Consider the following 271552-nt stretch of genomic DNA (forward strand, 5'->3'; position numbering starts at 1 on the left):
CGGAGGGTTAGGATTATCCTATGGAGAAGATTTTATGGGCAGGTCTATTTATGTTTAGGCCAATATAACTGTTTTGATCTCTTAAAAGTGGCCCACCAACAAAGATTTACACCATTCAATTGCTGGGCCCCACCAAGGGAGTGGAGAAGAGAGAGTGTTGTTGGGCCTCACCAAGGGACAAGGGTATGAAAGAGAGAGAGAGAGAGAGAGAGAGAGAGAGAGAGAGAGAGATCTTATTAACCGGTTAAAGGAGGGTATGTAGCATACTCTATTAACCGGCTAAGAGAGAGGGTACGTGGAAGGAGCGAATTTATCATCGCCCTATTGTTTTCTAATTTTGTAAGAATCTTAGTTGCTTACTAACTTTGTAATTGGATTATTTGCAAGAGTACTTTTTTTTTTCAAATATTTTGTCATTTTTTCTGGCTCCCAGGATGAATCATTTGCATATATTATTTGCATTTATATATGATACTTGGTTCTCCATGTTCTTATTTTTCATACTACAAACCTAACGAATCATTAGATCTTAATTTAGCATTTTGTTTCAAAATTAACATTTAAATAATATTTTTATCACTCATAATATTCCTTCTTCATGAAAATATTCTAAAGGATTCATTAGCCGAGCCCAACTAGTTTAGGACTGTTATCGTCAAATTCCAGCCTTTCGATCGAGCGGTTGATAAAGATTTATTGCACAGATCACAAGGATTACAAGGATTACAAATGATAAGATATCTCAATTATCTAGACCATAATTCAATGAATGCATTCAAGGATTAAAATGACAAGAAATAATAAGAAAGAAACTAATTGGAACATAACATTTGGCGACTGGAGATTGGATCGGAGGTTGGCCGGAGAAGATGAAGTTCACTCACCATAATGAAGTTCTCTTATGATTTACTTTCTCTTCCCCTCAAATGAGCGGGAGAGTCCTCTTTTTATAAAGAGGGGATCATACATCTTGCCTTGGTATGTAGTCCATGTGGCACTCTTAACCGACCGAATCATATTTGGTATATGTCCTAGTTGAGGCTTACTTCCGTTGTCAAGTGATCGTGAGATCCGATCTCTAATTACTTTAGCTGACGTGGCTAAAAAAAATAATAAGATTTGCTATTAAAGGAAAATTATAGGTGATCTAATTTAGTTCGTTGGATCATTCCTCGCCACGTGTTGAAATCGTGAAGGACAAAGCAAATTTTACCCCTAACAAGGACAAAGCTTAGTTGAGTTGAGTTGAGTTTTAGCGCTCGTAATATTAAATAAGGTTTCAGTATAAACTATATTTTCATTGAAAATTATGAATGGTAGACTTATCTCCTCTTCAACATATTTTGATTTCAAGCAAAAGAAAAACACTTATTTCTCTTGATCTTAACGAATTCCATCAAATAGAAGAGTTCAAATTTAAAGGTAAAATAAAAATAAAAAAGAAGGAAGAAAAAGGGAAGAAGAAAACATTCTTTTTTGAACAAAATGAATAACTAAAAAAGGATAAAAATGGCTTCATTTTCTATACCCCATCAATAAAAACAAAACCATGCATATATTTTGACCCAAAAAAATTCTTAATAATTTCTACTCAAGATTTCTCGTGCATGAGACACATGCGAATCAACACCGATACCACACCCTTATGCTGGGCTTGGATCACAATTCATCTTGTTTGTTAGGGTCAGATGTCGATTTTATTTCGTTTGCAGTTTTGTTTGGGCGAGTGGAACGGAACGTTTGGTATTTCGGTCGTTTCGGCGTTTCAGTTTGGAAAAGACGCTATAACGACCGGAGAAATTTTTATATTAGTTAAAAATTAAAAAAATCCAAGAAATCAAGGTGTATGCGGAGTAGAAGAAAGTAGTATAATAGGCATAGAAAGAAAGCAGTAGAGTTCTAGAAAAAAAAAGTAGTATAGTAGGGATGAGTAAGAGAGGTGGTAGAAGAAATAAGAAGAAAATCAAGGATTAGATGGGTTTATACGGAAATTTTCTTGCTTGTAGATGGAAAAAAGACAAAAAATACCCTTCCAACGGCTATAAAACGGTCAAAAAATAGGCCAAAATGGATAAAAATAGAAAACTAGCCGCTATAGGGAAAAGGGGGGAGTTTCGTCGGAAACATAGCATTTCGTTCTGTTTCGAACGATACAGCTAAAATAGGCCAAAATGTCGGTCGAAAACATCCATGTTCCGTTCCTTTTTTGGGACGAAATAGAATGTTTCGGTCGAAATGAAACGAAGACGACTAGGCTGTTAGGTGATAGGGTTACGGTCAGGGTTGGATTTTAAGGAAATGAAAAGAAGGGAGAAGAAGAGGGACTTTCTTGAGAGGATGGGATACAACAACAACAATGCGTGGCCGGGCAGACCGCTAGATCAGCTGTTTGCTGGGAAAATGACCTGGGAGTGTTGTGCTAAGAGCTAGGTCTATCAGATCAACTGTTGTGATACCTGCCAAAGGAAAAGATATGTTGCTAATCTCGGTGATTACAATTAATCATAACTAGTGATTAAATAAAGCACTTAAGAGATAATATGAACGAGGATAAGATGCAGAGACATAACCACTTGAGAGCACAAGCAACTAATCTAGGCGATCCAACTTTGAGAAAACACAAATTGGATGAAATTCCATTTGGTTTCAAAACTAACGGCACAGGGGCACTTACCGGAAGCCATAGATATTGCTAATACGTGCGTGAGTGTTAGTTGGAGATCTTCATAGAAGCTAGACAAGGATATCCTCTCTCTGGTTTCTCCTTGCTTTACAACCAACAGTGTTAAGGGACTCTGGTTTCTCCTTGCTTCACAACCAACAATGATAGGACTGGCTTCCCACTTCTCGACTTGCCGTGGATTACAAAGAGATGAGAAAGTTTAGTATCCTACAGAAGCAAGGACAGATTGGTGAAGAGGACCTCTCTTCTCCCCAAATTCTACTCACTTTTCGTTCACCGTTCTTAGGGGTGGCCAGAACCGAACCAAACCCGAAGAACCGAACCGGAACCGAACTGTTTAAAAATACTTTGGGTCCGGTTCGGTTCCACTGATGAAGAACCGAACTTATTCGGTTCGGTTCCGGGTCTAATGTTCTTGGTTCGGTTCTGAAACCAAAGAACCGAACTTATATATATATATATATATATATATATATATATATATATATATATATATATATATATAAATATAATATTTTTATATTTCTATCATACATATACTTATTAATATAAATTACTTATAATATTAATAAGTAATAGTTAATACTATTCTTATAATAAGAAAGTAACTTATATTATAACTTTAATTAAAAGTTTTTATAAATTATAATTAATAATTAGTAATTAGCCATTAGAACCGGAGAACCGGACCAGACCGAACCGATTATGTTCGGTTCGGTCCTACTATGTACTACGGTTCGGTTCGGTTCTTACGGTTCATGGAATCGGGAACCGAGAACCGAAAAAAAGAGTAACCAAGGACCGAGAACCGAACCGGTTGGCCACCCCTGACCGTTCTAACCGATACACGAGAGTTTGATTTTCATCAAAAAGTATATGTTATTTAATAAGGTTTTTAATACTACTAATCAAAATAGATCACGGTCGTGGCAAGGCCACTAAAGGCTAGGATTTAATTGAAACATAATTTACATCGAACATTTTGCTTCTTCTCGAAGGTTTATACTTGAAGTGTAGTTGAATATAACTTGGAATGTTGATCATTTGGGTGGTGGGTTTTCAATGTTACACTCAAGGCCTTGTTTGTTTTCAGTGAAAGGTGATGAAAGTAAACAATTTTCACTAAGATATTTTCTGTGAAAGGTGATGAAGTGCAGATCGAAGACTTCATAGATTAGATCATTATAGCCCAATTAATGGCATGAAGGATTTCTCCCTAATTAAGAAGATGAAAATGTTTGCTTTCTGTGAGATTATAAACTGCACTAATTCTGCCCCATCTTCTCAATTCTCATAGCCAAACCCAACCTCCTCTTCACCCATCTAAACCAAACTGGATTAATAGCTGTGGAAGAAGAGAATGGGAGAAATGAAGAGATTACAGTTGGCTTTTACATAAAATGATCAAGATAAGGAATTGAAATCATCAAAATGAAATGAAAAATAGAAGGTTTCCTAGAGATTAAGACTAAGAAAAGAGAACTAATTAGAACAATCCCATCCCTAGCAATGCAAGAAAGTGTTCTGAGCTTGTTTGTTGCCATCGCCATCCTTTGTCTTATCCTCTGCATTTTCTTCCTGTATGTGAAAAGTTACAGTCCCGTTCTTTCATAGTCTGAGATGATGGAGCATAACCAGCAACTTTAGGGTGAGCAATTTGAATCTGATCAGCGATGTAACACAGCCCAACGCTACTGGATTGCTACAAGTCCATTACTTAGTGTTTTCCATGTTGAGAAGTGAAGTTCAGGCTGAGGCTGACAAGTTCCGCAAGTTGAAAAAGTAAAGATGAGAAAAAAGTAGATTAAAAAAATTAAGGGATTAACAGAGAAGATGGAAGAGGAGCACGGGAAAAAATGATAACTCAATTGTCACCACCTTTAGACCTTAGATATGCATAATTATCCTCATCTCTTAAAGAACATTTGGCATACCTAATCCACTTTAACAAATAATCTCAAAACCTTCTCATATGTTAAAGAACATTTAGCAGATCTAATTCATTTAACAAATATTCTCAAAAACTTACTTCTAAGATATAAAAATCCGATTAAATGGGAATCAAAGGAAAACCTTCTTACGTAAGAAAACCTAGTTGTACAGTGATCACGCCGATGATAATGAATAATTGAGCATTATTATGTAGTTTACATACCCAAACCACACGAATCCACCACATAAGTATTGACATAAAAAAATTCTACATTACAGATGCCTCTGCATGTATTCCAATGGCAGTGATACACCAAATAGCGAAACAAAATGGTATCGAAGGTCCCCCCATTGCCAAAATTCTGTCAAGATAGTGCGAAAAAGCTGAATATAGTTCTAAAACTAATGTACATGTTAGACCTTCATCAGTTCCAGGGACCTAGACTGTGATGTGGATGAGACACTCATGTCACCATTCCTTATATTTTGCTGCAGGAAAAAAAAGAGATTCATTAGCATAATTTCAACATCTCCATACAATAGACAGAAGTTTAGTGTGATTCAACCATATTCGCAACTGTATTCTTCCAAGCCTTATCCATCTCTTGGAAAACCACATCGATATTCGGGCGGCCTTTGCTTGAACTAGCCACACACAAAACTGCAACTTGCAAGATGGATTCAAAGTCTTCTACATTGAGGTTTCCATCTAGTCGAGGATCTTGAAAATCTGAGAGTGGGCGCCTTCGAAGAGCCACATCCTTTGCCTGCACAAACTCGAGCAAAATTAACATACACACACACACACATACACACACACATACACGCAGAGATGTGGGTGCGTACAAACCTTCTTTGTCAAATGGTCACGTGCATCGAGATCCAACTCTATGACTCTCCTTCCTGATAAAATCTGGAGGGAGACAATGCCGAAGCTATAGATATCACTAGCACAAGTAAGCTTGGCATTGGTCATATACTCGGGGTCCATGTAGCCTATGGTTCCTCTGACATCTGTAAAAACTTTGCTTTCTTCCATCCCAATCATCTTTGCTAGCCCAAAATCTGAAAGCTTAGGATCCATGTCCTCCGTCAGCAAGATGTTTGTTAGCTGCAATCAGATCATATATAATAAATAAACCAAGGAATTTTTGATAAAACAAGAAGGTTTATAACAAGAAATCACCAGTGCAAAAATGTATTTGAGCTAAGATGGTCACCTCCACGAACTCCCATGCTTAGGCTCTGTTCGTTTAAGATTATGACAGCCAATTGTGAGTGCCAAACCTATTATTGGATTCAAAATTACGTTCAAATTTGAGTCCAATAATTGGTTTAGCACTCACAATTGGTTGTCATATCTTAAACGAACAGGGCCTTAGTCTAAAAAAGTGACATCTCTTATTCAGAAATGAAAGAGGGGATTACACCCATCACCTAAAAAAAAATTCCTAAAACAAATTAAGATTTTATTTTTCTCCATTTATGCAACAGCAGAGATATTTTTCCAGTGTTAATAATAGTATGCTTTAGATTACTCTGTGATAGTAATTTCTTGCCTTGATGTCTCTGTGAACGATGCAACCATCTGGGTAAGTATGAAGGAACCTCAGTGCAAAAGCACAGTCTCTCAAGATCTTGACTCTCTTATCCCATGAAAGAACACTGTCACTCCCTGTGATGTATGTATAAGTACCACATAAGTCGGAAATGATACAAAACTTCATACAAGAAAGCAAGCAGTAGGAAGTTAGTATTATTGAAAATTTGTGAAGTTACTTAGGAGATGTTGAGCTAGATTTCCATAAGGGCAGTACTCATAGACCAAGAACCGCTCATCACCATCCACACAACAACCAAAGAGGCAAACCAGGTTTGGATGTCGAATCCTCGAGAGACCTTCAACTTCCCTGGTGAAAGAATCAGACATGCTGCTCTTGAATATGTGCTTTATGGCTACAAACTGCCCACTTGGAAGAACTCCTTTGTAGACTCGACCGGCACTTCCTGACCCCAATGGTATCTTGTGGCTGCTATGATTTATAGCATTCTCGATCTCTGCTCTTGAGAATCTGTATAGTCCTGACCATTTAGTAGTCTCTTTCCCTTATAGTTTCACACAGTAGGAAGATGAACAGAATAAGCGTGTTAGTGTAATGCTCACATCATGTTTCACAAACAAATTCCTAATTTATCATAGCTGAACAAATGATACCTTCAATGGGTTTAGAGAGATTCGTCTTTGTCACGTATTTGATAAGCACAATAACCAGAATTAACACCACCATCGCTATGAAGATTGCTAATATAGCATTTGCCGTAGATTCTGATAAATCAATGAGCTTTTATGAGTGACCATTTATTAAAAGTTCTTCTAATGCAGGTTGCCATGTTCTGGCTAACCTAAAACCATGACATAATGGCTTACATTTTCCAAATTAATCCGCAATTGCAAAATAAAACACATGTTCTATTTTTTGATTTATGCTTAATTTCTCTGCTTTGTTTTGTGTTTTCGCTACAAGAATTAAACGTGCGACTTAAATATAACCATGGTAGTAGCTCGATTCAAGAACATCTAAACATCCATGTTCATGATCCAAGTTGTGAAACAACCAATTACTCCAAAAGCTTAAGCCATAAGAGATGGTGGTATTTAATCATTTATACTTCAACACTCCCCCTCACATGTAGCCCCACTTTTTTTTTTTTTGGGGGGGGGGGGGGGGGGGGGGTTGGCCATACAAGTGGCACATGTGGCTTCAATTTTGGGCTGGCAGTACACTAGGACTTTTAATATCAAAGAGTTGTTGGGTTTTGAACACATGAGCTATTCGAGGGAATAGCTCTGATAACATGCGAAACAGCCAATTACTCCAAAAGCTTAAAATGTTTGTGTTATTTAATCACTTATACTTCAACACAAGTTATTTATTTGAAACATAATTAAAGAACCCGATTCGTGAAAATTGCACTTACTCTTGAGTCTCACGTAGCTTGAATCTAGAATAAACAATAAAAAAATCAGTAAGCATTCAAATATCAAAGAGGCAGTAGAATCAAAAGGGCAATGTATAACATTCAAGGCTTAAAATTTTGGTTTCGGACCTTGAAAATTTGAAATTTCGACCGAAATTTCAAAATATCGGTCGAAATCTGGTACAAAACAAAAAAACAATATTTTATTCATTATTAAATTTCAGTGAAATATTAAATTAATATTAAAAAAGGGATTTTTTGTGTCAAATTTAGGAAAAACCAAAATTTTGACCGAAATAAATGACCATTTCGGTTTTGTGTGGTATCGGTGTGGGTCCGGATTTCGGTCCGAAATTTAAAACCATGATAACATTAAAGGGTTGTAATTTTCTTACCATCAGAATCCAAAGCAGGTAAACAATCATAAAATTCCCGAACCCAGGTACCACTTTTAATATTGGAAGCGACAATTTCAATCACGAGCGCAACACCACATATATCCTTCTCGGTGTCATTACCCTTCACTTGAAGCTGGTCCAATAGATATTCCCTCATGTTCTCTATCTCACTCGTACATAACTTGCACCGATCATAAAATGAAGGAGAATCGAACTGAGAGCAGGAGATGATGAGAGCTTCATATTCCTTTGGATAAACATATTTGAAATTTGATGGCTGAAGACCTGAGCATTTACTGCTTCCATAATAGAGTTGGTCAAAATTGCAAGTGTCTATGGAGAGAGAGTAGTTTTTTGCAAAGGAGGAAGTGCAATTTTTCCATTCATCGTTGCTTACGAATAAGTATTCGTGTGTGAGAGCATTTAGAGCAAGAGCTTGAGTTAGAGTTTTTAGTGTGTTTTCGCAACAGCGAGTTGTTGTGATGCTGTCCCATTCCTTCACCTTTTCCGAGTCATGGATGCATTCTCCATCTGGTTCGTATGGGTACAGTCCGAAACTCAGTCCGCAATCTGTGGATGAAGGATTGTTAGAGTTTTCTTAACTGAGTTGACTCGGGGGAAATGTTTTTGTGTCTTAATAAACGGTTAGGACTTTCTATGGAGGACATGTATTCAAAATTTCAAATCACTAATACTTCTGCTTTCTGTTTACTAAAGTGAGGAGTGTCGTTATCAACACACGAGCCAAAAAGAGTCCATGCACTTTGGTCGATGTGCATAGGCTTTCTTTGTTTGAAGATTATTGATAATGTTATGTTACTCCTGTGCCATATCGGAGGGTCAGGATCGTCCTAATTTAATGATTTCAAAACCCATCTAAATTCGGGCTGAAAAATGAATGGTTTGGATCATCGAACCATGTGGGCCCACTGTAATTTTTAAAAATACTTGCACCTACTTGGCAGATACCAGATAGAGAAATTATACGGTGAAGTCCAGTGTTGGCGCCCTTGACATTTGATCCAACAGGCACCTACACAGGACTTCACTGCTCGGGCACCATATAAAAACTTACAGGTGCAAGTATTTTAAAAAATTACATTGGGAACACATGTTCGATCATCCGAACCATTCATTTGTTGGGCCTTGATTTTGATACCATGTGCTCAAAGAATCATTGAAATAGGATTATCTTAACCCTCTGATCTATAGATATTTTCTATAAAGTGGTATACCACTATAAATCGGAGGGTTAGGATCATCTTATTCTAATGATTTTCGGGGCACAACCTATCTAAATTGGGACCCAACAAATGAACGGTTTGGATCATTAAACTATGAGGGCCCTTATCGATTTTTTAAAAATGCTTCAGTGTATAGTTGTCTTCCTCAATTATCCTCGAATCCCAACTCTGTAACTGTGACAGTTTTGAAACTTACCGGCAGAAGCCGATGAAGTGATTCCATGTATGAAGGAAAGGAGGAGAAAAAGGGAGAGCTTCTTAAGTTGTGTTGCTAGAAATCTACGATCAGGCATTGCTCTTTTTTTGTGGAGAAATTTAAGAAAGAGAAGAAGAAAACAAAAACAGGGAAAGGGTTTTGAAATTTTGGATAGAAGATTGTGATCTGAGGATTGTTATATAGAATCAGAAGGGTTGTAAGAATCGAGAAGAAAAGGTGTCGTTAGCTAATAGTGTCATGGATATTTGTGTTCTACACTTGAATAAGAGAAGAAAATGGGTGTTGCGTGTTGTTCACAGCTTTTATGCTTTGAGATTGTCGATTGCTCTTAATAAATTCCATTTTTATTTTGAGTCCGACAAAGCCTGATAGTAACATGAGCGATGATGAATACAAGGGAGCCCTCGCATAAAGAGCCGCAAAAGGACTGTTTAAAATCGGTTGAAAAAGTAAATTCAGTTATATTTGATAACGTGGATCCAATCAAGAGCCTTCTTTAGGCTCTTTATGCGAGGGCTCCCTTCTATCTATCATTCCTCAAGTAACATAGAGGCTAACAATAATCAACAGTTTAGGTTTTGTTTACTTGGTAAAAATCAAGAAACTAAGAACATTGCATCAGATGGGGATCAAGGGGGAAACCTAACAAGTGTCTGAGCATTTTCTCATAGTACATACATCAACTCAACTCAACTAAGCCTTTGTCCTAAACTAGTTGGGGTCGGCTATAATATATGCACGAGTCGGCCCTCCTCATAATGCATAATCTTTTTTGCATCTTAAACATGGTCTTGCAAGTCCAATCTCGATCTAGGGCTAACCCACCAAGGATCTATCTTTGAGAATACCCATGCTCCGGCCAATATGTTAACGATATCATCAAGCCTCGGTATAGGAAATAGATACTTGATAGTAATTATCTCACTGACAACAACACACATTCGGCGTAACCCATTTTTCTTACTCTTCTTGTTCGTATCATTGGCCAGCATTGGTAGGCTCATACTCTTTTTCTTTTTTTAAAGGTAAAGAACTTCATTAAATAAATGAAAAAAGTTGAGGGAAATCCCGCAACCGAGGTGGTCAAAAATGAAGAAAAGAAACTTCAGGAAAAAGAAATACAATAGTCCCTCATGGGAAGGAAATCAAAGATCTCTTAATCAATTCATGTCCAGTCATGCCTTGCTAGCCTATTAGCATCTGCAAAAGCTGAACACCATACATGTTGAATGGATATGAAAGAACCATCTTATCACGTTGAGTGAATCTCTAAGGTGGAGGAAAGCTTCCCCTTCAACCATCTTATCACATTGAGGGAGTTACCATCCATGATCATGCTATCTAGGAGGTGGGGATCAATGATCCTGATGCCTTGGAGGACTGCTCTGACCTCTGCCTCATTAGTCTGTTATGCCGATAGGGCCATGAGCCCATTTCACTTGGAAGATTTTGCAACATAAGGTGAACGATCAGAACTTCAACTTATTCTTATCAAAATCATGCCCTGGCAACCTACCAAACATCTGATGGGATAAAAATAAATTAGGTTTGTAATGTAGTACTTATAACCCAAAGGAGAGATACAAGGAACATAGCACTAAGAATGTGTGTGTGTGTGTGTGTGTGTGTGTGTGTGAGTGAGAGAGAGAGAGAGAGAGAGAGAGAGAGAGAGAGAGAGAGTTAAGACTAAAGACAATGGTTGAAACTTCAGTTTTAGTTTGGGGTCGAATTGGGAGTTCACATCGGTGGCAATGAGAGTTTAAAGATGGGATTTCATGCCAGTAAATTGTTCAAGGCAACGAGATTTGCACCTAAGAAGAAACTACAGGAAGTTTAGAGAATCAAATCAGACATAATAGAAACAAAAGAACAAGACCTTCGCAACAACAGCTCCTAAAGACTTAAATGATATTTAGTATTGAACCATACCAGTGAAAAGAATCAGAAAAGAAAAAAAAATCCCCATCCCAGAGAATGAGAAGTTGCATAATGCATTACACTAAAATTCAAATGATAAACTTTATTCCTATGATAATCTAATTAAAGAGGAATCTAATAAACAGATGCACAATGTACAACTCAAGGAGGTGGTGATGCATGACACCTTACAGAAAACCAAGTCTGTGCACCGCAATGAATTGCTAGCAATCCTAATCAAAACCAAACAGAAAGAGAAGAAATGTGAGCAAAGGGATACAAAATCAGAAGTTGAAAAATAAATATCTATATTTTTATTTCTCAATGAAAGATTTGACAACTTCCATCCATCGAATAAGCTCAGTTTGATCTTTGTTCATCATGTATTGATGCAAGAAAACAGCAAGATCATCGTTTACTCCTCGCGCCTCCAAGAATTCCTGGAGAGAATTCTGAAGCTCATCATCCAATTCACTGCAACCAATAAATAAGCAAATAAAGTTACAAAACACCAAACAAAAGGTTTCAAAACACCAAAACCACCATAAGCAACACAACAAGAACCACACAGGAAAGAAACCTAACTTGAAATTGGGTCCCATATAAGCTCTCCCCCCAGTCTGGCCACGCCCAAGTATGAAAACCTTCTGAATCTGTAAGCTGTCAGGCCAAGCTGAGCAAATGAACTCCAAAATATCACAATCATCCCCTTTCGAGACATCAACAATCAAGCTAATATGAAGCCGTGCATCATCTCCAGTATTACTATCGCCAGATTTCGAAGTGGAAACCAACCCGTCAAACATTGTCACTTCAACTTTAATCTCTTCTTTTTCACCATATTTACCTCTCAATCTAATCCATTGCTCCCTGGGCCTATCTTCTACAGTAAACAAACCGAATTCTGTAACAGGCTTTGCAACAAGAAAAGGAGAGATAATTAGGTTTTTGTTTGTAAAGAAATGAGAGAGAGAGAATTTAGTTTTCATTTTTACCTGTTTGGGAATTGCGTATTCGTTCTGGTATTGGATCTCAGTGCGAAGAATTCTAAGAATGTTGCCTTCAAAAGCTGATTTGCGCATTTCAGTGATGTAGTTCCGGGACTGAAGGATGTGAGGGTTTTGGAAATTAGGTTCTTCGTAGGTAATGGGGGCAGAAGGACTAAGTTGTGGAATTATCAAGGGTTTGAAGGAATGAGAAAGAAATGCCCTTTGAGCCCGTTGCAGAAAGAGAGCCATGAGCTTTTGAGTCTTCTTGGTGTCCAGTAACTACAAAGGTGGGCCCATAAAGAGATGAGCTTAAGCACTAAATATTAGCTAAATACAAACAATAGACAAGAGAGCTAACACTAAAATCAAATTATTAGGAAAAAAAAGACTAACAGTAAGCATCGAAAATAGAACATATTAGATATAACACAAAATGCTAAATTACTAATACTTAAATCAAACATTGAGACACTAAGTCGATACCAAACTGCACACAATACTAAAAACATGGAACACTTAAGTACACTAAGAACACTATATTTTTTAATGACGAAGATTTTATTAGAAAGGAGGAAGGCCCCGTGATTGAGACGGTCTCAAATACAAGTGAAAGAAAAGCAAAAGTAAACAAAAAAAAACAAACCGGAAAACAAACGCCCTCAAGGAGGGAGAAAATCAAAGATCTCCAAAGCACCCCTACCGATTCCCAACAACACTAATCTATCGGCATCGCTATCAGCCAATCTTTTAATATGCTGGAATAAAGTGGAGGAGCCCGCCACCCGGTCATGAATATCGTCAAGTATATGAGCGAATCTCAAGGGGGTGGCTCCCGTCTAGCCACCTGATGACATTGAGGGAGTCTCCCTCAAGAATCAATCTATCTAGATCAGTGCTCTTTGTTATCTCGATACACTGACACCATTATTGATGCCAACTGAAATACTAAACACCAAAATCCCAACCCAACCACAAAACACTAAAGGGTGATTTAAACATAAACCACAAAGAACCTGTTAGTTTTAGATTGTGACCACCGATTGTAGGGCCGAAACCGATTATTGGACTGATCTAGATAGAGTGATTCATGATAATTGGTTTGGGGCCCACAATCGGTTGCAACAATCTCGTCGAGAAACCTATCAAATCTCCAAGGGTGATTTTGCAAGCCTTGAAGCCACTTGATAACATTTAGGGAATCCCCTTCTACCACCACATTATCCACTCAATCTCTAGCCAATAATTTTAGACCTTGATAAATGGCGCGCACCTCAGCCTCCGTCACATTCGCCACCCCTGGAGATTCGATAGGTTTAAAATTAAGCACAACAACATAAACACCAACATTCAAGGCAATAATTTAAAGTCCTATTTGGAATAGGTCTCCAATTGATGCTATCAGCTTTGATAACCTGCTAGTTCAGAAAAAAAACGGGCAGCCCAGTGCACGAGGCTCCCGCCATTGCGGGGTCTGGGAAGGGCTAGATGTACGCAGCCTTACCCCTGCTTTGCAGAGAGGCTGTTTCAGTGACTCGAACCCGTGACCACTAGGTCACAATGGAGAAACCTTACAGTTGTGCCAAGGCTCGTCCTCTACCCAATACTATAGAAGACTTTCTATTTTTATTAGTTTCTATTTCGGACATTTAGGCTACTTTCTATTTCTATCACAATTTCGATTTTTAGTTTGCTTCGATTATTTGAGCCTAGATGTGGGGGTTGTCCACGACAACTAGGGTCCACACCACCCTACTATTGACTTATCCCATATCTTGATCATGTCCCTATATTAGCATTGAGTGATTATAGTTCCATTGATCATTAAGTAGGGGCATTTAACTAATTCATGAATAATATAAGTTAGAGTGGACCCACTCACTTAACACGAGCTATTTTTGTCTTATTGTCCATTAGAAAGGGGCCAACCATAATCTCTTTAAAACCCTTATCAAAGGAGACCAAGTGGGGGAGACGGAAACCCTAATGAGGATTTTTGTGTGAAGCCTCCCCGACGAGTTGCCTCAAGTGGAGACTTCTCCACCTTCTGACGCAAAAGGGAGAGGCCTCTCCCTCCTTTGCACAAGGTGTGTCGTCCTCCCCCCCCCCCCCCCCCCCCCCCTCACAGCGGCCTGGTTGCGAGGGTAAAAGCCGATGAGAGATGAGAATAAAGAATAGGGCAGTAGGGTTTTGCAAAAGGAGTATTCTACTTTGCTTCGTTTCCAAAAAAAGTCTTATAGTTTGATAGCTTGCAAATAGAGGCATCACATTTGTGTGGATTTTGCAAATCAAGTCACATGATTCATTTGTGACCAAAATACCCATAAGAAATAATTTTTAATTGTAAAAAAAAAGGGAGGAAGGCAAAAGTAAACCTATTGGTAACAAATGTAAAAAAAAAAAGCATGACCGATTGTGAGTTCCAAACCAGTCCAATAATCAGTTTGGAACTAACAATCAGTTCTCATAATCCAAAACAAACGAACAGGGCCTTAATCTCCTAAACGAAGAGGACCTTAATCCAAAACAAACAGAAAGTTAAATTGTTAAACCCTAATGAATCTGTTTGTTTAACGTTCTGTTTGTTTTGGTTCAACAGTTTAACATTCTGTTTGTTACGTATAAGGCCCTGTTCGTTTAGGAGATTAAGGCCTTGTTCGTTTGTTTTGGATTATGAGAACTGATTGTCAGTTCCAAACTGATTATTGGACTTGTTTGAAACTCACAATCGGCCATGCATTTTTTTTTTTACCATTTGTGACCAATAGGTCTACTTTTGCCTTCCTCCCTTTTTTTTACAATTAAAAATTATTTCTTATGGGTATTTTGGTCACAAATGTGATGCCTCTATTTGCAAGTTATCAAACTATAAGACTGTTTTTTGCAAACGAAGCAAAGTAGAATACTCCTTTTGCAAAACCCTATTTTAAAACCCTACTGACCTATTCTCTATTCTCATCTCTCATCGGCTTTTAGCCTCTCGACCAGACCGCTGTAACCTCTAACCCTAAAAACCCACCTGAAGAAGAAGAAGAAGAAAACCCATCAGAGGTCAGGTATGCTTTTTTTCTTACTTCTATTTTTTCGTCCATATCTGATTTTAGTGTTTGTTTCATAGGTTTCATTTTCCTTTTTTTTCATTTATTCTTCTTCATGTCTTTCCTTCTTACTAATCAGCTTTTTACACATTCATATTCACAAAATATGAGAGTTCCCAAATCTCGCTACTGCATGTCGTTTTTAATTCTCCCAACTCAAAAACACAAAAAAGGGTTATCAACTGCAAAGGTAGAAGTGGAGAATGAAAGATGGTCAAAGGTTACTAATGAATGATAGATATGGGTTGTTAGATGCACTACAGTGCGAGTACAGTGATCTAAGTGAACAAGGGGGAGGGAGAAAGGGGGTTGTCAGCTGTGAACAATCACAGCTACTGTAACCGACAGTCCTTTGAGCTGCAAGGGTAGCAGGGAATAAGAAAAGAAGGCAGGGAAGGGAGGATAGAAGAAAATGGGCTAGAAGGTATTAGGTTCCATAGAGTAAGATAAATGTGTAATATCCTGCTTATTTTTTTGAGAGAATTTTTTTTTATCAAAATGGGAAAAACCCAAGAGAATCAACTGGAGGCTAAACTGTAAATCAGCCTTACCTAGTTCCCTCACTATCGAATCTGTCGTCTTGTAACCTTGAGGATTATGATTGAAGATAAGAGAAAGTTCCCTGGGAAAGTCAAGAATCTTGACAACGAAATCAGCTATCACTAAGACCTAGGATCAATCTCGACACCCAAGTGTTCACATTTGGAAGAGTCACCCTACATCCAATGATCCAAAGGGAACCCAACAAATCTGAATTGAAAAAGCGGTGAGGCTGGGATAGCACAAACTCCTACTTCACTAGAATCTATATTGCAAATGGGCCAGAAGACGCTTTGATGATGTCTCCCATTGTCAATTCTATAAACACCTATTATGTCCAAATCCTTTTCAATTTCAATAATTACATAACAATAAAAAAAATCAATAATTACAACGACTATGAATATATGTATAAAACATAAGCTTCCTCGAGAACTCCCATTAAATTCAACCTAAGCAGATTATAAAGGGGCAAAACCCATCCGGCCACAATCCAATCCACTTAAGAAGCACAGACAGATTTATTCCCTTCGTAAAATGAATCACAAACTTGAGACCCCCAAACATTCCTCACACAAAAGGGCCCATTAAATCATTCAGAATTTGATGTCCTTCCCAAAAAATCAAGCCTTGGTACTACCATAAAAGCTCTTTTTTCCTTTTAGCCCATTTCCCCAATGAAATACTAAACAATATAATTTTTTTTTTGAAATGAACCAAACAATATAAATATTTCAAAGAATTTTGCCTCCGTCACCAAAAGGTCATCTTCTCTATCTCAAGAAGAGATGCAACACCAATGTGGAAAACACACAGGACATGTCAACTAAAACATTTAAGAATAGCCAAGCAAATCAAGACATCAACAATGGATGAAGATGTGATGGAGCCATAGGAGATATGCAGTTTTACAATCTACAGATAAAATGATCCAGCATTAAATCCAAATGACATTTTGTAGAACACATACCAAAGCATGATGATCAAGATCAACTGATGGAACATAGTTCTTAAGTACATGCATAATTGTCAAGCAATATTTTCCATTGCAACTAACCCCCAAGAAAATATGACTTATCGATGTAAGACTAGACAAAACAATTGCAAGCTAAGAAGAGTGGAGCACATGGTTCAACAAAATCTGGGTGACCTTGGAACCTTTGGTGCATTCCCAAGATGATAAGAAATGTCAAATAAAGTGCATGTAGCCATATACATTTTAACAACTCACTACTGACTGCAGGGACATTATATTGATGATTCTTAAGATGAGACTATAAAGTTAGGGCCTATGGGCAATTTTCCCTTAAGCTGAGGATGTATTTCTATACAGTGATACTAGGTCCTAGATTGTTACATCCTTCTGAATGACTTTTTTTTTTAATGGTACTTGTGAAGGATAAAAATAACAATAAAAAAGTAAAAAACAGAACATCTAGAACAAAACAGTCAAAATCAATAGACCCAATGATGCTTGCAAGCTTACACCCTAGAAGTTATGAATATGGTACGATTGATTTTGAGAATTACCCAGGACTTCGTTCCAATTGCTATTGGTAACGATCAATTGACAAATGTAAGTTTCTATCAATTCCGGCCCAATCGATTGATTGGTATAACAATCTACTGGGAAGTTATGTTTGTTCATGTTGGGCACATCTCTCCCCCACCCCTTATGAAGAGAGAAGTACTCAACCTCTGTTACAAAGGTACTGCAGGTACATCATTTATAGTAAAAATTGAAGTGTCAATCATGGGTATAACACACATATGAAGCATGGTTTTAAATTTCGTCCGGATTTCGAAACCAAAATTTGGCAAAATCCGAAATTCTGAACTAAACAAATTTCGGCCGAAAATTTAAGAAATTTCGCTAATTTTTTTTTAAGAATATTGGAGATTTCGAAATTTCGTAATGAATAAAATATTGATTTTTTCAGCATACCGGATTTCGGTCGGCCGAAATTTCGGTTTTGGTCGAAATTTTGGCTTTGGTGAAGTCCGAAACGCATTTGGAAATCGAAATTTGAAATCATGATTTGAAGTCATGGGTATAACACACAATTGAAGCATCTGGGTATTATAGTGTGACAAAAGTTTGCAACATTGACTCGACACAGCTCAGCAACTACTGAAGTGAAAAATTTACACTTTACACACTTCCTTGAATTCACATTAGAGGCTCATACACCACCTTCACGTATGCGTTTATAAGAATGTAGAAAACAACATTATTATCAAAAAAAATACTTATAAACAAAATTGAAACTTTAAGCTGAATTAAATTTCTGAGTAACATAATAATGAAACATGAATCACATAAATTGACAGAGTCTGGATATTAAAACTGTGCGCAGGTATTTTCTACAATGCTTGATGAAGGATATAAAATTCTCAAAAAAATCGGCTCCAGATCTTACTAGCTTACTACTGCTCATCAATATACAGAACATGTGGTTGGGCAAGTTTAACCAAAAAATCACTTACTGAAAATAGATGCAATTTAGGGTTTGAGAAGAGAATAGGGTTTGAGAAGAGATTAGGAAATCTTAAACATCATAAGATAATATAACAATGGACATCATCCTAAAAGAGCAATGGATATCATCCTGCCTTTAGGAAATCTTAAAGAACATGATCATGCAATTTAGGTTTTGAGAAGAGATTATGAAATCTTAAACACCATAAGATAATATAACAAAGGACATCACCCTGCCTTTAACTGAGTCGAATTCTCATGTTGCATACATGATAAAAAGATTTAGGGTTTGAGAAGAGATTAGGTTTTCCAAAAAGAGAATATAGATCAGATTTATTTCATTCTAGATTAGAAAAATCCAAAAAAAAAAACGAAGGATTAATGATCTAGAACGAAAAATTTAGGGTTTGAGAGGAGATTAAGATTTCAAAAACAAGTTTGAGAAGAGTTTAGGTTTTCCCAAAGGAGAATATATATCAGATTTATTTCGTTAAAATCCAAAAAACAAACGAAGGATTAGTGGTCTATTAGGGTTTGAGAGGAGATTAGGATTTCAAAAACGAAAATATACCTGAAAAGATTAGGGTTTTTTCATCTTCTTCTTCGTCTGGCACTGAAAATGATTGTCTCTCTAGGGTTTGTCGAAACATAGAGATGGTTTAGCCGTCTAGGGTTTCGCCATGTCTATAGGGTTTTCCGAGAGAAAGAGAGGTGGAGTTAGGGTTTCATTTTCAGTGAAGGAATAGTTAGATCGTGGATAATGTTTTCTTTTTTAAAAATGTATGAGGGCACAATCGGCGACAATCACCGATTTCGGTGATTGTGGGTACATGTATATATTGTTACAATCGCATAATTAGATTATGAAAATTAAGTGATTATCATATATTCAAACCGAACACATTTTTTGGCAAAACCGATTATACAATCGGTTATGCAACACAATCGATTGTGGATAATCTTAAACGAACAGGGCCTTAATCTCAATCCAAAACAAGACTTCTTAGTTGATTATGAATTATGATAGATTACAGTGGAAAAGGGTGTGAAAGTATAAAAGATTAAATAACACCTTCTCCGACAGCTTAAGCTTTTGGAGTAACTGGTTGTTTCACATGGTATCAGGACCTTTGAGTTCAAACCTCCTTGATATTAAAATTTTCCGCATGCAATGGCCAACCCAAAAGTGGGGCCACATGGCCCACATGTGCCACCACATGCCACACATGAGGAGGAGTGTTAAAGTATAAAAGATTAAATAACACCTTCTCCAACAGCTTAAGCTTTTGGAGTAACTTGTTGTTTCCATGAAGGGGGACCCTCTTCTTTCCTTTATTACAAAACAAAGGCAACAGAAGTGCACCCACAATCCACATTATTCAATCCAGAAAGTGCATGTTTGAATGCATAAACTCATTGTGATCCTACAAGTTCTAAATGCTAAGAGTCTTGGAAAGTAATCACAGCATCAAATTAAGTTGTAGGAACCTAGTTCATAATGCAGCTAGTGCTCAATCTTCACTAACCTACTAAATGAAAAGAGTTGTGTTTCTGCAAAGATTTTGATATGTAAAGAAACTTTGTGCTCCTATAGATTAAAATAACTACTCAATCTCACTTTCTTGGTGTCCTATTTACAGCTTGCTCCTATATCTTTGCGGATGCTATATATTAAAACCGCATTACTACTTTGGCACAACTCTAGCCATAATATAAATTGGGAGATGATATTTACACCCCTCTGCAGTACGCATTCGCCCCCTTTTACCGTTCACATTATAAGGGGGCGAATGTGTACTGCAGAGGGATGAAAATATCATCTCCCTATAAATTTCAATATAAGCACTTACAGACACAATGGGCAACTGACTTAGCATAGTAATCAACTATTTTATTCTAATGATAGATTAATTTAGCAATCTTGCCAATTAAATTAAGCAATTCATTTATTAAGTCTACTGGGGATGTAGCAAACCATCAACCATGTAGATTGAAAAGATTAAGGTTTTAATCTCCTAAACGAACAGGGCCTTAATCCAAAAAAAATTTAACGTTAAACTGTTAAACCCTAATGAACCTGTTCCTTTTAAATACATAGATTTTATATTCTAGGATTGTGAAATCCTAAGTTTTAGAAGCTAAAAGGTAGATTTCATAAGGCAAAACCTAGATTGTATCCAGGTTTTAGCTTATAAAATCTAAGTCTTAGCTTATAAAATTTAGGTTTTACTTGTAAAATTCAGGATTTTGCTACCTTCAACCCTAGATTATAAAATGTATGTTTCCAAATTCTAAACAGAGAACGAGATTTCTAAGCTAAATCGAAAAAAAAAAAAGGATCTAAATTGAAAAAAATGAAAACAAAAATGCATAAAGCCGAAAGAAAGCCAGAAAACAGAGAGAGAGAGATTTGCCGACTTCTACCTTGTTCACGTAATCAGGATTCCGTTGATCTTTAGGCACAGGATGTCCACCCTGTTCGATTATGTTTTACTACAACATCAACAGTCTCGATTTCACATATATGACCTCCTTGTAAGACCAAAAAATTGCCTTTTACCTAGGGTTGCAACTTGCAACTTGGTTCGGGTTTTACCCGGCCCACATCAGCCCGACCCGAAAAAGGCATGGGTCGGGTTCAAAGTGGTCGGGTAAAGAGCTGGGCCTAAAACCCGAAGTGATTCGCGGGTCGGGCCAGTTTTAAAGGTGGAAAACCCGACCCGACCCGAAAACTCACATTCTTTCCGTTTTTTATTATATAAAATTATAAGAATGAAAAGAATAAAGCGATACGGAATACGGCCACCTAACGTGCGTTTCGAGTAAAGACTAAAAAGCTAAAATCCTTTATTATCTACAACAATAAGCTGGGATGAAAAGAGGACAGTTTTTTTATTTTTTTGAAAATTACGTGAGAATTACACCTCATATTTTTTGACTTTTTTGAACAAATGCACCTATTCAACTCATATAATTTCGATCCTACCTCCCCCCCCCTCTTTATGCTTTTAACAAAGGCACCCATTAAAGCCGTATAATTTCGATCTTACCCCCCTCCTTTATGGTTTTTTAATTAAAAAACTATAGGGTGATCTTGACCATCCGATTTAAGATAAGAGGAATTATGGAAACATCTATAGATTGGAGGGCTAGGATCGGCCTATGGAAATGATTTTTGGGGCACAACCTATTTATGTTGTGTTCTATCACATGGACGGTTTGGATCAACCTATGATGTGGTCCGTACCATTCTTTGTCGGCCCGTGCATCGCACGGGTTTTTTACTAGTATTATATAATCTGGTATGTATGACACGTTGTCTGTGAAGTAAAAAGCTAAAATCCTTTTTTATCCATGTTCTTCTTTTACAAGAACTACCTAGTTTTGATGGGTAAATGGGGGGGATGATATTGTGAGGGTGGAAAGGGGTTTGAAAGGGGTTTGTATATGCAAGGGAAGGGATGTATGATAGAAGCACATGGTATTGTTGGGCAAAGTGAGAAAATGAAATGGGTTCTAGGTATTTTAGAATTGCGTGTGATATTTTCATATGTTGAATGGATTTCCTTTTCTGTTTATCTTCTACCAATATCTTTTAACAAGATCAGATGGTTTTATCTGCAGCTCCAATTCTAATTTCAAGTTTTATTTGCAGCTTTGGATGCAAGAATGAGGAAAACCCGACCTGGCCGACTCGACCCGAGAAACTATCTCGGGTAGGGTCGTGTTTTATGAATCTCGGGGTCCAAAAGACACCCGGCCTAAGATAGTTACTCGGATAGGGTTCCGGGAAACCGACCCGCCCGACCCGAGTTGCAACCCTACTTTTACCAACGATCATAAAAGTGACTTTCGGCCTCGTCATTCAAAATTTTATCAATTTGCGTCCTTCAGCATGTTCATATCAAGATATGAAAGTTCCACCCTACACCGTATATTCAAGAATTTTTTTTTTGAACGGCATCACATGAAGGCCTTACCCATCAAAAAAAAAAATGAAGGCCGAATCCAATGTCTATACAGTATACACAGTAAAGAAAAAATAATGTGCTTCGAATAGCTTAACAACTGGAGTCAAATTCCAATTAACATTGCTCGATGCGTTACATTGCACTTGATACTGCGAAATTGTGCATAACACAGCATCATGGCCAGAAATGCTCATGCACACTGGCTAAAAAATATGTGCTAAGAAAGCAATACAACTTATTCGAAAAAAATAGAAAAAAAAAAGGAACCCAAATAACTGTTTTCTGACATAAAAAGATCAAGCTTCCAACAAACCTTGTTACAGCTAGTCTGAGGATGCATATAATCCCATGTAAACCCATTGTATTTGACTAAAATTTGGGTAGGCAAGAGCACCCATGTTCACTAACACTATTACTAGCAAAACTAAAGTCTTGAACAATTACAGAATCTACCTGCCTTAACCATTCTTTCTTTTCTACAAGAACTTCATGCCGATGATTCACATATTCTGCTTCGACTAGAACAGCTTCCTCCGTCGAATCAATGATCAACCAGCCAAACTCAAGCACCATGAAAAGCCCCCCATCAATACCCAGACCAGTTATTTCCAAGAGATTTACTTTCGATCAATACCCAGACCAGTTATTTCCGGGAGATTTACTTTCTGGGTTTTGTGGTGTTCTGCACAGCATAATTACACCAATTACCTTAGCCGAGTAAGTCCCTGAACAGATTGGGGTTGTTTCCAGATGGTATGACACCCATTTGCCTTGCAACCGAGTCTTTCTCTAAGGAATCTTGAGGGTTTGGACCCTTCTTCACCAGTGTTGTATGCGTAACTGCGGTTCCTCCATTGTGAGAGTTTCTATTAACAGTGGTGGGTAATCTAGATTTAACATCGGCAGCATAGATGTCGGAAGTTATGACATTGCCACTCAGCCCAGTTGAAGGTGTGTCTGCAAAGAGTGCCATAAGATCAGGTGGTTTAGCAGCAACAGTGGCATCAGAACTGATGGATGAGGAACCTTCGGTAGGTCCAAGAAGTCCTTCCAGTTGCTTAAAAGGATCTATCAATGGAGTGCTTCCTGGAGTTGGTTCACCCAAATCAAGCAGATCTGGAGGAGGTTGTGGAGGGAGAGGGACAGCCTTCTCAGCAGCAGATTCAGAAGACGCAGTGGTCTCTGTTGAGGGACGTGCCTTCTCTATATTTGCAGGGCTACCTCTTGCAGTACCTTTATGGGTTGATAATTGTTTCTTCTCAGTTTTAGATGAGGTTCCCCCAAATAATGAAGCAGCAAGTCTCTGCTTTTCAGCAGAAACTTCAACCTTCTGCCTCCTCGAGTCATATGAGATATCTCGTGCTTGTGAGCTAACTGTTTCAAATCCATCATGATGTTGGACCCCATTTACTGTTTTCTGGCTGGCGGAAGTTGAGCTCGATGGAGTAGGAGAAGAATAAGTAGGTCTACCCCACTTCTTCTGAACACCATCAAGCCGGAGTTTCAGTCCAAGAGCTGTGGGTACAATGTCAGGAATGGAGGGCAGTGGGGCAGCTTGAGGGATTTCTTTTGGATAAGATAGGTCAGATACTGTAACAAGATCAGTTGAGGGTGTGGGCATAATTGGGGTAGTCCTTGTTGCCATAGGAGGCTTTGGAAGCTCATAAGCCTCAAACCTAAGAGCATGAGTAGAGGCTTCAAGTTGATCTTGGCCTCTAAAATTGCTTATATTCAGCATACCAGATCGCTCATCTTCTGGGATGTAAGGCCTAGCTCCTCTTTCCAAGGATTGTTGCACAAAACTGTTAAGGAATGATAGGCTTTTATCTACCTGCACAGAGAAACTAAGACACAAATCAGTAGCCTGGCTTTTCATAATAATACAGAAACAAAAGGCTTCTACTTTAACAATGCCAGGTTAAGAATATCCAAGTCATAAATGTTAAGATTAATATAATCTGAATCAAATTTATTGATAATCAGATAATAAAAAGTAATAATGTAGACTCATGTTCTGTGTCCAGATTAACAACCCTATAAATTGAAAGGGCATAAGAAATTAAACAAATCAGAACCCAACCCATGAAGCAATTACACAAGAAAGGACAAGGATGAAGAACTCCCTGTTGCCTTTGATCTAACTTGTGTCTTCATTAGCCTGGGTGAATAGTGGATCAATATGCTTCAAATCTAAGTTAGCACTATAAGGAAACGTGCTATGGGCAAACATGAGATTGGTTAAAAAAAAATGTTCCCATGTGTATGTGATCATATATAGACGCTTTCAAAACAGTTGTTTGTTGATTAAGGCTAATAGCTATAAAGAAATTTATATTTATGATGTATTGTAGCTATAATGAAAATTACATTTATAAAGTTTTAAATAACCTTGGGTGGCAACCCAAGTTCTCCCATTATACACACACATACCTACAATAGAAGTATAAATAATGTATGAATAGCTAGATGGAAATTTACAGTTAAGGTTTTAAATAACATCGAGTGGCCATCCAAGTTTTCCCATTACATATTGTATGGATGCCTGGCTAAGAATAGAAACATCAGCCTAATCATTTTATGGCATAATAAGGTGCTCGATCAACGACGGAAAGAAATAGTTGTTAACTACGAAAAATTCAGATTTAGTTCTCGCAGTCCATTCATTAAGATCCCACGAAGTAACATAGGATTAGAACTCCTTGAGAGGAACTACATCAAATGAAATTGAGGAATACTACTGTCAATCTTCCAAGCATTCACATCCCCATCCTTCTCATGGGCTAACAGTACAAATAGAGCATGGGTGTTGTCATCAGGATCATCCATCTTGCGGATCACCACAACAGTGTCCTATCCACACCATCCCATGTTGAATTGATGATCCTAACCTTTTGTGCCAAAAGGGGTTTTCCAAGGCATTTTTCCCAAAAGGCATCAAGCGTTGATATGTAAAGCCTCGATCGACTAAATCAGACCATGCATATGGAATGGTATGATGGCGCACACAAGATGAGCAGTTCTGATCCCCACACCACATGCTCACATGACTCAAGAGAAGGATGATAAGGATGCACTTTATTTGTTTCAGATATGCTTTGGGACAGCGTACGGAAGCACTATCTACCACACCCTGGGTAGCTCAACGGAATGGTGTCTTCCTCTGTCATCGAATAAACATTGTCATAACCAAGTTCGTGTCAGGGATATGTTGATATTGACTGAGTTGGACTTTTTCTCACTGAATCCAGATTATACAAAATACACACAAGTCACCATCACTGGTACCTTGACTATTGATAGGTATCACAGGGCCTTGTAGACTCATGTTACTTAGTAACTTCTTTCATGGTGTTCAACAGTTGTGGTTTCTAAATGTAGTTGACCAAAGGGATCCAAGAGACAGGAAGCATAGTTGCCAGTGTGGGAAGCAAATGCGAGAAGTAATGGAGGAATAGGGAAGCAAGGGCTCTGAAAAAGAAGATGCAGGAAACTAGAAGCACTAAGGAAGCGAGGGCAAAATCGAAGAGGATGCAGATAAGAAGTGTCATGGAAAGTGAACATGAACCGTGTAGGAAGTGCCAATGGAAGCAAAAGAGAAGCATATAGTAAGAGATGAGGCTACAATTAAGTATATGGAAGGTTAATGTAAGTTAGGGTTACAAGTAAGTTAAGGAGTACTTCACTATTTACTCGGGATATAAGCTTTAAGGATTTATAGTCTTAGAATTCTGAATACTTAGTCATTCAGTTTTAATGTTAAACTATATTCGGTCACGTAGGTTTTATTATTTGCTACTTACTAATTAGTACATAATAATTAGAAATTATATTTTTAACACTAATTAGTAGTGATTTATGATAATGACTAAACCGCTACACAGTAACAAGCACAATTTTATTTTTTTTGAAAATTATTTGTTAAAAGGGAATAACAAGCACAATTTGACCTCAATGTAATCTCAAAAACTCATCAGAAAATTATTGAAATAGAATGGAAAGTTATGATGTTGAAATGTCAGTATCAAGTACATAAATGGTACAGAGGTTTCAAAAATATGATAAATATAGCAAGGGATGCTCCTTGGGATTTTTTTTGAGAAGCAACTTGAAAGAGGTTAAGGTATAAATAATCCTGTACAAAGCAACATAGAAGTATAACTCATCACAGCATTCAATGGAAGTAGAGGAATAAAAAAAATTATTCTAGCCAAGAAGAGCTAAGAACTTTGGTTCACATACAGACAATTCAAGGAATAAATGCTGTGAATATAAATCAATTACTGACTTCGATATCTTCACAACTTGCATCCGATGGCATTATACTCTCGACAGCAGGAGCATCTAAGCCCAAAACTGCTTGTAATTCATATGCACGCTGTTGTAAGTCTGTTGAATGAGATGCCGATAGTTCATCAATCAAGGATTGACACTGCAACAGGTAAAGAAAGGTTATCCCTACACAAGAATCTTCATTGGAGAGTGAAAAAGCATTAACACAATGAGACTCCATTTATTCAATAAAAAAAACTTTAGTTTTGTATTGTTCACTTAAAGAACAACAATTATAAATAGTAGCACAGGCCTTCTTGCAAAAGAAATGCTGAGTATGCCATTATACAAAACGCTTTGGTCCATACATGTGTTAGAAACAACGAGTAGGAACAATGCAATGGTGCACCCCTCAAAATTACTACTTGTTAGTTAAACAACAATAGGGATCGGTTAAAAAAAACGTAGATCAGGAAATGTATGAAATATCCGATTAGAAAGAAACAGTGTACGCAACTTAATAGCAAGAAGCTTTTAACAAGCATGAAACTCAGACACCAGTCTTTGGACTTCACAAATTAGGGGCATTGGAAGAATCTGGTAAAAAGTTAAAGAGTACAAATTACTAAACAGCATTAAAAGGAAAGCTAATGCGTCAAAGCGTCTTCAGAAAGTTATGCATGCTATATATATATATATATATATATATATATATATATATATATATATATATATATATAGAGAGAGAGAGAGAGAGAGAGAGAGAGACCTTTAAACGTTTTCAGAAAGTTATGCATGCTATAGCATTCACAACCTTGTTTGAAAGGACAAGTTTGCATTGTGATAAAAAATGAAACCAAAAAGAAGCACTGATATTGACTTCATTGGTCGGTTCGAATAATAGTGTCTACTGTAATTGCAAACTGGTTTAAAACATTTAAAATGTAGATGAGAAAGACCAGTACAAAGACTCATTTTGCAGAACAGGTATGCAGCTTATGAACTGACATATAGTCAATTTAAATGACGGAAAGAATCCAAGAAACTATGAATGGATTTCAATGACTACTACTGAGTAATATGAACACTATCAGTGATCTTTAACAGCTGAAATTAAACAAGAAGTTTTCTTGGACTATAATATAAATATTCACAGTTTGATCACCATCAAAAGATATGTATTGCATGTAGATCCATAAATACCTACCTCAGGGAGCAGCTCCACTTTCCTTCCCGCTGCAATTTCAAATGCACATATTTTCGAGATAGCTGTCACTACATAAGCCTTCAAAATAGAAAAAAGATAATAATAATAAGTTGCAAAATATCTTGGAACTTGAACAAAAATGACTTTTAAAGAGGCAAGGCAATATGATAGTAAGTCCAAACAAGCTCATCGCAGCACCATCTCTTTAAGGCAAAGCAACAGGCACGTCAAATAGTCATTGTTCCAAATAACAAAGCAATAATTTCACAGCGAGATAACCATTTAAAAAAATCACACTCTGTTTGGTTGATGGGTTTTTTTTTTTCCTAGGATTTATGTGGGAGAATATTTAGTGGTCACATCAACTTTTTCTTGCTGACATCAGCAAAATCTTGTCTTGAAAATGGTGGTCTCTCTTTCTCTCTCTACCCTCTCTCTCCACTCATCATAATATCTTTCTCTAATTAATGCTTGTCCCCTCTTTTGTCTCCTACCTTTACCCACATAAATCCCAGGAAAAGAAAAAAACCCGGCAACCAAACAGAGGGGATATTCCCTACAGTTATAAATGTATTTAGCAGGATCACTCAACATGGTTTGAAATTTGTACTGAAACCGACCGAATCCAAAATCCGTACGGGTGCATTTGGATTGCCGGAATCAATAGTTGGAACCGACATCCTATTCTGATTCCATTGGATTCTGGAATTTGGTTTAAAAAAAATGAATGGAATCAGGGGGTGGAAATGACACCATGACGGAATTAGAAGGGGGAAAATGTTGGAAACTCAAGAGATGGTATTCTGATTTACACATTTTTGAATTAAAATTTTTATTTTTATATTTTTAATGTCATTTCCAGGGAAATTGGAATAGGGATCATAATAGGATGTCGATTCCAATCCGGATTTCGGAAATCCAAACGAAACCTAAGTGTATTAGTGGTTTACTATACTAATATGTGTTACGTAATAATATGTATATGAATTGTATGTGAAATGTTGTGCATGCATTATGTATAAATGTTTATAAGAATTACATGTGAAATATGGTATGTACTGAATTAACAGACATGAGCAACAATGCATGTCACAAGGAGTTCAATCTGTTAACCCACTATGGGTAGTTTGTTTTGCTTATGTGATTATTTTTTAGTGTGTATTAGTGTTTATTCGAGCACTTCGTGCAGTTTCATCTTAAATGTCCATCATTTTTTTTTTTTGAAAGTTGACATATCTATTGATAATAACAGAAACATACAAGAAATTGGAGACCAGTAGTCCCGCCCCAATACAATGTACCCCAAAAAAGATAAAAACATCCTGAAAGTAACTCCCCAAGCCATACAAATGCAAATAGGAAACTGGGATAAGAGATACTCAAATGTGAAAGACCAAAGTCTCTCAAGTGTAAAGACCAAAGACTCTCAAGCGTAACCGAGCAATACGAGAAACAGATCATTCCCCACCCTCCGTTCTATGCCATTCCTTCCACACAATCAGAATAGAAATTACCCCTCCATGGATACATCTCAGTGAGCCCTCAAGCAGCTAAGGACCACAGCTCCTCCAGCAAACTTGCTATTTATGATGTTCCATCTTTTACCATGCCTATCAACAAAATAAAACTTCAAGATTTGCATTTGTTTATATGATGTTCCCCAAGCCTTACAAATACAAAATAAACCTTAAATGTCCATCATTTGCATTTGTTTTCATACGTTTATGCGATTTTACAAGATTTCCACCGACACTTCCATCGAAAACGGACATGTTTCCATTTCCATCACAACCTAAACGCATACTGAAACTGAAACTTTAAACCTCGCACTCAGCCACCTAACTCTATACTAGATAACACTTCACTCCCGGCTAGAATCAATTGTTGCAGACTTGCAGGCATCAAACATCACTGTGAAAGTATCCGGTATAGCCTCTGGGCATATACAATAGAATTTAAATAACATTAAAAAAACAATATAATTTAAATGAAAAATCTGCTTTTCTTGTAGGAATCTGAACGTGAGGAATCATAAGGTGCATTCTTTAACCTTCTTTTGGAATGATTTTCTGTTTTTTTAGCCTTAAAAAAATGAGAATTGTGTTCTTTAGTGATTTCAACAACTCGTCTAAGAATTCATCCTAATTTTTAGGCATTATTTTATGGAGCGAGAGTTTCTCGCTTCAGAGAATTGGACGATATCTCACGATCTTCTCCTCTCTCTTCTCTCAACTTTTAGCGTGAAACGAGCCCACTAGAGTGAAACCACGTTTTCCATGCCACCTGCCGCACAAAATTGAGAATTTTTTAAGATAAGAAAAAACACAATTATTATTCCAAAGGACTCTAAAGGATAAAGATTAATTCTAATTTTTAGAAAGAAAATCTCCAGAATGGTTGAAGAATGCACCCATACTCCCTCGTTGTTGTGATTGTACTGGTCTCATTCTCTACACAGGAAATTTCTTAACATATAGCTTCATCAGCTAAAAATGTGAATGTTCTGCTCTCCTTTCTCACACAAGGCTGAATGGTAACGATTCTCCCTTGGACCCATGCAGACAATGCATATGATTCTCCATGCATACGATTCTCCCTTGGACCCATGCAGACATTTGTCGGTCATCAGCGAAGCCGAAATATTTTGGTTTCGGGATGGAATTTCAGCCGAAATCTTGTAAAATCACGGAAACATTTTGGTACAAAATCATGGCCAAAATCCAGGTAAGATTCTTTGCCATTGGTTTTCCTTTTATTTTTTGTCGTTATTTAGAAATATCTTAAAATAATCTCGTTGTTCTTCTCTTTTCTACGAGTGGAGTTGATTTTTGTTAGGGTTTCTATCAAAATGTTGACATTTCAATTGAAACTTTGCTTTTTTTATATATGAAAAGTTCCATGTTTCGCCTATTTCGACGGAAACATTAACGAAATACCGAAATTTCGCCTATGAATGAAAGAAAGCTCCCCTGTTTATACATCACCATCATCTTGTACTGTACAACTTGTTCATTACTAACAGTTTCTTCCCCTATCCTAATATTCTCTTCCTAAGGTTTTCCTATTCAACAATATACAGCTGTTATAATTGAAGAGGTCCGGACCATTCAAAAAAAATAAAATTGAAGAGGTCCGGAGGAATGCCATCGGTGTGAATGAATATCCTGATTATGAGATAAAAGGGACCATGGTTCTTAAATCACAAGACAACCATTGGATGACAACCAAAGGTTCCATCCTGGTAGGTCACAGAAATAATAAAAAAAATGGAAGAGCACCACCTAGTAAGTACTGGTGGCAACTCATGAACCAAAACCTGACCAAATTGCTCGGACTCCATCACAAATGGGCATTGTTGCAAATAATTAAAGCCTTGTAAAACCAAAAGAAAAATGCAATATAAAAGGTGACTCAACTCAACTCAACAAAGCCTTTGTCCCAAACTAGTTGGGTTCAGCAAAGGCTAAATGAATCCTTTAGAAAAATTTCATGAAGAAGGAATCTACGCGGCTCTAATCCTGGCTCTAGTTGGGTTCTTCTACGTGGATCATTTTCTTCCATTCTATCCTATCCAAGGTCATGTTCTTAGTTATGTTCCTAGCTATCATGTCTTTCCTCACTGTTTCTACGCAAGTTGTTTTCGGTCTGCCCCTACCTCTTTTTACTCCATCAATTTGGCACGAGTCGCCTCTTCTCACCGGAGCATCCAAAGGCCTACGTTGTATATGTCCAAACCATCTTAAGCGGTGCTCTCTCATCTTCTCCTCAATTGGTGCCACCCCCACCTTTTTACGTATGTCTTCATTTTTAATTCTATCTAACCTTGTGTGGCCGCACATCCATTTAAGCATTCGCATCTTCACTACACTCATCTTATGCACATGCTGCTTCTTGGTGGCCCAACATTCTGAGCCGTACAGCATGGCTGGCCTCACAGCTGTCTTATAAAACTTTCCCTTCAACTTGGTAGGGATTTTACGGTCGCACAGAACTCCTGAGGCAAGCTTCCACTTCAACTAACCTGCTCTTATTCTATGGTTAACATCCTCTTCAATCTCTCCTTCCTTATGTAGAATTGAACCAAGATAGCGAAAGATATCCCTCTTAGGTACGTCATATCCAGTCATATTTACTACATCCTCGTCCCACCTCCTTACATTACTAAAGTTGCATTCCATATATTCTGTCTTAGTCTTACTCAATCTAAAACCTTTGGATTCCAAAATAGTTCTCCATAACGCTAACTTAGCATTTACTCCTGCTTTGGTTTCGTCGATTAATACTATGCCGTTTGCAAATAACATACACCACGGCACCTCATCCTGGATACCCTCCGTAAGCTCATCCTGCAATATAAAAGGCGAATGCCCAAATAAAGGCAAGAGTCCACAAAATATTAAAGGATTACCTTAACAGTGTCATCATTTGAGTGGGCCTCTCCCACATCGCATAACTTTCCTGTGATATAAGGCGCAAAAAACTTTCCATCTGCAGTTCCATATTCACCCAAAACCCAACAAATGACCTGTAATTTAGCACTGTTAAATAGGTGAAAAAACTGAAGAAATGTGTCGCCAGCATGATTTGCATGCAAGAAGATAGACGACAAGGATGAAACCTAACAAGGATTAGCGAAGTACTTGGAGAAACAAAGATGGCAACTTTGGCTCCCCAATAATGCGCAAATATGACTCAACCTGCACAGAAGGGAGAAAAATACTCACAGAAAATTAAATACTAAAAAGGAGAAAGGAAGATTAAATGCAGCAGATACAGAAACAAAGTTGCAAATGCTCTGAAATGATATTTATGAATAGGATTTAAACCTCTCATCACATCATACATTAGAGAGCAATATCATAATTCCATTCAACATAATTTGCATGTCCTACATTAACCAAACAACTATTATACAAGGAAAAAATAGGAAAGCAACAGCAGCATTGACCTGAGAAACAAGTTCAAGAGTACTATCTCCTCAAGATGTCAGATGGGATCCTCTAAATGCTATTACATCACTAAATATATTAATTATGCAATGCTCCAAGGAATCTCTGCCACCGTCCAGATTGCGATGGTTGAAAGAAGAGGATGCCGTTCAAATTGAGGGATCCAAATGTGAGGTTAAGGAGACTACATCTAAGGAGATTGTGGATTTTACAAGTTTTATATGGGTTGAATAGGGGCCACCCCAAACCAAATGGTGTGTAATTTTAGTATGATCAACGATTTGGATAGAGCTTTCTTAGAGAAGCCCTTCAAAGAAGAGGAGATAAGGTCTGGGCAGTTCTCCTTGAACTGGGTTGGATGGCTTTAATCTTCTGTTGCTCTAGTGTTGTTGGGAAACTGTGAAAAGAGAAATATGTGCCCATTTAAAAGACTTCTATGAGGGTGGTTGATTCAATCATCTTAGTAGCTATTAAATTTACTTTTTGCTATTGGTCTATTGGACATGCATTATTTTCTTTCATTAGCATTTTATTAGACAAACCCAGTACTCTATGAACCCTAGTTATCAATTTCATTTCGTTTCACCTGGAACTCCAGAACGGAACACCCGCCAATGAACACCCCCCAATTTTGTTTCACCCTGTTTCGACCGAAACACTTTTTTACTTTTGTTTTCCTCTTCTCTTCTTAGTTCTTTTTTTTTTTTTGAATGGTAACAGATTTCATTGACGTGAAGCGGGGCGACTGAGGAAGTGCACCGCAAAATACAAAGCTCAAAAAACAAACAAAAGCATAGGCAAGGAAAAAATACAAAGCCTAGATCCAATTATGGAGTTAGGAAATCAAACAACTCCATACTCTGTTTGTCTACTCCTTCCCTGGCTAATCTATCGCTATCCCATTAGCCGACCTTCTTATGTGCACAAAGCATAAAGAGGTGTTGTCAGTTTTATCACGTATCTCATCAAAGAACCGAGCAAACCTCCAAGGGGGAATCGATGACCCTCTAAGCCATCGAATAACATTAAGGGAGTCACCCTCCACGGTCACACGATCCATAATATCCTTTTGAAGGTGAATGATACCCTGGTGAGCTTCTTGAACCTTCTCTTCTTAGTTCTCCTCTCTTCTTCTTGCATCTTCTTAGAATTGGGTATTTACAGGCAAGGCCATTTACGTAAATGTCCATTTACTTAAGATTTAATGTAAATAGGGGAATAACTACCCCCATTTGGAATTATTAAAAATAGTTTCAAGAACCAATTCTTTTTTTTAATTTTTTTTCAAGAACCAATTCTAAAAGGATAAAATGTCAACTTTCTAGTTTTAGTTCAAAATTCAACCTTTACGATCATTTCGAGTTGAGTGATCTTAACTTCCAAACGAAGGGGTATTTTTCCAATTTTAAAAACTCTTAAATTCTATCATGTCCAAAAAGTATTAAATTTCAAAAGTCCTATAAAAAAATCTCATAATTTAGACTAAGAATTTTTCATCTAATCAAGCACTGATCAACATAGGCATTTCAACTAACATTGATTTTCCTTTAAGTAAATATTGGATCTTACAACCTTGATGTTATGATGGATTGGGTTGCATAGGATGACCTTCTTTTCCAATTTTTAGCAATGTTTTATTTTTATTTTAAAATTTTCCAATTGTAGTAGTGTCTTTTTCCGAAACAAAACGGCCAAAACATTCCATTCCACCGAGCATAATGAAATGGAATCGATAACTAAACTATGGACGGAAAATCAAACATGAAATTTTCAGATTTCCTCACATGGTTCACTTAAATGGAAGCATGTTGATATGCACATAAAAGTCCAGAGCATGATATGGAACGGAAAAAGAAGTTCCATGTTCGTTAACAATTTTTTGTGCTGTATCATGCATGTTTTATACAAAATTCATGTCCTATATGTAAAAATGAGAAGCACATTTTACTAGGAAATGACTGAAAGGCTCGGTTATGTTGCAATAAACACAAAACCAGCACTCTAAGTGCATTTCAATAGGACTAGCATAAATTTGGTATAGTTTGAGTTGCTTCAAAGATCCTTTGTTGGCAATGCAAAATCTGTTTTCATGTTTTGAATCACTGGCATCTCGATATGCAGAATTGAACAAAAATCCCTTCTTTTTTCAACATTCTCATATTTATTACAAGAAGAATTGGAGCAGCCACCACACAAACCATTGGGCCCTAAAAAATAGAAAACTAAAAACAGAAAAACAAAGTTAAAGTCTGGGAAATTTTGAGGAATAAATCAGCTCCCACTAGCACACTAAACCTTGAGATTTTACATGGTCTTCTAAGATACAAATTACACCGAGGAAACATTTCATGGAACAAAAAAAATTCAAGAACCACATAAGAATGGCATCCAAAGCTGCACAAATATCAAAAGTTCATGCCACAGCACCAAACAACATATTTTTTTTCTGAATGAAAGTATATTCAGATTCATCCAGTTTACAAGTAATCTCGTTTTGTCAAACTAAAGAATTTATGCAAGAAGGCACCTGATAAGTTCACATCCTGCATGAATGGTACGCAACGTGCATGAAGCCTTTTGAAAATCCATTAAGGATCGAAACCATGAATTTTTTTTCCATGGAATATTAGTTTATAATGTGGAGAGAGGGGAAATGAGGGTGTGAGAAGAAGAGACCTGAGAAGGCATGAGTAAATAGTGGGTGAGAAAATGCTAAAAACAGGGAAAAAATAAATTATATTTTGGGTGGAGCCTTTTTTCCTTATTTTTCAGCCTTTCCTCATGGACCTCACCCATGTCCTCTTAGATCTCTCCCTCTCCCGCCCTCGTCGCCATTGAATAAATTAGTATTTCATGGAGAAAATTCATGATTACCAAACATAACCTAAATGAAAAGTATTTTGCTTCAAAAATGCAATATGAAAAGCTAAGTCACACACACACACACACACACACACACACACACACATATTTAGTATAATACAGCATAATATAATATAAAAGTTGGTCTAGATTACAGATGTCAGAGGCAAGCATTGTCTCTCAGCATACATGCCATAGTGAAATGCTTTGAAGAGTATGATCAATCCCTAAAGCCCTGTTCGTTTAAGATTATGACAACTGATTGTGAGTGCCAAACCGATTATGAAACTCAAAATTATGTTTAAACTTGAATCCAATAATCGGTTTAGGGCCTCACCATCGGTTGTCATAATCTCAAACGAACAGGGCCTAATACAGTTAGCAAATTGTCGTATAGTTTCAGAATTTACATGTAGCTCATAGAATACAATTTGGAGATTGAAATAGGTTTATTAGAGGACATACAGCAGAGGATCTTAGCTGACTATCTGCACTTTCATCCTCCTCTCCAAATCCCTCAGCAATGAGACGCATTAAATTATGTGCCACTTTTGCATTGACAAGATCACCTGCATGCTCAAAGACCTTATTCATGGTCTGGGAAGTGAACTTGTTAGAAGGTAATGATTAATGCAAACTCTTTAACACAAAGTCATAAAAGTCAACAAGATGTAATCAACATAAGTAGCATTAGTAACTAACCTGAATAAACCATTGGTTGCTAGGTGCAAATTGCTCTGCAAGCTCAACACATCGAGATGCTATTTCTGTTTTATAATGATTATCACTAATGCTTATCATGTAATCAATCATGCGATCAACTATCACTTCCACATTGGTTGACTTTGTCATTTTATAAAGTAATTCGAAGGTCTTTCTTTTTAGAGTATCATCTGGATCCTGTAGGGCATTCCAACTCAAAATTAAACCAAAGAAGCAAATTTTAAGCTAACAGTTAACATCCTAAAAAACTATCCAAAAAAGATACAAAACAAAAATAACTGAAAAGAAACATCTTGCAGTGTTGAAAGCATGTCTGGAAAAGAAATGACAGTCATAAATGGATCTAACTAATGATTCGTCAAAGTCAAACTTGCTTACTCTATGTGCATGCCAAGTGACCCCAAGGCACCATCCTAAGAGTGATGAGAAAAGAATTGGCTGAATTCTATGTCAAGAATAGGAGTTGTCAGAACTTAGAACTGCCTAAGCACCAGGTCTGAGCGGAAACTCAATTGAGCAGCTTTTGCAAGTCATATTTTTCACAGGTATCCTCTGTTTCTTGCTCCTTTTTTTGTACTTAAAGGATTTGTTGAAGAATCTACCTTCTCCATTCTAAAACCCCAACAACCTAGCTCCTGCATTAAGTCTCTTTCCTAGAGACGATTTTAGACTCCCTCAGCTACATGTTAGATTAGAAATAAAAATTAACTTCCTTTTTTTTTTGAAAGGCAAAAAATTAACTTCATTTTTTTTTAAAGGCGAAAAATTAACTTACATTTTTTGAGAGAAAACAAGAGAAGTTTAATCCTTACTATTCTAAAAGCGAAAATCATAAAAAATTTCTTCCACCTTTCTGCTAAAATCCCCCATGTCCTGCCAGGTGTCTCTCCCACTACCTTTGATTTCCCTCTTACGTCCCCCGCTCCTTCAATCAAAACATGTATGTCTCTTCCCGTGTGTTGGATCCCGCCAATGTATTTGGTTTGACCACGGTATTTTTGGCATTTTCATGTACTTGGCCCCTCAGGATCCATCCAAAATCACCGATCAGCAGCTGACTGTCTACGTGTCGTCAAATGTCCTTTGTGTCCCATCAGCTGTCGTGCAAACACGTTCCCTTTTGCCACGGGAAACCACGCCGCCACGCGTCATTTTCGACCGTGGGTGTCGCTTCCCGCACGACTTTAGCTTTATCTCCCCTTCGTAAAAATTCCATTTGTATCCCTTCTCCCTTAAATACGATAAGTTTCAAGAACTCTCTCCCTCCCTCCCTCTCTCCATGTTTCCTGCTGATCTGAGATTACCACGCAGCAACACAAAATCGGATACCAGAGATGGAGTGGCAAGCTGCGCTGGACACGGGAGTTTGCCCTGCCACAACAGTCTAAAGTTCCTTTGCCATCGTAAAATCCTTTTTTTTTTGTAGAAATTGACTTAATTATCATTTTAGCAACCTTTTCCATTTGATTTTATCAGGAGTATGTGAACATGTTCCCATGAAATTTCTCTTATTTTTCAAATTTATTACATGCTGCTTCTTTGCGTGGTACTATTTCTTACGTGAATTTTAACAGTGATTGCGGCTGTTGAGTTGCCTATTAAAGGTGTGGTGGAATTTTGGGTTCCCAGTATATATGTTGGTGAGTAGTAGTCATGTATCTTCCATGATTTTTCACTTCTCTAGACTTGACAGTTGGATGGTGCAAATGGGAGATTGGAATTTGAGAAGCTGTGGAAATCTCCACAATTTCAAGCCCTGCCTGGAGCCTAGGAACTGGTACTCAGGTAAGCAATCTGGGGTTTCTTGTTACTACACAGATTTGCAGTTCCATTTTGTGAACTTAATTGTATTAACATTTTCATTTTTGTTTCTTCAGCACCGGCAGAATCAAGGGGTTACCGGGGTTTGTTGTTATTGCACAGATTTGCAGTTCCATGTTGTGAACTTGTGTCAACATTTTCCCTTTTGTTTCTTCAGCACCTGCGGAATCACGGGATACCTGCTCGTTCATTCCAACGGGGTGCCTTAATCAAATAAGAGCCAGGTAGCAAGGGTCTTTGTAAACTTAATCAAACTATCCGATCCGATATATAATGCCATGGATGTAAAAAACTATCCTTTGAGCCCTCGTAACCATGGATGTAAAAAACTATCCGATCCGATATATAATGCCATGTAGCATGAATTAACCCTTATCAAAGTCCTCAACAGAAAGGGAAGTAAAATAGGATATGGATCATGAGTATCCAAGGCAAATTTGTTACCCTCACATAATACTTGGATACTCCAGGTTTTGAAGGATCTACGTATCATCAGTAGGGAAACTAGATTATATTTAGTGGCAGTGAGCTAAAGAATAAAGAAAAGAATATTACTTCCATAAAATGGTTAAACTAGATTTATCCTACAGATAAAACTTTTTCTAATTGATGAAATCAGTAACTTCCAAAATCAACTGGCACCCATCCGTAGCTTAGTTGAATCTTTCTTTGTATTTACTTATGTTAAATAAAAAGTACTGCACCACAAAAACCCTTGATAAATCAACTAACAATTTATCAATAGGCTTGGCATGAGGAAATATGGAACTAAGTGTAAAGTACATTAAAACACAACCAGTGTAAGCAAACAACAACAATGCTTACAATAAAAAAAAATGAAACCTTTAGAGAGAGATGCAAAAATTACAAGGATTCTAAGCAAACAAACTGAGAACTTCAGAATAATGACTAAAGAACCAACATCGAAGTGGTTTTAACAAAATATACTCTTTACGAGAATGCAACCATTGTGGACTAAATAACATATCAACATTCAACCTACGACAATAAAAGCACAGTGAACACTCGTTATATATGGAGCCACAAAATTAAAGAATCTCAGGGCATTGCAGTTTCATATGTTCCATGAGAACTATAAAAGAGAATGCAGTATGAGGGGAAGAGAGCAGTAGCAATTATAATTTAATATTAAGCAAATAATATCCATACACCAATTCGCTCCAACAGCAAATGGCATTCTAACAATCAGGAAGAAACCGCAGAAAGAGGCTAGGAAAGTTAATCACCTCTAAGCAATCAATTACAGCCAGCTGGTGCTCTTCAGCAATGTCTGGATTTATCCTTATCAATCTGCCAAGAGCATCAATGCCCATGTATTTGAGATTATGGCTTTCACTCTGTCCATGGAAGATCATAAGACTATGAATTAAATTTCTGGAAGAAAGAAGAAGAGAGCAGAGTGAAGACAGAATTACACAATAATTAATATAAACATCAAAATATTTTGTATCCTCCTAAAGAACTTTGCAATTTCATAAACCCAGAGACAAGGTAAAGCAAGCAAACCTTCAGAAATCTAGAAGTTACTTCGGCGGCTGCATTTAATAACTTAGGATTTGAGTATATTGATGAAACACAGCATATGCACTCATACAGAACAGCATTTCCTATGTTGCTTGACGATTCACACTTTCTAAAAATGTCACCCAGAACAGTATACATTTGTTCACTTGCTTGCTTGTCCCCACTTCCCAGCAACGCTAGAATTTTCAGTAATCTGATCTGCATGTTATGAAGTAAGCGAGTCAAATAAACTAAAACATAAAGACTGCATATTAAGTTCCTAATTGGAGCAGGTAAAACTTTCAGAATTCTATCACAGTGATCATGAAGCTACGATTAGAAAGAAATCTCAAAACAATTAAACATATTAACATGAATTCAAACATTTTCTATATATTCTCTAAGTTCTGAAATTTCCATTTGTTACCAAGGATGTATTTCTTGGTCTCAGAAAACATAGTGGCAGGCTCCAGAGTGTGATGTCATGGTATGTGCACATCTCAGATGACAAAAATTGAAAAAAAAATTCTAAATCGGATAAGAAAAAAGGAATGTACATCTAATGTTTCTGTGGTATATTTAACATAAATTTATGACAAACATCAGTGTCCAGTCAGCCACTATTTACATCTCTTGTATCATATAATAGCACCCAGATACACTATTATGTCTAATATAACTGTAATTAAAGAATGAATTTTCAAATCCTTTAATTAAAAGAAGAATATGTTCTACTTCTACAGACTACTAGATCACAACATATTTCAAATTTCAGAGATGAATTAACAAACATTTACCTATCCTATAAACGTATCTCTCTCATTATTCCAGATCAAATGCACCCTAATTAAAAAAGTGAAGGACAGGGAACACAAGAAGTTTTATTTTGCTCGTCTCACTCGACGGTCAAAAAGGGAGTGGAGAGAGGAAAGGGTGAGACGACAGTGCTAGTGGTTCAGATCGTGCGTGTTGCAATCCCTGCTCGCTGGAAAGCATTCCTTCCCCCCATTCCATTTAAAAAAAAGCTCCATTGCCATTGCCATTTGGAAAAAAAACTCCATTGGTTCTCTTTAGTTTGCTTTGGGTGATAAACCTATGCTCTTGTAGGTCCATTGCCCTCCATTTGCTTAGATTTTACATGTTCTTTGCATGTTTTTTCTTTTACAGTGATATGGTTTATTTTCATCCTCTTTATATAGTGCTCTCTTTGTTTGCTTACATGTTTGGTTTGACCTCTCTCTCTCTCTCTCTCTCTCTCTCTCTCTCTCTCTCTCTCTCTCTCTCTCTCCGTAGAGGAAAAACCGAATGGAAATCCTATCTATACAATCAGAACCACTAGTTTGAAGGGCTTAGAACCAATTTTACATCTCAGAACCACTATATATACCCCGGCACCACTATTTATTCCTCGAAACCAATCAATAGTGGTTCCTAGAGTAGACATAGTTATTCTGAGTGTGTACATACTCTCATGACCCCATCAAATCAATAAGAGACACTATGTAAACACTCAGAGCATCTATTTATGCACTGGGAACCGTTATGTAGACCTTAGAACCAATGGTTCTAAACCTTATCAAAGATTAGATACTCTATTTAAACACTCAGAACAGCCATGTATATACTTGGAACCATTATGTAGACTTCACAACCACAATTTAGTTGTTTTGATTGATTAAATAGTGGTTCCAAGAATGTAAATTATGGTTCCAAGAGTGTAAATAGTGGTTCATATATTGTAATAGTATCTCATTGGCTGTAAAAGTGATCATGAGTGTATTAATAGTGGTTTAAACACTCATAATCAGTATGTATACACTTGGAACCATTATGTAGACCTCGAAACCACAATTTAGTGGTTTCGATTGATTAAACAGTGGTTCCAAGAGTGTAAATAGTGGTTCATACATTGTAATAGTATCTCATTGGTTATAAAAGTGATCATGAGTGTATTAATAGTGGTTTAAACACACATAATCAGTATGTATACACTTGGAACCATTATGTAGACCTCGGAACCACAATTTAGTGGCTTCGATTGATTAAATAGTGGTTCCAAGTATGTAAATTATGGTTCCAAGAGTGTAAACAGTGGTTCATACATTGTAATATTATTTCATTGGTGGTAAAAGTGACCATGAGTGTATCATTAGTGGTTTAAACACTCATAATCAATATGTAAACTTGGAACCACTATTTATACGTCGGACCACTAAATAGTGGTTTCGAGAGTGTAATAGTGGTTTATAGCTTATTAATAGTGGTTCTAATATTCTAAATTGGTTATAACATTGTAAATGGTGGTTCATAGTTTATAAGATGAGGATCTCGAAGATGGACGGTTCTTGTGGTTCGACATATATTTGGTGGAACCACTATTTAGTTCCAACACAAGACCGATAGTGGTCTAAATTCAACCAATTCCATGTAAGGGTCCAAAAAGCAATGCCACTATCGGTGTTGGACAGTGATAATATATTTCTGTGTTGGAACCACTATTTTGACCTTGGAACCACTATTTTGGATATTGGAACCACTATTTTGACCTTGGAACCACTATTTTGGATCGGGCATCCGATCAAGTTATTCGGACTTCCGATGGGATTCCAATAGTTTTGTAAAAAAGTCCTTCAACATCGGATGTCCGAAGGAAACCATCAGATGGGATTCCAGTAGTTTTGTAAAAATGTTTCGCGGGTGGTTCAGTGGTAAAAATAGTGGTTCCGCGGTTTAAAAATTTGTTGTGAGAGTTTAGATAATGGTTATGATGGTATAGATAGGATTTCCAGTTTTCCTCTACAAAGAGAGAGAGAGAGAGAGAGAGAGAGAGAGAGAGAGAGAGAGGGGTAAAAACATACATGTAAAGCAAATAAAGACGTCTTGAAAATAACCCATATCAATGTAAACCCTAGAGAGAAATAAAATACAAAGAGCAAGTGAAACCTAACGAAATGGATGACAATGGACCTACCAGAGCATAGGTTTTCTACCCAAAGCAAAATAAAGACAGCTAATGGAGAGTTTTTTCTGAAATGACAATGGCAATCAACGTGAATGAAGTTTCACCATTTTTAAATAACAGTGGCTTGGGGAAGAAGACGGTGAAAAGGTGAAAAATGGTTGGTGTGATGCATTGGGATTTGTCCCTAAAAAGGTGGAGGGAAAAAAGAGAGAAGGGTATTCTTGTCTAAAACAACTCCTAAAAGTACCTGACACCTCATTCTCATAATTTAGAGGAAGGCACCCCTTTCTCATAATTTCAGCAACTCTTTGCATTTTTTTAATAATTTTCCCTAAAAGCAAATCATATCTGTAATACATAGATCTAACACAAACAACAGTAAGAAATAATATACATAATCGAACAGAAAACATTGGGGAAACCACACATTTCTAATTGGTTGTTGATAGCCTTTTGGGAATTGTAACAGCATTAACAGATTGTTATAAAAGGGTGAAATGAAGCGCGGAGTAAGGATATCATTCCCTATAATTAATACATGCAATCTTATATATATAGGGATTTGCTAGGGTCCATCGCAAAAGGCATTTTGCGGAACGTCTGTTGCATGGGCATACACGTAGCCCCTCTTTTGGGTTGGCCATTACATGTGGATTTTTTTTTTTTTTTGCCGACCCCAATTAGTTTGGGACAAAGGCTTAGTTGAGTTGAGTACTACATCTGGATTTTTTAATATCAAGGAGTTTTGAACTCAGAACCTTTCCTCTGATACCATGTGAAACAACCAATTACTCCAAAAGATTAAGCCGTTGGAGATGGCGTCATTTAATCTTTTATACTTTAACATATATATATATATATATATAAATATATATATATATATAGGGGAAAGTGATTGTGAGCGGCCCCTCATATAAGCTAATATGAGGTGACTGCTAAAAACATGGTGGGCCCACATTTTTGGGGTGATCCGAGCCGGTCATTTGATAGGCCCTGACGTAGATAGGGGGTGCCCAAAAAATCAGCTCCATAGGATCATCCCAACCCTACTAACTGTGGAGGTGAAAGAGGGGGAAATGGGTGGGTATAAATTTGCCCACTTACCCGTCCATTTTCCCCTCTTTCACCTTCACAGTACGAAGGGTTGGGATGATCCTATGGAGCTGATTTTTTGGGCACCCCTTATCTACGTCAGGGCCTATCAAATGACCGGTTCGGATCACCCCAAAAATGTGTGCCCACCATGTTTTTAGCGGTCACCTCATATAAGCTTATATGAGGGGCCGCTCACAATCACTTTCCCCATATATATATATATATATATATATGTATGAGAAAACGGTTCCTACACATATGTGTAGAGAGTTCTCTACACACTAGCTTAAAATACAGTGGGGGCCCACATTGTTTGGGTGATTCAAGCCATCCATTTTAAAGGCCCTCACATAGATAGGGTGTCTACAAAAAATCAGATCCATAGGATCATCCCAACCCTACGATTTGTGGAGGTAAAATGGATGTCTTTAAACCTTCACAAATTAGTCCATTTTTTGCCTCCACGGTTCGAATGGTTAGGATGATCCTATGGATCTGATTTTTTGTGGACACCCTATCTATGTGAGGGCCTTAAAAATGAATGGTTTGGATCACCCAAATAATGTGGCCCCCATTGTATTTTAAGCTAGTGTATAGATAACTTATCTACAAATATGTGTAGGAACCGTTTTCTCTCTCTCTCTCTCTCTCTCTCTCTCTCTCTCTCTCTCTCTCTATATATATATATATATATATATATATATATATATATATATATATATATATATGTGTGTGTGTGTGTGTGTGTGTGTGTAGAAATATGATGTATTTGTGTGAATGTTGCTTTGTTTCCTCATATTATACTCAGAAAAGCCTGAACTAGGACACTAACAGCTGAATCATTCCATTCCCACCCAAAGCTCCTGGCTTCTAAGATTTACCCTCGAAGCCTACAAGGCCACATCAAAGGGTTGATGTTGAAGACCCTGCTCCATTATATCTCCTTCACTGTGAACTAAGTTCAATGTGAGGAATAGAGACTCTAAGGGCTCTCAACATAAATCTTTAACGAATAGAGCACAAATACATGAGACCACTCTAGTGCAGTTACCAAACCAAGTCCTGGGAGATGGTTTAGGCCTGCCAAAATGCAAAGCTAATAATGCTACATCCAGTAGTAGAAATATTTCATGGCTCTACCTTGAGAACAACAAAATGTGGAAGTCTTACTAATATGAAAAATGAACATAAGTAACTTCCCGGAATTTCATTTTGAATTGAAATGTGATCTACTTATCATATCCATGAATTGAAATGTGATCTACTTATCATATCCATGTACCTCTAGAAGAGAGAGAGAGAGAGAGAGAGAGAGAGAGAGAGAGAGAGAGAGATGAAAAACTAATGATATCCATGTTACATACCTGAATGAATGGAGCTGGCATCTGATGGTAATCATAACCCTTTGGTAGTCTGCGTTCTGCTACTTGTTTAAGAATGCTAACGAAGCTGATAACCAAGTCTTTGTAAGAACTTACATCTATTGTAATAAGATCAAAAAGAGGACAAAGTGTTGCACCCATGACCCCAGGATCATTATCACAAAGCTTCTACAGCAAAGGAAAATAAGAAACAAAAGAAAATATCAAAAGCTGATAGAAGTATAAAGACATTTGCACGCCATTTGAAACATAACCGATCAACGAATTCTAAAGCTTCAAAACACTGATCAACAGCACTCTTCCTTTTTGTTTTTTAAAAAAGGGAAATAAAAATTCCATTAAAGCAAACAAATACAAGAAAATTAGCACAAGCTTGGGCCCAATTACAGAAAATGGAAGAAACTGTATGTTAGGCATGAAATACAACAATTCACTTAATTACAATTTCAAAAAAAAAAATTAGCCTAGCAACCGCAAACAATTTCATTCACAATGAAAAGAACAGCCATCTTCGGAGGCACTAAAAAAGAAATCAATTCAATTGTTTCTTTAAAATGATGGAAGAAATGCCACAGAGGACAAAAATCTATCATTCGCTAATGTACCAAAGAAAAAACACTTTCCATCCAAACTTCATTAGGACTGAACAATCTGAGAAACATTTACTTCCAATCCATACTGCTCTTATGACACCCCCAATGGCCAGCAAGTTCTCAGCAGGGCCAATGTAAGCGAAAAATAACAGTACAGGAGCTTGAGGTTACCAGACCACCTAGACTTTCCAGAATCGTCCTAGGAAACTTTATCGTTCTCAAATAAACTTAACTTAATCCATACTTGAAGAGGTTTAGCCCATTCACCTGGAGCCTAGCCTCAGAATAATTCATTCAAATGCCAATTACTTCCAATCCATACTGCTCTTATGACACCCCCAATGGCCAGCAAGTTCTCAGCAGAGCCAATGTAAGCAAAAAACAACAGTACAGGAGCTTGAGTTTACCAGACCCCCTAGACTTTCCAGAATCATCCTAGGAAACTTTATCATTCTCAAATAAACTTTGCTTAATCCATACTTGAAGAGTTTTAGCCCATTCACCTGGAGCCTAGCCTCAGAATAATTCATTCAAATGCCAATTCAGTTCTAAATTAGTTGACTTAAAGTTATCAATATAAAGCATTCCAGTTTCGGAGATCTTTTCAAAGCCTCAACAATGACAATATTAATTAATGCTATTAAAAATGATATTATTAATTAATCCCCTTAGTCTGTCAAAGGATCAGCCGTCACTTTCCAATCAGACAAACGACTGCGGGAACAAGATTTTCTAAAGCTATATAGTTTTTGTCATACATGGGGTAATGGTGAAGCAGAAAAATAATAATAATCTCAAGTTTCTAAATCTGGTCCAGGTTGGGAACCTGAAATATAAATCTGGTCCAGCCTAGATACAAGCTCAAGAAAGCACTAGCCTTCCAGTTCTTTAAAGAACCGCATGAAGTTCCAATACTATTCGACCTTTTTATCTCTTCTCTTTTCTTCGAATTTCAAGAACTCCCATTCAAGTGATTTTCCCAAGTCGAATTGCTACTTTTATTCAAGGATTTTACTAAGAGCATCAATCTAAGTAATATGAATGGTTAGATTGGATCAATCTAAGCTATCAAATTACTAGGGAGTGTTGATCTAGAGATCCAACAGTCTGATCAATTTGATCTTGATTAGGATCAACTATTCTAATTGTGAATTTTGAGATACGTTGAAAGGTTATATTTGATCTACTTCTAGAAAGTGTGTGAAAGCCTAACCTCACGATTAGATAGTGTTACATAAGATTGAGGTTGATTTGGGCTTTCTTCTATAATTTTTTTTTTAATGGTAATGAATTGTATTAATCAAAGAGAATGGGAGACCCCACAATCCAGAGGGTCGGTACAAAAAAATAGGCAAATAAAAGAAAAAAATAGAATACAATCAAGGTCCTTCAAGGGGGAAGGAAATAAAAAATCTCCAGGGAAGCTCTGTCGACTCCTTCTCTAGCTAGCTTATCGGCGTCACAGTTCACTGAGCTTCGTACATGGTGGAAGGCAATCGATGATTGTGCTATACGATCAGAAATCTCATCCATCCAATGCGCAAAACTTACTCCTAAACACAAAGCCATTTCTATGTGCCTTTTCATGAAATAGTAGAGGAGGCTATTCTTGTAGCAGCTTGATTATCACAAGACATCCCCATGTGCATGTGGTAGCAATACTAATTTCAGCCAACTGTTTTACATTTGCTAGCAAAGCCACACTAACTTGGCTGAATGACAATCAGGAGGAAAAACCCGATACGTATAAAAGAAAATGGAAATATGCAGATGGTCATAGGGAACATCAAAGATGGCAGGACCAAGTGGTGCCTCAACATCTCAAAATCATCAAAAATGCAAATATGATCCTAGAGATATCTGAAATTAATTGAAATTTATAGAATCCAAAATCTCCCAAGACGCAGCCATGGCGCACAATGGAGCAACCTTACCGTTGCAGCCTTACACTAGTATAACAAGAAATTCGTAGTGACCCTCATGTGTTCTAAAAGCGTGGTTCCATAACCATAACCACATAATGACAGCATAACAGTCACTCAAAATGCAAATGTGAGTTGGAATTACTGGAGAAAAAAAAGAAATTCGTAGTGATCCCCATGTGTTCTAAAAGCTCCTCTATGTAGATGGTCATAGAGGAGCGACCCCATATGTATGAAAGAAAATGGAAATATGTAGATGGTTATAGCGAACATCTAAGATGGCAGAACCAAGTGATGCCCTAATATCTCAAAATCATCAAAATGCAAATATGATGCCATAGATATCTGAGCTTCATTGAAGTGCAATGACTGCATAACAATCACTCAAAATGCAAATGTGCATCAAAATTGAAAAGAATAGATGCAAAAGCAACAGACCTTTCTGAAATTAGAGACGAGATGAGAAACAGACGAGGGCGAGCGCTGATAAAACCTATGCAAAGCCATAATAGCCTTCTTCCTCACAGATTCCTTCTGGTGTCCAAGAAGCTCAACAACCTGAGGAAGAACAGCTGGAATTGTCTCTTCATTGATGAGCTTACAAACAGCAGTTAGGGCAGCACAAACCATAAGAAAATTATCCGATTTCAAATCCTTCTGAATCGTATTAACAATTAGAATAATGAGATCGTGATCTTCGTTTAAGAAAAGAGTCACAGCTAAATAACCAGTCCTTTTGAGAAGGAGAGAATCATCATGTGTCATTTTAACGGCGTGGATGTATCCGAATGAGGCATCGTGCCCTAACATCTCAACGTAGACTAAACGGATTATGTATTCCTTCATTTTTCGCTTTGGGATATCGGGCTCTGTGATTCGGCGTTTTAGGGTTTCGATCTCGTGTAAAATGATCCGATCTTCTTCCGATTTGGATCGGGCTTCGCCTATTGATTTGACTAGATCTAAGAACTCCTTAGATTGGCCCCAACCTCCTTGGGAGCCCATTGCGAGCTCCCTTCCGATCGTTTTTAACTGCTCCAGCTTGATTTTGATTCAATAACTGGTCAATTTGTTAGGGTTTCTTCATCTAGTAGAAAAAGAAAAAAAAACCTAGACGAAGGGGTTGTAAGGCTGTGGCGAATTTCAGGTAGAACAGATCTAGATTGAGACTCCCAGTGCCTGAAAAACTCTGATACAAAGTCACAAGATACAAAATAACACTAATCTCTATCTCGTCTTCTGGTTCTTTTTGGCTCTGTTCACTTGCCTTCCCAGGAAAGCAAATCCCTAGAAAACAGATTTCTCTGATGACAAGACTTTGAAGAGAAAGAATTCTGATGTTCACTCGCTTTACCGGGAAAATAGAATTATACGTGGAATTTCTACAATAAGTAAAAAAAACACACGGAAAAGCCCATTCCACCCCCTCTTTTGTCTACTATTCGCATGTGAAAAGTAAATTAATTAATTAACTCCATGCCTACCCTTTTACACTATCTATATTATTTATGCCACTATGTCATTTTCCCTGACATTAATATACATTGTCCAGTCAAATTCTATAAATCTTTAAAGGCTACTAAAGTACTAATACCATAAATGATTTTTGGGGCAGTACCTCTATAGATCGGATAGATCGGAGGGTTAGGATCATCCTATGGAAATGATCTGTGGGGCATGACTTATCTACGTTGTGACCCAACAAATGGATGGTTTGGATCATTGTATAGAGCGGATTGTAAGGTACATTTTTAAAAATCACCCATCTTATAATTCTCTCTCTTTTCTTAGGGTTGGTAGCAAAATGGGATCCTATGCTGAGAGAGAGAGAGAAAAAAAAAGCACGGGATCTTCTATCGTGGCGCACATATCATGACCAAACCTTAAGATCGCCAGATCGATTGGCCATACTTATCCTGTTTCTATTTTCAGGAAGGGATCCCACACCTTATACAAAAAAAATGTCTTCCTCTCCTAGTGGGAAATTGTTTTTAGGCACTGATATCTGCAAGACCATATTTTGATAATGGGCGAGCTCAGCTTGTCTTACATTTTTTTTAAAGAGCTAGGTCATGCAGATATGTGTTTTCTATAGTAAACAAAGAATGGTACCCATAAACAAGAGAAAAACTACATTAAGTTTGCATCACTAGATTTGGCAACACTAAACTCACGTCTAATTCTATTTCTATAGTAAACAAAGAATGGTACCCATAAACAAGAGAAAAACTACATTAAGTTTGCATCACTAGATTTGGCAACACTAAACTCACGTCTAATTCTATTGATCTTGTCTTGGAGAGCATCACTAGATTCACATCCCCAAGCACCATATTCATATTAGAGAATGCTTTCATCAAATGTTTAAAGCTCCCTTGAAAGTTGAAATCAGTCGAGCCCTAGACTTGGGATTAACAGTATGATAAGGGGTCGTTTCGATGCATGTAATTTGATTTCACCTGGAATAGGTTTTAGTTAAAATCGGTTTACGTTGAGATCAATTTTTCACTGTTTAGATGTCATTTTCATTTTTTTTTGGTGAAATTGAATTACATTGTTTCACGGACTCCTTTTCCCTTGAAATTCAATAAGCTTGATTGATCCTTTTGGCTACTACCACCACACATTTGGTGGCATTAATCATTATTAATGTACTACTTTTTGCACAATCAACTTGTATTAAACTAACTACAACTAGAGGCAAAAATTACCCCCCTAGTGCAGTGCTTAGAAAGAATATCTGATGCCATAGTGCAGTGCTGAGAGAGAGAGAGAGAGAGAGAGAGAGAGAGAGAGAGAGAGAGAGAGAGAGAGAAGTGGGAGTCGATTTAAGATACTAGCGGGTCGATTTATCAGTGCCCTAACCATATTGCTATAACTGTAAATAAAGCATCGGAAGGCAAGCTCTAATTCAGCAAAGTTCGCTACTTTAAGGCCACGTTTGGATACCCAAAAGATTTAGATTTGGATTTTTCATATTTGCAGTTGAGATTTGGACAGATCCTTGGATTTCCAAATCAACTACAACAGTGAAAAAAAAATCTGATTTTCAAATCTGTTCTGCAAGACATTATTTAGAAATCAATATTTGTGGCAATTACATTCACCCTCGCTAACAGCCAGACCCCCCAACTCTCTCTCTCTCTCTCAACATGAGCATGAGGATAATTGATGTATTTTGTGTCCAAAACTCAAATCCTAATCCAAATACAAAAACATTGACAGTTCCAATTATCTTCCATGCCTATTCGGTTTCTTCATCACCAAAGAGAAGAAAAACTTTTGACCAAAGGGGCTATGTCGAGTCCAAGGCTGAAGAGTTCTAGGAGAGAGAGGGTTTGAATGAGAACCTCCATTTCCTTGGAAATCGAATAACATTGCTTGAATGAAATCCTGCATCAGTAGATAACCATACTATCTCCATTCATCTAAATTGGATATTTTTTATGTTCATTTTCTTTGGCCAATGTTTATAGTTTATGGGCCATTTTTTTTTCCCTTCATTTGCTATTTTCTTCACTTGTTTCTAAAACATGTTCAATTTGTTTTCTTTTCTTCTCAAGTGCATTGTATGGATTCTTATCAATGTGTTGAACCCAAGGTTTTGTCAATGAAGTTCTCCTCATTGAGCTAGGGACAACATATTTTGCCTTAGAAAAAAAGGGTTTTTACCTATGAATCCCAAATATGTAAAATAGGTCACTCAACAGTAATCGTGATTTAACAAGTATTTCCAATATAAACCAAATATTACTTAGCTTGGCAGGCATTGGATAGTTTTTTTTTTTTTTTTTTGACAAAAATACCCATTGTGTAACTTTGAAAGCATGATTATTTTCTCCAAAATACCTTGTTTTTTGTGAGTGATTCCTCCCCTCTGGAGGACACCAATGTTGGGTCAGAGGAAGAGAAACAATCCAACATTTTCATAGAACTGGGGAGAAACAGAGGTTAGTAGAAATAGGGGAACCTTCTGTTGATGATTCAATGTTCATGGATTCTCCTCATGAAAAATTGTTAAAGAAATAACCTGAGTCTCCAAATGAATATTTTTAGGCAAAAAAGTCATAATTTAAGGTGAGTGAAGGGCATCTTGGTCAAAATTAGTTTTGTGCATTATTTAGGGACATAAACATTTCGTCCATTTCATAAATTTCAATGACTAATAGGGAAATGCTTTGCACATTAGGGATTTATAGGCAAAAATTCCAAAAAATAGAAGAAGAAAGGACAACAAAGAAAAAAGAAAAAGAAATAATACATTACTATACTGCATTATGCGAAAGAGATTATAATAATTATCATTAGAAACTTTCAAGTAAGATATTACAGACACCTTATGCAGGTCTCAAATTGGTAATGAGGCACCTTATTATCTTCAGCTTCACCTCATGCAGGTCTCAAATGCATAATGAGGCACCTTATTATCTTCATCTTTACTTCACATACAACCCTGCACTGGCAAGACAGCTCCTCACTAAATATTTACTTGTAGAGTTCGGCAATCTGGTCTTTATATCGAGCGATAACTTTATTCCTTTGTACTTTCATTGTTGGAGTCATTAAACCACTTTCAATCTACAATTCAAAAGATACATTAAAGCAAATGTCAAATTTTAACTCAATGCTGCTTCAAAGATGATTGCAATGAAGCCGATGGTGAAAATGAAATTTACCGTAAAAGGCTCATCCACTATCAGGATTGGTCCAATCTGAAACGAACACTCAGAAGTCCTGCATAAAAACAAAGTTTGCAAGAGACATTGTCTATAATTATTAGGCTGAAAAGACCTATTTCACGATGTAAATTGAGTAAAGTGCAGTGGAAATTGTAGTTAAAAGATTCAATAAGGTGATAGAAAAAATAGGAGGATAAATTTGAGAGAAATTAGAGTTGATGAAAGAAAACAGCTTTTTTTGTGACAATAAACTTTTGGAACATGCACATTAAATAACAAGGTACTTGTAACCTCAATGAGGTGACAATACGTTCTGCAATGCTGTTTTGTGGGGATCTACAGGCACACGGAATTTTATGAATAATTCCATGATGAATAAGATAATTTTAAAAACTCCTTGTCCAGATATTCCTTAACATTATCAGAACGCAAAGCACAATTTTTGCCAGGCTGGGTTTGAATTTCTTCGTTGAATAATTTAAAAACAGACAAGGCAGTAGACCTTACCGTCTCTCCCCGACAAATGTCTGCTTCCTTCTAAACCTACGCTAAAGCTTATAGAAATATTTTTCCGATCTAATCACAGATTTTAGGATCCACAACCCTAATTTTCACCCATCCTTTTCACCTCTAATGTCCCTTCTATAGATCTATCCTATATTAGTGATCTTCCCTTTTCCATCCTGCATTATTTTAGTATCATAGTGAAGTATTATTCTTTCCTTCACTGGTCCTGCATCATATTTGGTATCAAAGCTGCATCAGATTTGGTATTAAAGATAGATAGTCTTGCATCAAACAAGATGACTAAGATCGTAAAGGGGTAATTACTAATTAGTATATATTAACAACTGTGTAATTAGCATGCCAAAAACATACATGTAAATAACCAATTTAATAGTGCATCATCTAGGACATTGTACAAAAAATTCTGTGAATGGACAAACACAATCAGGAAAAAACTTCCTTAGTTTAGCCCAAACTTCACGCTATAGATGAGATAAGACTCAGATAAGCTTACCATTTTCTTATTTCATCATGTAACAAATTGATCATTTTTTCCTTAGTAAGATCAATATGAGTATCTGAACTAGAATTTTTTCCTGCGACCAGTAAGAGCTCATCCTTGTTTGGAACGACTAGTGCACCAAGACGCCGTTGATCCTGTAAAATAATCAACTAGATACAGTAATAATCTAAAAAAAATAAACGAATACATAAATATAATTCCTAATTTCTAATAAATGGGATATGCAAGAGCTATAGAATTTGACTATCATACTTGGAGAAGTGTCTTAAGTTTACCTGGCCAATGACAACAATTTGTTGAATTAGACTACTCCGAAGGGCAGCTTCCTCAAGTTCTGATGGCTCAACATTTTCTCCTAAAAATTACAAAATTGAGTGATGGTAGAAAGTTTTGAAAATTTGAAGGGAATTTATGAAGTTAAAAATAATGATACTCAAATAATTTAATTGCTAATTTTGTGATTACATAATGTTAAGAAAAGTATAGCTAAGTTAATCACTGAAATCATGCCAGACATGACGGACATAATTGCATACACTGTACCAATTTGATGCATGTGTGAGCCATCTCACACCAAGGATTGGTATATGAGGGGGGCAATGGTGCACCAAGGGGCCCATGGGGCTCTTGAGTAGCAATAAGAGACTTTTCTTTCATTTGAGTTTATTTAGTCATTTCTCCCATTTAAAGGCCATACTCGTTGGATATAAAAAAAGATGCTTTATGTTAAACTGGGTTGAGAGGGGGGGGGGTTGGGGGGGGGGGGGGGGGGGTGTTTCAAGACCCACGAATTATAGGGTTTTAGTTTCCCTTTGTAAGGACAGAGAGCTCTCTTGGTTGTTTCCTCTAAAACATAGATTTAGAGTTAAACTTGGCTGAATAGTGGAGTTTTTTCTTTCGGTAAGTGAATCACATATTTTCTCTTAGTTAGAGTTTGTATGCTGTTGTTCGTGTGAATTTACTCTTTAATCTCTGATTTTCTGCCCCTAGTTTTGTTCCTTGTGTAGTTTCAGGAACTACTTTATGCAATGGTCATATTAAAAATTATTTAAATATGTGATTGTTTTGAACAGTTTTGACAATCATCCAAGGCTAATTTTAGGGAGTAAACCCTTCCCATGAGTGAATCAATTGACATTACAGACTACGTTAGGCTGAGATTTTGTTGAAATTTTTTTATATGGTTGCAAAAAGAGCCCGGGTAGAGACAGTCGTCATAACACTTCCAAATATAATGGATGAAGAATAAAGGCACTTAGAAAGGAAGTTAAACAATCAACCAATGATTGGATTGCTACGAGATCATAGAGCACGATGATAGCAGTCACGTGTTGGAAGATCTGGAGGTTAACCCTTTCTATAACCGTGCTCCGCATGTTGAGCTGGATCAGAGGGAGAAAAACTACTGATTTTCCCAATTCGTTCATAGGGGCCCTAGGGGTTTCGATATGAAGGTTGATATCCCTGAATTTGTGGGGAGACAACGATCTAAAGAATTTATTAATTGGTTGAACATTGTGGAATGAGTGTTTGATTATAAGGATGTGTTTGGCCCTCTCTATCTCGCTTATGATTGAAAGTTCGTCTTCCTCTCTTGGATTGGAATTTCCCAGTGCTGCTAATAAATCTAAGTTTGTGATTGTTTCACAGAAGTCAAGCTGTCAAGCATAGGCCTATCTCCACAGGTTGCAGGCTGTTGAGCTTTGTTTGGGTGAAAGGAATTCATGAGGGTATATCAATGGGTCCGTGGAATCATTATCTTGGAGGTATCATAATTCTTTCATGTACCACTTGATGGTGAGGAATGGGGGTTATTTATGCTCTTTATAGATACATGTCTTGAGAGAGAGAGAGAGAGAGAGAGAGAGAGAGAGAGAGAGAGAGAGAGAGAGAGAGAGAGAGAGAGAGAGAGAGAGAGAGAGACGTCGATCTGCAGATCGAATGCCTTGCAAAAATTACTATTCATTTCTTTAAAGGAACTTCAGAATTACCTCATGTGGGTCAGAAAATTCAAACAAAAATCAGCACAATTGTCTTAAAATCGAATCTGTTCCCAAAGTGGTCGTTATCAAGATTTAACATATAAGAGAAGCCAAATGAACTTCCTTTAATGTTTTTCAAGATTCAAAGTGTGACTTGTTTCATAGTGGATGGATGGTAACAATTCCAAAAAGAATGTGGAAAATGTTTGCACTTGAAAGTCATGAAACAGTGAGTTTCCAATAGGTCTGAGAGGCCTACGCACATAGAGAAAGGCCAGCCTTAAGAGGAGGGACTCTCTGTCCAAACTGAGGATTAATCCTTATTGGCGATGAACCTAGTTTGTCCATTAAGGTAAGGTGCAAGAATAAACTCCTTTTAAAGTCATGGTCATTGGTCTGTATCGTATCTTCTGGTAAAATTTTGTGATAGGTCCAACTGATCCAGAAATTTTCTGCAATAGATATTTTCAACTGTGAAATTTGTTATTCATCAAAAGAATTTTCATCTGAATAAAAAATTATGGGAGTGTTCTATGAGTACAATCTCCGTATTCACGCCTAAAGGAATTATCAACAGTTCATTTAATTTTGATGGAAGATATGTAGTTCATCCAATGGGTTCATGCCAAATCCCTCCACAAACTGCTGTCATTTGATTAGACACAGCATCAAATATCTCACTAAAATGCAATCGAAGCATGAGGACAACATTGGATGCTATATCGAGATAGTCAGATTCAGGACGAAGAAAATGATCAGATGCACATTCCTTATCAATTGTGATGTACATTTCCAGATATACCTGTTGTAAGAACTATCGTATCCTTAGCACGTCCTTCAAGAACAAGAACACCTCCACAATGACGACTCCGTCCGGTTGAATTATTAGGAGCAATCCAACCTATGTCACCAGTGTTTAGCCAGCCCTCCTCATCCAAGACTGCAGTTGTGGCAGATGGATTCTATTCGAGAAAACAAAATAGATCACATAAAGCAATCTGATTACAAATGTGAAAAGCTTTCGGCATTCAAGCATATGCATATTGATTTTGAAACAAGTTAGATCACATTTTTTTTTAAAATAAGTTAGATCGCATTTTGCAAACATCAACACAGCTTGAGAGACAGTTGAAGGTCCTAGGGAGTTTGTGCATGCCATAGCTGTGATTCCCCATGGTAAAAAACATGTTCTTATCAAATTACGAATTACAGATTTTATGAGATAGTGATACATGTCATGCTTACTTTTATACCTATATTGAAGCATATAATAGTGTAAATGTAATATATTGTATTGCAGACTATTCGTGCAGATGAAACATACAGGAAAGCTTTCCATTATTTTATATTATCAATTACATTATGGGCTGTATCGGATGAATTTAAATAATACAGTAAAATACAATTAGGAACTAGAAAAAACCTTGAAGCACAACAAATTTCATCAAATGATAATGAATATTTGATGCAAACTAAGAAATATTAAGAACACAAAATGTTAACATGCGAACCATATTGTGCTTTACTTGGTTCTGGTGGTTGCTTGGATGCAATGAATATGTAACAGTGAAACCCTATTCAGAGAGAAGGTGTTTTATGCTGTTTGTGTTGTTCGTCCTCCGTAAAAAAAACACTCAAGTAGGGGGGGGGGGGGGGGGGGGGGTTGCATTTTATGCAAAATCCTGAATTTGGATTCCTCTCAACAACTAAAGTTTTCATTTGAGCTGAAAAGAGATTCATCACCGGGACATACCTATGGTCTCTCTCTCTCTCTCTCTCTCTCTCTCTCTCTACAAGCAAGGGAGAATGATGGGGACCATCCTAGGCCCCATATTTTAATTTTGAGAACAATTTAGGTGTCTTTAGGTTCTTTAAGGTATAGTACGGGTACAACGGCCTTTCCCCATCAATATCACATAGTTTCTTTAAGTTATAGGCATTTAAAATGGGGCCCACAAGTGTATTACGAAATCTTAATTGGTAAGGGAAATTAAGTCATTTGTAATTACTCACTTAAGTGATCCCAAGGGCCCACTTTTGCAACTAAACATAAGTCTAATAATGTATTGGTGGCAGATGCCCCCTACGGTGTCACTCACTCTCTCTCTCTCTCTCTCTCTCTCTCTCTCTCTCTCTCTATTAGCTCACCCTTTGCATTTATAGATCTCACCAATGACCACTATGGGAGGACTTCAAATGTCTCTACTTGCAATTGCGGTGCATCGATCGTTGTTGATTGCTGTTTGCAACAAATTTAATGCATGAAATGAAAATCAAATACACAAAACACATTGAGAACAACTTTTTCTCTTGCAAGAAGAGATTTTATTAAATTATTTGGGACGTACATTCTCGATCTAATGGACGCTAATTACAGTTCTTAAAAAAAACTTTGATTATTCATCAAGAGGTTCCCTATCTAAATATAAATAAAAAAATGACAAGTTGTTAAGTAATTATCTCTGTCAAAAACTCAAATTTTAAAAGGATCCTCTAGGGAGATGAACCGTTTTGAGTTTTTGAGAATCTTAGCAAACTTTTCTCAGACTCTTTTTGTAAGATAACTCCTATTGTTGGGACTCCTGTAGAACTCACCCTTAAAAGCAAGCCGTTAAGGGGAGGGTGCCCAAGCCCTTACAAGCCTATCCACATTGCCTTAGTTTTCCGATGTGGGATCTTTTCTTTCGCGTGGAACCCCCAACACCTATGGAGAAAAATCTATATTGAGTCATATTAAATATTAACTATTTTGACTCTTCTTTGTAAAGGAAGTTTCTAGGAAGATCTCACTTGAGTCAATTTTAACAACTTCTCTCTTTTAGAGTCCTTGTGATTGTGGAAAAGGGAACTATTTTTATTTCTTCCCAGAGGAAGCCTTTCTTTTAAATCTCCTCTTTTGGATTTTCTAGAGGAGAAGCCTCGTGGATGTATCTTCTTCTACCCCAAGGAATTCTTTTTCTTATCGGATCTCCCGGAGGAGAGAAGTCTTCAAGGATCTCTTCTTCCCGAAGGAAGTCTTTTTCTTCTTGGATCTCCTATAGGAGAAAGTATTCAAGAATGTCTTCTTCCGGGAGGAAGTTTTTTCTTTACTTGGATCGCTTAGAGGAGAAGAGATTTGACAAGTATAGCATTCTTCACAGAGTAAGTTTTTCTTCTCCTCACAGAAGATGAGTGTCTCTACAGAAGGAAACTGCAAAAGTAAAGGAAAAAGTAAGTCAAAACCATTTCTCACATTTTCCTCTTTTTCTTCTCGTCTTCTTCTTCCACTCCTTAAAGGTGACCTCATCTCTAAAAGATCAGATCCGATCCTTTTTTTTGTTGTCTCTCTTTCCTATTTATAGTAATGCCTTGGGGGTAAACTGTCACCATCCCCTTTACTTTTGGTTCCATGTCCCTCCATTTTTCTCATTCATAGGAAGTAACATAACTTCTCTCTTTTTTTCCTTTTCGAAGTAGAGACAAATCATTTATTTCCTATGCAAAAGTTCCTTACAGCCTTTTACAATTCCTCGAATTTATGAGTCTCTTTCTTAATTTTAGTCGTAGTTTTCGCAACCACTTTCCTTTTTATTTTATTTTTACCATCATAACCACTTTCCTTTTTATTAAAGCCTTTTGTTTTACTTTTCTCTTCCTTACGTTCCATTGAATTTGAAATCTCCCTTTTTAACTTGTTTGTACATTCATTCTACCACATGAATAATGCCACAACATCCACAAAACAGTTGATGATACAAACCAGAACACGCAACATACCAAGCCATATGCAACATAATGAAGATAAATATTAGAACATGCATAAAACTGTAGACCATAACTAACTTATGGATGGCATTCCCGATTCAATGTATATATTATGCAAGAATAAAATTTGTTGATAACATTTTAAGTACCAAATCCATGTACTAGAATTAATAACGGGAATCAGACATTACCTTGTAGTAACCCTTCATCACCTGTGGCCCTCTAACTTTAACAATGCCCTTTGAACCAGCAGGGAGAACTTCACCAGTTTCTGAATCTACAACTTCGATTTCTGTTTGTCGAAGTGGGTGCCCAACCGAACCAAGTACCTTTGAAGGTTAAATTTATGAAAAAATGTCACATATGATGTTGTACCTATCTATCTTTTAGTTGAAGAACATAATTGAGATCAAAAGCAAAACCAATGCAGCAAACTGAAACAACTCAAAGAAATAGCTTACAAAAATGAAAGTGTGTAGCACGCGCACGCGCACACATATCCACTGAACTACTGAGGAGGGCTTATGTTAAGGCATTGCAACATAAAGAATTGATCACTGTAGAGAAAATGACACTACTGAATAGTGGACGAGAACATATAGCCTTTGGATACTACACCCTTATCCAAAACTATAACAAAAGAAACTAAAAAGGATGATCTACCTTTATCAAATGAACAATAAACTATTAAATTTGATTAGACTAGAATGGAACGGGGCTATATATATATATATATATATATATGAGAGAACATTTCCTACACACTTGTGTAGGTAAGTTACCTACACACTACCTTAAAATATAGTGGGGGCCCACATTGTTTGGGTGATCCAAACCATTCATTTGAATGGTCCTCACATAGATAGGGTGTCCACAAAAAATCAGATCCATAGGATCATCCTAACCATTCAAACTATGGAGGCAAAAAATGGACTAATTTGTGAAGGTTTAAACACGTCCATTTTATCTCCACAAATCGTAGGGTTGGGATGATCCTATGGATCTGATTTTTTGTGGACACCCTATCTATGTGAGGACCATTCAAATGAATTGTTTGGATCACCCAAACAATGTGAGCCCCCACTGTATTTTAAGGTAGTGTGTAGGTAACTTACCTACACAAGTGTGTAGGAAATGTTCTCTCTCTCTCTCTCTCTCTATATATATATATATATAGAGAGAGAGAGAGAGAAAAAACGGTTCCTACACATATGTGTAGATAAGTTATCTACACACTAGCTTAAAATACAGTGGGGGCCACATTAATTGGGTGATCCAAACCATTCATTTTTAAGGCCCTCACATAGATAGGGTGTCCACAAAAAATCAGATCCATAGGATCATCCTAACCATTCGAACTGTGGAGGCAAAAAATGGACTAATTTGTGAAGGTTTAAAGACATCCATTTTACCTCCACAAATCGTAGGGTTGGGATGATCCTATGGATCTGATTTTTTGTAGACAGCCTATCTATGTGAGGGCCTTTAAAATGGATGGCTTGGATCACCCAAACAATGTGGGCCCCCACTGTATTTTAAGCTAGTGTGTAGAGAACTCTCTACACATATGTGTAGGAACCGTTTCTCATATATATATATATATATATATATATATATATATATATATATATAGAGAGAGAGAGAGAGAGAGAGAGAGAGAGGAAACTGTTGGTGAGCTTAAGCTCACCAAACTTATGGTGAGCTAGCTTGCCCAATCACATGGGGGCCCACTTTGTTAGGATGATCCAAACCATTCATTTGAAAGTCCCTTACATAGATGGGGGGTGTACCAAAAATCAGCTCCATAGGATCATCCTAACCCCTCCATTTGTGGAGGACAAAAATGGACAGACACAAATCTGCCCCATTTTTGTCCTCCACAAATGGAGGGGTTAGGATGATCCTATGGAGCTGATTTTTGGTACACCCCCTATCTATGATAAGGCCTTGCAAATGAATGGTTTGGATCACTCCCCAAAATGTGGGACCCATGTGATTGGGCAAGCTAGCTCACCATAAGTTTGGTGAGCTTAAGCTCACCAACAGTTTCCTCATATATATATATATATATATATATATATATATATATATGTCAATGCAAACAAAAGTTATGACATGTAGATTGGCCTCATATTTACATACAAAGGGCACTCAGAGAGATTTGGGGTAGATAGGATCTTTTTTCATCAAAATAGAATAAGTTCTTTGAGTCATGGACCCATGGTTGATTTAAATGAGCCCCACACATGTACTATGGAATTTTTAAGTAGGAAGCAAGTCTTTAAGTCATTGGAGGGTATTTTGGTCCAAAAGTAGGGATTTGCTTGGGTCCATCGCAAAGGGCATTTCACGGCTGGTCTGTCACGTGTCAGACCAGCCACCTCATGAACGAAGACAACAGCTGTTGTCTGCATTCACGAGGTGGCTGGTCTGATATGCGACAGACCAGCTGCGAAATGCCTTTTGCGATAGCCCTAGCAATTCTCCCAAAAGTATTAGGTTTTTTATGGTTTCAGAACTTTCTAGTTCTCTTCTTTTCTTATATAGCGTAAGCCCCGTGATAGTTTTCTTGTATTCTATGTTATGCTACGGATGAATGAATGAAAAACAATTTTCTCTTGCTTTCTTGCAAATCATGGATGTGAAGTCTACTTTTCCTAAGGTGCAAAGCTTAGGAAGCCCTTGGTGTGATGCCCTGGCTTTTAGTTGGTGAGATTCCAACATTTCTATCTATCTCTTTCATGTTTCTTTTTTTTATTGATTTTTTTCCCATGTACTAACTTCCTGGGAACCCCAAAACTCCATTAACCTCACCCAAAACCTCTCTTTCATTTTTTCAACTATCTTCTACCCAAAATTCCTAAAATACACATTAATTTTTTTTCCAACCTTAGAAACATCACTCATATGCATCCATGCCTTGTCCCCATCGCGTTTGGTCCAAAACTCATTTTACCCCTTCCCGGCATCATTTGACAACATCTCGGCATACGTCCCCCCCCCCCCCCCCCCCCCCCCCGAAAAAAAAAAAAAAAAAAAAACGAAGAAGAAGAAGGAAAAACTTCTGTCCTAAACCTGGTAGAAATATTTCCCCAATCCAATCACCTGATTTAGGATCCAAACCCGTAGTTTTTACCCATCATTTAATTTAGGACCCAAACCCATAGTTTTTACCCATCATTTTCACTCATAACATCCCTTCTATAGATTCATTCAACACCAGATTTGGTACCAGAGCCAAGTATTAGCTCTTCATTCGATCATCCTGCATCACTGTATCTTATTACAAGGACAGAAGGTGGAGAGGTACCTTGCGCCTGACTGAATTGCTCAACCTTTTCCCTCTGACAGCTTTAGAAATTTATGAAAAGAACACAAGAAACAAAAAAAACCAGAAAGGAGGAGGGCGATGATAAAGAAAGAAAATAGTAAAGCTTAGACATAATTTTCTTCTCTATAAATCTCTCATGTTCTACTCTTTTGTTATTTAGGAAGAAGAAAGAAAATAATAAAAGAGAGAAAAAGAACACACATACACACTCCCTCTCTCCCTCTTTCTCCTGTTCGGTTGTGTGGGAAAAGGAATAATGAGAAGGGGAATCGAAGAATGAAAAATAAATAAATGATCTCTCTCTCTCTCTCTCTCTAATGGTGAGTTTCTGTGGTTAGAGCTTTTGATAAGATGAAGTGGATAACCAAGTAGGTTTGACCGATTTAAGTCGAGTCAGTGAGTATTTAAAAAAAGTTTTTGGAAGAGGTTCTGGCTCCTGCTCCTTAGCTATTGAAGTAACTGATATTCAACAGCATTGATTTCCTACGTATTGGAAAAAACCACCATTTAGATGCACTTAGCATCAGCAATTCCTCTGGGCTAATTATTACAAACTTACCATATAAATAAAAAAGCACCATTTACTTGTACACAAGATCAGTAATTCGTTTAGGACAATGATTTCTAACTTACCATAAAATATGGCACGGAAGATAAATTGATACGTGACTGTTTGGTCTTTTCATTTTTTTATGGAACATCAGATGGGAAAAATGAAAGGAAAGTAAATCAATAGTCTTATAATATTAATCCAACATGCATCTTAAGGTATGGAGAAGTTAACTAGTAGGAGTCTGATACTGTAAAATAGAATCCCTTCTTACATTAAATGCAAGTCGTCGAGCAGCCACAACAGGAGATGACTCCGTCAGACCATACCCATTCTGCACCTTCACACCAATTGCCTGCATATATAACGCATATTTATGTAAACTAACCACAAAAACTTCTCATCCATCCCAATGGTAAGTAATTAGATGAGTCTAACCTCAAAAAACATGTCGATATGCAAAGGCAAACTTCCGCCGCCACTTATACCAGCCTGCAATTTGTCATAAAATATCTGAGTTTATTCTCATTGTTAGTTGGCATATAATATAACTTCTCAAACAAGAAAGATGTCTAATTTCCCAATTTTGGTCGTTGAGATAGGTGGACCACCTTGTCCAACAAGTGGTTTCACCTCTTGTTTTGTTAGTTTATTTGACATTATTTGCATGTCTCCATTAGTTTATTTATTTTTCAATTGGTTGGGTGTCAAGTTAGGAAATAGGGTCAAGTTACAAATCAAAGTGTTGGTCATATGATTGTTTTGACTTGTTATTTTTCAAGTGGTTACTGTCGAGCATCATATAATTATGGTCGGCCATTAGTTATGGTTGTTGGGATGTTGTTTATTATTTTCAGACATCACAGGTTTAATTAGAGCATCCAACTTTTGGTCTCTTTCAAGTTGTATCAGAGAATCCGATTTTGGGAATCTTTCAAGATGTCACACTAGATATAACAAGTTTAAAATAGGAAATAAGACCTTTGATATCCCAATTGCTGAATGAATTTTACTGTAGACAAGCTTCCTCCCCAACAAATGCAATGGCCACAAAAATGCAGAAATTATTCTTCCCCACAACCAATCAAACACAAAAATAGATGACCAATGTTGCTTCTCCAATCTTGTTAGGGATTTCCCCTGCAAAACAAGTTCATTAATTAAATTGTGCAAAATGTTGAGCCTAAACTTTCAAGAGAAATTGAAGATGATCCATGGAATGGGAACAATGAAGTCAGTAAAACAAGCAATTTTTATGTTCTAGTGAAACTTGTAGCAATGATATCATGAAACCTAGATAGATTAATCAGGTTAATCTAATTATCCAAAACAAAGTGAGGGCTTATGCAAAAAAGTTCAAACAAAAAGTTTAAGATTCAAACCTCGTAAATCCGCTTCAGCTCCATATATAACAAACTGATCTTGATTAAAGTAAGTGCAACAAACTTTCGAGCAGTTGAGCTTGTAGAAATCTGTTTCTGTATTCCACTGCACATGAGGGTTGAAGAAGCATCAGAAGGATACGTCAAGACATCTTTTATTTAGCCAAAAGGGTTGATGGAATAACGGATTTCATTTTTCCAAATTGTATTAGGAGTTTATACGGTTTTAGTGCCTCCATACATGGTTTGTCCTTCTATGCAGACACAAATAAGATAGGAAAGAGAATAACTGGATATTCTGACTATCAAAAAGAAAAATCATAGAGTCCTGATATATTTTATTTAAAAATTTATGTATTCTTCTGTGAATGGATCATGCATCTTCCATCAGCATTGGAGCGCATGACGTTCAAAAGTCTGTACAAATCAGCAGATCTTGAAAAAACTTGGATATTTTGAAAGATAGGTTGAATTTATGGACCAGTATTGTTAGAGTATTGAAACATTTACCCCACAAAATCACAGAAGAATAAACCTGGCTAGATTTAATCATGTACCAGTTCTGATGACACTGACCAGTTAACTTCTTTTGTTAACCAGGGTGGCAGTAGGCACAGACTAGTGAGAGGAAGAATGCTCCTGAGCTAATGAATTGGCCTTGAGAAACTAGTCATACTTTGCTTTAGAAATCATCACAGACTCGGACAAGAGATCATGCCTAGATGACGTTGAAGATGTTGAGGACTCCTCACCTGATGTAAAATAATTTGCATACCCTGAAGGTCTACCATACGGATTCCAACAATAGTCCACAATGTGTGACTATCTAAACCAAAATGAGAACAAAAATGTACCAGTTCTGATGACACTGACCGGTTAACTTCTTTTGTTAACCAGGGTGGCAGTAGGCACAGACTAGTGAGAGGAAGAATGCTCCTGAGCTAATGAATTGGCCTTGAGAAACTAGTCATACTTTGCTTTAGAAATCATCACAGACTCGGACGAGAGATCATGCCTAGATGACGTTGAAGATGTTGAGGACTCCTCTCCTGATGTAAAATCATATGCATACCCTGAAGGTCTACCATACGGATTCCAACAATAGTCCACAATGTGTGACTATCTAAACCAAAATGAGAACAAAATTTCTGTCCAGCAGTACTCTGGCCACAACCTGCAGTACTCTCACAGCCACCCCCACCACTACGACCACCAGAAAACTCTTACCACCACTACGACTCCAACCACTGCTTCGACCACGACCACGACCAGAGCAGCCAACACCACAACCACGAGAAAAGCCCTGAACAGACATGGAAGCCCTATCAACACCAGTATCAAGAAAAGATTAGTCCCTCATGGAGCACTGAACTCGAGAAAACACCTCAGGAAGAGCGGGAAGAAAGGCAGCTCAGAATCTGTTGGCGAATAGGAGAGAACTCAAAACCAAGTCAAAAGGATCCACGACTGATAGGGGATCTGCTACCACCAAACCGACCTTACAAGAGCAGATTGTAAGGCCAATTGAAGAAGACAAGGCCAAACGAAAACACGAATTGATTTGAAGAAAACACTTGCCGAAGAGCAACCTAGGAAGAAGAAGATATTGGAGCAAAACCCCGCATCGGATCCTCAAAAAACTAGGGTTATTGTTCACGTGAACATATACTCTTTTTTTTTTAAGTTTGGAAGAAAAGAAAAGAAAAGTCAGAGAAAAGAAAAAAAAAGGGATGAGAACGTAAGAACCTTAGGGCTCTGATACCGTGAGAGAGAGAGAGAGAGAGAGAGAGAGAGAGAGAGAGAGAGAGAGAGAGAGAGAGAGAGAGAGAGAGGAGAACTGCCAGACTTGGCATACTGACAGTCTCTCTTAATATATACGAATATTGTTACGGTTGCAATATATGAGAAAAGACTAGACTACTCTTATGTAACTCAATGGACTACTAACATACTCTAACAGCATCAAAACTCAGTCCTCAAGCATGAACAAGAGCATTGCAACTATTTCAGAGTATCATGTGGAATAAACAACAATTTCCTTCAAACAATAGTCATGAAAATTGTTTTCGTTTCTCAAGAGAATATACCTATAAAGTGTCTCGTACACCAGAGGAACAGAAATAATGTAATGTGGTTGGTAACGCCTCAAATCTTCCTATCAATAAAAAATAAACAATAAGATAAGCAGCATCGGCATGGAGCAGTTGTCAAAAGAACAAGTAATTTGAAAAGGAAAGCCTCTGAAGTCGTTCTATGAAAGGTAAAGAAAATGCATAAGATCATTAAAACAGTTGATGAAGCCACTGAAATGAACAATCTTGTAACGTCATCACCTTTGCTAAAATCCCCCAAATAGAGACGTGCACAAATAAAAGGGCTTAACATTACAATAATATGCAATGTTAATATACAACATGGTGATGGTCTAAAGAGTATACCTTCAAGTTTTTGACTGTTGTGTATACTTGCTCCACGCCACGAGTGAATGTGAAATACTCAGCAGAACGCTCATATACATGCCAAGGTGGTAGCATACTCAGGAACCTATCTCCGGCTTCTGCAGGTACAATGTCCCACAAATTCCTTATCTAAAAGAAAAAGGGAACAGTCATGCCAATTATAACAGACATTCTCGTTCAAGCCAAAGTAGAAGAAGAAATCAAACTCCCAACATAGAAAAATGATGTATAAGTGCCTGCTTTATATTTTGTATCTTTTTTTTAATTCTACACATGAAGACATATAACAACGTATAATAAAAAGTCGCATAAATGAATTAATCGTTCATGTATTTGATGAGATAATATATCATTTTTTTTTTAAAGATGACAATTTATTATAGGGAAAATTATTAAAAAAATGCAAAGTTTTGTCTAAATTGTGAATAAAGGGTAGTGATTTGAAAATTATCAAAAAGGTGTTGTCAGGTGAGAGAAGATGGCTTTTAGGACAAATATACCCCTCCTAGTGGTTCCGTAGTATAAAATGTGGTTCTGTAGTGGTTCCGGCGTAGAAAATGTGGTTCCCTAGTGGTTCCGGGGTATAAAATGTGGTTCCCTAGTGGTTCCGGGGTATAAAATGTGGTTCCCTAGTGGTTCCGGAGTAGAAAATGTGGTTCCCTAGTGGTTTTGGGGTATAAAATGTGGTTCCCTAGTGGTTCCGAGGTATAAAATGTGGTTCCGTAGTGGTTCCGTGGTATAAAATGTGGTTCCGTAGTGTTCCGGGGTAGAAAATGTGGTTCCCTAGTGTTTCCGGCGTATAAAATGTGGTTGCGTAATGGTTCCGGGGTATAAAATATGGTTCCCTAGTAGTTCCGGGGTATAAAATGTGGTTCCGTAGTGGTTCCGGGGTATAAAATGTGGTTCCGTAGTGGTTCCGGAATATAGAATGTGGTTCCGTAGTCGTTCCGAGGTATAAAATGAGGTTCCCTAGTGGTTCCGGGGTATAAAATGTGGTTCCCTAGTGGTTCCGGGGTAGAAAATGTGGTTCCCTAGTGGTCCTGGAGTAGAAAATGTGGTTCCCTAGTGGTTCCGGAGTAGAAAATGTGGTTCCTTAGTGGTTCCGAGGTATAAAATGTGTTTCCCTAGTGGTTCCGGGGTAGAAAATGTGGTTCCCTAGTGGTTCCGAGGCATAAAATGTGGTTCGGTAGTGGTTCGAGGGTATAAAATGTGGTTTCCTAGTGGTTCTGAGGTATAAAATGTGGTTCCATAGTGGTTCCGAGGTATAAAATGTGGTTCCGTAATGGTTCTGAGGTATAAAATGTGGTTCCGTAGTGGTTCCGAGGTATAAAATGTGGTTCCCTAGTGGTTCCGGCATATAAAATGTGGTTCTCTAGTGGTTCCGGGGTAGAAAATGTGGTTCCCTAGTGGTTCCGTGGTAGAAAATGTGGTTCCCTAGTGGTTCCGAGGTATAAAATTTGGTTCCCTAGTGGTTCCGGCGTAGAAAATGTGGTTCTCACGCCGGGCCCGTACGGGCCGGGTCGACCCGCGTGTCACCCGGATTTTTGTCGTATTTTTTAAGATGTTTTTGGGAAATGTTATCCGCACTACCGTATTTTGATGAGGACACTCCTCACTTTATTAAAAGTACGGTATGGCCCGCACCATAGGATGATCCAAACCGTCCATTAGATGGGCCACAGCCTAAATAGGTTGTGCCCTAAAAAGCATTTCCGTAGGTTTATCCTAACCCTCTGATTAGAATGTTAGAGATCGGAGGGTTAGGATCAACCTATGGAAATGATTTTTGGGACACAACCAATTTAGGCTGTGGCCCATCTAATTGACGCTTTGGATCATCCTATGAGGGGGCCATACCGTACTTTTAATTAAATGAGGAGTGCCCTCATCAAAATACATTTCCCTTTTTTTGTATGGGAATTTGCTAGCCACCTTTGCCGATGCAACCTTGTCGCCTATCCTTTGATGCAAAGATTGGCAGAAGTAATATGGGTGCAAAGGTGGCTAGCAAAAGCATAATTGCAAAAAATAGTAATCATTACTTGCAAAAAATAGTAATCATTACGGATTTGTGGCTGAAGTGCTAAGTTTTAAATGAAAAATTACGAAAAAATGGAAGCAAAGTATTAAAATTACGAAAAAATACCAAAAGGATGCACTAACATATGACAATTACCGAACTACAAAGTTTGACTGTCTTCCGTCGGAAGTCCGAACGTTTGTTCGGAAGTCCGAACAAACCTTCGAACTTCCGAATGGAACCAATATTTTGGTTATGTATACTGGCTTCCATTCGGAAGTTCGAAGTTTTGTTCGGACTTCCAACGGAAGCCAGTAGAATAGGGATAATTCCAAAGATTTTTATTTTCAAATTGAGTAAAAATTCGAAGGATAATAGGGATATACATTGTGATCTTAGTGTCATGCAGGCAACCATAAATTGAAGCTTGATTTTGATGTTTTAGAATAAAAAAATACAAAGAAAATAGATTTATCTTGAAAATGGGGAAAACAACAAAATTCAGTTTTAAGCTCAAAATTCATTTTCTTTGCATTTTGTAACACTGCTTCGATAAGTTTATCATGAATAAACCCTCATGATTAGCAAACATGTTGTAAATGGCAACCTTCAAAACCCTTCCATGGAGTTTTCCACGTTTGAAAAGTCTTGAGGAAGAAGAAGGTGGTAGGTGAGAAGGTAATAAGTGCATAGGGATAAGTGCAAAAAGGTGGAGAGAAAAAAGAGGTAGGAGGGGTATATTTGTCCTAAAAGCCTTCTTCTCTCACTTGACAACACCTTTTTTATAAATTTTAAATCACTACCCTTTATTCACAATTTAGACAAAACTTTGCGTTTTTTTAATAATTTTCCCTTTATTATAATATGGGTGGGACAAGGTGTCCCCCTGGGGTTACAAGAAGGATTATAGTTAGTCTCCCTCGTAGGGCTTACAAAGTAGATACAATCAACATTTCTTCCCTTCGCGCTCCTGCCTTTGCTAACCTATCGGCCGCTTCATTTGCCGACCTCCTACGGTGCTCAATCCTAGGATCCAAGAGTCTTATCAAGTCCAACACTTCTGCAACCAGCTCCTGCAATTTCCAAGGTCCCTTTGAGGATCCAGAGGCCCACACCACTGCATTTGTAGAATCACCCTCAATAATTAAGGGACGTTGATTGTTCTCGTATGCCCACCTCAAACGAAGAGCAGTGCCCTGATTTCCGCTTCATTTGCATCACAGATACCAGCCGGTCCGGAAAAAGTCATAACCGTAGATTCGAGATTGTTTCTAATAATTCCGCCAATACCAGCCTTCCCTGGGTTACTGAGTGAACACCCGTCAAAATTGAGTTTCAACCACCCATCTGGTGGAGCCATCCATTTGGGTTTGAGTTTGGTTCTGATGGTTCTGTCCCATATAATTGACCACCAATTCCTTATGAGGTCCCCCACCCCGTAGGGATTCGTTTCTTAACCTTAGCCCATGAGACTAATTCCACCTTGATATCCGATGCAAGGCGCCCACATGTTTTGCTCTTTTCCTCGAAGATTCGTCTTCCGTTCTTTCCAGATATTCCAGGTAATAGTGTGGGGGAAGGTTGACCATAGAGTTTTACCTGTGTCACTGAAAGGACCGCTTTGCCAGCTGAGGAGAAGAGAAATAATTGAGCCAGGACAAACCCAACACATACCAAATACTCCAACTGCCCTTACTCACAAATGGTATGAATATGGGGAGTGCAGCATAAGGTGATCCAATGTTTCCTCATTACTCTGGCAGAAGACACACATGCTTGCCAGGCTGAAACGTCTCTTCGTCAGGCACTCGCAGGTATTAACTTTCTTGTGAACCAAAGTCCATCCAAAAGCTACCACTCTTGGAGGTGCTAAGGATCTTCCCTAAATTGTGAGCAGTATGTCGACTCCAAGAGGGAGAGAAGCCTTTGAAGGTCTTGAATCTCCTGTTCCTTTAGATCCCAGCATAACCATATGTCCCAGAATCCTCTGCATCTCTGCCCCTCTCTCACCAGATACTTTGAAACCGTAGCTTCTGCCCTTACCGTAATTTTGAATAGTCTCGGGAATTCCACACTCAGTAATGTTTTGCCGCACCAAAGGTCTAACCAGAATCGCACCACTATGCCTTTGCCCACTTTGTAGTGTATTTCTCGTTCAAATTCTACTTTAACCGAGCAGATAGACTTCCAAGCTCCTGAGCCCTTCCCAGCCGCCGGTTTTTTGATATTCCAGTCACCCCATTCCGATCCGTATTTGGATCCAACGACGCGATGCCAGAGGGCCATTTTTTTTGAGCCATATCTTTATAGCCACTTGCCAAGTAAGGATTTGTTACGTAGTCTTAATTTTCCAATCCCCAAACCTCCGGCCCTTTTCGACTTGGTCACCCTTTCCCAGTTGATTAGGTGTCTTAGCTTCTTTTTTGGCCATCCCCATCCCATAGATAACATATCATAGAAAATTGTTACATATGATATAACATTTTTATGATCCAAAAATATCACAATAGAGTAATACTTTAGCGTGCATCCAATCAGGCCCTAAGAATGAGAAATGCATTCTAGGTCCAAGAAAAGATTTCTTACTAGAGAATAACCTTGCAAGATTCAAATCAGGGACATGATTTGAGGACATAGATTTCACAAACAAAATAGCAGTTTTATTGGAGATACGGCGAGAGAGATGCAATAGGCATATGGGGCATTCCTTTAAACGAATCAGATTTCTAATTAAGGTTGTGACTAACTAGGGGAAGGTGCTTGCTAGTTCATTTTGTCCATCTTCTGATTGTTCCTCTCTGTTGAGAGGAGATGGCTCTAGGTTTCATTGAGATTATTCCTAGACCATTAAATTCTGCGCGTGCTGGGACAAGACATAGATAACAACAATCCAGGTTTATCTGGGGCTAGTGGAATCATTAACAATTTTGAAGGTAAGATTATCTTTGTTTTCTCTCACCGTTATGGAATTGCGACCAATATCCAAGCAGAAATACGAAGCATTCTGAATGGGCTTAGATATTGTAAAGCCTTTGGATTCTCAAATGTTTCAGTGGAATCTGATAATAAGGTCCTTATTGATATGATTTCCACTAACAAGGAACCCCCTGGTCTATAAAGTACTACTAAAAGGAACTTAATCCCCTTCTTCATTACTTGAAGCTTAATTGTTGCTTCAGTTTATCTAAGGAAACCATGTGGTAGATCATCTTGCTAATTTTGTATGTGAGACTGTGAGAGGAAGAATCATAGGGTTTTTTCTTCTTTTGCCCTCTATGTTTGGTCTGTTATGTTTTTCATGGGTGCACTTACTCAGTTGCCCTATTATTAATGAAATCTGCTACCGTTCCAAAAAAAAAGGAAGAATCATAGGGTAATCTGGCAGTGGAGAGATCTTCAAAAGATGGCTAGGGGTGACACAAGATGTGACTCCTTGGGAATTCCAAGCATTCATAGCAGGTTTCATTTTATTAGTTTTGTGGATCAAGAGGTAACGTGGTATATCCCCCGTCTAGGGCTGGCAACGGGGGCGGGGCGGGGGCCAGATGTTGCATTCCCCATCCCCCGTCCCCGCCTCGTCCCTACGTCGGGGATGGCGGGGAGTCCCTGTCCCCGCCCCGCGGGGAATATCTAATCCCCATCCCCGCCTCATCCCCGTCCCGCACAAAAAATCCTCACCTCAAAAAAGCTTTTTAATGCCCATAAAAAAGAAAAAGACAATTCGTGTTTGTGCACTTGTCGAAATATGGTAGGGCCAATATCACTAGCCTAAAAGAAATATTTACTGTTAACAAAAAAATACTAAAACATTACTAAAATAAGAGGATATTGATAATGGCTTGCATATTAAAACGGGGCGGGGCGGGGCCATCTCCACCCCCATCCCCGCTTTGGGGAATTTTTGAAGTCCCCGTCCTACTCCAAGTCAGGGAATCCTCGCCCCGTGCGGGGCGGGGCAAGGCGGGGCGGATCCCCATTTTCACGGGTGAAATTGCCAGCCCTACCCCCCTCTTTGTACTCTTTTATCATTTTAATAAAATTTAAGGTGCCCGCACGGGTTCCTAGATAAATTTTAGGTTGAAAATATAGGCAGTTTTACCCGGACATAAAGCTAAAAAAATTTTCATCAAATGTGCATGTTACATATGAAATTAACCAACTGAATCTAACTTAACAATATTAAAATGACTGTAAGTACTTCCATCCTAAATAAAGAGCATTGTTTAAAGCAAATTTTAGCTCTTTCAGTTGTGTATTCCAAATATTAGATGGCAGAGGCAAAACTCAAACCTGGTGCAAGATATTTTGATGTGTAAGCATAACACCTTTGGGAGTTCCGGTTGTTCCACTTGTATAAATAAGTGTAGCAATATCATCCGAGTCAATGGCTTCATAAATATAACGCTGGCCTACAAATAAATCAGACAGTGAGCCAAACCATATCCCTACCACTTAAAATAAAAGATAAATGTGGTAGAAATGAGCACTTTGATATGCACAGGAAACCTCTCTAAGCAATTGACAAATTAGAAATTCTAGAGAATGTTAAGTTTCCAATAGCAAAACATTTGAAACAAGAAACACCAAACTCAACTCAACTCAACAAAGCCTTTGTCCCAAACTAGTTGGGGTCGGCTAAATGAATCCTTTAGAAAAAATTTCATGAGGAAGGTGAAAGCAATCTGCCTGGTTCTAATCCTGGCTCTAGTTGGGTTATTCTACATGGATCATTTTCTTCCATTCTATCCTATCCAAGGTCATGTTCTCTGTTATGACCTTGGATAGGATGGAAACACCAAAGCAAGGAAAAAATCAGGTGTGAGGCCTTGACCCCATGGTGTGATGCCTAGGGTTCCCTTGGTGAGATGCCTTGGGATTGCTAGTGGGATTCTAGCACAACCTTCTTCAAGGTGAGAAGCTTTAAAAACTTTGGTGTGCTACCTAGGAAAAAAATAGAGTAGTTCTAGATTTGATCTTTCCTTTAATTTCTTGCCTTAATCCGCTTTATTTTCAGTCCAGGTCTCTGCATTTTATTCTTTGATCCTTGCGCCCCTTACTTTTTTTATTGAATAGTTCCTTGTGGACTCTCGCAAAAAAAGCCTTTGTCTACACCTTCCTAGAATATTCTACACATTCCCGGCATATGTTTGCACATTCTCGGCACATGTTTGCACCTTTCTAAACCTACCCTAAACCTAGTAGAAATATTTTTCAAATCTCATAATATATTTTTGGAGCCAAAACCCTAATTTTCACCCATCATTTTCGCCCTTAACATCCATTCCATAGATCAGTCCTACATTAGAATTGGTATCATAGCAAAGTATTAGTTCAACCTTCAATTATCCTGCATCAAATTTGGTATCAGAGCAAAATATTAGTCCATCCTTCGATCGTCCCGCATTAACTATTGGCATTCTTTGTTTGGTGTTGCTGAAAAGAGTCCACAAGGAACTATTCAAAACAACGGAAGCCAGAAAGCATATTTAGCCCCTTTTCTTCTCCTCTACAATTCATGCAGTGAAGCCAACACCAAGGACAAACATGATGTTAAAGTGGATAGTTCAACCTCGCGTAATATCAATAGATGAGTTCCAAATCTCTATTCAGAATGTGCAGATCATTTCATGATTCTGCGTTTCGGCAGGTTGCCATTTCTTGCATAATAAGTTCCGCATGTCCAAAATGAGTATCATAAACCAACAATAATGTTTAGTGTCAATATGTTTCTTACAACTGTCTATTACTATTACAAGCATGGTTTTAAATTTCAGCTGAAGACCGAAATCTGAAAATTTCGGATTTCGGTTTGGATTTTCGGCCAAAATTTGGTCATTTTGACCGAAATTTGAACAAAAATTTCAAATTCTAGGGACCAAAACCGAAACTGAAATTTAAATCCATGATCACAACTCATGATACAAAGAACAATCATAATTCAGATTTGTTGCTTTCGTCTGCCAATAGTCATTGAAACACTATGCTTTTCAAGGATGCAGAAATCACACAAAACAAGCCACAATATTAATCATGTCTGATGATTAAATTATGAAAATAATGTAAATTATGAAAAAAGCATTACCTTTTTTACATGAATCAAGCAAGTTTTGGCGGCTGTCTTGTCCCAATTTTATGATCTCCTTGTAAGTAAAAACTGGAATGCCCTGTACTACTTTACTATCAAGGCAGGATTTCTCACCCCAAAGTAGAATTATAAATCTTATAACTGCCTTTGAAATAAAACTTTCAGCAAGACGGCTGAAGAAGTCTGAGTTATCCAAGACAAGTGCCACGCTGTAATTGAAAACAAAGAATGGAGGATGATCAGCAACTACCATATAGCCACTGAAATGGAAGTTGTAAGGGAAGTGAGCATAAAGTCGGAAAGAAATTTATGGGTTACTCGTAGGAAAGTTTTTAAATACCATTCCACAGAAAAGTGGCATACAACTCTACTGTTAGAAGGTTTATATGTGCTTAAGGGTACTTTGGTCATTGTAATCTCTCTCTCTCTCTCTCTCTCTCTCTCTCTCTCTCTCTCTCTCTCTCACACACACACACACACACTAATGAGGGGGAGACCACTCCCCGACTCACATATTCTTCTCATTCTCTCCTCTCCTCTCTCAACATGGTATCAGAGCCCTAGGGTTTTGCTGCCCTAGGGACCACCATTGAAACCACCCCTTGGTTTCTCCTTTCCCTCCACCCTCCTCCACCCCACCCCCCCCCTCTCTCTCTCTTTCTCCACCCGTCGCCTCCTCCCCACCTCCCACCCTTTGCACCCGATGCTTCCCTACAACCCTAATCCCTAATCCCTCATTCCTATCCTCCAACCCTCACCTACAACACAATCCCTAATCCCTAATCCCCAATCCCTACAACCTTAATCCCTCATCCCTGTCTACACCATCATCTACAACACAAACCCTAATCTCTAATCCTCTATTGTTGATTTCTCTTCCTTGAATCCACTTCTTCATGGTCTAAATCATTCCCTTCATCCTTTCCTTGTTGTATCGCGGCTCCAATCCCCTAAGGTGTTTTCTATCCTGATCGTGTCTCCTGAGTCTAGGGGTGCAACTCGGGCGGGTCAGGTTCGGGTTGAGGCCGACCCGAGTTCCAACCCGACGAGGTTCAACCCGACCCGACCAACCCTTTTTGTCAACCCGACCCGACCCGAGTTCAACCAGACCCAACCCAAGATTTTAAGCTTAAAAACTAAAAACATTATTAAAAATTTCGGGTTGAACTCGGGTCGGGTTGCCCAAGCCCTCAACCCGAACCCGACCCGAACTCACCCCGGGTTGAGAAAACCCAACCCGAACCCTAACCCGACTTGAACTCAACCCAACCCGAGTTTTTCACGGGTTGAACCCGCCCGAGTTGCACCCCTACGTGAGCCTATGTATGCTTGTGATATGTCTGTGTTTCAGAGCCGAGTCATGGTGTATGGTCTTGTTTGTTGATTGCTCTTCTCCGTTCCATTTTTGGAACCTTCACACCCATTGATTTGCCTTTCCAATACTACCTACAGTCTTTAGATATTCCAAGTAGGCAGGTACAATACTTGTCTCCACAACCTTGAATGGTGATAACTATCATACTTGGCGTCAAGCCATGAGAATGGCGCTTTGTGTAAAAAAACAATAAAATGGGTCCAGTCTCCGATGGCTGGGAAAGATGCAACTTTTTGGATTTTTCATAGATTCTCAATGTTCTAATGCGAGCATTGGCGGATAGTGTGATCTACGACGGTACTGCCCAATCCGTTTGGAAGAAATTGAAAGAGCATTTTTCTCGAAGTAATGCACCCTGGATCTTCCACCATAAGCGGGCTATTGCCACTATTCAACAAGGAACATAGCCCCTGGCTGCATACTACACGAGTTTGAAGATCTTACGGGATGAGCTCTCTCATCATATACTGTCTCTGATTGCACCTGTGGTGCATAATGTAGCCTCAACAATGCTCGTGAGCAAGAAAGTGTTCATCAATTTCTAATGGGGCTTTCAAAGAGTTTCACTGGGATCCGTTCTCAAATACTCACCATGGATCCCTCTAGCTATGGATCCCGGGATTGAGCATCTAGCTCAATGGTCAAGGCTTTGCTTTTCAACCTAGAGATCACAGGTTCAATCCCAGCTTAGTTACCAAAAAAATACTCTCCACGGAGTCCTTACCTGATATTAACAGAACGTATTACCTGTTGTTACTAGAGGAACAACATCAAGAGCTCCGCATTGCTTCACCAGCTCAAGACATAGCAGGTATGGTTGTTGAACGGCCATCCAACTCTGCTACAAGTGCTTCTCGACCCCAGGCCAATCGAAATCCCAGTGCAATCAAATCGTTCAGTGATCTTTATATGTCTCATAGCCGGGGTCAAATTACGAACGTATTTGACAAACCTTGCTGACTGTTTTCTCATAAAAGGTGCATGATTTGGGACCATTATCTCCTTTCCTTTTCCATTTGTGAACTTAGGTTTCCCAAGTCTTTCAAAAACAGACACACGAGAGGATTCGTTATGAGACGCCCTTGGCCTTTTGAATTTTTGGAACCTCTTCGTTGATGAAGATTTTGGAACTTCCATCTCCGGAGTCACCGTATGTGCCTAACAGTTGTCCTTGTTGCAGTTGTTACTTTCCCTTTATTTCTGTCATCATGGATCCTCCAGCCTCTGCTCCCTCTTCTAGCTCTTCTTCTTCCGTGGAGGCTCCTTTCCCATAGATGACCTCCATCAAACTTGACAGGTCCAACTGCCCTCCTTGGTGTATGGCCGTTGAAACCTACCACCTGGAACGTGGTAAGGTTGATTTCATTGAGAGTGACCCTCCCTCTTCCACGGATCCCTCATATGCTAAGTGGCACCGGGATGATGCATTGATCAGAACTCTCCTCTGGAACAGATAGAGGGACTATTTTCTAGAAAAACAAATACTCAAGAGTAGTTCATTGAGAGTGACCCTCCCTCTGCCACGGATCCCTTATATGCTAAGTGGCGCCAGGATGATGCATTGATCAGAACTCTCCTCTGGAACAAATAGAGGGACAATTTTCTAGAAAAACAAATACTCGAGTAGAAATTTCCCCCTATAAGGATTGTGCAGGATCACCTTCTGATGGACGTTTTACAACACGAGCCTGTACGTTTGTTAGAGGAAATCTACTTGGAGCAACAAGAAGGAGAGTGTAGTTGCATGATCAAGATTATAGGCACACACAACATGTGAGTTGATCTTGCTGAAGACTCTTATGGGAGAGTGAGTTATGAAGTTTTCCAGATGATGATGATGTTCTATGACAATCAAGTATCGACTTACATTGCTAGCAGTCAAGTGTTTCATTATAGTTTGCATTTGTACTAGTTTCCAAGACCAAATAATTCATGTGCTAGATTGTGAAGTGCTCCAAGTTATGCTTATCCAAATCACGATTCACAATTTGATGTGATCAATTGCAAGTGTAGGGTATAGCTAAATGAAATTAAATGCAGATGAAATGGGCAAGTAGATGTCTAATAAATATAAAACACAAGAGCTTTGCATACCTTTTGGGAGGTTAGCATGAAAAATCTTTAATAGTGGGAATCATAAAAGCATATTAATTCAAGAGAAAGAAGAGTAAAGAATCATTTAGCAAGATCTTTAATTGAGACCACATTAGATGGGAGCATGAATTCTCCGCTAGCCATGCACTGACTAAAAGATACTAAAGATCTAAAAATTAGGGCTTTGAAGGGGCATGAGTTGCGACCTTTTTTAATGTTATGAAAATTCCCTTTGAAAATGACATGTCATTGCCTCTTGGGATAGGTTCTGCTTTGCATGTTTTTCCCTTGCTAGAATTTTGAGAAAGTCAAGAGAACTCCTAAGACACTCTTTTATCAAGCTTAATACAATATCCAAGCCTGAAATTTTCCTTTGCAGAATTCCAAAAAATTACTAAATGTCAGAACCAGAACCATCTGTAGGCATTGGCAAAATCTCTCTAAAACAATCATTACCTAAAGTATCATTGATATCAAAGTACATTTTCATCCTTGGTCACTCTAGCTAATGTATTGTAATTTACCAAGTAAATAGAGTTCACAGTTGACAATTTCGTTTAATTAATTTGAGTACTCGAGTGTCAATTTTCTTGAGCAAATTTTTTGTAATAGTAGATTGTTGTTGTGAAAGAAACAGACACGAGACAATAAGTATTCTATTGGTTAGACCATGGTTGTGAATCATGATCTAAGGAAAGTATCACAATAGTCCTAGAACATGTATCTTTCAGGCACCGTAAAATAAAGTTTGATTCATGCAAATCCTAGGAAAAGAAAACTGGACCCAGCATATGTAAGTGACTTTATAAAAAAAAATGAAGCAAACTCAATTACCAACCTATCAGAATGATTGTATATTTGCAAAAGCTCTTCAACGGATGATCTTGTTCCTCGCACCACATTAATTGCACCAGTGGCCATGATGCCTATTGCAAAATGTTTGTCTTAACATGAGACTTGAATAATAATACAAAGAAATACACAGTTAAAATGATTTTATTGCACTTTTCATATGAATTCATTGCCCAAACAATTTTATCAATAGTGATTAATGCACAAGTGTGTAAAGGTAATGGCTTATTAACTATTTGTAATATAAATTGACCATTTTGTGGGAGAGGTAACACTGCCAAAAATGTCAAGGACTATGAGTAGCATTACTTTTATAATATAATGCAAGCTAAACAAAGCGAAAACGTGAAACATGGCCCACAGTTTTCCTTCCCTTGAGCATAGAGGGAATAAAAAACAGAGATTGGTTGTGATAAAAAGTGACACTATTTCCAAAGCCATCAGAGTCATCAATGTTGGGAAATTTCGGCAATTAAATTTCGAAAATTTGAGCATAAACAAAAGGCATTGTAGAATGAATCTAATGAACTAGAGTCAATGTACATACGAACATAATCTAGTCATCGCATCATGTTTTCCAACATAAGTAGGGTTCTGGAAGATTAAGATTGCATCAATTAAGTCAAAACAAAACAGCCCACAATTTAAGTTCTTTCTGTTTATATCAATTAAAACCAACCTAAGAAAAGGGATTGGTCTAACCAGAGAAGCGAGAAGCAGGATTCGTACCTGGAGTTGGGGATTCGCGAATCCCCGAATCCGAACCGTGATTCGATTCGAATCCCCGATTCTGGGGAACCCCGATTCCCAATTTTGGGAACCCCGATTCCCAATTTATGAAAACCCCGATTCCCACTTTATAGGAACCCCGATTCCCAGGCGATTCCCCAGCGAATCCCAACTCCCCACGACTCTCAGCGAATCCCCGGCGAATCCCCGTCAACTCTCTGGCAAACCCACGATTCACGCTTCCCACCATCCCAGGAGCCTTCGATTCCCGCTTTCGAATCCCACTTTCGATTCCCGCCTTGGCAACCTTGGGTCTAACCATTTTTCAGAGGATGTTGTGCCAGCTAGTTGCTACGAATATCTCTATTCCAACCCAAGGGGAGTGTTAGTGGCAGCAGTTTCAAGTTGGGACATTCAAACCATGCCAGCTCAAAGTGAAAGGGAGAAGGACCCCATGTCCCTTGCGAGGATCAAGGAGAACATGCCAATGATATGAAATGGTTCACATAAGGGAGGGAGAACGAGAACATGCTTTGTCTGGTTGCTCAAAGGTGGTTGGGAGATTAGTAGAAGAAGAAAAAGTCAAAGGGAAGTAGACAAGCATGAAAGAAGTATAGAAGATTAGTGGAAAAGTGGTAAGCAGTGTTTGGTTGGGCAGCAATCCTCTAAAAGATTAGTGGAAGATGTAGGGGTGTCATTACCAATATAGAGGGTTGTAGAGAGTGAGGGAAGAGAGAGAAAGAGAGAAAAGAGAATAAGACAATTTTCTCCTCTTCTTCCACCAAAATGGTGAAATTTGGTCGGAAGATTAGAGGAGGGAACATTTCCTCCACATAGGCGCCACCACGTAGGAAAAAAGCCAATCACAATGTCTCAAACATGTTTGGGAGCAAAGGGAGTTTCCTTGCAAATTTGGCAACCAAACATGCTTGAGAAGATGTCTGGAAGATCAGAGGAGTTTGAAACGCTGTTAATCTTCTACCCTTAAGCAACCAAACAGAGAAAGTGATTTGAATGAAACCCGAGAAACTCGCGCTCCATGGAGGACATATGAGAAACCTATCAAGTCTACTCTTGCTTTGATTTTGTTCCCAAGTAAATTGTGCCCCAGTAAGCAGAAGATCTACCAACTCATTCCTTGTGACGAAGTGATTAGAGTAGCAGTTTTGGCTCCTATAAAGATTTTTGGGGGATAAGCAAGCGGCAATTAGAAACTCAAGTCTAGTCGAGTGTTCTATCACCATTAGATGGAGAAAGTACGGAAGACATCTCCTTATGTGAACACCACATCAATATGTTTACTAAGGCTATTGGACAAAGAATATTGAGCATTAGTAGCAAAGTTGTGCACATTGGACATCCATGTAACAACTTGAGGGAGTTTTCAGAGATCAAGGTTCTAAATTTAATTAATTTTGCATGCATGTTTTTCCTCTTTTATCCCTAATTATAAACTAAATTGGAGCATCCCTTAAAAGTTGCCTCAAATGCTTGTTGTTGAAAATCGAGAGATCTCTAATATACCCAAATCAGGATCAAACATGATGTGCGGCTAATGAAAAGATGAGATGCACGAAACACAAACACACAATGGGAGAAATACAAGATCTATATGGTTCGGTAGTGTGCCTACGTCCACAGGAGAAGATAGTTTGACTATTTCGATATAAGGGTTCTCTCTTATGTACCATTTCTTTCAGCTAAAAATGCCTAAAGAATCACACCTTGTAGCCCTAATATGTGGCTTCTATATCGATAGGAGAACTTGCAATTTTCAAAAAAAAATGTGGCTTCTATATTAATGTCGCTATATCAAGAAATACCAAAAACCCTTATAGTGCAAACAAGAAATTAAACCAAATTTTGCGTTGCGCACTTTAGTCTGGCAGTGATTCCACAAGAGAAGATAGCTTCATTATTTCGATATAATGGTTACAAACTCACCTTTGTCTGAGATTGGTATCGTATCTTCTTCCCCTTCACAGTTGTATTGTGACAACCCATCTATATTGTGCAAATCCAATCTTCCATGAGCGCACCAAGCACATTGAAGTCGATTGTCACTTCATTCGTCAGAGGATTCAGAAGGGAGAGATATGTATTGTATTCACTCGTTCTGCAGATCAATTGGCTAATATGTTCACAAAGTCATTGAGTAAAGCAAAGTTGAGCGATATCTGTAACAAGCTAGGAATGTATAATTTATACATTCCAGCTTGAGGGGGAGTGTTAGAATAAGTATTATGCATAGGGTTATTATTGACATTGTACACTTTGCTCTTCTTATATAAATACTTAAGTGGGGGAGTTCTACCCTAACTCACTATTCTCTTTCTCTAATCTTTCATAACACATGGAATAAACTAGAGCTAGACCATATGGATGTTAAAATAGTGTTCATTCATGGCGACTTAGAGGAGCAGATTTATATGGAGAAGCTAGAGGGATTTGAAGAAAGGGCAAAGAGGATCATGTGTGTTTGTTGAAGCGATCTCTCTGCGAGCCGAAGCAGTCACCAAGGCAATGGTATCTATAATTTGATTCCTTTTTGACAAGGAATGAATACACATACAGTAGCTTCGATTGTTGTGTTTATTATCTTTCTATTGATAATTGATTATATAAGGGTGATGATATTTTCACCCCCCTGCAGTGCTTGCACACCCCCCTTATAACGTGATTTGACATAAAGTTGCCCACTTTTCACGTCAAATATCATCTCCCATTATATAAACGCTGCTATATATTGATGATATACTGGTTGCTGCTAATACTAGGCAGGAAGTCAATATGCTAAAATCTATGTTAAGCCATCGCTCTGTTTCTCTCAACCAAATAATCTCTGTACTCGTGAGTGCCATCACTCTGTATTCTGCCTTAGCACTTGACTTTGCAATGACGTCCTGCTTCTTGCTTTTCCATGATACCAGATTACCTCCTACAAAGGTACAATACCCGGTGGTTGATCTCCTGTCTGCAGGAGACCCAGCCCAATAAGCATTAGAGAACCCTCAATTCGCATATGACCATGTCTCTTGAATAATAGGCCGTTTCCTGGTGCACCCTTCGGGTATTTAAGAATTATTTAAGAATCTGAACCACTGCACTCCGGTGTGAGGTGCATGAGAAGCTCATGTATTGATTGACTACCCCTACAGTATAAGATATGTCAGGGCGAGTAACTGTAAGGTATATGAGCTTACCCAACAGTCTTCTATACCTGCCAGGGTCTTCCAACAGGTCCCCTTCTTCTGGAACTAGTTTTACACTGGGATCCATAGGCACAAATACAGGTTTTACTCCAAGATTCCATGTCTCCTCCAATAAGTCCAAAACATACTTCCTCTATGACAGGGACAAGCCACGAGAGGAATATGCCACCTCTATCCCAAGAAAGTATCTAAGGCATCCCAAATCCTTTGTAGTGAACTCTTTTTGTAAGAAGGTCTTCAGCTTCTGTATTCCCCCCTGAATTACTACTTGTGATGATGATGTTGTTAACATATACAATCAATCGAATGCAACCAACTGAGGACTGATGACTGAATACCGAATAATCTACAACGCACTGTCTCAGGCCAAACCGCACAATGGCCTCACTGAATCTCCCAAATCATGCTCGCAGAGACTGTTTCAAACCGTAAAGAGATTTCCTCGGGCAACAAATAGAGGAGGGCATCTCCCCTTGAGCAACATAGCTTGGAGGTTGCTCCATATAAACCTCCTCATGGAGGTCATCATGTAAGAATGCATTTTTCACATCTAACTGATGAAGGTCCCAGCCATGATTAACTGCAAGGGATAAAAGAACACGAACATAAGATATCTTTGCAACCGGAGAGAATGCCTCATTGTAACGACCCCAAATGTCTGAGTATACCCTTTAGCCACTAAGCGCGCTTTCAGTCTCTCAAACAGTACCATCTGGCAAATATTTGATAGAGAATACCCATCGACAGCCAACAGGTCTAGCACAAGCGGGTAGAGGAACCAGATCCCATGTCTGATTCGTATGTAGAGCACCCATCTCAAGATCCATGCCAGCACGCCATCCTGGGTGAGCAAGAGCCTCATCCACTGACTGTGGTAACACAACAAAAGACAGAGAGGACACAAAACTTTTAAAAGTAAGAGTTAGACGATCATTGGAGACAAAATTAGAAATAGGATGTGCAGTAGAGTGAGAAAGAGCACGAGAAGTAATAGGAGAGTCAGAAGTAACTACAGGAGACGGTAGTGAAGATACCTGTGTGGAAGGGACTGGGATCTCTGCCTGCAAAGACGATGCGTCGAGTCGAGTAGGTGGGAGACAATCTTTGCGCGGACGCCTCTGATATTGCTTTTCTAGTAGCCGGTGGAGCCGATGGGGCCGAAGAAGAATCAACTGGAACAACAAGAGGCACAGATGGTGGTGGAACCGGGTCCGGAACGGAGTCAGGAAGCACAGGAAGAGAAACTAAAACTTTGGGCTCCATAAGAGTGGAGCTAGGCGCAGACGGAAGACTGAAAAAGGGCTCAGACTCAAAGAATGTAATATCTGCTGACACAAACCACTGACGAAGACAGTGACTATAACAATGATAGCCTTTATGAGTACGAGAGTAATCCAGAAAGACACAGCATTCCGACCGAGGATCTAGTTTGTCCCTACCAGGACCTAAATGATGAACAAAACAGACACACCCAAAGACACGAGGAGTGAGTGGGAATGGATCCTGCTGAGGATATAAAACCTGCAAGGGGGAGTCACCACGTAGGACAGATGACGGGAGGCGATTCGCAAGAAAGCAAGACGTCAAAATAGCGTCACTCCAAAAAGATTTAGGAACCCGCATCTGAAAGAGTAAAGTGCAAACGGTTAAATAACGCAATTTCCTCTCTGCCACACTATTCTGTTGAGAGGAGTAGGCACAAGAGGACTGGTGCAGAATCCCATGAGACGAAAGGTAATCCTGAAAACCATGAGTACCAGAAAAAACTCCTGAGCATTATCAGTACGGAGACATTTAATGTTGCAACTAAAATGATTCTTTATTTCAGCATGAAATGATTGAAAAGCAGAAAAGACCTGAGAACGGGAGAATCTCGAGAACCTTTCTAAACATCCATCTTCGCGGGGCGATTTGAAAAGGAGTATATCCCTCTCTGTGAGCCCGGCAAATTGCTCTGTATACTTGGTCATGAGAGGGGCCCCAGGTTTCGGATCTGTCCTATGAGAAACCCGGGCGAGGATAGCTGATTGAGTTTCTCCATAAGCGGATTTGGCAAATAGAGGTCGATACCCAGCAACAGAGCCCTATTACGTAAAGGGCGAGTGCAAGGCAGTTCAGAATCGAGCAAATTCAGGTGCATAAGCGTCTCAGAACCCATTGATTCGGTTGCAGTAGTCTCTATTAGAATCTCTTCCCGACCAGGCCAGGCCGAATCGGGCCACCACTTGGGATGGGAATGGCTCAGCCCACATGCATCATTTGATGAAAGCACTCTCCTATTCGTTAAAGGAAATCGCCGATTCCCTGACCAATTGCTATCCTAGCTCTTTCAACATCCGCTCCATCCCCAACTTCCTCGACCAAGCCGATTGGACAGAACGAAGAAGTGTTAACAGAGTTAACTCACGTAGTGAGGGGGATAATACAACTATATATAGTCTGATAAACCCATGCCATACGTGAATCCATTATTAGATGCGACCCTAGAGGGTCCTCATACATCAGAATGAACTAAATGAAAAGGATTAGCAACTCGACTAACGACTCGGGAAGGAAAAGACACCCGGTGGTGCTTCCCGAGTTCACAAGACTCGCACTGGAATGATGAAATAGAAGCAGGAACAAAAGATGTCCGTTGAAGCTGCTGAAGTGATGGGTGGCCAAGACGACAGTGCCATTGGAAGGCGTCCACAGAACTATGCAAAACAACAGTAGAAGGTCAACAGTCAAGGCGATATAAGCCATCAACCTCACGACCCAATCCAATCGTCTTCCCAGTCGAAAGATCCTGAAACAAACAATGAGAACGATAAAATGAGATTGGACCACTGAAGACTTTTCGTGAGCTGACTAACAAAAGGTAAACTGAAAGGTGACTTAGGAACACACAATACAGAAGACAATGGAATACTAGGAGAGGGGCAAACGGTACCAATACCAGTGATGGGAGTAGTGGACCCATCAGCCAGGGTAATGGTATGATAATCAGATGGAAAAGAGCGAAAAGATAAGAGCTGAGATGAGTTAACAGTCAAGTGATTTGAGGCTCCCAAGTGAATAATCCAGGACCCGAAGCTAGAGAGTAGGGTCGTGGGTGAACTACCTGGCTGAGCAAAGCCTGTAGTGGGAGGGCGAGTACTCAGACGAAGTCGCTGTAACTCCTCATAATCCACCCTAGTGAAACTGAAGGAATCATCAACAGGTGCAGGGGCGGCACTAGATGGAGGAAGAGGTGCCTCGGAGGAGCTAGTTGTCGTGAGATGCGCTGAGCGAGACTTACTAAGCTTGGGATGATGAGTGTAGCAGGTCTCAATCTGATAGCCATCACACTGACAATGGGTATAATAAGGACGACCACGTCCACCACCAACTTGCCCACCACTACGGCTGCGGCCCCGACCTCGTGGAAATGAACTACCACCATCATAGGCAGTGATAGTAGAACTATCAGCAGGAAACCTCGACGGAGACTCGTCAGGGCATAGGCACATGAGTAGGTCTCATTCAGTGATGGAATGTTGTCCGAACCAAGAATATGATGACGCAGATGAGTAAACTCAGAGCCCAGGCTGTCAAGATAGTGGACCACACGAATCTGATCCCGTTGTCGGCGAAGAACGGTAATGTCAGAGGTAAGGGGCATGAATATGTCAAGCTATTGACAAAGAGAAACAAATTGGCCACAGTGAGCCTCAAGGGACATATCACCACGACGCAACGGCATCCACTCAGAATACGTGGCACAAATACACATGAGGTTCTCAACCCCGGAATACATATAGCAATGATCCCAGATCTGCTTCGCAGTCGGTAGAAGTATCATGGCAGAAGAAATAGACGGTGTCATGCTCTGCCAAAGAAGAGTGTGAATCAGTGCGTCCTCCTGCTCCCAACGAGAGTAGGTAGGATCTTTAGACGCGAAAGGATCCTAACGAAGAAAACTGACCTTGATAAGTAGCTGGTCCCATCAAGCTTGCCAGTAGTCAGCTGTGGGTAAGATCCCTCCACAGGTGCCAAGTTAGGAGAAGAGGAGGTAGTCGAAGAGGGGTGTGGGGCACAGACCTCAGTGGTCGTGCCCATAGAGGGATCCACAATGACAGGTGGCTCCATAATGACAACAAATGACGAAGAGAGAGAAACACCGACAACAATCGATCACACAGATGGGAAAAGAGAGATGGAGAGACCAACTAGACGAAACGATGGCTCATATTGCGGCTCCGCAGATAAGAGACAAGGGTAGAGAGGGAGCAATCGAGAAATCGAGACGAAGCCGCGAAGAATAGATCAAAAGTAACTATAATAAATCAACACATGAGGTTCGTTAGAAAACTAAGGTTTTGAATTAGGGTTAGGGTTTCAAAAAATTAAGGCTTGAGGAGGGGTGGGGACGTCGCATGGTGCCGCGGGGCAGGGGAGGCTGGGTGAGGTCACGGGGCAGGAGGGGGGCCTTGTGGTGCCACAGGGGGAAGAGGGGGGGCTGGGGATGCCGTGGGGGCAGAGAGGGGGCTGGGGATGCCGCGGGGGCAGAGAGGGGACTGGGGATGCCGCGGGGGCAGGGAGCTGGAGATACCGTGGGAGCAGAGGGGGGGGGGGGGGGCAGGGGATGCCGCGAGGGCAAGGGGCTGGAGATGCCGCGAGGGCGGGGGGTGGGATGGTGCCGTGAGGAGGGGGCTGGGGATGTGCCGCGGGGTAGGGGAGGGATGGGAGAAGATGATGGAGAAGGGTGGTGGTGAAGGCCGAGTGTCTCGAGAAGGGAGGGCAGCGGCGAAGTGAAGGTGATGAAGAAGATGGACGCCAATGGCTGTCCCTAGGGATCGCAAACCCTAGGGTTCTGATACCATGTCATGAAAGATTAGAGAAAGAGAATAGTTTGTTAGGGTAGAACTCCCTCTCACTTAAGTATTTATATAAGAAGAGCAAAGTGTACAATGTCAATAATAACCCTATGCATAATACTTATTCTAACACCACACAACCAGCCTCAACAATATCCGAATCGAGGTGTGCTTTACCACAAGTGAGAATATCTCATTGCAAATCAATGCCCTCTTTATGGACATACCCCTTTGAGACTAAACGAGTTGTGCACCTTTCTCCACTTGTATCAGAAGATGCTTCCTCCTTGTAGATCCACATATAGCTAATTGTCTTCTTTTCTTGGGAAGCTTCATAAGATCCAAAGAGTGATTTCGATGAAATGACTCCATCTCAATTGTCGTAGCCATAACCCACTTATGGCTCTCTACCACATATAGCATCCAGAAAATACAAAGGTTCTCCGCTAACAATTAAGGAAACAAAAAAGGTTCTCCACTAGCAGTTAAGGAAACAAATTCTCAAATCCATACCTTACCGGTCGTTCATGATCGCTACCGATGATTCTTCCTTGAAGACCATGTCACGCCGTTCCTATTATCACATAATCTTGAACCATCAACCTTAAATTGTGTTGAATCAAGTTTTTCTTAGACGTCTACATCTCATGAATTATTCTAACAGCCCATTAGTTTCTAACATACTAGTCACATCAAAGATCACATCTCATGAATCTTCAACCTTTTCTCAAGCCTGAGAAATATACATTGCTTAGATTTAGCACCTAACTTGTTTCTCTGTTCACTATGAATATGCACATAACCTGGGCATCAAAAGATACTAAATATAGAGAATTCTGGTTCATACCTCTTCCAGAAGTTTGAATCCAATTGTTGATGGAGATCTATTTAGTACGCCATATCCACCTCGTCTGTCCAAAATGTCATTGAGAAATTTGCATTAATCCTCATCGCCCGGCTCTCACAAGAAGCTTGTTCATTCTTTCAGGTACCATTATGTTATGGGGTGCCCGAGTTAGTGAAATGATACTGGATTACCCGGTCTTTACAGAAGACTAAGAGATCATCATCCCTGTATTCCATGACATTATCATCATTATGAAGACAATTCAGCCTTTTCTGTCTGATTCTCAACTCTTCCAACCAATTATTGGAGAAGATTTCATATCATACTCTTCTCATGAAATACATATGTACCTTCATCATATAGTCATCAATGAAGGTAACAGAATAATCTATACTGCACTGTGATCTCACTAGCGATGGTCTCCAAACATCTGAGTGAATAAAGTATACCTTCATTGTCGTGTGTCGTTGTCCTGAATCTCTCTGTGCTGCTTCGTTGTCGTGTGTCGTTGTCCTGAATCTCTCTGTGCTGCTTCGGGATATACAATATTTACAATTCCAAACACTTTTAAGAAATTTTCTTTTATGAAGTTCCATCAACCTCTGCTCATCTCAGAAGTATATGTCATAACTGCAAATAATTTTCGTTGGCCTCAACTATGTAGCTCCACCTATTACGATGTTCTCTAGCAGCTTGTACAAGTTTTCAAATTTCTGCCCCTTCAATATGATTAGTGCTTCATTGTCTATTTTCAAACTCCTCCCGTTGTGTTTTACTAGCATCCACTAGTATCCAATGCCCCAATAGAGATTAAACTCTTCATCAAATAAATTTGGAACATGCCTTACCACAAATAAAGACTGCACAATCCTGTCATGCATCTTGATTTTCACTGCACCTACCCCAATAACTTGGCAAGCCACATTGTTTTTCATAATAATGGTTCCGTTATTACATGTCATATAAGAATCACTTGCAAGACTGTTGTTGACATCTAGAGATCGACAATGCCCCGGACTATTGTTGGCATTCACAAATCCACCTAACTTGGATTCTTCCCCGATAACTTTCTTTATCTTTTCAATTGCAAGAACGGTCGACATTAATTATGGTGTGACGAATGTATCCTTCCCAAATAGAAGGGAAGTAACTAAGTGATCATAAGAGCCTGTGAGAGACGCCAAGAGAAGTAGTGTCTTTTCCTCCTCTTCTAACTTGTCACCAACATTCAACAATTTTGAGATCATGTTGATCATGCATACTGGATAATAATCTTAAAAAAATGACACAATATCATATCAATTCTCGAAGTTTCAAACATCAAAGGACAAATATCAATCATAAAAGACTTGAGTCGTCAGTGTGTCCTCATTATAGTCGTCCCCACCACGATGTAAGTTATGCCTTCAAGCACATGCATTGTGCTTGACAGGTTCAATTCGTTTGAACTCCTACTCCTAATGAGAGGGATTTCGAAGGCTTCTTGTAATGTAGAAAGGAAATGAGGTTTTTCGAAAGGAAGTCCAATTTTCTTTTATAAAAACTTAATTTGGATAAATGGCATGAATCGTACGATTTACGATCGAATCGTAAGATTCATAACAAATTAAGATTCAATCATGGGATTCAAATCATTATGCCTAAGATTTGATTTGAATCGTAAAATCGAATCGTGAATCGTAAGATTTTCAAAACAATGATCACGCACATTAGTCCGCCATGGAGATGAGTTACGTCAAAATACAAGATGTCTACATAACACTTGTTAATAAAGAACTCCAAAGGTTGATTAACTAATTTTGGTCTTCTACAAATTCTCCTATTTCATACTTTAACAAGAGACGTCAACATTTGTTATCTTTTATCAACTTATGAGGTCAGCAGAGGCAAGTTGAAATGACGTAGCGACCTTATGTAGATATAACATAATGATAGAATATTACTTATAATCATGTGAAAAGACATCAATATGAAAAATGTGATCCCCAATGGTTTCTCATGTCACCATCCACAAGGTTCTGAATCTTCTGATACATATGACATCTTAGAATGTTTTATAATTTTTTAATCTATGATGGAGGGATCACAATAAAGCAAACATTTCAGCAGAGAAGTTATTTTGGATTCTCAATTAAGGGATTCAAGATGGAACACTATAGCTCCTATTCTTAAGAGATAATTTTGAGACTAGACATAAACACTTTCACTGTAATAATTTGTGTAACATATTTATCTCCAACAAGAAATGCCTTAGGCAAAAAAAACATGACATGAGATTAGGGATTCATAATAAACAATAAAACATTTGTCCTAAGAAGTCCACTTTGATCTTTCAAAAAAAAAAAAAAGAAGTCCACTTTGACATTTCAAGTTACAAAATAAAATAAATAAATTATTTCATAGTAGTTTGGAAGGTGGAAGCAATGAATATATTCATTTTAAGAAAATAAGACAAAAAAAATAGCTGCAACGAACCTTGATCTGCAACCAACCATCTGCACGAATTGTCAGCAAAAAGTGCAAGTTTTTCATCTGGGACAACTCCAACAGCTCTTAAACCTTCAGAGAAATGCAAAATTTCCTGTTCAAGCTGTCATTCAAAGATAAAAAGATGAATATGAAAGGATAAAGCATTCCGCGAGAATGATTGAGTAGTTGCCAATGAATTATTTTTACTAATAGAACGTAAAAGTTTATTACGAGAAAAGATAATTATGCGTATCTCACAACCAAAGCCTTCAAAAGCTCGAAGCCATGCAGGAAATACTGGAAGTTTTTCCTAAACCTAGGCACGTAAATTAATTCAATTTTTCTTCACCCAAATACCCAATGAAATAGAAAAGCTAATTTTAGACCAAAAAGGCATTACGAATAAAATATCTCCTACTGAAAAAAATTCCTCACAATATGTAGTACACTTGACTAGACTGGTTACACATAACCATGGTGTATGCACTACGATGTCTAGAGCTAATTTTAGACCAAAAAGGCATTACGAATGAAATATCTCCTACTGAAAAAAAATCCTCACAATATGTAGTACACTTGACTAGACTGGTTACACATAACCATGGTGTATGCACTACGATGTATATGAGGTGTGTGGAAAATGAAGGGAGTGCTTAACATTCTTAGAAACATGGATCAGTCCAACAATCACATTTCATATATGTTTAATGATTTGTTAAAAGATGTATGTGCATACATTTACAAAGAAAAAAAATACATGGGTAAGAATACAGTTGGGGCACACTTGTTCATAATCCAGACCATTTACTTGTTATGCCTTACTATGGATTGGACATGCAACAAACTTCACCCATTAGATGATTCTAACCCTCCAATTTGTGGCTAATAAATGAACTGTAACGTCAAAAAAATTCAATCACAGAGGAGTGGAGTCCATCACATTCAAGGATTTCTGATAAACAAGAGGGTCCACTCTTCGTTTTGTAAGTAGATATTAAGAGATAATAAGCGAGTGTGTGATCTCTCGAATGAATTTTTCCTTCCGCACAAGTGGGGATTTTAGATTGGACCTAATGTGCGAATGGATTTTCCGTTTTTGTGCAAGTTGGGTTTTTTGAATTGCTTTTCCCTTTTTGCGCAAGTTGTTTTTGCAATGGTGCCCATCATGCTTGCGTTTAGAAGCTTGGTGGTTATGTGGGTTTAATGAATAAGTACTCTAGAAGGAAAAGAAGACAACAACTTTGAACATCATCTTCTTTGTGGAGTTTGGACCAGGTAATACTTTCTTTAGGCAGCAGTGGTTTCCCATCAGATTGAATCTGGGTGCAGTGACCATCGGATCTTCCATCCCTTAGGCAATGAGCAGGAGGAGGATCCATCTTTACCAACTTACATCTCAGCATAGGTGAGATCCCAGCCTTTCTACGAACCTATTTCTGGTTGGCAACCTATGCGTTCTTAACTCTGTTGGTTGATATTCTAGTCCTTACAAAAGCCTTGATTGATATTGAATTGTACTAAGCACTTGTTTATTTATTGTGTAATCGATTGTTTATCAACCCAACATGTATGCATATTTGCTTAGTTATGTCATGATAGGTTTGCATGTACCTCTTACAATATTTATAACTACTTACTGGGCTGTGAGCTCTTACATTTAATGTTGTAGACATAGTTTTAAAACTCCCCCGCATCATCATGAACTCCCCCGAGTCGACTCCCTTTTCCCTTGGCTACGTTCTGCGTTTTGCCCTACAAAGTTGTTAAAGTATAAAAGATTAAATAACGCCTTCTCCAACAGCTTAAGCTTTTGGAGTAATTGGTTGTTTCACATGGTATCAGAGCAAAGGTCCTGAGTTCAAACCTCCTTAATGTCAAAAATCCACATGAAATGGTCAACCCAAAGAAAGAGGGGCCACACGTGAGGGGGAGTGTTAAAGTATAAAAGATTAAATAACGCCTTCTACAACAGCTTAAGCTTTGGGAGTAATTGGTTGTTTCACAAGGGTCAATAAAAGCTCCTCTGACTCTCCCGAATTATGACCGTGTCAACCGAGTACTCAGCCGCATCCTTGGCCGTGTCTACGCCGAGTCGACAAGGATTTTTCTTGGCCGCATTTTGACCCGCATCTGTGTTTTTAAACACTGGTTGTAGACGCTTGATGAGCACTAGAGTGAGGAGCAAAGCCACTCTTGAGACTTTATTGTTCACATCTTGATAGGTGAGAGATAGAGACTCTTGATTTGGGTGCCCGACATGTCAGGTTAACTTTCTTGAGATGTAATTAACTTATATAGATGTTTAGACTTATGGTTTCCTTGTGGGACTAATAGTGCCCTTGAACATGTCTATGTTTGGATTTGATGTTTTTATGCTTCCGTTTCAGAATTATAATTTGACTTGTGGACTTTTTTCAATGCTCTGATTAATGATATTGAGGATCTTGTCAAGTCATGATCGCTCTGGCCCGCGGTGTTCCACCTCACTCTTAGGAAATAGGAACCTAGGGGGCAAGGGTCGTGACAGGAACAGTGTCCCCATATATATATATATATATATGGACGTTGTTCGTGAGCTCGAGCGCGTATAAGCTTATATGCGCTCGAGTGCCCAAACACATGGGTCCCACATTTTTTGTGGTGATCCAAACCATTCATTTGCAAGGCCCCATCATAGATAGAGTGTGTACCAAAAATCAGGTCCATTGGATTATCCCAACCCCTACAAAAGTGGAGGGCAAAATGGGCAGATTTGTCGACAAACAATGTCTGTCCATTTTTCCCTCCACTTATGGATGGGTTAGGATGATCCTATGGACCTGATTTTTGGTACACATCCTATCTATGTAAAGGCCTTCCAAATGAATGCTTTGGATCACCCCAAAAAAATGTGAGACCCATGCGTTTGTGGCACTCGAGCTCATATAAGCTATATGAGCTCGAGCTAGGGGTGTAAACGAGCCGAGCCGAGCTTGGCCCAGCTCGGCTTGGCTCATTAAGCTCAAGAGCTCGAACAAGGCTCGAGCTCGGCTCGGCTCGGCCAGGCTCGCGAGTCGAGCCGAGCCTAGCTCATGTTATATAAAGGGCAATGATATATTCACACCACCTCATCTTCCCTGGACAGCCCTATCTAGTGTGATTTGACTACTCGTTTTACACCACGGGGGGTGGTCCTAGGAACAAATGGGGTTCCAAAAAAAGAAGTGACATATTTTGCCTCCCCTCCCCCTTTCACTCCCTGGACAACCCTTTTAGTGTGTGTGTGTGTGTGTGTGTGTGTATATATATATATATATATATATATATATTAAATCCTTAACGAGCCGAGCCGAGCCTGGCCTAGCTCTTGAGCTTAATATATATATATATATATATATATATATATATATAGAGAGAGAGAGAGAGAGAGGAAACTGTTGGTGCGCTTAAGCTCACCAAACTTATGGTGAGCTTAAGCGCCCAATCACATGGGGCCCACTTTGTTAGGATGATCCAAAGCATTCATTTGAAAGTCCCTTACATAGATGGGGGGTGTACCAAAAATCAGCTCCATATGATCATCCTAACCCCTCCATTTGTGAAGGACAAAAATGGACAGACACAAATCTGCCCTTTTTTGTCCTCCACAAATGGAGGGGTTAGGATGATCCTATGGAGCTGTTTTTTGGTACACCCCCTATCTATCATAAGGCCTTGCAAATGAATGGTTTGGATCACCACAGAAAAGTGGGCCCCCATGTGATTGGGGAGCTTAAGCGCACCATAAGTTTGGTGCGCTTAAGCTCACCAACAATTTCCTCATATATATATATATATATATATATAGGGATTTGCTAGCCAATTTTGCGGCTGGCTTTTGCATGTGAGAACAACCACCTCAGATGAATTAAATGAATATGACAAAATCTGCCAGAGAAGTTGACTTTTTGGCAGATTTTGTCTTATTCATTTCATTTATCTGAGGTGGCTGTTCTCACCTGCAAAATCCAGCCGCAACTGCTGTGCAAGTTAGTTGCTCTGGAATCCCTTCCATATGTCCCAATTCGAAGAATTCCGTTGGTTATCAAAGCCATTTCCACTTTAATTGAGAGAGAACTGAAATAGTAGTGTTAGGTTCAAATTGGTTTCCCTTAAAGATTAGTAGACCTCAAACTGTCGGTGGGGAGTTTCAAAGATCAACTTCTTATGAAGGTTAGTGGTGCATGAAAGATGAAACCACAACATAATTAGTTCAGTTTATAGATAGAAATATTTTATTTCAACGTGAAGTCATATCCTATCTTATGTTTATGTTTCGCCCCTGTGAAGTTTAGTCCTACACAAGTTCAATTTTTATTTGGAGTCATGTCCTCTTTATAAAAAGGGTTTGGGTCAAACTCACTTGAAACAATGCAATTCGTTGAGAAATTTAGCTACTGCAGCACCTTGGAGATTTTCCAATGTGAGAGTGCAAGAAAAGTGAAGCTTTTGTTTCATTCACAGTCATCCGTTCTATTTTAACACTAAGGGTTTCTTCGTATTTTCTTTCCTTAATCAGAAAACTACTATGCCGGCGAACTTGAGAGCTGGTTAAAAAGCAATCTCTGAAAAAAAAAGATTGCAGTTGTTTGTTTTGTCAAAAAAATGAACATGAAAGCAATTATCTATCACCACATGTATCAATAATACAATACACCTCATTAGTTCAATGTAATCAGTCACCAAACTAAGATCACCAATTAAAAATTATCCATACATTAAGATCTTATGTAAAGATAATTCGTGTCCTTGAGGTACTTGAATGCTCCAAAACATATGTAAAATTGGAGTAAACAATTCAGGAAAAAAATATGCCATACATTGGTTATGGATCTTCAAGTGTGATAGTTTACAGAACAAGCATACCTCTTTGTAAGTTAATTTTGTAGGTGGATAGTGATATGGATCCACCAATGCAATCCGATCACCATATCTTTCCGCTGACGACTTCCAAATATCAGGAACTGCCTTCCACTCATTGGAGGGCAAGACACTGTCGTTCAACAGTAATGCACCTTCGAGAAGAGGAGAGCACCTCCTGACTTGCACGTCCTCTGCCTATAATGCAAAAAATTGAAACCATAAGGAATGACTTCATTTAGCTACAGGTACGTGCAGAATCATTTTCTTGCCATTTTAACTTGTCATGTCATGGCATCTAACTCTGAATCCTGTGTTCATATCCTTAGAGGATTGCATAAGCACTGTTCAAAGAGGGCAATAGATTCCCAGGAATATGAGCCCGAATGGGTTCAATCACCAAATCAAGCATGCAAGCATTTCGAAAAATCTATTTGCTTTCTCAATATTTCTTAAGTTGTTCAGAATCATGGGAACACTCATATAAAGCCAAATCTACCCTCAAATCTGTATAATATTCGTAAAGAGATTTGCTGTGCTGGTGTAACTATGAAATCACCCGGTACAACTGAAAACACGGGAAACAATATTTTGGTTTAAATACAAATATACAACTGATGGGTAGTGTCCAAGATATCAACGATATGGATAGAAAGTACATACTCCACGCAACTTAAGGTTCCATGGAGTTCGATAACCAAGACATAACCAAAAAGTTATTGTAGTCTCTGAGTCCCAATCATTATACTTTGGATCTTCCAACTGTGGGGGCTTAATAGATCCATTAATACATCCCAACTTTTAGTTTCCCCAGATAAATAACTCCATTGCTGTAAACCATTGCAGAAATTGATTTCATTCAACTGATTAGAGGTGATTTGTAGTCTAGGTTTTCATAAATGGTTAGATTTTATCGTGTGCTGAAATTGAGTATTCACACATTACATCTTCATCAAATGTGACATTCTCGAACACACCGTTTCTTTAGTTGGAAGGTCGTAACACTCTAGGTACAGAAATATCAATGAAAAGTACATGATAGACTTGTGATCTAAGTTAGTCTTATATGGATTCATGTCCAGACAAAGCAAACAAAGGAGCAATACAACAAAGTTTAAGGAGATTTTCCATCCAATATACATGAAAGTATTAGTGTTATGAAAAGCAGTTAGAACATGCCCAGAGAAAAAAAAAATTGGTACCTTTGTTTCAGCTAGAAGGGCATCAGCGACTTCTAGTTGATGATTGATTTCCCCTGTTTCTATTCCATTTTGTTGTGGGGCAAGAGAATGCACAATATGTGATTTAATCCCATTTTCCTACAAATATAAGTAAAAAGTCATAAAAAAAATACTCGCCACTCTTTTCAAATATTAAAACATGCTCTGGGTTCAATTAATTCTTAATATTAATCATACCATAAAACAATTTAAACTCAACAAGAAATTCATGTTTGGAATTTAATAACCACTAAAATGAGAATAATCATTAACAAAAAGAACTATATAACGATATCCATAGAATGGATTCACTTGGGAAGAACACTACACATCTGAATGAAGAAAAACAGATGAGATGCCATTCCTACCAAGCAACTAGAAGGCAATATTGGACAACATTTTCATAATAACTCATAAAATTCACATCCAATGGTAACATGATCACTTGATAAACACAGTAAGAAAATAACTCCTAAGGATGTGGTCTCAAGCATGCCATGTGGATATAATGACCTTAAACACAACCAGAAAATATTATAAATTATAGCTCCTTGTAGTCCATCAGACTCATGTCTGCAACCAACCATCTTCCTGACGTTGAAGTCTTTTTTTTGGAGTAGGTAAGCTGGGATCGAACCCGTGACCTCATGGTTGAAATACAAAGCCTTGACCATGAGGTACAGGATCAACCCCGAAAAACTCATTTTATGAAAGGTACCAGTCAATTAAGGCCAGGAGCGAATAGCTGGTAGAAGGGACGAGGCAACCGATGCACACCCAGAGGCGGACCGATCATTCCATCACAAGGTCCAACTACTAGCTTTTTAACTGAAGCACTTAAATATATGCTATTAGAGCTGCAATTACCACGGCTGTTGGAACCAGACTTGCCCTCCAATGGATCCTCGTTAAGGGATTTAGATTGTACTCATTCCAACTAACAGGCTCGAAGAGCCGGTATTATTATTTATTGTCACTATGTCCTCCCTATATCAGGATTGGGTAATTTGCGTGCCTGCTGCCTTCCTTGGACTCTCTGGAATCAAAACCTAATTCTTCGTCATCCGTCACCACCATAGTAGGCCACTATAAAGGTGATAGGCCAAAAGTTTGAATGATGTGTCGCCAGCACGAGGGCCGTGTGATCCCTCGAATTATCATGATTCATCAAAGCAAGTCTGTGTTAACCTTTGATCTAGTAAATGCAACCCTTCAAGAAGTCAGGGTTTGTGGAACGTATTAGCTCTAGAATTTGATGGCCGGTTTTGTGCATAGTAAGAACTAAAACCGCTCCAAAATTTAACTCCATCTTACATCAAAAAAAAAAAAAATCATTCGCATCGGAAACAAAAACAATCCAATTGATTACGATTCTAGTAAGTAGTAAATTCCTATTCCAAATATGCAAAGAAAATGCATAAGAGGTAGCAAAAGAAAAGAAAAATGCAAAAAAAACTCACATCCGATTCGCAGAAAACCCTAAGTCTCCGACCCATACGAAGGTGAGAAGACGAGCATCTCCATCGAAAGATTTCCGCACCTCGGATCGGATGAGGAGAGAAAAGGAATCTGAATGCTTCTCGAGGATCTCCATTAAGGAGACCGAGTTTCGAATGGAGAGAGATCGCCATAGAATTTCAGAAGCCAAAAAAACAGAGAGAGAGAGAGAGAGAGAAGGGAAAAGAAGTATGGGAGACAAAACGGGGCTGTGAAAACTCCTAAGTCGTGAGCGAGGAAAGAGCAGTTTCTTGGGAGGTTGATGTTTTTCATGGTTTAACAGACTGTCCTCATCGAAATGCAGAATTATTGTACTTTGGCTGGATCTGGCCCCACCTCATTGTACTAAGCTAAACGCAATAGCCAGATGGAAAGAGACTATTTCCGTGTAAAGTGGATAACTAAGCATTTTCTTTTCCTGGCCACTCCACAGTGAATTTATGACTTTTCTTTTTACACTACAAGGGGTGGCCTGAGGAATAAAAGGGGTAAATATATCATTTCCCATAAAATGTCTAAAGAGAAAGAATTAGCAGGACCCATTGCATCCTAACTATTTTCACTCTATTTTAGAGTGAAGACACTCAAAACAACCTTTCTTTGCAGTTTAAGTCTCTTCTTTCTGTTTGGTGTTGATTCATTTATACATGGAGAAGGGGGTCCTAATCATCTTTAAAATGGAATCAGAATGCCCACAAGATGGTGACAGTTGACAACCACTTTTTAGCCCCATGCGTTCAAATTGAATGCGATCGGATCCACACATTGACTGCATTTACGGCCCATTTTCACTTAGGGCACTGACACACACCCTTCACCCATACAACACTTGTATAACCAGTGCTCTGTCTCTCTAGCATTTATAGATCGAAGGGTTGGTATCCTGTGGAAATGATTTTGGGTCACAACTTATTTACAGTGGCCCGCCAAATGGACTATTTTGATCATCCTATGGTGTGGCTCGTACTGTCGCGGGTGCGTTTGGATTGCTGGAACAGGAAATAAGAATCGGTGTCGTATTCCCATTCAGCAAATTCCAGTGTATGGTTAGTTTTCTAAATGGAATGAAAGGCGTGGGGCAGAAAAAAAGCTGGAATTTAGGGGGTGTTAGTTACCGGCCTGCGAGGGTGGTATTCTGATTCCCGGAGAATGGGAATGGGATGTCACCTTAGTGCAGCAAACAATGAATAGTTTTGATCTTTGAAGGAGATGGGCACCATGAGCATGTATTTTTTTTTTAAATAAAAAATAAAAAATCACTCAGGCGTAAATAGGCCTCCCACCGCCCAACAAAAAAAAAACACACACACAAAATTTTTGAGCACAAACTATATACGTTGAAGCTCAACAGATGAATGGTTTGGATCTTTGAACAAAGTAGTCCAATGAATTTTCTAAAAATTATGCCTTACATGATGTGTGCACATAGTTGAGGTGGGCCTAGTGTAAATTGCATATGTCCGTTGGTTTGCATGTATTTCAAAAAATACAATGAAGCCCACCTTGTTCAACGTTCCAAATTAACCATTCGGTTGTTAGGCTTTGATGTAACTAGACTCTAACCCAAAAATCAGCTCCATTGGATAGATAACCTACACCATATAGAAATCTATATGGATCGAAGAGCTCGGATTTACATCAAAATGTCATAAAATACTATGAATATGGCTGAAAGAAAAGTGTTCCTGCGTTCCAGCGCAAGGAGCTTCCCCTGCGCTTTAGTGGCTTATAAAGCCTCCCATTGGTTCGTATAGAATGAGAGGCTTTATAAGCAACTAAAGCGCAGGGAGCTCTATGCGCTGCAGCGCAGGAACACTTTCCTCTATGGCTGATTTTTTTTTTTTTTTTGTATAAACAAATGTATTTTTTCTATTTACAAGACGAACATTTACTATACATACATACGTTTTTGAATAAAACACAAGAAAACATGAAAAATGTATGTCATTATTACTAGATTAGAATGTGAGTTAAACTTCCACAATAATGTTTTATTAAATAAAATTAAATATCTCATTGGCTTGATAAATAACATGTGCGCGTGAAACTCGTGTTTAATTTGGAATATTTGCATTTTATTAAAAAAAAAAAAAAAGAGGTTATATATGTATCCCATAAGCATTGCATAGGATAATATTGTTTTTTCATTAAAATAATAAAAAGACCATTATTTTTCATCCAAATTAGAATCAATTTCTTTATCTTTTGCATGCATGCATTAAACCTTTTCAGATCGGAGGGTTAGGATCATCCTATATATGGAGATGATTTTTGGAGCACAAGCTATTTAAATTAGCGCCCTACAAATGAATAATTTGGATCATTGAACAATGTAGGCCCTATTGTACTTTTGAAAAGAAAAATACACGTAAGTTTTCATAATATATTGTACGGACTCACCTTGTTTCTTCTTTAATTTGGCTTCTGCGAGCTTTTGGGGTGCAATTATCAAAACATGGTAGTGCGATACCCCAACTCATGAAATATGTTAAACAGAAGAAGGCAATTAAAGACGGGGATTTTGCAAAAGAAGTCTCTTACTTGCCTTATTTGCAAAAGCAGTCTTCTTGTTTAACAATTTACAAATAGAGTCCTCACATTTGAGTTAACTTTGCAGATCCACTCTTTCCATCAATTTGTGACCAAATTACTCTGATAGATTTTTTACTCACAACTGAAAGGCAAAAAATTACCAGAATTATAATGGTGGGACTCACCTTATCAACTCATTGTGTAAAATGGTGGGACCCACTCAATGTACGGATTTGGGTGGAGATGATGGGCCCACTCATGGGTGTAAAATGTTGGCCTCGCCCTTTGCATGCATGAGTTTGGGTAGAGATGGTGGCCCTATCGTGTCAAAACTTCAGTGTAAAATGGTGGGCCCCACCCATTCTATGCATGAATTTTTCATGGAAAGAATGACACAGGAAAGAAAGAAAGAGGCCTATATGATGGCGAGATATTATATGATGAAAGTACTCATTATCTCATCCTTATATTTGATCTAACAGCTGACAGCAGCTCACTTTTTGAGAGGCTGCTTTTGGATCAAATATCAAGGTTGGTACTTCCATCACACCACCTTTACCTGTTTGTACGTCCTTTCATCACCCAACTTTTCAGTGTAGGACAGAGATTTTGGTCATGTAAAAAAGAAGGAAAAAAAATCTACCATGGGTAATTTTGTCACAATCATATGGCAAGACTGGATTTACAAAAATAAAGGTGGTGACTATTGTAAATTGATGAACTAGAAGACTACTTTTGTAAAAACTACCCCTTGAACATATTCTATACAAGGGATTTGCTAGGGACCGTGGCAGACGGCATTTCAAAGGCCGGCTGTTGCATGAGAGAGCAGCCACCTCATATGACTTAAGAGCCTGTTTGGATACCTCATATTTTGTATTTGGATTTGGAATTGAGTTTTGAATACAAAATGATTGTATCCACCGACTCATGTTGAGGGAGACAGAGAGGGAAGGGGATACTTCCTATTGGAGAGGAGAATTTGAGGAGCAAAGAGGGCGAAGGAAACTGCCAGATCTGTGGATTCCCAACTACTTATTTCTACAGCATATTTGAAAATCTGATTTTTTTCACTGTCAGTCGCTGATTTGGAAATCCAAGGATTTGATCCAGATCCAAATCACAACGCAAAAAGGGCTACAAATGTGAGAAATTTAAATCAAAATCTTCTCGGCACCAACGGGCCCTAAATGAATAATACAAAATCTGTTGAAAAGTGATTCCGTGTGACTGCTTTCTAATGCAACAGCTGGCCTGTGAATGCCTTCTGCAATGGTCCCTAGCAAATCCCTCTATAAATTAATGGACTTAATGCTTCGGAAGGGTTTCATGTAAAAGCCCCATAATTAATTGTAGCTCTTTAAAGCTATTATTACACGAACGTTAGAGAAAGAGCTAGCAAACCCGTTTCTCTATTTCGTACCTACAAAATCTCAAGTCATCCATTAGAACCACAACTCGTGAACTCAAATCTCTCAATGGAAGAATCCCCCCCACCCCCACATTTCCTCCTTGTAACCTTCCCGGCCCAAGGCCACATAAACCCAGCCCTCCAATTCGCCAAGCGCCTAGTCCACACGGATGCAGCCCGAGTCACATTCACAACCACAGTCTATGCCCAAAACCACATCCTAAAATCATCCCATCCAATCCACCACCTCCTCTCCTATGCTTCCTTCTCGGACGGCTTCGATGAGGGTGTCAAGCCATCCGACGATCCAAATCAAATCATGGCCCAGTTCAAGGACCTAGGCTCAAAAAACATAACCCACCTAGTTCGCACCCTCGCTGACCAGGGTCAGCCCGTAACCTGCATAATCTACACCATCCTCCTCCCTTGGGTTGCTGACGTGGCTTTTAATCTACAAATCCCATCTCGTCTCCTTTGGATCCAACCAGCCAGTGTTTTTGCTATCTACTACCATTATTACCATGGTTTGGACCATCTCATCAAAACGCAACTCAATGAAAATCCTAGTTTGGTCATAGATTTGCCTAAATTGCCACTTCTCATCCCACAAGACCTTCCTTCTTTTTTGCTCCCTTCCTCTCCCGATTCACACTCTTTCATCTCTTCAAAATTTAAAGAGTTATTCGAAGTCTTAGATAAAAAAGAGACCAAGCCACAAGCAGTGCTGGTAAACACATTTGATGCGTTAGAAGTTGAAGCTTTGAGAGCCGTCGATGGGTTTGATCTAATTGGCATAGGACCATTGATTCCGTCAGCTTTCTTAGACAGAAAGGACACCAATGACACAACCTTTGGGGGAGATCTACTCAAGGGTAATGCGAAACAACCAATTACTCCAAAAGCTTAAGCTGTTAGAGATAGTGCTATTTAATCTTTTGTTCCTTAACACTCCCCCTCCCATGTAGCCCCTCTTTTAGGGCTGGCCGAATTTTAATATCAAGGAGTTATGAACTCAGGACCTTTGCTCTCCCGCTCACATGTGGTCCCTCTTTTTAGGGTTGGGTTGGAATTTTAATGTCAAGGAGTTTTGAACTCTGGACCTTTGCTCTCCCCCTCACATGTGGTCCCTCTTTTTAGGGTTGGGTTGGAATTTTAATGTCAAGGAGTTTTGAACTCAGGACCTTTGCTATGATAACATGAGAAACAACCAATTACTCCAAAAGCTTAAGCTGTTAGATGGCGTTATTTAATCTTTTGTACTTTAACAGGTACCTCTACGGACTACATCAAATGGCTAGACTCGAAGCCGGCCTTATCAGTGGTTTACGTTGCCTTTGGGAGCTTCTCTGTGTTACCCAAACATCAGATGGAAGAGATTTTACGTGGGCTTTTGGAAAGCCGTCGACCCTTCTTGTGGGTCATTCGAATGCCTGAAAATGGATTGGAAACCGAAACTGAGACTGAATTTCTAATGAGGGTTAAGGAGGATGAAGAAGGAGGAGGGCTTGTTGTGCCTTGGTGTTCTCAAGTGGAGGTATTGTCACACCCTTCAGTGGGATGTTTTGTGACACATTGTGGGTGGAATTCGATGTCCGAAAGTTTGGCTATTGGCGTACCAATGGTGGGTTTCCCACAGTGGACGGACCAGCCAACGAACGCGAAGCTGGTGGAGGATGTTTGGAAGACGGGTGTAAGGGCGAGGGTCAATAAAGATGGGGTGTTAGAAGGTGAGGAGCTCAAGAGGTGTTTAGATATGGTGATGGGAGGAGAGACTGGGGAAGAGATGAAGAAGAATGCTTGGAAATGGAGGGACTTAGCGAGGGAGGCTACAAGAGAAGGGGGTTCTTCACATAAAAATATATGGGATTTTGTAGAGGAAGTAAGAGAAGGGAATTGCTTGTAGTTACGAGTTATAGTAGGGGTGGCCTTGTTGCCTTTGATGTTGGTTGTGATGGGGTTTTGTCCCTTTCCGTAGAGAAAAGGAGTGTATCTACAAAAAAAAAAAACACGGTTTTCATTAAAATACATTTAATTTTCTATTTGGATCTACTATACTTATACTTTAATTTTTTAAATAAAACACAAAAACATGTTGTCATGGTTAAGTATGTGTCAACACTAATTAGGATGTGTGTTCAACTTCCGCTTTAATGTCTTCTTAAATAAAATTTAATATTATAAATACATAACAAATGAGAAATTGACTTATGAAATTTGTGTTTAATTTGGAATGCTTGCATTTAATTAGATTAAAAAAAAAAAAAAAAAAAACGATGCAATGTACGTATCCCACAAGAAATACAGTTACTGTCATAGACCCCACATTACTTTTTTTTTTCTTTAAAATAATAAAAAGGCGCTATTTTTTTCTCCGCACAATATTCAAAGCATGATCTGTCCGATGGACGGTTAGGATCATTCAAATTAAGGGGGACCCCATGCTTTTGTTGGCGTGCGCCATTGTCTCTTTCGACGTCCCCATCCTTTTTGTTGTCAATCGCTGTAGTCATCCTTGTCTTTGTCATTTTTCTACTACACTCATATATGTTTGTATGATTTAGTATTAATTATAAGGTTATTGCATTAGGTTTTATAGCACTGTTTTTATAAAGATAATGGTATTTTATATGAAAAATATGTAAATATCAACTCATTGTATTAGGTAGTAACATACATTGTGTAATTTTCCAATCATAGTAAGAGAGAGAGAGAGAGATATATATATATATATATATATATATATATATATATATTTTAATTTGGTCGTTAAAACCTAGATTTGTCCTAATGAGAATGGGCTTGAATTCTAAGATATGGGTTTGATCCATTTGGATTTGAGCAAAACAAATTTTGGATATTTATAGATCAGAACAAATTATGGCCCATCAACACCCTATGTATAGGTACAATAGATAATAGATGATAGGGGTGCAACTTGGTCCTGGGTCAACCCCAACTTGACAGGTTCAACTCAATTCCAAATTGGGTTGGGTTGGGTTAGGGGATGGGGTTAGGAAAAGTTAACCCTATCTGATTTCGAGATGTGTTAGGGTTGAGGCCTTTGGCAACTGGACCCACCCAACCCAACCCCACTCCTATCCTCGTAATTTTATTGTGATTTTCAAATTCTTGGGAATGTGTTTTTTTATATATATTTTTTTATGTTTTTGACCCAAGCCAACTAGAACACAACCCGGCCCGATTTGGAAAATTGGGTTAGATGGGTTTAGGTTAGGGTTGAGAGATTCAGAGGCAGGTTGGGTTAGAGTTGAACCACGTCATTAAGGTTGGGTTAGGGTTGACCCTCCATGACTTGAGGCGTTGGGTCAGGTTACGGTTGAGATAATATGCTACCTCATGTTGGGCTAAGGTTGGCCTCAACCCGACCCAATCCAGCCCAAGTTGCACCCCTAATAGATGACACCTTTTTGAGTTCTAGTAGGGGATGCCTTGTAAGAATTCCAGTCATAGCAAGGCTTGAATGTGGGCTCTATCTAGGTCATTTTATGAGGCAATAGGTACAGATTTTTCTTCTTCTTTTTTCCCTCCTGCAACATCACCACCTCTTTTATTTCTCTCTCTCTCTCTCTCTCTCCTACAAAATTTGTGACCATGGCCATCTCTCCCTGCGCTAGGGATCGAATCCATCCCTACCAACCCAACCGGCAAAAAACAAAGAAGAGGAAAAAGATAACAATGCACTAAGAAAAAGGGGGATGAAGTATCCACCTAGTGGTTGCACTTCTTGAGTGTCATATTTTTCAATCGCTCTGGATCCTTCAATCCCCTAAAAACTGTGGATGATTGTTCTCTTCAAAATCGTCTTCATTACCTATTGTAATTGATGAAGGAGAGGAGATGGAGATGAGTTGCTCCTGCACTCAAAACGCAAAGAAATATGATTATTATTGGTATGAGCCAAGTCTACTTGATGATTTTATAGATACATTTGTATGTTATGCGGGATTTGCTAGGGACCATCGCATAAGGCATTTTGTGGAAACGCTGTTGCACGAGAGAGCATCCACCTCATGAATAAGGACAAAATCTGTTGAAAAGGGAGCCTATGTGGTTGCTCTCTTATGCAACAGCTGCTCAGCGAAATGACTTCTGTAATGGCCCCTAGCAAATCCAATGTTAGGCATAGCATAAATCAGTCTTTAGGTCACCCAATTGTGGGAATAGTAGGGGACCTACATCCTTAACGTGGATTAAAAAATATCATCTATCCTATGTTAGTTCTCCAACTTTACAGTGTGACGGTTTGAGGGTACCACAAAAATTTCCCTTTTCTCTATTACCTAAAGTGGCGCCCATAAATATATAATTGTATACACCCCCACGTCTTCTTGTTACTATACTTAAAAAAATTGTTCATCTAGACGTGATCGAGTTTTTATATAGAGTGTCGATTCGTGCCTACATCTTTGATGTTTAATCCAACAAAAGCTAGACTTTTTAAGAGGCTGCTGTTGGATCAAATATCAAAGGCAGACCTTTTGTCGTAACCCATTACGGGCATGCACACACCATATAGTTTCACTTTATATAGTGTTTGCACGTACTTGCACATATTTAAAAAAAAAATGCAGTTGGACCCACACGTTGAATGATCCAAACTGATGGGGTGTAAAAACGCTCCAGCCTATCGACTGCCGACACGTGTCCCGAGGGGGCCCACTGCAGATCCCGCGTCAGCAAGGGTAGTTCGGTAATTACCTCAGAGTAGGTGAGCTCGGGCCTATGGCTGGTCGACACCTGCCTTGGAGCATTAACTCCCCACCTACCCCAAATTTCCCCTATAAAAGGGCTTCCAAAACTCATAAATCAGGGTAATAACTTCTTCACCCACCACTCTAAAACTAGCTCTGCACTCCTGCTCATACTGACTTGAGTGTCGAAGGGCATGTCCGGAGTACACTCCGGGTCGGTCGTTCTAACCTCGTTTGCTTCTGTGCAGAACACAGTTCATCCGGACTCTGTTTTCTTCACTTCAGCTCCTCGGGCCCTCTAGCTCGGCTCTTACGTCACTGTCACATTTGTTAACCGATTTCAGGCCTAACACAAACCATTCATTTACTTAACCCCAACTTAAATATGCCGTCCTCAAAAAGTCATCCCCATAGAATGATCCTAACCCTCCAATCTCTCGAGGCATGACACCCTCTAAGGAAGGTTAATACCATCCTATGCAGAGGCGGAGCCACATATAGCCTGAGGGGGGCCACGGCGCACCCCCCCCCTCAAAAGACCAATGTAGACAAACTACAAATGAGTTGCTTGGAACATCCAACTATATGGGTCCCACAACTAGCTCAACAAACATGGGGTGCCACATGTCCGTGATTTTTTTTTTAATGAGTGCCAGACCGTGATTTTGTTCTTGCATTAAGTTTCTGAACTTTTAAATAGTGTTCAGGGAAAAAGCAAATTTAGCCTTCTAACGGGCCTCAAGATTGTCTGCATCCTGAGCCTCTTTCACTTTCCCTTTATAAATAAGAGCATCAAAACTCTCAAAATAAAATAAAGCAAAGGCCCATCCCACAGCCTTTTTCTCTTGTTTTCTTGTTTTATCCTTCATTCTCTGTTTTCTACTCTTTTTCTTCTCTGAGAACGACGTACATACTCTTAGTCTCGTATCCTACGCCTGCAGATAGAAAAATCCCCACTGTCTGTCTTTACTTCTGACGCTTCTTGGGTGGGGTTGTTCAACGCCCCCATCAATATCTCTCCCTTTACATTTCAGTCCATTTTCCTTCATTTTCCATCCACGGCACGAACAACACCTTCTCCAGCACCTTCTGCGTTTCTTTCTCTCCCCCCCCCCCCCCCCCCCCCCTTTAAAAACCCTCACCTCCAAAATCACTCCTTATCTCTTCTCAGATCTAAAAACACCACAAAAATGGATCTGGGTCTTGTTCCTCTGCTTCTCCTCTCTCTCCTCTCATTCTCCAGTAAGTATTTTCTAATCCGAGACAAGAGAAAACATGGGTTTTTTTTCCTGTTTAATTTTATCTAACCCCTTTTTTTTCTCCGTGAACAGATGCAGAGATTTCGAGTAAAATGGGCATAAACTACGGCCAGCTAGGTAACAACCTACGCACTCCATCTCAATCCATTAATCTCATCAAAACCCTAAAAGCAGGCCGGGTCAAGATCTATGACACAAACCCTAATATCCTAAACCCTCTTTCCGGTACCAATCTCACAGTCTCTATCATGGTCCCAAATGAAATAATCTCCAACATTTCTTCAAGCCAATCTTTCTCGGACCAATGGGTCCGAACCAACGTGGTCCCATTCTACCCGAAAACCCGGATCCGAACCCTCCTTGTCGGAAACGAAATCCTCTCCGATTATTCCAACAACCAAACCTGGTTCAATCTAGTACCCGCAATGCGAACCATAAAAAAATCCCTCAAAACCCTAAACATTACAAAGATTAAAGTCAGTACCCCTATGGCCATGGACGTTCTCCAAGTCTCATTCCCACCTTCTAACGGAACGTTTCGGCCCGATATTTCCGAAACTGTGTTAAAACCCATGTTACAATTCCTAAACCGGACGAAATCATTTTTCTTCATCGATGTTTATCCTTATTTCGCCTGGGCTTCAAACCCTACCACTATTAATCTCGATTACGCTCTTTTTAAGGCCACCAATCTAACGTACACCGACCCAGGTAGCGGCTTAACCTACACCAATCTCCTAGATCAGCAGCTCGACGCGGTGGCTTACTCCATGGCTCGGCTCGGCTACCCAGCCATACGGGTCGCCATAGCCGAGACCGGTTGGCCCAACGCTGGTGATTTAGACCAAATTGGAGCGAATATTTACAACGCTGCCACTTATAACCGGAACCTAGCCCGGAAAATAACAGCTAAACCCCCGGCCGGAACCCCGGCTCGACCGGGCCGGGTCATTCCGACTTTTATTTTCTCTCTCTTCAATGAGAATTTAAAGCCCGGGCTGGGAACGGAACGGAACTGGGGGTTGTTGTATGCGAACGGAACGGAGGTTTATGAAATCGATCTGACCGGGAAAATGCCAGATACAGGCTACAGCCAGTTACCGGTGCCGACAAATAATGAGCCGTATAAGGGGAAGATATGGTGCGTGGCTTCGGCTAGTGGGAACGGCACGGCTCTGGGGGATGCTCTGACTTACGCGTGTGGGCAAGGGAACAGCACGTGCGAAGCGATTCAGCCTGGTAAAGAGTGTTATCAGCCGAATTCTTTGTCGGCTCACGCGAGCTACGCTTTTAACTCGTATTGGCAGCAGTTTCGGAATGTGGGTGGAAATTGCTATTTCAGTGGGCTCGCTGTTCAAACCACTAGAGACCCAAGTAAGTTGGACCCCATTTTTGGCATTTTCCACCATTTTTTCAGCCCCTTCTCGTATGTCTTTTCCTTTTGCCCATGTTTGGATTTCAAGAAAAAACATTTCTTATGGAAAATTTTTTATTAGTACAAAATTTTCTTGTCATGATTCACTGAGATTTTAATTTTTATATGGTGTAAGCCCTTATAGTCCCGTAGTTCTCAAAAAGTACTGTACGGATCACACTCTAGGATGATCCAAACCGTCCATGTGATGGGCTATGAAGTAAATAGGATGCCCAAAAAATCATTTCTATTGGATGATCCCAACCCTCCGATCCATAGAGGAACTGCATATTATGGGGACCTCTATAGATCGGACGGCTATCCTACGAAAATGGATTTTGGGGCACAACCTATTTACGTTGTTTTCAATCACATGGACGGTTTGGATCATCCTATAATGTGGTCCGTACAGTACTTCTTAAAAAACACAGGGCTATAAGGGCTTACAGTCTTACACCATATAAAATCTTTGATTCAGAAGGAAATGATATGATTATATAGTTTAGAGTTAAATTAAGGGAAGTGATATATCCGCCCCTTTGATCACCAGGAACACCCTGTCAGTGTTTGTGGCAGTTAGGGGCATTGAGTTCTTCTGACAAGAGTACTACAGCCCCACTTTAGACAATGATGCACTTACAGGGGTGTTCCTGGTGATCAAAAGGGGCGGCGGATATATCATTTCCCTAAGGCTATGTTCACTTGCGTTCCCTAGGAAGCAAATTCTTGGAAAATAGCCTCTTTTTCCTCGACAAGACCTTGACAAGACAGAATTCTGGTATTCACTTGCTTTCCAAGAAAAATAGAATTACACATGTGGATTATTTGTAAAAAAGCAAAAAATGACATGGAAAAGCACATTTTCCCACCCTTTTGGATTTCATTTCCGACCAAAAACACACGGATTTCGTTTCCTTGAAAAACTAGTGCAAAAGGAAGGGCAAGCAGTTTCCTTTTCCTGCGCAAGTGAACAGTCCAGGGAAATCTTTTCTTGCACAGATTCCCTGGATTTCTTTTCCTAATGCCACGTCAGATTCCCTGGAAACATTTTCTTTTCCTTTCCCCGGAAAACAAGGCTCTGTTCACTTCTTTTCCCTGGAAAGGAAAGGAAAGGATTTCATTTTCCTTTCCTTTCCAGGTGACGTGGCAGAAGGAAAAGGAATCCGGGGAAACTGTCAAGGAAAATATTTTATTTTCCTTGGAAAGCCTCTTTCCGATATATTTAATCGGAAACCAAATCTCGAGTAAAAGGAGAAAAGTCAATTTCCACGTCATTTTCAGCTTTTAAATAAGAAATTCCACATCTGATAATATTTTTCTCTGGAAAAGAAGTGAACACAGAAATTCTGTCTTATCAGGGAAAAAAAAAGGGTTGTTTTTCAAGAAAAAGAGCAGCAGGGAAAAGAAGTGAACATAGCCTAAATGAAAGAGAGATTATCATAAGAGGAATGCTAGACTCACATGCACCCTTGCAAAAAAGTGGTAAAAGGGCGCCTTGACTAAAAATTGAATAGGATTGCTTCAGGTCATCTTTTTTTTTTTTTTTAATGTAAAAATGTAGGAACTTTTAGAAATATTTTTCCTAACATTTCCAAAAAATTCTTGCAATCCAAACAGGGCTAATTAATGGATGGGTTCCTACCTCTTTTGTTTGTTTTTTCCCTCTGTTCGGGTGGCCGCCTGACTTTTTGTTATTATTTAATGTTTAGTGTTTATACATAAAATGGTTTGGAGGCCGCCCAGGTGATGAGGCGGCCGTCCAGGCCTTGGCCGTTTTTTACTTTTTGTTATTATTTAATGTTTAGTGCTTATGCATAAAATGGTTTTGATTGTTATGCATTCAAGTATTTGTATTTTATATAAAAAAAATGCACGATATTATGAAAATATATTAATATCTAAAAAAAAAAAAAAACGCCTGAAAATGCTTAGGCGGGCGCTGGGAGGTCAGTCAGCCGCCCAGCGCTTTTTAGAACATTGTCTTTTTCTGAATATAACTTCATTGGGGGAAAGACAAACAAAAGGGGGTGGAAATATCATTTCATTAACTTTTTTATTTTTGTTTATGGTCTATTTTGTTAAGTAATTATTCAAATTTTTATTTTTTTTCTAAATTTTAATTTTCTGCATTGTAGGTTATGGATCTTGCAAGTACCCAAGCTCAACCAACTAACGATGATACTGGGAAGAAGGAGATGATGATGACCTTTTCTTTCTGTACTTTTATTTATTTTTTGGATTTTGGGCGATATATCTGTTTAATCAGTTTTTATTTTTCATGGGTCATGGAGAAAATAGCATTTCTCCTAGTAAATTTTCTCCATGACCCATTTTCTTCCAGCTCCTAATTCGAAGATTTACAATGAAAATTACCATTTTTATATAGTGATTTGGGGCTATTTCATTTTTCGTTAAAATTGAAATATCATTTCTCTTCATATTCATATAGTTAGTGGAGAAATTGTACTGGGATAAAATGGTAAATGAATAATTTATTATAACGGCTATAAATTCAGAGATCGAACAGCCAACGGCTAGATTTTTATGTGGTTTGGAGATTTTTATGGCACCGTCCCATATATGTTCTATTGAACCTAACATGTACCATTTGATGTCCACTCATCTATTCTGATGCTTTTCACCTAGTTGTATTTATGTGACCCACCTTTTTGTCCTTTTAAGAGACAAAAGTCCCAACGTCTACCGACACTTGTTTTAGGGAGCTGATATTTCCTCACCTTCTTTTTACTACTCTCGCCCGCTTTTAGTATCTTTTATTAGATTACTAGTCCAAGGGGGGGTGTGGGAGGGGCAGAGGAAGGGGTGAATTTGTTATTTCTCTTGTATTATTAGAGAAGTGATATAGTCTCCCCCATTTCCTACTCTTTTACATTAGAGGGGGGACTGTTCCAAATAAGAAAGTGGGGAATACATCATTTCCCTTCAATCATCATTTTCTTCACCTTTTGTTGGTTTGCCAACTGTTATGGTTTATGGGCCCTACCAAAACATTGGTAGTCCACCTGTGTTTAGGGAAAGTAGAGGGTCTCAACAGGGTTGGTTTTCTTTCTCTGTCCTTCCCTTTGCTTCCCCTGTCCAGATGGGAGGGTTGGGATCATCATCCTATAGAAATGATTTTTGGAACTCAATCTATTTACATTTTGGCCCAACAAATGGACGGTTTGGATCATCCTATGGAGTGGGCCTTACAATACATTTTGAAAAAATTATGACTCACTCAAACCTGAGGGTTGCCCATCCAAAACCAAAGACAATTCTCACGAGTCACATCTGTCTACCTCAACCAACTCATTTCAATGTAGAAAGAAAACCCTTTGGCCGAAAGGGGGTCCCAAGACTCCCAACCAATGTTAAACTTGTGCAGCACTCTCCATCCCACTCGTTCCAATACCTTACTGCAATATAATACGCAAGAATATCATCTCCAATTTCAGAAAGGACAGGACACACATTAAAATGCTCTGCTTTTTCCCATGTGAAACTACTCAAAATGCTTTTACCCTGTCCCCTACTTCTCCCCCTTGTTATCATTTAACATAACTAGTAACATAACTAGAGAGAGTATAGAGGTCTCCCAACAAGAAAAACATCAGACAATTTCTTCATTTTGCTTCAACTAGTCTTGCCACCACCAAATCCCAATCATTTCACCTCAGTATCATCAAACCAATTTTGTTAGCTTTATGTCAAAGAATCCAATAATATGTTGAGCAGAACAAAAGAAAGCAATCGTGGAATTTGGAAACAAAGAGAGTTGTGGTTTCCAACAGCTATCAAATTGAATTAATAATAGCCCAAACTCTAGATTAACAGGGAGAACCTGTTTTTTCTTTTTCCTTTGTTTTCTATTTTACGAATCGAAGGAATTTAAAATCCTGGCGGGCCTCGTGGGTACACTTGATCAGAAATTCCCCAGGCTTCTCCTTGGCTGTATGGCATGTCACTTGTTAGGGAAGTGCCTTCGCTGGATTGCCATTGGTGTAGTGCTTGAGGGAGACTCATGTGGAAATCAGTGCCAAATCCATCTTCTTCATCAAAAAAGGTGGGTTTCCAGCCCTCTACAAGAGAGGACAGAGTGTTAACAACATGACTCATGTCAGGTCTCTGATAAGGTTCACGAACTGTACAGTGACCCGCGAGCTCTGCCACCTTGCAGATACTGGCATAGGACTCCTCATCAGGATTAAGAGTAGGATCCACAGCCTTCATGATGTTATCATTGTTGATTAGCACTCTTCTGAACCATGTGACCAGAAGAGTTCTGTCCTCTGGTTGAAAATCGTCTAATGCCTTTCTACCTGTGATCAGCTCCATTAGGATCACACCAAATGAGTAAACGTCTGCCTTGGTGGTCACCCTCCCAGTAGCTGCAAGGAAAAAAGATTGCAAGTTTAACAAGTTTATCGACAAGTAATTCTGTAAGAGTTACAAAAATGGATGGTACTCCAAAAAGGTTGAAACAAGGAGACAACTCACAAGATACAAACAAAACCCAATTCCATGGGAGAAGATTAAAGGACAATCTTACAAATTCCGAGACTGGATAAATCTACAAATTGTGGTCATCCATGACCAAAACCTGTAAATTTGAAAGCCTAGGCATATTCTAGAACATGAGTGATCTTGAAAAATTACAGAGATCACTTAACGCCAATTTAAAACATAATAAGGCCATGGCATGACCAAACATCTGCACAAAGATGTCAGAATCAATCACAATCTCAGAATGCAGTAGGATAATGCATGCGTGGTTCTATCAAACCTTAAATTCAGTAGAAACGAAGACATCATGTTGCATAAGTACGGATCCAAATGTTGGAATCAGACATGGGTATCAAGTGTCAGATTCGGCATACCTCCAAAAGAACAATTCGTGGATTCACCAAAATATTTTAATGGAATCTCAAATTTTAATTTTTTTCATATAATAATATGAAAATAACAAGTACGGTACTGAATTTTTTTTATAAGATACGTAGATATGATGTTTTATTTCCATTTAAGAAACTTACTATTAGGAAGGGTAAAACTCAAAAAATGAGGCAATTGTAAAGCTGTGCTAGTAGTATTTACAAAAAACAGATAGTGACTCAGAGAATCCTGAAGTATTTGGTGTCTGAGACGTGTCCGACATGGGTACTTCGCCCATTTAGAAGAGTCCATGTAACATGAAGACATCTTGACATGCTGAAGACCATTTTCCCAAAAATCGATACAGTAGGGCAAACTGTTGAAAAATTCAAACTGAATGACTAAAATTCCTTTGCAGGCTTACGCCTAGAAGTTTAACCCTTAGTATGCTAAGATATAACATGTTACACCTAGAGCTTGCATTATTCTGTTTTATTCCATGATTTTGGGTGGTTATGTGTAAGATGGAAAAGAACCATATGCAAGATAGTTCATGGTATGTTGTCTTCATTTGCAGTATGTATGTTTGCAGGCATCAAATGAACAAAAACTACAACCAAAGAGTGCTGAAATTGTGCTTACCACAATATTCGGGTGCAAGATATCCAAATGTTCCTGCCAATCGTGTCTCTACAGACTGGCAGTTAAACGTTATCTTCACCAAACAAAAAGTGATACATGAGAAATAAACAAGTAGAACGACGAAAAAAAAAGAGAGATTTCGGAAGACCCCCAAATGTAAATAGGGATGATAACAAGCAAGACCAAGAGTAGATGGTCAAGAAACATGCATCAACTATTCCCAAAACCAGCCAAAGGTGGAGAGAATAAAAAATGAAAAAAATAGGGCAAATGCACAATGACGCTCCTTTTTCAGTAGAAAAAACAGCTTCTAGCTCTGGACACAATTCGGAATGGATAAGTTGGACCGGAGGGGTGATAGATACATGGTTTCAGTTTTCAGTTTTGGTATGTGTTTTGGTAACGATGAAAATAGAAATATGTTGGTGTTAGATGAAAATTTTGGTGAAATCCTGTAATCATGAAAATGAAAGCATATGCAAATGGTGGACACTTAAGAAGCAACTTCAAAAAGTGCTTGAATAAGAATATACAACTCAAAAGCCATCACATAAGTAAAAAAACATCCATAATGGTTTAACAACCCCATCAGCAAAATTGAAAACATAGTGGCTTGTGTTGTTGTGCATGTCTAGTAATTTAGTACATACCATATTTCACATATAATTCATATAAATAATTTACATAATACATATACCATATTTCACATGCAATTCATATAAATATAATTATGTAATGTATGCTATGATAGTATACTACTAATAGATTCACGGTTTTGGTTTTGGTTTTGGTATGCATTTTGATTTCAGTATGTGTTTCAAGGGGATGCAAATGAAAATATTTTGGTCATTCCGTGTTAGTTTCGGTGGAAACTTAAAACCATGCTCAACCTAAGGGGGATAAATTCTATCTAAAGGCTCTATTTACTCAATGGCAGCCCTTTGGAATTCTCAGACCTGGCTTCAAAGCAAGTGCACTAATCTACATATCTAGAGGATTGACATGGGCTGCTCTAGGGATTCTTGCACTTGTGACTACTGAAAAATCAAGCCCACCAAAAAGATATTTATTTCCTTGGCTTGCAAGTGGATTTCTAATGTTTGTTTGACATGGATCGCTCTAGGGATTCTTACATTTGTGACTACTGAAAAATCAAGCCCACCAAAACGACATTTATTCCCTTGGCTTGCAAGTGGGTTTATAATGAATGTCATTTGGACTTGGCTTTTAGTTTAAAACATGAGTGCTGACTTTATGAGTTGTGTGCCCTCTTTATAGTTTAAAACATACTTTTCGAGCCCTCAACTCCAGTTTAGACCATATCAGTTAAGAAATAGGGTTTGAACTTGGTGCAATAACCTTGGAACCAGCGAGCAACAAACCACCAGGGCATATTTTCAAGAGGACTTCTTCATCGATATCCTAATTATGTTAATAATACTACTTTGTGGACCCTGCTCTTGGAAAACTGGATAAGTTGATTAGAAAGGCGTAGAGTAGTCCTTTAGAAGGGTTTCTAATATTTCTTGTGGTCCCGTGGACCTACATTCGATTCTGCCGAAAACCAAAAGGCCATCCACATACAATATGTGACCGGTTTTTGAGATTAAAGCTTTCCCAGCTGATGTAAGAAGAACAATAGATGTGGATTTCCTTCTTGTTTATCATGACTATGCTTGAAAAAAGCATTTATAATGTCATTCTGTAATCTGTATACTGTGTCACTTTAATTCTTGTTTATGCTATGCAGAAGTACCTTCCGAGGACTAGTTTATTGAACTTCTTTTTGAATGATAGTCTAGTTTATTGAACTTACTAAAACCCATCTTTGGCATGTTCTGATAAGTGAATATTAGTTCTCTTCAGTTTTATGCAATTCGGGACGTGTATTTGCAGTAGCCATTTGTGCCATTCTATTCAAATTATATGCATTTCAGGACCTGTATTTGCACTAACAATTTGTTCCCAACCTTTCCATTTAATGATAGTGAATATTTTATTTTGTTAAACATCTCTTCCTCTGGCACTACGGAAACACCTTATGCCAACCCAACAACTTAACACAACCACTTGTATGGGCATCTGTTTATTTCAACATGTTTTCATTTATTGACCAAACGCATAGGCATCTACTGTTATCTATGTTGCATGGATTCGGATTCACGTGTTGGGATCTGACACGGATTCGAGGTCTTGGATTCGGCAAGCCCCCAGAAGTTGGATTCGGATTCGGTAATTTTTAAATGAAATAAAATTTTAAACTTAAAAATTTAAGTGTGTGTGTGTGTGTGCGTGTGTGTGCGCGTGCGTGTCTATATATATATTCATGAAAATTTTGAGGGTGGAGGGTTGTTGTGAGTTTTGTATTAAGAGAGTCGAAGGAGGAAGGGGATCAATGTTCGAGGGTCGAGGCACTAGGGTTTTTATTAAAAGAGTACGGGTTGTGCTTGCGTATAAAAAAAAAGGTTAAGAAAACAACATTTAAAGGGAAAATATACAGAATTCGAATTTTAAAAGAGATAACGATCCTGAAATTGTGCTTACCACAATATTCGGGTGCAAGATATCCAAATGTTCCTGCCAATCGTGTCTCTACAGAGTACATCCCATCCGGAGCATGCTTAACCAACCCAAAGTCTGAAACTTTAGCCCTCATATCATCTCCTAAGAGTACATTCGAAGGCTTCAAATCTCTATGAATGAAGCTCTCTTGCGCCAAGCTGTGTAAATATTCAACCCCTCTAGCCACATCCAATGCTACTATAAGTCTTTGCTTCCAACTAAGAGGATCATAGCCATCCTCCTTGAAATCAAACAAATGTTGACCCAATGTTCCCTGAGGCATATACTCATAAACTAGTAATCTCTCATTCCCCTCGACACAATAACCTAAAAGAGCAACCAAATGTCGGTGTCTGACCTTACTGAGAACCTCAATTTCTGCTTGAAACTCGCTCATCCCTTTGTTACTAATCATAGCTGATTCCATCCTTTTCACTGCAATTGGTGTCCCATCAGGACGTCCGCCTTTATAGACGATGCCAAATCCTCCTCTACCTAATACATTATTTTCACTGAAATTGTCTGTGACCTGTCGAAGGTCACTGATTGAAAAGGACATGCTTTTAGCTCTAACCAATTTCATTTCGCTATGCCCATTCCTTCTCTCCCTATGTTTTTCATTCGTAAAGCCACCATTCCCATCCTTACCCTCCATTCCAATCTTGGCCATTCTCTTCCTATTCAGATGGCTCTGAAACAACTTGAATTTTGGGCCTACAAAAAATAAACCAATCAATACAATAATACCAGCCATAATCCCAAGAAGAATCTGAACAGGCCGCGGCAAGCTAGAGGATGAGGAAGTTTCATTTCTCTCAGAAGTTGATCCTGGGCTAGACCCACTGCTACCAGGAGGGGAATCACCACTTCCGCCTGGATTCGAATCTGTCCCAAGTAATGGATTACCTGACACCTTCACAGTCACATTTCCATGAAAATTAGGCACCTTTCCAGTAAGATTATTGTTGGAGACATCGAGGGTCTGCAATTGGGGCAAACCCGTCAAGCTGTCAGGAATTGGGCCTGTTAAACTGTTGTTGTTCAAGACCAAGCTCCTAAGAGAGCTTAGATTCGCAATGGTGGGCGAGATAGTCCCTACCAAATGCTGGCTTGCAAGATTGAGAACAGTGATGTTCTTCCCTTGCGTATCGCAGGACACGAACGACCACCCCTTGCAAGGGTCATTCCCTTTCCAGGCATCTGCAAGGTTCGACGGGTACCCTACGGCTTCCTCAATAGAAAGAAACACTGCCACCCTTGGATCACAAGGCCCCGGCTTAACATCGCAGAAATTATTATTTTCAATGCTTTTATCTATTAAAACCTCTGAAGAAAAGCTTGGGTAGGGGCCTTGGAACATGTTATTCCCCAAAGACACATTAGCTAATGTAGGAACTGAGAATAATGAATTGGGCAAAACTCCAGTCAAGCGATTGTCGCGAAGCTGAAGATCAAATAGCGATGTGCATTTCGAAAGATCTGGAATTGGGCCTGAGAAAGAATTGGCATGAAGCCATACCTGAGAGAGCTGGGTCATCGATCCAAGAACGTCGATGGGTCCAGAGAGCTTGGCATCAGAATGCTGGTTATTGAGCCAGAGATTTTGAATCCCTGATGTAGCAAACGAAGGCGGGATAACTCCAGTCAGATTGTTATAAGATAGCCTGATAGATTGAAGATTGGTTAATTTGCCAAAGAAATCCGGAATAGATCCAGTAACATTGGCATTGCTTGCGTAGAATGCTGTGAGGACGATCGAAGCTGAGAGATCCTCAGGAATGACCCATGAAGCCAAAGATGGGTTTTGGCTGATGCTAAAGGTTTGAAGGCTGGTTAGGCCGGAAAAGAAATTAGGAGGGATGGAGGTGAAATCATTGAAATCAAGATAAATTTTTTGGAGATTGGAAAGATCTGAAAGAGAAGGTAATGACCCAGATAACTTGTTGTTTTGAAACCCAAGTGATTTCAGAGAAGATAGCTTATTAAGATCAGGAGGAAGAGAGCCAGATAGAGATTTGGAAGCAAGATTAATAGACTCAACTCGACCATCATTATCACAATTTACACCAGACCAGTCACATGGTTCGGACCCTATCCAGCCCGGAGGTGAGATAAGCCCAGCAAGCTTTATCATAACAGAGGCATCATCAGAAAAAGTTTTGGTAGCTGAGAAAGATGGAGAGAAGAAATAGAAAAATGTGAGGAGGGTAATGTAGAGAGAGAAAGAGAAGAGAGGGTTGTTTTCTCTCATAGCCTCTGAGCTCTATGGGGGGTTTTAGAAATCAATGGAGATGAGAGAAGATGAAGAAATTGAGGAAGAAGGAGAAGAACAGCGTAGGGTTCGGAGTCTGTTGTAGAGAGGTTGTTGGGTTAATTTTCAAAATTTCCCTATTTTCAGGGTGAAAAGGCGTGGATTTAGCTGTGAGATTTCTAAAAAACCTTCTCAGTTTTGTTTGAAGAGGCCGTTTCCCCTGCGTCGCGACGCAGGTTCGTCGCCAACTCCCAGCCCTACGATCGATCGTGCGAACGGTTCAGATTTAAAATAGTTATTAGTAGGGCGTGCGTCGCGATGTAGGCTAACCGGCCTCTTGTTTGAAAACAGAGAATGAGATGCCTAAATTCTTGTTTTACATTCCGTAGAGATACTAAAAAGGGTGGGTGAAAGTTACAGGACAGCCCCCCTGTCACATATCAGCCGTTGATTTAGAGGCCTTTGATAACGCCTTCCATTTTTGGTTTCTAGCTCCATTTAAAGTCGAAAAGAGCCCTCTAATTAATAGAGTTGGTAGATTGGAAACTGACATGTTTTATAGCAGGGAACTGATATATTCGCCCCCTTTTATGTACTTGGTACAGCCCCTCTAGTGAATTTTTGGCTGAGTTTGGATTACTGGAATTAGAATCGGAATCAGCATCAGATTCCATTGCTATTCCAATCCCCCCTATAAAACAGAATGGCGATTCTGATTCTAATGTTTGAGAATGGGGATTCTGATTCTAATATTTGGGAAAGCACTACAATTCATAAGGAAATCCATCATGATTCCGATTCTAGTGTTTGGTACCGTTCAAATCAATGCCGGAATGGAATCAAATTTTTAATAAATTTTCTATATCATCCCAACCAATAAGATTTTCTGGTAAAGCTGAGGGGTTCACCATGGAAATACCTCCTTTTTTTTTTTAGTTGTTTGCACATAGATGCTAGAGATTCCACTTCGGCCCACCAATGCCAAGACAACTAGACCTGGCAAACGGGTGGGTCGGGCCGGGTTTCACCCCACCCGTATGGGTCCGGGTCATTCAGGCCGGGTCAACTAATAACCCGGAAATTTACGGGTCACAAATGGTTGACCCAGACCCACCCGTAGGGGCTAGGTGCACCCGTGGGTCACCCGTGTTTTTGGTAAATTTTTATTTTTTTCTGTTTTTTCAATTTTATAGGTATTTGCTAGCCACCTTCTCCAAAGGCTACTTCTCACCCATCATCTGCTGTTGTATGTGATGAGAGATTTGTCTTGTGAAAACTGGACAGGAAATTTGATTCCTCGAAAGGTGGCTAGCAATAGCAATAATAAAGTACCGAAAAAGAAGCTAGCAACAAGGAAAATTACGGAAAAAGGGCAATAAAGTAGAAAAATTATGAAAAAATGTACCTTGATAGGACAATTACGGAAAAACTACAAAGAAAATGTGTAGAAATATGACAATTACGAAAGAACTACACTCTAGTTGTCACGGCCGGGTGGACTGGCAGGTCGTTTTCAAACAGGTTACAAATGAGTGACCCGGACCCCGGAAAATACGGGCGGGCCAGGTCGACCCGCGGGTCCAGGTCACTTCTTGCCAGGTCTACAAACAACCCAAGTGATCAACATGAGTTTTGTGTTTTGTTTAGCAACCAAACAGTACTTATTGCTGATGTGGCACCCTAAAACCCCTAATAAAAAAGGTTAAAAACAGCAACCAAACAGACCTTAAATGAGGCCTGATGAAACATGGGTCTATGACCAACCGACCACGATTTTTGAAGGGCGACCAATGGATCCAATGTGTACATGGCACAAGCAGGGTAAAAAAAATGTCCATTGGAAGGAGTTTATCAGTCAGTCATTTTAACATTTTTCTGATAAATGAGATTATTTGTTTATGTATTTTTTTTTTCCTTTCACTACATCCCAAACAGCAATTGTAGATGATTTCATCATGCCCTTTTTTTTATATGTGGGCACTCTCTCCATTGTACACTCCTCACGGGCTGTTCAAATTCCCAAAAAAAAATATGTACTGAAATTCAAAGGAGTGCATATATCATAAAAGACTGCAAGAGAATATTTTCCCATTGTTATGTGCTTCAATTCAAAAATATAATAATTCTGAAAAGCTGAAACCAAGTTGAGATGAAGCAAATTACCCAACACATGGAGCTATTCTTGTAGAGAATGTTAGATAAAAAAAAGGGGTTAGGACCAATAGCAAATCCTGATTTGGCAAAAAAAACAGGAAACCAAGTTGAGATGAAGCAAATTACCCAACACATGGAGCTATTCTTGTAGAGAATGTTAGATAAAAAAAGGGATAGGACCAATAGCAAATCCTGATTTGGCAAAAAAAACAGGAAACCAAGTTGAGATGAAGCAAATTACCCAACACATGGAGCTATTCTTGTAGAGAATGTTAGATAAAAAAAGGGTTAGGACCAATAGCAAATCCTGATTTGGCAAAAAAAACAGGACGGCGAAAATCCGTATTTAATACGGTATTGGTTTAAAAAAAACGTAGTCAAAAAATGGAAACACAAGAAAATGAGGTTAGAAAAGGACTATTGGTGCACAATTTCAAGAACATAGAAGTAAGGGTGCAAATTTTCATGTGTATATCTCTTGTTTTTCTCCACACCTTCCTCTTTAGAAACTGTGTACAGTCGATTTCTAACAGATTCAATGGCTGGAAGTGTAAGCTCAATGTCGTCTGTCCACTCGCAGGGAACCCAAATATGAGCCATGCAGATTTGTCTCTGGAAATCCAACCATTGGCATTCTCAGAGGAAAAACACCACACATCAGAAGATTTATCTAGTGCTGTTAAAATCACTTATAACAAAGGGATTTATCTAACTGATACTAAAGAAGCTATCATTGACTAACTCATCTACAAAAAGAGAGTAAAACACTAAAATTGGCCAAGGAGAAAATAACTCTTTGTGATGTTCACTACACTGTATGATAATCCCATGAGGTCTGAACCACATTCAAGAACAGCATCGGCTTCTTAGTCGCTGAGCCTCTGCTGACTGGGAACTGTTGAAACATCAAAACCCGGTGGGATGAAAACGACATCATCCCATTTTGATGTAGAACTCTCCTGCAAACTTATTATTAGTTAGTGGAAGCACTTTTATCAGAAAGTGCATGGATGACAGAAATTCATAGTTGAAGCACTTACCTTCATCCCCTGTATTATTTCCTCGAGAACACAAACCTACAAGAGAGAGTCACAAAATGCATGAGAAGCTATCATTTCATGAGCTAAATCGAGGGCTATCCAAGTCTATACCTGAATGTCTCCCTTTTTGAAGGCGGGGTCTAAAGTCTTTTGTAGTTGAGAAGCTCTGAAAAGTGACATCTCTAGGTCCTCCTTGAATATGGAAAAATAATTTAGAAATAACAAGTCAAAACTAGCCAAAATGAGATGAGCAGGCATATTTATTACTCGGCTAACCTTTCTAAAGAAGAATGGACGATATCTCTTGTTCTGGCTCCTCAGGACCAAACTTTGAGACTGAAAATCACCATTGTAAAGATAAATGAAAATGTGGAGCCAAGCTTCGGTTGCAAATAAACATAACCATAGATAAGTTTGAGAATAATGAATAAATGCTAAGGAATGACAATGCCTTTCAAGCCGAGGTCATAAATTTATCCCATGCAGTTTAGTGAGAACAGACTATATACCAAACCATAAAGCATATAATATCACACAATAGGAATTGATCTAAACAGACAGCCATGTGACAATAAGTATGGAAAAATATGCATATTGGAAGGATATAAGGTAGTTGTCTTTGTATTTTAATTTAGTAAGCTCAAGGCCTTCCACCATCTCCTAAACGACAATAAATGTTACGATTTTTTGGTGTATGGCCTAGATGATTTTAAACTCTAGACCAAACACTCATAGATCTTTCGATCATATAAAATTAAAAAGTAACAATAAAAAAGATAAAAAAAAATTAATTCACATACCTCGAAGAAATTCGTGGGGATGGATTCTCATAATCCTTGTTTCTTCTCCCGTCCCCCTCTCAATTTCATGGGGCTGAAGGTGTAGGGGACTGCAAGCTCTAGCCAAGTGACATTTCATTTCCTATTCCTTCTCTCTAAAAAATCTCCGCCATAGATGTCAGATGAGATGGGAAGCTATGGTCCTCTCATTTCTTATTCATAGAGAGCTCAGAAGACTTTGGCTAGGAAATGACGTAATCTTAAATAATATGACTCATGGAATTATGAAATTCCTAAAATGCCCTCTAAGTACAAGGTAATAGCTCATAACACTATTCCCCTGGTAGTCTTTTCAAATCAAAGCTAGGATTTTAATCTTAGTCCTCCTAATTTCCTATATGCACATTGAAAGAACCTTATAGACTGTTTTGTAAGCTAAGTATGTTGCATGTCCTAAGTTTGTTGTGTAGCGCTACATCCTGGCATTGTAGTCTTTGTTCAATTTTGGTCTTTGCTTTGGTTGCTTGTTTATAAGGGCTGTGCTGGTGTGTTCCTTTTGTTTCCTTTTCTGTTTATTGCTGAATTCCATTAGGAAAAAAAAGAAACAAACATACATGATGAATATATTGGATACTTTTAATAAACAAGAGGCTATTTGAAACATATTAACACTTGAGATGGACCAAAAACTGACTATAATAAAGGACATCACAAGAAAAACTGGGAAGAACCTACAAAAAAGAGAGCCAGAGAAGATGAGTGGATGCTGAGTATAAGATGCTATGTGGTGTCTGTCCATACTATATAGTTGAGAGGATTAAGGGTTCTAAAGTCTTAACATAAAGAGCTTAGGAATGAAGACGATATAGTTGATTGGGAAGAGCTCACAAAAAAAAAAAAAGATACCAAAATGTGTTAGAATAACCTTGAACAACATTTTTCTGGTTGCACATTTTTAGAGCCTTGAAGACCAACAAAAAGATGACTAATTAAGCATCCTCACAGAACAATGTTTAACAAGAAAAGCAGATACTATTACTATTTCAAATATAAACTTAAACCCGGATAATAGAAAAGAACCAGTTGAATGGCCATTAAAAACCCACAAATAAACTAAGTTGAAAGTCAAAATGGAGGAGCATTAAATTCATAAAGGATTAAAAATGAGGAGTACAAGCATTCATAGAAGCTGTTTTTTGCTATTAAGATATAAGTTAAGTAAATTGTTGCTTTATTGGATGGGAGTAGTGTGCTAGATGATAACCTGAAAAACAGGAACTCCAGAAAAGCCCTGGTCAGAATCCCCCAATGTTTCCTTTGTCTGCCCAAAAAAAAAAGTCCATTAGAATTTAGAAGGTTTTGCTAGAGAATATCTTCGGCATGTGCACTTGAACTGGCATAAAATAAACAATCATATTATGCTACAGTTCCAAATTTCATTGCTAATGGAAGACAATTGTTGAAATAAAGACACCAATAAAGATAGGGAAATGATATTCTGCCTCCCTTTAATGACACTATTCTTTATTTACGTTTTTAATAAAATGATTCATGTGCCATTATCTGTTCTTTATGGTATGCTCATCAATAGTTGAACAAAAGAAAGCAATAAGAATATCGGGAGCCTCAAACTCTTTTCTTGCTAGAACAAATCTCCCTCAAACACCTTATGAGGTATGTGCCAGAGGAAAACTTGATGCAAGGTAAGATACTAGCCCAAGAGATGATAAATGAGATGAAATGCATCCCTTTAGCTACTTTTTAAAAAATATGGGCATTGCTTTCCTTCCAAAGGGTCCATATAGTAGCTAGAAGCACTACTTCCAAAGAATCCTTCTTTTTTATACCCTTTAGCTACATTTTTTAAAATATGGGCATTGCTTTCCTTCCAATGGGTCCATATAGTAGCTAGAAGCACTACTTCCAAAGAATCCTTCTTTTTATAGGCTAGAGCACAAAGACCAATTGTCAATAAGTTTAGCTGATACGGGAAATTACACAACACCCTGAACCTCCCGAGGATGCGGCTCCACACCTCTCTAGCAATCCTGCAGTGAATAAATAAATGGCCTACTGTCTCATCGGCCTTCACACATAAACACGGTGATTGACAATGAGGACCTTCGGAATACGCAGGTGATCTATCGTTAGGATTTTAATTTGGAAAGCAGTCAGCCGAACACACAGACTCTAGGCAGTGCTGGAATATTCCACACAAAGATCCATATGCGATGAAATTAAGCTAGGAGCAATATTGTGATAGAAGGACTTGACATTGAAAACCCCAGTGGAGTTTCACATCCAAACCTTTTGTCTATCAGTCTATCCTAGTCTTCTTGATGTAAAAAGTGTCAAGAATGTCCAAAAGAAGGGCAATCCGATCACTCTCTCTGCCAAAGGAATTCCACCTGAAATTAAGCTTCCACAAAGCCTGCTCCTCATCCCTCTCGAAACCATCTTGGACAAAAGCTTCTTTATTAGAGGTCATTGTGAAGAGACTCGGGGAAAAAAATCCATTAACGCCAACTCTTTCCCCTTTATACACTCTGTATCTGATGCCTTCAAGAAATAAATGATTTTGTCTTAGAATGTCCCTCCACACCATTAGGCTACAAAACCTGTAATTATCATAAGAAATCTAGTTACCAAAGCTGGCGCCATACTAACAATAACTCCGGTCCAAAGCCGGTGACTCCTCCAGAAGCCTCCACAACCACTTTCCAAGCAGGGCTTTATTAAGGCATCTCAAATTTCAGACTCCTAATCCTCCATATTTAATAGGTCTACATACCCCCTCCTAGGTATCAAGGTGAAACTTCCTCTTTTCTTCTGAGCAAAAGAAAGTTCCTCCGAATCTAATCGATATGCTTGATCACTCCAATCAAGCACCTAAAGAGAGAAAGGAAGCAGATAGGGATATTGGCTAGCACCACCTTAATCAGCATGATCCTCCACCCAAGCAACACCAAATTTCACTTCAAAGCAAATAATCCTCTTTCCACCCTTTCCACAATCAGACCTCTCATCAACTTCTTAGGCCTCTCCTCACAAAAGGGAAGACCTAGATATGTGGTCGGGAATTGATCTATAGAGCATCTAAGAAAGCCTGCTAGACTGTCACTCTCCTTCTCTGAGATATGAATACCGAGAAGTTCAGACTTCCAAAAATTAGACATTTGTCCTGTCACTACTTCATAGCACAATAGCACAACTTTTAACTTCAACACTTTATCGAGATCACCCTTGAGTATTGTCCGCTAACTGAAAGATGAGAGACTTCCACCCCTTAAGGCCTGATGTGGAATACTTCAATAAGGCCACTGCTTCTGCCTTAGTCTAGCATTCTACTAAGGGGTTTCAGCAACTACAAAAACAGGAAAGGGGAGACAAGATCTTCCTGCCTCAAACCTCATGAGGATTTAAAAAATCCTTTGAGAGATTCATTCACCATGATGGATAAGCACACGGAAGACATCTCATTGTCCAAGCTCACTACCTAGATCCAGATCACATCTGCCCCCACAGATAATCCAGACAATCTCATTCCGTTTTATCATAGGCCTTTTTCCATATAAAGTTTACACACTGTCTTTTCTCCCGGTCTTGGAATAATAATCTACTACCTCATTGGCTATCAAAGCACTATCCAGATTCTAATGCTCATGGATAAAATAGATTGTTTGTTAGAAATGAACTTATGCCAGACCTTCTCCAATCTGTAAGCCAAAACTTTAGCCACGAGACCTTAAAAAGGCACCCCAACAAACCGATTGGCTTGAAATCTGAAATTTCATATATAATATGTATGATATTTTAAAAAAATAATACTTTGGAGAAATGAAATATAGTTGCAGTTCAAGTGCTCTTTCCCTGGTATTCAGTAGGAAGGAAATGATAAGCCTAATTCCTTCATGTTTTGGTGTGTTCTTGTTCAAATCCAATGGTTTGCAATGAGATACCTAGATTGTAATCCTTTTATTTTGTTTTTTATCATTGATGTATTGGCTTTGGATTTGGCTAACATTTTTATTCTTTGTTTCTAATTAACATATTTTACTTGTTCAAAAAAAGAAATATTTTAAGAAAATTGGGGTTGAAAACTCATCATAGCACCTTGTACCAGGTTCAGTAGGCAAGGAGTGCATTGTGCATCATGCACGATACCGAGCTTCATAGAGTTTCTGGCAACCAAGGATTGTATTACAAAAAGGAATTTGAATATTTTCATGTGTATGGCAGACAAAATGTCACTCTTTTGAAGTAAATTGTAATGAAATAACTCGGATCCACTTAACAAATTCTTTTTCCTCTCTTTCGTTTTTATATATATATATATATATTATCTGTGTGTGTAGGACCATCTCCATAAAGTGTATGCTACCAAGCCTTTGAAGCAGACACCTATTTTTTTAACATCGTATAAGTATAGTTCCTACATTATTATTTCAGAAGCATATGTGGGACCAAAATAAAAATTGGAGCCCAAGAATTTCAAATACTACATTTTCCATACACAAATCATAGTGTCATTTTTCTTGAATGGCAAAGCATAATGTCATTATGAGCATAACTATAACAAAAATTGAAATGATGCTACCCTACTTCTCTTCTTAAGCTAAGAAACACTCACCTTAAGTGCATTCATGATCTGGCAAGACTCTGGTATGAGCCTAAATGCAACCCCATCCACCTTAAGTTGGAAAACCTGACATGCTCATAGAAGACGAAACATAGTATATAAAATGTGAAAAAACATCATTTCAGTTTAAAGAAGCGCATAAGAATATATATTTAGCTTTTTTGTACAGGGGTATTTTATATTAATAAGAATTTAAGATTAACTCTCACGAAGAGGACGGAAAACAAGATAAGTAATTAAAAACTAAGAACAAGCTAGAAGATCTCATTCAGTCCCTGCGAATCCGGGTGACAACGCAACTCGATGATGAGCGATGCCCACTTAGGTATGGGGGAACACAAAAGGTCATGGGCGTGGCTTGCACGCACAAAGACAACATAAGAGATCCTGCCACACTAAACAAAACTCACAGCACATATTTGGTCACAAATACAGATATAGCATCAAATTTCTAACAGAAGAAGAGAAAGGCGATCATTTGTTATATCTCCCATTTTCCCTACAATCAAATAAGATGTGTATAACACTTATTCATAGGTGCCCACATAACATTGGTCGCCCCTTCTACAAGATGACAAGAATTGGCCAAGAACTTATTACTATTATCATCTGTATTCCTTCCCCTAGCAGCAGGCAATTATATCAGACTGAGGATTCCTTTATGGAGATCTTCAACAAGTACATGTTCACCCCTCTCTTGGGCATCTATCGGCTAGTTATACCATGTTTTCTATCTGGCCAGGCTCTCCATGTCCTTAAACAAGATATTTGTACAAAATTTGTGAAATTTAGGATTGCAACTGTACAAACGGATTTCCATCGGTGTTTTTTTTTTTTTTTTGTGTGATTGGCATTTGAAAAGTGGGTGAAAGGTTCCCTAGTTTATTTCAAATATGGGACACCAATAGAGGTGAGGAGCAGCAGCTATAAATAAATGTCAGCAATGACATATCTTTAGTAAATTTTAATGATGATCGATAAATGATATATACTGATATTATGAGAGCAGTTCGAGAATAGATCCAAGCCATAGTTAAAACCCGGTTAACTCACAAGAAGATAATTGTTGCTACGCACATTTGCATCTCCTGTTGATGTCTTCACCTAGCATTAGCAGCATGTTCACATGAAATCTAAAAAATGAGGACAAATGCATTCTAGTATATAGGCTCCTAAACCCACAGTTAAGAACAAAGTCAATGTTGGAAACCCAACATGATATTTTGTGGCTTAGGGAACAAACTGTCATTTATTAGCTGTCGATTAGTAATCAGCGAGATCCCTTAAAAGGCACTTGGAACTTGTTGCACTTGTGTGTTTTCTAATCCGAAACCCAAAGTACTATTTTAGTATGTGTGTCATGTGTTTCTTAGATGCTAAGTGAACTACTGTTTTAGAACTAAGTGAGTCATCTCAAGGCTTGTTTTTTGCTATAATTATAATAGAAGCCATTGTGCAGAGAATTGCATGAGTGAGACAAGATAAATGTATAGACGGAGAGTTAATGTAGCTATAATTTTTTTGTGGTTGGATAAAAAAAGCCGAGTTGTTGAACCAACATGTCCATTTTGATTGCTTTATGCTTTAGTACTTCCATTTTGAATTCACTATAATTCTATAATCAAACTCAACTCATTACATACATTGAATTCAATCACACAAGAAAATTAGGGACACATATCCCGAATTACCTTATTCAAGGCAACAGCCACGACTTTCGAACCGCGCATACTCGGCTCCATACTCTTCATCTGGTCCAAAAGAGCTTCAGCATCCTCTCTCTTGAAACAGAACAACCCTAAAGATTTCCCAGACTTCACACCCGATACTAAAACAAATTCTTCTGCTGAGTTACTGAGAGCATACACGGGGACACCCGCAAGACGCTCTTCAATGGCTTCAATAGGCATGCCGCGGTTGAACCGTTCGATGGGCTTGAATTGGGTCTCATTTGGAGAAGAAATTCGGGCCCAAATAGCGTTTTTTGTAGAAGAAGAAGCTGGGTTTGGAGAGGGTGCGAAATGGGAAATACCAGTAAGAAATACACGTTTTGCTTGGTTCCCAAGATTTTCTAGGGCGAGTTCGAGGTGGGTTTTAGGAGATGAGGTGTTTGGGTTTGAGAAAGTGGAGGGTTGTGGTTGAATGGAGTCGAATACGTGTTGTATAAACCCTGAGAAATGCTTGTTTAGGTTGATGAAAGGTTGTTGTAGAATGGGTTTTTGTTCTTTCGGGTTTGGGGAGATTTCTACTGGCTTTAGCTTGAGAAACTGCATATTTATGCCGATGTAAGAGAGCTCGAGAGAGGGCTTTTATGGGCAGAAGGGGAGAGTTTAGGCTGTTGAGAGATAAGGGGAAAAAACAGGGGATATCGGACAGGGAAGCAAGCGGTGCTCGTAGTAGGGAAGTAACCTTTTCAGGGATTTTAAAAGGCCAAAAACCTGACCGGGCTCAACTCAAACCTAGGTTCAACCCGATTCCGGCTCGGGATTGGTTTGGCATTTTTCTCAAATTGGATTGGCCTGGGTTTGGGTTGGGAAAAGCCAAGCCAATTTAATTTAGGGATGGGTTAGGGTTGAAACCTTGGACAACCTGATCCAACCTGAACCCGACCCTTCCCCTATTTTTATTGCAATTTTAAAAAAAATTAGGGTAATTTTTTTGTATTTTTTTTTTATATTTTTGCCGCGGGTTAATATGAACTCAACTTACTCAAGCCAATTTTTTTATTTTTTATTTTTAAATTTGATTAGACGAGTTGGATTACGGCTGAGAAATTTAGAGGTGGATTGTCAAACCCAGCAGGTGCAACCCGATTTTGGCTTGGATTGGGTTGGCATTTTCTCGAGTTGGATTAGGTTGGGTTAGTGTTGGGAAAAGCCAAGCCAATTTAATATTGGGTTGGGTTAGGGTTGAAACCTCGGACAACCTGATCCATCCCAACCCTTTCCCTAATTTGATTGCGATTTTTAAAAAAAATTTAGGGAAATTTTTTTATAATTTTACCCCCAATTTAAAGAAAATGGATTAGACAAAGTTGGTTTAGGACTAAGATATTTAGAGGTGGATTGGGTTACTTGTAGTCAACGTTTTAAATTTCATTTTTGGTACCTATTTTGGACCCCACCGAAATTCGAAATTTCTGCGAAATCTGAAATTTTGGTCCGAAATTTGGTATTAAGCTTCGAAAGTTGGGACTGAAATTCCGAAATTTCAGCCTAAATTTTGTAACATTTTTTTTTTAAATGCCATTTTCTAGAAATTTCGGACCGAAATTCCAAAGAAATATCAAATTTCGGGAAATTTCGGTTTCGGTCTCCGCCGAAATCTGAAATTTTGATCGAAATTTAAAACCATGCTTGTAGTAGAATTTGAGTCTAGGTGGGGTTCTTTTAATTTATTGTTTATAAATAGGGATTAAGAGCATATCTTCAGAGAGTTGTCAGAGAAGAGTTGAAAAATAAAGCATTGAAAGGAGAGTGTGTACGGTTTGTTTTGGGAATAAATATTTGGGAAAAGTACACTTTGACCCCCGTGGTTTCTGACACATTCAACTTAACCCCTAATGTTTAAAAAGTTACAAGTAGACCCCGTGTGGTTTCAATTTGTGTAAGGTAGACCCCCTTATTTGACGGTTCGTCCACAGATTGTAGGGCTAGGATCATCCTATGGAGTTGATTTTTTGGGCCCACCCTATCTATGTCAGGGCCCATCAAATGAACGCTTTGGATCATCCAAACAATGTGGGCACAATCTGTGATCGACCCGTCAACTGAGGGGGTCTACGTTACACTTGAAACCACAGGGGGTCTACTTGTAACTTTTTAAACATCAGGGGTTAAGTTGAATGTGTCAGAAACGACAGGGGATTTAAGTTTATTTTTCCCTAAATATTATTCAAAAGAGGAGAATTTATTTCCATAGGATGATCCTAACCCTCCGATCTGTAGAAGATTCCACAAATGATTTTTGGAAATCTCCATTTTCATATCAGTTCAGATCGGAGGGTTAGGATCATCCTATGGAAATGATTTTTGGGGCACAACCTATTTATGTTGTGCCCAAACAGATGAATGGTTTGGATCATCGAAAAAAGTGGGCCGTACCTACCTTTTTCATACTTCACGTGTTTTCACGGTCACCCATCATATAAATTCTATCAAAGTGGGCTGTACCTACTTCTCTAGACTTCACGTGTTTTCACGGCCACCCATCATATAAATTCTCTGTTTTAAGTAATTGGCTTAGGATTAATAGACATGTATAGTGACTGCTTTGGTTGATATGTATGCAAAATGTGGTAAAATTGAATGTGCAAGTTGAGTTTTCAATGAGATCAAAGAAAAGGATCTTCTTACTTGGAGTGTTATGATATTGGGTTGGGCGATCCATGGACGTTGTCAAGAACACTTCGATTTTTTGAGGATATGAAATTGTAGATATCCCATTTTGACCGAGCCCTAAAAGTCCCTGATGTCCCGAGTGTGAATGAATGGGTGAAATTTACCAAATAAGACAAATCAAGTAAGTTCATTTATCAAAGTCTGTGTGGGAATATCATTTTGCTATGTTACACAGAGAGGGGGGTGAATCATCCCAAAAGGGGTTGTCCAAGGCCTCAATATATAATTTCCTACATAAATGGGGTGATTTATCAAAGCATGGATGTCCATATCAATTCCAGAGTACAAATGTTTAAATAAGAGAAAAACCAAATGGGGTGTGATTAGTAAATCAAGGGAGTGCCGATATCAGTACATACACTCCCATTTAAAGGAGTAATCGGATAGGGTTTGAAAAAGGGGTTTTCTCCATTTTTGATTAAAAAACAGAGAGAGACAGTAAGGAGTAAGGAGAGAGAGGTGGGGTTTCGGCCATTTTTCCATGGGGTTCATGCCATTTTCTCCGGCCAAACCTTCACTGCCGGCAAGCTTCTCCGACCCCCTCAACACGAGATCTACCATCATCACCACCATCTTCAACCTCCACTCCCCTGCCACCATCAGGCCCAACTTCATCTTCTTCACTATCACCATCTCTATCATCAAACCCATTTCTACCCAAATCAACTACCACCGCCTCCAACACCATCACCATTTCTACCCAAACCCACTTCAAAACCCATATCAAAACCACCTAGATCTAAACCCTATTCCACCCAAACCCACAGCCACCATCCCTTTTTCATCTCAGATTTTGGGGCTTCATTTTCACTAGAAAACAGAGAGAGAGAGAGAGAGAGAGAGAGAGAGAGAGAGAGAGAGAGAGAGAGAGAGAGAGAGAGAGAGAGAGAGAGAGATGTTCTTGCTAGGGTTTATTAGAGGGGAACCAAAGAGGGGAATAAGAGCCCACCACCACCATCATCTTCTCCAGCGGATTTTGCCCGAATCCGGCTACACTACCTCAGCCCTTAACAAATATTCCAACCCCATCTCCATCTAACACCGCCACTACTATCAGACCTGAAAAATTAATTTCATCTCCACTATCCGACCGTTACGGCACTACTCCGATGAGAAACTCCATGGATTCCGGCCTCTTCACGTCCCATCTCTCTGTGATCTTTATCTCCCTCAGATTCATAAGAAAATAGAAGGGGGGAATAGAGGATCTCACAATTTGGGGATTATGTAGAGGTTAGAAGAAGAAGCAAAAAGGGGTAAAGGGAATTTTAGAGAGGGCTTCAGAAAGAAAGAGAAGACGGTTGCATTTTGGGGTTTTAAAGTTTAAGAAGAAGAAGAAGAAGGGGAGATTTTTGGGTCGACTCTCCACCATCCGGCTCGAATTCCATTCAACCCCGCTGTTCACTCATTTCGAGCTCTTCTCGCGACGGTGCGTTGCTAGAAAGTGGCGTAGGTAATCACTATTCCTTGGTCTCTAATTCATTTGCCTAAGATTTCGACTGGAGCTTTCTTTTACCATTACTTCTTGCCTTGCTTCTTGTGTTTTTATCGGATCATTTGTCATCTAATTGCAAAGTTGACGTGGTTGGATCTTACTCTTGTTCATAGTCCTTAAATTTCAGTGATAATCTGTGAACAACCCCCTTCCTCTATTATTTTCTGTAGGCTGGAAACAGGTATGACCATGTTCTGATAAATACCCTGATTGGTTGTTCTTTCATTGTTTGAAGTAATATTTTCTCATTTTTTGGGTAGATGTCTGACAAATGAATGAGGAGTTGTTGTAGCCATTAAAATATGGTAATATCAATATTGAGGGTCTAAGAAGGGTTGCAATTATGAAAATGGGAGTTGAGTTGATGTGGCTATTTGATTAAATGACTTCCATACAGTTTCTTTTATTTGACATCTTTTCAAAGAAAACCAATGTAGGTGAATTAGGCTTCAATCCATCTGGGTCAAGGGAATTTGTTTGATACTCCTGTGCGACGGAATGGGACAACACTCCTTGCCCTTAAATCTCAGGTTGGTCCCTTTTGTTGAGCGTAGTCTCCCATGATCTCGCGAAATTTGATATCCATTTGGTTTCACATATGATTCAATCCTGACCAAAGTTAAAGGTACAGTTACCTTGAGATTAGTGGTTCAGCTACCTTGATTATTTTTGGATCGCAGCATAGGCTCAGATTGCTTATTTCTAGTCCAACCAGCATATTGGTTGCCCATGATAGGTCATATCTTTCTCCTAATCTTTTTGTGAGGAATATTATGGCAATGGACAAGCCTAGTTCTATGCACCTATTAGAGGAAATGGAGTTATGTCAGTGCTGTTTTGCTTTTGCTCAGCTGAAACATGATGGAATTTTGGTAGCAAATCAAGTTAATTAGCAATTATCTTCCAATTTGGGTCGATTTTCGCTACGCGTTTAGCGTTTGGATAAATGTTTGCATCTTAGATGTCCCGGGAAGTAATGTTATTTGATTATCACTTTATGCATGCATCACCTTATCCATTTACTCATTTCATTGAAGTCAGTTGTTAGGTTGAGTGTATTAGGTCCTTTTAAAAAAATAATAATACAGGATATGTTTTGCATGTTAAGGACATTCCAATGTCAGATAATCTTCTAGAGACGGGGATCAAGGTGTATGTTTATTCATTCGGTTTAGAGAGTGGGTGTAGAAAGAGAGCAATACTCATTTTAGATTTCCCAACAGTAGCCTCGCCATGACTTGACGATTAGACATAATCTGCTCATATTCTTCTTAGTGCATTTGTCTCATAATATAATTGGATTATCCCTTAGGAATGTATGAGCCTGGTTAACAAAAGTCCTCTCTTTTGGATTCTAGTTCTGTTTCGAGGTCCTAGAAATTCCTTTTGTTGTCATGATCCTCATTAGAATTCAAGGTGGCCATTAGCGTTTGACTTTGTCATCAGTTTTGGAATCTCCTCAGGTTAAGGCTATGACGAAATGTTTCTTAAGCCAAACCCATTCTCTTTGTGCCTTAGAGCTTTCGCAGGTTAAGGGATTTCTTCCCGTTTTAGGGTCTTTCATAGAGTTTAGGATTATGTCCAACCTTCATAGAGTTTAGAAGTCTGTCCTACATTCATAGAGTTTAGAAGTCTGTCCCAGAGAAGCAGGATTCGTACCTGGAGTTGGGGATTCGCGAATTCCCGAATCGCGAATCCGAACCGTGATTCGATTCGAATCCCCGATTCTGGGGAATCCCGATTCCCAATTTTGGGAACCCCGATTCCCACTTTATAGGAACCCCGATTCCCAGGCGATTCCCAGCGAATCCCCAGCGAATCCCAACTCCCCAGCGACTCTCAGCGATTCCCCGGCGACCCCGACGAATCCCCGTCGACTCTCTTGCAAACCCACGATTCCCGCTTTAGAATTCCGAATCGAATCCCGCCTTGGCAACCTTGGTCTGTCCAACCTTCAGAGTTTAGGAGTCCGTCCTACATTCATAGAGTTTAGGAGTCTGTCCTACCTTCATAGAGTTTAGGAGTCCGCCCTTCCTTTTTTTTTTTTTTTGAATCTTTGCATGTTTCAAGGGATCCCCTTCGAGTTTCACGGTTCCCTTGATCATAGGAACACATTGTCGGGTTTGGCGATGACGGACATCGACTTCTTGAGCCAAAACCCCCCTTTTAAATCAAAAGGGATAAAAATATAAAAAATACAAAACAATAAAAAATAAAAACACATAAAAATCACAAAAACAATAAAAAAAACTTAAAATACATTAAAAACGTTTTTCGAAAAAGCTGTTTTCGAACTACGTTGGCTCAATCCTTTCCACAGGGTACGTAGGCAGCTTGGGTCCTCCCAAGTCCAGTCAAACATTTCAAAAACCTTTCAAAACCTTTTAAAACAAAAACTTTTCAGAAGTCTTGTTTTCAAAATTAATAAAACGGTTTTCGAAAACCTAAAAAAAAAGAAGTTTTCAACCAATTACAAAGAAGAAAAAGTGGTTGTCGACGGCACTATGAGATCAACGCTCTCACGAGACTTGATTTCATTGGACACGGGTTATAGGTAAGGACAATTGCCCTCTCGAGCCTATCAAGCCTAACCCCCTTTTCTTCTGCTCATTTTCATTCTTTGTTGATTTCTTTATCTCATTGATTGCTGGCATGTTTGTTGTTAGCTTGTTTAGTTGTTTATCTTCCTAGCATGATACAGATTATTGCTTTCTTAGTATAATCACCAGCTTAGCGATATTTCTTGCATAGGATTGCATGCATTCTCTAGCTTTTATCGCTTGTTTCTTAGCTATATTTCTTGCGTACTCTCACATGCTTGTATGCTTACTTGCTTCTATTATTTGCTGTTTAGCATTGTTCTTTGTGTAAGTGCATGCTAGTTTGTTTATTTACGTGCTTACTGCTTAACATTATTTATTGCACAGTTGTATGCTTGGTTGAATTTGCCTCGGAGAGGCTACTTCAGCTTGAACCTAAGCACCCCAGCTACATTTTTCTTTCAAACATCTATGCAGGGTCCAAGTGATGGGAAGATGTAGACAGAGTGAGAACAACAATGAAGGATCAACATGTAGGGAAGCCTCAAGCGTGGGGTTTCATTGAAGTTGGAGACCAAAAACATAGGTTTCTTGCGGGCGATCAGTCTCACCCATGTGGTGAAGAAGTCTATAGGAAGTTAGAAGAGCTAAAAGTGCGAGCAAGGGCGGATGGATACATGCCGGACATTGGGTGGGTGCTTCATAATATTGAGGAAGAGGAGAAGGAAGATGCATTGGGAAGTCACTAATCGATAGTGATTGACACCAGTTATGGATGTTTCCCAATTTTCACTCCTTACCTTTCGAAATTCAAACACAAACAAAAGAATAGTTAACTAGATGATGGCTTGGACCACAGAGGATTGAACCACTAGGACTACTGCATCTTCCCCATACATGGCCTCTAGTAAGGGCACCACTAAAGTGTTGGATAGAGTAGACAAGGAGAAGCTTGTTATTGACCAAGAATAACTCCCTGTGCTGCTAAACTTTGCCCACACGGCTAACACGACAATGGTGATAACCTTTGAAATCGCATCCGCGCCGATGAACCGATAGTTCATTTTGAATGACTCGATATTTGCAGTGAGCTCGAAGGTGAGGAGAGGAAGACTGAATAAGTAGACAAGGCGGTTGATCCCCACGCACTGTTCATGGGTGAATATGTGCCACCACCTCACAGACCCATATCCTAGACACAATGCTACATATAAAGGTGCCATGGACTCCACCACCCGCCTTGTAAACATCCGCCCATATTTGGAGGGAGTGAAGGTGAAGAAAAGAGGAGAAGAGAATCATAGGGTGGGCGGATGTTTACAAGGTGGGTGGTGGAGTCCATGGCACCTCTGTATGTAGCCTTGTGTCTAGGATATGGGTCTGTGAGGTGGTGCCACATTCACCCCTGAAGAGTGTGTGGCGATCAACTGCCTTGTCTTCTTATTCACTCGTCCTCTCCTCACATTCGAGCTCACTGCAAAGATCGACCCATTCAAAATGAACTATCTGTTCGTCGGCGCGGATGCCATTTCAAAGATTATCATCATTGTCGTGTTAGTCGTGCGGCAAAGTTTAGTAGCAAATGGAGTTATTCTTGGTCTATAACAAACTTCTCCTTGTCTACTCTATCCAACACTTTGGTAGTTTGGGTGCCCTTACTAAAGGCCATGTATGAGGAAGATGCAATAGCCCTAGTGGTTCAATCCACTATGGTGCAAGCCATCATCTTGTTAACTATTCTTTTGTTTGTGTTTGAATTTCGAAAGGTAAGGAGTGAAAATTGGGAACCATCCATGACTGGTGACACTCGTGCAGTCACTATCGATTCTACGAAAGACATAGAAGGAAATGAGAATGTGATGATTAGAAGTAGACCTTCTTTCTGGTCTATAATGAAGATTTGTGTGGCTAAAGCTCGCTCATAATCCTAACTCTTGCGCCACTATCGTTGGCAACATATGAGCTTTTATCTCACAAAGGTATGAAATAATCTAATGAATATTAGTATAACATATGGAGAAAATTGTAGATTTTTTTAACCTAATTACCATGTAAGTAATTGGTTCTTTTACATGGTATCAAGGGTTAGAGTAATTGGTTTGTTTCACAATTTTATAGTCTGATTAGTTATAGAGCTGCATTAAAAGGGCTTCATTGTGTTGTTTGCAGGATTGTTTATGGTTTTACAAGAGAAGCTAATTGTTTGTGGCGCAAACCTAACTTTGTTCAGTATGGTGTTGCGATTTATCGCTTGACGAGCTACCATGGCGATCGGAGCCATTGCCGTGGGCTTACATGGAACCATATTACGTGTTGCTGTCATTCAGGTGACTCATCTTCAAGCTGAAAATACATTAGTAGCATGCACTTACCCCCTATTAAACAACACATGATACAACTTAGGATCTCTTTAGAGTCACAAAAAATGGTCCTTATTTAAAAAATATTTTTTAAGTTAAATCTTATTTGGGAATTTAAACATCAAGGCCTCTTTGGAAGCCATTAACAATATCATTTATAAAACAATTTTAACTGTATTTGTCAATAATCTTCTTTGTAACTTCAAAACTATGTGAATGTATGATTTTATGCAAATGTTTTTTGAGGAAAACAAAGATGCCCTTGTTCTTGATGTATGTATGCATATCAGGAATTTTCTAGCGTCCCATCGCAGAAGGCATTTTACGGATGGGCTTTTGAATGTGAGAGCAGCCACACTAGCTCACTTTTCAGCAGATTTTGTCTTCATTCATGATGTGGCATCTCTCGCATGCAACAGCCCATCTGTGAAATTCTTTTGCGATGGACGCTAGCAAATCCCTTGTGTGTGTGTCTATATATATATATATATATATAGGGAAATGATATTTCTACACCCTTTTGTATGCCTTTTGCGGTAAATAGAGTTCTCATGAAAAGACAAAAAAGGAGAGTGAAATGCAATCATTATTTTAAGTAAAAAGGCTTGAAATACTTGCTGGAAAAGGGGATACAAATATTTTTTCCATATATATTAATATACTATATACACAAGGAAGATGATATTTCATCCCATTTGGCTTGTATTTTCCTAAAAAATTAATAAATTGTATACTCCATGTTCTTGAAATTGACCTCATTGTCAGGAAATCAGAAATAAAAGGGACTGGAAATGCTGAGAAAGGGGATTGAAAATATCACTTCCCCATATACATAATGTAAATAAGGGATTTGCTAGGGACCATTGCAGAAGGCATTTGTCGGAAGGGCTATTGCATCAGAGAGCAGCCACCTCATGAATAAGGACAAAATCTGTTGAAAAAGTGAGCCTATATGGCAGCTCTCTCATGCAACAGCCGTTCCATGCAATGAGAGAGCTGTAAATCCATGTAAAGGTCCCTAGCAAATCCCTGTAAATACTTATACAATCATTAACACACCCTCTCTCTCTCTCTCATATATATATATATATATATATATATATATATATAGAGGAAACTGTTGGTGCGCTTAAGCGCCCAATCACATGGGTCCCACATTTTCTGTGGTGATCCAAACCATTCATTTGCAAGGTCCTATCGTAGATAGGGGGTGTACCAAAAATCAGCTCCATAGGATCATCCTAACCGCTCCATTTGTGGAGGACAAAACTGGGCAGATTTGTGGATGGGTTAGGATGATTCTCCAAAAATGGATGGGTTAGGATGATTCTATGGAGCTGATTTTTGGTACACCCCCATCTATGTAAGGACCTTGCAAATGAATGGTTTGGATCACCACAGAAAATGTGGGACCCATGTGATTGGGCGCTTAAGCGCACCATAAGGTTGGTGAGCTTAAGCGCACCAACAGTTTCCTCATATATATATATATATATATATATATATATATATAAGGAAATGATATCTGCGCCAAAGTGTATATATAGGGAAATGAAATCTGCGCCAAAGTGTTGTGATAAACATGCGCTCCACTTGTTTGCCGTGTAGGCTTTAAGAGCTTTTTGAGAACCGTAATATCCTTTGACATCCCCCCTTTAAATACTACATGACAGCCAAGTGGAGCGCATGTTTATCAAAACACTTTGGTGCAGATGTCATTTCCCTTTATATATATATATATATATATATGAGAGAGAGAGAGAGAGAGAGAGAGAGAGAGAGAGAGAGAGAGAGTTTTTAGGTGAACTGAAGTATTTGTTTGGTTAAATGCAATGACAGGCAGCATTGCCACAGTCCATTGCCTCCTTGCTCTACGCAAAAGAATACGGATTACATGTGGAGGTGCTTAGCAATGCGTAAGTTTCTTTAGCTTTTGATATTTGGGACATGTGCCTTCTTACACAGTGCATCGAGATTTTGGGATTTGCTTGGGAACCATCACAGAACATGACAGCCAAGTGGAGTGCATGTTTATCAAAACACTTTGGCGCAGATATCATTTCCCTTTATATATATATATATATGAGAGAGAGAGAGAGAGAGAGAGAGAGAGAGTTTTTAGGTGAACTGAAGTATTTGTTTGGTTAAATGCAATGACAGGCAGCATTGCCACAGTCCATTGCTTCCTTCCTCTACGCAAAAGAATACGGATTACATGCGGAGGTGCTTAGCAATGCGTAAGTTTCTTTAGCTTTTGATATTTGGGACATGTGCCTTCTTACACAGTGCATCGAGATTTTGGGATTTGCTTGGGAACCATCACAGAAGGGCATTTCACCGAACTTCTGTTGCATGAGAGAGCAGCCACCTCATGATAAGACAAAATCTGTCGAAAAGTGAGCCTATGTGCTGCTCTCTCATGCAACAGCCGGCCTGCAAAATGCCTTATGCGATGGTCTCTAGCAAATCCCTTTGTTTTAATAATTCCAGAGACTCTTTTGTTTCCTTTTTTTAAGGGCTATTGAGAGCTTTTTGGGAACTGTATAACATTTGAGCTGTTAAAAAAGAAAAGACATCCTGGGTTTGTGCAATTACTAAAACATGGTAGTAGTAGTCTTTCCAACAGGCAATGAAAGGACAATTAGGAAAGTATTTAATTAAGCAAGGGTTTCCATTATCAGAACAAAGAGTGCTGATTTAATATTGGCCGCAAACCTAATAGACCCAAGTAGTTTTCTTTTGCATAAACCCAAATACCAAAGGTTTAACGCAATTCTGTGTTTGTTTGCAGGGTGACATTTGGAACGCTGGTTTCCTTGCCTGTGTTGGTAGGATATACTATGTTGTCATAGGGTTCTCGTGTTAGAAACCTTCCTAAAACAGTTTATTTCAGTATTTTATCAGTTTCTAAATAAAAAGAGTATTGTTGTAATTGCTGGACTTAGGGAATAATTATGCTATTGTAATTGCTTGATTTAGGGAGTTGATTTAGGGAATAATATCAATTGGAGGTTTGGGTTTCCTCGAATTAACCTGTCAACTTCCTCTATTCTCATTCTTTTTATCTATTTTATTTTATGCAATAGAGGCGTGCTCTATCATCTTGACTTTTTGAGGAATGCTAGGGACAAGCGGTTAACCAGCCGCGAAAACACTCCGGCTCATTGGTACAGCTGTAACTTTAAACGAGGAAAGGTAATGCGAAATGATAAATTCACCGAATTTTCCAACTCAACTCTCCCAACAGTTAAAATCTCTCTCTAACCAATGAACACTGTTCTTATCCCTTTTCCTCTTTCCATTCTCTTCTCCAAATTCCTGGCCTTCTTCTTCTCTTACACTAACATTGGAGAGGATGCAATAGATCTCCATTTGTTTATAAGAACCATAACTGAGAATCAAAGATAAATCAGGCGCGGAATGTGCAATCTGTAGAGTGGATTCTCCAAGCCGAAGTTGGGGAAGATGAGAAACTACATGTGCGATCGCATGTATCGAATTTGGATGTCTCCCCCCCCCCCCCCCCCCCCCCCCCCCCACATCTAATTAAGGTTTTCTTGTCTTTTGCTGGTAGTCCATGCTTGACAAGTTTATCAAAAAATTCATTGCCCCTGAATTCTTTCCCAATCTTAGCCATGAAAACTACCCTAGAGTCCATCTCATCCTCAGAATAGAACCCAGATCCAAAAACCGTTCCAGTTCTTCAAATAAAAGATCAAACAAGCTTTTGCTGCCCTATTTCTGCTTTTCTCAACGGCTTCCACACTTATTTCTTTGGATTTTCGTCTATGATATCTTCAACTGTTCGAGTTTTGGTGCTGGGAGGAGAGACGGAAGGTCATGATGAGCAAGGTAGGCCCCACCTATGTTTTTCAAAATGAACCGTACGGCCCATCAAATGGATGGCTTGGATCATCCTATTATGTGGGCCATACAGTTCATTTTGAAAAATATAAGTGGGGCCTACAATTGGGCCTTAATGTTACCTGACGACCTGAACCATAGGATGATCCAGACCATCCATCTGATGGTCCACAATGTAAATAGGCTGCACCCCAAATTATCATTTCCAAAGGATGATCCTAGTCGCCGATCTAAACAGAAACTGCAAATTATGGAAACCTCGAGAGATTGGAGGGTTGCGATCATCATACGTAGAAGAATGGTGGAATCAGATCATTTTTGGTGCATAATTCAGCCTTAACAGACTTTTTCCAACGAGTGCAAATGCTTAAAAGAAAGTCTAGGCTTTTGATCCATGAAGTCAATCAAGTATTGCTTAGGGTCCTCCAAGAAAACCCAAACCGTTGATTTTTGGATTCCCATATCATATACATGGTTCGGGATGGGACCAATAACCCATGGGTGCCTCATAATGTTCTACAAGATCAACGGTCTTGATCTCATGTACATCCGTTTGATCCTAAAAGTGACTTTCAGAGTTGGCCTTCTCCAAATTCCTAATATACGGAGATTCGAGAACAAAATCCCTCTCATTCACAGCAATCTCATGCTATACTGGGGCTATTTGGATGTAAGCTAAATCTTTTTATGGAAAATAAAATTCTCCATTAAAATGATATTCCATGGAAAAAAGAATTCCAAGGTTACACGAAAACATCGAAATCTTTTTAGTTCTGGAAAATTTTTCATGAAAAACAAATTACCCAAAAGGTGGAAACTCCTTTTCCATGTATAATCTAATTTTCTAAGAACTTCTGAACGTGGGACCCAAACAGCCAAGCGAAAATTGAGTGGTCATGAAGAGAGACGATTCGTCGATTCGAGCAAAAAAGGGGACCCACAAGATTGTAATCAATCCCTTCAATTAATCCATGTTGGAGGTGCAAAAATCAACGGTTGGAAGCTCATCGGATGATATGGGGCCAGATTTGAACAAAATAGAAGGTGATTTTTTATTAATATCCTTATGGTTTTTTTTTATTAATATCAAACGTGATGGTGATGTGAGCCAATGAGGGCACCCTTTCATCTCCTTTTTGCAAGGGCGCCCTTCAGTTTAGACTTCCTCTTTTACCTTTACCACTTTCTCTAAAACGTTTAATCTAGAAAGACTGGCGTTTTGTAATAAGTACCTAGAAACTAGAGTAAAAATGTTAAAAATAAGCCCCTGTTTGCATTGCTGGAAAAACATTTATTGAGGAAAACTTTACCTATAAATTAAGGGAACGTTTGGCTACCATGAATTTTTTTTTCCTGGAATATTAACTTACGCAACTGTGAGGCACGATGGGAGAGGAACAGATACTAGAGGGACTGAGTGAGGGATGATGGGAGAAGAATAGATACTAGAGGGACTGAGTGAGGATGGGACAAGAAAAGCCCGAAAAATTTAGCCACTTCTCACCTTCTCGGTCGTGCCCTCTCAAATCTATCACTTTTTCAGGTGTAATCCGGCAATGTTTTATATGGTGCCGGATCGGTGCTAATTCCAATTCCTAATTGGTTGATCCAAACACAAGGTTTTATATGGTGCCCGATCGGTGCTAATTCCAATTCCTAATTGGCTGATCCAAACACAAGGTTTTATATGGTGCCCGATCAGGCATGCTCGTATAAGATGCACCGCCCTTGGTATTTGATACAATGGGCTGCTGTTGGATCAAATATCAAGGGCGGCTTCCCTATACACGAGCATGCCCGATTGGGCACCGTCTAATCTCATCCAAACACGTGGAAATGAAAATACCAACAAATTGCTTATAATTATCACTTTTTATCAATTGAATGAATGACTAAAATATTTTATTTGCAAAAGAACATGCTTATTTTTATTTTTTTTAGAGAAATAACAACCGCACACCCTTATTTAGTAATGATATTCCTTTAATATTTTTCATGTTCTAATTAGTTTTTGAATGCTTGTCTAGTTCTTAAAAAACTATTAACGGCGAACCGAAACTTTGATAAGGTGAAGAGTATAGAAATAGAGTGCAAATTTGCAAACATCTTTACCCTATATCTAAAAAGAGAAAACATAAATTTATTGGGCAGAAAAAAATTAAAAGGAAAAAACCTATTCACTAATTGCCTATTTTGTAATGTAGAAATACATAAAACTTATTTTGTGCAATCCCTTTTGAATTACTCGAACCCACGACCACATGGTTAAAAGCCATGCGGTTTACCAACTGGGCTAGGTTGGCCTTGTAAATTAATAATTGCAAATATATTTTAATTCTATTACTATTTTGGGACTGCGATTGATTGTGGCACAAGCCCAGTTTTGCTTTTCTGTTTTCACTTCCTTTTTGGAGCTTCTTGGAAACTGTAATAATCTTTGACAGCTGTTTAAATAAGTAAGGACAAGATGAATTAGTGCAATTATTAAATCGTGGTAGTCTCTGATATAGTAGCCTATTATAAATAAAAAACAAATTCTCTGAAAATCACCTTAACCAGATGATTCTAAACCTTATCGTGCCAATGTTCTACAAAATGGAGGGTTAGGATCACCCTCTCCAGATGATTTTCAAGTCATGTCTTTGTTATTAAAATTGATGTGCAAATCTGTAATTTAGGATGAGATAATACCTTATACGAAATTAATCTGGTAACTCCAAAAGCAGATTTCAACAGTAACAATTTTCTGCAATAATAAACTGTAAAGGAAGAACAAATCGTTAGATCACTTATCGAGTTGAGGCACGAAGAATCTTCGCTGTCCTTAAGGCAAATCTCGCCCCCACTATGACGAATCAACGGTGCAGATGGGCGTGACGGCGTATGCCTCCAGGATACAACAACTCTCGCTCCAGGGGTGTGCACTCACGCAGCCCGGATGCCTAACAACTTGCTTATATGTGCCAAAAGCCTTGATCAGAAAGGTTGGGGAAAACCAGAAGGAAAACCAGAGAGAAGATAGCAGAAGAAGAATCCGTTCTGTGTGTCTTTCTATCTCTGTAAAACCGTTTTTATAGAAAAATAAGAGACACGTTGGGATGAAACGTCGCACTCTTTTAGTGCGTGAGAGACGTTTCCCAAACGGTCACAAAACCAAGATTTAAGGAATCTCAAACGGTAAAAAGTATTAAATAATGATTAAAGAAAAAGAAAAGAAAATAAAAAGGCTTTGGGCCCACGCGCGCGGCCGGCCGGGCCGGGCGGCGCGCGTGTGTGGTAATACCAAAAGCCCACCGGACCCAAGTGGGTGATCCGTGCGCGTAGGATTCTCATGACCTCTTTCTCATTCACAAGACTAAGAGAGTGAAAGTATATATATGGCCACTCTCACCCTCTCACACTTCCCATCTAGGACTAAAGTTTTCTCATGGCTTTAGTCTTTTTGGAGGGAAGCTCTAACTTTGAGTGAGAAGCCCTAAAGCAAAAAGCAAACCAATGTAAAAGACTAAAAGCACCCCTTTGTAAGATTGAATTACAAAAAGACTTTTGAATAAAAAGTCAACAATCTTATTTATACTAAGGCAAGACAAATGAACGGTTTGGATCATTCTCTGGAGTAGACACCACCACATTTTTTTTCGTTTCCCTTTCCCTGGAATACCATTCCATGATATGGACAGTGTTGTGGAATGACAATTGTCCTCTTCCATGATAAAGTTCACCTGGGTGTCCCTAGTAATGAAAAGGTGTCCATGTAAACCCAAGATGGAAAGACTGAAAATCAGAATCCTTGCTACTGTCATTGCTTTGAATTCCTTCTTTACACCCACCATCTTAAAAAAAGAACTCTTCTCTCTTCTAAAATTATAGTTCTAGAGTACCCTTGTCCCTTGCTCTAATGTGACTACTTTTGTAATGGAGTTTTTTTTTTTTTCCATGAATGGACAAGTGAATTGCATTGGGTCATGACACTCATCTGTTCTTTTCCCAAACTTGCTTTCCGAATTCCCCTATTGTTTCTTTGCCACTAAAGCATCACCCTTACCAATAAGTGTTTTGTTTTTCTGTAGGTGTTACCCTACCCTCAACGTTATTATATGTAGGATAGAGTGGTGGGTCTCTCTGTTGCTCACAATAAATGGCCTTCTCCATGTGGAAAGTGATGCAGTTTGGAATATGTCTGTAGAGGACTCTCCAGCCAAGCAAAATAAATGTGCAGTTTTATATGATGTAGTTTTCATATGGTGTAAGCCAGTGTAGTAGTCCAGTAATTTTCAAAAAGTACTATAGGACTTACACCATAAGATGATCCAAACCGTCCATCTGATGGGCCAGAATCTCAAAAAATCATTTCCATAGGATAATCCCAACCCTTCGATCTATGGAGTTTCTATAATATGCAGTTACTCTATCGATCGGAAGGATAGAATCATCCTATGAAAATGATTTTTCGGGCACAGACTATTTAAGTTCTTGCCCATCAAATGGACGGTTTGGATCATCATAGAGTACGTAGTTTTGAAAGGACAGAAATGAGCAGGCTGATGTAAAAGTGGCTGTACTAGTTCAAAATCTTTCTTACAAAACCATTATTCTCCTACCCAATACCTCTAGTGCCGATCCCTCTTGAATTTTCATCATTTTCTCTATCTTTCTTACAAAATCATCTTCAAAATAAATTTACTCTCTTATTCATTCCTCCCGATGGATTCATTTCATAGAAGAACGGCAAAGTTTTTCGGCCGGCTGCCAACTTGACGCCAACCCTCCTCCTTTATCCTGGTTTGGGACGGGCTGTGGAAAACACAGGCAGAGTTTTCTAACATTGGATAGAATAGAATGGAAGAAAATGATCCACGTAGAAGAACCCAACTAGAACCAGGATTAGAGCCGAGTAGATCCCTTTTACCTTCTTCATGAATATTTTTTCTAAAGGATATTCATTTAGCCAACCCCAACTAGCTCGGGACAAAAGCTTTGTTGAGTTGAGTTGAGTTGAGTATTCATTCCTCCCAATTAATATCAAAGGTTGACACATTTGGGACAATATTTATCTTCCTCATTAACTCACTTCCCAGATGATACTTAAGCTTTATGAAGGGATTCCTCTTGCCTGTCCTTTTCTATGTTTTGTTTTAATTAGAACATCACTTCTCTCACCCACTAATGCATTTCCTAGGCTAGTTTTTCAATTTTTATTAATGGGAACCAACTGGGAGACCATTCCACTTTTCCAAGGAAACTTGGTCACACTACAGCGATTAAGGATTACTCAATTTTCATGCTTTGGTTGTTCCAACAAACCATGACCGTCCATTTTCATCACCGCGTTGAACCTTCTTGACTATTGTTTTTTCTCTTTTTGCTCTCCATCAAGGTTATGCTTTGGTTGCCTCCATGAAAGTGACGTCAAACAGATCACGTGCATGGATTCTTGGAGCGGGTCACCATCTAATCTCCAGAGTCCAAAACAAGAATGTTCCTCTTTTTTATTTTTTGTTATTTTTAGATTGCAATGTTCAATCTTCGGATGTATGTGGGATTATCATAAATGCATGCTCTCTTCTATCAATTTTCAAAAAGCTAGAGAAGTGTTTATTAAACTTAGGAGTGTCATTATAAAAAAAAATCAGTTTTAGATATCTTTAGTAATTTGTACATTTTAAGACTAGGGTTTAGGAATTTAGATGGCCAATGATGTGAGAAATTTCTTCGAGAGGATTTGGTGAGTGGGAAATAAATGTGAGCTCTATAAATGCAAGAGCAAAGTCCTGCAGCATCTGCTCACCACTAGAGCTGTTTTTGGGTAGGTTATTCACCACTAGAGCTACCAAAACTAAGTGAGAGAGTGAGTTGGCGAGAGAGAATGAAGGCCCAAGAGATGATATACAAAAATAAAGTCATACTTTTCCGTTACTCTGTTGCTTTGTGTTTCTACATGGGGAGAATGGAGAATATAAAAGAAATAAGGAATTTGGTAGCTATTTCGCGGATAGTCTATTGCATGAGGGTGGCTGCTGTCACACGCAAAAGAGCATCTGCGAAGTGAGTTGCATGGACGCCATCGTTCCTTGGAAAAACTTGGTAGCTGTAAGCCATATGGTGAAATGACTTTTGCATGAGGACGCCAACATTCCTTATTCTTAACGTTGCAAATCTCTCTTTCACCGATCCTCTCTTCCCCTCTGTCACCTTGATTAAACAAATGTTCCGTGTATATTTTTTCATTGTTGCCGAACATACCCTGGGACAAATATTCCATGTTTTGTGGATAAAGTGAATGGATAGAAGGACACTTTCCATGCAGAAAGAATGTTCTTTCAACATCCATTCATCACCCGTTCTCAACTATTACCCCCAGATCTTCCAAATATTGCCTTAATACCCTGAGCACATTTATTAACCCTACATACCACTATCACTTTCCACTAACTTGCTCCACCCCTATTACCTACCCCTATTACTTTCCTTCTTTTCATATGCAAGTCTCATAATCACAAAAAAAAAGAGAGTCTAATATATACTCACCTAGAAATGCGAGGCCCACCTATTTTCCTAACCATTAATTGTCTGGGCACCATTATAGAGATGGTCACAAGCATGGTTTAAAATTTCGGTTTCGGTAACTGTTTTGGATCCCACCGAAAACCAAAATTTCGGCGAAATCCGAAATTTTGTAACAATTTTAAATAAATAATGGCATTTAATCGAAATTTCGGATTACGGTCGAAATTTAAAACCATGGTACAAGTTTATAACCCGTCTAATTACCCAACCGTCTCATCATTTGATCGGTAAGAAAAATGGGTCATGGGCTCATGGCCCACTTGCTAATGAGATAAAATTCTAAAAGGTATTGATTTTAGGGTCTTCACTAACAACATCTTTGTGGACACAAATGGACCATGTGGATATGATTTGATCCGTTAATCTAACATGCGACCACAAATCCAACTGGTTGCCGTTCCTCCCATCTTGATTGGATGATCTTAGTCATACATCAAATCTAGTATTCTGTCAAGAATCAAAATAAGTTAAAATTAGGGGTTTTTGCAAAATAAGTCCTCTCCTCTATTTGCAAAACCAGGCTTCTCGTTTGACAATTTGCAAATAGGGTCATCACGTTTCAAAGAAATTTACAAATCAGGTCATGCCAATTGTAGATTTTTTGACTTGCAAAAGACCAAAATGTCCTTATATGTGAAAAGATAAAAAAAATACCTTGTAAAAGACTAAAATACATGTAATGCTCAATGATATGTTTTCATAGGGTGGGTCCCACCAACTCAATTCAAACGATCATAGGCGGGGCCCACCATTTTGCCTCATGTTTTGATGGGGTACGTCCCACAATCCCCAACTGAGCCCACGTGTATGTTGGGGCGTGCCCATTTTTTTAATACAAACTCATAAGAGAAAGCTAGTAAATATAGAAATGATATTCCCACATTCTTTGATTCAAAACTTATCATTGACTGTCATGGGTATTTTTGGTCACAAATTAATAGCATGACCTGATTTGCAAAATTCACTCAAACATGATGTCTCTATTTACAAATCTTCAAACTAGGAGACTCCTTTTGCAAATAAAGCAAAGTAGAAGACTTAATTTGCAAAATCCCCCTTAAAATTATTAGCCTCCGAGACTAACAAGTAAGGATAGCCAATCCCAAGAACAGCTTATCCTATTACTTCTATACAAAAGGTTAAAATTATTAGCCTCCGAGACTAACAAGTAAGGATAGCCAATCCCAAGAACAGCTTATCCTATTACTTCTATACAAAAGGAGAAACATTGTTACTTTTATAATTTTCCCAAAAAATTGAAGCGCGAACTTTTCTGAACTGATATGGTTTGTACTTTCACGAGGCCACTTTTTCGATATGTCTGAGAATGGAAAGCAGATATCCTCTGCAATAATGTCATTATGTATTGTCAGTGTTTTTCTTCAACAACAACCCCTTCCCTTTCACTTTCTCTCTGCATAAGCTTTTCAAATCTCTCTCCTCTTTCTAGAGCTTTCATGGCGAAATTTTTCATTTAATTTCAAAACCGTCCACACAGCTGGTTTGACGTCCAAGCTGAGTTGTTTTGGGCTTGTAGAAAGAAAGATAAAACCCCCACAACACCCATCACTCCCCTTCCCTTTCACTTTCTCTCTGCATAAGCTTTTCAAACCTCTCTCCTCTTTCTAGAGATTTCATGGCTAAAAATTTCATTTAATTTCAAACCCTTCCTCACAGCTGGTTTGACGTCCAAGCTGAGTTGTTTTGGGCTTGTAGAAAGAAAGATAAAACCCCCACAACACCCATCACTCCCCTTCCCTTTCTCTCTGCATTAGCTTTTCAAACCTCTCTCCTCTTTCTATAGCTTTCGTGGCGAAAAATTTCATTTATTTTCAAAACCGTCCTCACAGATGGTTTGACGTCCAAGCTGAGTTGTTTTGGGCTTGTAGAAAGAAAGAAAGAAAGATAAAACCCCACAACACCCATCACTCACCTTCCCTTTCTCTTTCTCTCTGCATTAGCTTTTCAAACCTCTCTCCTCTTTCTAGAGCTTTCATGGCAAAAATTTCATTTAATTTCAAAAACGTGGGAACACAGCTGGTTTGACATCCGGCATCTCTTACCACCGATCGCGGAAGGCTGCTTAAAAAGGTAACGCTTTACATTTTTTCCCTATCATTTCCCAACCTTCTCTTTCTTTTTTCTCTCCTTCACCTTCTCTGCTTACATTAACTAAAACATTGTTTCATCTTCAAATTCATTGGACCCATTTCCCATTTTCATCATCAGTGCAATTTCTTGCCTTTTTTTTTGTCCAGACACCTCCATTCGAAGACCCAAATCTCCTCCCTTTTGTTCTGGGTCTTGTTTTTTTTTGCTTTTTTTCGTATGGGTCTGTGACCTTTTGGCTATTTATCACTTTTTTTGCATCTGGGTCTGTGATCTTTTGGGGTTTATATGGAAAAAGAGAAGGCTTTTCTGAATGACACCAGTCCCCCATCTCTGAGATACAGAGAATCCTGAAATTTTAACTGCTAGACTTATAACTTGAAGCCCTTTTAAAAAAAAAAAGACTTATAACTTGAAATTAAATACTCCATTTCAACAAAAAAAAAAAAAAAACTTGAAATTAAATACAAGAAATTGGAATCATGAAATTCTTGGATGGGTTATTGTTCTCGTACTTGCTGCTATATTGTTTGGAGCATATAAAATTTTAGCCATCTGGTGGTTGTTTCTAAATTGTAGAATTGTTTTAATTATTCCATTTAAAAAAGTGTTTTAATTATTGTTATTCCAGGTTTTCATATTCAGGAATGAATCAGAAAAGTGCTTGATAGAGACATCCATCAATTCTCTTCGCATAAGCATCAAGGTGAGATTGATTAACTTATTATTCAATTTTTTTTGTTCTTATTTCGTTTTAACTGATGAATTCATTAATGTGAGAAAAATACAAGGAAGCACAGCCCATAGAAGGCCGACAAAGAGAAAAAAGGAACCAACAAAAGAAAGACAAAACCAAAATGCTACAATCTACACATATAATGCTAGACAGTTGGCTCTGTACTAGATATATCAAAATTAGCAAATCCATCACCTTGAGAATTTCCTTCATGATGAATATGAGTGAACACTCAATAAATTTGGATAATAACTCTATTTCCCTAAGAAGCCTAAGGTTCGGCATGGAGGAATGAAGGCTCTCTTGAGCCAAGAGATGATGATGAGTGAATCTCATTAAATCCAAACTTTAGCACCATCAAATTTATGCCTCCATAATGGTTGAATCATAGATGTATGAAGGGAAGAAGATATTATCCTCCTGAGTAAATGGTTCCTATGTACCGAAGCCATGCTTCATTGGAATCTATAAAAACGGGTAGCCATTGGGACTGGCTTACAGATCTGTAGGGTCCAGAAGTCTTTTTTTTTTTTTTTTTTGACGAGTAAGCTGCGGTTAGGCAGACCCCCACCAGATATAGATAAAAATAAAAACCAAGGATTACAAAGGGCTACAAGAGCAACCATAGGCTAAAAAGAGAAGCCACAAAATACAAGGCTCCATATAGAGAACACAACATCTCCAAAAGGAGGAGATACAGAATCCGAACAGCTTTAAGACACAACAAAAAGAACCCCACACGATGAGGGGAGGGATTGACATCCAGCCATGCTTCATTGGAATCTATAAAAACGGCTAGCCATTGGGACTGGCTTACAGATCTGTAGGGTCCAGAAGTCTTTTTTTTTATGAGTAAGCTGGGGTTAGGCAGACCCCGACTGTTGACTTTTTATGTGAAAAAAATCTTTTTGTAATTCAAACTTACAATGGGGTGTTTTTAGTCTTTATATGTATGCTTTTGGGCTTCCCTCCAAAAAGACTAAAGTCATGAGAAAACTTTAGTCCCAGATGGGAAGTGTGAGAGGATGAGAGTGGCCATATATATACTTTCACTCTCTTAACCTTGTGAATAAGCAAGAGGTCATGGGGATCCTACGCGCACGGATCGCCCACTTGGGTCCGGTGGGCTTTTGATCTTACCACACACGTGCGCCGCCCGGCCCGGCTGCGCGCGTGGACCTAAGGCTTTTCTTTTTATTTATTTATTTTTCCTTTTAACGGTCAAGAATTTATTTATTTTTGTTTTAACTCTTTTTTTACCGTTTGAGATTTCTTAATCGTGGTTTAGTGACCGTTTGGAAAACGTCTCTCACGCACTAAAAGAGTGCGACGTTTCACCCTAACGTGTCGATTACCTTTCTATATAAATCGGTTTTAGAGAAAACAGAAAGATATCCTTGACGGATTCTTCTTCTGCTCTTTCTCTTTTCTGGTTTTCTGCTCAAGGCTTTTGGCAAATATAAGCGAGTTCTTAGGCATCCGGGCTGCGTGAGTGCACACCCCTGGAGCGAGAGTTGTTGTATCCTGGAGGCATACGCCGAGACGCCCATCTGCACCGTTGATTCGTCATAGTGGGGGCGAGATTTGCCTTAGGGACATCGAAGATTCTTCGTACCTCAACTCGATAAGTGATCTAACGATTCCTTTTTTCCTTTACAGATTATTATTGCAGAAAATAGTATTATTGATCTCTGTCTTCAAGTTGTGAGGTTAATTTGTTATAAGGTATTCTCGAATCCTAAATTACAGATTTGCACATCACTTTTCTAACAATCTTAAGGCAAATTCTTCGATCTGTGATCTGTAATTTTTGGGATTTCGATTATTGAAAATTAATTATCATGGCTTCTCAAACCGAAAGACCGGAGAAATTTGACGGATCGGATTTCGGTAGATGGCAAGAAAAAATGCGATTCTTTCTGACTTTTCTAAACCTAGACTATATCTTGAATGATCCTGACTCATTACCTGATGAGGAAAAACCTGCTAGAACTCATCTCACTGAGAAAAGAAAAAGAGATAACTATCTCTGTAAAGGTCATATACTGAGTTGTCTCAGTAATCAATTGTTTGATGTATTTTTTAGAATTGAGTCTGCAAAAGTGTTGTGGGATACTCTAGAAAAGAAATACCTAGTTGAAGCAGCGGGTTCTAAGAAACATTTAATTGGAAAATATTTCTGATATCAGATGGTAGATGGAAAATCCATTATGGATCAAGTGAATGAGATCCAGTTGATTGTTTCTGACATTCTTGCTAGAGGAATCAAAATAGAAGAACAGATACAAATTGGTGCAATTATTGAAAAACTACCACCTTCATGTGAGAAATTCCAAGACACATTATTGCATGACATAAATGATTTTTCTCTTCAAGACTTGTTTGTTTATCTTAGAACTGAAGATGAAAATCGTTTCAGAAAACATAAATCTAAGGCCTATGAGTTTAACTCTAAGGCAAATCTCACTGAATCTTCTTTTCCCTTTAATAATATCAATTGCATAGGAGGAGTCTGATTCAATCCACAAAGAATTTAACCCCAATTTTCTTACCATTGTGATCCCCCTGCTGATTGCAAGAAGTTCCAATTCGAAAATTTCCAGCTTAGGAACCTTTTGAGAGTAGGCCGATATCACCATTCCATTGCAATCTCTTAAGAGCCCCCCTATACTTCCAGTCGAAGGGACAAGAGACACGTCCGAATTAAGTTTGAATTCCGTAGGAAAAGGTTTTGTCCAGCAGCAATTCTTCTGACTATGAGATGTTGGATTCAGGATATATCAAAAGTTCATAGCAACCCTCTTGTTTTTATCATTGTCATCATCTTTTACACAAGGGTTCTGCATTTTAGCTTTGATAATCGCAAGGATATCTCTGAGGATGTGCGAATTATGAGAGCTCTTATTTTCGAAAATTCTTTTGTTCCTCTCTTGCCAGATTCTGTAAATTGAAGCACTAAACCCCAGCTTAACGTCTTGACTATCCTGCCCGTTGCCTTTGATGTTAGTCCTTAGCCATGATTCTTCCTCTCGGAGCGATGATCTGATCCTATGCTTGACTTTGGCTCTTCGCAGTATTGCGTACCAGATCCAAGCTGAATTTCCACACTTGAAAAACAAATGGTCTATGTTTTCACTAGCATTATTGCAAAGACAGCAAGAACGATCAATGCCGGGATTGAAAAGTTCAATTCTGTCCTTCGTACTAAGTCTGTCCTGGATCGCCTTCCAAACAATTACTGCATGTCCTGGGATGTGGTTCTTGAACCAGATAGATTTGTTCCAGAATTAAGATTTGGGACTTTGTTCTGATCTGCTCCCATGCTGATTTTATAGTAAAGTTCCTATCCGGGGAAGGTTTTCAAATGGGTCTGTCCGAACTAGAATCATTCAAAGCAGTTTGGTTCATCAGAATTTTTTCTTCCCTCAGAGATCCTTTATTTAGAATCTCATTCCAATTTCCGTTAGAGAAAATGTTCGACAGAGCATTGCAGTTTGCTAGGTCAGAATCAGTATTCTCTCTGGATATAATTGAGCTGAGTGGGCCCTTTGGATGCCATGGCTGGTTCCAGAGGTCTATATTCTTACCGTCTCCAATTAAGAAGCAGATATTAAGCTTGGCAATCTCTCTGACTTTGAGGATCCCTCTAACCCCCCTCTGATCTCTCTGGCTTTTCAGCTCAAGCATGCTAATAGTCCAGAAATTCATCTTTCTGACGTATTTTCGCTAGAACAGTTGTAGGCTGATTGATGAGCATCCATAGCTGCTTGAGCTGAAAAGCCGTGCTTAATGTCCCTCAGCCTCCTGATGCCAAGCCCACCTTCATACTTGGGCCTGCAAATCGAATCCCAGGAAATAGAATGGAGTCTTTTCTTGGTTTCTGTATCCCCTCATATGAAATTTCTGATAATCTTATCGATGGCTTCCATGGTGCTAACAGGGAGGTTATAAGAAATGGACCAGTATACTTGAAAGGTTTGAGAACAGTTTTGACAAGTTCAACTCTGCCTGCTGAGGATAAAAATCTGTTATTCCAAAATGCATATGAGGGTGAAAGTCCAAAAAATTTCTATCTCGCGTCTCTTCCCATAATGGTTGCGCACTTCAAAATAATTTCCTCTGCTAATATATATTGAATCCTGTTGGGTGTTTTACCTAACCTAGCTTCTCTTCCCCCATGGAAAAAGAAAAAGAAAAAAAAGGGAGACCAGTTTATGCATTTGAAATGGGAAAAGAACTAATGACCTTATTGTTAAGACAATCAAGAACCAAAAGGGAGTTTGTGCTTGTTGATGTCATCATATTCATTCAGTCTACATCTTTATGGATATCTTGCAATAGGTTTATTTTCCTTGAAAGTGTTACTTCCTTTTTTAAAGTTTTTTCTGTATTTGGATTTTAATTGTTTATTTTTTTAAAGAAAGAAATTGGATTCATGAAATTCTTGGACCTTGAATTTTGGGTTATTGTTCTCGTACTTGCTACTATATTGTTTGGAGCATATAAAATTTTAGCCATCTGGTGGTTGTTTCTAAATTGTAGAATTGTTTTAATTATTTCATTTTAAAAAGTGTTTTAATTATTGTTATTCCAGGTTTAGATATTCAGGAATGAAGCAGAAAAGTGCTTGATAGAGACATCCATCAATTCTCTTCGCATAAGCATCAAGGTGAGATTGATTGACTTATTATTCAATTTTTTTGTGCTTATTTCGTTTTAACTGATGCATTCATTAATGTGAGAAAATTACAAGAAAGCACAGCCCATAGAAGGCAGACAAAACCAAAACGCTACAATCTACACATATATTGCTAGACAGTTAGCTCTGTACTACATATATCAAAATTAGCAAATCCATCACCTTGAGAATTTCCTTCATGATGAATATGAGTGAACACTCAATAAATCTGGATAATAACACTATTTCCATAAGAAGCCTAAGGTTCGGCATGGAGGAATCAAGGCTCTCTTGAGCCAAGAGATGATGATGAGTGAATCTCATTAAATCCAAACTTTAGCACCATCAAATTTATGCCTCCATAATGGTTGAATCATAGTTACCACTGTGAGAAACGAATTCGAGAAACGAAACGTGAAACGGAAACGGGAAAACGCATGAAAAAAATACAGGGGAAACGAGAAACGTCTTAGGAAATGCTGTGTTTTTTCCAAAATGATTTTTGTAAGTTTCACACATGTTTCCTACACGTTTCATATGCGTTTTCTACGAATGTTGCATACGTTTATCACGCGTTTACACATTATTTACATAAGTTTTCCATATGTTTCCCATCTGTTTTAGAAACATTTCTCCAATTTTGTATCATATTTTGGAAACGTTTCCGAAACTTGTTTCCCTCATTTTGGGGGAAACGAGTTTCCCAACCGCGAGAAACGTGTTTCAGGGGAAACGGGTTTCCCACCCGCCCAAGGAGTTTCCGGCAACTATGGGTTGAATCATGGATGTATGAAGGGAAGAAGATATTATCCTTCTGAGTAAATGGTTCCTATGTACCGAAGCCATGCTTCATTGGAATCTATAAAAACGGCTAGCCATTGGGACTGGCTTACAGATCTGTAGGGTCCATAAGTCTTTTTTTTTTTATGAGTAAGCTGGGGTTAGGCAGACCCCGACCAGATATAGATAAAAATAAAAACCAAGGATGCAAAGGGCTACAAGAGCCACCATAGGCTAAAAAGAGAAGCCACCAAAAGAGGGGACAGAGGGTCCTCTTGGCTGATACCATTTGAGGAGGAGAAATGGCCATGTGGGGATCCATTTATAAGGATGGAGAACGAAGGGTTGGATAACATTCTGAAATTCAGTTGCACCACACTTGATTGAAACCTTACTTGGCCATGAAAGCGAGAATGGAAGTACGAATAATGTTGTCAAAAGCTTTACCTAAGTCCACCTTGATACACATAGAAGGAGTTGCATTTTGAAGGTGAAATTGTGAAGGAGGTCTTGGCAGAGAAGGATATTGTCATGGATTTGCCTACCTCTGATAAAGGAGGATTGGGAGGGGCTAATCAGTTTTCCAATCACGGTTTTTAGCCTATTTGCTAAAATTTTGGTGATAATTTTAAAGGTGAAGTTGCACAGGGAAATTGTGTGCATTTTATCAGGGGAGGAGGAATTAGGGCCTTTAGGAATAAGGGCTAAGAAAGTGGCATTGACCTCCGAGAGCAACCTCGATTTTTTGAAGAAGTTTTGAATCGCAGCACTGAAATCCATCTTAATTAAATACCAGAAATGCTGAAAAAAAGATCCATTAAACACATCAGGGCCAGGCGCTTTGTTGCTTGGGGCTTTTAGCACCACATCTTCAATTTCCTCATTGGATATAGAACGGCTGAGCCAGCTAGCTTCCTGATCTGAGATCTTCCTAATGGGGTCAGGGCACTGGCAAGTTTGGCTCCTCTGACTGTTAAGGATGCTGCTAAAGTACGATTGGGGAATGTCAGCAATTTCTTCAGGATTGGTAGTAATGTTACAGTTTGTTTTCTCCAAAGCCATGATATTGTTGGCAATGTTCCGAGCACGAACAACAGAGTGGAAAAATTTAGAATTAGAATCTCCAAGCTGGAGCCAATCTAATCTAGATTTTTGATGGACCATAGATTCCTCCAGTCTAGAAGCTTTGAAGAGGTCATCTCGAAGAGATATTTCCTCATCAATAAGGCCTTGATTACTGGGATTAGCAACCAAGCGAGATTGAGAATCCTCCAAGGCTTTCCTGATGAGGGGGACCCTTTCATCAATTCTCCCAAAGATGTCTCTGTTCCACTCTCTGACCTGTCTGTTGACTTCCTTCAATTTTCGAGTAAGTCTGTACATAGGATTTCCCAGGATTTCAATGTTCCAAAAGCTCGATCAACAATGGGGAAGAACGACATATCCTCCAGCCACATGTTCATGAACTTGAAAGACTTCGGATTAATGCTTTTGTAATCAGTTAAGCTGACAGTGATAGGGCTGTGATCAGAGATGCCCGGAGCTTTGTAAATGCCATAAGAATGAGGGTGATCTTGGAGCCACATATCATTAACCAGAACTCTATCAAGCCTTTCATAAATGAAATTACCAGTGGAAGACTTGTTGGACCAAGACAAAGGGTTTCCGGAGGTTTTAAGGTCAGTGAGAGCTGAACTGAAGATGGCAGCATTAAATTCATCCATACCTCTCTGAGAGGGGGAGTATCCTCCTTTTCTCTCATTTGGATACCTATGTCATTGAAATCACCTAAGAGAATCCAAGGAGTTTGGATTCTTGTAGCTAATTGAGACAAATCAGCCCAGAGACTCTGCCTATCAACCCCTTTGTTATGACCATATATGGGAGTAAGATGGAGAACCTGGTTAGATTGCAGAATTTTAACCTCAGCATGGACCAATTGGGAGGATTCCTGCATGACAATAAGCTTCACGATCTTTGGATCCCAAAGGATCCAAATCCGACCTATGACAACACTGCTATAATGTCCGAATGCTTCCCACTCAGGCTTGATAGCCTTAGCATAAAATTAGAAATCATTAATTCTAGCTTTAGTTTCCAGCAAACAGCAAATGCTAATTCTAGATTGATTAATCATATTCCTAACTTCTTATATTTTTGTCCTGGAACATATTCCACGGACATTCCAAACTGCAATGAGATTCGTAATGCAAGGGTTGGGGACACAGATTGGGCTCCCAATTAGTCAGATTTAGAGAGAATCTCTACCTCATAAAGCCCATCTGTATGCAAATGATTTTCTTCCTTCTGTAGACACCCCCATTTTGCTACGCTGCAGAAAGGTTTAGTTGGTCTGTTGAATCCCAAGTCAGTATTCTGCATTATGGCAAGCATTCTCGCATTTTAGGATCATTTCAGGTGTTTTGGTATTGATTCGCAGTCTCGAAGGTCTTTAGGGGGTTCCATTAGGCTCCGGAAGATGAGAATTCAATTTTTAAGCAAATGAGAAAACCTGCTAAATTTAGAATTTCTCAGGGTTTTCCCTATTTTTATCAATTTTTGCACCTCAGGGGTGTTTTGGTCATTTTCAGTGTCTCATTTGATCCCTGGAGAGTGTCTGAGAAATCACGAGTTATTTCATATATTTTGGAAAACCTGCTAAATTTAGAATTTCTCAGGGGTTTTACTTGTCTTGAAAATTTCGTGTGTCAAAGGCATTTTGGGCATTTTCAGGGGGTTCCAAGTGATCCTGTCTGAGATCATCAACCAAAAGAAGTGAATTTTAAAACTTGTTATTTTTGAAAATTTTCCTCATAAAACTTTCTATTTTTAACTTTCCCTTTAAGAGGCAATCCGGTTTGAGGGTATTTTGGTCACTTTTGGGTGTGTATTGATCAAATAGGGGGCATTTTGGTCCGAGGAATATTTTTTCCCAAAGGGGGTGGTTCGACCATGTGTCGGGGTCCACCATGGATGCCATATGGGCTGGGCCCATTTATAAGAATTCGAATTTCATTGATTTGTATTGGGTTTTGGTTGGAAAAAGTCCAAAACTCATTTAAAAGCCCATAATTGAAATGGCCCATGGACCAAGGCCCATGTGGGAACCACATGTGTGGTTCGGCTACATGGGTGGTTGGCCAACATGTGGTCCCCACATGTTGGGCGTCCCCCATAGGGGTGAAATTTATGTACAAAAATAAAAATCTTAGAAAGATCTCATGAAAAAATTCTTTCCTTCTAGAAAGTGCTAATATGGTCAGTAAGGGTGTCAATTTTGGCTCGGGCTCGGAAGCTCGCTCGAGCTCGGCTCGAATCATTAACGAGCCAAACCGAGCTAGCTGGCCAGGCTCGGCTTGGCTTTGCTCGGCTCGTTAAGAATTTAATATATGTAAATATATATATATATATATATATATATATATATATATATATATATATATTATATTAATATATACACTAAAAGGGTTGTCCAGGGAGTGAAAGGGGGAGGCAAAATATGTCACTTTTTTTTTGGAACCCCATTTGTTACTTGGACCACGCCCCATAGTGTAAAAAGAGTAGTCAAATTACACTAGATAAGGCTGTCTAGGGAAGATGAGGGGTGTGAACTTAATATAACCCGAGCTCGGTAAGGCTCGCGAGCTTGGCCGAGCCGAGCTCGAGCCTGGTTCGAGCTCGAGCCAAGCTTTTGAGTTAACGAGCCGAGCCGAGCCTGGCCAAGCTCGGCTCGGCTCGGCTCGGCTCGTTTACACCCCTAATAGTCAGGTTACTAAAACGACCATAACATTTTACATACTTGTCCAAAATTTTTGTTCTTGTACTTGTTGGAAAGATCTCGAAACGATCTACAACTTTCTAGTTTATGAATTTTCCTAATTCTTCCCTTAAATAGGTCAAAACGAGCTTCAACGTTGGGCAGTCCTTTTTGGACGGGAATATTTCATAATAGGTTGTTTCCAATGTGTGTGAGCTTCTAGAAAGATCTTGAAAGATCTCCCTTGTGAGAATCAGTATGGCTTAGCTTGTAAGAAACACCATTAAGAAACAAATTAAAATTGGAAACAATAGAGAAAGAATGTCAATGGAACAATTAGGAAACAAGCAAAAAGAGTGAGCTCACATTGGAAACTTCCAATTCTCACTCAACCCTAGCTTTTTCTACAAAAATCAACCCAACCCACTTTTCCTGGATTCTTGAAAAAAAGGTCCAGCTATATTGCCTCCCAAAAAAATTCGTCCCCCTTGGTTATGTGGTTTTGGTTGCCTCCCACAAATGTTCTTCACCAAAGCACATTTGTAATTCTTCATCTCTTCTTCAACATACGTCAAAGCGGATTATATTTGGCGATCTTTGGGTTTTCTTTTGCGCGTATACAAGGTAAGACAAAGCGTATATCTTAGATTTACACACCTTAGAAACAAGGAAAGCGATCAACGGTTAATACACTATTCCATGTAATCTAGAAACTAGAAAGCATGCTTATGTTAGATTGTGGGTTTTTCTTTGAAATCATAATGCATATGGATGTATTTTTTCATGAAAATTTGATATGATATGGTCAGAACCAAATTATTTTAGAATCCTATTTTTTTGCTGAAAAAAATAGTTTTAATTAATTAAAAATCGATTTTCTTGAAATATAGGTTAAAATTAACTTTTCAGAGCAAGTGGTCTAAATCTTCGTGTTTTTCCGAATATTATTTTTTCTGAGTTTAATTCATATTGAAAAACAATTGGAAAACTAAATTTCCAGTCATATTTGGTTTATTTTGATGTCGGCTTTGTTCTTCGAAGATAGCCTAGAAAGGGCGTCTTTTTCGCAGAATAAATTCGATATATAGCAAAATAAGTTGAAAATGGATTCTCCAGTAGTTTTTCCAGGTTTTTAGATCATACAAGAAATTTCATGATTTTTCGGATTTATTTAATACTATTTTTAATTGCTTTAAAAAGTGTTTTTATCATAATAAATATCAAAACAAATCGAAAATCTACGAAACTTTCTAGATATTTATCTTATATATATTTAAGGGATTTTGTTGCACAAAATTTGAAAAAATCAATTTCCTTCATTGTTTTGTAGCCAAAACATCGTTTTACATGCGATAATGATTTTTTGTGCTAAGACTAATATTTTTCTAAAATTTTCTTTTCAAACTAGTTACATATTGTAGACACCCCATTTTGACCGGACCCTAAATCTCTCTGTGAAAATGAATAACCCAACCAAATCAATCAGCTAGGGTCCCAAACTTCACCCTAGGCTAGCTTAGGATCCCAGCTAGGTCCCTATAAAATTTCGTCGAAATCCGAGTTCGTTTGCCTAGCGAACGAGTCGAGCAAAGCCGTAGTACAAGTTCGCAAAAGGGGGGTGAATTTATCTGGTAGGGGGGCGAATTTATCTTAGAACGGTGTCGATCATATTTCGAATAAGACACGATTGTTCGTGCGTTTATCAAAAAAATCGCGCAATTCGCGCGCCCCATCAACGTGTAGTGCCAATATCCGCACCCCTGTTTTGTTATAAAAAACCGATAACTTCGTTTAAAAAAAAAATAAATCATTTTTCCAGATCTGAGATCGAGAGGGAGAGAGAGAGAAATCCATTTTCTCCGATCTTCTTCTCCATTTTCTCCGGCCAGTCGCACACCTTTTTCATCTTCTCCGGCTCATGCTCCGGCCAGCTCCCGTTCATTTTCTTCCTCGACCTAGCTCCAGCCGGATTCCGATCCAAGCGAGGACTCTCTCATTTTAGTTCAATCAGAGAGAGAGAGAGAGAGAGAGAGAGAGAGAGAGAGAGAGAGAGAGAGAGATCTGCAATTTGTCTTCTCCGGCAACACCATAGCTCCGATCTAAAAAATCAACGAGAGAAAAAGATCAGAGAGGAGAGAGAGAGGAAAATCAGACAAAAATGGTGGAAGATTTGGTGGATTTTACTTTTAAGCTAGGGTTTCGATGGTTAAGGTTTTGATGATGTTTGTTCTAGAGGAATTTGTATTTATCTGTGCATGTTGATGGAGTAGAGCTTGGGGATTTGGTGTTGTCTGAGTATATGCTAGGGTTTCGGTTGTTAGGGTTTTTCCTAATGTATTGTTCTAAAGGAATTCGTGTGGATCTGTGCATGTTGATGGATTAAAGCTGAATAGATGATTGTAATGGAGTGAAAGATGGTGACTTCGGTTTTTGCTCTGGATCATCCGAGATAAATCCAAGAGCAGAGAGGAAAGATAAAGGAGAAAGTGAGGTTGAAATCGTTGTTTCATTTCAGAAATCGCCAGATCTGAGTCAGCTCGTGTGTTTAATCTAATGATTTGGAGCTTTGCAAAGTAAGAAAAACGAAGGAGAAAGGCATCAAAGAGAAGAGGTAAGTAGTTTTAGGTATTCTTCATTTATTCTCTTATGCCTAATTCCTAGAATAAGTTTTTGGAATTTTTTTGATTTGCTATGAATTTCTCGTCCTTGTTGTTTGAATATACCATTGTGCCTTTTGTTTTAAGATCAAAAGCTTAAGGTCTGATCAGGTGATGAGTTTTGTTATTTTTTTTTTAGCCTCGTTAATTCGCTCCGATCGCATTGGTTTATCTCGGTATTTGATTGATTGGATCTTAGACATCTTGTTAGGATTTGTAGAAAGAGTTAGAGTTTTCCTTCATTTCTCCTGAAATGTTGGTAAAAGTCTAAGAGAAATTAAGTTTGTGGTTTTGTATTGATTGGAACAGGTCAACTGCTTTTTCATTGCCTTGGACATCATTTCCAGCCTATATCTTCCCTTTTCCTTTTTATAAAGACTAACATAGTCTTTTGGATATTTTCTTGAGTCATTCTTTATTTTCCCCATTGCAAGGGCGATGAAGGCGATAGCCCAAGCCCATTATTAGAGGACTTACATAGTCTGAATAGCGCTCCTCTTTTCATTTTTAAGCTTATCCAGCCTTTAGTAAGTGTTAGAATTTTCCCTCTCACACCTTAATAGTGGTAGCCATTTCCATTTTGATATTAACAGCCTTATTTCACCCTGGAAATAGCAAATATCATTTTTTTTTAGATTTAATTATACTTCGCTGCTTACATATATTAAATAAATGCCTCTTTTAATTTATACTTTGTATAGATTAGAAATATCATTGGAAAAATTTGTATAAAATATTGAGAATTTATTACTTTTCTTTTATCTTAAGTTTTGAGTTAGATTCTGAAGATAAATGGATTGTTCAGGTGAGATTATCTCAAAGCTTATTATACTCATTCCTTTTTATTTAAATAAATTGTTTAATAGGAAGAAGGAGATCAGATGACTACTTTATTCGATATTATCGACATGAGTACTGTCTGATTTCAAGGCGGGATATAGAAATATTATCATGTGTATTTGATATCAGATGATTACTTTAGCATCATCTGATTTCATCCCCATATTGGGGTGGTGTTTGTGGTTGGGCATAGAAGTGTTTGATATTGCTTTCTTTTACTTTATTAGGCTATCCAGCGGCTGGTCTGGACTAATTAATGTTATTTATCATTTTATGATTGCTATAGATTGTGTATTCTTTTTATTGAAAATTCTTCTTTGCTTAGCACTTGATTTATTTTTAGAATGGAATTTGCGATTATCTGATAGCCTTTTCTTCTCTCTTTGATAGACTAACACAGTCTCATAGATTTCTGTTAAAATTCTTTAGATACTAGAATCCCCTCTCGTTGCAAGGGCTATGAAGGAGTCATCCCGAGCCCATTATTTTAGAGGACTTGCATAGTCCTAGTAATGTTTTCCCTTCTAATCTTTTCTTCATTTTATGAGACTGTTTAAGTCTTTCAGGTTTCTTTCCTTTGTCATTTCAACCAATTACAAAGAAGAAAAAGTGGTTGTCGACGGCACTATGAGATCAACGCTCTCACAAGACTTGATTTCATTGGACACGGGTTATAGGTAAGGACAATTGCCCTCTCGAGCCTATCAAGCCTAACCCCCTTTTCTTCCGCTCATTTTCATTCTTTGTTGATTTCTTTATCTCATTGATTGCTGGCATGTTTGTTGTTAGCTTGTTTAGTTGTTTATCTTCCTAGCATGATACGGATTATTGCTTTCTTAGTATAATCACCAGCTTAGCGATATTTCTTGCATATGATTGCATGCATTCTCTAGCTTTTATCGCTTGTTTCTTAGCTATATTTCTTGCGTACTCTCACATGCTTGTATGCTTACTTGCTTCTATTATTTGCTGTTTAGCATTGTTCTTTGTGTAAGTGCATGCTAGTTTGTTTATTTACGTGCTTACTGCTTAACATTATTTATTGCACAGTTGTATGCTTGGTTGAATTTGCCTCGGAGAGGCTACTTCAGCTTGAACCTAAGCAACCCAGCTACATTTTTCTTTCAAACATCTATGCAGGGTCCAAGTGATGGGAAGATGTAGACAGAGTGAGAACAACAATGAAGGATCAACATGTAGGGAAGCCTCAAGCGTGGGGTTTCATTGAAGTTGGAGACCAAAAACATAGGTTTCTTGCGGGCGATCAGTCTCACCCATGTGGTGAAGAAGTCTATAGGAAGTTAGAAGAGCTAAAAGTGCGAGCAAGGGCGGATGGATACATGCCGGACATTGGGTGGGGGCTTCATAATATTGAGGAAGAGGAGAAGGAAGATGCATTGGGAAGTCACTAATCGATAGTGATTGACACCAGTTATGGATGTTTCCCAATTTTCACTCCCTACCTTTCGAAATTCAAACACAAACAAAAGAATAGTTAACTAGATGATGGCTTGGACCACAGAGGATTGAACCACTAGGACTACTGCATCTTCCCCATACATGGCCTCTAGTAAGGGCACCACTAAAGTGTTGGATAGAGTAGACAAGGAGAAGCTTGTTATTGACCAAGAATAACTCGCTGTGCTACTAAACTTTGCCCACACGGCTAACACGATAATGGTGATAACCTTTGAAATCGCATCCGCGCCGATGAACCGATAGTTCATTTTGAATGACTCGATATTTGCAGTGAGCTCGAAGGTGAGGAGAGGAAGACTGAATAAGTAGACAAGGCGGTTGATCCCCACGCACTGTTCATGGGTGAATATGTGCCACCACCTCACAGACCCATATCCTAGACACAATGCTACATATAAAGGTGCCATGGACTCCACCACCCGCCTTGTAAACATCCGCCCATATTTGGAGGGAGTGAAGGTGAAGAAAAGAGGAGAAGAGAATCATAGGGTGGGCGGATGTTTACAAGGTGGGTGGTGGAGTCCATGGCACCTCTGTATGTAGCCTTGTGTCTAGGATATGGGTCTGTGAGGTGGTGCCACATTCACCCCTGAAGAGTGTGGCGATCAACTGCCTTGTCTTCTTATTCACTCGTTCTCTCCTCACATTCGAGCTCACTGCAAAGATCGACCCATTCAAAATGAACTATCTGTTCGTCGGCGCGGATGCCATTTCAAAGATTATCATCATTGTCGTGTTAGTCGTGTGGCAAAGTTTAGTAGCAAATGGAGTTATTCTTGGTCTATAACAAACTTCTCCTTGTCTACTCTATCCAACACTTTGGTAGTTTGGGTGCCCTTACTAAAGGCCATGTATGAGGAAGATGCAATAGCCCTAGTGGTTCAATCCACTATGGTGCAAGCCATCATCTTGTTAACTATTCTTTTGTTTGTGTTTGAATTTCGAAAGGTAAGGAGTGAAAATTGGGAACCATCCATGACTGGTGACACTCGTGCAGTCACTATCGATTCTACGAAAGACATAGAAGGAAATGAGAATGTCATGAGTAGAAGTAGACCTTCTTTCTGGTCTATAATGAAGATTTGTGTGGCTAAAGCTCGCTCATAATCCTAACTCTTGCGCCACTATCGTTGGCAATATTTGAGCTTTTATCTCACAAAGGTATGAAATAATCTAATGAATATTAGTATAACATATGGAGAAAATTGTAGATTTTTTTAACCTAATTACCATGTAAGTAATTGGTTCTTTTACATGGTATCAAGGGTTAGAGTAATTGGTTTGTTTCACAATTTTATAGTCTGATTAGTTATAGAGCTGCATTAAAAGGGCTTCATTGTGTTGTTTGCAGGATTGTTTATGGTTTTACAAGAGAAGCTAATTGTTTGTGGCGCAAACCTAACTTTGTTCAGTATGGTGTTGCGATTTATCGCTTGACGAGCTACCATGGCGATCGGAGCCATTGCCGTGGGCTTACATGGAACCATATTACGTGTTGCTGTCATTCAGGTGACTCATCTTCAAGCTGAAAATACATTAGTAGCATGCACTTACCCCCTATTAAACAACACATGATACAACTTAGGATCTCTTTAGAGTCACAAAAAATGGTCCTTATTTAAAAAATATTTTTTAAGTTAAATCTTATTTGGGAATTTAAACATCAAGGCCTCTTTGGAAGCCATTAACAATATCATTTATAAAACTATTTTAACTGTATTTGTCAATAATCTTCTTTGTAACTTCAAAACTATGTGAATGTATGATTTTATGCAAATGTTTTTTGAGGAAAACAAAGATGCCCTTGTTCTTGATGTATGTATGCATATCAGGAATTTTCTAGCGTCCCATCGCAGAAGGCATTTTACGGATGGGCTTTTGAATGTGAGAGCAGCCACACTAGCTCACTTTTCAACAGATTTTGTCTTCATTCATGATGTGGCATCTCTCGCATGCAACAGCCCATCTGTGAAATTCTTTTGCGATGGACGCTAGCAAATCCCTTGTGTGTGTGTGTGTGTGTGTGTGTATATATATATATATATATATATATATATATATATATAGGGAAATGATATTTCTACACCCTTTTGTTTGCCTTTTGCGGTAAATAGAGTTCTCATGAAAAGACAAAAAAGGAGAGTGAAATGCAGTCATTATTTTAAGTAAAAAGGCTTGAAATACTTGCTGGAAAAGGGGATACAAATATTTTTTCCATATATATTAATATACTATATACACAAGGAAGATGATATTTCATCCCATTTGGCTTGTATTTTCCTAAAAAATTAATAAATTGTATACTCCATGTTCTTGAAATTGACCTCATTGTCAGGAAATCAGAAATAAAAGGGACTGGAAATGCTGAGAAAGGGGATTGAAAATATCACTTCCCCATATACATAATGTAAATAAGGGATTTGCTAGGGACCATTGCAGAAGGCATTTGTTGGAAGGGCTATTGCATCAGAGAGCAGCCACCTCATGAATAAGGACACAATCTGTTGAAAAAGTGAGCCTATATGGCAGCTCTCTCATGCAACAGCCGTTCCACGCAATGAGAGAGCTGTAAATCCATGTAAAGGTCCCTAGCAAATCCCTGTAAATACTTATACAATCATTAACACACCCTCTCTCTCTCTCCCATTTATATATATATATATATATATATATATATATATATATATATAGAGGAAACTGTTGGTGCGCTTAAGCGCCCAATCACATGGGTCCCACATTTTCTGTGGTGATCCAAACCATTCATTTGCAAGGTCCTATCGTAGATAGGGGGTGTACCAAAAATCAGCTCCATAGGATCATCCTAACCGCTCCATTTGTGGAGGACAAAACTGGGCAGATTTGTGGATGGGTTAGGATGATTCTATGGAGCTGATTTTTGGTACACCCCCATCTATGTAAGGACCTTGCAAATGAATGGTTTGGATCTCCACAGAAAATGTGGGACCCATGTGATTGGGCGCTTAAGCGCACCATAAGGTTGGTGAGCTTAAGCGCACCAACAGTTTCCTCATATATATATATATATGAGGAAAGTGTCTCTAGTCTCTCCCCTAGATTAGCTTATCTACTCCTCCCTTTAAAAAAACACAGTGGGCCCATGCTGTTTGGATGATCCAAAGCATTCATTTGATAGGTCCTAACATAGATAGGGTGTGCCCAAAAAATCAGCACCAAAGGGTCATCCTAGAACTTCGTTTTGTGGTGCCTTGTGGTACCCATTTTGGACACATATAAACGTGTGCCCAACAAAATGAAGTTCTAGGATGACCCTTTGGTGCTGATTTTTTGGGCACACCCTATCTATGTTAGGACCTATCAAATGAATGCTTTGGATCATCCAAACAGCGTGGGCCCACTGTGTTTTTTTAAAGGGAGGAGTAGATAAGCTTATCTAGGGGAGAGACTAGAAACACTTTCCTCTCTCTCTCTCTCTCTCTCTCTCTCTTATATATATATATATATATATATATATATATATATATATATATATATATATATATATATATATATATATATATAAAAGGAAATGATATCTGCGCCAAAGTGTATATATAGGGAAATGAAATCTGCGCCAAAGTGTTGTGATAAACATGCGCTCCACTTGTTTGCCTTGTAGGCTTTAGGAGCTTTTTGAGAACCGTAATATCCTCTGACATCCCCCCTTTAAATACTACATGACAGCCAAGTGGAGCGCATGTTTATCAAAACACTTTGGTGCATATGTCATTTCCCTTTATATATATATATATATATATATATATATATATGAGAGAGAGAGAGAGAGAGAGAGAGAGAGAGAGAGAGAGAGAGAGAGTTTTTAGGTGAACTGAAGTATTTGTTTGGTTAAATGCAATGACAGGCAGCATTGCCACAGTCCATTGCCTCCTTCCTCTACGCAAAAGAATACGGATTACATGCGGAGGTGCTTAGCAATGCGTAAGTTTCTTTAGCTTTTGATATTTGGGACATGTGCCTTCTTACACAGTGCATCGAGATTTTGGGATTTGCTTGGGAACCATCACAGAACATGACAGCCAAGTGGAGCGCATGTTTATCAAAACACTTTGGCGCAGATATCATTTCCCTTTATATATATATATATGAGAGAGAGAGAGAGAGAGAGAGAGAGAGAGAGAGTTTTTAGGTGAACTGAAGTATTTGTTTGGTTAAATGCAATGACAGGCAGCATTGCCACAGTCCATTGCCTCCTTCCTCTACGCAAAAGAATACGGATTACATGCGGAGGTGCTTAGCAATGCGTAAGTTTCTTTAGCTTTTGATATTTCGGACATGTGCCTTCTTACACAGTCCATCGAGATTTTGGGATTTGCTTGGGAACCATCACAGAAGGGCATTTCACCGAACTTCTGTTGCATGAGAGAGCAGCCACCTCATGATAAGACAAAATCTGTCGAAAAGTGAGCCTATGTGCTGCTCTCTCATGCAACAGCCGGCCTGCAAAATGCCTTATGCGATGGTCTCTAGCAAATCCCTTTGTTTTAATAATTCCAGAGACTCTTTTGTTTCCTTTTTTTAAGGGCTATTGAGAGCTTTTTGGGAACTGTATAACATTTGAGCTGTTAAAAAAGAAAAGACATCCTGGGTTTGTGCAATTACTAAAACATGGTAGTAGTAGTCTTTCCAACAGGCAATGAAAGGACAATTAGGAAAGTATTTAATTAAGCAAGGGTTTCCATTATCAGAACAAAGAGTGCTGATTTAATATCGGCCGCAAACCTAATAGACCCAAGTAGTTTTCTTTTGCATAAACCCAAATACCAAAGGTTTAACGCAATTCTATGTTTGTTTGCTGGGTGACATTTGGAACGCTGGTTTCCTTGCCTGTGTTGATAGGATATACTATGTTGTCCTAGGGTTCTTGTGTTAGAAACCTTCCTAAAATATAGTTTATTTCTGTATTTTATCAGTTTCTAAATAAAAAGAGTATTGTTGTAATTGCTTGACTTAGGGAATAATTATGCTATTGTAATTGCTTGATTTAGGGAATAATATTAATTGGAGGTTTGGGTTTCCTCGAATTAACCTGTCTTCTTCCTCTATTCTCATTCTTTTTATCTATTTTATTTTATGCAATAGAGGCGTGCTCTATCATCTTGACTTTTTGAGGAATGCTAGGGACAAGCGGTTAACTAGCCGCTTGAAAACACTCCGGCTCATTGGTGCAGCTGTAACTTTAAACGAGGAAAGGTAATGCGAAATGATAAATTCACCGAATTTTCCAACTCAACTCTCTCAACAGGTAAAATCTCTCTCTAACCAATGAGCACTGTTCTTATCCCTTTTCCTCTTTCCATTCTCTTCTCCAAATTCCTGGCCTTCTTCTCTTACACATTCCACTGCACTAACATTGGAGAGGATGCAATAGATCTCCATTTGTTTATAAGAACAATCACTGAGAATCAAAGATAAATCAGGCGCGGAATGTGCAATCTGTAGAGTGGATTCTCCAAGCCGAAGTTGGGGAAGATGAGAAACTACATGTGCGATCGCATGTATCGAATTTGGATGTCCCCCCCCCCCATCTAATTAAGGTTTTCTTGTCTTTTGCTGGTAGTCCATGCTTGACAAGTTTATCAAAAAATTCATTGCCCCTGAATTCTTTCCCAATCTTAGCCATGAAAACTACCGTAGATTCCATCTCATCCTCAGAATAGAACCCAGATCCAAAAACCGTTCCAGTTCTTCAAATAAAAGATCAAACAAGCTTTTGCTACCCTATTTCTGCTTTTCTCAACGGCTTCCACACTTATTTCTTTGGATTTTCGTCTATGATATCTTCAACTGTTCGAGTTTTGGTGCTGGGAGGAGAGATGGAAGGTCATGATGAGCAAGGTAGGCCCCACCTATGTTTTTCAAAATGAACCGTACGGCCCATCAAATGGATGGCTTGGATCATCCTATTATGTGGGCCATACAGTTCATTTTGAAAAATATAAGTGGGGCCTACAATTGGGCCTTAATGTTACCTGACGACCTGAACCATAGGATGATCCAGACCATCCATCTGATGGTCCACAATGTAAATAGGCTGCACCCCAAATTATCATTTCCAAAGGATGATCCTAGTCGCCGATCTAAACAGAAACTGCAAATTATGGAAACCTCGAGAGATTGGAGGGTTGCGATCATCATACGTAGAAGAATGGTGGAATCAGATTATTTTTGGTGCATAATTCAGCCTTAACAGACATTTTCCAACGAGTGCAAATGCTTAAAAGAAAGTCTAGGCTTTTGATCCATGAAGTCAATCAAGTATTGCTTAGGGTCCTCCAAGAAAACCCAAACCCTTGATTTTTGGATTCCCATATCATATACATGGTTCGGGATGGGACCAATAACCCATGGGTGCCTCATAATGTTCTACAAGATCAACGGTCTTGATCTCATGTACATCCGTTTGATCCTAAAAGTGACTTTCAGAGTTGGCCTTCTCCAAATTCCTAATATACGGAGATTCGAGAACAAAATCCCTCTCATTCACAGCAATCTCATGCTATACTGGGGCTATTTGGATGTAAGCTAAATTTTTTATGGAAAATAAAATTCTCCATTAAAATGATATTCCATGGAAAAAAGAATTCCAAGGTTACACGAAAACATCGAAATCTTTTTAGTTCTGGAAAATTTTTCATGAAAAACAAATTACCCAAAAGGTGGAAACTCCTTTTCCATGTATAATCTAATTTTCTAAGAACTTCTGAACGTGGGACCCAAACAGCCAAGCGAAAATTGAGTGGTCATGAAGAGAGACGATTCGTCGATTCGAGCAAAAAAGGGGACCCACAAGATTGTAATCAATCCCTTCAATTAATCCATGTTGGAGGTGCAAAAATCAACGGTTGGAAGCTCATCGGATGATATGGGGCCAGATTTGAACAAAATAGAAGGTGATTTTTTATTAATATCCTTATGGTTTTTTTTTATTAATATCAAACGTGATGGTGATGTGAGCCAATGAGGGCACCCTTTCATCTCCTTTTTGCAAGGGCGCCCTTCAGTTTAGACTTCCTCTTTTACCTTTACTACTTTCTCTAAAAAGTTTAATCTAGAAAGACTGGCGTTTTGTAATAAGTACCTAGAAACTAGAGTAAAAATGTTAAAAATAAGCCCCTGTTTGCATTGCTGGAAAAACATTTATTGAGGAAAACTTTACCTATAAATTAAGGGAACGTTTGGCTACCATGAATTTTTTTTTCCTGGAATATTAACTTACGCAACTGTGAGGCACGATGGGAGAGGAACAGATACTAGAGGGACTGAGTGAGTATAGGGCAAGAAAAGCCTGAAAAAGTAAGGGATGATGGGAGAAGAATAGATACTGGAGGGACTGAGTGAGGATAGGACAAGAAAAGCCCAAAAAATTTAGCCACTTCTCACCTTCTCAGTCGTGCCCTCTCAAATCTATCTCCTTCCCACACCCTCCTCCTCACCACTTGGAGACCCTGATTTATCATGAAACTTGAACTTAGGTAGTTCAAGTCACTTTTTCAGGTGTAATCCGGCAATGTTTTATATGGTGCCGGATCGGTGCTAATTCGAATTCCTAATTGGCTGATCCAAACACAAGGTCTTGTATGGTGCCCGATCGGTGCTAATTCCAATTCCTAATTGGCTGATCCAAACACAAGGTTTTATATGGTGCCCGATCAGGCATGCTCGTATAAGATGCACCGCCCTTGGTGTTTTATACAATGGGCTGCTGTTGGATCAAATATCAAGGGCGGCTTCCCTATACACGAGCATGCCCGATTGGGCACCGTCTAATCTCATCCAAACACGTGGAAATGAAAATACCAACAAATTGCTTATAATTATCACTTTTTATCAACAAATTGCTTATAATTATCACTTTTTATCAATTGAATGAATGACTAAAATATTTTATTTGCAAAAGAACATGCTTATTTTTTTTTTTTTTAGAGAAATAACAACCGCACACCCTTATTTAGTAATGATATTCCTTTAATATTTTTCATGTTCTAATTAGTTTTCGAATGCTTGTCTAGTTCTTAAAAAACTATTAAGGGCGAACCGAAACTTTGATAAGGTGAAGAGTATAGAAATAGAGTGCAAATTTGCAAACATCTTTACCCTATATCTACAAAGAGAAAACATAAATTTATTAGGCAGAAAAAAATTAAAAGAAAAAAACCTATTCACTAATTGCCTATTTTGTTATTGTAGAAATACATAAACGGATAAAACTTATTTTGTGCAAATCCTTTTGAATTACTCGAACCCATGACCACATGGTTAAAAGCCATGCGGTCTACCTACTGAGCTAGGTCGGCCTTGTAAATCAATAATTGCAAATATATCTTAATTCTATTACTATTTCGGGACTGTGTTTGATTGTGGCACAAGCTCAGTTTTGCTTTTCTGTTTTCACTTCCTTTTTGGAGCTTCTTGGAAATCAGAATCCTTGCTACTGTCATTGCTTTGAATTCCTTCTTTACACCCACCATCTTAAAAAATGAACTCTTCTCTCTTCTAAAATTATAGTTCCAGAGTACCCTTGTCCCTTGCTCTAATGTGACTACTTTTATAATGGAGTTTTTTTTTTTTTTTCCATGAATGGACAAGTGAATTGCATTGAGTCATGACACTCATCTGTTCTTTTCCCAAACTTGCTTTCCGAATTCCCCTATTGTTTCTTTGCCACTAAAGCATCACCCTTACCAATAAGTGTTTTGTTTTTCTTGTAGGTGTTACCCTACCCTCAACGTCATTATATGTAGGACAGAGTGGTGGGTCTCTCTGTTGCTCACAATAAATGGCCTTCTCCATGTGGAAAGTGATGCAGTTTGGAATATGTCTGTAGAGGACTCTCCAGCCAAGCAAAATAAATGTGGAGTTTTATATGATGTAGTTTTCATATGGTGTAAGCCAGTGTAGTAGTCCAGTAATCCTTTCTATTGTAAAAGCCTAAACCAACGAAATTTCGTCAACCATCTTTTCCAAAAATTCCATACCCCTGTATTGCTAAATCTTCCTCTTGTGTCCTTTTTAAAGGGTCATTTTTGACATTTCAATTCTTTTTCTACCAAGGCCACGCGTAGCCTCTACTCGACTTAACTGAACGCGTGTCCTTCTCTCTCTTCCATCTGTCCAAAAGAACCATAATACCCAGCATGTCCTCTCTTTTGGAAGTTCTTCTTCAAGCCCTAGCAACAGAAATTATCTCTCCCTATCATTCTTCATTTGCTCGCATAGGCCTATTTTCTCATCCTCAAAAGACATCAAAAGAAAGAGAGAAAAAGAGAAGAACCAGGATAAGAGTTTGTTTGGTTCTTGCTGGCTTTGTTTTTTGTTCTCTTTTTCCCCATTTCTGTCATTCTCAATGTTATATTCTACCAATGGTGAGATGTGCTTTGACATGTATATTATTTTCTGCAGAAATCCTAGAAGATGGACATGAAGAGGGACTCAGATAGAGATAGAGGTAGTCTCTTTCGCCCATGCTTTTTCACTTTTTACGATCTGGGTTTTTCTTAGGGCAGTGATATTTCCTTTCCCCCTGGTGGATATCCCCCCCCCCCCTAACAGAAATCGTCAACTTTTATGCTTTTGGAGATCCATCGAGGCCCGAGCAAAAAGCCCCTCCAGAGTTCTTTTATAACGATGAGGAGGCTCGGAAGTACACGACCTCCTCTCGTATAATCGAAATTTAGGTAAATAATCAGATTTTTAAATTTTTTTTTTGTGTACCAAGCAAAACTTATTTATTTTTTACTTTTTTGTGTATTAAATGAGAAACTTACTGAGAGAGCATTGGAGCTTCTTGGTTTGCCTGATGATGGAATTCCTAAACTCCTGCTTGATATAGGTGAATTACTTCATTATATCTTTGTTTTGTGTTTTCTCTTTCATTTTGGATTTTTTTGTTAGGACTAGGAAGGTATTTGGCGTAGGATTTTGTAGCCTTAATTAACCATTTACGTCATTTAGCAAATTTCTAGGATTTAGGTAGTGGGAAGGGTGCTCTTATCATGTGAAACTTGGAGCTGAATACTATAAATAATGGTGGGAGGAATCATGGAAAGTGAAACTTCGATCATACTGTTGTATTTATTGGGAATTAGGGTTTTATCAAGGCTCTTTTATGGTGCATTTCTGAAGTTCCTGATAGTGTTTTAAAACCTGATTGGGAACTCAAAAACTCATCAACTTGTATTGTTACGGGTGATGATATACTTTTCTTCAATCATAGATTTTTTTACGATAAACTTCATTTAGTACTCAACACATTCATTTGGACTCTACATTGGGGATCTTCTGTATGCACATCTCTATATTTGTTCTATTATCGATTGAATTCGGTTAGATTTTTTATTTTATCAAACTGATTGTAATCAGATGTCTTTAGATTGCATATGTTTGAACCCTCTTCATTTATTGTATTAATGGAGTTTAATTTGATCAAATATTGTTCAAACCAATCATTAATTGGATGGGAGATATAGGGAATATTTATCCCTGTGGAATATTGATCTGGATGGTCCGTGTAAGTCACCGTAGAGACCTTCCCTCTTTCGTCTGAGGTTTTCACTTATTCGTCATTTTTTTCGTCTCTTTTGGCTTCCTCATCTTCTTATTCATAATTCCACTACAACTTCTGCTTGAGGCTAGGGACTGACACCCTTCTCAAGCCCGATTCAAAAAATAAAGGCGAAAAGCCTATGACCTGCTACTGATTTTTGTCCTATATATTTTTCTGTTTAGCAGGATAGACCTCTTCCTTTCTTGACAATTTTTTGAATGGTCTTTCTGTATGCATTTTGATGTCCCTCTTTTGGTTTGATTAGTAATATATTAAGGTTATTTGCTATATGTTTTAAAATTTTCACTAGCCCTCCCAGTCAATATTGTTAAACTATGCCGGTTACCTTTTGCACCCCACTGATTCTTGATGGCCGCTACATCTTCTCTGCTTTTTTGAATTTTTACAGGCTGATAGTGCTAACAAATATGGAAGCTTGCTGGAGGTTGTGCAGGTTCTGACTAATTTGAACCTTAGCATTAGCAGGGCTTACATTTCTTCAGATGGGGAATGGTTTATGGATGGTAGTCTCTCTCTCTCTCTCATCAGATCTTCATTTATTGATTCTGCGCTTGCTCTTTTTTCTTGCATTATTTCATGTTATAGACCAAGATGGCAATGTGCTATCATTTATCTTCCTAAGCCCAAGATGGCAATGGTCATTTATCTTGATAGTTTGGTATATTACTGAGGCCCATACTGCTTTTCTTACTGTTTGCTTACCGTGCTTTATTACAAGCGGAATTTGGTATTGCACATCATAACTCTATTTTTTTTTCTTTTCAAAAGCAGCATATCATAACTCTGTAATCTTTGAAATGCTAGGTTGCAGTGTTTTACTTCGACGATCAGTTTACCTTGTTGAAGTGGATTGGGCTCATCAATGGGTTGGTGTGTTTTTGTTCAAATGGTACAGGTAAATCATCCAACCTTTCCTGCTCATAATTTTCTCGCATGCAATTTCTTGTAGTTATAGATTATTATTTGTTTACAGGTAAGTCATCCAAACTTTCATGCGCATAATTTCTAGAATGCAATTTCTAGTAGTTATAGATCATTATTTGTTTGTCCTGGACATGAAGTTGCATGGGGTTTGTTGAATATGATGACATTTGATCTCCTTGTTCTTCAGTAAATTAATAACAACAATTTATGCTGGAGCATATAAATATCTTATTTTAGCATAATGATGAAATTGAACATGCTTGTTCTCTTCTTTTGGTAGGTAAGCTGGGGTTTGGCGGGACCCCTACCGGCCTACCATATATGATAGAGTAAAGAAAGACTTACCAAATTGGGTAAACCACCCATTACAATCATTTGAAACAATGCTTAGTCAACCTGGAGGAATAGGGAGAGAGAAATGCCAGAGTTCTCAATAAAATATGTACTCTTGGAAAGAGAATCCACAAATATACTTTGCTCTTTCCAAGGGCAATAGAACTTGCCATTGATGACCAAGGAAACATAACTTGCTATTGATGATCTTTATTGCCGGCAAGGATTCGATTAAGATTGTGTCCAGATCTTTTGAATATTAAGATTAGATGTGGATAGTAGGCACATCTGAATATCTTTTAGTTTTAGCTCATAAAGACTAATGTTCGACACTGGAACTCCGTGAGAAGATGCAGAAATGAATTCGCCTTTTCCGTTCCTCAAAATACCACTCCCTTCTACCTGTATTTCTCATCTCCTTCTACCTGTATTTCTCATCTCCTTCATTTCTGCATTTCTTAGCCTTAGGTAAAGTCCTATGATGCATTTCTTATTCTCAATTTCTTGTTCAATTTAGTGATCTAGGTGGCTTTGGTTTTTTGTGGGCTATCTGCTCCTACCTATTCTACTGTCATTTGATTAGATTTTTATGTGGGTATGAACTTACATATATTTGTATGGTGTTGCTTTGGTATGGGTTTTTATTACTCTCTTGATGCCACCATACATACTTCTTGATAGTGACCATGAAACTAGATTTTCTACCTTTTGTTTTTTTCCTGCATTTGTGAAGTTTTACTTCTTTTGGTTGTATTCTCATTTTCATTTTATTGGCAAAATAATGCTAGGCTACTGATATTGGCACTACCATGCTTTGATAATACACTAACTCATCATCTCCTTTGTTATTTAAAAAGCTGTCAAATGTTATTACAATTCCCAAAATGCTCTGAGAAGCCATGAATATTGTTTTAAACAGATGAAAAATCTCAAAATTGTGGTGATATAATTTAACTAAGATATGTCTAGAGAGATATGCCATTCAATATCTCTATGAAAAATTCTAATATGTATTTGTTGACCTACGGAATAAATCAGATGGACCAATGTTTATTTTAGTTTTGATTTTAGATTTGTGTTCTTTTTCTTTGATCTATAAGCGATGTTTTGAACATTTTGTTCTTTCTTTCTGTTTTGTAATTTGTTACAATTGAAGTATTCGTGTATTGTTGAAATGGGTATTACTGCTGATAAGTGATTTTCTTTTTAATTGATCATATTGTTGAGTTATTGGGAAGTAAATAATTGGAAGTCTTTCCATACATTGTTACCCTGTTGCCATTCCATATGACAGTTCAGTCCTAACTTGGAATGCTAGGTACTACTAATTCGTATAGATGTATTGGTTCAGTCTTGATCTTACTTACCACATGTCATTTGGTCTACTGTTTTATTTAAAATTTTGGTTTTGGCCTGTTCCCTTTGTGAATATGAGGGTGAGTAGTTAGTGGCCCGCCTTCTAAATGTTGGACTATTCCAATTAGAGACCATATAGATTGATTGCTGTTTTGTAATTTGTTACAATTGAAGTATACGTGTATTGTTGAAATGGGTATTGCTGCTGATAAGTGATTTACTTTTTAATTGATCATATTGTTGAGTTATTGGGAAGTAAATAATTGGAAGTCTTTCCATACATTGTTACCCTGTTGCCATTCCATATGACAGTTCAGTCCTAACTTGGAATGCTAGGTACCACTAATTCGTATAGATGTATTGGTTCAGTCTTGATCTTACTTACCACATGTCATTTGGTCTACTGTTTTATTTAAAATTTTGGTTTTGGCCTGTTCCCTTTGTGAATATGAGGGTGAGTAGTTAGTGGCCCGCCTTCTAAATGTTGGACCATTCCAATTAGAGACCATATAGAGTGATTGCTGATTGAAAATTAGCAAGTTCTCATGTCAGGGTTAAAGTCTCTAAATTTACACAAATTTTGCTGGAGTGCTTTGTTGATGGCATTTTAACTTTTAATTTTTTAATTTTTTAATGTTTGTTCCGTCGGATTTGTGCTTTGTTTTACATGGTTCAGTATAGACTATAACCTGCTTAAGTTGTATTAGGTTTTGATATGCCTTTTATTGACCAATAAAGAAAGAGAAGAGGAAACATAGTAAATTGTTTTGTACATCAGTAAGCTATGTTGAAGGGTCTTAGACCTTGGATGGGCCATTTCTTGAGGAAATCAACAAAATGATATGGTTTTTGATTGATAACAGTTCTGCTCCTTGAACAAGTGAATTGGATGAGATGAAAAAAAATTATGTGCCACAGTTAGCTTCATATAAGAAACTACCTTATTATGGTTATCCCTTTTTTCTTTCTTTGTTGTGGTTCTACGTTGTCTTTTTTTTTAGGTGCGAGTATTAGTTCAATTCAGCTTTCTTGTGTTAGTTCATTTTCAGTCCAGCACTCATTTAAAATGTGCATATGAATTGAGTATTCTGTTACAAAAAGACATGGTGAGGAGCTATGCTTACCAAAATTTGATAGAGCCTATCTTATTGGACTAACTTCTCCATTTACAAAAATACCAACAATAGGAACCACTCTCGACCCTCCATGAAAGAATGAAATGCCTTGGGAGACATTGAATGAACTCTCTTTGTATGGGCTGACTTGAAACCACATATCAGTCCAAAGATCAACATGCAGGTGGGAGTCATAGGTTTGAGTAAATTGACATTCCTGATCAAATGTAAAGAAAGAATAAAGGAAAGAATAAACTTCCTCCCAAATTTGGTACTCTATGGGAAGGCACCTGTGACATCGCTTGTGACATTCCTCAAGAGCAAATAAGCAAAGGAAGAAAAAGTCTACATGGATCGCAATTAGTAATTCTAATGCGGGGTCAAGCCTCTAGCTCAACATTGGACCAAAATAAACATTGGTCCATCTGAATTTATACCAAATCCATGGAAGATATAGTAATTTCTACTGCTTTTTTAGGACTGTTTACTTTATGTGCTTTTGGGTGAATTCGAATCCACTACAATTATACAATTATACCGATTCCATGGTATAGATTGGGAGAAATTATTTGTTCGTGTTTTTTTTTCTCGCATTTTATGCATGTCATTTCTTTGTATTGTGTCTGTGTGGGTGTATAAATTGGTTTTCAAACACATCTTGTGGTGTAAAATATGCGGTGAACAGAGCATCTGCACTGGAGTTTATTTTAAGGGAGTCGTCTCTTTTCCACCAAGTTTCTAAATTGTAGATTCCAAGACTTTCACAAAAACTAAATAGGAATTTCTTTTGGTGTTCATAGGGTTTCAGCTTCCCATGTATTTTTAATTATGTTATTATTATTTTTTTCTTATTTTTAGTATCTGCAAGTTTCCTATAAACTTTCTGGGACCTTTCATATTTTATTTAGTTCGGGATTATAGATTTGAGAAACATTAGGGCTGTTATAGTAATTACATGCCAAGCAAAAGCCTTTTAATTGTTCTGAACTTCTGATTCCTTTAACTGCCCTTTCCTCTGCAGTCACAAAGCATCCAGTGAACTAACTTTGAAAATTGTTTTCTGCACATGTCAAAATCAGGGAAAACCCCGCAAGATTATGGAACCAGAAACCCCTCTTCTTGAAACATCACTAAGGGAGCGTCTGCCAAGGTAATTCTCAAATTCTGAAGCTTTGGTCTTTCAATCCATTTGGTTCTTCTTATCAAAAAGAGTACTTGGTTTTTATTCTAGGATAAAAGTTCTCAAGAATTAGAGAAAGAGGAACTGGAAAAGATGCCCAAATTGAAGGCCAGGCCAGGCCATTCGATAAGGTCACCATGGCTCCTTTCCCACTGACTCGTCATCTTAGTTAACAGACATAATGTTCTACTCATACTATCATCTCTAAATAAAATCTCTGCAGATATTCGAGAGCAGAGGAGACCTTGGAGTATTTTGTTATCCAAAACGCCAATGGACAATACCCCAGGAACTTGATTTTGATACACATGAAAGAATGCCACCACCCATAGTTGTAGCTCTTTTTGACAAGGTATTAAAATCAAAAGTTTTTTTTTAATGACTGTTGAAATCAAAAGCTTCTTTCATCAAAGTACTGTATGTTGTTTGTTGATTTACTTATGGAACTGCTCCTTTCTTATTTTTCTGCTGCTTTCACTGAACTCGGAACCACGTCATGAGCAACAAAAAATTCCAAGAATATACAACCCAATCCCTTCTATCTCCACATGGAGGTTTGTATATCCATCTATAATCAAGGCTTATATTTATTGACTGGAGAAAGAGACAGCTAGCACAGGAACTTCTACAGAAACAGTTAGAGCAGGAAAGAGGAAGGATTCCCATATATGACCGATTATCCTGTGGTGACTAAACTATAATAAATAAAGCTCCCCTAAATTCACTTTTTATTGGATAGGTGGATTAAGCTTATCATTTAATCTTTTGTCGACCCACTTCCGGTTCCTAAGAAGGCAAGGAAATCACTCACAGAGGTTTGATATTTTTCTCTCCAATCACTCGCATAGGTTTGAGATTTTGCCGTGCATGTGGACCATCATGCTTTTGATCCGGCATAATTTGATAAAAAGGCATTCAGTCTTTCATCTTCTTTATATGAAAGCCCTGTTTGGTAACCATGCATTTCTTTTCATGGAATATTAGCTTACCAGATGTTTGAGAGGGAGAGGGAAAGAATTGAGAGGACATGAATGAGGAGACTGTGTGAAGTAGCTGAAAAATAAGGAAAAACAAGAACTGTATTTTCCCTGTTTTTCAGCTTCTTGTCACCCTCAGCTTCAATCTTGACCTCTCAATTCTCTCCCTCTTCCATCCCTCCCTGTTCCTCTCCCCTTCAACGGAAAAACTATCCAAAATGACTATTGAATATTATTTCCAAAATGACTATTGTATATTATGGAGACATCTTGTGTGTGTTAATGTGTGAAGACATCAAATGGGGTGTAGACAGTTTATATGCTGCGACCCAATAATGTAAATGGCAGTCCAATTTTACAACCTACATTTTTGTGCAGATCAAGGAGAAAAAAATGATGTATAAGAGGTACAAGATGATGGATTGCAAAAATGGTATTTATTACTTGTAACATGTGTTATATATGTGCACTTTCAACAAACATGCATGTAGTCAATTAGTTATTCTTTCTGCTAGGCCTCTTAGGCCCATATCTCAGTTTGACCGTGTGTTGCTTTGCAACTGCTAGATTGTGTTGGAACAAAAAAAAAAACACTTCTGTCTTTTGCTTTATTTTTTTAATTTATTTTGAAGCTATGTTTTGCAGATGGAAGAAGAGAAGGCAGTGAAACAAATGAGAGGGACAATGGTTCCCCAAGCAAGACCCATTTCGAACTTTGCCAATCAATTCCTTCCACCGGGCAAGACGTGCAGCTGGGTGGGTTGGTTATATAATCTTATATGTGCATTCCTTCTTCGAACCTTTTGGTATGTATGGCCCCCTAACTATAGATCAGGTCCAACGGACGAGAAACTAAATTCCGCACTGTTCCAGTGTCTGTCCAGCACTTTCCGTTGCTATGCTCATTCATGGAAAGTTGAGGATCGGTCAGGTCATCAACAAACAACAAAAACCAAGTCTCCAAACTTGCGTATGGTCCAAAGGTACTCAAAAAGAGGAAGAACTGCTGCTACTGGTAGTGCTGCTTGCATGTGATGATGAATGTGCTTGCTGTTGTTATTGGTACTGTGGTGGGGTCAAGAATGTTTGAACCCAAGAGAGAGAGATTGTTATATTGTGTATTCCTTGGGTAACAACACATACTTCATAGTGAATTTTTCCGAGCACTTCAATTCTCCTAATTTTTGGGAGATCAAAACAAATTTGCTAACTTCAATGGTTGATTTATTTAAAAGGAAAAATCTAGGTATGTGAATATAATGTTTGGCAACTGTACTAATCCATATTCTTAAATATCTGAGTCGCACGTGCATTTGCACGTGTATCTTTTACTAGTTTTCAAAAAGTACTATAGGACTTACACCATAAGATGATCCAAACCGTCCATCTGATGGGCCAGAATCTCAAAAAATTATTTCCATAGGATAATCCCAACCCTTCGATCTATGGAGTTTCCATAATATGCAGTTAAAATCGATCGGAGGGATAGAATCATCCTATGAAAATGATTTTTCGGGCACAGACTATTTAAGTTCTTGTCCATCAAATGGACAGTTTGGATCTTCGTAGAGTACGTAGTTTTGAAAGGACAGAATTGAGGAGGCTGATGTAAAAGTGGCTGTACTAGTTCAAAATCTTTCTTACAAAACCATTATTCTCCTACCCAATACCTCTAGTGCCGATCCCTCTTGAATTTCCATCATTTTCTCTATGTTTCTTACAAAATCATCTTCAAAATAAATTTCCTCTCGTATTCATTCCTCCTGAATACCTCCCGATGGATTCATTTCATAGAAGAGCGGCAAAGTTTTTCGGCCGGCTGCCAACTTGAAGCCAACCCTCCTCCTTTATCCTGGCTTGGGACAGGCTGTGGAAAACACAGGCAGAGTTTTCTAACATTGGATAGGATAGAATGGAAGAAAATGATCCACGTAGAAGAACCCAACTAGAACCAAAATTAGAGCCGAGTAGATCCCTTTTACCTTCTTCATGAATTTTTTTCTAAAGGATTCATTTAGCCGACCCCAACTAGCTCAGGACAAAGGCTTTCTTGAGTTGAGTTGAGTATTCATTCCTCCCAATTAATATCAAAGGTTGACACATTTGGGACAGTATTTATCTTCCTCATTAACTCACTTCCCAGATGATACTTAAGCTTTATGAAGGGATTCCTCTTGCCTGTCCTTTTCTATGTTTTGTTTTAATTAGAACATCACTTCTCTCACCCACTAATGCATTTCCTAGGCTAGTTTTTCAATTTTTATTAATGGGAACCAACTGGGAGACCATTCCACTTTTCCAAGGAAACTTGGTCACACTTCAGCGATTAAGGATTACGCAATTTTTATGCTTGTGCTTGTTCCAACAAATCATGACCGTCCATTTTCATCACCGCGTTGAACCTTCTTGACCAGTGTTTTTTCACTTTTTGCTCTCCATCAAAGTTATACTTTGGTTGCCTCCATGAAAGTGACGTCAAACAGATCACGTGCATGGATTCTTGGAGCGGGTCACCATCTAATCTCCAGAGTCCAAAACAAGAATGTTCCTCTTTTTTATTTTTAGATTGCAATGTTCAATCTTCGGATGTATGTGGGATTATCATAAATGCATGCTCTCTTCTATCAATTTTCAAAAAGCTAGAGAAGTGTTTATTAAACTTAGGAGTGTCATTATAAAAAAAATCAGTTTTAGATATCTTTAGTAATTTGTACATTGTAAGACAAGGGTTTAGGAATTTAGATGGCCAATGATGTGAGAAATTCCTTCGAGAGGATTTGGTGAGTGGGAAATAAATGTGAGCTCTATAAATGCAAGAGCAAAGTCCTGCAGCATCTGCTCACCACTAGAGCTGTTTTTGGGTAGGTTATTCACCACTAGAGCTACCAAAACTAAGTGAGAGAGTGAGTTGGAGAGAGAGAATGAAGGCTCTCTTGAGCCAAGAGATGATCGATATACAAAAATAAAGTCATACTTTTCCGTTGTGGGCCCACCACTCTGTTGCTTTGTGTTTCTACATGGGGAGAATGGAGAATATAAAAAAAATAAGGAATTTGGTAGCTATTTCGCGGATAGTCTATTGCATGAGGGTGGCTGCTGTCACACGCAAAAGAGCATCTGCGAAGTGAGTTGCATGGACGCCATCGTTCCTTGGAAAAACTTGGTAGCTGTAAGCCATATGGTGAAATGACTTTTGCATGAGGACGCCAACATTCCTTATTCTTAACGTTGCAAATCTCTCTTTCACCGATCCACCGATCCTCTCTTCCCCTCTGTCACCTTTATTAAACAAATGTTCCGTGTATATTTTTTCATTGTTGCCAAACATACCCTGGGACAAATATTCCATGTTTTGTGGATAAAGTGAATGGATAGAAGAACACTTTCCATGCAGAAAGAATGTTCTTTCAACATCCATTAATCACCCGTTCTCAACTATTACCCCCAGATCTTCCAAATATGGCCTTAATACCCTGAGCACATTTATTAACCCTACATACCACTATCACTTTCCACTAACTTGCTCTACCCCTATTACCGACCCCTATTACTTTCCTTCCTTATATACGGCAAGTCTCTTAATCACCAAAAAAATAAAAAAAGGTCTAATACACTTACCTAGAAATGCGAGGCCCAACTATTTTTAATAATCCTAAGTCCTAACCATTAATTGGCTGGGCTTCATTATATAGATGGGTTACAAGCATGGTTTAAAATTTCGGTTTCGGTAACCGTTTTGGATCCCACCGAAAACCGAAATTTCGGCGAAATCCGAAATTTTGTAACAATTTTAAATAGATAATGGCATTTAATCGAAATTTCGGATTACGGTCGAAATTTAAAACCATGGTACAAGTTTATAACCCGTCTCATCATTTGATCGGTAAGAAAAATGGGTCATGGGCTCATGGCCCACTTGCTAATGAGATAAAATTCTAAAAGGTATTGATTTTAGGGTCTTCACTAACAACATCTTTGTGGACACAAATGGACCATGTGGATATGATTTGATCCGTTAATCTAACATGCGACCACAAATCCAACTGGTTGCCGTTCCTCCCATCTTGATTGGATGATCTTAGTCATACATCAAATCTAGTATTCTGTCAAGAATCAAAATAAGTTAAAATTAGGGGTTTTTGCAAAATAAGTCCTCTACTTTGCTCTATTTGCAAAAACAGTCTTCTCGTTTGACAATTTGCAAATAAGGTCATCACGTTTCAAAGAAATTTGCAAATCAGGTCATGCCAACAATTAGTGACCAAACTACCCATTGTAGATTTTTTGACTTGCAAAAGACCAAAATGTCCTTATATGTGAAAATATAAATAAATACCTTGTAAAAGACTAAAATACATGTAATGCTCAATGATATGTTTTCATAGGGTGGGTCCCACCAACTCAATTCAAACGATCATAGGAGGGGCCCACCATTTTGCCTCATGTTTTGATGGGGTACGTCCCACAATCCCCAACTGAGCCCACGTCTATGTTGGTTTTTAATACAAACTCATAAGAGAAAGCTAGTAAATATAGAAATGATATTCCCACATTCTTTGATTCAAAACTTATCATTGACTGTCATGGGTATTTTTGGTCACAAAATTAATAGCATGACCTGATTTGCAAAATTCACTCAAACATGATGTCTCTATTTGCAAATCTTCAAACTAGGAGACCCCTTTTGCAAATAAAGCAAAGTAGAAGACTTAATTTGCAAAATCCCCCTTAAAATTATTAGCCTCCGAGACTAACAAGTAAGGATAGCCAATCCCAAGAACAGCTTATCCTATTACTTCTATACAAAAGGAGAAACATTGTTACTTTTATAATTTTCCCAAAAAATTGAAGCGCGAACTTTTCTGAACTGATATGGTTTGTACTTTCACGAGGCCACTTTTTCGATATGTCTGAGAATGGAAAGCAGATATCCTCTGCAATAATGTCATTATGTATTGTCAGTGTTTTTCTTCAACAACAACCCCTTCCCTTTCACTTTCTCTCTGCATAAGCTTTTCAAATCTCTATCCTCTTTCTAGAGCTTTCATGGCGAAATTTTTCATTTAATTTCAAAACCGTCCACACAGCTGGTTTGACGTCCAAGCTGAGTTGTTTTGGGCTTGTAGAAAGAAAGATAAAACCCCCACAACACCCATCGCTCCCCTTCCCTTTCACTTTCTCTCTGCATAAGCTTTTCAAACCTCTCTCCTCTTTCTAGAGATTTCATGGCTAAAAATTTCATTTAATTTCAAAACCTTCCTCACAGCTGGTTTGACGTCCAAGCTGAGTTGTTTTGGGCTTGTAGAAAGAAAGATAAAACCCCCACAACACCCATCACTCCCCTTCCCTTCCTCTCTGCATTAGCTTTTCAAACCTCTCTCCTCTTTCTATAGCTTTCGTGGCGAAAAATTTCATTTAATTTCAAAACCGTCCTCACAGCTGGTTTGACGTCCAAGCTGAGTTGTTTTGGGCTTGTAGAAAGAAAGATAAAACCCCCACAACACCCATCACTCCCCTTCCCTTTCACTTTCTCTCTGCGTAAGCTTTTCAAACCTCTCCTCTTTCTAGAGATTTCATGGCTAAAAATTTCATTTAATTTCAAAACCTTCCTCACAGCTGGTTTGACGTCCAAGCTGAGTTGTTTTGGGCTTGTAGAAAGAACGATAAAAGCCTCACAACACCCATCACTCCCCTTCCCTTTCTCTCTGCATTAGCTTTTCAAACCTCTCTCCTCTTTCTATAGCTTTCGTGGCGAAAATTTTCATTTATTTTCAAAACCGTCCTCACAGCTGGTTTGACGTCCAAGCTGAGTTGTTTTGGGCTTGTAGAAAGAAAGATAAAACCCCCACAACACCCATCACTCCCCTACCCTTTCACTTTATCTCTGCGTAAGCTTTTCAAACCTCTCCTCTTTCTAGAGATTTCATGGCTAAAAATTTCATTTAATTTCAAAACCTTCCTCACAGCTGGTTTGACGTCCAAGCTGAGTTGTTTTGGGCTTGTAGAAAGAACGATAAAAGCCCCACAACACCCATCACTCCCCTTCCCTTTCTCTCTGCATTAGCTTTTCAAACCTCTCTCCTCTTTCTATAGCTTTCGTGGCGAAAATTTTCATTTATTTTCAAAACCGTCCTCACAGCTGGTTTGACGTCCAAGCTGAGTTGTTTTGGGCTTGTAGAAAGAAAGATAAAACCCCCACAACACCCATCACTCCCCTTCCCTTTCACTTTCTCTCTGCGTAACCTTTTCAAACCTCTCCTCTTTCTAGAGATTTCATGGCTAAAAATTTCATTTAATTTCAAAACCTTCCTCACAGCTGGTTTGACGTCCAAGCTGAGTTGTTTTGGGCTTGTAGAAAGAACGATAAAAGCCCCACAACACCCATCACTCCCCTTCCCTTTCTCTCTGCATTAGCTTTTCAAACCTCTCTCCTCTTTCTATAGCTTTCGTGGCGAAAATTTTCATTTATTTTCAAAACCGTCCTCACAGCTGGTTTGACGTCCAAGCTGAGTTGTTTTGGGCTTGTAGAAAGACAGATAAAACCCCACAACACCCATCACTCCCCTTCCCTTTCTCTTTCTCTTTCTCTTTCTCTCTGCATTAGCTTTTCAAACCTCTCTCCTCTTTCTAGAGCTTTCATGGCAAAAAATTTCATTTAATTTCAAAAACGTGGGAACACAGCTGGTTTGACATCCGGCATCTCTTACCGCCGATCGCGGAAGGCTGCTTAAAAAGGTAACACTTTACATTTTTTCCCTATCATTTCCCAATTCCCAACCTTCTCTTTCTTTTTTCTCTCCTTCACCTTCTCTGCTTTTTCTGCACAAACCCACCATCTCCCTCCTCTCCTTCACCTTCTCTGCTTACATTAACTAAAACATTGTTTCATCTTCAAATTCATTGGACCCATTTCCCATTTTCATCATCAGTGCAATTTCTTGCCTTTTTTTTTGTCCAGACACCCCCATTCGAAGACCCAAATCTCCTCCCTTTTGTTCTGGGCCTTGTTTTTTTTTGCTTTTTTTCATATGGGTCTGTGACCTTTTGGCTATTTATCACTTTTTTTGCATCTGGGTCTGTGATCTTTTGGTGGTTTATATGGAAAAAGAGAAGGCTTTTCTGAATGACACTAGTCCCCCATCTCTGAGATACAGAGAATCCTGAAATTTTAACTGCTAGACTTATAACTTGAAATTAAATACTCCATTTCAACAAAAAAAAAAAAAAAAAACTTGAAATTAAATACAAGAAATTGGAATCATGAAATTCTTGGATGGGTTATTGTTCTCGTACTTGCTGCTATATTGTTTGGAGCATATAAAATTTTAGCCATCTGGTGGTTGTTTCTAAATTGTAGAATTGTTTTAATTATTGTTATTCCAGGTTTTCATATTCAGGAATGAAGCAGAAAAGTGCTTGATAGAGACATCCATCAATTCTCTTCGCATAAGCATCAAGGTGAGATTGATTAACTTATTATTCAATTTTTTTTGTTCTTATTTCGTTTTAACTGATGAATTCATTAATGTGAGAAAAATACAAGAAAGCACAGCCCATAGAAGGCCGACAAAGAGAAAAAAGGAACCAACAAAAGAAAGACAAAACCAAAACGCTACAATCTACACATATAATGCTAGACAGTTGGCTCTGTACTAGATATATCAAAATTAGCAAATCCATCACCTTGAGAATTTCCTTCATGATGAATATGAGTGAACACTCAATAAATTTGGATAATAACTCTATTTCCCTAAGAAGCCTAAGGATCGGCATGGAGGAATCAAGGCTCTCTTGAACCAAGAGATGATGATGAGTGAATCTCATTAAATCCAAACTTTAGCACCATCAAATTTATGCCTCCATAATGGTTGAATCATAGATGTATGAAGGGAAGAAGACATTATCCTCCTGAGTAAATGGTTCCTATCTACCGAAGCCATGCTTCATTGGAATCTATAAAAACGGCTAGCCATTGGGACTGGCTTACAGATCTGTAGGGTCCAGAAGTCTTTTTTTTTTGACAAGTAAGCTGCGGTTAGGCAGACCCCCACCTGATATAGATAAAAATAAAAACCAAGGATTACAAAGGGCTACAAGAGCCACCATAGGCTAAAAAGAGAAGCCACAAAATACAAGGCTCCATATAGAGAACACAACATCTCCAAAAGGAGGAGATACAGAATCCGAACAGCTTTAAGACACAACAAAAAGAACCCCACACGATAAGGGGAGGCCCCTTGTCCTTTCCTAAGTGAAGCGAAGTGTGAGATCTCGTTTCAAGGCCCCCGTTCAATGTCTGCATTAAAGGTCAAATTGACCGCTTTGATTCTTTCTCGAGACTAACAGGAGTTTTATCATACTTCCCCTTTTCTTTTCTTTGTCTCTCCCCTCGAGTTCTTTATCGGTACTAAAATTTCGCTTCGGAGCCCTGGAGCTTTCCTCTTGTTGTCTGGACATTCATTGGAGTTCAGGATAGTCATTAACATTTAATCTTACCATCGATTTTAGAGAATTTCTTCTCAGGTTCGGGCAATGAGGGCGCTAGCCGAAGCCTCCCCTTTTAGGAGACATATTCTTGTCTCATTAGACCTCCCCTTTTTAGGAGATATATTCTTGTCTCATTAGATATTCCTCCACTAGGAGACATATTCTGTCTCATTAAGGCAGCTCCCTCGTGGAGACAAGCCTTGTTGTCTAGAGCCCGCCATTCAGGGAGACAAGCTTTGCCTCATTTAGAGAGTTTCCCCTTTTGGAGGCTTACCTAGCCTCATGTCCGAGCCTCCCATCCTTTTAGAAGTCGAGTCTTTGATTTATTTGCCCCTTTCTAGAGTTGTCAGACACCTTTTGTCTTGTCAGTCCCCCTTTTTAACGTCATTGGTTAGAAGTCTGCTCTTAGGGTTAGAAGTTTTTCATCTGTCATTTGTTTAGGGGTTTTACTCCACATGTTAGATATCCTCTCCTTTGGAGACTGGCTAATTCTTGTCAGCTTTTGGTCATCTCTTTGAGATTGTTTACTCGTATCGGAATTTTTTAGTTCCCTCGCTTGTTTTCTTTTCTCTAGGCTTTAGGGATCCTGTTTCCCTCTTTAATAGTCTACCGTGATATGTTGGGTATAGAGGCTCTTCTATCAGACCCCCTTTAGCTGAAAGAGTGTTAACGCATTCTTTTTTTAAACACAAAAAATATAAAAGCATTTCAAATTAAAAATTTAAAACATCAAAAACATTTGAAAAAACCATGAAAATCTAAAGTGTTGTGTTTTTAGGAGTAGTTTGGAAAGTTCGTTTTCGAACTACGTTGGCTTGATCATCTTTCACGAGGTACGTAATGCAGCTTGGGATCTTTATCCCAAGTTCAGCCAAACTTTTGTAAATAGTATTTTAAATCTTTTTTTGAATAAATAACTTTAAATCTTTATTTCAAAAAGCTCTTCCTCTAGAGTTAGGAGTTTTAGAGTTTGGAGTTTGTCCTTGATTTGTTGTATGCTTGTTGTGTGTTTGTTTTAGAGTTAGGAGTCTGTCCTAGCTAGGAGCGCCTCCGTCCGGTCAGTTGGCGATTCACATCGCCGACTGATGACTAGGTCTAGGATGCGTTAGTGATCCTATTGTTTCCTTAGGACACACAGCCTAGTTACACATAGGTTGTGGGAACCACCTGCATTAGCTTAGGGCTAACCTGCATTTAGTTAGGGCATATAAGGTGTCCTAAAATTCACAATCCACTGGAATTTAAATAATCGCACGAGAAGCTTTAATAACTAGTCTGGTCTTTTAGGTCGTGTCTAGGATAGAAGTTTAGATGTCTTAGGCATCATAGCTTAGAATAGGCGCGAAGAACTACGTTGCCTTGATTCTCGTGGAGGCGGGGATACGTAGGCTTCTTTAGATGAACATCAGATCATCTAAAGACTCGGGCTTAAGCATTAGAGTCTTAGGGTCTGTTGGTAGCTCTTTAGGGCTTGTGTTTGCATATTGATGATGAGTTTCACATAGGATCATGATAGCGTGTGTTCATTCCCTTGCTTACTTACGTACTTAGCTATAACATTTACCTGCTTATGTGTTTTACCTACTTGTTTAGTTGTAGCTCTTACCTGCTTAGCTGTAGTTCTCACATGCTTAGCTATAATTCTCTATCTTTATTAGGTTACTGATTATTATCCTTTACTATCATCTACTGACGTTTGCTCATTGCGCATGTTTACCTTCTTAGCTGTAGCGCTTTACTGCTTTACTGCATTTTCTATCTGTCATTTACTGCTTTCTAGATGAGATGTGTTAGGATTTTATATTAGGCGTTGTGTATTCGCCCCAATGTAGATAGGTGCTATGTGTTCGCCATAAGTTTTCATTACTGCATTTTCTATCTGTCATTTACTGCTTTCTAGATGGGATGTAGGATTTTATATTAGGCGCTTGCTCCAATGTAGATAGGCTCTATGTGTTCGCCATAGGTTTTCATTACTGTTTTTTCTATCTGTCATTTACTGCTTTCTAGATGGGATGTGTTAGGATTTTATATTAGGCGCTATGTATTCGCCCCAATGTAGATAGGCGCTATGTGTTCGCCATAGGTTTTCATTACTGCATTTTCTATCTGTCATTTACCGCTTTCTAGATGGGATGTGTTAGGATTTTATATTAGGCGCTATGTATTCGCCCCAATCGCCTAAGGATCGGCATGGAGGAATCAAGGCTCTCTTGAGCCAAGAGATGATGATGAGTGAATCTCATTAAATCCAAACTTTAGCACCATTAAATTTATGCCTCCATAATGGTTGAATCATGGATGTATGAAGGGAAAAAGATATTATCCTGCTGAGTAAATGGTTCCTATGTACTGAAGCCATGCTTCATTGGAATCTATAAAAATGGCTAGCCATTGGGACTGGCTTACAGATCTGTAGGGTCCAGAAGTCTTTTTTTTTATGAGTAAGCTGGGGTTAGGCAGACCCCGACCAGATATAGATAAAAATAAAAACCAAGGATTACAAAGGGCTACAAGAGCCACCATAGGCTAAAAAGAGAAGCCACAAAATCCAAGGCTCCAGATGGAGAACACAACATCTCCAAAAGGAGGAGATACAGAATCCGAACAGCTTTAAGACACAACAAAAAGAACCCCACACGATGAGGGGAGGGGTTGACATCCAGCCAATTCTAGTTGGAAGTGTCCGCACCAGGCCAACACAAAGAGCAGAAACGTATCCCCGCCCAAGCACCAACAACACCGCAAAACTATTTCCTAACATATGAGATTCCAGCTCTATCCTCATTGATAGTCCTGAGTAAATTCTGGGGGGAAAAGAAAATAAGCACAAAGTCTCCCTTTTGATGATAATCATGCTTGGAAAGGATATCCGCAGCCGCATCTCCTTCTCTCCAAATATGGGAGATCCTCCAAGACTCCAATTTGGCAAGCTGGTCATGCATTTGTTTCAAGAGATTTACCTGCCGCCAAGGAGTGTTTCTCTTCCCTTTAATAAGATCAATTGCATAGGAGGAGTGTGATTCAATCCACAAAGAATTTAACCGCAATTTTCTTACCATTGTGATTCCCCTGCTGATTGCAAGAAGTTCCAATTCGAAGATTTCCAGCTTAGGAACGTTTTGAGAGTAGGCCGATATCACCATGCCATTGCAATCTCTTAAGAGACCCCCTATACTTCCAGTAGAATGGACAAGAAACGCGTCCGAATTAAGTTTGAATTCCGTAGGAGAAGGTTTTGTCCAGAAGCAATTCTTTTGACTATGAGATGTTGGATTCAGGATATATCTAAAATTTATAGCAACCCTCTTGTTTTTATCATTGTCATCATCTTTTACACAAGGTTTCTGCATTTTAGCTTTGATAATCGCAAGGATATCTCTGAGGATATGGGACTTATGAGAGCTCTTATTTTCGAAAATTCTTTTGTTCATGTCTTGCCAGATTCTTTAAATTGAAGCACTAAACCCCAGCTCAACCGCTTGACTAGCCTGCCCGTTGCCGTTGATGTTAGTCCTTGTAGACACCCCATTTTGACCGAACCCTTTTACCCAAAACCGAATAAGGTCCCGAGACCGAGCAAAATCACTGAAACCCGGATCTCAGGAAGTTTGATTCGTGTTACACCCCACTCTTGATTTTTATCCCAAATCCCTCGAAAGGGGTGTGAAATATCAATGCGGGGTGTGTCAATATCATCCCCGTGTGCAATAACAGTAAGGGCCAAATACCCTCCCCATCGTTTACACTGACCACCTTTGTTGTGTGTAAAGAGTAGTTGGAAATACATTAAAGAGGGGGCTGCCAAGGGATGAATAAGGAGTGCAAATATATATATATTTTTTAAGACCCCTTTTCACCCCAGCCACCCTGTGATGAAGCAAAAAGTAGTTATAAGGCATCAAGTAGAGGGCTATCCATAGGAGGGAGGGGGGCAGATTTTTTGTTTTTATATATATATATATATATATATATATATATATATATATAAGACCTAGCGAATTAGGGTTTTGAGGAGGGATTTTTCCTTCTTCGCTCGTTCGAAGCAGAGGAGAGACGAGAGAAGAGAGAACCGCCGGCCACTCCCACCTTCTCCAACCATCGCCTACCTCCATCTGCACCACCGTTACCATCTCTTCTAACCTATTTCTCTACCCCATCTCTACCTTCTCCACCATTTTCTCCTCTCCTCTGCCTCAGCCGCCGTCCCCAACCCCATTCCCACCTCCAACCACCGTCTCTGGCCATGCTGCAACCTCAGCTTCCTCGTCTCAACCCCCATTTCTACCACCAATTTCCCCACCGTTACCTCTGCTTTGGATCCAAAACCCATCACCTTCAACAAAACCACCATCTCGAACCCTCTCCCTTGCCACCGGTCATCTCCAACCCCATCACCCATTTTCTCAAAACCCAACCTAGCTGAGCAACACCCCATTGATTCCGGCGAGAATCTCACCGGAATCTGGCCATGCATGCCTCATCCAAACCCATCTACAGAGAGAGGCAGAGAGATAGAGAGGGGGTTTGATTTTTGAAAAAAAAATCTCTCAAAGCACAGAAAGGTAGCAGAGGAAGAAAGGAGGAGAGATCGAAACCCATTTCATATCTCTCCCCAATTACCATTAAAACCCACCTCCAAAAGATCCATCTCACCTCCTTAACAGCAAGCCCCATGATTTCAGTTTCTAACAGAGAGATTGAGAGAGAAATCAATTGAGGTTAGAGAGATCGAGAAAGGAGAAGAGGGTCATCTTCTCCGGCAATTTTCGTCGGAATTTGCCGAAGTACGTCTACATTTTCTCCGGTGGCTCCAACCGGAATCCGGCCGACACCTCCATTCGACCACCATTTTCTCCGGCAAAACCTCATCTTCTCCTTCTTGTTCGTTGTTCTTCCCTACCATCATTTTCCTTTTCACAAGCCCCATCTTCCTCGAACCCTTTTTCATTTTTACTTCTCTTACATCGACCATCTTCTTCTGTCAAATTCTGGCTGGGTCCTATTATTTTTGTCTACTTCATCAGGTAATACACTAAACTCCTTTGTAGATATTTCTTTGTGATTGCTACTACTACATGTTTGAGCTAATGGAATTATACCAATCAGTATGAATGTATGATGCAGTTGCAAATTACTTTTCTCTATTCATGGATCTGATTTCGGTTCCATATTGTTGCAACTAATGTGGAGCAGGGAAAACACTTATAATAATGGGAAGCAAAGACAACAATTTCTTGTGCCCATTAGATCCTTGTGCTCCAGGCAACTCACTCGAGCATGCCTTTCACAGTTCATTGGCATAATAATCAGATCTTTTACATCTTGGTTAAGGAGGCAAAGCAGAGATTTCTATCTCTATTTCTCAGGCAGCTCATCACTCTCTTTATGTCTTTGTAGATTTTGTCCTCTCAGTGCTCTTTTTCTTGGGCGTCTTAATTCTCCCTCAAGGTGTTTTCCAAATTGCATGAGAATGAGGATGTTGGTATTCCTTTTTGTTTAAGTATTGTTTAACCTTGGTAACCACCTGAAACTGGTTCTTGTGTTCATTCCAGCTCATTTTTCTTTGTATATCTTAGGTTGGGTCTTGATAGCCCGATGGTTATTTGTCAATTTGTGTGGGGATGGGTGTAATACCATCGTGAAAATCAATATATCAGCCTTGTGGGTATCCTTTGGTTAATTGGGCCATCGAAGTATAGCAAGGTTTCCCTCGTTGTTTGAGTCAGTCCTTGTTATTGCTGAGAGCCACCTGTTGGATCTCCATTCATGTTCGTTGCAAGTTTACATAATCTTTCTTTGAGTATATGGAACTGATTTACATTTTTGTACAATACTAAAATTTGCATGGCAGCAGCGACTGTTGTGATTTCATTTGGAAATCAGTGAGGGCGATGAAGGCGTTAGCCCAAGCCCATCATTAGAGGGACTTACCTGGTTGTGGTAGTACCCTCTTCTCTCTTCTTCTCCTTTCAGGTACCTTTAAATCTTAGATGACCCTTTCTCTTGAAAGGGCGATGAAGGCGATAGCCCAAGCCCATCTTTAGGGGACTCGCTCAATCCAAGTAGCGCTCCCCTCTTTTGTTTAGTAGGCCTACCCAACCTTTTGGATTTCTTTTAACCATTTTTTTTTAAAAACCCTTCTCTGGGCAATGATAAGGTTACTTGGAGCCCGTCTTTGTGTTTTGTGGCTCACCGTTTTTTGCACTTGAATCTGCACAAGTTGATGCCCCCTGTTATGCACCAAAATTTATAAAAATCAGAAATATCATTGCATGCATTTGTATAATTTGTTGAAAATTTAAGATTCTTCTTTTATGTTAAGTTTTGAGTTAGGTTCTGAAGATGAATGAACTGTTCAGGTGAGACTATCTTGAAAGCTTATCATACTTATTTTTTATTTAAATAAATTGTTTAATTGAAGAAGGAAATCAGATGACTACTCTATTCGATGTTATCGACATGAGTACTGTTTGATTTCAAGGCGGTTTGTAGAAATATTATATGTGTATGAAATCAGATGATTACTTTGGCATCATCTGATTTCGTTGGAGTCCCCGTATTGGGGTTTGTGGTTGGCTTTGAAGTGTTTGATATTGTTTTTACTTCATTAGGCTACCTAGCGGCTGGTCTGGGCTAATTAATGTTGTTTATCATGCTATGATTGCTATTATTACAGGTTGTGTACTCTTTAGTTATAAGTCTTTCTTTGCTTAGTACTTGATTTGTTTATAGAAGAATTGAATGGAAATTTGAGATTGCCTAGTAGCTCTTTTCTGCTCTCTTGGTGGACTAGCGCAGTCTTCTAGACTTCTTTAGATACTAGAACCTGTACTAGGAGGCATATTCTGTCTCATTAGGAAGTCCTCCTTTGGAGGCAAGCCTCTTTTTTTTTAGCTTAACCTCAGGGAGGTTGCTTTGATTTTGATAAATGGTGTACCCATAGGAGGCATGCCTTGCCTCATTTAGAGAGTCTTTGACTCATTCGCCTTTTAGGTGGTGTTATTAGAGAGTCTTTGACTCATTCGCCTTTTAGGTGGTGTTATAGGAGAGTCTTTGGGTGGTGTTATTAAAGAGTTTTTGACTCAATCTTTCTCTTATTGGTTTTTCTAGAGTGTCTTTGACTCATTTATCTTTCAGTTGGTGATAGTGGAGTCTTTGACTCATGTTCCTTTTCTTTTAGGGAGTCTCTGACTCATTTATCCTTTAGTTGGTGTTAGTGGAGTCTTTGACTCGTGTTTCCTTTTCTTTTAGAGAGTCTTTGACTCATCTATCCTTTAGTTGGTGTTAGTGGAGTCTATGACTCGTGTTTCCTTTTCTTTTAGAGAGTCTTTGACTCATCTATCCTTTAGTTGGTATTAGTGGAGTCTTTGACTCGTGTTTCTTTCTCTTTTAGAGAGTCTTTGACTCGTCTATTCTTTAGTTGGTGTTAGTGGAATCTTTGACTCGTGTTTCCATTTCTTTTAGAGAGTCTTTGACTCATTTATCCTTTATTTGGTGTTATTGGAGTCTTTGACTCGTGTTTCCATTTCTTTTAGAGAGTCCTTGACTCATTTATCCTTTTAGTTGGTATTGTTAGAGTCTTTGACTCATATTCCTTTTCTTTCAGAGAGTCTTTGACTCACTTGTCCTTTGCGGTGTTATTAGAGAGTCTTTGACTCATTTGCTCTTATAATGGTATTATTAGAGTCTAGTTTCCCCTTTTAGCCCTAGGATTTGGCCATAGGGTGTTGTTTTTTGTATTTTCCCTCCAGTCTTTGACCAAAAGGGTGAAAACATCAGAAACCTATAATCCAAAAGTATCGAAACATTTGAATTGTTTTAAAATGTTCTGAGTGTAGTTAGAGAGTTCGTTTCGAACTACGTTGGCTTGATCCTCTTCCACGAGGTACGTAGTGCAGCTTGAGATTCTTATCTCAAGTCTAGCCAAACTTTTGTAAATAAACTTTGAAAATCTTTTAAAAACCTTTGAAAACCTTGTTTTCCAAAGATTTTCCTCTAGAGTTAGGAGTTTTGTCCTAAATAGAGAGTTTTAGAGTTAGGAGTTTGTCTTTTATTTGTTGTGTGCTCGTGTGTGTTTGTGTTAGAGTTAGGAGTTTGTCCTAGCTAGGAGCGCCTCCGTCCGGTCAGTTGGCGATTCACATCGCCGAGTGATGACTAGAATAGGATACGTTAGTCCACCCTTTGTTTTCCTTAGGAAATACAGCCTAGTTACACATAGGTTGTAGGAACCACCTGCATTAGCCTAGGGCTAATCTGCATTTAGTTAGGGCATATAGGGTGTCCTAAAATCCACAATTCACTGGAATTTAAATAATCGTACAATAAACTTTAATAATTGGTCCGGTCTTTTAGATCGAGTCTAGGATAGAGGGCTAGGTGTCTTAGGCATCCTAGCTTAGAACAGGTGCGAAGAACTACGTTGCCTTGATTATCGTGGAGGCGGGGATACGTAGGCTTCTTTGGATGAACATCAGACCATCCGAGGACTCGGGCTAAATCGTTTAGAGTTTTAGAATTTGTGGTGTTGTTATTGTATGTTTTGATATGTTCTCTTACTTTCTTGTGCAGACGTATACCTTTAGCTGTAGCATGTATGTGTTTGTTCACCAGAACTTAGATACCAGTTAGGTATGTCACTCATAACCTAGTTGTGATTAGGCGACACATCTTTTATCTTACTTTATCTGTGTTTATTATTTCATCCCCGAGTCATGCATGATTAGGTAGACGTTCACTCGGGGATATTTGTTCCCATTTCACATGATTTTTTTTATCCAAACTTCTTCGAAGTTAATGAAAAATGGCATAAGAGACCAAGTGTTCGCACTCAGGCGAATTGGGGGCGCTCTTCGGACCTTCTCCATTCGTCATCAGGCACGGACCTTTTGTATCTCTGGTTATCCATTGCAAACAGAGCATTTGTTTTGGTTCCATGGCGTGTCCATGGATGACGACTCTGAGTTATTTTCAGATATATCTTGGTTTCGAGCCTTGGCTCCGGATCAGGATGTATCTCTTTCATTTTTATATCGCCACTCATGCTATGCTGTGAGGGTGGCATCCGTTTCGAGAGTTCCTTGGCAGAGCTCTCCTTCTCGTTGTGGAGATCCGGAGGATATAGGGACCCGTTCCCTCACCGTCCTCGGATCGGGGTCCACAGGCTGGCGACTCTGAGTTATTTTCAGATATATCTTGGTTTCGAGCCTTGGCTCCGGATCAGGATGTATCTCTTTCATTTTTATATCGCCACTCATGCTATGCTGTGAGGGTGGCATCCGTTTCGAGAGTTCCTTGGCAGAGCTCTCCTTCTCGTTGTGGAGATTCGGAGGATATAGGGACCCGTTCCCTCACCGTCCTCGGATCGGGGTCCACAGTCCTTAGCCATGATTCTTCCTCTCGGTGCGATGATCTGATCCTATGCTTGACTTTGGCTCTTCGCAGTATCCCGTACCCGATCTAAGCTGAATATCCACACTTGGAAAACAAATGGTCTATGTTTTCACGAGCATTATTTCAAAGACAGCAAGAACAATCAATGCCGGGATTGAAAAGTGCAATTCTGTCCTTCGTACTAAGTCTGTCCTGGATCGCCTTGAAAACAACTACTGCATGTCTTGGGATGTGGTTCTTGACCCAAATAGATTTGGTCCAGGATAAGCTTTGGGACTTTGTTCTGATCTGCTCCCACGCTGATTTTATAGTAAAGTTCCCATTGGGGGAAGGTTTCCAAATGCGTCTGTCCGAACTAGAATCATTCAAAGCTGTTTGGTTCATCAGAATTTTTTCTTCCCTCAGAGATCCTTTATTTAGCATCTCATTCCAATTTCCATTAGAGAAAATGTTTGACAGAGCATTGCAGTTTGCTAAGTCAGAATCAGTATTCTCTCTGGATATAATTGAGTTGAGTGGGCCATTTGGATGTCATGGCTGGTTCCAGAGGTCTATATTCTTACCGTCTCCAATTAAGAAGCAGATATTAAGCTTGGCAATCTCTGACTTTGAGGGTCCCTCTAACCCCCCAGGATGGCTTGAACGGCATGCTAATAGTCCAAAAATTCTTCTTTCTGACGTATTTTCGGTAGAACCAGATTGACCAAATAGATGCAGGCTGATTGATGAGCATCCATAGCTGCTTGAGCTGAAAAGACGTGCTTATGTCCCTCAGCCTCCTGATGCCAAGCACACCTTCATCCTTGGGCCTGCAAATTGAATCCCAGGAATAGAATGGAGTCTTTTCTTGGTTTCTGTGTCCCCCCATATGAAACTTCTGATAATCTTATTGATGGCTTCCATGGTGCGAACAGGGAGGTTATCAGCTGTGGACCAGTATACTTGAAAGGTTCTGAGAACAGTTTTGACAAGTTCAACTCTGCCTGCTGAGGATAAAAATCTGTTATTCCAAAATGCAATCTTTTTTTGGAATTTGGCGATTAGAGGTTGGCAATCCTTGGCAGAGAGCCTTGTGGAGATGAGGGAAAGCCCAAGATATCGAATAGGGAGGTTCCCAATCTTGAAACCAAAAAGGTCAGCAATCTGTTTCAAGGAAGCAGGATTCTTCCCTGGGAGCCTTCGATTCCCGCTTCGATTCCCGTTTCGATTCCTGCTCTGGCAACCTCGAGTAGGATTCTTCCCTGGAAGCCTTCGATTCCCACTTTCGATTCCCGTTTCGATTCCCTCTCTGGCAACCTTGATCTGTTTTCCGTCAGATAGGCACACCCCTTTGAAGAAGATTTCACTTTTGGCATTGTTTGAGATAAGAACTGTGGATTCTGTGAAAGCTTTCAAAGAGGCTACAATGGAGTTAGCTGAATTGAGATTAGCACGAGCAAATATCATTAAATCATCACAAACATAAGATGGGAAATAGAAAGATTACCTCGGGAGAAGGATGAGGAGTACTGTTCTTTTAGCATTGTACTTTCAAAGAAAATAGTAAGCATTTCCAAACCAATCACAAACAAAAGAGGGGACAGAGGGTCCCCTTGCCTGATGCCATTTGAGGAGGAGAAATGGCCATGTGGGGATCCATTTATAAGGATGGAGAAGGAAGAGCTGGATATACATTCTGAAATCCAGTTGCACCACACTTGATTGAAACCTTGCTTGGCCATGAAAGCGAGAATGGAAGTACGAATAATGTAGTCAAAAGCTTTAGCTAAGTCCACCTTGATACACATAGAAGGAGTTGCATTTTGAAGGTGAAATTGTGAAGGAGGTCTTCGTAGAGAAGGATATTGTCATGGATTTGCCTACCTCTGATAAAGGCAGATTGGGAGGGGCTAATCAGTTTTCCAGTCACGGTTTTTAGCCTATTTGCTAAGATTTTGGTGATAACTTTAAAGGTGAAGTTGCACAGGGAAATTGGGCGCATTTTATCAGGTGAGGAGGAATTAGGGCCTTTAGGAATAAGGGCTAAGAAGTGGCATTGACCTCCGAGAGCAACCTCGATTTTTTGAAGAAGTTTTGAATTGCAGCACTGAAATCTTCTTAATTAAATACCAGAAATGCTGAAAAAAAGATCCATTAAACACATCAGGGCCAGGCGCTTTGTTGCTTGGGGCTTTTAGCACCACATCTTCAATTTCCTCATTGGATACAGAATGGCTGAGCCAGTTAGCTTCTTGATCTGAGATCTTCCTAATGGGGTCAGGGCACTGGCGAGTTTGGCTCCTCTGATTGTTAAGGATGCTGCTAAAGTACGATTGGAGAATGTCAGCAATTTCTTCAGGATTGGTAGTCATGTTACCATTTGTTTTCTCCAAAGCCATGATATTGTTGGCATTGTTCCGAGCACGAACAGCAGAATGGAAAATTTTAGAATTAGAATCTCCAAGCTGGAGCCAATCTAATCTAGATTTTTGATGGACCATAGATTCCTCCAGTCTAGAAGCTTTGAAGAGGTCATCTCGAAGAGATATTTCCTCATCAATAAGGCCTTGATTACTGGGATTAGCAACCAAGCGAGATTGAGAATCCTCCAAGGCTTTCCTGATGAGGGGGACCCTTTCATCAATTCTCCCAAAGATGTCTCTGTTCCACTCTCTGACCTGTCTCTTGACTTCCTTCAATTTTCGAGTAATTCTGTACATAGGATTCCCAGGATTTCAATGTTCCAAGCTCGTTCAACAATGGGGAAGAGTGACATATCCTCCAGCCACATGTTCATGAACTTGAAAGGCTTCGGATTAATGCTTTTGTAATCAGTTAAGCTGACAGTGATAGGGCTGTGATCGGAGATGCCCGGAGCTTTGTAAATGCCATAAGAATGAGGGTGATCTTGGAGCCACATATCATTAACCAGAACTCTATCAAGCCTTTCATAAATGAAATTACCAGTGGAAGACTTCTTGGACCAAGACAAAGGGTTTCCGGAGGTTTTAAGGTCAGTGAGAGCTGAACTGAAGATGGCAGCATTAAATTCATCCATATCTCTCTGAGAGGGGGAGGATCCTCCTTTTCTCTCATTTGGATACCTATTGGCATTGAAATCACCTAAGACAATCCAAGGAGTTTGGATTCTTGTAGCTAATTGAGACAAATCAGCCCAGAGACTCTGCCTATCAACCCCTTTGTTATGACCATATATGGGAGTAAGATGGAGAACCTGGTTAGATTGCAGAATTTTAACCTCAGCATGGACCAATTGGGAGGATTCCTGCATGACAGTACGCTTCACGATCTTTGGATCCCAAAGGATCCAAATCCGACCTTTGACAACACTGCTATAATTTCCGAATTATTCCCACTCAGGCTTGATAGCCTTAGCATAAAATTGGAAATCATGAATTCTAGCTTTAGTTTCCAGCAAACAGCAAATGCTAATTCTAGATTGATTAATCATATTCCCAACTTCTTTTATTTTTGTCCTGGAACATATTCCACGGACATTCCAAACTGCAATGAGATTCATAATGCAGGGGTTGGGGACACAGATTGGGCTCCCAATGAGTCAGATTTAGAGAAAATCTCTACCTCATAAAGCCCATCTGTATGCAGATGATTTTCTTCCTTCAAGCCTAAGGCTCCCTCTAAAAGCCCATCTGAATGCAGGGTCTTTTCTTTCTTATTGTCTGAGTTTCTACCTAGGCATGGGGGCAGTTCTGAAATAGGGACATTTCCTTCGGGGGATCTAATTTTATCTTCTTCAAGGGGCTTTTTCCTAGGTTGAGGGCTTTTGTCTTTCATAGGAGGAAGAAAGGTAGCATCATGCTTGTCAGCTGACATAGCATCAGAGCAATCATAGGAATCAAGCACACTAAAGGGGTTATCTAAAGAGATTTTGCCATCAGATTTTGGGCTACTGCTAGCCTTCGGGGACTTAACTTTGAGAGATTGAGTTGGTTCAAGAAGTTCAACCATTTCATTGCTCTCTGCAATGTCTTGGTCAGGAATTACCTCCTTATTTTCTTTTGGCTTCCACCCACGATTTGGCCGCACAACAGGTTTTTGACTTTTCACCGCATGTGGGCATCTCTCCGACGAATGGCTGAAATCCAAGCAAGATTGCAAGCGGAAAGTCATATTCTACTGGCTGAGCATAGGTACATGTGGGAGTATCCACATAGATCGTATCAGGTAGCACCTTATCAGCGCTAACTTCTACAGAAGCGAGCATAGCTGAGTCTCGTGGATTCGGCGGTTTGCGAGTCCATGTACAATGGATTCCCTATGATACTTCCTAACTTGCTCAGGCCATTAGTAGACCCAAATTTCAGGTGTAATCCTGGGAGCTTTACCCAGACAAGGATAGAGGATAGTTTTATCCTCTCAAGCTCAGAGCCAGGAGCCCATCTTTGGAGAATCAGAATTCTACCACTGTAAGTGAGAGAAGGGGATTCTAGAACAGAGGTACAGTCCTCCTCGTTAGAAAATTGGAAGAGGAAGAAACCGGAATGAAAGGCATACAGTTGGAAATCCCCCTTTATCTTCCATTTTCGAGAGAGGAATTCTCTGAGAGCAACGTAATATGGTTTTCTTCCTAAAAAGTATCCCACTAGACAGTGCCTCCATTTGTCTGTTGTTTCTTCAAATTCCTCGTCTAAAAACTTTGCCCCTGATTCACCATTATCTTTCACAATGGGCTCTTTGAACTTAAGCTTAGTGGAAGCTATATCAGAGTTTTTTTTTAAGAGATTTTTCCATACTTTGGTGGGATCTGTTCTAAGCATGGTAGGAGATATGGGTGAAGACTCCTTATTCACTGCCATTGCTGTGGGACAGCTTGGGGAATGATGGGGTGTGAAAACACCAGCCTCTTACAGGCTGCCACCTGTCCCAGAGTAGGTGAGATCCAGCCTCTCACAGGCTGCCACCTGTCCCAGAGTAGGTGAGATCCAGCCTCTCACAGACCACCACCTGTCCTGGACACCTGTCCAGGACACCTCAACAGATCTTCCCTATAAATAGGGGACTAAAGCTCAGACTAATGGGTAATGCTAAAAACCCTCTTCTCCCTAAAAACTCTGACATTTCCCTTCACTCTTGCTCATACTAACTTGAGTGTCGAAGGACCTGTCCGGAGTAAAATCCGGTCTGGTCTTCTGACCTCGTTTGCCTTGTGCAGGACTAAGCACTCACCACAGGACTCATACTCAACCTCCCTCGTCACTCGCTCTCAGTTCTTACGCCACTGCTGTACCTGTTACCGATTTTAGGTCTAACAGATTGGCGCCATCCGTGGGACTAAGAACTAAAAGCTGTTCTTACATATCTCACTTACAAAAATGGCAGGGCGCAAGAGTGCGCGGTTAGCTTCTGCGCAGACCGACCAAGCCGCGCTACCTCGCAGGACCCGGAGCGGTCGAATCGCCTCGATGGTAGTGGCAGCATCTGCCGACCAAAGCCTTCCTCGCTCGGAGCATCACAATCCCGTGCCCACCTCGGAGCAAGTCCAAGCCCTCTTCCAGCAGATGACGGCCCTTGTTGGTCAGTACCAACAACTACTTCAAGCACCCCCTTCACCTCCTCCAGAGGCCCCGCGATCTGCCCAAGGAGTCCACAGGGGAGAGTCATCACGTCATGGGGAGGGCAGAACTCATCACTCCGCTAGACAAGTTCATCGCCCCATAGTGAGGCACGCCCAGACAGAACCTCATCACCGCGAAAGATCGCGGTCTCGCTCCACGCAGAGGCGCCGGCCTCACGAAGATCGTTTGCCACCGGCAAAATCTCGGCCTCGTCGTAGGAGTCCGGAAAGTCAGTCCGGTTCTGCGGCAAGCCCATTTGTGGGAAGAATCAGGTCCCCAGACCGCAGAACGGATCCGCTGCTACAGAGAATGGAGGAGATGAACCACCGAATAGAGGAATTGGCGAAGGATCAGAGCCGGCCCGCCTCCAGAGCGTTCTCAAGCAGAACGCCGTTCACTAGTGATGTCCTGAGTGCTCCAGCACCCAGAGGATTTAAAATGCCTGCCGTCCCTCAGTACGACGGCACTACCGATCCCGTGGATCATTTGGAGACATTTAGAACAATGATGCTCCTCCACGGCGCCTCCGACGGCTTCATCTGCAGAGCCTTCCCAACGACGCTCACTGGCGCGGCAAGAGACTGGTACTCCAGGATCAAACCAAACTCCATCAACAATTTCGATGATTTTGGAGAGGATCTGGTCCGCCATTTCATGAGTAGCCGTAGGCCGAAGAAAACGACTGCATCCCTGATGGCCTTGCGACATGATGATAATGAACCCCTGAAGGTGTTCGTCCGCCGCTTCAACAGGGAGGCACTACAGGTGCCCAATTTAGATCCCTCAGCGGCTATGAACGCACTCCTCACCGGTGCAAGATCTGATGATTTTCATCGAGCGGTGGCTCGGCAAAATCCGCACTCACTGGCGGATCTCATGGCCGGGGCAGAAGAGTACATAACAGTGGAAGAAACACTGGCAGTTCTTAATTCAAACCGGAGGATAACCTCTGAAGAGAAGAATCTGCCTAAACAGCGTAGGGAGGATAAACCTCCCAGGAAAGAGAAGTCTCCACCTCCTCAGAGAAGAGAAGAGAACTTCACACCTCTCAATACCTCTAGAAAGCACATACTGGCGGCAATCAGTGAGGAGGAGTTTGTGAAGTGGCCGCCTAGAATGATCTCCAAGGGAAACAGAAGAGATCCTTCAAAGTACTGTCGGTTTCACAAGGACCACGGCCATGACACAGAGGATTGCTGGCAGCTCAAGGGAGAAATTGAGCAGCTGATCAGCCGGGGTTATTTGAAAAAATACATCCAGAATGACGGCCGCACCCAAGAGCGCAAAGGAAAGAGTCCCCAGGGCCGTAGCCCTCGAAGATCACAGCAGCCCCCTCCTCAGGATAAGACGTCTCAGGTCACCGACACGCAGCCTGAGGCACCCCGATCTCAACCAAGGGGGGTTATCAATACAATCATGGGCGGACCAGCCGCTGGGGGCACCTCCTCTGCTGCTCGAAAAGCATATGCACGGCAAGTTAACGCCGTTCACACAACCAGCAAAAAGTCAAGAACGGAGAATGAGATCTCCTTCTCGGACGCAGATCTGGACAGCCTTATTTTGCCCCACGACGATGCATTGGTGTTAACCATGCTCGTTGCTAACTGGGAGGTAAAGAAAATTCTTGTGGACAACGGGAGCTCAGCGGATATTCTATACTACCATGCCTTCGAGAAAATGATGATAGGCGACGACCGTCTAAGGCCGGCGAACTCAGATTTGTTCGGCTTCTCCGGAGAGGTCGTAAAAGTGGTAGGACAGATCGAGCTCCCTGTTCTTGTCGGAGATTCACCATGTCAAGCGTTCGCCATGGTTAACTTCCTGGTAGTGAAGGCCACCTCGGTCTATAATGCTATCTTGGGACGGCCTGGCCAGAATCTGATCCGAGCAGTCGCCTCAGCCTACCACCAAAAAATGAAATTCATAACCCCTAATGGCGTGGGGGAAGTTCGCGGAGATCAGCCTCAATCAAGGGAGTGCTATGCAATGGTACTGAAAGGAAAAAACGCAGTGGAATCACTGCCAATCGAACTGCTTGATGTAAGGGACGAACTCAGGGGTACTCAACCCGCTGAGGACCTGCTCTCCATCCCACTGTGCCCGGAGGACGGTGAGAAAGTCGCTCTGATCGGTTCCTCCCTTAGTAGTAGCATTCAACATCAACTCACCGAGTTTCTCCAGGGCAATGCAGATGTCTTTGCATGGGTTCCTGCCGATATGCCCGGCATCGATCCAGAGATCAGCACTCATAGGCTTGGTGTCGATTCAACCTGCAGACCGGTGAAGCAGAAAAGGAGACACTTTGCTTTTGAAAGGCGACAGGCAATAAAAGAAGAAGTGGAGAGGCTTCTGAAGGCTGACTTCATTCGCGAGATTCGATATCCGGACTGGCTAGCAAACGTAGTCCTAGTCAAGAAGACTAATGGAAAGTGGAGAACCTGCGTCGATTTTACTGATCTGAATAAGGCTTGTCCCAAGGACAGTTATCCGCTCCCGAAGATCGATCAGCTCATCGACGCCACAGCGGGTCATGAACTGTTGAGCTTCATGGACGCCTTCTCCGGATATAACCAGATCAGGATGTACGAATCGGATATACCAAAGACCTCATTCGTCACAGATCAAGGGACTTATTGCTACCGAGTCATGCCCTTCGGCCTCAAAAACGCCGGAGCTACTTACCAAAGGCTGGTGAACAGACTTTTTCAGAACCAGATCGGCCGAAATATGGAAGTGTATGTGAATGATATGCTGGTCAAAAGTCGAAGCGCACAGGACCACGTGTCTGATCTCAGAGAAACATTTCAGGTCCTCAAGAAGCACAACATGAAACTCAACCCCACCAAGTGCACTTTTGGTGTCAGCTCGGGGAAGTTCTTGGGATTCAAGGTGAGTCAGCGAGGGATAGAAGCAAATCCCGAGAAGATCAGAGCTGTGATAGAGCTTACCGCCCCAAGAACCATCAGAGAAGTTCAGCGGCTCACGGGAATGATAGCGGCATTGGGCCGCTTCATCTCCAAATCGGCGGAGAGATGCCTGCCCTTTTTCAGCGCGGTTAAGGGGCTCAAGACTGCGCCCTGGACGGAAGAATGCCAGATTGCCTTCGACGAGCTGAAAAGGTATCTGTCCTCCCCGCCATTATTGACAAAGCCGGAGCCAGGTGAGGAGTTATTTCTGTATCTCTCCGTTAGCTCCACGGCACTGGCAGCTGTCCTCGTCCGCGAAGAGCACCGCCAGCAAAAACCAATCTACTATGTCAGCAAGGTTCTTCACGACGCAGAAATAAGGTACCAGCGGGTCGAGAAATTGGCTTACGCGCTGGTAATGGCTGCCAGAAAACTAAGGCCATACTTCCAAGCTCACACTGTAAAGGTCTTGACTGACCAGCCACTTCGACAGGTCCTCCATCGACCAGATATCTCCGGGCGACTTGTAAAATGGGCCGTAGAGCTAAGTGAGTTCGATATTCAATACGCGCCCAGACCAGCTATCAAAGCCCAAGTGCTAGCAGATTTCGTAGCCGAGTGTACCATCCCCCAACAGGTCGTCGACCCCGAAGCGGCACAGCTCCCAGTTACAGAAAAGGCAGCCCCTGAAGAATGTATAGCAGGAGAACCTCAGGAGATCATGCGACAGCCAACCAAACCGGACACCATGACCAACGCACCAGTCTGGGAGGTATACGTCGATGGATCTTCAAATAAAAGTGGCTGTGGAGCCGACCTCGTCCTTACCGGGCCCGATGAGTTCACTGCGGACTACGCCCTGAGATTCGGATTCCGTGCGTCCAACAATGAGGCAGAATATGAAGCCCTCCTTGCCGGAATGAACCTAGCAATTCAGACCGGCGCACGGACATTAAAAGCATACTGCGACTCGCAGCTGGTAGCAAACCAAATCCAAGGGGTCTATGAAGCTCGAGATGAGCGTATGGTTAAGTATCTCGCCAAGGTTCATCAACTCTCCGGCCGGTTTGCCAGTTTCGAGGTCATCAGAGTACCACGAACAGAAAATACCAAAGCAGATGTACTGTCGAAGCTGGCTGCCTCTGGGTACACCACTCTTGGAAGAATACGTATGGAATTCCTACAAAGATCTAGCATCGAAAGAGAAGCCGCAGAAATAATGCAGGTGGAGAACGAGCCGTGCTGGATGGACGAGATCATTCACTACTTACGGGACGAAAAGCTTCCCGAAGATAAGAAGGAAGCCCGTAAGGTGATACAGAGAGCTGCCCGATTCTCCCTCAGCAGTGACATTTTGTATAAAAGGTCCTACACTCTCCCGTACCTAAAGTGTCTGGGACCAAGCGACGCCGCGTACGCATTGCAAGAGACTCATGAAGGAATCTGTGGAGAACATCTGGGGGGCAAAGCCCTGGCAATAAAGGTACTCCTCAGAGGATTGTATTGGCCCACCATACGACAAGACGCGCTGAATCTGGTTAAAAAGTGCGAGAGGTGCCAGAAATTTTCCCCCACCATCCACCAGCCTGCTGTGGCGATGACCCCAATTATCAGTCCACTTCCTTTTGCAGTATGGGGGATGGACATCTTGGGCCCTTTTCCGCCGGCTTCTGGAAAGCGCATATTCGTGGTAGTGGCGATCGACTACTTCACCAAGTGGGTGGAGGCAGAACCTCTAGCCCAGATCACTGAGCAGAATATACAGAATTTCTTCTGGAAGGCAGTGGTCTGCAGATTTGGGATTCCCCGTGCCTTAATCACAGATAACGGCAAACAGTTCGACTGCCGGAACTTTCGGAAGTTCTGCTCTGACCTAAAGATTGAACAGAGATTCACTTCGGTTGCTCACCCCCAGACCAATGGGCAAACGGAAGTAACTAATAGGATCTTGCTTCAAGGGATAAAGAAGAGGCTGGATGAAAAAGCTGGCCGATGGGCAGATGAGCTCTACCATGTTCTGTGGGCTTACCGCACCACTCCTCGCACGACGACTGGTGAATCACCATTCAACCTCTCTTTTGGAACCGATGCCGTGATACCTGTTGATATAGGCACCCCATCTCCCAGAGTCATCAGTTTCCATGAACAACTGAACAGCGACGGACTCCGCGCCAATCTCGACTTACTAGAAGAAATCCGGGAGGAATCTCGAATCCGGGTCGCCGCTTATAAGCAGAAGGTGTCGAATTATCACGACTCCAAAATTCGCCCCAGAGAATTCAGGACAAGGGATCTGGTCCTGAGAAAGGCAGCCGTCTCCCAGCCGACGAAAGTAGGGAAACTTTCCCCAACTTGGGAGGGACCCTATCGAGTGAAGGAAGTTATCCGGCCAGGAAGCTACAAGCTAGAGACATTGGAGGAGCACCTATTACCCCACGCATGGAACTCCAAAAACCTCAGGAAATATTATCAGTAGTCGAATTATCCGGCGTGAAAAGGTGATCTTGTAAATTTGTATATTTGTTGTTATGAATAAATAATCTTCTTGCAAATTCAGTGTCACTTTTATATCTGAAAACCCAGTTCTTAAACTCGGGTACGCACTGGAAACCCAGTTCACAAAACTTGGGTACTCACTGGAAACCCAGTTCACAAAACTTGGGTACTCACTGGAAACCCAGTTCTTAAACTTGGGTACTCACTGGAAACCCAGTTCACAAAACTTGGGTACTCACTGGAAACCCAGTTCACAAAACTTGGGTACTCACTGGAAACCCAGTTCTTAAACTTGGGTACTCACTGGAAACCCAGTTCACAAAACTTGGGTACTCACTAGAAACCCAGTTCACAAAACTTGGGTACTTGTTAAAAGACCAGTTCGTCACAATTCGACTATCAACAGCCTCATTCACAGGTTATCAAAATTAAAAAGACAAAGTCAAGCAAATCACTCAGTTGAGAAGTATCAGAGACAGACAAATGTGATTTCATTGATCAGAATATGTGGGGCCTCGAGGGCCATTACAAAATTCACTCTAAAAATGCTGGTAAGAGCTGTAGGGTCTCAAGGACCATTACAAAAAGAGGTCAAAACAAAAACAAAAAAAAATTCTAAGCATCTGGAAGAGAGGTGATGTCAGCAGGAGCATCAGCAGGAGTATCTGGCTCCTCATCAGTAATCTTCGGCCTGGCAGGGAGAGTCATGTTCTGCATCAATAAGTTTGGATTGCAGGCCTGGAGCTCCTGGAGGCAGTCGTAGTATCCAAGACTATAAGCCTCGCTCGACAGGCTGAAAAGTTCAGCCTCCTTTGCCTCTGTGGCCTCTTTCACTGCCTTCTCCTGCCTTTCAGTAGCTCTTCCTCTTTGAGCCTCCATGGCTTCAGCAGCCTTGGCCAGTTTCCTCTTCTCTGCGGCCAGATCCTCTTTCAACAACCTCCTCTCCTCCTCTATTCGCCCGATGCTCGTTTGAAGCTCCTGCACCTCAGCGGCCAACTTTCCGTTCACCTCTTCAGATGCAGTAATGGCTTGGGAGAACTTCTTACTCTTCTCCTTGAGGTCATTATAGTAGAGCAAGATCTGAAGAAAGAAACAGGCATCAGTATGGTGAAAGGAAGAAATGGGCAGAAAGTTAGCAAATCGAAGCACCACTTCCTTACCTGGTAAGCTGAGGATAACACAGCCTCCTCTCCTGTAGCTGGCGGCTCGTAAAGGACCTGTTGCTTGTCCTTCCGCAGCAAACACTTGCTCATGAGCTCTGCTGCTACTCGGCTCTCGCCTAGGGCAGTGTCATCCTTCAAAACGGCCCAATTGGGTCGAAAGACATGCTCACTAAGCCCCGTAGGAGGACGAGCCCCAGAACCGGTTCCGGTAGAAGCACCACTGGATTTAGAAGAGCCACCGCCCTGAGCAAAGGGGCCTATTAGCTTCACCGTAGTCTTGGGCCTCTGGGATGGGGGTGGAGTGCCCTGTGACGGGGCCGGACTCCCCAGTACAGTCGCCTTTCTCTTCTGGCGCTCCTGTTGTGCCTGTGCAGCACCCTCCTGTGCCCGTGGCTGGGCTCCTTGTCTTATCTTCTCGACGGTCGATTGTTTCTTCATTTCTGCCAGACAAGCAAGCAGTCAGAAGCAAGCATATAAAAAATAAACAGATTGCATAGACAAGTCTAGCTACATACGTTCTGGAGTCGCGGCACTCACGCCCAGCCCGACCAGAATCGCCTCTTCAGAAAACTCCTTACAACGGATGAGGCCCGATTGCTCGATCTCCTTCCGCATCAAGGCGAATGTTATCCTGTCCTCACCTTCGAGGAGCGGCTTTCGACTCAGTTTTGAGGTATCTGGAGTGTCCCACACTAGAGGGACGGACCAGGGCTCACTGGCCTCCTGATCCACAACATAGAAGAATCTATTCTTCCACGAGTGAATCGACGAAGGAATGCCAGTGATTATCTTCCGTTCAGGGCGCTGGCTAATGTAGATCCAGCCCCCTTCTTTATGCTTCTTCAGGTGTGCACAAGCACGGAACAGTGACAAAGTCACGCTCCTCTCTAACCGACCGTGGACGAGGTATAAAAACCCAACTAATAATCTCCATGAGTTCGGAGCTACCTGGGCCGGGGCTAGTCCGTAGTATCGTAGCACCGCTGAGAAAAAGGGGTGCAACGGAAATCGGAGTCCTGCCCTCAGTGACTCCTCATAAATACAGAGGTCCTGGCTCTCGTTGCAGGCTCTGTCTCCCTCTATAGCTGCCCTCAGTTCAAATCTCGGGGGCACACAGTATTTATCCCTGATATCTCCCAGCATAGACCTGGTGAGGTAGTTCTCCTCGACTAGAGCTCGCAAGTTGTATTTTGGATCGGCATCCATCCGCGCTCTAGCGATCACCTCCACCGCCCGGCCAGGAAGGAATGTTGTGGACGCTTCAGCAACGTCGCTCTCAACACTCCCTCCTGCTCGCGGGAGACTGCCAGTCAAGGGTGGAGTGGCATTCAGATCTAAGAACACTTCATCCCTATCCCCTCCGTCGTCACTATCTACAAGGTCTATCCTATCAGACGCCCTAGCCACTACAGGCTCCTGAGGCATCCTAAACTCCGAACTACTGCTAGTGGAGGACCCCGTACCGGACTCGGAATTGGAAGTACTACCAGACATAGTAAAAGGAAGGGCTGAGAGGAATACCGGTGAGTGGAGCTCGTAAAGATCTTGGAACGCGACTGCGAGCTACGGGCTGCGAACTGCGATCTGCGATCTGCGGACTGCGAGCTGCGAGCTGCGAACTGAGAAGTGGAAACTCCCAGAGCAAGAAGAGGAAAAAGATGAAAAGTAAAAAGTAAAAAGTGAAGGGGGGTAAACCTCCTTATATAGTTTTTAAGAGGCGGTGGGGCAATAAATGCGATGCACGCATCTCGAGGTCATCCGGATTGCGCCACGTGTCCCCTATTTATGACGGACACATTCTCCCACCATCAATACGATCAAGCACGCGCGTAAACATTCACGTCCCAAGAATGGATCTCCGCACTCCGCACTCCGCACTCAGCACTCCGCACTCCGCATTCAGTCCGGAAAAAACCGTACTGGATATAACGCGTTCTCACAAAACGACAAAAATCAGTCCAGTCCGCACCGAACTGGCCGCAAGACGACAAAACTCAGTCCGGAAAAAACCGTACTGGATATAACGCGTTCTCACAAAACGATAAAAATCAGTCCGGTCCGCACCGAACTGGTCGCAAGACGACAAAACTCAGTCTGGAAAAAACCGTACTGGATATAACGCGTTCTCACAAAACGACAAAAATCAGTCCGGTCCGCACCGAACTGGTCGCAAGACGACAAAACTCAGTCCGGAAAAAACCGTACTGGATATAACGCGTTCTCACAAAACAACAAAAATCAGTCCGGTCCGCACCGAACTGGCCGCAAGACGACAAAAAACAGTCCGGTAAAAACCGAACAGGATACGGCGCATTCTGAAAAGCGTCAAGAGCCAGTCCGGTTGAAGCCGTACTCCGAACTGCGGACTGCTATCTCCGTACTGCGACCTCCGGACTGGATACGGCGCATTCTGAAAAGCGTCAAGAGCCAGTCCGGTTGAAGCCGTACTCCGAACTGCGGACTGCGATCTCCGAACTGCGGACTGCGATCTCCGTACTGCGACCTCCGGACTGGATACGGCGCATTCTGAAAAGCGTCAAGAGCCAGTCCGGTTGAAGCCGTACTCCGAACTGCGGACTACGATCTCCGAACTGTGGACTGCGATCTCCGTACTGCGACCTCCGGACTGGATACGGCGCATTCTGAAAAGCGTCAAGAGCCAGTCCGGTTGAAGCCGTACTCCGAACTGCGGACTGCGATCTCCGAACTGCGGACTGTGATCTCCGTACTGCGACCTCCGGACTGGATACGGCGCATTCTGAAAAGCGTCAACAGCCAGTCCGGTTGAAGCCGTACTCCGAACTGCGGACTGCTATCTCCGTACTGCGACCTCCGGACTGGATACGGCGCATTCTGAAAAGCGTCAAGAGCCAGTCCGGTTGAAGCCGTACTCCAAACTGCGGACTGCTATCTCCGTACTGCGACCTCCGGACTGGATACGGCGCATTCTGAAAAGCGTCAAGAGCCAGTCCGGTTGAAGCCGTACTCCGAACTGCGGACTGCGATCTCCGAACTGCGGACTGCGATCTCCGTACTGCGACCTCCGGACTGGATACGGCGCATTCTGAAAAGCGTCAAGAGCCAGTCCGGTTGAAGCCGTACTCCGAACTGCGGACTGCTATCTCCGTACTGCGACCTCCGGACTGGATACGGCGCATTCTGAAAAGCGTCAAGAGCCAGTCCGGTTGAAGCCGTACTCCGAACTGCGGACTGCGATCTCCGAGCTGCGAGCTCCGGACTGCGAACTCCAGGCTCTCCATTTCACCTCCGAACAGCGTCCGCCCATCCAGAAAAACAACCGACTACACTTTCCCAAGTCCCTCCATGACTTGGAAAACTGGGGGGCAACTGATGGGGTGTGAAAACACCAGCCTCTTACAGGCTGCCACCTGTCCCAGAGTAGGTGAGATCCAGCCTCTCACAGGCTGCCACCTGTCCCAGAGTAGGTGAGATCCAGCCTCTCACAGGCTGCCACCTGTCCCAGAGTAGGTGAGATCCAGCCTCTCACAGGCTGCCACCTGTCCCAGAGTAGGTGAGATCCAGCCTCTCACAGACCACCACCTGTCCTGGACACCTGTCCAGGACACCTCAACAGATCTTCCCTATAAATAGGGGACTAAAGCTCAGACTAATGGGTAATGCTAAAAACCCTCTTCTCCCTAAAAACTCTGACATTTCCCTTCACTCTTGCTCATACTGACTTGAGTGTCGAGGGACCTGTCCGGAGTAAAATCCGGTCTGGTCTTCTGACCTCGTTTGCCTTGTGCAGGACTAAGCACTCACCACAGGACTCATACTCAACCTCCCTCGTCACTCGCTCTCAGTTCTTACGCCACTGCTGTACCTGTTACCGATTTTAGGTCTAACAGGGAAAGAAGGGGGAAATCCTGATTCTGATTTGAATTTGACATGACCGGTTGGGAATATGTGCCCGGGGGGAGGGGTATTTTGGGTCCATCAGATGACCCTCTCATTTTTTTCAAATTCTCCCGCCCGAGCCAATCTACGGTTGAGAGGGGGGCCCGCACTTACTGGAGAAACGTAACTATGGGACAGATCTTTTAAGGGAGACAAGCAAGTGGGGTCTCCTTTACCGAGGAAATTGAGGGTAGGCATGCGGGCTGCACATGGTTCGGTCCGTTTCGGTTTAGGGAGTTTTTTTTAACCGAACCAATCACATCGGTTTGTAGAAAATCCAAACCGTAACCAAACTGATCGGGGGTATAACCGAACCAAACCAAACCGATTTTGACCGGTTCGGTTCGGTTCACGGGTTATCCGGTACAAATCCAAATCAAGTAGTTAAATATGTTTATCTATAAAAAAAAAAGGTTTATCTATCCAAATCAACCATCAACAGTGTGCAACGAGACCGGCAAGCTCTCTCTTTCTCTCTCACGAAACAAAAAATGAAGAGACCCCTCCCACTCTAATTCTAATCGAGGGCCTTATAAAGGGGATGATATATTCGCCCCCCCTTTTTATTCTCTTGGACAACACCTCTAAGTATTTAGGACTATTCTTTTTACACTTCTAAGGGGTGGTCTAAGGGGAAGGGGTGAATGTATTCTTTACTTTTGAATTGATATAGGCACACCTCCCTTGTTTAAATCACCCCTCTTCTCTATGCAAATGAAATAACTCACCTTAGATTTGAGAATGACACAAAATCAGTTCGCCTTTTCCTCCATTTCTCGGTTCGGTTTGGTTAATTTTCGGTTTAAAACTCTAAAACCGTGAACCGAACCGATGGGATCGGTTCGGTAAAATTCTAAACCGTGACCGAACCAATGCGAGAAAAACAGAACCAAACCAAACCGAAAGGCATGGTTCGGTTCGGTTTATCAGTTTGGCCGGTTTTTTGTGCAGCCCTGGCCGAAGCGACAGACGAGGCTGGGGCGCTATTTTTAATGTCCTTTTTTCCAGCGCATTGAATGTTCTCTTGTACTTTTTCTGACTGGACTACAGTGCTTGCTACAGTACTCTTCATCTTCTCTCCGAAGCTCTCTAGTTCCAGCCTAGGAAGAAAGCTATCCAAGGTGGGTTTCGAAGGAGGGGGTTTAAGATACTGAGGCTCAAAAGTATCATTCAGTTGGGGAGACCTAGAACTCTTTTTCCTGTCTTTTTTGTGCTGCTTTTTTTGGTTATTTGGACTTTGGGAAACGGCTGAAGCAGAGAAATTAGCTTTCCGAAGAGCCTTTGCTTCCTCCTCTGCATCACGCTTGGCGATCATGATTTCTAGAGGAGAGAGGCAGGATATTCCCGGATCATGGGGACCTGGACTAGACATGGAGAATAAGCCAAGGAAAGATGAGTTGTAGCAAAATATTCAGAGCAATGGCAAGATAAAAAAGCTTCAGCTAACCTACCAGACAGAATAAAAACAAATAAATGCAAGAGGGAGAATGCAATTAAAACCTACCAGCCATAATAATCACATAATGCAAAGGGGAAGACTCTACAGAACGATTACCATTTCCAGAAAGCATTTGTTAGAACAATCAATACTACCATGACTTCATCCAGAGCAATCTTGTTGAAAAAAAAAATGCTCAAAACCTGATTTGGCCTTGTAGCTCTGTCGTAGGGTCCGGAAGTCTTGAGTACATTGCATATGTAAATTTCAAATAAAAAGATATTTGAATAAGGTACACAACTCCATGCTATTTTGGGGCCAATTCCAATACCAAACAAAAGCCAAATGTACCGAACACACATGAAATTAGTTACATCGCATTTGTATTAGTGGAGAATGATTGTTCATGTTTTACATGCATTTGATTGGTACTGATCATGGCAATGAAGCTGTAACTAGTTAAAAATTGATCAGTCCTTTTATTCTTATATTTAGGCAGTGTATTTGTATTTATTCTTATATTTAGGCAGTGTATTTGTATCTCTAGTAGCGTAATGGATTTTGTGTCCACGGAGTTGAATATAAATATTCAGAGTATATTTTTATTTTTCCAGCCTTATCATTCAATTTTTCCTTATGTACACGTATGTTTCTTCTTGTATAGGTAAAGCAGGTAGATGAGCTTGAAAACATACTAAGTAAATAATTTCTTAGATTTTTGTTGGTGAAGGCAGAGGCATTTCAGGTTTTGAGGAGAAAGCCAGTACAGGTATGTTTTCTATTATTCTCCCTTTTGTTGCTTCACCCTGTTTTTTGGCATTTATTATCAATTCGATATTATGTCTTTATTGAATATTCTTGCATCATGTGAATTACAAGATAATATACTAACATACTTTTGTTCTCTTTTCAGGGTTATCATATTAGGACGGAGTGAAGGTGAAGAAAATAGGAGAATAGAATGATAGGGTGGGCAGATGTTTACAAGGTGGTGGAGTCCATGACTCCTTTATATTTAGCACTATGTCTAGGATATGGGTCTGTCAGGTGGTGGCACATGTTCACCCCTGATCAGTGTGTGGCGATCAATCGCCTTGTTTACGTATTTAGTCTTCCTCTCCTCACATTCGAGCTCACGACAAGTATCGAGTCATTCAAAATGAACTATCAGTTCATCTTTGCGGATGCGATTTCAAAGCTCATTACCATTGTCGTGTTAGTTGTGTGGGCAAAATTTAGTAGCGCAGGGAGTTATTCTTGGTCAATAACAAATTTCTCCCTGTCTACTTTATCCAACACTTTGGTAGTTGGGGTGCCCCTACTAGGGGCCATGTATGGGAAAGATGCGGTAGCCCTAGTGGTTCAATCCTCTGTGGTGCAAGCCATCATCTGGTTAACCGCTCTTTTGTTTGTATTCGAATTTCGAAAGGCAATGAATGAAAGTTTGGAAACATCCAATGCTGGCGACACTCGTGCGGACATAGAAGGAAATGAGAATTTGATGATTAGAAGTAGACCTTTTTTCTGGTCTATAATGAAGATTGTATTGCTGAAGCTCGCTCGTAATCCTAACTCTTACGCTAGTATCGTTGGCATCATATGGGCTTTTATCTCACAAAGGTATGAAATAATCTAACGAATATTAGTATAATATATGGAGAAAATTGTATTTCATGTATCCAAAGAAAAGAGAAATAACAATCTTGAATAATTGTTTTTTTGGGTTTTGATGTTGGAAGAAGATAGAAAGGTGACTCGGGGTTGCCATTTGGGTTGCATTTTTTTTCACTTGGTTTTGTGGCATTTGGCATTGGTTACTTCATTAGGATTATTATCTTTCTTTCTTACTTCATTAGGTTTTGTGGCATTTGGCATTGGTTACTTCTTTAGGATTTTTTCACTAGGATTATTATCTTTCTTTCTTTGGTAGAGATTTTTCTTTGTATGGCAGGATTATGATGCTAATTGTAGTTGCTTTCTTTATGTGGTAGATTCTTGGTCTTTCTTTTAAAAGAAGTTTACTTATTTAGGAATTGTGTTGACTTTATTTAAGAGGATGTAAATCATGTGTTAGAATCAATCAAGCGAATAGTATCAAAGTTACTCTCTTTATCTCTTTCTTGGTTTAGTGCTATGGGCAGTGGAATTGATGTTGCAAGCAAGTTGCTTGTGAAAATGCTCTTTAGAGCTCATGTTATATCTCCTCACTAGGTTTGGTCTTTTATCTATATAGTAACTACTGGCTTTGCTGAGAAAGGGAGGATTAGTCCAGTGACTCAAACCTTACTGATGAATTGCGACTATGATAAGCTTGGGTTTTGGCGTTAAACACAAAATACTACTTGAAAGTATTATGATGTGCAAACCATAGCTGCTTGAGTTCTTCATCCATGCTATAAAGCACCTCACGGTTTTCCCTTCACCACCATAGTGATCGCCCAGCATTGTCGCTACTCTTATAGAAAGGGGAAATAAGTTCATGGTCTAATCTCATTTAAGGCTGAATTTAATATGATGAGTAGCTTCCAGTAATCTATGCTTCACCCTGGACGTGTTTTTTTACAAATTGAAAGTGTTGAACCATGCTCTAGCAAGGCTAAATCAAGGAGGTGATATCAGTTGGAAGACCATATGTTTGCTTATTTGCCAATACAAGACAGTACTTACATGCTACATTGTGGTGCTTTCATCACTTGATTACCAAATTAGTGCTGAATTGAGAGCAAATTCTTCTCCTCTTCTATAAGAATCGATCACTTATTGGAATGTCAGTGTCATACATACTCTTGATCGTATAAAACTCGTCTCTTTTTGGATTATCAAGCTGGTGCCAAATTGAATGTGATGATGCTCATCTAATGGTTGTGCTAAAGCCTATGAAGGACAAACCATATTTCAGATTGATTAGTATATGGAGGCTTGTTGAAATTACAGGGAGCTGATCACTCCATCCCATCCTACAACATTTGAGCCTTTGTATTTGCTAGAAATTATGCTCCTGTGAAACTCGTGTAACCGGCAGAACAGTACACTGTCCTGGTTTCCTGAGCTTGGTATGATCTGAACCTCAGATCAGCTGTATGAATATTGGTGAGGTAGTACAACTAGAAATGGACCTTGAAATTGTGTGTGGTTGATCTGAATCTCCAAGGTGGATACATGAACTCACATGTGCTTGTCGTATGACACATAAAAGGCTTCCATGTGGGAGATCACACTTTTGTTTGATGGATTCAATACCAAATGGGAGGCAAAACAATGGTCCTGTAGAATGGGATACAAGCAGTGATGCCACAGACACTGAACTCACGGGAACAATGACAATAGAATCCAAAGGCTCACTTTCGAAGGTTAACTTCTTTTGCCAAACATGTGTTTCACTTATAACTGACTCTCAAAGGGCTGTGGAATTCCTTGGACTTATTTCTTTTGCCACTAAGTTATGCTAGGTTCTTTATAGGCGATTTAAAGATAAGGAATAATCTTGAGTTATATTGTATTGTTGCCCTATTGTGGCATTCTTATCATTACTGCGTAAATGACTTGAAGGAGTAAAAGTCATGAAGAGGGAGATCTCCCATGCAAAGTTCACATATCTCTTCACCTAGCAGATCTATGAGGAGGTGTCCTTTCGAGATCTGTCCACCAGACTATTAGATATACATCCTAGTGATCTGTCCTCCAAACTACTAGATCTACATCCTTAGGTTTGGGCTGTGGACCTAAAGATTTGGGCTATAGATGTAGGAGGTATGGGTATAGATCTAATGATTAGAAATGTGGATCTAGTAGGCATGAGTTCTTGGGTTGTAGATCTATAGGCTTTTAGGATGTAGATCTATTGGTTTGAGGTTCATATCATAGGTCTTGGGTTCATATCTATATGCTTGGGATGTAGATCTATTGGCTTAAGCCTTAAGGCTCATATCATTGGTCTTGGGCTCAGATCTACAGTTATGGAATCATGAATGGGTGCAAACAAGGTGCAATCAACCACCCCACGATAGGCTGGAAGCAAGGAGTATTGCAGACAACCCGAAAACTTGTTGAAAGCAAGAGGTGCGATTTCCCACAAGTGGTTGGAGGCAAGATTTGTTGTAGAGGGGCATACATGGAATATCCGTTTTGTATAGTACATTAGCTAACGTGTATAAATGAAAAACTGTATCTAATTATATATGCTTTTGATGTTGCATGTATACACTTGCTTACAAAGACATTTCCCTTTGATTGGAATGCACCCAATAATGGTGTATATCAGTCAACTATGTTCCACATGTGCATTAGGGAGATACGTGACATGTGTGCAAGGGCTAGGGCTAAGCAATTCGAAGTATAAGACTCATGCTGACAAGATCAAGCGACATCAAGAGTTTCAAGAAAGTGATTTCATTATCATTTATTTGCACAAAGAATGGTTTCCATTGGGTAATGGATTTTTGCTATCCGGGAGGTTTGAACTCGAGACCTTTGGCTCTGATACCACATTAACTTACCAACTTCTCCAAAAGCTTAAGCTATTGGAGAAGTTGGTAAGTTAACAAAAACAACAAGCTCAACAAAAAGGCTTGGACCATTTGCTATGTTGATAAAAATTGTGAGCAATGCTTATGTGATTAACTTGGCATCATTGAGTAGCTGCATTCGATATTTGGTTCACTTCTTATAGGGTAGAATGATGCATGAGTGGGGGCTATGGCTCACCAAGGATTGGCATGCCTAGGGACCATGGCCTACCAAAGGGCCACGTGACCACCCTTGAACAGATTAGAATAAACTTTTTTTATTTGAGTTCAGTGTCTTTACTCTTATCTAAAGGTTATTATTCTAGTTGAGTAGTTGGAAAAACGGCCATTGGTTTATGCTTACGTAGGAAGCCCAAGTGGGGTTATTATGTCATTTCACCTCACTGTGTAGAATTTGTTACAATCACATATTTTAGGTTTGTTTAGATTCTATTTTGTTTGGAAGAAAGAGATAGAGAGCTCTTCTCTTGGTTTTCTCCTCGAAAATTTGAATTCTGAGTGGATCTTGGATGGATTTTGGAGCCTTTCTTTCAAATATGTGATTCTCTTGTTATCTCTTCTTTCTTTTCTTCATTAGGGTTTTGCTTTCTTGTTCATGTAAATTTATTCTTGCCTAATTTCATATTTTCTACACTAAATTTCTTCTTTGTTTTATGCCCTAATCACCCTGAATAGATTATTTCAATATATGATTGTTTGGATCTGTTCGACCGATAATTTTGAGCTGGTTTAGCTTGTAAAACCCTTCCTGGGACTGCATCAAGTCATGAGGGAATTTCATGTTCCACTAGTTACTTCTGATGTGAGCTTGTCAGGAATATTCCTCAGTAAGACTAATTGTTTCTTTGAAAAGTTGCATTTAGTGGACGATGAGTCAATCAACGTGAAAAGTTACTTATGCATTTAGTGGATGTTTCTTTGAAAAGTTACTTCTGTAGTTACATTTTCTGAAATCGTCATTGTTTCTACTTCTCCTTCACTTACAACCTCTTACCATACCCTCCCCCTTTCCATACATCTCCTACTTTACCCAAACATACGAATTGGAATTGACATTCCCTTTACCGGGGGAATTGGAATGGGATTGGAATTTGTTACCAATACCAATTCCTGATTCCTGTAAAACCCTCCAATCTTTAACCTCAGTAAAACATGGGAAGCAATTGGGATTGAGCTTGGAGCTCAATTGAATTGATCACTGATTAAAACTCCCAGAGTAAATCATCGACTCACCCAAGTTGACATGGTTTTACCTTGCCAAGTTCTCACCGAGTTCGAATTTTTTCCAACAAAGTCACTTAAAACTCTTTGACCCACGACCTGAGTTAATAAAAAAAATTTACTGTGTCAATCATTGACTCGCCTAGATTGACTCCCTTTTACCTCACCTGAGTTTTCGCCCGAGTTCCAGTTTTTAAACATTGGGATTAATCTTCTGTGGGACTATCTTGAGATTACATGTTTAGTACTAAATTATATATCAAAAAAAAGTTCAGAAGCTATATACTTTCCCATGCTAGGTGAAGTTTAATGTGTTCAGTAATTGATGCATGTTTTCTAACCAATGACTGTGGATATACATATAGGTGGCATTTCAAGATGCCGCATATCGTAGAAGCATCTGTGCTGATCATGTCAAGAGGGGGAAGCGGTTTGAACATGTTCAGCATGGGTATGAGACCATACTTTACTCTTTTATACCTAATTACGATTTAAGTAATTGGTTCTTTTACATGGTATCAGGGGTTAGAATAATTGGTTTGTTTCACAATTTTATAGTCTGATTAGTTATAGAGTTGCATTAAAAGGGCTTCATTGTGTTGTTTGCAGGACTGTTTATGGCTTTGCAAGAGAAACTTATTGCATGTGGTGTAAAACTAACATTGTTCAGCATGGTGTTGCGATTTATCGCCGGACCAGCTACCATGGCGATCGGAGCATTTGCCGTGGGCTTAAATGGAACCACATTACGTGTTGCTGTCATTCAGGTGACTCATCTTCAAGCTGAAAATACATTAGTAGCATACACTTACCCACTATTAAACAACACAAGATGCAGCTTAGGATCTCTTTAGAGTCAGAGAAGATGGTCCTTATTTAAAAAATATTTTTTAATTTAAATCTTATTTGGGAATTTAAACATCAAGGCCTCTTTGGAAGCCATTGACAATATCATTTATAAAACTATTTTAACTGTATATGTAAATAATCTTCTTTTTAACTTCAAAACTATGTGAATGTAAGATTTTATGCAAATGTTTTTTGAGGAAAACAAAGATGCCCTTGTTCTTGATGTATGTATGCATATCAGGAATTTTCTAGCGTCCCATCGCAGAAGGCATTTTGCGGATGGGCTGTTGCATGTGAGAGCAGCCACACTAGCTCACTTTTCAGCAGATTTTGTCTTCATTCATGATGTGGCATCTCTCGCATGCAACAACCCATCTGTGATGATATTTCTACATATGTATAGGGAAATGATATTTCTACACCCTTTTGTTTGCCTTTTGCGGTAAATAGAGTTCTCATGAAAAGACAAAAAAGGAGAGTGAAATGCAGTCATTATTTTAAGTAAAAAGGCAAACAAAATGGGATTGAAATACTTGCTGGAAAAGGGGATAGAAATATTTTTTCCGTATATATTAATATACTATATACACAAGAAACATGATATTATACTCCATTTGGTTTGTATTTTCCTAAAAAATTAATAAATTTTATACTCCATGTTCTTGAAATTGACATCATTGTCAGGAAATCAGAAATAAAGGGACTAGAAATGCTGAGAAAGGGGATTGAAAATATCACTTCCCCATATACATAATGTAAATAAGGGATTTGCTAGGGACCATTGCAGAAGGCATTTCTCGGAAAGGCTGTTGCATCAGAGAGCAGCCACCTCATGAATAAGGACAAAATCTGTTGAAAAAGTGAGCCTATGTGGCAGCTCTCTCATGCAACAGCCGTTCCGCACAATGCCTTCTGCGATGGTCCCTAGCAAATCCCTTTAAATACTTATACAATCATTAACACACCCTCTCTCTCTCTCATATATATATATATATATATATATATATATATATATATATATATATATATATATATATATATATATATATATATGAGAGAGAGAGAGAGAGAGAGAGAGAGAGAGAGAGAGAGAGATGAAAGTGTTTAGGTGAACTGAAGTATTTGTTTGGTTAAATGCAATGACAGGCAGCATTGCCACAGTCCATTGCGGCCTTCTTATACGCAAGACAATACGGATTACACGCGGAGTTGCTTAGCACTGCGTAAGTTTCTTTAGCTTTTGGTATTTGGGACATGTGCCTTGTTACAAAATGCATAGAGATTTTGGGATTTGCTAGGGACCATCACAGAAGGGCATTTTGCAGAACTTCTGTTGCATGAGAGAGCAGCCAGCTCATGATAAGACAAAATCTGTCGAAAAGTGAGCCTATGTGGCTGCTTTCTCATGCAACAGCCTGCCTGCAAAATGCCTTATGCGATGGTCTCTAGCAAATCCCTTTGTTTTAATAATTCCGCAAACTCAGCTTTTGTTTACTTGTTTTAAGGGCTATTGAGAGCTTTTTGGGAACTGTATAACATTTGATCTGTTTAAAAAAGAAAAGACATCCTGGGTTTGTGCAATTACTAAAACATCGTAGTGCCAACATCAGTAGTCTTTCCAACAGGCAATCATCAGTAGTCTTTCCAAGAGGCAATCAAAGGACCATTAGGAAAGTGTATAATAAAGCGAGGGTTTCCATTATCAGAACAAAGAGTGCTGATTTCATATCGGCTTCCTGTTTTGATGTACATAATTTTTTCAGAAAATTTTTTAAAGAAGCAAATTTCCAGTGATTGGTAAATTCATTTTCCATGGATTTTTTCTAGAGTCAAAGTTTTCTTTCAATGAAAACCGCAAACCTAATAGACCCAAGTTGATTTTCTTTTGCATAAATCCAAACACCAAAGGTTTAACGCAATCCTATGTTTGTTTTGCAGGGTGACATTTGGAACGCTGGTTTCCTTGCCTGTGCTGATCGGATACTATGTTGTCCTAGGGTTCTTGTCCTAGAAACCTCCCTAACATAGTTTATTTCCGTATTTTATCAGTTTCCAAATAAAAAGAGTATTGTTGTAATTGCTTGAGAAATTGTACATATCCTTTCTAAATGGTTGTTTCCAACTCTTAATAGGAATTAGATGAAACAGAGGGAGATACTTATAGAATATGAAATCGCATTAAATATTTTACTCACCCATGATATCCTTCCTTATCAAATTTATGTCTTATCAAGGTTTCGATCAAACATGCATTGGATGGATCCTAGAATGCATTTCAAACCCAAGCTTCTCAATTTTGATCAATGGTTCTCCTCAGGGTAGGTTTACCTCTTCCAATGGCCATAGACAGGGTGACCCCCTTTCCCCCCTTCTCTTTTGTCTTGTCATGGAAATTCTCTCTATCAACCTGGAAGATGCACTAAAAAAGGAAAAGTTCTCTACGCCATTTACCCAAGGTTCGATTTCCATATCCCATCTTCTTTTTGCAGACGACCTTATGTTGTTGCTTCTGCAAATATGAATTCTCCTAATGGTTTATTATCTTGTCTCAAGAAAGTCAGCAAAACAACAGGTCTGGAAGCAAATATGGGAAAATGTGAGATACTTTTTGCAGGAGTCAGGGAGAGAGAGGACCGGATCATCAGGAAGTTAAAAATGAATGAGGGATCCTTCCCAATCAGATATCTTGGCCTCCCGCTATTCTCATCAAGAATCACCAAACAAGATTGTCAGCCTCTCATTGCAAAAGTGAGGAGAAGAGTTCAGAATTGGTCAGGAAAGCTGCCGTCAAAGGCCGGGAGAATCGAACTGGTAAAGTCTGTGCTTTCCTACATGATATTCTGAGCTTCAGCGTTCAACATCCCAACCATCATTTTGGACTCCCTTGAAAAGATTTTCAGAGATTTCGTCTTGGGGGGGCTCCGTGGGGAACAAAAGAATCCACACTGTAGCCTGGGAAGATATTTGCACGCCGAAGCAGGAAGGAGGATTAGGTCTAAGGAAACTGAGGGATGTAAGCAAAGCCGTCCAAATCAAGCTGCTGTGGAATATCATCAACAAGGACGATACTCTTTGGACAAGGTGGTTTCAGCAAAAATACATAAAAAATAAAAATTTCTGGACTATCGCTATGCCAAAAAACCATCATGGGGAGCAAGAAGTATCCTTAAGGTCAGAGAGATTGCAAAGAAACACATCTATTTCAATGTAGGAGATGAGAAGAAGATTGGTTTATGGGAGCATCCCTGGCACCCCCTCGGTCTAATGAAGAGCTGCACTGACTCTTCCTTGTCTTCCATCAGAACTCTAAATGAGCTGCACTCTGAAGGAGAGTGGAATCCCATCATTGATAAACCTTCCCTTCGCGAGGAGAAAGATATCCTTTTGGAAGCCATTTTCAATGATAATGAAGAAAACTTTGCAATCTGGAAGCTAATGGTAAATGGAGAATTTTCACTGAAAAGTGCTTGGGATGTCACCCGAAGTCATGCTCAAAGGATCCCGTGGTTCAATAACATTTGGTTCAAAGGGCACACCCTCCGTCATGCTATTGTTTCATGGAAAGCTATCTTAAACAGACTTAACACCAAGGATAGACTCTTATCTTTTGGTAGGAATATTGACAGTAGATGCAGTCCAATGCTGATACAGAAACAATCAATCGCATATTCTTTCGATGCTCCTTTTCGCCTGGATTTGGAGATCTCTTCTGTGGAGAGTGGGATCAAGAAGAAGGACAAAGATAAGCCTGATAGAAGAGGAAAACTGGATTAAGAGTTACGCCCCAGGATCTGGTCAGCGGGCAACTGCTACAAAACTGAGCTTCCAAGGAGCTATTTACCATATTTGGAAGAACGAAACCTCCGAATTTTTTAAGGGAAATGCAGACATGAGACTGCTATCATAAAAGACATCATTTTTGAAGTTGGGACTAAAATCAATGGCCTCAAAATCCAGGATGAGCTGAGTGAGGGGAATATGAAAGCAGCTGCTCTACTCGGTTACAAATTTCAAGCTAAGGATGTTGGAATCAGATCTTGTTTTTGGAGCAAGCCCGAGCAGGGTGAAGTAAAGGTTAACACAGACGCTTCTCTGGATGATGATGGAATTGGAATAGGGAGTATCATTAGAGACAGCAACGGAATAATGATTATTCTCTCTTCTTGCTGACAAGGAAGAAATATTTTAAGCTGAAATGAGGGCCATTACGAGGGAATTCTTCTTGCATTGAAATCAGGAGTGTTGAAGAAGATATGGTGTGAAGCAGATTTGCTGTTTGCTGTTAATGTTATCAATGGCAAAGCAAAGGTCCCATGGAAAAAAAAACGAAGTTGATTTTGGATAGTCCAAAATCCCTGTCCCAATTTACATCATCGAAAATCACCCACTGCTGGCGTGAAGGCAATGCTCCTGCTGATTTCCTTTCGAAGCGATCCTGCCCGTGCAAGGGAGATGAGATCCCTCCTTTCGTAGCGCCTCCGAAGCTCCTAGAGATGATCTCTTCAGACAGAGAAGAAAATGAGTATTTTAGATTGTAATTCCCTGCCATCTATTTCAGTTTGGCTGTTTTCTGTTGAGCTCCTTTTGTTGTCTTTTCTTGTTATCTTTTGCTCTAGTTGTACCTTGTGCCTTTCTGGCCTATGGTTGCCCTTTGGGTCCTTCTCTTTGTAATTTTTTTTTATTTTTAATGATATCTGGTGGGGTCCGCCTAACCCCAGCTTACTCATCAAAAAAAAAAAAATCGCATTAAATAGGAATTCGATGAAACAGATGGAGATTCTTATAGATTATAAAACTGCATTATTAATTTATAAAATAGATCAAGACTTTCCATAATATGGCTTAATCGAATTAATACCTGATGAGGAGGATATAGAGTTTATTCCCTTTGTTATCATCAGACCATAATTGGAGATCAGAGAAGTTCCTTTGAAACTTTTTCCTCGGGGTCTCACCAGGCACCATCTCCACCACGGCGTCCCCCTTTTCTCTCTCTGACAAGTCCCCGGACATGTCTTCTGTTGCGTCTCTGCGCCCCTGCTCCTGCTCCCACCCCCGGTTTGCCAGCCGCTGAAAATCTTCCCATTCCAACTACTCGTCCACCCATGAAAATTTTATCAGACTCAAAAATATGTATCATTTCAAAAATTCCAAATGTATTCAAATTGTCAAACAACAGTTACTCCAAAAGCTTAAGCAGTTGGAGAAGGCGTTATATAATTTTTTTATACTTCAACACCTCCCCTCACGTGTGGCCCCTCTTTTTAGGGTTGGCCTACACGTGGCAAATGTGGTCCCTATTTTTGGGTTCGCCATTCCATGTGGATTTTAATACGGAGGAGGTTTGAACTCAGGACCTTTGCTTTGATACCCCAAAAGCTTCAGCCGTTGGAGAATGAGTTATTTAATATATTTTTTTGTACTTCAACACAAATCAAATCTAATTTTCTGAAACCCAGCGCAGAGACGCTGGGCCTCTTTGGATTCCCCCAAAATTGGTCCTTATTTGCAACTAAGATTACCATTTGCACATAAGATTTTATTCTAGTAACATGTAGTGGTATCTAAAGGGGCTCCAAGTCTACGGATGTTTATGACATTTCCTGGACAATCTCTATAGAAGTTGAAGATAAAATCATATTTTGTTTACAATTTACTCCCAATATTGATGCCCCCCTCCTCAGTTTTCCATAAATCAACCATCTTTCATTAAGTTCAAACTTTTGAGCTACAAAAAAATCATATTAAAAAACAACCAACAGATTGATTATCCACTTATTTTAAAAAAAATCCTACTTAGTAATTATTCATCCAAACATATAAATTTGTATAAATTTTAAAACTAATAAAGAAATATAGCACTCAAAAAGAAATACCACTAGTCTGATCTGCCCACAATATATATTATACAAACTAATACCATATTACAGATTATGGATATATGCACTTATAGAAAAACATAAAAATCAAAATCAATGGTGTAATAAAATTAGCATAAAAGGAAGAATTGTATACCTGTTTCTTGCGGCGGGCGAGGTGCCAAATTCGCCAGCACATGTTCTCACCCTCACATTCAAGGCCAGTGTAGGTGCTGGTTTGTGTTCTTCAATGGCCGATGCCTCACTATCCAATATTGATTCCAAGTACCCATTAATCCACTCATTTCCACCCATTTCAAAAATATCAACACTATCAATATACTAAAGGACTAGATTGAGTTTCCTTATATAAAGAACAAATTAAACAGGGAGAAACAGAGAGATTCTGATATGGGTTTGATTAATGGAGAGAGATTTTGACTAGATTGAGTTTCTTTATATAAAGAACAAACAGGTTTGACATAGCATCAAGATTCTGACATGGGATCCAATCGTGCTTCAAACTCTCCCAGGTATCAGACTTATCCTGGATAAGGCCCTGATTATTCCTGGGGAAAAGACGAGGTTATTTGGAAAGAAGCTGTAGATGGGCGCTTCTCACTAAAAAATGCTTGGGAAAAAATCACAGATAAATCTTCAAAAATCGAATCGTTCAGTTCAGTATGGTTTAACGGCCATATTCCTAAATTCAGCCTTACAGACTGGCTAGCGCTTCATCAAAGACTTAGCACAACGGACAGACTAGGGAGTCCTGATGCCCTTTATGTTTCTCTGATCCTGAAAATTTAAATCATCTCTTTTTTGGATGCTAGTTCTCCTCATGGATATGGAGATCTGTTCTTTGGAGATTCAATTGTCGGAGGAAGCCGAAGAAATTACTGATGGAGGAGGAAAGGTGGATCCGAAATCAGCACCCAGGCTCTGACCAATTCCCGATAGCTCTCAGAATTGCTTTCACCTCGTCCATACACCATATATGGCTGGAAAGAAATAATAGAATCAATTGGGAAAAAGGCTAAGCACAAGCAGATTATCCTAAATGATATACTCAGTAGTATCAGATCCAGCTGTGTCTTCCTCAACCTAAACAGCAAATGCAATGCAAACGACATATCTCTAGCAAATGCCCTAAACCTCCCCTTATTTAAGAACCAAAGGAAGGGAGCCTCCCTCTGCTGGGGGCATCAAGTTGAACTCTGATGCTTCCGTATCTGCCACGGAAGCTTCCATTTGGCGGTCTCCTTCGAACCTAGGATTGAAATGTCCTTGCCATGTACTCTCTTCCCCGGGAACTAATGACCATACAGGAATTAGAGCTCGATGCTATTCATCAGGGAGTCTCTCTTGCGGTTTCCTTGGACATTGAAGATTTATGGATTGAGTCCGACTCTCTTCTAGCCATAAACATCATCAAGGGCCTGTTCCCTTGCCCTTGGAGGAGAAGAGGGACTCTTGCTGAAATTCAGAGAAATCTTCCTAGATTCAAAAGTTGGAAAGTATCCTATATCTGGCGTGAAGCTAACAGAGCAGCAGATCTCCTCTCCAAAGGAGATTACCCTTATAAAAGTTCTTATCTCATTGTGACAGGTAGCCAGAAGTAGATAAGAAGAGGGTGAAATAATGGTTCGTTTGGGAAACCGTCAATCGTACAATAGCATGAAATTAAGTTGAATTCTTCTCTACATTTTCATTGAGAGATAAGAAAATATAAACGTCTACAATGAACTCAAGTTCCAGCACAACTAGAACTCTACAACCAATCAGAATAAAGGATAAATGAAAAGAAAACTAAAAGATAAATATAAAAGATAGCTAAAACTAACAAGCCAACGTAATCGTTGGTTATTGACATCCCTAATCTAACGTAGCTACCAGCAATATCCGATTAAAGAAATCCCAAAAATCAAGGGATTCAACATTCCTTTTCCCTTGAAAATTGCCTTGTCCTCAAGGCGGATGCTCTTCTTCTTCGTCTTCCTTATCACTGTCAAGAACTTCAATCAACTGAAACTGAGGAAACTTACACTTGTGGCTAGGAACAAATCGCTCATCACAGTTGTAGCACAACTCTTTAGAACGTCTCTCTTTCATCTCGCCTATTGTAAGCTTTCGAGGAACCTTCTGATTTGATGTAGAGTTCCGCACATCGGGCTCAATCGTGGCCTTGCCACGTTGGTTTTTTTCTTCCATCATGCGTGCTAAGCCAATAGCGTCATTCAATGTATTTGGACGGAAGACTTGAACTTCTCCCGCCAACTCATCCTTGGGCCCTCCTACAAAAGTCCCATTCAGGGCCTTCTCAGTCCATCCTTCCACCATATTTGACAATTTTTCGAACTCCTTCTGATATTCTCTAACCGTACTTGTCTGTTGCAGCATACTAAGGGCTGAGTCAAAATCCTCTAACTCAGTAGGCCCAAATCGAACACATAAAGCTATCTCAAGTCATTCCACTCCATATTTTTGTGAACCTCCTCGTACCATTGGAACCATTATAGTGCTTCCCTCTCTAGATGAAACGATGAAAGAGGTACCTTTATGTCTTTTGCAGTTTGATGGAAGCGAAAAAATTATTCTGCGCCATATACCCGTCTCTAGGATCTTCTAGACAATCAAAGCGAGGAAACTCGAGTCTCGTGAACCTTGTTTGGACAGATCCACAAGTTGCTCCATACCTTGATTCGTCGTTTTCTCCTAATTCCATGTTGGAAGAGGTAGCCTTGCCACGGGAAACCTCATCTTCAATGGATTTCTGGTTTTGATTTTCCAAAAACTTGGAAAACATCTATGCCAGATTGTTAACGGTCTCTTCTAACTTCTCCACTCTCTCTTCCATGGCTGATTTGTCTTGAGTTGACTCTTTTTTGTCATGCCAAGAACAACCAGCTCTGATACCAAAATGATAGGTACCCAAAAGTAGATAAGAAGAACGTAAAATAATTGTTCGTTTGGGAAACTAGTCCCTCGTGCAATAGCATGAAATTAAGTTGAATTCTTCTCTACGTTTTCATTAAGAGATAAGAAAATATAAACGCCTATAATGATCTCAAGTTTCAACACAACTAGGACTCTACAATCAATCAGAATAAAGGATAAATGAAGAAAACTAAAAGATAAATATAAAAGATAGCTAAAACTAACAAGCCAACGTAATTGTTGGTTATTGACATCCCTAAGCTAACGTAGCTACCAGCAATATCCGATTAAAGAAATCACGAAAATCAAGGGATTCAACACATTGAGTCCCAAATTTCCCCTATTCTATCTGATATTGTTAAGGAGGATTTCCTTGGAACCTCCTATGCTAGATTGTAATTCTTTTTTCTCTCTTTTGTTTGTTCTCTGGTTGGGGTCCGCCTAACCCTGCTTACTGATAATAAAAAAAAAAGATTCTGATATGGGATTTGATTAATGGAGAGAGATTTTGATATTGGTTTTTGTTTAAGAGTGTGAGAATGGAGTGTGATTTGGGTTTTGTTGGGAAGAGAGATTGGTATTTTACGGGGTTTGTTTTGAGAATAGAAAGTTGGAATTTTTTTTTTGAGGGGAATGCAGAGGGAAAATGAGATGGGTTCAGTTTAAAAAGGTAATGGAGAGAGAAATGGAGTCATAACTGAGTTTTATTATAAAAAAATAGAACATGTGGATTGTTTCATAGAAAGAGAAATTAGAAATTGAATAGAGAGAGAGAGAGAGTTCTTGGCTTTATACATCAAATGAGGAAATTTGAGTTTTGAGAGTTTTTTTTGTAGGGAAGAGAAAGAGAGAGATTCTGAGGTGCTACGTGGCAGATAATGGGCCCAGATATTCACACGTGTATGAGAATGTTCAGTTGGTCAGTACGTGTGGCAGGTATGTGATCTTCTCTCGGTTTTCCAAGACTGCCCGCTTCTCAATAGGCCTGTTTGGTTGCCAAAAGAGTGGAAGATGGCTGGGCTCTTGATGGAATATGAAATGCCGGAAGATGTTTGGTTTCCAAATTTGAGCTCAAATTCCATTTGACTACCAGGCATCAAGGGGACATCATTATTACACTTTTTCCTAGGTCCCCTCTACTAAAATTCCAATTTTGGAGTTTTTTTGTGAGAAAAAGAGTGGAATTTGTTTGTCTTATATAATCATTATTGTTTCCTCTCTCTCTCTCTCTTCCCTTTCTCTCTCTTCCACCGCCTATTTTGATAATGACACCCCAAATATTTCCATACCTCTTCTAGCAACCAAACGCGTTACCATTTTTTCTTTTTGACTACCACTCTTCTCCCCAAGACAAGCCTACACAACTTCCATGCTTGTCACCTCCCCCTCTGACTACTTCTTCCACTAAAATCCCATAAACCAAACAGGGCAAATGCGATCTCATCGCTTTTTCCAAACATCCCGATTTTTTCTACTAACAAACAGGTGGGTAGTTTTGGGGATTGGTATCGACACTCCTTTGGTTTGTAATGGCACTCTACTCAATATTGTAAGGGATTTGCTAGAGACCATCGCAAAAGGGCATTTCGCAGGCATGCTGATGCATTTAGTAGCTGCTCTCTCATGCAACAGCAGGCCCGCAAAAATGCTTGTAAGTTTAAAAATCTGCACGCAAAATCTATACCGGAGGTTTAGGGGTGACAAAAGTAAGAGATGTCTATCCTGGGATGCAATAAAATTAGCCCTAATGAGTGATTATATAGAACACTCAAAGGGTTAAACATAGAAAGAGATAAACTTAACCAGGCAAGAGATAATTCTAGAAATCCTACCTAATAAGATTAGCCTAATCGCTAACTTAAGCTGCCTACCTAATCTAGCTAGGTTACCCCATTCAACCCACTTGACTAATCTAGCACCATGGTGATCCAACGGTGTGAATTCAACACAATCTGACTGTGAGATCTCACATATTCTAACATGCCCCTCAAACGTATGTGGATTGAAAATCAATATACGTTTGATTACAATGAAATTCCCCAATAAGAAATTGAATCTTTTGATTTGAAGCGCACTGCCGAAGTTTGATGATGAATATGCCCTGATGTTGTTGCCGAATGTATATTGCCGAAGAAACGCCGCTTGTTGATTTGTCATGAAGAGATGGATGAGAACAAATCATAGCCTCAACGGGCTAGGCAAGACTCAAGCCTTGATAGACGAGTAGTAATGAGTCACCACAGACCAATGCCGGAATGGGCAAGAAATGGGTCATTATGGACCAATGCCGGAATGGGCAAGAAAAGGGTCACGATGGACCAATGCCGAAATGGGCAACATTCAACTCTCCATCAGTGCATAAAGTATGTCGATGAGACCGACATAAAAAAGGTAAAGATGAGAAAAAAAAAACCGGAGAGATGGGCGACAATTAGCTGCAAAAATGATGTCGGCAAATATCAGCAACATTGAGAAAAGCTTAACAATATTACGGATTTAGAAAGTGCGGGTGTAAGTATCAAATTTGGGTAGTGGGATTTTTGCAAAGAACAAAGGAGGGGTGCAAATATCAAATTAAGAGAATCTTGAAAGAAAATGAGTGCATTAAAAAATGCAGGGGAAAAATATGGAGAGTGAAATCCAAGGAGAAATTAAAATAAGAGGGGTACCTCTATCAACTTTGAGGGGTGAGTAAGATTCGAAGAAGAAAAAAAACAGATGTAGTAGGGAACAAAGATGAGGTGCTGTTTGGCTTAAGATGAAAGAGGTTATTCTCATTATTACAATGACAGTTCTCACCGGTACATTTACACATTTACCTCCTTTGGTCCTTTCATCTACCATGAGACTTGCTTAGATATGGGGCAAGTCAATGGAAACACGGGAACTGCAATAGTAGAAATTAATATGGGCCGAAAACAAGTATGCCAGATTGGGTGAAAAAATGAAGGTTGGGAGAACAAGGTTTTGGATTTGCAATAAGAGAGGGAATGGATTTATAGATCTAACGGGATTGTACGAAAATGAAGACGCTAAGGAAGAATAAGCAACGGTGATCCGTGACAGGAGTTATGGCCACCGGCAGACGGCTAAATCGCTCGTCCGCAGGAGGACGGGGACTCTTGTCTATTGTGCTCTGGCCCTAGTAGGATCTAATGCTTTGATACCATAACAAAATTAAGTGATGTTTATTCCGAGATGCAAAGTGATTATATAGAACACTCAAAGGGTTAAACATAGAAAGAGATAAACATAACCAAGACAAGTGACAATTCTAGAAATTCTACGTACTAAGATTAGCCTAATTGCTAACTTAAGCTAGCTACCTAATATAACTAGGCTACCCCATTCAACCCACTTGACTAATCTAGCACCCTGGTGATCCAACGGTGTGAATTCAACACTATCTGACTGTGAGATCTCACATATTCTAACACGATCCCAATTCCGCATGAGCGACAGATGAAGGGGATGTGTGTGGATGAAGGGGACTTCATCCACACACAGCATTAAAATCTAGCAGATTATGTTCTTTCTAGATTTTTTTTTTTTTTCATTTTTTATTCACACGAGCAAAAATATAGTTTCGAAGATAACATAGGATGAAATCTACACAACATAGATTTGCATTAAAAAATCATTAAAACGGGGTAAATATATTACAAGGAAAACCTTTTGAGCGTTTTAAACTTTCAATTAATTTGAAACTTTCAATGAAAAGATTAAGGAAATTGATACAAACTTGCAGATGTCAGATGATTCTCCGGCTAGAACAGCCGTAAGCATCTAAATATTCCGATGCTTGGAACTGTCGCAATCTCTAATGTGGGTCATGGCTCTAGGCTAGTTAGCAGGCTCAACTGCTCAGAGTTCTTGCATCTTTGTAGTACTGTTTATTGAGAAGGGATTTTTGCTGATTAGTCCCTTCATGGAAAAATAGTTGCTTATTAGTCCCTAAGAAAAGCATATTATCTTAGTAGTCCATCTTTTAGAAAATATTTGCTAAAAGGTCCCTAAAACTCATCTACGTCCATTTTCTCTGTTAAAAATTCTAATATGGCAAATTTACCCCAAAACCACTTTAATCGACAAATTTATCCCCCAATCCCATTTAATCGTTTTTAGCATTTTTTATTTTCCTTCCATTATTTTAGGAGAAAACTAACAGAATAAGTAAAATATTCTATTCGAATATTCTTCAACAAAAAAATCATTGTAGGAATCAAATAAATTGAAAATCTCTCTAAATAAATTAAATAGGGTAGGAATAAAGTAAGAAATTTTAAGAATATTTTTTCTTTCTAACATTTCCAAGAAATTCCTGTCTTGGTTGGATTGCAAGAAAATAACTCTGATGGAAAATTATTTCTATGGAATTTTTTTCATTCAATGATTTAAGAGGGGAATTATGTCTGATTAATTTAGAGGGATAACTTCATAAGCTGAAGGTCCCTAACTGAAAAATTGAATTGGGTTAGTTTACCTTATCTTTTTTATGTATAAGAAATAAGAAATTTTAGATTTTTTTCCTTTCCAAACTTTTCCAATGGAATTCCTACAATCCAATGGGGCCTAAGTGGAAGGTATTTTGTAAGAGAAGCACTAATCCATGTTGTATTTAAAGAGCTACTACAATTCCCAAAAATCTCTTACAAACCAATCGATCATGGTCACCGGTTGCAATATAGTAGGGTTTTAGTTTTGTTTTGAGAATAAGAACTAGGGTTTAGCTTCTATTCTTAGGAGAAGAAGAAGGGAGAATGTCAAAGGAAAGTCAAAATGGGCTAAAACGTTAACAACTTTGAAAGATTTTATAATATTTTCAAAGAGAATATAGGAAGAGATAATATTTTGCTTATTTCCTAGTTTTTTTTCCGAAAATAATGGAAGGAAATCAAAAAACGAAAAAACCAATTAAATGGGTTGGGGATAAATTTGCCATATTTGAATTTTTTAAGGGAGAAAATTGACCTAGGTGAGTTTTATGGACCTTTTAGCAAATATTTTCTAAAAGTAGGACTACTAAGATAATATGCATTTCTTAGGGACTAATAAGCAATTATTTTGCCATGTAGGGACTAATTAGCAAAAATCCGTATTAAGGAATGTGTTTTTTTTTATCTTTCTTTTTTTGTGCGCAAGTAAGGAGGTAATCCTACATTGAACTGTCGGTTTTCAGACAAAGATAGCAGAAAGCAATGAAAGAGGATGACTCTTGGAGAGATCCATATCCCACAGAGCAGGAAAGCCATTAAGATTTTCATACTGGGTCTGTTGAGAAAATCCGCCGGGCAAATCCTATCCGATTGTGCACAAATTCAACGGAAAGTAAAAGTAATCAAACAAGCCACAAGATGAACACCAAGTTTTTACGTGGTTTGGCCATGCCTACTCCACGGGCGAGAAATACGATCTTCCACTATGAGAAAACAAATATACAAGGATTACAATGGATTAATCTCAAACCCACAAACCCGCAACCCTTTCCTTGCTTCTCATACCCAAGACCGTACAAGAGTAATCCGAGAGAAACCCACATGAGAAAACCCAAGAGAAAATCCCGAGAAGGAACCCTAAGAAGAATCCCACGTCCTCTTTCTTCTTCTCTCTCCTTTTCTCTATTTTCTTCTCTCTCTTCTCTCTATTCCCTAAGAGGCAACCGACACACCCCTTCACTCTTGCTTCGCCGAAACCCAAGAGAACAACACTTATCTTTTTATAGTTTAGTTTTCCCCAAAAGCTAAAATAAAATTTCTACCCACCCAAGCAACCACCATGGGTGGGAAATAAGGCAACTTTCACAACAATCTCCACCTTGGCTTATTTCCCAGCCACCTGAAGATTTCCCATTAATGTCGCCACCGGTCCTCTATCGTAGCAAACCACCATTGGCCTTCCGAAGTACCAGCTACACACCCTCGAATCACCTTGGTTCCGACTCCTCCTGATTCGATCAACACGGCCAATGCACATGTGTAGCTGCCAACCCGTTGACTCACATAGTCAACCTTGGAGAGGGATCTCGATCCATCCTCTCCAACGCAGGTACCGTCATCCTCTCACACTTGCCATCATTTCCCTTCAACACCATAACCAAGCCCTGTTGAACTAAGATGCCCTTCACCCTCATCTGCCATAGGGTGAAACTGGCCTTTCCATCCAACCTGTTGATGTTGAACTGAGTAGAACTTGATTTTACTGCCATCTCTGATTACTCCACACTTCACGGTGTAGCACTCTGTCTCGAACGAGAATCTTTCCTGGACAATCTTTCTACTCCCGAAAGACCGCTCTAACTGCGATCCAACCACAACACCCACGATCACTCCACCCAGCCTCGACGATCGCTCCACCTGAGCTCTGATACCACTTGTTGAGAAAATCTGCCAGGCAAATCCTATCTGATCGTGCAAAAATTAAACGGAAAGTAAAAGTAATCAAACAAACCACAAGATGAACACCAAGATTTTAATTGGTTCGGCCAAGCCTACTCCATGGGCGAGAAATACAATCTTCCACTATGAGAAAACAATATACAAGGATTACAATGGATTAATCTCAAACCCACTAACCCGCAACCCTTTCCTTGCTTCTCAAACCCAAGACCGTACAAGAGTAATCCGAGAGAAACCCACAAGAGAAAACCCAAGAGAAAACCCCGAGAAGGAACCCCAAGAAGAATCCCACGTCCTCTTTCTTCTTCTCTCCTTTTCTCTATTTTCTTCTCTTTCTCTTCTCTCTATTCCCCAAGTGGCAGCCGACACACCCCTTCACTCTTACTTCGTCGCAACCCAATAGTACAACACTTCTCTTTTTATAGTTTTGTTTTCCCCAAAAGCTAAAATAGAATTTCTGTTTTTGCCTTTGCCTTCCCACCCAAGCAACCACTATGGGAAAGAAATAAGGCAACTTTCCCAACAGGGTCATCTAAATTTCAGCTTAATTGGCGTGGGATTTATTTTACAGGCATCATTACACATGGATTCATGGAGCAAACATAAATTATGATGTGGATACTAATGTTGTAGAGATTGGATGTTGAGGGGGTATACTCAGCTGATATATGTCACTTATGATTTCCCTTATATTGTAATTTAACATTTGAGAAAACGGTTTCTACACACAAGTGTAGATAAGTTATCTACACACTAGCTTAAAATACAGTAGGGGCCCACATTGTTTGGGTGATCCAAAGCATTCATTTGATGGGCCCTCAGCCCCTCACATAGATAGGGTGTGCCCAAAAAATCAGCTTCTCATGATCATCCTAACCCTTCGGACCGTGGAGCCAAAAAATGGACAGATTTGTGAAGGTTTATAAACGTCCATTTTACCTCCACAGATCATAGGGTTGGGATGATCCTATGAAGCCAATTTTTTGGGCACACCCTATCTATGTGAGGGCCCACCAAATGAATGCTTTGGATCACCCAAACATGTGGGCCCACACTGTATTTTAAGCTAGTGTGTAGATAACTTATCTACATGTAGAAACCATTTTCTCATTTGACATTTGTAATTACATTATTCTCTTCTGTTGTATAATACAAAAGTACATTTATCTTTGTAAGAGTGAAAAAATAGCTTGTCTGTATCTTATATTTAGATTGTTTTGATGGCAATCATGGATTTTTGACTGAGATTCATTGATGGGTTTCTAACTGCCTCTGTAAGAATCATTAGAAATCGAATAAACACCTCCGAAAATTATGTAATTATTGATAAATTGTCTTAATTAAAGATGAAACTTCAACCTTAATGGCCTTGTTAATAATCTATTGTACTGTTGAAGATAATGACGAATGATCTTGTGTATAAACTATACACCAAAACTTGGGAAGGCAATCAATGGCTGCCTCTGAGGAGCCATGGCCTAAGGGGTTGTTTGGATGTATGGAAACACTTCTCCGAGATAATTTTTCATGGAAGATGAATTTTCCTGGGTTTGGTAAAAAAAAATTCCATGAAAACTTTTTTCACAAAGAAAAAATTTCCCCTGTTTTCAAGGAAAATTGCAAACCTACTAGATACTGGGATTCCCCCCTCTATAAAAACCCTCCATTTTGCACCCAGATTCAAGTTCCCTTTCATAACCAATGTTTAGCATAACTTTGGGCCATTCCAACTGCAAAGAGAAGAATGTCTCGATCAGTTTGTTATAAAGCTCAGACATAAATTTTTACCCAGTTAAAAAAATATTAAACAACCCTAACGAGGATGAGTTGCAAACTTCGAACCAGTGTTACCATTCAGAAGTTTCTAACCGTTGGATACATATTTTGGTTTTCCACGAAGAGCAAAATTTGGGGGCAACAAATCCATCCAAAGAAATTAAAAAAAAAAAAATAAAAAATCTATTCATTGGATGGTTAGAATCATTTAACCCATGTTATATTTTGGATGGCTGACTGAGCGTGTATTTAAGTGTAAATATTCGTCCAGAAACATGTGAAGTAGTGGCCAACTATCTAGATGATCTGAGTCGTTCATTTGACGGTCTTTAGATTTTTGGGGCATGGCCTATCCACGGGAGAGCCCACAAGATGAACGATCCAGATTTTCCTACCGATACGTAGGTTGTTAGATTTAGAACCCTCGGAAGATATTGAGATGCATTCCAATTAAAAAGGAGGGACGTGATTGGTGGGGATCGGGGAAGTGAGTAGTGTCGTTATCAAAATATCGTAGTGCTGATTCTAAGGGAGATGATTTTTCCACCCCCCTGCAGGATTATGCACCCCTCTGTTAAAGTGATTTGAATGAAATTCACCACATCTTCTCTTCCTCCAACCAATTTCCACACCTAATCCTTCCCCATAATCTCTCATGGCAACTTTTCAGCACAACATTTTCCACCTTCATTCACATTCTCCTCCCCCTCTCTGCCCCAATTGTATGGGGGTTGGGCATCGGATGAATAAGTTGTGCATTTTACATATACTTGCTTGTGTCTCTGATTCTGTTTCTTTTTTTTTTGCTCGGTAATCTAGGTTTAGGCAGACCCCCACCAGCTATGTTAAATAAAACAGAATTACAATCTTGGATAAGCCATGTCGGAAAAATCTTCCGATACAAGCTTAAAAGCTCATCAGGAGCCAAACAAACAGGGATTGGGTCCCCTTTACAGATACAATTTGGTTTAGATAGGAAGTCCGCAGCTCTGTTTCCCTCTCTCCAAATGTGAGTTAGATTCCAGCAGTCGAGAGAATTGAGGATGGTTCTGAATTTTTCAAGGGATGGGATTTTCCTCCATGGACAAGGCCACAGGCGATGAATAACCATGACTGCAAGGAGAGAGTCAGATTTGATCCATAGATTCTTAACTTGAAGTTGGTTGGCAAGATTGACTCCATGAATAATAGCTTCAATTTCTAATTCCTGAATTGGGAGAGGCTCACAGTTGAGAGAGAGAGAGAGAGAGAGAGAGAGAGAGAGAGAGAGAGAGAGAGAATGGTCCCCATGTGGTCCCGGAGAAGGCCACCAACCAAGGCAGAGTCACAAGAAAGGGAGGCATTAGGATTCAACTTAACTTCAGATTCAGAGGGGGACGCCCAATGACAGAACTTAGCTTCTGATGTTTTGCTGACCAGAGGGAGGTTGAAAAAATTTGAAATTTTGTGATTTTCTTCATAGGCTTATTCTGTCTCTAAACCTGGAAGAGGAAGTTGCGTCTCGGATTCTTTTGTATACAATTATGATATTTTGATTATCTTATTTCATCTCATCCCATTTTATTTTCTTTTGTATACAGTGTAGGGCCTGTAGGCTATTTTGAACTTTGAAGTGTTTTTTTAAGCTTAACACATGTTTTGATCTTGAAATTTAGGTGAAAGCACATCCTGTACGTGGCAGTGGTGAGAAGGTAAGGGATCCAGTTTTTGGTCTTACAATGGGCACTCGGTCTCAGGCCGAGGCTGACGTTTTCAGGTGAATTCAGTAGCCTATGGATTAGGAGGCTACCAGCTTATTTGGAGTTAAACTCAGGAAACCTACTAGCTGAGGATCCTGGTACTTTATTAGCCATAGGTCTCCGCGTTATTCGGAGTTGATTTTAAATTGAAAATTGGATGGTTTCCAGGGTTTACGGACTGTTAGTACACTATGTTTGTGTTTCTGTACAATAGGTGGTTTTGTGTAGAAGATGGAAATGCTGCTAATCCGTCAGTTATTTTGATCCATTGCTTGAGAATCTTTAGTGCTGGTGTTAGTTTCTTTTGTTAGATTTTGATTTTCAAAATCTTATGTTTTGGTTAAAATATAGTATTTGAAAAATGTTTTCTAAGTGTGTTTTGGAAAAAGAAAAAAACTTTTCTTTGGAAATAGTCGCTTTTTGCAAGAGAAAGAGAAGAGTGCAAAAATAGTGGGAAAAGATAGTCCCGTACTGACTCATAAGAAAGAAAGAGTTGGGCTAATAAAGCTTTACTCTTTTCTTTTCTTTGGTATGGTGCACAATGGGTCTTAGCCATGGCTGGAATTACGGGACAGTGCAACGCACGCGTGCGGCGTGGGCTATAGGCGCATAGTGGCGCTTTTTTAGACGCCTGCAATGGAAATGTACATTGTAAGGCGGATTTTTACTTTGGCACACCCAAAACTCTTGTTTCCAGTAGAATTTCATACTCTTTACACTCTCTTTAATCCCCTACAAAGTTACTGTTTTACTATTTTTAGTAGTTTTTTCAAGTGTTCTGTTTTCTGCAGAAACACACTATTGGTGGGGGCGAATATCGCCTTAAGAAAAGCGTTTACGCGCCTTGAAGCATCTTCCTATCTTCTTATCTTTTCTTATTCTCAACCAGTACACTAAATTTCTCCAACATCTTTTACCTGCGCATTATATCTAGTTCGCTGGAAAATGAATGATTTGAAAACTGGATGAGCTGTAAATTATCCTTCAACGGGATAAGTTTTTCCTGCGCATTATATCCAGTTTTTCCGACTCAATGCTGGCTTTTCTCAGGACTTCTGTATAAATGTTTACCATGTTAAAATACCCTAACGCGGCCACCTGAGATAAGGCACCGGCTTTTGTATTCTCCGTCCTTGGGCTTTTGTATTCTCCATCCTCGGGATTCTGACTATCTCAAACATCTGAAACTTCTCCGCTATCTACTTGACCTTTGTTAGGTATTTTGCCATTCTTTCGTACTTAGCTTTGTATTCGCCTCCAGACTTGATTCACGAAGAGCTGAGAATCACCATAAGCTGTCAGGTTCTTAGCGTATACTTGCTTCGCTAGGTTCATTCCAAAAATCAGTCTTCATCCTTTGCCTCATTTTTTGATGTGTGGAATCCAAATCTCAAGGCGCACTCAACTGTGAACCCATTGGATCTTGTTAAAATCAGACCGGCCCCACTTCCTTGCATTGCATGGTCCGTCTGCATGGAGTTCCCCCACTGGTTTTCTGGCTTGGACATTCTGACTTTAATCTTCCGATCTCAACTCTTCTCCTTCAACTAAGTCTGACCCGGAATTTGGCTCCTTCTCCGCCGGCATTGGCGCTTAAATATTGTCGGGGATCTGACTGAGAATTGCCTCTTGGTTTGCAGGCCGGCACTTTGCTTGGAATTGTGCACCCAACTAAAAAATCTGCGAAGACTTGAGCCTTTATTGCCGGTACGTCATATCTTCTTTTTCCCACGTTATTTCATAGGTCAGGTTGAGCTTATCTTTTTGGATGCATGTTCATTTTCTTTCATTAACCCAACCCAAGGTCATCTCTGGGTTAACTACACCTACACATGGTTGACATCCACTTTATTAGATAAAGATCAAATGAAATAAAATATGTCCTTATCTTATTAACTCATATGATAGATGAAATAAAATCTATCCCTATCTTATTAATTCATATGCATGTATCAATATATATTCTCTCTCATTTGTTTTAGTCGGCAAATAAAAGTTGGTTTCCAATCTCTCTCATCTCTCCCTCTCTTGTCTCTCCTCTCTCCCGTGTATTTCTATTGTTCCTTACCATTACAATTTCAATCGATGGGAGGTGGGTGGGGGCTACAAGTCTAGGAGGGCTTAGGGATTCAAGACTAGGGAGGTCTTTTTTGTCAAGTTACAAGATGAAAAATTCTATATTGAAACAGGTGCTTTCTTGGGTCCACATGTGCGATGTGGACATGATTAGTTCTTTTGATCCAGCCCCTATTGCAATTTCAACCATTTTCTTTGATTCCCTTCATTTGATGATGCTAGCCCTTGGTCCATTAAATCTCATTATGTGGTTCCACCAAGAAAAGCTAAACCAATAATTTTTTAAAACTCTCTATTTAACATCTATTATCTGTTAGAGTAATTAGGTCAAGCAAGAGGTTGCTTGAAGCATTACACCCAAGGTATCTAATTTGGAATATCAAGTTTGTTGCCTCCAGCCCCTATATACATCAGATACACTAGGGTTTTAATAGGTTAGTGGGCTCTAGCCCAAATAGGCCCACTACACTGGTCCATTATCTTATTGGGCTTATATTAGAACATACATGGGTTATATTATATACCCAACAATCTCCTCGTATGTTCTACATATAGCACAATCCAATAGATAGATAGTGTAATGTTCACAACAAAATATTGAATCATCCACATCACCATATGGTCTATATCATAAAAGATCTGTAATCCAACTGAAAACATGAATCCTTTTATGACAAACCAAGAGTTTTAGATATATAACAAGCTAAACTCAACCAAAAAGTAGTTTCACATATAAGTGAACCCCACTGATCTTAGAGGAATTCATTCATGGGGTATGATTCTGATCGAGATCCAAAATAAAGTTCCACAAAAAAGTGAACTCTATACATACTGAAATAAAAGCATAATCTTTATGACTTTAGAAGATTTAAGTAAGTCATCTTCATCAAAGTCCAAATCAAGACAAGCTCCTCCTTTTTCGCCAATCCCAGTGAATTACCAAATATGGATTTCATAAAAATGAATCCAATCATATGTGTAAAACACTAAAGTATCTAGTTCTACCTGAAGAAAAACTTAGTACAATTCCATAATTCACGAAAGTATCTAATTCTACCTGAAGAAGAACTTAGTACAATTCCAAAATGACTGAAAAAGTATTAGTATCACTCTCACCATAAGCATCATTGTCAAGTTTCAATAAAGAACAAGACCTAAACAGCTTCTTTTGCAAATAACCATTCCTAAATGTCAAGTTTCAATAAAGAACAAAACCAAATAGTTTCTTTTGCAAAGAACCATTTCATGTTTATTTTTTGGAATGTTACAGTCATATTATCCATATTTGAGTTAAGCTGTATCATCAAGTTTGGAATGTACAACCTTCCCTAAGAAATGACATGTCATCAAATGTGGAATGACATACAACAACTGTAAACATCATCGAAACATATCAAGTGCCTATCTTAGCCAAAACAGAGGGAGATTCGAAAAATTCAAAATAGCATGGATGTAGGTTAAGACATGTCTACACGGTCTTTAACCCCATCTCCCCCACAATTTTGAATTTTCGATCTTTGGTCAGTCCCTGTTGTGAGAGCTTCGGCCTATTATCCTTCGATTTCGTATCAATCAAAGTGATAATCCCGTGTTCTTGAGATAATTCAGCATATGGCCTGTTGCAGCCTAAGATGTCTCCTCTTACCATTAAAGAGTGAGTTCTTCACAACCATTGTTGTAGCTTGATTATCACATAAAACACATAAGGAACTAATCCTTAACCCACTAAAGAACTAATCTTTAATCGGGTCAGTGGAATGCCATAACTATAATCAGATTCTTTATCCCTTAGCTTTCATCTATAGCTGAAGTTAGGGCATAAAGTTCCAATTCGACTTCCACACAACAACAATAAATTTGCTGTCATCTGATTCTGAGCCCCATGATACATCAGAATAAACTTCCACAATAAGTGGATGGCCACCATAGTTCAGAGCATACTCTTGAGTACACGAAAGGTATCTCATCAGCCTCATAAGGGCATTTCTACGCTCATGGCCAGAAGTGCTAGTAAAATGACTCAGCATGCCAACTATAAAGGCTATGTCTGGCCTAGTGCAACACAAACATGAGACGACCAATCAGTTTAGAATAATCTAACTGGCTCACACTGTCTCTTCCTTAGAGATCAGCTTCTTGGTATAATCAAAATGGTGTCTCAATCGGTTTGCACTCACTGCATCCTCAAAAAGGAAAGTAGTTTTTCATATAATGGGCTAGACCAAGGATGATTCCCGGCCTTTCAAAAAACTTACTTTCATACCAAGAATGATGTTAACAACACCCAGGTCTTTTCATGTCGAAGTCTTTACCCAATGGTAGTTTCACATTTCTCATCACAGAGAGAGATTGGAAAGAAGAATCAACATCTACATACAAACAAATAATCATGACCTTATTCGACACAAAACGATAGTAAAGGCATGTATCCGAGTTATATGTCAGAAACCCAAAGCTCTTGACTACTTTGCCAAATTTCTAATGTCACAATTTAGGTGCTTGATTAAGACCACAACAAACTTTGTATAATCACATACAAATATCAACTTGCAGCCCGTAGTCTTAGCCTCCTTTTGGCAAATCGACTAGCTGCCAAGTTAGATTTTCTAACAGAGAGCTCATTTCATCATGAATGGCTTCAGCCCACAACATAGAGTCCCTAGATCTCATCACGTCCTGATAGGATGATGGATCATTCTCCAATTGGTAGGTCACAAAGTCCTCACCAAATTCTTGGGTACTTTATCACATGGAGGAGCATATAGAGATTTAGGATGTGATTTGCAGTCAAAGCTGCCTCTCCCCAAATGCAACTAGGCATGCCAACTAACATTAACATGGAGTTTAACATTGAAGTTAACGTCCTGTTCTTACACTCAGTTATGCCAATTGATTGAGGCGAGAGAGGAGCAGTAGTTTCAAGGATTACGCCCTGAGAGGCACAGAATTCCTTGAACTCTGTCAATGTGCATCTTCTCCTTCTCGATCACCCCTAACTCTCACACTTGTCAAATGTAATTGACATATATAATGGTATCTTATGAGTATTAGTAAGTTAGACCATTTTCTGATAGTGCACATGTCCCAATCGGTTGTGTAACAACTTAGGAGCAATTAGCGGTGAACTGGCCTAACTAACAGTCTCATTATCTAAACTCAAATCAAACATACTATCTATCAAATATGCACAATCAAAATAGTATGAGTTAACAATCAACGTTACTCTACCACACATAAATGAAGTACATATGCCAGCATAGTCTAAAAACATAGTCTAAAAGACTAATAGAAATTAAATTCTTTTGAAGAGCAAGAACTACTTTAACAATTTTTAAAGTTAGTATTTGTCCTGAAGAAATGACCAAGTTCGCAGTACCAGCGTGAGGCACCTCTACCTCTGCTCCATTGGCCACTGTAACGGTCTCTTTTGCGGCAACAACATCAACTAGTAGTTTTTTTAGAGTTGCAAACACGACAAGTGGCTCCTGTATCTAACCACCAATCTGAAGAAGTACTGGCCTTACCGTTACCCAACATAGCAACAAAACTCTTAGGCGCAGTCTTACCCACCATCATATGAGCGTCCTTTTGTGGTGTGTCAGATTTAGCCTTCTTAGAGTGTTTACACACTGCAGCAAAGTGACCCCATTTCCCACAGTTGTGGCACTTGCCCTTCTTTTGCTGAAAGATTGTCTTTTTGGCCTCCAACTTGAGATGTTCACTTTTAGGTGACTTGGATTTTCGAGGAAATTTCTTGGGATATATTACCGCGTTAGCAGCATACTGTTGCTGTCTAACCATCTTCAAGTCATTCCTGGCTCGATTCTCATCTTCAATTCAAATGAAACGTTTGAGATCATCCAGTCCCACTTGTACCTTTTTCTTATACATTTCAGATTTAAAGGAGTGTCATGCAGATGGTAACTTATATATGATTGCACCCACAAGAAACGAGTCACAGACTACTATTTTTTCATTATGCAACTTAGATCTCAGATTCTCTAGATCAGTTACTTGAGGAGTGATTTTCGTGTCCTCTTGAAACTTGAAATCCATGAATTTGTCCACAAGATGAGTCTTGGACAATTCCTCCTCTTCTTGAATTGAGCATCTAAGTTGTCACATAGGTCTTTAGCAGTGTTATATTTACTAGAGGTTTTTGCAAGACGGTCTGAAAGACAATTCATCAAGTAGTCTCTGCAGAAATTCTCATCTGGAATCCATTGAGATTCGTCAACACTTTCAATTGAATCAGCAAAGGTACTCAAGACGGTGTAGGAAACATTCACATATTTCAGACCGAATTGAATCTTTCGCTTCCAAGAATTCAACTCAGATTTTCCAAACGATTCAAGTTTGACCATCTCAAAAGGAATTGCGGTCTTTTCCATTTTAGTCTAATTTACCAAAATAAAATATGGAAAGAGTGCACCTTATTTGTGAAGCACGATAACCAAATAAGAATATCATTCACGAACCAAATCCAAACTCGAATCCGAGATATCCAAGATGAAAAAACCCAAACCCAACCTATTGGGATTTACAGGGGGTGAACCATAAATAAAGAATTACCCAAGGCGAAACCTGAGGCGAGGTAAAGCCAACCAGCAACAATTGCCTAATATGTGTCACCAAAATTCAGTCTTCACCAAAACAAGATTTCGGACACAATATTCTTCGACACCACAAGCTCGATTTTGCACCGAAAGATCCCCAAATCGAAGCAGAGGATTCAATCCAAAATCAACAAGATGCCTAAAACCCACAAGCAGATGGCAAGACCATGAAGGTTTCAAGCAAGATGGGTTTCAACCTAACTAGAGGGTTTCTCTACAACCGTTAAAAACCCCAAAATTTTGAATCCACGGACAAATCGATTTCTGTGGGATAGAAACCCACGCCAATTGATCCACGAAATTTCGTCCAAAACCAAAAACGAATTGCAAGGAGAGTTGGGTCGGTGGAGTAAATTTCGTCCAAAACCAAAAACGAATTGCAGAGAGAGTTGGGTCGGTGGAGTTTCTCAACAAAAGCTTCAGCAGACCATATCTTAGCAATAAACACAAGGGTTTTCAACACTCCTGTTGAGTTCTTTCAGGATTTCGGAGAGAGTGGGCTGTAGCCGATGGCGATGGCATAAAACCCACACTCAAAAAATTCCAACTCTGTTATGTGGGAGTGAAACCCACACCTAGAAACCTTGTCTGTTGGTTTGAACCCACGCCCAAATCTAATGTGAGAGGGCTGTAATTCACGCCCAAGAATCAGCCACCAATTCGGCAATACAAACCACCATAAATTCACCCAAATCGAATTCTCTTCTTTTGTGTAGAGATGTGGGTGGAATCCAAGCGAACAGTACAAAGGTGGTTTTTCGTGTTGGGTTTTGGTGAGACAATAAGACCAAAAAATAGCAGATCCGACGAAGAAGATGGCTGTCGATGGATGCTCCTCCTATCTCACATCGTTAGTAAAATCCAAGCAAACCAATAACAAAGGTTTTTGCCCTTTTTTATTACCCTGTTTCAGCAATAAAAGAGTTTTGGCCCATGTAACCTGAAATAGGGTTTCAGCCAAGGATTTTTGGCTCTGCAAGTTATTCACCAAATTATTGGACCAAAAACAGCCGTGAAGAAGAGAGAGAGAGAGAGAGAGCCACCTCCTAAAACGTGAATTGAGTCGAAAGTTCCCCTTCCTTTGTGAATCAAAGTGAAGAACTCATTTCCTTCTCACGATTGGAATTAAACCCACGTCAAAACTTATGGAAGTAACCCACGTCAAAACTGATGAAAAATGAGGGTTCATAATGTTTCAAGATTGTTAGAGTAATTAGGTCAAGCAAGAGGTTGCTTGAAGCGTTACACCCAAGGTATCCAATTTGGAATACCAAGTTTGTTGCCTCCAGCCCCTATATATATTAGATACACTAGGGTTTTAATAGGTTAGTGGGCTCTAGCCCAAATAGGCCCACTACACCGGTCAATTATCTTATTGGGCTTATATTAGAACATACATGGGTTATATTATATACCCAACATTATCATGGTACCAGGTCCATGTTGGTTGCCCCATTATATTTTACAAAATCAAGGATCTAGAGTACGCATTTGCAAATCCTATGGTCCCAAAGATATCATGGTGAGAAACTGTAAACAAACCTTATTCGCCCAACTAAAACGTGTCATTAGAGAGAGAGAGAGACAGAGAGAGAGAGAGAGAGAGAGAGAGAGAGAGATGAATTAAATGGCATTTGCTAAAACCATTTCCCTTATGTTTATTTTCTTTTTCCTTTCCCATCCCAGTAACAGAACGCTCATACTACCGCTTTTCCTTTCCAATTCCTTTTCATTTGTCACGTCATTTTTTTTTCCTTTCCAAGACAAATAGCACAACAAAACAGACTTTATATTAAAGTAAAAAATAGCAACCGAATGGAATGGTATACCCCTAATGCAAAAGATGTTGTGGACCAATAGGGGCGACCTTGGTGCTCTTTTTTACTAGGGCGCCCTTCAATATTCTATGATTTCTCAAGTTTTAATTACAGGATATACATGTTCTATAGTTGGAGTGTCAATAGATTTGGCAAGATCACTTCCATATCTAAGAGGATCATTCTCTATATCGCAATAGATTCGATTATATAATCTAGGCAGAAGTGAGACCCAACGAACGTCTTTCAGGAAGGAGAATAAGCATAAGAGTTGTTATTTAAAAAATGGCCATAACTCAGCTAATTTTTTTTGTTTTGAAAATAACTCAGCTAAATTTTTTGGGGGCAATGATATACCCCTCTAGTCAATCTACAACCAGTACAACAACTGCTCCAAGCTGGTCTCTCTAACATGAACAGTTGGTGGGCCCCAGAATTAATTTGTAGAAATCTTTGAAAAAGGTAGGCCCCACCCATATTTTCAAAATGAACAGTATGGTCCACATCACAGGATGATCCAAACCGTCCATTTGATGGGCCATAATGTGAATAGGTTGTGCCTCAAAATATCACTTCCATAGGATGATCCTAGCCCTCCGATCTAAAGAGAAACTGCATATCATGGAAACATGTATAGATCGGAGGGCTACTGTCATCCTATGGAAATGATTTTGGGGCAACAACCCATTTACGTTGTGGCCCATCAAATAGATGGCTTGGATCATCCTATGGTGTGGACCGTAAACGTTACTTTGAAAAATATGGCCGGGGACTACAATTGGGCCTTAATGTTACTGTATGACCCACACCACAGGATGATCAAAACCATCCATTTGATGGGCCACAATGTAAACAGGTTAGGGAAAACTACCAAAAAGCCCCTAGATAAAAACGTATCTTCCATTAACCTTAGTTGTAGATAACATGGAAATCCCTAAAATCCCCCACTTTATCACTGAATCGACTAAAAATCTCTCTTATAAAGGCAACTTCTCTTGTGAGATTTTATAATGTGTATGCCGGTGTAGTCCATTATTTTTCAAAAAATAGGATGACCAAACCGTCAATTTGAAGAGCACACTGTAGGATGATCCAAACCGTCAATTTGATGGGCACATTGTAGGATGATCCAAGCCATCCATTTGATGGACACCCCGTAGAATGTTCCAAACCGTCCATTTGATAGGCATACCATAGGATGATCCGAATTGTCCATTTGATGCGCCACAACTTTACAGGCCACACCATAATATGATCCAAAGAGTCCATTTGATGGGCCACATCGTAAATATATTGTGGCCCAAAAACCATTTCAATGGGATAATCCCAACCCTCTGATCTAAGATCGAGGAACTGCATATTTAGAGAGAGATGTTGCCTTTACCATCTCAAAAGTCAAAACTACAAATCCTCTTTTTGGAAAATAATGGACTATACGAACTTACCAGAAAAAAAATCTTCTGCCTTTATTTGAGAGAGTAACAGATTTCCAAAAATTTAATGTGGTCTTTAGTGATGGAGAGATTTTAGGGATTTGTAAGGGTAATTAAATGAAGGGTAGAATTCTTAAAGGAAAAAATAAAAGCAATTTAAGGCATAAAACGGTATCATTGGTAATTATGAAAATTTTGGGGGATTCTTGTAGATATGTTTTGATCTAAGGGGTTTCTAGTAGTTTTCCCAAAAATCATTTCCATGGGATGATCAAGTTTGATGGTTGATAGAAGATTGCCCTTTTTTGGTATCACTACTTTTTTTTTGGTATCACTGCCCATTTTTGGTAGAAGATCCGCCCGCAATCCTAGTGGAATCCGACCAATACAAGTGTCCACTAAACATACGGTGCACTTATAATGAGAAAATCTCAAAAAATCATCTTCACAGTTATAAAAAGGCCTAGCCTGCAGACATCATCTCCAAGCCCTAAGTTTGTTCCTTCTTGCAAGCAACATGAAGACATTCCCCTTTTCTTGCATTCTTCTCATCGTTCTTTTCCTCAATGCTGGTAATTTTATTTTTTGTCCTCACAAGTCATTTTTACTATTTGTTTTCTAACTTATTGCATTTTTTCAATTATTTTTTAGTTCCATATCAATGTATCATGGATTCATGTTGTTTCCTCATATTTTTCTAAGATTAGGGAGAAAGAAGTACAGGCCATTTGGAAGGGTTTTCAAAAGCCTATTTTTCACACTATTGAGATCAATCATAACAATAATTTGTTGGGTCCAACTCCAAGAGAGGGACATGTAGGAGTAATCGAGACCATTAATCATGTAGACCATCATGAGATGACATGCTCTGGTCCCATGCTGAATGTACATCCCATTCATATAGTAATTGGCTAATGGCTTGAAACTAAATCAAGGGTCTAGGATCATCCGATCAAGATGGGGTCGATGACAATAGGTCATACTTGTGATTTCCATCTAATCAAACATGTACAAGGAAAAAGCCTTACAAACACCGTGATTCCCATTTAAATGTATAGTTTTCTTTAACTAATGTATAGCATATAAATTCAAATTTCTTCAAGGTTATTAAATATCATATACATGATAATTTATCCATAACTATTAAATATCTTATATATATATATATATATATATATATATATATATATATATAATTTTTTATATCTACAAAAATACTTTATATTTTTAAGTTGTCACTATTTTTACCTCAAATTTAATCATAAAACCCATTTTTGCATGAATAAAATTGGCCATAGCACGTGCCATTTTCTTGGAAAAATAAAAGAAAAAAAAATTTACTTTCTATTGTAATCATTTCCTGTGTCAATAAAGTTCAATTAAGATATGTCTTAGTAGTGAAAATGATATATTCGCCCCATTTTCTTCCCAGGATCACTCCCTTGTAGTGTAAAAAAAGGAGTCATACTTACACTAGAGCAGGGTGTCCCGGAGAAGAAAGGGAGAGATAATATCCCTTCCCTTACAGTACATAGTGGCCCTTGTACCAAAATAAGGTGTCTACAAATAGTCTAGACTAATTCCTTAGTCATCCTGCATGCAGGTTACTTGGTTGGAGTGGATGGAGCAGAGCCAATTTGCACAGAATTAGGCCCTGAGCTTCCTAAATGCGACCCGAATGATTGCGAATTTCAATGCAAGTTGAGATGCTATGCACAACTAATTATCCATGGAGAATGCGAAGGCAACCGCTGCAGATGCAAAATCTATTGCTGAATATTTTTTAATGTCTCAATCGAGTTTGATGGGACTCTTATTGGGTTTTTAATTAATAAATAAAAGAGTTCAAGAATACTATTCCGCCTCTACTATAATATTTTCCAAGTTTGAATCAAATAAATCAAAGAAAAATGATACAGTAACCCAAAGCAAGACAGATGGGAGAGCCCAACAATGAGAATGCGCCGTGTGTGCAAAACATATACTTTTTGTTGATTTTCTTCAACCTAAGGGCCCTCCACTCGTCATGATACGGCGATAACCCATTTGTTTAGTCCCCTGCCAGATCTTACTCTCGGTCTTCTCTGCATTACTCTAAATGAAAATATGTTTTAATTAAGATGATAAAGAAAAAAATAATGTACGGGATGGATACATGAATATTGTTGGGCATTAAATGTCCGGCCTATTACTCCTTGATCTTACTTTAGTGGTTTGCCTATAGAACTTTGATCATACCACTTTGGAAATAATACCCTAAAGATGCTGGTCAATCCCCAAATAAAAACATCACAACTGTTTTTCTTTTGCTATTATATTGGTATTTGAACCGGATCCGTATCAGTTTGTTAACAAATAAAAGTAAACATAAATATGATTTTGTTTACTTTGGGTGATTAAGATCACATTATTTCTTTTCTCTTTCAAATTCCAAGACAACATCTATGTACATGCATGACTTGTTCAAAATGTTTTAAGTGTGCATTTGGATTGTTGGGATCGGGTGCGCTTAGCCGCATCATATTCCAAATTTTCAATTCCGCCCAATTCCGATGTTTCGTTAAAAAAAAGGAATGGGACAAAGAGGATGGAGTTGACACCTAGGCGGAATTAGAGGGGGAACGCTGGAATCTATTTCCTGGTCCAAGAGGTATTATTTTGATCCCGTCTTGGTCAAAATGGATTTTTATTAGAATTTTATTTTTATTTTTTCTCTTCATATCCATTTGTTGCAGCCAAAATTAGTGATCTGCTGAGGTGGCTTTGGAAGAACTGAGATCCGCCTGCGCACGTGAACAAACTGTCAGAAGACCTACCCGGAGTTGTTGCTCCGGGAAGTTTAGGACCATGTGGCCAAACAGCCCACCGGATTGTCAAGATCCGTGGATGATGGATAAATGCCGGCGATAAATCCTCACTGTTGGATAGAGATTAGCTTGCATGCATTTGTAAAGATACTCACACTACATTTTGGGAATTGGAACCCTTACCTTTGTGCCTTAGAAAGCTATTTGTAGTTGGAGGCTAAAGGGGGAATAAGGATGAGATTACCCTAATACCCCTGGACATGTGTCACCTTGAAATTGGGCAAGGGTTCACTCTAGAACCTTCCACATTGGGCAATATTACCTAATTACCCTCTGCCACGTGTAAGCCTATTATGATTAGGACGTTATTTTTACCCCCATCAGTTGTCCTCCGATTCCTCAGGTTGATTTTTAAGATGGGAAAGAAAGAGAAAAAAGTAGCTTTGACGGGCTGATCACCTGCGGTTTTGTACGAGTGCTTGAGTTGGTCCGAGAGATGTCAGGTGTCCGGGTCTTATTGTGTCATGTTTCCTCCAGCCAGGGTGCTGGCCGAGCTTCAACTTGTGCTTTTTGGGCATTTTTCACATTCAACATGCTATACTCACCTTGGATCCTATGTCGCCCGAACTACAACTTGTAATTTTTAGGCCTTTTCACTCACACCCAAAGTGATACACTCACCTTGGTTCTTGTGTTGGCCGAGCTACAACTTGTAATTTTGGGCCTTTTCACACCCAAAGTGCTATATTCATTTCGGATTTTGTGTTGGCCGAACTATAACTTGTAGTTTTCAGGCCTTGTTTACTTCCAAAGGACCTTATCAATTTGGCTTTTGTATTTATTTATTTTATTTTTTTGAAATATGATAAGTTTCACTAATATTTAGATAGCATTCGGGACCAGAAGTCCCATCGTGCAATACAAGATAATAACATATGATGGCAAGGGCATACCCAAGGCCAAATTAGAGTAAACAAAAAGTGAATTACAGTCCTTACAACTATTCCGTAAACTGCCCATATACAAATCCTCGATGACTTGCATGAAACCATCTGGTTAATGCTGTAAATACTGATTTTCCTCCCAAATATTCGAAGTGCATCAGACTAATTGAATTGTGAATAAAAACTTCCAACCTAGATACAGACCTCCGAAAAGATATAGCAATGATACTTAATACCAGATAAAAGCCTAGGCAAAAGAACGAATCTCTCAAGCCATAGCTATAAGATATCTGGGACAAACGAGAATTTCTGATTGCTATTCCTTTAGAAATTGTCAATAGGCCCAATCTTCCCCTTTCACCATGAGGGTCCTTCAGAAATCAATGCATCGAGAACAAACTATCTTCACTCAGTCACAACTTTGAATTGGATTGCTTCATGTTTATCTTTTCTTGTATGTTAAAAAAAAAAAAGGTAGGAACTACTAGAAATTTTTTTCTTTTTCAAACAGGGCCAAAGATTCCTAATGTGCACACATGGAAATCACTGTAGAGACATTTCTGGATAAAAAATGCTAATCCACGAAGTTTTCAAGTTCTATCATCTATGTAGAAGTTTAGCTATATTTTCCTTTAAAAAATATATATCTGCACTAGTGTAGAAGTTATCTACACACTAGTGTATAAGTTATCTGCACACTAGCTTCAAATACAGTGGGGGCTACATTGTTTGGGTGATCCAAAGCATTCATTTCAAAATAATCTTATTTGCAAATAGGGAAAATGCTAAAACGACAGCTCTTGTTCCTGACACACTTGGAGGGCCCCACTTGTGTCACATCTAGTTGATCGGATCCGTTGGTCCGGTAGGCACAAGTCCAGCCAAATGCCCTTGAGAAAAGTTTAATAGGATGGATCTTAGGTCTTTGATCCATCAAGACTCATTTAGGGTTCTGGGTAAGAAGCTAAACCATTGATTTTTTTGTAGTTCTTTATAGATGTTCACACTCCCTAATTTTAATAAGGGCACCCCTCTCTTCATTCACATTTTCCAATTTGATGTTATCATTGCCAATAAAAAATCAACAGCCAATCAGAAAACTGTTTAATATAATCAGATGCCTTTATCAAAACAATTGAGTGCAGATATCACATGCCGATTATTGTTTCATTTTGTTAACTTACTGACCAACATAGGTCATTAACAAATATCGGAGCAAAATTGACGGGAAGTAATCAAACATGGCCTAAGGCTCTAGAGCCCTTTCGACGTTAAATGGGATTAAAACAAAATTTACTCATAATTACTACTATTTAGCAGCTAAAATGTAGAATCAATGAAAATCTTTGTACTACTTATGCTTGGAGATGGCAACCTTCTTCTTACTTTTCTTCACAGCCTTGGGGACTTTTGTCTTTCGAGACTCCCTCATCTCTTCCTTCACTTTCTTCTTGTTCTCTTTCCAAGTTGCTTTTCTATCCGCCGGTGCCTTGGTTTCTGTTTCGGATGATGTTCAGCTCCCTTCCAAGTCGCTCAAGTTCTCATCATCTGTCTCTGTTTCTATTCCGCTCTCTAAAGTCTTCAATGCTGGATTGACAACAGGCTCCCCAGTGTTGTTTTCCATAGTATCATGTTGTTGCTGCTGAGTACTCTCCTAAGGGACTGGTTGAGGCCAGTTACCGTCGGATAGTTAATCCCTTCAGTGTCTTTGCCGGTTGTAATCCGATCTATATGATCCTCACAGTTCTTCACACCCATTAATACCCTTGGAATGAATGACTGAAGCACAGATTAACAAGTTACATACATGGGTTAGGCAAGTCTACATTTGAATTGTGGGTCAGATAAGAACTCGAAGCACATTGACAATGGATTCATATACAGTATTACGAGTTTAATACGGTATTGGTTCAAAAAACATCGTGCACAAACAGAAACAAAAAAAACACATTTAAAATGGGGAAATTATTTCAGCACTCCACTCTTTTTATAAGGTATGCGACACATCTTGTTGTCGTGTAGTATTTAAAGGGATGTCAGGAGAATATTACAGTTCTCAAAAAGCTTTTACAAGCCCTCTAAATACTAAACAATAAGATGCTTTCGCACATCTTATCAAAAGAGTGGAATGCTGAAATCATTTCCCTTTAATGTTGTCATTTTCAAAAATATAGCGGGGTAGGCTGAAAAATTGGCAAAAGAAGGGGCATTTTATGGAGGTTTTTTTCTTGTAATAGTTTTAAACAGTATGTTAATAATGGCACTCCTCGCTACATTTTACAAGTTTTCTAATTGGCTGTTGTAAATACCAAAAAATTATCAACAGCCAATCAGAAAATGGATTAATAAAGAGAAAATGTTATTATCAAAACAATGGAGTGCGGATATCATTTCTATTCTGAAAAGTAGGAAAGAAATTTGGTAACGAAATATGAAGGCCATGTTTGGTAAAAATGAACTGTTTTTTTTTTTTGTGGAATATTAATTTACAAAGTGGTGAGAGAGTAAGGAGAGTGGGAGAGGGAGAGAATTGGGAGGCTAGGAGTGAGGATATATAGTGGGAAAGTGGCTGAAAAATAGGGGGAAAACTCTATTTTTAGTAGAATTTTTCTTTACTCTATTTTTCGGCCTCTTCTCACCTTCCCCGTACTCATACCCTCTCAACTCTCTTTCTTTGTCACCCTCCTTGCCCCTCTCCCATCTCTGGATAAACTAATATTTCATAGAAACAATTTCATGGCAGCCAAACATGGCCGAAAGAGAAGGAAATGTCATTAAAAAAACGATCAGCCAGGAAATATGAAGACTGAAACAAACGTCATGTGATACAATTGTCTTATAAGAAGTGAAGGGTTTTAAGCAGATTTTGTTTTTGGGTTTTAAGTAGATTACCTGCACAAAAACAGATTCTACAATTTCATCCTCCGGGGATAATTCATGTCCTCTTTCCAAAATCCTCTGCTGAACCTGAAATTATTTATACTAATGATAATCACGACTTGATGGGAATAAGAAAACAATAAATAGTAAAATAAATAAGTGAGCACTGGACCTTCTCTAGATAGCTATCGACAAATTCATCACCAATAGTGAATCAACTATGAAATCAAACAGTTCTCGAATTGTCATCACTACTAACCCATGTTTTTTAAAGAAATCCTGCAGCTAATAATTGCAGAATTATGGATCAAATAAAGAACAACTTGTGGACAAGAAATTATAAAGTTGTTCTTCCAGACAGGACCCTTCACATGTCCTTATACCTGGGGGATCTTATTGGTCTGCCGGCCTGTTCTAGGGTCTTAGTCTATCTTATAGTGATTCTATTTTTAGAGTCACATTCGGATAGAGCTATATCCTAGAGCATACCCTCGAGACCAATAGTGATATTCAACAAGTGATTCTTCGCCCTAAAATTTAGGGATTGACATCTACAATTTTTTTAGCGCAGTAGGCCTATTAAAAAGCCTGGCCAGGCGGATTTGATAAAATATTTATGAGAAAATTTATGAAACATTGAATTATTTTCAAAGGATTTTACAAATACATTTGGAGGCCGAACACTGCTTGACCAAAATGGTATACCAAGAGTGGGTCAAGAGGGTAAATGATGTCCACCTCTTGTATGACTCAACTCTATATTGATGCTTGCCTCTCTTCTTTTTGTGGTTTTTTTAACATCTCCATGTTGGCTTTGCTCCCTTTACAATTGATCATCTTTTCAACAACAGCAATGTTGTACTACTCCTGTCATTCACCTACTAAACCAGACCATGAAAACTCCATCAATGGTGGATTTCAATCTCTCCAATGTCTTCTCTCAATTGAAAGTAATGGAGAAATGGCATCTTGATTTCAATGACTCAAGTCATTTTTAATGAACATCTCCATGATTCCTCCATGTTCGGCACATGGTTGAAGCCATGCCTCACTTGCCTTTTCTTCCTCTCTTCTTGAGCAGAGAGGCAGCTTCAGATGAGGCTATGCAATTGGCAAAGGCGGTATTTTCTTCTAGTTGGATTCTTCTCTCCCTTGAAGCAACCCTTTCAAGGAAGTTGTGTTCAAAAGGCCCATCTCCATTGTTAAACCACCGGCATAACAAAACTCTGCATTAATACCGCAATGATGCTTAGGCCTGCTCATTTCCGATTTTGAGAATTGATTTGAGTCCTAAATTGATACAATCTATTGAGTCCAAAACTGATTATAGGATACATTACGGTCTTGAGTGGGGGCCTGCCTATGTACGGGATTAGGTGGGACCCAACCTGATGCGGGACATGTTTAAATGGGCTAACTTAACATGGGTACCTAACATTTGGTATCAAAGCAGCATCACGTTTAAGTGGTCCGGCATTTTTTTCAAAATCCAAACTGTTCAGTTGTTGGGCCACAACTAAAGAGGCTGTTCTCCATAAATCTTCAACACTTCAACTACTAAACACCTATAAATTTTGGTTGAGTTATGATTCTCCTTTATCCCCATTTTTAGTATCACTGCCCAGTTTTGGTAGAAGATCCGGCCCACAATCCTAGTGGAATCCGACCAAAACACGTGTCCACTAAACATAGGATCCACGATGTAAATAGGTTATGCCTCAAAAATCATTTCTATGATGGTTGGTAGAAGATATCACTGCTTTTTTTTAGCTTCACTCCCCATTTTTCATTTTTGGTAGAAGATCCGGCCTGCAATCCTATGGTTGGCAGAAGATTGCCCTTTTTTGGTATGACTGCCCATTTTTGGTAGAAGATCCGGCCTGCAATCCTTGTGGAATCCGACCAACACACATGTCTACTATAAACATAGGGTGAACTTATAATGAGAAAATCTCAAAAAATCAACTTTGATTGCCCTTCTTTGGTATGACTGCCCATTTTTGGTAGAAGATCCGGCCTGCAATCCTTGTGGAATCCGACCAACACACATGTCTACTATAAACATAGGGTGAACTTATAATGAGAAAATCTCAAAAAATCAACTTCCCGATTATAAAAAAGCCTAAGCTGCAAACATCATCTCCACGCCCTAACTTTTTTTCCTACTTGCAAGCAACATGAAGACATTCCCCGTTTCTTGCATTCTTCTCATCCTTCTTTTTCTCACTGCTGGTAATTTTATTTTTTGTCTTCACAATTCATATTTACTATTTGTTTTCTAACTTATTGCATTTTTTCAATTCTTTTTTGAGTTCCAAATCAATATATCATGGATTCATGGTGTTTCCACATATTTTTCTAAGATGAGGGAGAAAGAAGTACAGGCTGGGAGCCATTTGTGAAGGGTTTTCAAAAGCCTATTTAGAAAATCATGAGATGACATGTCTGGTCCCATGCTGAATGTACATCCCATTCATATAGTAATTGCCTATTGGCTTCAAATTAAATTAAAGGTCTCGGATCATCCGATCAAGATGTGGTCAATGACAATAGGCCACACTTGTGATTGCCATCTAATCAAACATGTGCAAGGAAAAAGCCTTACAAACACCGTCATTCCCATTTAAATCTATATTTTTCTTTAACTTACCAATAGCATATAAATTCAAATTTCTTCCAGGTTATTAAATATCATATACATGATAATTTATCCATACTATTAAATATAGGGAAATGTTATCAGCCCTACTGTATTTTGATCGGGGCACTCCTCACTTTATTAAAAGTACGGTATGGCCCACACCATAAGATTATCCAAACCGTCCATTCGGAGGGCCACAGCCTAAATAGGCTGTGCCCCAAAAATTATTTCCATAGGTTGATCCTTACCCTCCGATCTATAGAGGGTTAGGATCAACCCTCTAACATTCAGATCGGACGGTTAGGATCAACATATGGAAATGAACTTTGAGCTACAACCTATTAAGCCTGTGGCTCATCTGATGGACGGTTTGGATCATCCAATGGTGTGGGCCATACCGTATTTTTAATAAAGTGAGGAGTGCCCTCATCAAAATACAGTAGTGCTGATAACATTTCCCTTAAATATATTAGTGGCCCTTGTACCAAAACATAGTGGCCCTTGTACCAAAATAAGGTGTCTACAAATAGTCTAGACTAATTTGTTAGTCGTCCCTGCATGCAGGTTACTTGGCTGGAGTGGATGGACTTTGACCAGGCCCATTTTGTACACAATCAGGCCCTGATCTTCCTAAATGCGACCCGGACGATTGCGATTTTAAATGCAGCTTGGGCTGCTTTCTACAAATAAAAAGCGAAGGAGTATGCGAAGGAAACCGTTGCACATGCAAATATTATTGCTGATTATATTTTAATGTTTCAATCGAGTATGATGGAACTCTTATTGGGTTTATAATAAGTTAATAAAATAGTTCAAGAATAATATTCCGCCTCTACTATATATTTCCCGAGTTTGAATCAAATAAATCAAAGAAATATGATATAGTGACCCAAAGCAAGACAGATGGGAGAGCCCAACAATGAGAATGCACCATGTGTAAAAAAACGTATACTTTTTGTTGATTTTTCTGAACCTAAGGGCCCTCCACTTGTCATGCTGCGGCGATAACCCATTTGTTTAGTCCCCTCCCAGGTCTTACTCTCGGTCTTCTATGCATTACTCTAAATGAAAATATCTTTTAATTAAGATGATAAAGAAAAAGGCAATGTACGGGATGGATACACTCCCTTGATCAGATCCATGAATATTGTTGGGCATTAAATGGCCAGCCTATTACTCCTTGATCTTTCTTTACTGGTTTGCCTATAGAACTTTGATCATACCACTTTGGAAATAATACCCTAAAGATGCAGGTCAATCCCCAAATAAAAACATAAATATTGGTGTTTGAACAGATCCGTAGTTAACAAATAAAAGTAAACATAAATATGATTTTGTATACTTTGGGTTATTAAGATCACATTTGTTCTCTCCTCTTTCAAATTCCAAGACAACATCTATGTACATAAATGACTTGTTCGAAATGTTTCAAGTGTGAGTGCCCAATCGCATGGGTCCCACATTTTTTGTGGTGATCCAAAGCATTCATTTGCAAGGCCCTATCATAGATAGGGTGTGTACAAAAAATCAGCTCCATTGAATCATCCTAACCCTTTCAAAAGTGGAGGGCAAAAATGGGCAGATTTGTGGTCTGTCCATTTTACCCTCCACAAATGGATGGGTTAGGATGATCCTATGGAGCTTATTTTTGATACACACCCCATCTATGTAAGGGCCTTTCAAATGAATGCTTTGGATCATCCTAACAAAGTGGGCCCACATGTGATTGGGCACTCAAGCGTACCATAAGCTTGGTAGGCTCGAGCATACAATCATTTTCCTCTCTCTCTCTCTATATATATATATGTCTTTGTTTGGAAAGTAATAAGAGACAGTAAGAGAATTTTTTGAAGACAAATTGGAGCCGAAATTACTCCCATTAGATTCAATTATTTTTTAGAGCGGCCTACAAATTGTCATCTCCGAATTAATCATAATCATATTATTTTCCTCAATCCAAACAAGGCGTACTTTCTAGGAAATCCTTGGGGTGGTAATGCGTGGAAGAATCTGCGTTTGTTGGAAATTGGTTTTCTTAAGAATGTTCGATAATCCGTATCACCTGTTCCCCCGAAAATCAAATGCATGTTTGCGACGTTCAACCCCCATCGAACGAATAAGTACCTGATAAATGATCAGAAATGGAATAAGCAGTCTCCAATCCTATCTCTTTCCAGTAGAAAATTCAGAAAAAAGGCATGTGTTTTTCTATTTACCACACGTATATAGTTGTTTTTAAGTGCAATATTATTATTTTTTTCAATTCTTCGGAGATTTTTGTAAATATGCTTATTGTGAAACAACCAACTACTCCAAAAGCTTAAGCTGTTAGAGTTGGTGCCATTTAATCATTTATACTTCAATGGCCTCAATTTCAAACAAACTAAAATCCTATATCCATACCTGAGTGCTTGTGACCGAGATGCCAGGAGAGGAACAACTTGCAATCGCGTAGAGTTCCTACAGCACATCAGATGGCACCGGAGCCCCCGCATTCTAAGCTTCTGCCTCAGATCATCCACTCTTTTTACCTGAAAGAAACAGTGGCATTCAATGTAAGGCAAACCAACCAAACCAAATGTCTTGGTATTCAATTGAATGCTTCTCAAAACTTAAAACAGCTTATCAATAAAATACCTTGGTGGAATCCTTCATCAAGTATGAGAGACTATGGTCATTGCTTGATTCCACATCTTCCTCAATGGTGTTCGACTCATCAGATTTACCACCTTTACCATCCTGTGAGCTCATTAATTTCAAAATGGTTCTTTTCAGTCCGTCGCGACCCCACCAGTAATCAATATGGGAAATTGGGAAGCATAATCTGGGTCCGGGCAGAGCTTATTTTCATCCTCAATGCACTGGTAAGTACCCGGGTAGTACACTTCGTCCCCGCTACTACCGATCAAAGCATCAAATTCAGTCGCTTGGATCTTTCCCGATTTCAAAAATTGTAGCATTTCAGAGATCGGCATGGCTTTCGACAGAGCAAATCCCACAAATCTAGATGTCTGTGCGTCCAAGCGAACAGCCTTGAAAGTCTCCTGTATGATCTGAAGTACATTATTATTGGGATTTCCATTTTCCTCATAGGAGTCTAGTGGAATCACAAATAGCCTCTTTCACCGTCTCAGAACAGGGTATTTATTTACTGAATTTTGTATGTTTTCGTGCGGTTTCTTCCCCGTATCCGTTGTTTATTGTGCTTCGGATGTCAGTTTCTTAATCTTGCTCAAGATCCGTTTAACTTGGTCTTGGAGCTCAGGATCTCCCTTCATGGCAGCCACTTTCTCCAATTTAACAGTGTCAGATTCCAATGAGCCATTGAGGGAAGATTTATCACCATCAACAGATAGTCTGAGAGAAGTATCATGCACATCCTTGAGGGAGTCTCCTAGCGACTCATTGGCAGCCATGTCATCTAATGGTGTGTCCATTTGCCAATGTGGGTGCCTCATCCTACAAGCTCCTACCCTTGTTAGGTACGTCCGACAGTGCTACGGCCATGAGAACAAATGTATATTGCGCCACCCATTCTTTCTGCATTCGTGCCAGAGATTCTTTTCGGCGACTAGTTTTAGTAGTGCATAGGCAATGGCTTTTTGATCATGTGGAAAAAAACAATTAGTATTGTCTGCAAATGATAAGACTATGGCTATTTTTACCCAATGAATGTTGACTGGACCACCAGTTTTAGTAGCCACCATCGGAAGCCCATGAGCAGCTGCCTACATTGTTTCCAATTGATGGATTAGATTTCCATTTTCTTTAAAACAGAAGTTGAAGGAATTGAATATAACCAAAACTAACCTCAATTAACGTAAGACCGAAAGGCTCAACCAAGGCTGGGTTTATGAATACTCCCTGTCATGTTTCATTCATTTGCTCATCTAAATAATCAACATATTTTGAATTTCAAAGAATCAAATTAAACAAGGGATTAAATTGTACATACCCGCGACTTTGGCGCAAGACGATAGATTTCCGGAACATCAGACTGTTTGTGGTGCTTTGGGTAGGCCACCAGCCCATATAAATCGTACTCGTCTATCAGTTTCAGAACTGTCGTGAGAAGGCTAGCATTACCAGAGGACATCTCCTCTATGTCATCCCTGTTTCCTCTTTCCCATTATCACGGTCTGCATACAAGCATAAGTCATGTTCCTCACAAGATTTGCATCTGATCTGCTATAGTGGCCAATTTTTTAACTTGGGACAGCCCCCCAGTGTAAAGGATTCACTAGAGGGGCTATCTCAAGTTAAAAAGTGGCTAATATATCACTTCCCAAGTCGATTGGCTCATGATATTGGCACTACCATGTTTTGATAATTGCACAATCACACCTTGTCTTTTCTTTTTTAGTTGGCTTGTGAGTTGTGAGTGCTTTTTGTCCACAGGACCACAGCTGGTATTAGCTGGGTTTTTTCAATTCTCAAAACAGGATAGTGCAAAGGATTTGTTAGCGTCCATTGCATAAGGCATTTCGAGGATGATCTCTTGCATCAGCAGCCACCATGTGAGTCAAGACAAAATCTGCTGAAAAGTGAGCCTCTGCTACCACGTGAATCAAGACAAAATCTGCTGAAAAGTGAGCCTCTGCTGCTGTCAGATGCCACAGACCATCCGCAAAATGCCTTCTGCGATGGACGCTAGCAAACCCCATTAAAAAAAGGCACTAATAGGGTAGATAAACCCTTTTTCCCCTTTTATTTTTGTAAAAACAGGGGCCTACTTGCTTTTTAAACTCAGAAAGCTACTAAGCAGACAGTATTGTTTAGGGCTGCAACTCGAGCCGGGTAAAACCTGACCCGCATCGACCCGACCCGAAAATAGCCTGGGTCGGGTTCAGGTTTCATGGGTTTCGGGTCGAGCCGGGTTCAGCATTCAAAAGCCCGCATGAATCTCGGGTCGAGCCGGGTTTGAAGGGGCCCGACCCGAGTTACATAAGTTATAGTATGTACATTTTTTTCTATTGTTAGTTAAAAGTTAAAGGGATAATTACATTTACACCCCCTCTAGTTTCTGACACATCCACTTCCACCCCTATAGTTTAAAACGTGACAAATACACCCTTGTAGTTTCAATTTGTTTAAGGTAGGCCCCCTCAGCTGAAGATTCATCCATAGATTGAAGGGTTAGGATGATCCGATGGAGCTGATTTTTTTGGCACACCCTAACTATGTCAGGACCCATCAAATGAACGCTTTGGATCATCCAAACAATGTGGGCCCACATTATTTGGATGATTTTTTTGTAGTGTTTGGATTCGGGTAGGGGCCCACATTATTTGGATGATCCAAAGCGTTCATTTGATGGGTCCTGACATAGATATGGTGTGCCCAAAAAATCAGCTCCATCGGATCATCCTAACCCTTCAATCTATGGATGAACCTTCAACTGAGGGGGCAAACCTTAAACAAATTGAAACTACAGGGGTGTATTTGTCACGTTTTAAACTATAGGGGTGGAAGTGGATGTGTCAGAAACTAGAGGGGGTGTAAATGTAATTATCCCAAAGTTAAAAGTGAAAACCCACGCACCCACTGTTACTGTATGTGAGCGTAATTTCTGCTTCTATGAGTTGAGTTGATTCAAGTGTTTGATTCAGCATTGTTTGATTGTAATTACAACATTGTTTGATTATAGCATTGTTTGATTCAAGTGTGATGTGAGTGTAATTACATCATTGTTTGATTCAAGTGTAATGTGAGTGTAATTTCTGCTTCTATGAGTTGAGTTGCCTTGCCAAACAAGAATTTTCCTTAAAAAATTGCGTCAACGTGAAAAAACCCGACCCGACCCGAACCGACCCGAGATTTATCATGGGTAGGGCCGGGTTTGGGAATCGTGGGTTTTCCGAAAAAAAACCCGACCCGAGATATTTCTCGGGTAGGGGTGGGTTCTCCAAAACCCGACACGCCCGACCCGAGTTGCAGCCCTAGTATTGTTGGGAATTGCAATCAAGACCTTGATAATGAAATTCAAGGGTGATATGTAAGTGAAATCAAGACCGTTGTTTAGTAGAACAAAATGAGACCCCACATGATCTGGGTCTCATATCTGATGGGCGTTCCTTGCTGAAGATAAAAACTCCCAAGAGAGAACACATTGTAGAAATTTTAAGAGCAAAAATAATACATATGATGAAGATAGAATAGAAGACGATCTTTTCTCTTTTCAAAGTATTGAATAGGGAAAAATACACTTAGACCCCCTTTGGGTTCCTGACACATTCAACTTAACCCCTAAAGTTTAAAACGTTACAAGTAGACCCCATGTGGTTTCAAAACATGACATGTACACTCCCTCCGTCAACTGTCCATTAGTTTATCTCGACGGAAAGGCTAAAACTAACCATGGTTAGTATTTTGAGGATATAAATACCCTCATGTACAGAAGGATTAGGGTTACACAATTTTCCACCGCCGTCGTTCCTGCCACCACCTTCGTTGCCACCTTCGGCCACCTCTGCCGTCACCATCTCCGGCCACCGCCGTCACCTCCACCACAAACAATCGAATCCCACCCCATGGTCACATCAAACCCACATTTTAAGAAAAAAACTTTGATAAAAACAAAAAATAAAGTCCTAAAACATTAGGATTTTTGTGCAAATCATTATAATGATGTGAATGAAGAGAAATGAAACTCCTAAATGGAGGGTTTATGTTGAAAAATAAACGAGAGTTTGAATCGAATCCTAATTTTCAGTTTTCAAGTATGAAAACCCTAAATTTTTCCCATTTTATATTCAACTCTCAGAGAGGACATGGACTGGCGTTTAAATAGCTGTACGCTCAACCATAACATAAAATTCACACGTCTCTAACCTTGACTATCTATTCGAAGTCTACTTTTTGTCTTATTGCATGACTCTTTTAACGATAAGAACAAATACATATTATATAATATAAAAAGGACTCTGCTGACCGACTCTAGAGTCTAGACTACCTTCTTAAAATATTCCAGAAGAAATCAATTCTAAATATAGCTGGACTCCATCAAAATGTAAACACTAGCAATACTTCAACGTGCAAATCTAAAAGCACTTGGAGCCTACGCTAGTGTATGAATAACTCAATCCAAGTGAAAAAGATAGAGCAGATAATATCAACCCAAAATTCAAGGGAAAAGTAAAAAAATGGGGTTTGACTTGGATCAAAAATCAAGGGGGAGAGGTTTTTCTCTATCTGCCTTTGTGGTTTGACGATCAGTCACCGTATAAATTCTCAAGGGAGAGGAACTGATTTGTGATAGAGAAAACTATATAATGCAATATTACTTATCAAAAGTTCAAAATTTATTCACCTTCCAGAAGTTGATTTATTACCTCCAAACTCCTTAATTATCAAAACTTACCTCAGTAGATTCCAATGTCACAATCAATGCGAAATTGGTTTTTAGAGCGGCCTTCAATTTCTCATAGGCTGAATTAATCATAATCAAATGATTTTCCTCAATCCAAACAGGGCGAACTTTCTACGAAATCCTTGGGCTGGTAATGCGTGGAAGAATCTGCGTTTGTTGGAAATTTGGTTTTCGTCGGAATGTTCGATAGAAAGGTCCGACGGAGGCCCAAGTCGTCAATCTCCATATTACCGATCAACTGTGAACTT

The 271552-nt window shown here is 39.3% G+C and overlaps 11 protein-coding genes, 2 long non-coding RNA genes and 2 pseudogenes across 27 annotated transcripts; 8 read left to right on the plus strand and 7 right to left on the minus strand.

Moving 5' to 3' along the window:
- Positions 1–11453: 11453 nt before the first annotated feature.
- On the minus strand, positions 11454–21051 carry LOC143862082 (uncharacterized protein At2g39795, mitochondrial-like). Its single transcript, XM_077373079.1, has 4 exons — positions 20898–21051; positions 12366–12638; positions 11956–12284; positions 11454–11844 (listed from the first exon to the last, which is right to left on the minus strand). The coding sequence occupies exons 2-4, from the start codon at positions 12606–12608 to the stop codon at positions 11685–11687; spliced, it is 732 nt and encodes a 243-aa protein (XP_077229194.1). The 5' UTR covers positions 12609–12638; positions 20898–21051; the 3' UTR covers positions 11454–11684.
- Positions 21052–22507: 1456 nt separating this feature from the next.
- Positions 22508–49086, minus strand: LOC143862706 (AP-4 complex subunit epsilon-like). 2 transcript variants are annotated; one of them, XM_077373782.1, is made up of 11 exons: positions 48192–49086; positions 45221–45403; positions 39803–40018; positions 39523–39633; positions 36434–36631; positions 36197–36328; positions 32561–32617; positions 32329–32445; positions 27921–27998; positions 26730–26873; positions 22508–24275 (listed from the first exon to the last, which is right to left on the minus strand). In XM_077373782.1, the coding sequence occupies exons 1-11, from the start codon at positions 48756–48758 to the stop codon at positions 23154–23156; spliced, it is 2925 nt and encodes a 974-aa protein (XP_077229897.1). In that variant the 5' UTR covers positions 48759–49086; the 3' UTR covers positions 22508–23153. The 2 variants fall into 2 exon arrangements, with proteins under 2 accessions (XP_077229897.1, XP_077229896.1); XM_077373781.1 differs by having other exon boundaries at positions 45221–45406; positions 48192–49085.
- Positions 49087–51985: 2899 nt separating this feature from the next.
- Positions 51986–99325, minus strand: AAE16 (AMP-dependent synthetase and ligase family protein). The gene is made up of 19 exons (XM_077371632.1): positions 98990–99325; positions 97512–97628; positions 96316–96507; positions 91438–91552; positions 79323–79410; positions 75013–75224; positions 73221–73339; positions 66890–67039; positions 66539–66606; positions 64452–64557; positions 64051–64209; positions 63508–63561; positions 63344–63424; positions 59380–59517; positions 56247–56406; positions 53738–53817; positions 53454–53596; positions 52430–52487; positions 51986–52331 (listed from the first exon to the last, which is right to left on the minus strand). Exons 1-19 carry the CDS (start codon positions 99158–99160, stop codon positions 52239–52241), a joined length of 2304 nt encoding a protein of 767 aa, XP_077227747.1. The 5' UTR covers positions 99161–99325; the 3' UTR covers positions 51986–52238.
- Positions 99326–103036: 3711 nt separating this feature from the next.
- LOC143861655 (UDP-glycosyltransferase 75C1-like) lies at positions 103037–104872 on the plus strand. Its single transcript, XM_077372541.1, has 2 exons — positions 103037–103841; positions 104238–104872. The coding sequence occupies exons 1-2, from the start codon at positions 103037–103039 to the stop codon at positions 104870–104872; spliced, it is 1440 nt and encodes a 479-aa protein (XP_077228656.1).
- Positions 104873–108483: 3611 nt separating this feature from the next.
- On the plus strand, positions 108484–112737 carry LOC143861810 (putative glucan endo-1,3-beta-glucosidase A6). The gene is made up of 3 exons (XM_077372746.1): positions 108484–108923; positions 109013–110314; positions 112490–112737. The coding sequence occupies exons 1-3, from the start codon at positions 108872–108874 to the stop codon at positions 112525–112527; spliced, it is 1392 nt and encodes a 463-aa protein (XP_077228861.1). The 5' UTR covers positions 108484–108871; the 3' UTR covers positions 112528–112737.
- Positions 112738–113955: 1218 nt separating this feature from the next.
- On the minus strand, positions 113956–120908 carry LOC143862383 (receptor-like kinase TMK4). The gene is made up of 2 exons (XM_077373421.1): positions 118413–120908; positions 113956–114742 (listed from the first exon to the last, which is right to left on the minus strand). The coding sequence occupies exons 1-2, from the start codon at positions 120679–120681 to the stop codon at positions 114243–114245; spliced, it is 2769 nt and encodes a 922-aa protein (XP_077229536.1). The 5' UTR covers positions 120682–120908; the 3' UTR covers positions 113956–114242.
- Positions 120909–123277: 2369 nt separating this feature from the next.
- Positions 123278–131708, minus strand: TIC22-III (Tic22-like family protein). The gene is made up of 7 exons (XM_077373375.1): positions 130985–131708; positions 129285–129359; positions 125919–125975; positions 124152–124211; positions 123987–124067; positions 123876–123911; positions 123278–123794 (listed from the first exon to the last, which is right to left on the minus strand). The coding sequence occupies exons 1-7, from the start codon at positions 131564–131566 to the stop codon at positions 123702–123704; spliced, it is 984 nt and encodes a 327-aa protein (XP_077229490.1). The 5' UTR covers positions 131567–131708; the 3' UTR covers positions 123278–123701.
- A 2661-nt stretch (positions 131709–134369) lies between these two features.
- LOC143862172 (uncharacterized) lies at positions 134370–143061 on the plus strand. Of its 3 annotated transcripts, XR_013240203.1 has the most exons (4): positions 134370–135146; positions 139898–140055; positions 142249–142325; positions 142880–143061. It is a non-coding gene; the product is annotated as an uncharacterized LOC143862172 (long non-coding RNA). The 3 variants fall into 3 exon arrangements; XR_013240204.1 differs by lacking the exon at positions 142249–142325; XR_013240205.1 differs by lacking the exons at positions 142249–142325; positions 142880–143061 and adding an exon at positions 141928–141976.
- On the plus strand, positions 138247–139690 carry LOC143860217 (auxin efflux carrier component 5 pseudogene; annotated as a pseudogene).
- Positions 143062–151847: 8786 nt separating the features above from the next.
- Positions 151848–228182, plus strand: LOC143860608 (auxin efflux carrier component 5-like). Of its 2 annotated transcripts, XM_077371339.1 has the most exons (9): positions 151848–152610; positions 153260–153334; positions 191427–191501; positions 220085–220189; positions 220334–221040; positions 225533–225618; positions 225777–225934; positions 227163–227239; positions 227955–228182. In XM_077371339.1, exons 5-9 carry the CDS (start codon positions 220382–220384, stop codon positions 228025–228027), a joined length of 1053 nt encoding a protein of 350 aa, XP_077227454.1. In that variant the 5' UTR covers positions 151848–152610; positions 153260–153334; positions 191427–191501; positions 220085–220189; positions 220334–220381; the 3' UTR covers positions 228028–228182. The 2 variants fall into 2 exon arrangements, with proteins under 2 accessions (XP_077227454.1, XP_077227455.1); XM_077371340.1 differs by lacking the exons at positions 151848–152610; positions 153260–153334 and adding an exon at positions 189965–190778.
- On the minus strand, positions 157069–160546 carry LOC143861656 (uncharacterized). Its single transcript, XM_077372542.1, has 3 exons — positions 160290–160546; positions 159616–160197; positions 157069–157198 (listed from the first exon to the last, which is right to left on the minus strand). Exons 1-3 carry the CDS (start codon positions 160544–160546, stop codon positions 157069–157071), a joined length of 969 nt encoding a protein of 322 aa, XP_077228657.1.
- On the plus strand, positions 167258–168699 carry LOC143861657 (auxin efflux carrier component 5 pseudogene; annotated as a pseudogene).
- LOC143860349 (uncharacterized) lies at positions 176683–185303 on the plus strand. Of its 11 annotated transcripts, none has more exons than XR_013239691.1 (10): positions 176684–176875; positions 176994–177039; positions 177144–177423; positions 178547–178661; positions 178963–179053; positions 182966–183036; positions 183118–183197; positions 183290–183418; positions 184422–184476; positions 184689–185303. It is a non-coding gene; the product is annotated as an uncharacterized LOC143860349 (long non-coding RNA). The 11 variants fall into 11 exon arrangements; XR_013239692.1 differs by having other exon boundaries at positions 177171–177423; XR_013239687.1 differs by having other exon boundaries at positions 176685–177039; positions 177144–177268; positions 177351–177423.
- On the minus strand, positions 206126–206740 carry LOC143861658 (uncharacterized). The gene has a single exon (XM_077372543.1). It carries the CDS (start codon positions 206738–206740, stop codon positions 206126–206128), a length of 615 nt encoding a protein of 204 aa, XP_077228658.1.
- Positions 210824–212980, plus strand: LOC143861659 (uncharacterized). Its single transcript, XM_077372544.1, has 3 exons — positions 210824–211280; positions 211404–211717; positions 212963–212980. The coding sequence occupies exons 1-3, from the start codon at positions 210824–210826 to the stop codon at positions 212978–212980; spliced, it is 789 nt and encodes a 262-aa protein (XP_077228659.1).
- Positions 228183–271552: the final 43370 nt, after the last annotated feature.

This window comes from Tasmannia lanceolata, unplaced genomic scaffold (assembly GCF_043159265.1).
Source record: "Tasmannia lanceolata isolate RefF3 unplaced genomic scaffold, GAP_Taslan_0.1 ptg000037l, whole genome shotgun sequence".
Classification (NCBI taxonomy): Eukaryota; Viridiplantae; Streptophyta; class Magnoliopsida; order Canellales; family Winteraceae; genus Tasmannia; species Tasmannia lanceolata.

What these genes read in the sequence shown, in the direction of transcription:
- AAE16 (XM_077371632.1), bottom strand. Translation starts at nt 99,160, where the DNA reads ATGGCGATCTCTCTCCATTCGAAACTCGGTCTCCTTAATGGAGATCCT. An exon ending in ATCAAAATATCTTGCACCAG is followed by an intron (nt 67,040 to 73,220) that starts GTTTGAGTTTTG and finishes TTTTTCTTTTAG; the next exon opens with ATAAGGAATTTGTGGGACAT. An exon ending in AGCTGAAGCGGATTTACGAG is followed by an intron (nt 64,210 to 64,451) that starts GTTTGAATCTTA and finishes CTTGTTTTGCAG; the next exon opens with GGGAAATCCCTAACAAGATT.
- TIC22-III (XM_077373375.1), bottom strand. Translation starts at nt 131,566, where the DNA reads ATGCAGTTTCTCAAGCTAAAGCCAGTAGAAATCTCCCCAAACCCGAAA. An exon ending in TGGCTGTTGCCTTGAATAAG is followed by an intron (nt 129,360 to 130,984) that starts GTAATTCGGGAT and finishes TGAGCATGTCAG; the next exon opens with GTTTTCCAACTTAAGGTGGA. An exon ending in CTGGAGTTCCTGTTTTTCAG is followed by an intron (nt 124,212 to 125,918) that starts GTTATCATCTAG and finishes GGTGATTTTCAG; the next exon opens with TCTCAAAGTTTGGTCCTGAG.
- LOC143862383 (XM_077373421.1), bottom strand. Translation starts at nt 120,681, where the DNA reads ATGAGAGAAAACAACCCTCTCTTCTCTTTCTCTCTCTACATTACCCTC. An exon ending in TCTTGCACCCGAATATTGTG is followed by an intron (nt 114,743 to 118,412) that starts GTAAGCACAATT and finishes TTTTCCTTGCAG; the next exon opens with CTACTGGGAGGGTGACCACC.
- LOC143861655 (XM_077372541.1), top strand. Translation starts at nt 103,037, where the DNA reads ATGGAAGAATCCCCCCCACCCCCACATTTCCTCCTTGTAACCTTCCCG. An exon ending in TGGGGGAGATCTACTCAAGG is followed by an intron (nt 103,842 to 104,237) that starts GTAATGCGAAAC and finishes GTACTTTAACAG; the next exon opens with GTACCTCTACGGACTACATC.
- LOC143861658 (XM_077372543.1), bottom strand. Translation starts at nt 206,740, where the DNA reads ATGGCAGTGAATAAGGAGTCTTCACCCATATCTCCTACCATGCTTAGA.
- LOC143862706 (XM_077373781.1), bottom strand. Translation starts at nt 48,758, where the DNA reads ATGGGCTCCCAAGGAGGTTGGGGCCAATCTAAGGAGTTCTTAGATCTA. An exon ending in GTCAGCTAAGATCCTCTGCT is followed by an intron (nt 32,618 to 36,196) that starts GTATGTCCTCTA and finishes CCTTCTGTGCAG; the next exon opens with GTTGAGTCATATTTGCGCAT. An exon ending in AAGTGGAGCTGCTCCCTGAG is followed by an intron (nt 26,874 to 27,920) that starts GTAGGTATTTAT and finishes TACCTGTTGCAG; the next exon opens with TGTCAATCCTTGATTGATGA.
- LOC143860608 (XM_077371339.1), top strand. Translation starts at nt 220,382, where the DNA reads ATGATAGGGTGGGCAGATGTTTACAAGGTGGTGGAGTCCATGACTCCT. An exon ending in TACGTGTTGCTGTCATTCAG is followed by an intron (nt 225,935 to 227,162) that starts GTGACTCATCTT and finishes ATGCAATGACAG; the next exon opens with GCAGCATTGCCACAGTCCAT. An exon ending in GCGGAGTTGCTTAGCACTGC is followed by an intron (nt 227,240 to 227,954) that starts GTAAGTTTCTTT and finishes TTTGTTTTGCAG; the next exon opens with GGTGACATTTGGAACGCTGG.
- LOC143861810 (XM_077372746.1), top strand. Translation starts at nt 108,872, where the DNA reads ATGGATCTGGGTCTTGTTCCTCTGCTTCTCCTCTCTCTCCTCTCATTC. An exon ending in CTCTCTCCTCTCATTCTCCA is followed by an intron (nt 108,924 to 109,012) that starts GTAAGTATTTTC and finishes CTCCGTGAACAG; the next exon opens with ATGCAGAGATTTCGAGTAAA. An exon ending in TCAAACCACTAGAGACCCAA is followed by an intron (nt 110,315 to 112,489) that starts GTAAGTTGGACC and finishes TCTGCATTGTAG; the next exon opens with GTTATGGATCTTGCAAGTAC.
- LOC143861656 (XM_077372542.1), bottom strand. Translation starts at nt 160,546, where the DNA reads ATGGATGAATTTAATGCTGCCATCTTCAGTTCAGCTCTCACTGACCTT. An exon ending in ATTAATCCGAAGTCTTTCAA is followed by an intron (nt 160,198 to 160,289) that starts GTTCATGAACAT and finishes TCCTATGTACAG; the next exon opens with ACTTACTCGAAAATTGAAGG. An exon ending in TCTTTTTTTCAGCATTTCTG is followed by an intron (nt 157,199 to 159,615) that starts GTATTTAATTAA and finishes TTCGATTTGCAG; the next exon opens with GCCCAAGTATGAAGGTGGGC.
- LOC143861659 (XM_077372544.1), top strand. Translation starts at nt 210,824, where the DNA reads ATGGCTGCCAGAAAACTAAGGCCATACTTCCAAGCTCACACTGTAAAG. An exon ending in CGCCCTGAGATTCGGATTCC is followed by an intron (nt 211,281 to 211,403) that starts GTGCGTCCAACA and finishes ACCAAATCCAAG; the next exon opens with GGGTCTATGAAGCTCGAGAT.
- LOC143862082 (XM_077373079.1), bottom strand. Translation starts at nt 12,608, where the DNA reads ATGGCTCTCTTTCTGCAACGGGCTCAAAGGGCATTTCTTTCTCATTCC. An exon ending in AATACGCAATTCCCAAACAG is followed by an intron (nt 12,285 to 12,365) that starts GTAAAAATGAAA and finishes CTTGTTGCAAAG; the next exon opens with CCTGTTACAGAATTCGGTTT. An exon ending in TATATGGGACCCAATTTCAA is followed by an intron (nt 11,845 to 11,955) that starts GTTAGGTTTCTT and finishes TATTGGTTGCAG; the next exon opens with TGAATTGGATGATGAGCTTC.